This window comes from Poecilia mexicana, unplaced genomic scaffold (genome assembly GCF_051168715.1).
Source record: "Poecilia mexicana isolate PSO_F unplaced genomic scaffold, ASM5116871v1 scaffold_10, whole genome shotgun sequence".
In the NCBI taxonomy this organism is placed as follows: Eukaryota; Metazoa; Chordata; class Actinopteri; order Cyprinodontiformes; family Poeciliidae; genus Poecilia; species Poecilia mexicana.
This window is the reverse complement of record NW_028263379.1, coordinates 25753900-26021297: the sequence shown is the minus strand read 5'-3', so window position 1 is coordinate 26021297 and position 267398 is coordinate 25753900. Positions and strand designations below refer to the sequence as shown.

General features: G+C 40.9%; 10 protein-coding genes and 1 long non-coding RNA gene across 22 annotated transcripts; 7 read left to right on the top strand and 4 right to left on the bottom strand.

Annotated features, from left to right (window-relative positions):
* Positions 1-63517: 63517 nt before the first annotated feature.
* LOC106931091 (protein Wnt-8a-like) lies at positions 63518-73615 on the top strand. Of its 2 annotated transcripts, none has more exons than XM_088009737.1 (6): positions 63518-63539; positions 71842-71870; positions 72029-72167; positions 72376-72501; positions 72606-72748; positions 72847-73615. In XM_088009737.1, coding segments are annotated over exons 1-6 (1005 nt in total). In that variant the 5' UTR covers positions 63518-63538; the 3' UTR covers positions 73414-73615. The 2 variants fall into 2 exon arrangements, with proteins under 2 accessions (XP_087865863.1, XP_014864525.2); XM_015009039.2 differs by lacking the exon at positions 63518-63539 and adding an exon at positions 69900-71737 and having other exon boundaries at positions 71837-71870.
* tmsb2 (thymosin beta 2) lies at positions 65416-67398 on the top strand. The gene is made up of 3 exons (XM_015009042.2): positions 65416-65550; positions 66563-66667; positions 66910-67398. Exons 2-3 carry the CDS (start codon positions 66568-66570, stop codon positions 66945-66947), a joined length of 138 nt encoding a protein of 45 aa, XP_014864528.1. The 5' UTR covers positions 65416-65550; positions 66563-66567; the 3' UTR covers positions 66948-67398.
* A 354-nt stretch (positions 73616-73969) lies between the features above and the next one.
* LOC106931092 (protein Wnt-8a-like) lies at positions 73970-75619 on the top strand. Its single transcript, XM_015009040.2, has 6 exons — positions 73970-74031; positions 74120-74153; positions 74227-74356; positions 74519-74644; positions 74723-74865; positions 74934-75619. The coding sequence occupies exons 1-6, from the start codon at positions 73970-73972 to the stop codon at positions 75489-75491; spliced, it is 1053 nt and encodes a 350-aa protein (XP_014864526.2). The 3' UTR covers positions 75492-75619.
* Positions 75620-79212: 3593 nt separating this feature from the next.
* lcp2b (lymphocyte cytosolic protein 2b) lies at positions 79213-86420 on the top strand. The gene is made up of 14 exons (XM_088009736.1): positions 79213-79349; positions 81067-81129; positions 81227-81273; positions 81379-81441; positions 81524-81552; positions 81647-81675; positions 82233-82419; positions 82519-82599; positions 82678-82762; positions 82856-82955; positions 83214-83288; positions 83420-83569; positions 83737-83884; positions 84146-86420. Exons 1-13 carry the CDS (start codon positions 79272-79274, stop codon positions 83860-83862), a joined length of 1113 nt encoding a protein of 370 aa, XP_087865862.1. The 5' UTR covers positions 79213-79271; the 3' UTR covers positions 83863-83884; positions 84146-86420.
* A 140-nt stretch (positions 86421-86560) lies between these two features.
* On the bottom strand, positions 86561-88006 carry syce3 (synaptonemal complex central element protein 3). The gene is made up of 3 exons (XM_088009735.1): positions 87295-88006; positions 86864-86969; positions 86561-86756 (listed from the first exon to the last, which is right to left on the bottom strand). Exons 2-3 carry the CDS (start codon positions 86967-86969, stop codon positions 86566-86568), a joined length of 297 nt encoding a protein of 98 aa, XP_087865861.1. The 5' UTR covers positions 87295-88006; the 3' UTR covers positions 86561-86565.
* A 169-nt stretch (positions 88007-88175) lies between these two features.
* Positions 88176-90310, top strand: foxi3b (forkhead box I3b). Of its 2 annotated transcripts, XM_015009044.2 has the most exons (3): positions 88176-88364; positions 88441-88990; positions 89101-90310. In XM_015009044.2, exons 2-3 carry the CDS (start codon positions 88477-88479, stop codon positions 89667-89669), a joined length of 1083 nt encoding a protein of 360 aa, XP_014864530.2. In that variant the 5' UTR covers positions 88176-88364; positions 88441-88476; the 3' UTR covers positions 89670-90310. The 2 variants fall into 2 exon arrangements, with proteins under 2 accessions (XP_014864530.2, XP_014864529.2); XM_015009043.2 differs by having other exon boundaries at positions 88176-88990.
* Positions 90311-113120: 22810 nt separating this feature from the next.
* gabrp (gamma-aminobutyric acid type A receptor subunit pi) lies at positions 113121-120744 on the top strand. The gene is made up of 9 exons (XM_015009038.2): positions 113121-113173; positions 113252-113364; positions 113446-113513; positions 113621-113838; positions 115602-115684; positions 115850-115987; positions 116075-116227; positions 119117-119310; positions 119403-120744. The coding sequence occupies exons 1-9, from the start codon at positions 113121-113123 to the stop codon at positions 119733-119735; spliced, it is 1353 nt and encodes a 450-aa protein (XP_014864524.2). The 3' UTR covers positions 119736-120744.
* Positions 120745-121917: 1173 nt separating this feature from the next.
* Positions 121918-152869, bottom strand: afap1l1a (actin filament associated protein 1 like 1a). 5 transcript variants are annotated; one of them, XM_088009734.1, is made up of 19 exons: positions 152653-152869; positions 132382-132504; positions 131994-132077; positions 131802-131881; positions 131333-131444; positions 131040-131132; positions 130739-130947; positions 130231-130410; positions 130046-130126; positions 129400-129475; positions 128440-128559; positions 128116-128327; positions 127507-127652; positions 127323-127395; positions 126788-126890; positions 124811-124978; positions 123359-123534; positions 123153-123278; positions 121918-122821 (listed from the first exon to the last, which is right to left on the bottom strand). In XM_088009734.1, exons 1-19 carry the CDS (start codon positions 152672-152674, stop codon positions 122795-122797), a joined length of 2211 nt encoding a protein of 736 aa, XP_087865860.1. In that variant the 5' UTR covers positions 152675-152869; the 3' UTR covers positions 121918-122794. The 5 variants fall into 5 exon arrangements, with proteins under 5 accessions (XP_087865860.1, XP_014864521.2, XP_014864519.2 ...); XM_015009035.2 differs by having other exon boundaries at positions 132382-132507; positions 152653-152868; XM_015009033.2 differs by lacking the exon at positions 152653-152869 and adding an exon at positions 138092-138319 and having other exon boundaries at positions 132382-132507.
* Positions 152870-163506: 10637 nt separating this feature from the next.
* On the bottom strand, positions 163507-231385 carry ablim3 (actin binding LIM protein family, member 3). Of its 4 annotated transcripts, XR_015764496.1 has the most exons (23): positions 230852-231385; positions 221350-221484; positions 210294-210477; positions 192398-192513; positions 189381-189507; positions 189136-189229; positions 185368-185455; positions 185212-185270; positions 185045-185116; positions 183015-183176; positions 181201-181230; positions 180942-181068; positions 179847-179942; positions 176793-176927; positions 176570-176640; positions 176179-176347; positions 166974-167003; positions 166606-166661; positions 166399-166465; positions 166291-166301; positions 166109-166189; positions 164843-165177; positions 163507-164758 (listed from the first exon to the last, which is right to left on the bottom strand). XR_015764496.1 is itself a non-coding variant. In XM_088009729.1 (22 exons), exons 1-22 carry the CDS (start codon positions 230862-230864, stop codon positions 165064-165066), a joined length of 2037 nt encoding a protein of 678 aa, XP_087865855.1. In that variant the 5' UTR covers positions 230865-231385; the 3' UTR covers positions 163507-165063. The 4 variants fall into 4 exon arrangements, 3 of the variants coding, with proteins under 3 accessions (XP_087865855.1, XP_087865856.1, XP_087865857.1); XM_088009729.1 differs by having other exon boundaries at positions 163507-165177; XM_088009730.1 differs by lacking the exon at positions 179847-179942 and having other exon boundaries at positions 163507-165177.
* Positions 231386-237159: 5774 nt separating this feature from the next.
* On the top strand, positions 237160-255784 carry sh3tc2 (SH3 domain and tetratricopeptide repeats 2). 3 transcript variants are annotated; one of them, XM_014974302.2, is made up of 22 exons: positions 237160-237534; positions 243414-243512; positions 244303-244425; positions 244900-245027; positions 245211-245316; positions 245508-245651; positions 247059-247260; positions 247424-247497; positions 247654-247849; positions 248697-248833; positions 249098-249148; positions 249225-249529; positions 249923-250117; positions 250953-251813; positions 251901-252121; positions 252288-252454; positions 252760-252937; positions 253029-253179; positions 253494-253616; positions 253759-253909; positions 254016-254212; positions 254695-255784. In XM_014974302.2, exons 2-22 carry the CDS (start codon positions 243503-243505, stop codon positions 255556-255558), a joined length of 4584 nt encoding a protein of 1527 aa, XP_014829788.2. In that variant the 5' UTR covers positions 237160-237534; positions 243414-243502; the 3' UTR covers positions 255559-255784. The 3 variants fall into 3 exon arrangements, with proteins under 3 accessions (XP_014829788.2, XP_014829785.2, XP_087865852.1); XM_014974299.2 differs by lacking the exon at positions 237160-237534 and adding an exon at positions 241376-242255; XM_088009726.1 differs by lacking the exon at positions 237160-237534 and adding an exon at positions 242238-242367.
* A 5236-nt stretch (positions 255785-261020) lies between these two features.
* On the bottom strand, positions 261021-263083 carry LOC148157137 (uncharacterized). The gene is made up of 2 exons (XR_015764495.1): positions 262527-263083; positions 261021-261799 (listed from the first exon to the last, which is right to left on the bottom strand). It is a non-coding gene; the product is annotated as an uncharacterized LOC148157137 (long non-coding RNA).
* Positions 263084-267398: the final 4315 nt, after the last annotated feature.

Below are 267398 nucleotides of genomic sequence, written 5' to 3'. Positions count from 1 at the left end.
GGAAATTGCTTTTAGGGGGACTTTCTGTCCAGCCTGGCTGAGCTCCCACTATTTTGCAAAGAAAAATGAACAAAAGTTTCAAAATAAATAAAAAAAAAAAACAAAAACAAAGAGTTGCTGCTATAATTGCGTCAAAGAATGGTTCTACAAGTTATTGGCTTAGTGGACTGAGTGAAACAGAATAAATGCCAGACTTTGATCTGTGAAAGAAATAGAAATAAAAACCATATGTCCTTGTCCTTCCACTTTGTGCTGGTTCAAAACACAAAATCCAAGTTGCTGCCTTACATCTTGTGAAGTAACAAGATGCAAAATGGTTCAAGGTGTGTATGAATGTTTTTTTTACAAGGTACTGTAAAATATTTAAGGATATCATAAATAATTTCTATAAACTGAATCCTAGTGCCCTGGTAAACAACAGACCAGCAGGCTCTTTGGCAGACTAATCTGTGCGACATCGTCCCAGTCGGTGTACCTGAATTGGACTGACAGAGGATGGGATGCCTCAAGGAGGTAAACATCTAAATTTCTTCCTTCAAAATGTCATAATGGCTTTATTTAACAAGCGTGTGGAATTCGGCTCAGAGAAAAGCGGCTAAAAGGCTGACTGTTTCCGATAAGTCGACGGAGTTGCTTATTAAAAAGTGAAAGGAATAAATTTTGGCGGCATTTGTAATAAACCCGTTTGAGGAGACATCTTCCTTCTCCTTTGTGCCCTCTGCAAAAACCGAACACTCTCGCAGACAATCAGATTTCCTCCCACACGCCTTACACACACACACACACACACACATCCATGGGAAACACACATCGAGTCGCCCCCCCGTCTGCAACGAGCCTCTCAGGAAAGAAATAGTCAGTTTGGCGAGAAGCGATTAGAGCTCCCTTTGGTCGCCGTAGAGTTACTGATGATTGATGTGATTAATAAAGCCGTTGTCATGGCGCCCTCTATGCCTCCGACTGCCGGCCGGAACACAGGGAGGAAGAGAGGAAGAGGCATCACCAGATAGGGAGAGACTCAATGGTACTGGTGCATGTAAAAAAAAAAGAAGTGATTTATCTTTTAATACCTTTTAGACAAAACCCAATCGCCAGATTATTATTTCACACACGACATCACCTTGTCACACCATATTTATACATAATTGTCTTCATGACTCATCAAAGGCACGGCTCTGTCACTGATGCTCTTGAAATTAGCTTCAGGTTATTCATCAAATACTCTATCAAGAAGTTATTCCCCCCCCCCCCCAACCCCCTGAAATATTCAAACGGCTGAGTTCAACTAAGATGTTTGAATGCAAGGAAAATAAATAAATCAAAAAAAATGTTCTGGCACTGAGTATTTGCTGCTTCCTCTATTTTTTAAGGATATTCCTGCTTCTATTTGGCACTGAATTTTGGATTAGACGACCTGCACAAAGAGTTGACAAAATTGTCTCAGCAGAATAGAATGTAATTGAAACTGGATATGTCTTAATAGCCAGTGCAAAAGGTAAATTTCATATTTAACAATGTTTGATACATTCCAAGCACCTAACAAAATTAAATCTCTAATGACATTGATAAATAATCTTATTGACCAAACTGGGTCAATCAATGAGTCAAAATAAATATCGATGTGGAATCTTTAGTAATTTATGTTCAGTTTCTTCTGCATGGTACACATCGATATATCACTACTATATAATATGTATCTGGAGATCCAGGTAAGTAAAAATGTTTGATTTATGGGATTCATTTGAAAGGGATACAGATTGTAGACATTCCCTCTTTATTATTTTGAGTCATTTTTCTCTGCTTTCGGTGAAGTTCATAAGTCCGTTTTTAGTTATTCATGATTATAATGGATTAAATTTGCAGCAGCAGAATTATTTCTTCCAGAGAGAGTGGGAGGGCGGTGATCGGTCAGTTCAGGAGATCAGGACCCACCGCTAACATTAAATCTGTTTGAACTTGAGCTGCTCTTATTCAATATTGTCACTATGAATTACAATGAACATGTAGTTCTGCACCATTTCCTCACTTGACTTTTTAAACTTCTTTGAATGGTCTCTTAAAAATGAAATTCACGAGATTGAACAGATATGTTTCTTTTTCAAGAATATGAAATTATCTTAAGCTGTATTCACTCATAGACGAGAAAATTAAAGGTATTCTTCCAGCAGTCATTGTACCGCTCAGCTGTCTGTTGCTTGATGTCATATTGATTGCTTCAGCATAACTTCTGCTCTTCATAGAGCTGCAGTAGTTCACTCATATTAGTGATCAATATTCTTTTTAAACTTCTTTACCTCTAAGCGGCTCTCGCTTAGATTAAAAGTTTAAACAACGCAATTACTTCAATCAAGTGGAACGGTCTGCTAGTAAATAGAAAGTCTTACTTGAATGAGCAGAGTGAAACTGAAGTGTTTTTTTTTTTTCAATTTGCATCATATGATCTTTGACATTTCAAAAACTGGGAAATGTTTTATTATTTTTTTATTAGCCACCCAGTAAACAACTTGGAAAAGCCCAAGTGTTAGGATCTGTGTTTTCTGTGTAGTTTCTGTCTGTCTAGTCCTGTTTTCCCCTGAGTCTCTGTCTTGATTGATCCCAGCTGTGTGTCGTTCCTGTGATTACCCTCCCTGTGTATTTAGTCCCTCCTGTTGTCAGTGTTCCTTGTCGGATCCTCGTCGTGTCTCACGTCTGTGTCTGTTCCTGTGCTGCCAGAGATTTTCAGTTGTTCCTCCTGGTTTTTTCATTAAATTATTACTTTTCATCATGACTACCTGGGTTCCCCGGCGTCTCCCTCACCACTCACAACCACGAATCATGACAGTAGGATCCGACCAGAAAAGAGGTGAGGACGCCAGCGTGTGGGGGAGCGAGGCTTGGTTCCAGCAGCAGTTGGAGTTGGCTCAACGGGATCTCTACAAAGACGTAGAGATCTTGCCTTCTCCGCTGCTGCTGGAGGAACTTGGTCTCGCCTCGGACCTCGACGCACCCAGGCAACGCGGGCCGCGACGGAGGCGGCGGCGGGGACCTAGAGCGGAGGAGTTCTGTGGCGGAGCTCCAGCCAGCCAGAATCCCTGGGTGGGAACTCGGCTGGCGTTCTGTCCGCCGGGAGTCGGACCCCGCCGTTACTGCTGCCCTGAGCCGCCGGAGATCCCGGCCCCTGGGTCACGCCGTTTCCGCCGCCCTGAGCCGCCGAAGATCCCGGTCCCGCGGTCACGCCGTCGACGCCGTCCTGAGCCGCCGGAGGTCCCGGCCCCTGGGCAAAGCCATCACCGCAGCCCTGAGCCGCCGGAGGTCCCGGCCCCTGGGCCCCGCCTGCAGCTGCCTCCGGTCCCCGCACCGAGGCAGCGTCTGTCCCCGCTGCCTCCGGTCCCCGCACCCAGGCAGCGTCTGTCCCCGCTGCCTCCGGTTCCCGCACCGAGGCATCGTCTGTCCCCGCTGCCTCCGGTTCCTGCGCCGAGGCGGCGTTTGCTTCAGCCCCCCGAGTTTCCAGAGTCTGCTCCCCCCGAGTTTCCAGAGTCTGCTCCCCCCGAGTTTCCAGAGTCTGCTCCCCCCGAGTTTCCAGAGTCTGCTCCCCCCGAGTTTCCAGAGTCTGCTCCCCCCGAGTTTCCAGAGTCTGCTCCCCCCGAGTTTCCAGAGTCTGCTCCCCCCGAGTTTCCAGAGTCTGCTCCCCCCGAGTTTCCAGAGTCTGCTCCCCCCGAGTTTCCAGAGTCTGCTCCCCCCGAGTTTCCAGAGTCTGCTCCCCCCGAGTTTCCAGAGTCTGCTCCCCCCGAGTTTCCAGAGTCTGCTCCCCCCGAGTTTCCAGAGTCTGCTCCCCCCGAGTTTCCAGAGTCTGCTCCCCCCGAGTTTCCAGAGTCTGCTCCCCCCGAGACTCCGCCCCTTGAGCCGGCAGAGTTTCTAGTGCCCCCTCCTCCCGAGACTCCGCCCCTTGAGCCGGCAGAGTTTCTAGTGCCCCCTCCTCCCGAGACTCCGCCCCTTGAGCCGGCAGAGTTTCTAGTGCCCCCTCCTCCCGAGTTTGCTGACTTGGTCCCTTCTCCCGAGTCTCCGGAGCCTGCAGCCGGCCCTCCAGCCGGCCTTCCAGCCGGCCCACCTGAGCCTCAGAGGGTCCTCGTCATGCGTGGGCGGAAGAGACCGCCGGACCCGGCTCCACGTCTCTGGTTCCTGCGCCGGCGGAAGAGACCGCCGGACCCGGCTCCACGTCTCTGGTTCCTGCGCCGGCGACGCCCGCCGGACCCGCCTCCGGGACTCCGCTTCCTGCGCCGGCGGAGGAGACCGCCGGACCCGCCTCCTCGCTTCCTGCGCCGGCGGAGGAGACCGCCGGACCCGCCTCCTCGCTTCCTGCGCCGGCGGAGGAGACCGCCGGACCCGCCTCCTCGCTTCCTGCGCCGGCGGAGGAGACCGCCGGACCCGCCTCCTCGCTTCCTGCGCCGGCGGAGGAGACCGCCGGACCCGCCTCCTCGCTTCCTGCGCCGGCGGAGGAGACCGCCGGACCCGCCTCCTCGCTTCCTGCGCCGGCGGAGGAGACCGCCGGACCCGCCTCCTCGCTTCCTGCGCCGGCGGAGGAGACCGCCGGACCCGCCTCCTCGCTTCCTGCGCCGGCGGAGGAGACCGCCGGACCCGCCTCCTCGCTTCCTGCGCCGGCGGAGGAGACCGCCGGACCCGCCTCCTCGCTTCCTGCGCCGGCGGAGGAGACCGCCGGACCCGCCTCCTCGCTTCCTGCGTCGAAGAGGCCGCCCACCGCGGCCCAAGCTTCGCCCCCTGTGCCGTGGGCGGCCCCCGGACTGTTTTCTGTTCCTGTTTTGGACTGTTTTCTGGACTCTGGCCCTCCTGCCGTCGCCCCTCCGCCCACCCTGCTGGGTTGTTTTGGTTTTTGGACTTTTCTGTTAGGGCGTCTGGTAGCCGCCCCTTGAGGGGGGGGTACTGTTAGGATCTGTGTTTTCTGTGTAGTTTCTGTCTGTCTAGTCCTGTTTTCCCCTGAGTCTCTGTCTTGATTGATCCCAGCTGTGTGTCGTTCCTGTGATTACCCTCCCTGTGTATTTAGTCCCTCCTGTTGTCAGTGTTCCTTGTCGGATCCTCGTCGTGTCTCACGTCTGTGTGTGTTCCTGTGCTGCCAGAGATTTTCAGTTGTTCCTCCTGGTTTTTTCATTAAATTATTACTTTTCATCATGACTACCTGGGTTCCCCGGCGTCTCCCTCACCACTCACAACCACGAATCATGACACCAAGCTGTTTAATTTAAGAGGCTGAATGATATGCCTCTGCGGTTTGATCAATATCAATTCCTCCGTATGCCTTAAGAAGCACAAAATCGCAGGAGGTGTCACTGTTAGGGCTTATTAATAGTGGCAAAAAGATGGAAATTTGAAAATCCCCTACCGGTCTGCTTCCACCTTGTGGAACTGAAAAGCTTTGAAACTGATTGTTCAACTAGTTGGTAAGACGTTAAGAGAGGCCAGACAGTTTATATTTCTTTAATATTCGATCAGTATCACTTTCAATGGCCTAGTTAAAACTCCGAGTTGAAGTTCAGCAGATTAAATCAAACTATGTGTATATTTTAGAATTGTTCCACTCAAGGTGGCGGGATGTCAGAGTGTCTATTACATTTATTCTGGTTTATTCTTTTAAAGCTTTTATCCCTTCTAATATGACTGAAATGTTGCTTTTTTTCTTACAAATATCTTTTCTGGATTGGGATGTTGTGCAGCTGGAGTGATTTTTGCAGATGCTTTACTTTTGAACAGTTGTTTTGACACAGCCACAGCAACAATATAGTTTTGTACGACAGCAAGCAGCTCATTAATGTCTCAAAAGCTAAAATAACATTTGCTCTACAGTTCCAAAGAACACAGGAGGCTCTGTGGATGCTGAGCAACAACAGAAGCCCAGAATTCAAGTTGCATTAAATGAAAATTATGCTACTATAGAAGTTATGTGACAATGAACGTTTTGCGTACACGATAATGATGCCAAACACCACTGTAAAGGCCCTAAATCTGAAATTCTTCCTGGTTTCTGAACGACATCACTTCCTGTTAGTGCAGAAGAAACTCCATCCGAGAGCAGTGGAAAGAAGAGCGGAGGATGTGAAGAAGCGTAATGTTTAGTGATGTTGGTAATTCCATTAATATATGAGCAATGTTTTCACCATGCTGAAGTTTGGGGATCCCACAGGGATTATACAGGACTTTTTTTGTTTGTTTTAAACTCCTTTTTATGCCACTTTAGTTTTATATTCAGCATTCTCTCTGCCAGGAAACGCATTATGTGTTTTGTTCTCTTTAGGTGCTTCACAAACTGCAATGGTGTTTGTTTGTTTTTTTACCAGTATAAAAAAACTTTCATTTTTCCCCTCTGGGTCCAACTTTTAGATTCACCCTTTTATAAACAGCAAATCCAAAATGTCCCTTTGAAAGACAAGTTTTGATTGTGTTAAGTGACGTTCTGACAGTTTTTTTGTTTTTTTTCCAGTTTTAATTAGTTCAAATGTACTAGAAAGATGTCATTTTGCCATGAATTTGCATAAAACTGAATACATTCTCCAAGCGGCGGAAGCTGCTAATCTGGTGGATTAATGGAACAAGCAGTTTCGGCAAGTGAAAAGTTAGCATAACACACATGTTGCTTGGCAAACACAACAATAGTCTCCTGTGAAATTATGACTATCCGCTGATGTGGCATTACATGAATATAAAAAGTTTCAGTTTGAATAATTAAAATGAGCCAAAACTTTCTGTCAGTCTAAATAAATTTTCAGATTAAATTTTTGCAATTTTGTTGTTCAAGCTTTCAATTCAAAACATCCAAATTATCCCAGTAATTTTGCCTTGCTTTTTTTTTTCTCTCCTGCTTTTTGCTGGATTTATGTGAAGGTGTTATGAATCCACTGGGAAATAACTTGAATTTTATTCTGATTTTATCTTGTGACTTGTTGGCCTGCAAATTAACAAAGGTGTACATTTTGTAGACCGTGGGTACATTTAACAACACCCCTTAAAATGATAATTAGCACACCGTCTGCACTAACGTGACAAAAGGCAAAGATGTAGAAATAAATCCAAAGACTTTGTTAAATTGCAACCCGGAAAAAATAAATAAATAAATAAAATCCTCACATGTTCCATTTGAGCTCAGATGGCTTTGATGATAGCTTCTCTGCAACTGCATTAAATACCAGAGGCTTTTTTTAGTATTACCATGGTAACAATAACTCTGCGGAGCTCAAGGAGAAGAAAAGATTCATAGCAAATGTGACACAGACCAAATAAGACGTGGCCCTCAGGGTGGGATTGTGGGGCCTGAGGTCCACCTGTCTGTGAATGTAGGCCACTGGGTGAGAAATAGGGATGCTCTCTAAGCACCTCATCTCCCCCCATGCCATGCTCGGATGTAGTCCTAACCGTCGGCGGTTATTGCATGATAGGCTCTGCTCCTCTGCTCTGGCATGTTAATATTACATGAAACTGTTAGGGATGACAATGAGCCCGAGGCTAAAGGCAGACGTTCAGGTTTTCTTTTCTCTCTCTCTCTCTCTCTCTCTGCTAGATTATTTTTTGTGTTGCCTCACCCCCCCACCACCTCCCAACCCCTCCCAGTGACTTTAAATAACTCATGGCCTCATTATCCAAATAGGCAGCAGGAAGCACAGAGTAGCATAAAATTAATTTGGTCAGTTTGGTTCATATTCTGTTTACACAGATTTCTACCTCTTTCCAATGTTTTTAGGACAATTTGTAGTGCTCTGTTAGAGTTTATGTGCAGGTGTGTGTGGATTAGATCATGGATCGCACTCAGACCTGTGTGACACAGCAGCTCTCTGCTTTATTCTCCAACCACATTAAAAACACCAAAGTTCAGAACCAGACTTAAGGCTCCCACATCCTTTTACACCGGCTCCCTAAAGCTTCAGAGAGTGGACTTTAAAATATCGTTGCACCAAAATACATCGGAGATCTGCTGTTGTTGCACCAGCCTTCCAGGCCTCTCGGGTCTTCCGGTTCTGGTTCTGCTCTGCATCCTCAGAACCGGAACCAAACGTGGAGCATTCAAGCTTCTGTGCACCACAAATCCGGAACAAACTTCCAGAAAACGTCACAACAGCCGAAACACTGAGTGCCTTAAAATCTAGGCTACAATCCCAGCTGTTTTGAAACATAATCACTGAAACATTGATCAACAATCTGATGTGTAATGACAAAGTTAGGTTAGCTCGGACATTTACACTTCATTCCACTTTTAGAGGACAAATTCAATTCATTAACCGGGGTGTTCTTGGACCTCTGACTACAAATGGTTTTTAACACGTTAGTATTGGCCGTAACATCATGCTACCTTCAGCGCCAATGTAACATTAGTATAAAGTCACTTTCAGCTATTTGAAATAAAAGTGTTTTCCTGAGCCACTTATTTAGACGCACAGCAGGTTAATTCTCTACATTTTGTGCGTCACTTTTTAACTCGCAATTTACTGAGAACCTTGGAAAACTTACACTTTCTGTTTAAAGGCGACAGCAAAGCTTGTAAATTAGTAGCCGGGATCCTGGGATCAGCGTCAGGAGAAGGGAAGTCTCTGAACACTGCATGATGCATACTGTAGTAAAGAAATGAACACGTTGAACTGAAACATCTACAGATTTTAATCCCGTCCCTTCAGAGATGCGAACAAATGCTTCAAAATAAATGCACTTCCTGTATGAAGTTATGCATTACGTAAATTTAAATTGGCTCTAAAAACTTGAGACTAGACTAAATGAAGTCAATTACCTGTAAATGTTTTTGTGAATTTTTGATCACTCCCTATCGAGGCTTGTATTGGGTTTTCCTTAGACTGCTAAAAGAAGTTTGTGTCAAGATTTCACACGAATTAAGATTTGGGTTGTCTTTCTCAAAGTCGTCGACAATCTGTGGCTTTAACATGTTAGATCTAGTAATCAGAATCTATATCCTCCCCCGCTTCCTGCAACAATCAGCATGTCACACTTTCAAAGCACTTTTATTTCCCCCTGCTGCTTTATGTGCTGTATATTCTGCATAATCTTCCCCCATTTCTCCCTCTACCCCCCACCACCTTCTTCCTTTTTCTCCTGAAATCTCTTCATTCCTCCAAGGACACATTCACCGAGTCATTATCTTCTTCCTGCTGGCATAAATTTGGAACATGTATAAACAGAAGACTTTACGACACAAATGCACAAAGGCGATTATATTTGGCCAAGGGCAACTGTTGTGGTGAAGTCAAGTGGAGATTAACTGATGGTCATTTTATTTTGTGTGTGTGTGTGTGTGTGGGTGTGTGTGTGTGCGTGTGTGTGTGTCTTATAAAAGAAGCAGGCCTGTTTAATGTAAATGGAACGATAATTCAAATGTGCCGTTTCCACCACTCTGTCCACCTGATGCGCCCTGTAAAGAGGCGTCTGGAAGAGGGGCGGGGGGTCTGAGCGCAGTGGGTCAGAGTGGGGGCCTGTGACAGTGACACAGATACACTGGTGCGCAGTGGAGAGGGCTGTATCGCACGTTAGGCTGCTGCTGCTGCTGCTGCATTGGCTCGCTGCTGAGCGGAGGTTGCCATGGCAACAGGCTGCCAGGAGACAGAGGAGTGAAAGTCAGGAAGACGGAGTCGGTGGGCCTTCAGCTTTCGATCGCCACGAGAGATTAGCTTGGAGCAAAAACCCCTACGAGTCCTGCAGAGATGCGATTGGTTAAAGAGAGCAAAGTGTAAAAGCTTGATTAGTTAAAGTTTTTTCATGCGATTGTCGGCGTCCCGACTCAAAAGCAACAATCCGATTACATTTAAGATAGCTCCTCATCAGCTAGCAAATCAGTTAGATATGATTTACCTCCTGAGTGCTGCAGAGGCTTGGAAACTTCTTAAGCTTCTTGTCTGCAGCTCTGAGGAGGAGCTGCGACTCGAAGGCGGTGCTAGGTCCAACCAGGCGTTTTGCACAGCTGAATGGTTGCCATGGGAGACTAGATGAATTCTCAAACATGCCTGAAAGAACCAAGGCAATTCTCTGGGTTTGTTTTTGATGAGGTAAAGCTCGAAAAAGTTGATTTTAGTCATTTCTGGGATAAGTATAATGTCGTCTTCATCAAAAACTTGAATTCTTCTTATTGCGTGTTCTTTAAATGCTCCACATATTTGACAAGAAATCTCTGCTTCCTGCTCTCCATGGTGACCGCAGACAGTTTTGAGTGCCAGTTTGCTCCTCCTTTCCAAATGTGCTAAATTTGGGCAAAAAAAGCAGCATTTGCAATCTGGTTCGGGTTTGATAAATCGAATTGCGGTTGGTAAGTCGTTACATTTGCATATCCTCCACCCAGTATTTTGCACTTTCTGATGATCACCATATGCTTTGCATATTTATGATGGCAGACAAGCTAAATTTATTGGGCCTGCTATTCTCCACGTTTTGCTGATGCAATCCTGGTTGCCTGCTGATTGTAGATCAGTTTGGCACGCGCTATCAGGTTTGCGCCTGTTTTTATACGTGCTAACCGTTTGAAGATCAGGCCCTAGTGGTGCGCATGCATTGTGCACCCATTAATATAAAAGATATGGTTATCAATTGTGGTAAATTTAATTAACTTGTCGTAGCCAACTGAACTGCGGTTAATTTAATAGTTAAAAGATCAGAAGATTGTTGCTAGGATGTTAGCATCTGATAAGTAGTATGGCGGAAAAAAAAATTAAAAATGAAACGAACAAAGGGATAAAAGAAGCAATGTGTCGCTTACGCAACGATGGGGAGATGAGAGCAGGCTCAGAGAGCTGCAGGAAGAGCAGGCACCAGAGTGAGAAATAAGTAGAAATAAATCAATAAAGGGAAATCTAGACAAGAGGTGGGAAAACGAGAGATGAAGACTGATACAGGAAATATACGGTGCAAAAACAAGCTGGGGACCATTAGATATCTAATCCTTCAGAGAGCTTTTAGCCTAATTTCAGGGGTGAAATATGAGATCACCATGAGAAAAAAAAAACAAAAAAAAAAAAACACTTGAACTCTACTTGGACAGTGTTCTGGGAAATACCAAAGGGGGAATTAATCACTTACTCAGCGTTGTGAAATGGACATGAGGTTTCATAAGAGGGATTGTTTCAACTCCCTCTTAATCCACCTGCTCCAGTCGAACACGACATCGTCTCCCTGTCTCCCAGATCCATGTCCACCTTCATGCAGTCTCTTCAGGGACAAGTCCAAGGCCACGCAAATGAGCCTTATTCTTTATTTTTGTGTCGTCTATATTAAACATATACCAGGATGTGTTATTTACAGCCACAAATCGATGAGCCACAAGCACATCTATAAGTCAGAGGGCTTTTGTCAATCCCCAAGTACGCAAGACGATGCGTACTTGGCAAGAATGTACTTTGCAAATAAAATTGAAAGTGTGTTCTTGCAGAGAATGCAAGGATGCTGCATGGTAGCTGATGTCACCACAAGTTAGCTAAGATGTTTCTCTGGTTTTTAATAAGTGGTCCAGGTTTACTCAGGAATGGAATTGATTTTCAAGTTTAAAAAAAAAAAAGGATAGTAAAATAAGAAAACAATTTAATCAGTTATGCATAAATGATAAGCAAGAAGTGTCAATCCTCAGTAGAAAAAATTCAAAATAAAGCTTTTACTATTGATTATAAAAAGCTTTGCTAAGTAAATATTGGTGGTTTACCATCTCAGCTGACAAACAGTGATCCCGTTACAAGATTGCATCTGATTGAAGTATTTTTCTTACCTTAAGTGCTCCTGATAAATAATACAGTTTTGCACCTCTGGCGACATTTTGGTATCTCCCTGTGTTCATCCGACCCTTACCTTTAAACAAGCCAGCGTGGGAAAATGTGCTAATCCGGTGTGAAACCTTGTCCCACATGTGCTTTCCTGAGTTAACACTTCAAACGCTCCGCAAACTCCAGGTGATTTGATCTCTTGCTAGATGTTGAGTTAACAGATGCAACGCAGCGTGAGCGCACTCCTTAAAGTGGTCTAAACTTTTATCAACACAGGCATGTGACTAGAAATCCTCAGAAAATAAGCTTATTTTCAGCTTGACCAGCTCTGATTGGTGATTAGCTGACAAGAGCAGGAGAAACTGTGACCTTTTTTTTTTTTGCAATCAAAGAAAGCGGCAAGCCTAAAATGCAGTTCTACTTAGTTGCTAAGGAAATATATGCCAATTTCTGAAGTAGAAGAAAGTAAAAAAAATATATATGTAACTATTTAATTATTCTTTAGTAAATAGAAACAAATTAGACAACCCTAACAACACACATCTAAATTATGGGCTTCGTCCAAAATCTTGCTTCAGGTTGGGTACAGTTTCCACATTCCTAAAGCTTCTGTGTTTGTGTGTTTATACGATTATATGCAAGTATCACAAATATACCACTCTGGTTCAGGTTTCAAGATGTGAAGCTGCTTGGGAGCAAAATATTAAACCCAGAACAAAACCAACAAACCTTATGCAAAGGTTGACTGGGGCTAGTAAAGAAGTGTCGATATCCACAGTGAAACGAGTCTTTTAGCCACGACTTCACCAACAAACCAAAAAGTGAGATTTCAGTTTGTAAACGCACTGACATTGTTGAGACATGCCATGTAATATAATGAAACTAAAATGTATGTGTTGTTTCTCAATTTTGACCATCGTTGCATTTGTAGAAAAAGTTATAAGCTTGGAATCCACTTGGATTTTATTAGCTAAGGTTAAAACTAACCGAACAAGAAACAGGAAATGTTTGCTGCAATCTCAGAAAGCAAGGGGGGAAAAGTTTGTCTTTTTGTGTAACCATTTCTTTTAATCTTACTTAAAACATTAAACATTAAATATCCCTGATCTTTGATCATTGCGTCCTCATAGCACAGCGAAGAATAAAGTAATATTATGCTAACATAATAAGACGTATAAGCTTTCTCCTACAGCAGCACAAAATCATCTGAGATTTTACTTGAGAGATGATGATGATGATGATGATGGTGGTGGTGGCGGTGTGGTATTTTAACAAAGAAAAAAAAAAGAGAGAGACAATGAAATACTTTGTTGTAGTTAACCTGATGTGCAATCACTCAGCATATGAACAATGGCTTTGATTACATGTGCTGTGTGAACCCGTACGCTCACACACACACACACACACACACACACACACACCCACACACACACACACACACACACACACACTCAGACTACACTTTTGAACGTTTCTCCACTGGGGATGCCAGGGGCCCTACCTACAGGCAGGAGAACTAAAGCAGGTCTCTCTGGCTCTGTAGCCTGGAGGCAGAACTGTTTCCAGCATTTCAAAACACGGATTTCACTTACTCTACCTGGAAACTTCAAGCGAACGCTGTATGTAAAAACGTATCATGTAAAATACGGCAAAAAAAAAAACAAAAAAAAAAACAAAAAACAAGAAGAATAACAAGAGCGATCCGGCTGAGACCCAGCGAACAACTAGTACTTTTTTTCCCCCACCATTCAGTAATTAGCAACATGTTACACAAACACATAAAGCAATGCATAAATATCTGTCAACCCCTGTAATTACTTATGCTAATTTCTAAATGCTTTCCTAAGCATTGATTTAGTAATTTAAAACTGCCTTCACTAATGGCTCCACTTCTTCTTCTTCTTCTTTCTCTGTTTCAAATCTAGCAGAGACATTTTTTAATTGCCAGGTTTTTTGCGAACTCCAGAGCCGTCCAGCCCCCAAGGAGCTGTACTTTCTTTTCTCCAAATATCAATCACTAGAATAAGATTGTCCCATTAAAAGAGCTTTAATAAGCCTAATCTCTGAGGCGGGAGATGAATAGCAAATCAATTAAACAGATTTGTGTAAGACGAGACACTGATGTAACCTCACATTCCATTCAGGAAGATTTCTAAAAATGATTGACACTCCTTTGTTCTTCCTAAAGGTTTGCTGTTATAATTCCCCACAGGCCAATGAAAATTCCTCGCTACTAAAAAAAAAGGTAAAAAAAGAAACGAAAAGAAGTGGCCATGTTGTAAGTCCATAATGCTGCCTGGAAGCTTTACAGACAGAAGAAAAGAGTTAACCATCCGTCTTAAAACATATCTGTACTTATATTTCAGTGGAGGTACAAAACGATTAATGAAAATTATCACAAAACAATCAATAAAACAGAAGAAAAAGAAGAATAAGAATATATATGTATTTTTCGGACTATAAGCCGCTACTTTTTCCCCACGCTTTCAACCAAGCGGCTTACAGCCCGGTTCGGCTTTTCTGTGGATTTTTCTTCAACCACTAGGGGGCTCTTTAGCAGGAAGTGAATCATTGGAAGTCAAAATTGGAAATCAAAGAAGAAAGTGCTAATTTTCATTTAGAACAAGCACATGCTAGCAGCAGGCACGACGGAGAAATTTCTTCAAACTTCAAACTTATATATGTACGTTTCCAATAAAAAAAAAAAAAATAAATAAAAATTTGTAGGTGCAGCTTATAGTGAAGTGTGCGCTGTAGTCCGGAAAATACGGTAAGTATGACCACAAGCAGCACAGGAAGAAAGTAAGTACAATTGTACAGTAAACGCTACAACGAAATTAGTAGTTTGCCCTAAGAAACAATTAGTTCTTAGGGCATTTATGAGCAAACAGTGAAAACAGATAAAACTGGTGTGATCTGAGAGAAATTAAAAAAAATAAAAATGACATGTCATTTACGAAGATAAATCACTTGCTTACAATATCATGTAAAAATGATCAGAACTTCTGATTTTTTTTTTTTCACCTTTCGTAACTTTACAACCACAAACATTAATTTTCTTTTGGAGGAAATTGAAGTAACACATCAAATAAAGTAAGGGAGGGTTTGAGCAGCATGTAGATAAGGTTGATTTACAATGCCAAGACCCTCCTCTTGATTCTGATTGGTTGTTTCTGACCAAGCGATGTATTTCTGCAGATGGCCGAGGACTTTTCCCACAGATTATCTCTCTCACACTGCGATGACACGGCTATCTTGGAAGTGCCACGGGTTTCAGACTAAGAGCACATCGTCGTGGCCTAGTTCTCACACCTAAAACGGAAAACAAAGCCTGTTGTGCTGGGTAAACAAACTCTGTTAGGGATAGCTATCTTGGCATGACAACAGAAGTGAATCCTGAATCTTGTTGCTCACTGGGGTTGTTGCCTGTTAGCAACACCGACTTTGCGAACCCATTTGACTCACAATATGCTGCTGGTTGAACCAGAAATGACTCAGGAGGAGATATACTTTGTTATGAATGGAGGACTAGTTTATGCTAAACAGATTGTGAACTCGCACTCTGACCAGGCTCGCTCCTCAGAGAAAACTCCGCCCACTTTTCGGCATGCGAGAACATGAAATTAAAAGAGCCTGAAGTAGCTTTACAAAATAAGTATCACTACATAAAACACCACTGGAAAAAAATCATATAACACCCCAATGTTACATAACAACTTTAGATCATATAAAGTTTTCAAATTGCAAATTTTCCGATTCACTCAGGACAGAGCTTAGCCACCGTCACAATTTTTTTGTTTTTTTTCCTTTTTTTTAGTTCCATTTCCAAAATAATGGAAAGTCAGGCCTTTGTGTGGTCAGAAATCCCCGCTGAACATTGCACGGCCTCCTGTCTCAGTTGACAACTTCACCTGCCTGGCTTTGGTATAGTTTTCTGCTTAGCCATGAGTGGAAGGGGGAGGACTGAAAAGCAGGCAGCAGAGGCAGCTGATGCATATTTCATCAAGGCATTGTGGACACTGCAGATAGCCTGTGGAGCAAGGCTGGGGTGAAGGGGGGTGGACAGCTCTCACAACCACATGTGTGTGCTTCCCCCCGCCCCCCACTCTCTTCCAATCATCTCTTATTTGGGGGTTGGGGGATATGAAAGTAATTTAAATGCATTTTTCCTTTTTCTAGTTTCGGTACACGTTTATCATGGATGGCGTAATTGAAAAAGAATTTGCTGTCGGGTCCGAACATGGTTTTGCCACAACTGTGCAGAGATGGTTTGTAAATGTCAAAAACCTCCCTCCGAAACATGAATTGTACATCAGTTATCGAATTGCCAGAAGAGGAGAGAAAGATGTGTTTACAGGGATGTTATTTTTTCTACATAACACAGTAGCATAAGTATTAGGCACAATTATTATTTTTTCTTCAGCAACATAACTTTATTGTCCGTTTAAAAAAAAAAGAGAGAACACAAGATGGCCACATGGCGGGGTTGTTTGGGTTTACACGTCCAACAGAATTTGTACAAGTCCAGGTTATTTATTTATCTCGAAAATCCTTTGAAACTCATCAGTGGCACACTTGGAAAGTTGTTGCTTTCCAAGCAAAGCTGCCTCTTTAAAGAAAAAATATTTACAAAATTTTCATTCAAAAAGACTCCAGAGACGTAGACTTTCCCTGTCATACACCAGGAAGGCATCACATACCGTCCTCGGCCTGATATTTAAAGTTATACGTAATAACCTCAAATATCTTTTTACCTACTGAGACCTGTGCATGCTAGCCTGGCTAAATGGACACACTGCTACTGTCTTATTTTAAGCCTTTGCCCCCCAAACCACAGCTTTGGGGAAAGAGCCACCATTATACTCTACGATCGGGTCCGCAGAGGCTTCACATGTTCTCCTGTCCACCACATATAAACTCAGTCAGGTTGAGGCTAGTGCAGGCAGCCACAGCTCAAATGGCTGAATGATAGTGACAAGATATTCAAACACACAGAGCATCCGTTGGAAACCTCCTCAAGTGCTCCCGATACAGCATTTCTGTTCCCCACAGTGGACAGAGTGGTCACAATGTGTTTTTATTTACTGCCTGTTTGTGCGTGCTGTTCCCAGCTCTCTATCTGTATGTGAACCTCTCAGCACAGGATAAGGGCAGCAGCTGCATCTCTGTGGCACCGAGCGGCCGAGAGCCTGTGCACCGGTCCGCAGACTCTGTCCACTGCTCTCCGGTGGGATTATGATCGCTTTGTGAGATGTCGACAGGAGTTAATGAATATCTTCTTTCACAAAGCCCGGGTAATCCTCCCTACAAAACGCTCCCCTCATTGATAAGATCTACCGTCGCACAAGGAGGAAGACCACTGGCGTCCAGCTCTCTCAACTAAAGTGGGGATTTTTCACGCTTTGAAGCCTGAGCTGGTCTCTTTTTTTTTTTTCTTCTTCTTCTTTTGGAACGCGCTGATGAAATTGGGTGCACTTATTATTGGGGGATTTGTTACTGGTGGCAATGAAACTGTCTACCTCCTGTGTAATCTACCCTCCAGCCTGTTTGCCCTGCTTTTGTCTTTTTATCACTGTTGCTCTCTCACAAGTTCTCCTTTGTTATCCCGCTGTACATTTTTTGCTCTCCCCCTTTCTTCTCCGCCGCTCATCTCTGCCAAAGGATTGAACAAGTAATTTTCTATCTGTCAAATAATCCCTTTGTGGCGTGAAAATTCGGTTTTATTCCATTTTACTTACTTTGCACGTCTTGATTTTTGTTCAGATTTGTACACCATTACTAAACAGCTTGTTTCTGAAGGATTTGGACTACCCCCCCCCCAACTCAACTCTGTTGGACAGCAGCCGTGCACAGCGACGGCCCCCACCTGGAGACTAATTATAGATGTTCAAACAGAAACAATGTTGGGTGTCAAAGGGATTCAAAAGAAGTGACATGCCTGCAGGATTGTGATCAGAGTTGCTGGACACAAAGCTGTTTCTAGATGATGAAAGCCGATAATTGGGCACATTGTGTGGAAACTGCGTGTTTGAGAAGATGAACAGCTGCAGACAAAAAAAAGAGAGAGAGATGCATATATGCTGGAGATAAGAGTTGAATTAGCAATTAAAACATAAAAGAAAACATAGAATGACACTGTTATTAATAATAAACACGTCCATTATGTTGCGTATCCAGAGTCGTGGTAAGAAAAAGAATGGTTCAGTGATTTAAACGTATAAATGATCCGGTCATTTCAAGGTTTTAGAAGGATAATAACAAAGATAAACAAATATTAAACAAAGATGAAGCAAACGTGGAACAATGTAGCCACTAAATATCACATATTTCATCTTAGAACTTAAGGAGTTCAGCTTTATTTAAATTGTGACTCTGCTTGTGTCACTGTTGTCTTCATCTCTTGTATTCTACTTATTTTTCATTTCAGCTGTATATTATGTTTAGGGACTGTGTACCGGATTATATATTTGCTGAATTGTTGTTTTGATAAATTTAGCTTTTTTTGTTTTTGAAAGTAAGGTCATATTAAACATGTTTGTATACTTGTTCGGAAAATATCAACCTTTAAGCAGGTATTAAACATCGTTTTAGCCCACATTTCTGCAATAAAAGCATTTTTATTGTTTGTATGTATGTAATACTCTAATCATGAATGTCTTGTTTTCATTAGCTCTAAAAAAACAACTACATTTGTTATTACATATAACTATTGATAACTTTTTAGAGCGTGGTGACAATGGATATTTTGAATCTTGAAAATTAAATGTATTTATTCTTTATGAAAATTTTTGAAAACAATTTTTCTTTCCACTTTGCTCTTTGTATTGGTGTGGTACCAAAAAATCCAAATTAAAATATTCAAATATTTATGGTTTGCAAAGTGGCAAAATGTAAAAAGTTCTTTTGCAAACATGTTTATATGACAGAACAATGTCAAAAATCCACTTTCTCTGTTCCTGCTCAGATCAGCCATTAGCATCAGTCTTCAGTGACCCACTGCTTGTAAGACGCTAGCTGCTGCTAGCCCATCAGAAGAACGTAAAAAAACACACAAACATTTCCTTTAACTTTGTGAACTCAAGACACAATTTGGCATCAAAGTAGACCGGAGACGTTGATGGAATAGGAGCCTGTGTTTGTGTGACCTTCGACAGTTCGTATGTGTGTGTGGGCACAAACACCTGGAGGTGGAGAGCTGGTATCACTGTAAGAAGGGCAGATGTGTGGAAAACTCAGAGCCCAATAATAGCAAAAGTCAGGTAACCTTGGTTCCCGAGGGCAGCAGCAGCCCGAGAAAGACGGACGGACACCAGACACCCTCTCAGAGCAGCCATAGGTCCGTTCACTAAAGACATTTCATTTTGAAATTTAAACTCATCGCCTAGAGCTTTTTATGTTCCACGTGAAATCATATATATACTTACAAAATTGAATAATGCTTCCACAATAAATGTAATAAATGTAAAACATGAGTATCAACAAATTAGCCAAAAAGTAAAAATGTGACGTCGTCCTTGCACGTAGCTTTACTTTGTGCTTACTTGTTCAACAGAACAAAGACAGGTGGTGACAAACTCTATTTATAGGTGCATTTTTACAATTGTCATGTCAAACGAAAAGCTTGGGCATAGTTTTAAAAGAGCCTCCTGTCAGGCTCAGTGTGAGCGCCAGCACATCGTTAATCCCGGCCCATCTTTCATTTCACTTTATGGCTAATGTAAGAAGCAGACAATCAGCACTCTGGCACATTGATCCCAGGACTACACTCTGTCTCCTAAGCTTCATTTTGTCTGGGAATTTGCAGGCCTGGCAGATATAAATGATCATAGCATCGACTTAATTGTACTCATTGAGATTCTGTATCTTAACCCTTTAGATAATGCGATCGGGCACCTTGTGGAGCCCTTAAAGTCAATATAATGTTTCCTAGTAGACGTTCAGACTTGTCAGGTTAAACTCATCTAAAAGGTTGTGCAGGATGTGATTTTTTTTGTTATTTTTTTATGCTGTTATGAAGAGAGCAGACATCTTTTTCTTTTCCACTGTAGTAGCAGGCCTTTGGATTGTTTTGTGCATAAATTCGCCTGATGTGTAATTTGATAGTGTGTCCAGATTAAATAATGTGTTTTATTGAACATAAATTCAGTTCCATTGTTTTGACAAAGAAAGACGCATGACCATTCACCGTTTTTAGCACATAATCAGTAATGTGTAATTAGCGTAATCAATATTAGTGAAATAAATCCTCCCTGCGCCGGGCCCGTGGGCTCCCTAAGCAATAACAAGGTTAGGAAAACAACACAGCACTTAGCTGTTTCCCCACTGACACAGATGGGGGGGGGGAAAGAAATACATTTTCATCTGTGCTGAACTTCAAAAGACTCCAGCATTAATCCTGCTTTAGTTTTCTGTGAGGAAAAAGCGCTGTGTTTCTAAATAATTTCTGCACTATTTACACTGCGCTACAGTGAACGCTTTCATCTCATCCGAAGTGGGACAAAAGCTTGTCATATTTAAAACCGGTTGTCATCACTGTGTGCTTCCTGTCATTGCTGGAAACAGTGGGAGTGATCTGACTTGAGGATTGTCTGATCTGGCGTGGGCTGGTTTCCATCTGTCAGCGACTGCGAAGAATCTCAGGGAAAAAATAAAAAATAAAAAAATCAGACCTCTCGCCTGTTGTATCTAGCGACAATTCATTGGCAATTTGATTCCAAACACCTCGGCACAAATTGTCTGCTGGCTTGTCGTTTCTCCTTCTGAATTCTGGCTTTTAAGATCCTGCAGGAATCTGTTTGGTTATAAAAGTTAATTCGTTCCCTTCCCTCTTGTTTTACTCTTGCTTGAAACTGTGCATGGGGTTGATAGAACAGGATCAAGGAATGAGTTGCTCATACTTACACCGTGTCTGTCATAGTAATGCCATATGTCTATACAATTAGTTTTTGTTTCGCTATATTCTTATTTAATAGTGTTTACATTACTTGTCGAAACATAGTTTTCAACGTGGAACCGTAAGGAATCCCGTCCACCATTAAAAAATTAAGTTTGTTTTTGAAAAATGTAAGGTTACATTTTTCACTTAAGTTGCTCCCTTAAGTGTAGCTTTCATACCTTTAAGGTTTTCATACCTAATGTCTTCAGTTTTACATAAATCACTAAATTTACCAGTACATTAACAATTGGGTGAGTGTAAAGCTGCAGCAGTAAGCCATGCCAAAACTGTTCCCAAACTAATGTACGATTTTTCCACATTGGCGCTGGATCACATTGGTACTTAGCACTCCGATGAAGACTTGCAAATTTGTCTCATTTATACATCTCTTATGTAACAAAAAAGTGTTGCTGTTCTTGGAGTACTCTCAGCCAAGAGCCGCTAAGGCATTCCGGAAAAAGACGTGTTATACCTTTATCTGGCAGCATGAGCCATAGACAGGTCACACTTCCTTCACGCAAAACTAACTGAGTGTAAAAAAAACCAAAAAAACCTCTATCAGGCAACAAACTTACCAAGTTAGACTTGAAGATATCTGATATCTGCTCAGGAGCCTGAGGGGAAAGTAGGAATATTTTCTTTCAGGCATTGTTAAGATAGGGATAAAGTTTAATAAATGTAGGCAAAAAAAATTCATCCACCTTCAAGATTTTTGAGAAATCGTTTAGCCAGTTTAAAAATATTCGGCGTGGAGCATGTTAAATCTTCAGGATTACAAACTCCTAGTTTGCTTTGAATGTAAACCTGAATATCACTTTATGACTTGATTAAATACAAAGTAAATCCCATTCCGACATGGAAAAATGTCTTCCTGTTTCTAATTATATGTTATATAGTGCTTTATTTCAAAGCCTTTCTGACATTCGAAACCTGCAAACTCCGTTCTATATGTGGTTCAGTTGGGTGCTTTACTCTAATTATTGTTTATAATGAAATTACATGTGAAGTAAAACATCTTTATGGACTATCAGGTCTGATCCCAGCTGAGTTGCTGCCTGTGTGCCTGTTGGAGCTGAAGTAATAACACAAATACTATTTCAGTGCCCACCTACACATATCACACAAATTTGATTATAAACACTTTAGAAACCCCCTTCGGCCCGGCATAGAAAGAGATTATTTTTATTAATTCTAGTTCTGCGTTTGTTTGTTTTTTGTAACAAGCCCAAAAATGATTCATTTTGGGAAGACAAATGCTGTGTGTATGTGTAATATTAAATGAACAATATAGGTATTTAGTTAAAATTAAAGAGTACATTTTAAAGGGTGGAAATGTGTGCAGAAATGTATAAATGCTACTTCTGAAATTTGTTTTGAATTTAAAGCTTATTTCCTGTTGTAATAAATTAAACAGGAAGTCAAATTAGTTTTTCCTTTGATATAATTTAGCATCACAGTTTGCACTGGCTCCTGAAGGCAAATAATTATATTCAAATGCTTAGCATCTGATACAGACAAGGACACAAACGCACACCATATAGAGAATAATCAATAACAAGACGAAAAGGTCAAAACTGAGGGGGAAATTATGCTAATATACTGTGCTTTTTTTTTTTTCTTTGGATGTATGTGTGGACAGGATTTGTTTTCTTTGCTAAAACTGAGACGTTGTAGACTCACCAACAAAACCCTCGGACACTTTTTCACCCCATTTCATTAGTAGCTGCTTGTCTTTGTATAACCCTCCAGCTAAATTTAGCTATAGGAGTCCAAAGTGAAAACAAAAACTAACGCCGCGCAGACGGCTGAGACCGAAAGAAGAGAAATAGCTTTCAGCAGGTTGTTGACAGAGCCGTCATGATTCATTAACACGAACACAGCCGAATGTACATATTCTCTAGCCATTTTCAATTTGTGAGTCGCTCTGGCCGTGGCGCAGCAGCAAAAGGAGAACAGACTGCTGCAGCGATAGCTTAAAATCACGCCTGGCTTTTGTCTGGAAGTCAATGAGAAACGGGACATTTTTGCACAAATAAAATCACACATCACAATAAAATATAGGTAGAACAACTTGGGGAAGTTTAAATGAAGCTCTAATCCAGCGGCAGCCGGCATGACGTCTTTCAGTGAACAAAGCCATGGAGATGCAAAGATACTCCAACTACTTAAAATTCTTTCTTCTGGGTACCTGGTGTTGTGTTGTGTAATACTACTCCACGCCACTAGGTGGAGCCGCTGACAAGAATAAATGAGAAACGGTAGGAAGAGTGAGAGAGATGACGTTAGAGAGTAACGGCGTTGTGCTCGGTCGGTAAGTTGTACCTGATGTGCTACGTTAAATAAATGCACCGAGTTACTCAAGAACGGGTTTTGTTTCCACACCATTACACCTGGTTGGAGGAAAAAACTCGATACCATTTTGACGGAAGAGATTTAAAGAACACTGCTGTACAGAGCGACTTGGCAACGCTGTTGAATTTGGCAAGAAAACGAGTGCTGCTCACACACTAGACATTACATTTTAAAACAAAGTGCTAAGTTTATGGAGGAGGAGAACATATTTCTTTTTTGTAATTTCGCACGCATACGGCAGGAATCACAAAGACAGCATGACACGAGCCAAATTATTAACAACTCCTGAACATGAAAATATTGTCAGCAGGAGTAAGATGTGGGTTTTTATAGCCAGTAGCTGCATGTGTGAAGACAGATTTTTTTTGTTTAAAGTTAAGGTGATATATTGTGAGTACATTGCAAGGCTTTCTAAAACTCAAAAGGGAAAGAAAAAATGGGAAAGAATAAATGTGTTCACATTCTAGACATGGGATGGATGGATGGATAAGAATCTCCTCAAAAGTTGTTGAAAATTATTTTAAATGATAAGAGTGTCCTTGTCCAGAGCTGAAACAATTCTCATTCATAATAATCAATATATATACATATATATATATATATATATATATATATATATATATATATATATATATATATTTTTTTTTTTTTTTTTTTTTTTTTCTTTTTTCATACATTCTAGGGTTATGACAATGATGACGTATGCCAAAGAGCTATTACTTTGAATAAGTTTATCTGGCCTTTTTAAATGTGTTTTATCTCACATGTGGCATAAATTAATCCTGGGAAGACCAGAGGGAACGCTGGTTAATTCTGCCACAAAACTAAACTAAACTTTCTTAACTTTGCACTTTACACCAACAGTCACACACGCTGCACTGTTTTCTATTCCCCAATCACTGATTTATTATTCAAGAAACTGAGCTTTTCTTACTACACAAAAGCTTGCCTTCACCCACCCCACTTCTCAGTCTATCCTTTTGGCTGCGCCACCAAAACCATCCTCTGTTCCACCTCTGCTCTCCAACTCTTTCACTTTTCCATCACTCCATCTCACTCCCCACCTCTATCTGTATGAAGCTGTTCCAGCGTGTGATCAAAGGCACAGTGTGCTTGAGTTCTTTCCTCCCTCTGTCAGAAGCGCAGAGATGAGGGAAACAAAGGCCCCACAGTAGTCTGCCACAAATAACCTCTTCACAGCACAACGCTCGCTCGCAGACGCACAAAGCGTGCGCGTACCGACACAGCCCATGGCGCTGGTAGGGAGAGCGAGGGTGACAGATCTGTCTGACGGCGCTGAGTCTATCCTGCCACTTGTTGGGTCTCTATAGTGATCCCGGCATAAAAGGATGCAGCTTCTAATTATCTCCCATTCACAACCAACTGACACGACACTCAGAGAATGACTTGACTGAGAGGGGAGTTGACTGCCTGCTTTGTGGTGCAGAACGGCAGTTTAAAAAATGTTTTGCAGCGCTAAATGACAGCACGCACTGCTGAGAATATACGGCCCGCGTTCAGACCGGGAAGCAGTCCCGTTCCCGTCTTCTGACAGCGGCTATTGTCGTCCGCTCACTACTTCCGCGTTATCAAGTGACCATTAAGGGTAACTGTGAATTACATTTTACTCTCCGTCAGGCAGGTTCTGCAGACGCCTTTTGTGTCTGTGAGGCGTTTAAAGCAGACGCACTTTGCTGAACACGGGCAGGACGTGCTTCTACGCACGTTGGTCGTCGAGCAATTTTCTGTCTCTAACGCAAACGCCCACCTGCACTCCATTTGCTCTCGACAAAACTGTCTAAAGTCCACTTTCGACTACAAGCGGCCAATGCTCCGCATTATGCAGCAGTTTTGCATTCATCTGCAGCCAAATTCAGGCTTTCAGATCAGAGACCTGTATCCAGCTGAAACCTCTGAAAAGAGAATGTGTGCTGGAAAGTGGGCTGGTATAACTTGTTCCAATTTGACTTCCCTCGCAAAGGAGCTAATAAGACCTCTGGGTCGGCGCATGAGGTGAACTCTAATGAGTCCTGGAGTATTCTGATTGTAGCTTGTATGAAAATGATGAAGGCTGTAGATTCTTTGTCAAATATCCATCTTATTTTTTGAAAAAAAAAAGACTGCCATGTGAAATAAGAGTGGATCAAACTCTAAAAGTCAGCCAAATCAAGAAGAAGCCAATTTACCACAGCCTATGGTTGCGTCACCAGAGTGGAGATTGTCAGAAATTGTGGCACTGCCAATCTATGCTCGATGTCTGTTGGGCACTGGGTAAACTCTGTGGCTTATTACCCTTTATTGGGGTGTTTTTTTTGGTGGATTCAGTGTGGAAGCAGCTTCTGGCTGTATAACGAGCTCACCTGAAATCACACCAACCGGCCTCATGGAACGGTTGCTGCTCAAACACAAACCATAGTGCTCTCAGCATCACTGCCAGACACACGGCGTGCAGAGTTATGCAGATCGACAGCATACTGACGGCTGCAAGTGACTTAACAGCCACAGAAAAAGGAGGCAAAAATAGCAGATCTGTGCTGAAACTGTTCAGGAATCATAAAAAAAGGATCGACAGCATAAATGCATTTTTGTTTTGCTGTAAAGCTTTTGACACTTGACACTCTTGTAGGTCTGGTTTCAATCCTCTTGACTTTTTTCTTTAAAAATGGAAACATCACATCGCGGATAAAGCACTTTGTACAGTCATTTATACACCTTGAGTGTTTTCAGGTTTTACCTTGTTGCAAATAAAACCTTCTATGCCCTTTATTGAGCTTTTATATGATCAACCAGCATAATGAAATTGCACACTTCACGAGAGGTACGAAATAATGTCACAAACAGGAAAACAGATTAGCTCTGGGACAGGCCTATACCTTCTTATGTCTGTTTTCGCAAAAGTGGAAAGAGTGTGGCCCAAATAGCTGTGATTGTCCAACTTACATTGACATACTGGATAATTAGAAGTATTAGTAGTAGGAGTATTAGAATCTGTGGCAGTGACAGCTATGAATAAAGGTGCAAGGTATTGTAAAATATCCCTATGTGTTTATTATTGAACCCTTATGTGATATTTTACTCTCTTTCTGCAAATCAGCACGTCTGACTAACTTCCTCTACAGCAAAAGATACTTTGAAATAATTACTTATGCACCGCCAGAGGTGGCTGACCATTCTTTAGAGACAGAGACGTTTTTACGACTCTAGTTTCTACTTTATGCCTGCAGTGAACTTTGTAAATGGACAGGAAGCAGTTTGTATTTCCCCCCCTCCCTTCCCCTCACTCTGCTTGTTTCACTTTACTGACATCAACAGATGGGCCACCTTTAGTTTCAGCTCCAAATCTGCTTTTTGTCAAACTGTAAGCTGCTAGGAGCCACATTACCCCATACCACAAACTGTAGATTTAGCTCCATTAACCTTCTGAGATTTTCAAATGTTGTGAGTAAATTGTTTACACGCTGCGGACTGATCTCCTGTTTCGTTCGTAATTGTTGTCAGGTCGGCCGTATCTGTTTGAGCAGCTATCTGGAATCGTGTACAGATCTGGTTTGAACAGAGATTGTTTGCTTGGGTAGAAAGCAACAGCAGATGATGATTAAAACTGAGTTGACTCAAATTAGTCATCAGTACACTTGTTGTTCTCCTGGATTTTTACGAGCCCCGATGTTCAGACGACCCTTGTGACCTTCCCAATGTTGTCGTAAAGTGTGAGCTAAAAACTGACGGCAGCAATCCTTGCAGCGCTTATTGAGAATTTTGAGAGCGGTGCGAAAGTGAAGAAGAATTTTGCCAATGATTGTCTTGGAAATAACCAAAGGAGCAGCCTGCAAGAGTGATGAGATATGACGACTTCCAGTCACTGTTTTCTACAATAGGATTATTATAGGATCGTCAATTTGATCGGGGTTTTGCTTTGCTGAATAGGAAAAGGATGATATACTATGATACAGGAAATTATTTCTTGATTTGATTTTGGAAAGTAAAGCACTAATGTGAGTGTCAAAGGACAGTGAACTATTGAGGTAGATAAAAAAAAAAAAAAAACTTGTTAGAGCTGATAATGCTGTGTAATCTGGGGAGGAGATGTCAAAGTAAGGACAAATATATACTGCAACATATTTTTTCTAAGAAATACATTAACATCTCTTGTAAAGTGAAGGGCTATGTTGCAAATAGTCATTAAAAGACTCAAAAACGTAATAGCTAGCAGTTACACAAACATAATTAACAGCTATTAATCTAAACTTAAACACAAGTGCCCAGGTTACACTAGCTGATAAAATGTTAACTATATCAAAAGCTCTTTTTCTCTGCAAAGGCACCTATCAGTTGAGTTTTTGTAGATAGCTAACTTAGCTTTTGGAAATGTTCGGAAAAGAAAAAAAATGTCTGGATTGTTGACAGACTATCTTGCAGAAGGTACAGTGAAGATTAGTAGATAATGCAATATATATATATTTCTCGTAACTACTGAGTGACTAAGTAGAATTTATTTTTACAAAATATTTTAGACATTTTATTACAACAAAAAAAAAAATCAATCTGAATGATATCAAAAGCACAGTCTGTGAAACATGTCGGTATTTAGATGTTTCAACAATCTTGGTCAGGACAGTAAAGTGTTTACTTCTATGTTTGAATAGGTTTGTTCAAGGCCAGTTGCTTTTTCTGCATTTCTCAATGCTACAGCTGAAATGTTAGACTAATTGCCAACCAATTTATCTATGTTGGTTATTACATCATGTTTTACTCAGTTTCATATCACCTGAAAGGAAAATTCTTAGAATCAAGAGAGAAAAGTTGTTTTAAGTATGGACAGTAATTTATAGATTCCTTAGCTGTTCATTTCTTTCATCTTTGGAGAAAAAGTTCCTTCTATCTATATCATGATGCTGACAAAATTTGGACGGTTCTTTGAAAGATTTTCAGACAATAGTTTGTTTCAGTATTAAAAACCTTTAACCTTTAAAACAGAAAAAAAAACAAATAGTGTGATTTTACTGTCTTTGAATACATTCGTATTTCTTATGGAGAAATATGTCGCTCTCATGTAAGCTCAGCATAAGCTTGAGAAATATCTAGAAAGTTTTAGAAGAAAATTAAGTAAAACAGTCATCTTTTTTCCACTCTTGTACTGAAATGAAAGTATCTGTAAGTTATTGGTATAACTTCAGAAATGTCCTAAATTGCCAAAGAAAAGAGCTTCAGAATGAATTAACTAGCAAAGGAGACAATAAAATGTCCTTAGTCAATTAATTTTCACCACTAGTTACTATTTTAAATGAGGTCAAGATTGTGAGTGTAAACAACATATCTTACCTTTTTTCTTGACTTCCCATAAATACTTTTATTGTAATTTTATTGTTACTCCTTAGTTTTTATAAGCAAACTGTGACCTGATTTTGTATGTGCCAGGAGTAATTTCAACCGTAATTTCTTAACCTAGCACTGTTTTTGGCGAGAGCTTACGCAAAAAATAGATTTCAGCTCATAATTAATTAGACTGTTTGAATGGACCTTGTTGTTGTCATAAACTAATTAGCACCAGAGTATTAAGGGGGCTCTTAAACCAGTGTTTTCCCACTCCATTGTGAAAGAGTTTTCCCCATGCTAAGGAAAATTACAAAGTAATAAAACTATAATTGTCAAGGATTAGTGACCGTGATGAAGAAGAAGAAGTGTAAAACAAAATTAAAATGTGTGTGAGAGAAAAGAGCATTAATAACGTTTAGAGGAACAGTAGCTATAGTATTCCCCAACCACACACGTATATTCATGTACATCAAAAAAACATACAAGTATGCTGTATTGAACATATTGTTTGTTTGTTTTTTTTTTTTATTTTAAAGCTCCGCCAGACTCGCAGCAGCATTTAGCAAACATCTGCTGAGTTTAGCATGCATACCACTTCCTAGCACAACACCCCAAAACACTTTGTTGAGAGGCTAAATGGAGGAATGTTGTGATAACGCGCTGAAGGCGGAGTGCCAGAAAGAGCAGGAGCTTCTCAAAGAGACAGAGGCCAACGTCAAGTTGTTAAATAGAAAAGTCCAACTTCTCTTGAGACCATTTTTTAACAACTCTTTTAAGCATAGTTACTTGATTGCGTTACAAAATGGCAGTATGTGCCTGGAAAATACATAACACTGTCCCCTTAAGTCCTCATATGAGCAACGTCAGCTCAAAAGTCCAAGACAGCAGTCCACAAGAACTACTGCGATAAGACATGGATCGTCTTAGATGCTTTGGAAGTGCAGTTCGGACAAAGTTTGTTGACAGGATTTTTATTAAGCAGATGGCAAGCTATTGTGTTTAAAATGGCCAAGAATTACCAGCAGTAAACCTGCCACAGTTATCATTTTAAAACTGCCCATTGTGAGAAAGGAAAGCTGCCGAGGCATAATAACAGTAATTAAGTGGGGGGTTGGCCAAGCGGAGCTGTCAACTGGTAATGTTGTCATTCATAAAGAAATCGTATGGCTGAAATGATGCTCAGAGTGTTGCATTACACTCTGGCGAAGTGTAGCCAACAGAGCTCACTTCTTTACAGCTTTTGTCGCTCTGGCGGAACCCCGATGCATTCTGGGCCGCGTTGACTGTAGGCTTCGACGCGTGGAGCGCCACAGCTCTGTGTAGGGCTGAGATACGTTCAGCAGCTCAGCCATCTAAGCGCTACAAATGACCCACAATATGCCAGAGTGCCCACAGGGGAAATAAAGTTTCCAGACATGAGACTCCATCATCGCTGCGTTCAAGTGAGGGAAGTAGTGGGGCAGAGAGCATTTAACCATGCCTCCTCCGCTGGCCTCCCGTGTCTTGTTAAAAGCCAATGGCCACTTATGACAGAAAGGATAACTGAGATGATGAAATGTAATGGGCCAGGAGGAAAGGGGGCTCGGCTGCGGAAGGCTGGGGAAGGAGGAAGACACAGGAGCAGATGGGAGATCTGAATGGCCCTGACGTAAGAGAGGAAGTTTGTCTCTGCTAATAATCAGCTAGTGGTGACTTTTTAGTTTTCTAGCTGGGATCTCTAAATTACTAGTTTACGGAAATGCAAATGCCAGCTCCGTTAAAAAAAAAAGAAAAAAAAAAAGGTGGTTGAGGGTGTGGGCTTGGATTTGAAGTGAGGAGTTTGGCATTTATTTCAGATGGTTAGGTCACAACTGTTATCTCAACGTAGATAAACAAGAGTAAGCACGAACAAAACATTAAAATATCATCCCAAAAGTTCATTTATTTCGGTGATTTCAGTCAAAAAGTACTCCTACATGTGAAATGTATTTATTACACACTTATAATTCAATCCCTCACATTTTAATAATTATCACTTGCAGCGAACGGATCGCTCTAAACTCAGTTTTGAAGAAAATGATCTTATGGCCTGCACAATCATGTCAAGACTGCAGAAGCTGTTGAACGGACAGCTGTCCAGCAGTCAGTCATTGTCAAAGTCCACTTAATGGGAAAACCATAAAATGCTACTGCCAAATAAACTGGCTGTTCACACAGTGTACTGAGAGCGTATTTGCAGAAAGTTAACTGGAAGGAAAATGTTAGGAAGAAATAAACTGGGATATTAGAGCTCTTAGATTGTAAAGCTAAGCCCATTCAAGAATTTGGGGGAAAGATTCAAATGAAAATGAGTCAATTCAAGAGCCACAAGACACAGACGTATCAGCATGTAGACTCACGTTGTCGCATTATTTGGGTTAAACTGGGTTAAAAGAACTTTACTGTTGTTCAGCGTCCCAAAGTTTCCCGCTTGAAGTTTGAAATAAAATTGGGATTTCATTGAGAGATCCTAGTTCCAGACTCTAGAAGAGGGGAAATACATAGAATAACAATTGTTTGAGGTCTGGTGTGAAGTCAGTGATGACTCCAATATAAATACAACCACCTGAAATATTACTGCGTGTCTTTTTTTTTGTGTTGCCTTTTCACGCTGCCAAAAGTACAATTCCAGTTTTAAAGACCACTCAGCTCGATTGGCCACCAAACTCAACCTCAGCCCAGACCAAGAAATGCAAATGAAGGTAAAGAAAACTATTTTAAGATTCCGCCACACCATGACATGCTGCTCTGCACTGATGCACAAATTAGTGCAAAAGGAGCCTAGACTGAATATAAGTGCATATACCTCACTGAACATGGGCGTATTTCATAGTACACAGTATTAAAAAAAACTTTAATTATTAATTCAATAAAAACACAGCTTTATTCATCTTATACAATTTCCCAGTTTTCTGAGAAACACAATTTTCATTAGATGTAAGCCATAACCATCTAAATTAAATCAAATAAACTCTTACATATGCGTCCCTCTGCCTCGAATGAATCTTAATAATAAACGAGACACACTTTTGAGTTGATGTACTAAAATAAATCAACATCTCTATCATATTGCAATGTGTTGAGATTCACCTGTTTTTGCAATAACGTTAACATGACTTGTGTAAACAATGAAGTTTGGAAAATACTTATCTATGTTAATTGTGCTTTAATCATCTAATCAGTCTCAATAAGATAATACAATAATAATAGTTTCTTTAGTTATCTATGTATTTAACCCATTTTATTCCTGATAAAGGCATGCAGTATTCAGCTCTGTGCCAGTAAACGTCCAAGTCGGAACAGAATAAAGTAAAAAAAGTTTAAAACCTCTCTGGCTCTCTGTCTTCCGCTTCATCGGACGTCCTCTGAACCTCATCTGAACACAGACCCACCACATGCTAACGCAAATCTGCCCGTCTCCTGACTGATGTGACCACCTCATACATCATGTTGAGGGCGAAAGCCCGGCCCGCTTTAGGCAGAACCGGTTCCCATCGAGCTCCAGATGGTTCCCCGCAGTCAGATTGTCAGCGTACACATGTTGGCAGCACCTTGTCTCTCACCCTGCTGCTAAAAGGTCAACTCCCTCGCTGTTACACAGACCTGCACAGTCCAGTCTGGAAACAGTCCTGCACTTAATAATGTCCTTCGTCCCGTTTGGACGGAATAAATTGTCGGGTGAGAAATGCTGACTATAGAGAGAGAAACAACTCTAGTTGCAGTCTTGGAGAAAAAAAAAATGTATCAACAAACACAGCGCATTCAGTAATGTAGAATCCTGTATTATCGTTTTTCCTTGAGTTTTACTATTGTTATGGCTTCAGGAGAAAAAAATTGCACTGAGGAAATAAGAAATCTTTTTCAGAGTTCCATCTTTGCCCTTAGCTGACAGCTATATCATTGCTTTTCTTTTGTCTAATGCTTTCCGTAAATGTTCGGGATAGAGATGACTGAAGAATAAAAAATTGCCTGTTTCCTACGTGGTTGACGGCAAAATAGGATCTGAGGAAGTAGAGTTGAAAAGATGTGAGATTTACAGCTGACTCCATTCGAATGGACCCTGGAGAGAATAAAAATACAATCAGACTGAGTGTACGCTGGTTACAGTTTAGCCGTCTGTGAGATCTACTTCAAATGATCATAAAATCTGAGTTGCATGCATGAAATAGTTGGCTCAGCAAACTGTATGGTTCTGTTGGTATTTTATTACGTATGTTTTATGTATTTTAAAGCTATCGTACATTGACAATCTTGTAAAAGCCCATGCTTTGGCAGGGTGTAAAGTTATATCTATCTAGCTCTTAGTTTTCAAAATAATTTTGTGCTTTACATTTATTCAACCCTTATTTTCAAAAATGTTAACTTCTTAATAATTACTGCCTTATCAAAGTAGGCAAGCAAATTTCTCTGCTACCTGAAATAATACTCGTCAAAACCTTTACTTTGGACGTTGTCTGAGATGCAACTGAAAATGTGAACAATTTCATCATTTATTGACAAATGCATTGAGTGTTGAAGCTTTGTAATGTTTTGGCTCTTTGGTGTTTTCAGTAAACAAAGCATGCTAGCTTTTAGCCTCCAGCGCTGCTGCTTTTCACCGAGTCACATCTTACTCTTAACTCCCATGAGAATTGCTGCCATTTTTCTGTTAAAGCAGAGTGCTCAGGGGCTCATAATCTGTGTCCAGCTGTCAAAATGATTTATCCAGGCAGCTACAAAAAAAAAAAAAAAAAAAACACATGTGGACACGCGTGTGAGAGAGAGAGGACCGGTTTGTGCCTTCCTCGATCCGCCTTTCCACGTTGTGTACTTGTGAAGTGTAAGCCAATGCAAAGGAGCCTGGCGCCAGTGGTGTCTCTCACCCAAAATATTTTCCCTTCACAGTGTAATTTCAAGCCTCTCAGAGAGATGTCGTGTGGTGCATTTACTGGGCAGAGATAACAGGCCGAGGCGGGCGCACGAATCCCGCTCCCATTCAGTCTTCCCGCCGCTCCCCTTCGTGTGTGTTTGCCGTGCGTTGGGAAACGGCAAAACAGAGACTCGCGTGAAAAGAAGAGCTTATGACTGTGAATGTTTTATGCGCTGGAAATAATGACATATCTCACCCCACTAGCGGATACTTGCTGTCACGTCTTTCGCGGGGCGTGTGCGCGGAAACCTGCCATACCTGCGGCAGAGGAAGCTAAGCCTGGTGCCCTTGCTCCCAAAGATAAACCCCTAAAGCTTGACTGACACATTGAGCACTCTCAGACCACACACACATATGATTTTGTTGTCTCTCTGTGTTCAGAGGGGTCAACTTTGCTAATCATAAAGCGACTAAAACACACGTCACGCTCCCCCTTTTTGTTTTTGTTTACACCTCTCAGTCGGTGTGGTTCCTTATAAATGTTAGCTTTTTGAGCATCCTGAAAGACATAGCAGCATGAATGCTAATAAGAGCATCAAAGAGTCTTCAAGCTTCTCGCGCGTCTCACCAAGGACTCGAGATTGATAGGGATGGTGAAATGGTAAGAAGGAATGGTCAGAGCTGAGAAAAATCACAGTTGATAGGCTGAGAAGCAGCCAAAAAAAAGGAAACATGAGGACTTGAATTTGCAGATAATTTAAAAAGATACTTTATTGAAGGCACTGACAATACTGTTTTTGTCTTTATCTTGATTAACCTTTTCATTGTCTTAGGATATGTTTTTTAGCAGTCATGCGTGCCTTTTGACTTCTAAGAGTTACTGCAGGTAATAATTAGCTTATTCAGTGATACTATTCATATATATATATATATATATATATATATATATATATATATATATATATATATATATATATATTTTTTTTTTACATTTGGGAAACATTAAATTCTATGTTGACAAAACTGGCACTTATTTAATCTGATTGTATTGCCAGTTGCGAACATATGCTGTTTATGCTTTTAACCTCAGTATCATCAGCTCTACATATAACCCCTGTTGGTGTCAACTGTAAGGAAAATCAATCTCTTTTTAGATGGGTATTTTATATTGGGTATTGCAGTTGGAGATGCTGAGCAAATTATGAACTCACTGTACTACTTTGTAATCTTGTTTTATTGGACTATATGTTTTTGTTCTGAATCTTGATTTGCATTAACTTAATTCAAATTGAGTGCGGACTAGCCTGATTCCTTCTGTTTGCTGATTGCTCCAGTTAAAATTAAATCACAGAAATCAAGCTCAATGAGAGAAAATCCTAACTGAATACTGAAGGGATATGAGAATTGCATAGGACACCAAGGGCCAGACTAAATGTGGACTAAATACAGCCCTGATATTACACCTATTTGTCCTCTTTTCCTCTTATCTGAACATTGAAATGCTTAAATTCTTAAGCGAGTAACCTATTGTTTCTGGTATGTGAATATGTTTCTGAAAGATCTAAGAAGTGATACAAACTAGAATATCAATATGTTTTCTAGCAAACAGGGTTTTCGCCTAACTCCTTGCAGAAAAATGACCTATATTTTAAGCTGAAAAGTTGAAAAGTGAGATTTGGAGAATGTGGGGAAAAAAGAAGCCTAAGGCTGAATCACCCAGAATACAAACAAGAGGATCTGAATCCTGCAGATCCAGATATGAACAGGACATTTCAGTTTAAGTAAGCAACTTTTCACATACAGACGGAAAAAGTGAATGAACTGGAGCTTGGGAACATTACAGACATTTGTTTATTTCTAAGCCACACAGCAGTGTTGAATGCAACCAAAGCACATTTTCTGCTGAAGAAATAACACAACATAAAACCACAGCATCCTGTCACAAGAATATGTGAGATGCAAACCATTTATTAGCTGCAAGGGGAAATAAAATAAAAGTCAAAAAGTGTGAAGAAGAGTTCTTTTGACAAAGTTATATTTACTATCTAACATTAAAGATGTTAATGAGAAAGTGCAGATGGTTTGTGTAATAATTTGGAATCTGTGTTTTACCACAAACACAGCTTACAAATTCAAGGATTGGGGCTGTTTTTTTTTTTTTCCATCATCAACTTGAAGGAAAAAAAATGTAAAGGATTACACACAAACTGTGGAAGGTGACATGACTTTTGTTAATATATGACAATGAAAAAGACCAAAGCAGAAAAGTACTTCCACTTTAGCAGACCTCTGAATGAAGCAGCAACCGGCGCACCGACTCCCACAATGTGCACCAGAGGATCTGCTGCTACAAGCTCATAGCAAATGCTGAGGACATTTGTATGCTCACATGACTTTTATTCAGAACATCTCCAGAATGTTTTAGTAGAACAGCATGAGTGTAAGAAAACATGTCACAGAAAAACAGTAAAATTACGGAGACTGTTCACAACACTTTAAGAAAAAGCAAACAGCTTTATGCTCACTTATAACATGGGGAAAATACCTTATTAGAAGAGAAAGTATCTGCCAATGAACAAGTGCTTTGTCATCAATATTAAGAAGTTATTGACTTAAAGCAATCTCTTATATATTGCTAAAAAGTTTATTGTAAGTTAGTTTTGTCTTATTTCTAGTGCACTGAGAAATTTGCCCAAGAAACTAGACCATAAAAACTTGGTGAAATGTTGTACTTTTGTCCTGTATATCAACAGAAAATTCTAAATATGAACTTTGCATTTCTAAATTGGCATTTTCTAATCATATTTGTATTCATGTTACAAAGCTTGATCTACGACAATATTGTCACTTATGTAATGTCTTTACTCTGTTTATATCCACATAAGCCCTTTGACATTTTTCCAAATGTCAATGAAATCATAACATGATTGCATGTGGTGTTGATGCAGTGGAATAATAAAAAAATGTTTAAAAAGAAGCAAATTGAAGCAAAATGTTCAATTTGTAATATCTCCTTCTTTCTTATGTATGTATCTTGTTTATTGTTTCTTCATAATTTGATTTTACTGAGAATGAGTCAAAAAAAAAAATTGAACATGAGGCAAAGGGGTCAGAGGACAAATCATTTCCTGTTGGCAGGAAATAATTTTTAATGTTGATGGAAAAATGTATGTTGTGTTTACTAGCAGCTAATGCTAGTACACACAGGGTCAGGCACAGAGGAGATTAGTTATGGTTTGTTTATTTACATTTGGCACAAAGCATATACTGGCAAGTCTCTTATTGAGAGGATGACCTTAAACAGGTTGTTTGCTCTTAAACTCTCCATTGTGACTAGATTAAAACAATACTATAAAAAAAGAGCCTGCCAAAATGTCTCTATAACAATTTTAAAAAATAACTGACCATGTATCATTAGTAGTTTTTCCCAGTGTTAGCAAAATGCGTTATTAGGTTTACGGGGTAACTATTTTTTAATTAAAAGGTAAGTTGCTTTGGATTTCCATTTTTCCCTTGAGAAATGGAAAAAAAAAAAAAACTTGCATATGTGTGTTTTACAAAGTTTTACTGAAATATCTAACTGAGACACAAACGCATAGATAGATGATATCTCCATTGTAAATTAGCATTATGCTAAAATCTGCTATTTGTGTGAAGTCATGATTAAAAACTGCACCTCTTGATTGAGTTCATTACATTTGTTTTACCTGCTATTGCTATAAGCAGTCTTCTGAATCTAATCGAATCTCAAACAAATAGTAATATAAATACACACAAGGTATGCTGCTGGCCTCTCTAAAGAGGAAAAAGCAACAGAGAACAGAAAAGCGACCTTGTCCAAATTCAGGAAGCTGCTTCTCTTCAGTTGATCCACAATGTCAGGGAGCAGAGTTCAGTTATCCACCAAGTGTAGGTGAGTAGGGATTATCCCTAATATCCTGAATTTGTCCTGCCTACTGATGTAATCTGCAGTTATAAAGTCTTTCTCCATCACTGCAATGGAGTAGTCAACAAAATACTGTTATTTACACCCTTTGAACTGAGCCATAGTTTGTCATGTTTGACTTATTAGCTACGTATTATAGTTTAATTGGTAGATCAAATCATTGCAGCCTGATATTTTATTGGGGAATCAAAATAATCTTATCATTTTACTTACTTTTAATTGAAAAATCTGGGGTGCATTTGAGTACAGTCTTTATTACTCAGATACCCCAAAATAAAATTGAGTTAAATCAAGCTCTTTCAGAAGTAACCTGTAATAAACAAAATCCATCTTTGTCATAGCATAAACACCAATGTTAACACTGTTTTCAATGCTTCCATGCAATGCATGTAAGGCACCTATTGCTCTACACCTAAAAAAAACACAGAATAATTTATTTGGTGTTAAGAGATGAGCGTTTTCTACTGGTAACGAACTGCCACGAAGTATAAATCAGATTTTTACTTTTGTGTTGAATGTCTGTTTTACAATATATTTACCACTAATGGCAATAAAAAAACCACTTTTCTGCAAAATTCATCAGCTGCACAATTTTTGTTAAATAGTGTAAGATAAGTAGTATTTCAAAAGAACAGAACAAATTGTATGTTTTTGAACAATAACAATTTTTGTTGCTAATCTGTTGCTAAGAGACGAGTGTGTTTACTGGTAACCAAGTGCCACGAAGTGAACATCAGATTTTCACTTTAGCGAAATTTGCCAACGGTAAATGTCTTGTATCTAATCAGGTAAGCATTATTTCGAAAGAGTTTGTGTCTTATAAACTATATAAGTTATTATTAATTTGGTTTTAAGAGATAAGCGGGTTTTCTACTGGTAACGAACTGCAACGAAGTATAAATCGAGATTTTTACTTGTGTGTTGAATGTGTTTAAAATATTTACTACTAATGACAAAAAAATTAACTTTTCTGCAAAATTCCCGAACTGCACAATTCTTAACAAGTATAAAATAAGTCGTATTTCAAAAGAGCAGAAGAAATCTTGTGTTTTTTGAACAATACGAATTTTTGTTGCTAATCTGTTAATCTGTTGCTAAGAGATGATCGCGTTTTCTGGTAACCAAGTTCCACAAAGTAAACATCTGATTTTCATTTTGCAAAATTTACCAATTGTAAATTTCTTGTGTCTAAGCAGAGAAGAAGTATTTCGAAAGAGCTTATGTTTTATAAACAATATTACTTATTATTAATTTGGTTTTAAGAGATAAGCAGGGGGGGGTGGGTTCTGGTAACGAACTGCCACGAAGTATAAATCAGATATAAACGTTTAAGTTGAATGTGTGACTAATGACAAAAAAATTTACTTTTCTGTAAAATTCACCAACTACACAATTCTTAAGTATAAAATAAGTCGTATTTCAAAAGAGCAGAAGAAAGATTATATTTTCTGATCAAAAAGAATTCTTGTTGCTAATCTTTTAATCTGTTGCTAAGACATGAGTGTGTTTACTGGTAACCAAGTTCCACAAAGTAAACATCTGATTTTTACTTTTGCAAAATTTGCCAACGGTAAATGTCTTGTATTTAATCAGGTAAGCATTATTTCGAAAGATCTTATGTTTTATAAACTATATAACTTGTTATGAATTTGGTTTTAAGAGACAAGCGGGTTTTCTACTGGTGACGAACTGCCACGAAGTATAAATCGAGATTTTTACTTGTGTTCAATGTGTGTTTAATATATTTACCACTAATGACAAAAATAATTAACTTTTCTGCAAAATTCACCAACTGCATAATTCGTTTTAGTGTAAAATAAGTAGTATTTCAAAAGAGCAGAAGAAATCTTATGTTTTTTTTTTTTGTTTTTTTGAAAAATAACATTTTTTGTTGCTAATCTGTTGCTAAGAGATGAATGTGTTTACTGGTAACTAAGTGCCACGAAGCAAACTTCAGATTTTTACTTTTGCAAAATGTACCAACGGGAAATGTCTTGTATCTAATCAGGTAAGCATTATTTCGAAAGAGCTTATGTCTTATAAACTATATAACTTATTAACTTATTATTAATTTGGTGTTAAGAGATAAGCGTTTTCTACTGGTAACGAACTGCCACGAAGTATAAATCAAGATTTTTACTTTTATGTTGAATATGTGTTTAATATATTTACCACTAATGACAAAACAATTAACTTTTCTGCAAAATTCACCGACACAATTCTTAAGTATAAAATAAGTCGTATTTCAAAAGAGCAGAATAAATCTTGTGTTTTTTAAACAATACGAATTTTTGTTGCTAATCTGTTAATCTGTTGCTAAGAGATGATCGCGTTTTCTGGTAACCAAGTTCCACAAAGTAAACATCTGATTTTCACTTTTGCAAAATTTACCAACTGCAAATTTCTTGTGTCTAAGCAGAGAAGAAGTATTTTGAAAGAGCTTATGTTTTATAAACAATATTACTTATTATAAATTTGGTGTTAAGAGATAAGCGGGTTTTTTTCTGGTAACGAACTGCCGCGAAGTATAAATCGAGATTTTTACTTGTGTTGAATGTGTGTTTAATATATTTACCACTAATGACAATCAAAAAACACTTTTCTGCAAAATTCATCAGCTGCACAATTCTTGTTATAAGTAGTATTTCAAAAGAGCAGAACAAATTTTATGTTTTTGAACAATAACATTTTTTGTTGCTAATCTGTTGCTAAGAGATGAGTGTGTTTACTGGTAACCAAGTGCCACGAAGTGAACATCAGATTTTTACTTTATCGAAATTTGCCAACGGTAAATGTCTTGTATCTAATCAGGTAAGCATTATTTCGAAAGAGCTTATCTCTTATAAACTATAGAACTTATTATTAATTTGGCTTTAAGAGATAAGCGGGTTTTCTACTGGTAATGAACTGCAACGAAGTATAAATTGAGATTTTTAATTTTGTGTTGAATGTGTGTTAATATATTTACCACTAATGACAAAAAGTAATTAACTTTTCTGCAAAATTCACCAACTGGACAATTCTTAGCAAGTATAAAATAAGTGGTATTTCAAAAGAGCAGAAGAAATCTTATGTTTTTTGAACAATAAGAATTTTTGTTGCTAATCTGTTAATCTGTTGCTAAGAGATGATCGCGTTTTCTGGTAACCAAGTTCCACAAAGTAAACATCTGATTTTCACTTTTGCAAAATTTACCATCTGTAAATTTGTTGTGTCTAAGCAGAGAAGAAGTATTTTGAAAGAGCTTATGTTTTATAATCTATGTAACTTATTATTCATTTGGTGTTAAGAAGCAGGTTTTTTTCTGGTAATGAACTGCCAGGAAGTATAAATCAAGATTTTTATTTTTGTGTTGAATGTCTGTTGAGTCATATATATATACATATATATAGATAAATAATTTCCCTTCTCACTCTTCCACAGGTGGACTCTTTCATCCTCTGAGCTTGGGTCCTCTACCAGAAGCCTGGGAGCTGCAGTATCTTAGCTGTGCCTAGAACTGCACATTTCCGGACTTAGATGTCTGATGCTGTTCCTGGGATCTGAGATGTCTGATGCTGTTCCTGGGATCGTGTGGTCCCTGCGCTGCTCGGCCCTGTAGACGCAGAGTGAATCCTAGCAACCTGCGGCCTCTTTCCGGGAGTACCGGACGTCAGCTGATGGTGTAGACCCGCCGATTTCTGCCAGGATCGGTTTGGTAAATGCCAGGTCGCTGACAAATAAAACTTTGGTCATTAGGGATTTCTTTTCCTCTCATTGATTGGATGTTTTATTTATAACAGAATCATTGACAAGTAGTTTGGGTGACTCCAGCATTTTTAATCAACTTGTACCGCTGAACTGCGGCTATTTTAATGCTCCAAGGATGTTGGGGTCCGGTGGACGTATAGTGACTGTTTTTAAAAGTTGTTTTACTTGTAGACAGTTGCCTCTGGCCTCGTTTAGTAGCTTTGAGTTTAGCCTATTTGAACTCAGCAGCTCTCACACTGTGCTGTGTGTGGCGGTCTATCGGCCACCAAAGTACAACAAAAACTTTATCAATGACTTTTCTGACTTCTTGGCTGATATCATGCCAACGTATGACCGAGTTCTCATTGTTGATGATTTTAATATTCATGTTGGTTGTCCTACTTCACCTATGGCTCAGTCATTTCTTAATGCTATTGATTCTTTTAATGTTGTGCAGTCTGTGACTGGTGCTACCCATGAGCATGGTCACAGTCTTGACCTGGTTTTATCTTATGGTCAACCAGTTTTTAATGTATCGATTAGTGACTCATTATTTTCAGACCTTATTCCTGTTTTATTTGAGATAATGCTGTCCTGTCCTGTGCTAAAGCTGAAGCTAAAACACGCGCTGCAGCTCGGTTCTGTTGTGTTCTTAACCCTTCTACTGCTGGTCAGTTTTCTTCTATTTTTAATCAATTAATTGGTGTATAAAGTGCTTCATAAATAAAGATGGTATGGTATGGTATGATACTGTGGTCTTCACCTTCCACGCCTTTTCCAGTTCCTCTCTGAGGCCCTGGTATTTCTACAGTTTCTCGTGCTCCTTTTCCCTGATGACTTGGTATTGCTACATCCACCACAACGGCTTTCCTCTGTTCTTTATCCACCACCACAATGTCTGGTTGGTTCGCCATTACCATCTTGTCTGTCTGGATCTGGACGTCCCACAGGATCTTAGCTCGGTCATTCTCCACCACCTTTGGGGGTGTTCCCCACTTTGATCTTCCAGTCCATATTCTGCAAAGATGTTCTTGTACACTATGCCCGCCACTTGGTTATGTTATTCCATGTACGCTTTCCCTGCCAGCATCTTGCTGTTATGCGGTGGACTGTCTCAGGGGCCTCCTTGCACAACCTACACCTTGGGTCTCTATTGCTCTGGTGTTTAGGGCCTGTTCCTGTGCACCCAGGATGAGGGCCTCTGTGCTGTCCTTGAGTCCAGCTTTTTCCAGCCATTGGTAGGATTTCCTGATTTCAGCCACTTCAGTTATTTGTCGGTGGTACATCCCATGTAGGGGCTTGTCCTCCCATGATGGTTCCTCCAGCACCTCGTCCTCTGTTCCCCACTGTCTGAGACATTCGCTGAGCACATTGTCTGTTGAGGCTTTGTCCTCGATGTATTTATGGACCTTGGATGTTTCGTCCTGGACAGTGGCTCTCACACTCACTAGTCCTCTGCCTCCTTCCTTGCGGCTCGTGTTTAGTCTCAGGGTGCTGGATTCGGGGTGGAACCTTCATGCATGGTGAGTAGCTTCCGAGTCTAAACATCTGTGGTGCTTATCTCCTCCTTTGGCCAGCTATTTATTTATTTACTTATTTATTTTTATTTCAAACAGACAGAAAAGACAACCAAGAAAGAAACAAACAAACTAAAAAAAATAGAGTGTAACAAACTAAAGAAATAAAAGGTAAAAAATTATTTTGACCAAGTGACATGCAAATTTTATATTTTCTGTTCGTAAAGGAGCAGGTAGAAGATAAAATGTCTTATAATGTCCTGCCCCTTTCATACTTATTAATTTATAATCAATTAATTCTCAAAACATCAAAATGAGACAACTTGTTTCCACTTTACATGACATTTAAAGATGTACCAATATTACTGTAACAGCCTTTTAGTGGGGATAAGTAAATCTTCTATGGCTCGCCTGCAGGCTGTGCAAAACGCTGCAGCCAGACTTCTAACTAAAACCCACAGAACAGCTCACATAACTCCTGATCTGGCCTCATTGAATTGGCTTCCTGTATACTTTAGGACTCATTTTAAAATGTTGGTCTTGACTTTTAAGGCTCTTCATGGTGAGGCTCCCAAATATATACTGGATGTTTTAAAGCCTCTCTGTCCGCCTAGGACTTTGAGATCTTCTAATCAGATGCTGCTGACGGTACCCAGAACTTATTTTAAAACCCGTGGTGACAGAGTATTTCAGGTACTGGCCCCGAAGCTGTGGAATGCTCTCCCACTGGCATTGCACTGCTCTGATTCCACTTTGACTATGTCATTTATATACAAATTGAATAATTTAGGTCCCAACACTGATCCCTGGGGAACCCCACAAGTTATGTTTAGTAAATCTGATTTCTGATTATCTAATTTTACACATTGTTTCCTTTGTCCAATGTATCTGCTAAGCCAGTTTAATGCCACCCCTCTAATTCCATACCTTTCCAGTTTTTTAGTAAGATGTCATGATTGATGGTATCGAAGGCTTTTTTGAGATCCAGAAAATACACCAATTGCAAATTTGCTTTTATCCATAGGCTTAGCTGTTTATCGCACGGATCTTGTTCTTGCCATTGAGCTGGTTTCTCAGGACTTGCCTTATTCGTTGGAGGTATTTGGCTGTGGCTCCTTTCCTTGTGACCTCATTCAGGTTACCATTTGCTTGTGGTATTCCCAGGTACTTGTAACTGTCCTCTATGTCTGCTATTGTTCCTTCTGGGAGTGAGACCCCTTCAGTGCGGATGACCTTCCCTCTCTTTGTAACCATCTGACCACACTTCTCTAGTCCGAATGACATCCCAATGTCAGTGCTGTAGATCCTGGTGGTGTGGATCAGTGAGTCGATCTCTCGCTCGCTCTTGGCGTACAGCTTAATGTCATCCATGTCGAGGAGGGTTAGGGTAACATGAATGGTGGCCCCATTCTTGAGTCGGTATCCGTAGCCAGTCTTGTTGATGGATTGGCTGAGGGGGTTCAGATGCAGAACAGCAGTGAACACTTGTGCAAGTGGTTTGCAGTTTGCAGTAAATAAAAAAAAAAAATAAAAAATAAAAATCTGCAACTGCAAACCACTTGCACAAGTGTCGATCAAATGGGGCAGAGATCAAAAACTCTGGAAAGAATCATAATTCTTTCCAGGAAACTCTCTGCCCCCACTGCTGTTCTGCATAGGTCTAAACCCCCTCAGCCAAATCATCAAGAGTCATCCCGTCCTTCCAAACAGACTCCAGGATGGTGACATATGGGATCCTCCCGGTCAAAGCCGCCATGCACTCCCACGACATCTGCCCCCGACCCGGAGTCGGTGAGGCACCTTCTGTGGGAGTGCAGCGCTGCTGTGGACCTGTGGACAAAGGCCGGCTCCTTGCAATTCCCATACTTGCCAGCAAGGGAGGTCCTCGACATGCAGCTAGTGCTGCACGGGGTGAGCCACAGGAAAATAAAAAAAAGACTTCACAAAGATGTGGCTCACCCTTGCCACCATAAAAGACCCCACATGGACCTCCAGAAACTTGCTGGTAAGCAGGCGCAGGCAGATGCCCCCCCGTGGCTGTGATCCGAATGGTGGCAAAAAAAAAAAAAAAAAAAAAAAGGTGGCACGCCAAGGACACAGCCACACAGAAGAATCGCCTGTGCCTCTTTGGACGAAGGAGCCGGCGCTCCACGGACAGAGGTCCCAGCAGCAGCGGCCTGGCTCTCCGGGTGAGGCAGGTGGGAAGGAGCAATGGGGGAGGAAAGCCCCTCTGAGCACCATCACTGTTTGGAAGAACGGGATGGCTCCAAATTTCAACAAGCTACGGATACCGACTCAAGAATGCAGCCACCATAAGTCTCCTCCTCTACATGGATGGCATCAAGCTGTACGCCAAGAGCGAGTGAGACATCGACTCACTGATCCGCACCACCAGGATCTACGGCACTGACATTGGGATGTCATTCGGACTAGAGAAGTGCGGCAGATGGTTACAGAGAGAGGGAAGGTCGTCCGCACAGGATGGGTCTCATCCACAGAAGGAACAATAGCAGACATAGAGGACAGTTACAAGTACCTGGGAATACCGCAAGCAAATGGTAACCTGAATGAGGTCACAAGGAAAGGAGCCACAGCCAAATACCTCCAACGAATAAGGCAAGTCCTGAGAAACCAGCTCAATGGCAAGAACAAGATCCGTGCGATAAACAGCTACACCTTACCAGAAATCAGAGACTCCGCAGGAATAACTAGCTGGCCAAAGGAGGAGATAAATACCACTGATTTTAAGACTCGGAAACTACTAACCATGCATGAAGGGTTCCACCCCAAATCCAGCACCCTGACTAAACACGAGCCGCAAGAAAGGTAACTAAGGCAGGTGATTCCTTGAGTTTTGGTTTTCCAAATTGAGGGAACCAAACCTTTAGAGAATCGTAAAGACCTTTATTGGGAATAAAGGCCCCTGTTAGAGGATTAAGAGGCAGAGCGACCACAAAGCTGACTTGTTGGATTCTGTGAAGACGTTTGCAGTCTGAAGAGGAAATCCCACCCAATTCAAGAAGAATGGGTCTAAGTGGTTCCAACACACAATCTTCTCCTCAGGGTGAATTGCTTGGAATAAAATGCTGAACATAAATCTTTTGTTGATAAATTACAGGCCTTAATATGTTTAATTTTTCTTTTGTGTGTTTGAATAAGTAAAAAAATATTTCTTAAAAGGATCAATCAATTAATAGATGTTATTTATAAGGGACCCTTTCATACTAAAAGCAGCTCTAAGAGCTGTACCAACAATTAGCCCTCAGGTTTCTCTGACAAACTGTTCCACAAACAGGAGCCATAATACTGGATGGATAAAAAATGACTAAAACTATATGATCACGTAAAAGGTTAAATAAGATTCATAAATATAAATGTATGTCTAGAAAACAACAAGGAAAATGACAAAACAAACCCTAATCAATTTCTATTTGCTTTTTCTCCTTCCCTCTGTCTGAGCCTCACGCGGTGCATCTGACCTCTGACCTCAACTCCTCCCATCTGTCCTCCCATGGACCAGATGATGTCCCTCCTACAAATCCAGCCGATGAAAATGATAGAGAAGATCTGGAGGATCAAGACGACAAAAACGACCTCCATCACCTCCAGGGGACAACTGTCAGTCTCCTGTTGGGCATTTGGACTGAAAACTGTGTGAGGCTGAGCTTTAACAACCTCGGCTGGTCTGCTGTCCAGTATCAGAGTAGGGGAAGAAAAGCTAAACGTGCTTCGGAGCTGTGAGAGAAGACGACTCTGAACTGTTGACACTTGTTTCATCTGTGGACAACATGGACATTTCCTGAGGGACGATCTGGACAACCCAAAGATCCAACTCCAAAACCAGTTGGACTGACAGGAAGCCGGAGGAGAGAGACGGGGGAGGATTTGGCTGCAGCAACGCCGAGACCGAGTGGGGGAGAGGGGCGAGAAGGAAGGAACAACCTGGATCCACATCAACCACTGTGAAGGACGACCTGTCTGTCATGTCCATCTAGATCATGACTTTAAATCTGAAACAGCAACAGAGTGAGCATCAAAACTTCACTCTATCAAGAACTTCAACATTTGACACCAAAGAGGACAATGTCCACAGCAACATCTAGTTTAGATGTTTCTGAAAGGCTCTCCACTCAAAGAACTATTGCTGGTCCACTGGCGAGTGACCGAAGCGGAGAGTGAAGATTTACACTTTTCTGACAGGAGGTAACAAATCCTCCTGAGCGGACAGACGATCCGTGTTTCTGCTTCTGCACTTTACCTGCTTTCCAGATGGAAAATCTTTGCTTTCTTGTTGGGTTTTGAAAGGACACTTATCTATGCCTTCACTGCACTAATGTATTTTTCTATTGTGGGGTTTCCTAGAAAACACATGAAATTGGGTAGCTTAATTATGATCATTCTTAGTTGTTTGACTCCTAAGGATGTTTAAGAGTTTAGAAATTCATTCTTCTAGACATCAGAGAAGTCAATTTAAAATTAACTTCAATGTGTGTAAAATTAAAACTGATAAGTTTAAAACTTTAGACTTAGTTAATTACGCATCAGGAATGCACAAATTTATGTTCTGTTACCACATTAAAATAAGACTTTAAGATTTAGATTAAACAAATGAACTAAATGACTTGATATGTGACTTTAGGCTGTAGCACCAAAATTAAACTGAGCTTAGATCAGTTTTCCTACCAAATAGAAGTGAAACAGTAAAGGGATGAATGTCTGAATGCCGGTGGGTTTTTCAAATCCTACGTATATGTTTTTGTTTCATCATACACAATAATGTTTCAATGACTGAATGAATATGTAATGTTTTAAAATGTATGGATAATTTTTCACTTCTCACCATAAAAATTGTAGAAATGTCCTTTTATATAAGACTCATGTGTTGTCTCTGCCTGGCAGAGCTTTCCATCCAGAACTGCTTCATGATTGATTTTCCTCTGAGTTGTGCACAATTCATAAATAAACCTGATTGAGTGATTTTAACCTGAACAGAGTTTGGTAATAGTTTTTTTCCACAACAATGGACAAAAACATTAAAGGCTCTCAAGTAAAAGGCGTGTCAGTTTTAGCTAATGTTGGACCCATGAGCCCATGCTAACATTAGCATATTAGCCTGCAAAGACTTTTATGCGTCATCTTTTTAAAGAAAAATCAACCTGTAACCATATATGTGAGTAGTAAAGGCATACATGACACATGAAAATATACTGAAGACAAATAACTCACCTTTAATGAAGCTCTGCTTCTTCCAATGTTCAAGTCCACAAACGTTCTGGAAGCTTCCCGCACTTTCCTGCGCATCGCTGAGCTGAAGCATTCACTCCAGTAACAACAATAGTCACATCCAGTTTACTCAAAATAACGTAGACTTGTACTTTTCTCAGGCCAAACATGTACATTACTCGCATTACTGGAGTTGAATAAACAATTTAGTGAGACTTGAGTAAATTATACAAACCTAATTTAAGTAAGAATAGGTATTGCCTTTTAGAGTGTTCTAGGCACAACCAAGATACTGTTGAGAACCTCAAGCTCCCAGGCCTCTGGTAGAGGACCGAGCTCAGAGGATGAGAGAGAGAGAGATCACCTGCAGAGGGTGATAAAGAAAAAAAAAATATATATATATATATTAGGAGGTATGTTCATACAGGTAATAGTACATGAAGCCACCAATTACAGCTACAAAGTAATATTGTGTGACTGCAGCGAAGCACACTGTTTTATTATGGTATTAATGTTGTTTTGCAGCTGTATGACATCTATAATAAAAGTTTGCTATAGACATAAATATACTTTTTATCGTGGTGTTAGCCAAGTAGCTGGATAAAGAGAATGTTTTTTTTTTCCATCATACAAGGTGAATTTGTCCTTCATGATACTTTAATCCACACATACAAGCCAATGCCTGTTCGTTCTCTTTTTCTGTGAGAGCTTTACTTTCAACATTTTCTTAAAATGAAGCTCCTGCAGTCCCCATTTCTCCTGAGCTGCGTGGTTTGTCCTGTGAAGCCCAAGCAACTGGGTGCCATGTGGGCCTCTCACTGCATCCAAACTCCATAATGGTGAGCCAAAACCTGAAGAGGCAAAGGTGATGCAACATCCCTTTTTGCCAGGCCGAAAGAGCATCACAGTTTCCATAGGAACGGATCTAAAAGCAATTATGCATGACACGCAGAACGAAGCATGATGAGCCATCGTTCAGGACCTGCTCTGAAAATTCCTCCGCAGACATGCAGGGTGTGCTTCTAAATCCTTTAACTTCATTTTTCATTATTTGTTTCTTCCTCCTTCACATTCCCCCACTCAACAGATGCCATAGTTTTAAATACGCTTTGGCCAATTGATCTCATTTCTATGTTATGATGGGGGCGACACATCTTTTGATGGGCCAGCGTGTCTGAAGTAGAGATTGATGGGATCATTGTTGGAAAAGGGGGAAAGGATGATGAGGTGGGCCGGAAAGCCTAAACAATGACGTGTTTAGGGGAAGGTTTGGAGGCCACGGAGGAAATTTCAAAAAGGAAGAGGGTGAAATTAGGACAACCCCATAAAACTGAACAAAGACTTGGACGAGGAAAGACGAGAGTTGATCGTAATACAAAGTGGACGAAGAGGAGTGATCAGTGACCCTTTACAGGGGCTGTAGTGAAGGCTCCATTAAGCCTCATTTCCATAATGTTTCTCATAAAAGTGCATTTTTCCGAAATGGCCCCCATGTTTCACTATAGCAACAGCACGCCTGATCCCACAGGAACTGAGGCAGAAAATAAACACACACTCATAGACAGCCGAAGCAAACAGCGGTGGGTTGATGAGATCGAAACAAAACTCCATAGGAGTCACTCCGAACTCCAAACAAAGGGAAACGTTTCGCTTGCAAGAGTGTGACAAAACTCTTCAAGTCATGACTCCACTTGATCTACTTAGGTCGCTGGTTAATCAGTAACTCTGGGTGTAATTGACTGGATGTTTAAATGATGGGGCGCATCAAAAGATCAGGACCATCGGCGCGATATGATGCTACGAAGCTGCACCTCTGACATATTCACCCCGGTGATTTTAAGACGCCCCACACTTTCCCTCTGGCATCAACAAGAATCTGATGACTATGATGCAACATTTCCCATGGTGTTCAGTAAAGTTGATAACATACTGGGCAGCAAACTACTTGCGCAGCAGAACATCATAAAAATCAAACTGTTGTTGGAACATCAGTATAATCGCCATTTATGTGTGAAAACTGTCCAGAGCGGCTGAGTTAAAACGTATCTGGAAATGCTTGATGTTTTTTGTTGTTGTTTTTTCGAGCAAACGGCCATTTTGGGGGAAATTGGTTTTCACATAGAGCCAGTGTGATTTGAATAAGTTTGTCATTAATAACTCAAACCACATTTGGAGACTGAGTTTTATACTTTCTGGTTATACCTGGTTATAGAATTTTGTCTGGCAAAAAAAAAAAAAAAAAAACTAGAGCCAGGTGAACAAATCCAAGAAGAGGGCAAGCAGTTTTTCATGGCAATGTATATTTAGCATTTGCCTTATGTGTACAAAGACCAGCGTAATTATGATGACATGAAAGAGAGCTTAATAAATAAACATCATATCATATCGCGGAGCTGAGATTTGAGTTCTTGGGAGAGAGCCAGTGAGGTCTTTGAGACGAGAGCAGATGGGAAACCTATGAGGAGGGAGTGGTGACCCGTGTTATCGTGAGGCTCAGATTCGCACCCTCTAGCATTTTCTTGAGAAAACACCACTAATCCAACCAGAGTAGGTCATGTCAAGTATATGCGCTCACATTCAGGCAGGCCACAAGGACCTACACACACACACACACACCAGCGCGCGCAAACACACACACACACGGGTTCTACACTACACAAGCCCACACGCAGCTTACTCATAGCTTTGGCAAAGGTGCACAGCCTTCTCAAGCTTTGGCAAAATGATATGCACAGGCATGAAAAGATGGAGGGAGGGGGAAGAGTTGCAGAGAGGAGGAGGAGAATTTATCAAAGGATCATTTTTGCAACATCTGGGCCCACAATCAGCATCCCCCTCCCTTCTAATTAACTTCCCTGCATCCTCATTTGCACCCTGCATCCTGTCCTTTTCCATCTTGTGCCTTTCTTTCCAGTAGATTCCCCTCTTTCTGCGCACCGTTTCCTCACAGAATCCTCTTCTTTTTACGCACGGCAGGAAGAGACACGTCTCCCCCCAACTCCCACTCCCCCCCCCCCAGTTTGTGTTTAATGAAAGCAAATGCAAAACACACACACACACATAGCCGTACACACATGCAGACACTTCAAGAAGACGCAGTAATGCATGCACACATGGCTTGATGCAAGGTTGGATTCTAATGCCATCGTCATGGTAACACTCCCTCGCTTCTTTTGTTTGCACAAACGAACGGCGCACACATCCCAGGAATCTGTGAGGATTCTTATGTAACTACACAACCCCACGCACAAATAAGAGAGACACACAGAAAGACGGAGAGAGGCAGATAGACAGACGGGAATGAGTCAGTGCTACAGCACATATTGAGAGCATCTGCCATCAACGTTACCTTTCACTATGACAAGAACAGTACGTACCGCTGTGTTACTTCAGGCTCATTATAACCCACATTCTAGCTAACACACACACACAAATACACACACACACACACGCACATCAGAGGCATCTTCAGCGCGAAGGAAGATGTGGGGAATATAGCTGTTCGTCTAGTTACGGCAACACCACTGAGGCATCAGCATACTAATTACTTTGTTGCCTCCGTGAGGGCGCCTGTGGCTTTTAGGTGAGAGGGGAGTCGGGGCGCTGGACAAATGAGAGCGGGGTCAGCAGGCGTATCACTACGGATGTTATGAAAGGAGCTGTAATTCGTTCATGGTGGCAGAAAATTGTGTCGGAGACAGAAGGGAGAGATAACGCCTTGCGCTGGCCTTTTCTTCTTTTTTTTTTCCCTTTCCATCGCGGTGTATTGATTGGAGTGTGGTGGAATGAGCAAAGGGCAAGTGTGAAAGCATATGCCATTCAGGAGGAGAAGGAGCATTTCAGGATGTCATGTCATACCTACTCTGCTATTTATCTTGGTAAGCGCATGGATGGGTAACATATTCCATCTGTGTGAGCTGAACTCCAACAGACGCCTTTGATGCACGGAGGAGTCCGGCTTCATTGGTGCAGGACTGAACAAAGTCTCTGTCATTTTACTTTTTCTTACTTTCCTTCCCAGCTGAGGCACAGGTCATGTTATGTTTCTTAAAAGGAAAAAAAAAAAAACATCAAACCTTTTACAACACCAAGAGGGGCGTTAATCCGAGAAGAGTCTAGATAGTTATAACTCTAGAGAAGCTGCAAATAATCAAAACTGGTCAAAGACATGTGTGATTTAAACGTGACCTTCCACATGCGCAACAAAACTCATATTATTAAAAACTGCGCAGTAGTTTATGTTGTAATTTTGGCCTTTGTGGGCCACTATTCTTAATTCAGTTTGGATATATCTCTGTATTGTTTTATATCTTTTTGTGAATCTACATGCTGTTGCACTGGAATTTCCCAGCTGTGGGACAATAAAGGATATTTCTATTCTTTTCTATTCTGAATAATGCAAGCTTCCTTCATCCTGCTGCATCCTGAAGTTTGCTTCCGTCAGCCCCTCCAGCAGCCCTGGGCTCACCTGAGGCTCCGAGGCCAGAGATTTCCTCCCCGGTCATTTGAATCAATGAATCATTCCTCTTCCAATGAACAATTATGCTCTAATCTTTGGTGATCTATTGCATAAAATCTCCACAAAAGATGCTGAAGTTTGAGGAAAGAAAAAGGAGAAGAAAAAGAAAAAGTTCAAAAATGAATACTTGTGCATAGTTTCAGCTGACGGAAATGTGAGGATAAAAAAAAAAAGTGTTTGGACAGCGAAGCATAAAGATTTCTACAACCTGTGGAGATAAATCACTCCAAAAGCTGTGCACCAGCAAAGCCTCTTTTTTAAACATCCTTTTTTTTCTGCAGAGCAAGGAAAAATAAATATTGTGGCAGCAAAAAAAAAAACAAGCCAGAGCAATGAAACAAGGAAGACGTATCTACTTGCCTTGAAGTGACAGAAAAGAAAAAAAAAAACATTATGTGTGACATCGTAAATTTAATAACAGTTTGTTGCAGCCTGTCACAATATTTAGCAATGTTAGATATTTTGGAACCTACATTGATAGCACTTTGGGTTTTTCAGCCAATATGGATGACCTTTTACGGTTTAGCCTTGTTGTGGAGCGCAGGAGCCGATTCCAGTGGTGCTTCAGGGTTGGAACGCCTAAAGGAGAATCCCTGCAAGCGTGGTGAGCACCATGGATATTTTTTACAGGTCCAGACAGGACAAGCGCCTATTATTCGCTACAGCTAATGTCGCGCACCTTCTGGCGCCATTACTGTCCCTCGATTCATGTCCACAAAACCATATTGTTCTGATGCGGGATGAGCAGGAATCAGTCACAAAGATGTTCGCAGCAACTTTATTTCTCATCCAATCTCCATCAAATGCCTTAAATTAAAGCAGAAAAAAATGTTTGGTATTTATCGGACTATGTTTGCTGATTTAAATTAAACAATTTGATTTCTGTCTGTCATAACACTTAATCCCATTTTATTACACTTAAGTTTGAGGTTGCACTGTGACAAAATGCAAAAAGTGGCATGAATATCGCAAATCACTGTCTTTTGTACAGCTATATTTTATATGATCCATTGAATTAATGCAGATTCTGTCGACGCCGTGCCCTAGATGAACGGGTTAACTGTTGACCAGTCCGTTTCCAACCAGCAAACTCGGTTTAAAATAAAGAAGCAAGATAAACGAGCTCAAACAACTGATCTACAACAAAGTTTAGAAAAAAAATAATAATTTGTTGCTTCCTATTCTGTAACATGAAAAAAAAAAAACAGTAACAGTCAAACCGACAAGCTTGCCGAGACTATAGCGAGAATATCCGGTTCTGGTTCACGTTGCTGCTCCATCCTTTGTTACCACCTGGTTCAAGGTGATCAGGTGAGGAGGGAAGGTAACTGTTGGCCAGCGGCTCACCACACAATTGGCTCGTAAAGATTGCTGTGTCTGACAAAAGCCTCCTGAAGAAACCGGGGGCCCAATCATCCCCAAGACGGAGCATGTGTGTGTTTATGGCACTGCCTGCGGTCCATGAAATCTGACAGCCAGGGTCTGCTGAAGCACCTGCCTGCAGACACGCACCGACGCATTCATGCACACGGACAAACACATGCCGAAGCTCGTAATTGGGCTCCTAAAGCCAAAGGAAAGGAAAGGAAGAAGAGGGAGGAAGAAAGCACTTTTTGTGTTGTGTGTTGTGTGTATGTGCATGTGTGCATGCCCGTGCATGTGTGTGTGTGTGTGTAAGTGCTTTTTTGTGTTTCAGTTTGAATGCCCTGGCACACCGTCAACTTTGTAAAACCAGGCAATTTCCTGTGAAGCCGTCCAAGTGTGACAGCTGTAGGTGCCTAATGGGCAAGGCTTAGGAAACGAGGCATTACCAAAATCCAGCGAACTCAATTGTATTAATCCTTAAGATTAACAGCTTTAATTCTGAACATGTTTCCTGCGTGAAAAGTCTCATTTCCTCACCTAAAATGAGAGTGGGACGTGAGGCGAACATCACACATACTCCTGGCGATTCTGCAGAAGCGTTCCCACCGTAAAACATTTTGCACGTTTTGTAATTTCGCCACAAAATTCTGTATTTTGTTGGGATTTGATGCGGCGGAGCAAGACAAAGTTGTCAAAATGAAAAGGGCGAACAGTTTCAAGTCGTATTTAACAAAAAGAAAAGAAAAGAAAACCTGAAACCCCTGGTGCTCATATTTAGTCGTCTCCCTATGAGAGAAATTTCTGTACTGAATTGCAGAACCACTTTTCATCGCAATGTCAGCTTCAAGATAGTCAGGGTGTGTTTATCTCAGCCGTTTTCAAGCATCGCCACAGATTCTCGATTAGATTTGGATCTAGGTGACATTAATTAAACCGTTTCGCTCTGGCTGCGTGGTTCACATCCACTTGGAACGTCTTCCATATCCGTACTTAGGAGAATCATGGCATGACGGAGACGATAAGCTCTGGATGACGCGAAATGTTGGTTTTCTTTCACACATAATACCTGCAGGTCACGACAACTACGTTTAGGCACAACTAGCCAGTGAACCTTCTTGTTGTGTCCCCAACAAACTAACAAGTTTTATATTTCATCGGTGGCTTTCTGTTTGCCACTCTTCCATAAAGAACAGCTGGATAATGATGAGATTCACGCTATGTACTCAGTAGGTGACGTCTGAAGTTTGTTACACTGGATTGTCAGATTAAAGCTGGTTGATCACAAATGCACACTAAAGTTTTTCAATAAAAAAAAAATAACATATTTCTTTTGTTTTATCACATAAAATTTCATTAAAATATACTGAAATTTGTGGTTATAACATATCAAATGCTTTTGTAAAGCACCGAAAGACACACAGTGTCGGAAAAGGGTCAATGAAAGGTTGAAGGTAACAAAGGTTACCTATCGAAATTGAACATTTTACCGCAAATCCAAGGCTAAAATGTTCTTTGGAAGACGCACTTTTTTAAAAATGAGTGTTTATCCATCACAGGTTAGTCGGGCTTTATTTTCGTTAATTAATGCCATAAATCCTTCGCTGACGCCTACTGTCTTAACCTCCCTCTGCTCCTTTCCCCGAGAGACGACTGAACACTGTCAGTTTTAATCTCTCTCCTAAGCACTGTCCTCTCGGCTCACACACACACACACACACACACGCACACACACGCACACACACGCATACACACGCAAAGCTTTCAAATAAGGGATTTAGATTACAGGGAACACTGCTACAGTCCCACGATGATGGAGTGTGTGTACTCTGAGGGTGAGCCTTCCTCGAATTCATATGATGTTTGTTGACTCCCTTCACATAAACAGGTGGCTGTGTGGAGATAACGTTCCGCATTTTGTGCCGACGACGACGATGATGCTGCGGAGCGCGGCCGCGCGCCCGCCCGCCCAGACGTACGCAGTCATCCAACGTTGTGTCAGGAGTTTTGGGTGTTTGTTTTTTTTCTTCTCTTTAATCCTAATGCTTTCAGAGGGACATTTATTAATCTCTCTGTTTCAAAAGGAGAGCGACAAAGCCTTTCAGGTGAATAAGCGAGGGATTCCTCCGAGGGTATCTCCACACACCCGCTCGACGATTAGCCGAGACAACGCAGCAAAGCTCGCGGTTTTGTTGCCAACGCTGCAGAAGGTTGCACAAAGACGAGGCCCTGTTTCCCATCCCTCACTCCCGACCTCTTCAGCTTGTTATCAGGTGTCGGTTTTGCCTACAGACGGCATATGAGAAGCTATGTTAGTCATTTTTGAGGCGCATGCCATCATCCACCCAAATGTCCTTTACTGTGTTCAGCATAACAAGATGGTGACCCACCGCCTCACTGGTCCGTAGTTCTTTTCTTCATAAGCTATCAAAATAAAAAATAAAAAAACTGAAGCACCCGGTGTGTATGTGTGTGTGTGTGTTTGTGTGTTTGCCACTTGGTTAAAAGTGCGCGCGCGTTGAGAGCGTTTTCTGACTTTGATCCTAATGAAAGATTTATTCTCTCCTCCGCCGATGTCTTGGCTGGCTTTACTAAACCAGCATCTCTAAATGCCGACCTTGTCACTTCAGCATGTTGGCAGGCCAACCTCTTTGTTTGATCTCTTGTTTCAAAGGCCCTGAAACACAAGCTGACACGGCCAAAGGAGGCGAGGAGATTCATTAAGAGGGCATCCAACAGAGCTCGGTCTGCAGCGACATGCTTGGGCTGATTGCTGTAGATCGTTTATATCTCATTTCTTTGCTTGTTTGTCTAATCTGTAAATGTACTCGGATTGCTCAATGAATGTATGTCGGTCTTACAGGATCTTCACTTTGCAGGATATACATCCCATAGAGTCATGGTATAGTTAGACAACACAAAAAATATACGTAGTAAAAAAAAAAGCATTTTTTTATCATGTCTTTCAAAAGCCCTTGTAGATTGATCAGAAATAAGTCACGTCAGTTTTAATGCTCCTCTGGGAATGCTTGTTCTTTTTGCCCATCTAAATTCAGTAAATGCAATTTGCCCATTTTAAACTTCTTTTTTTAGCGTCCGAGTAAGTACTGCTTGAATCACTTCTAGGTTCGGGTTTGCAGTTATTCTGCTTCTTTTATTAAAATTACAGACGTCTCACTGTGACTGTTTACATTCAGCACAATCCCTCCCCACTCGCCCCTGCCTGGTGTAACAAATTATTGTTTGCTGACAATGAAAAGAGCGAGTTTGTTCGTTGTGAGACGTTGTGCACATGGCATAACAACACTAGGAAGGAAAAAACAAACCCCATCTGTAAACAATTACGACTATTTGTAAAAATTTTATTTTATTTTTTTTAAAACCCTATCTCTTAATTTCCTGAACACCTAAATTGTCAAATATGGAATTATTATGTAATTGTAATTACACAATCAATCAATCAGTCTTTATTGATGAGGCACATTTCATATAAAGCAAGAGCCACACAATGTTTAAGATAAAGTAATTGGAAAAATAATAAAAATGGAGAATAACTAAACAAAGAAAAGACAAACACAGGGAAATTAAGTCTAAAGAGATTTGAAGAAGTGTGAGGTTTAAAGCTGTTAGTAAAGATGCCACTGCACAAATCACTTCTACAAAGTGCAGACTCTAATCTCTTTATAAGTCTGTTAAAACAAAGATTAAAAATAATTTTAAAAAAGTTAAATCTATATTTATTCCAAACTACTGATAAAATAGTTTGTTTAGCACGGCAATAAAACAAATGTTTAAGTATAGACAAGAAGATAATTTTAGATAAAACTTAAGGGAAAACAAAGGTGCAATGAAACCACTGGTATATTTATTTCATAAGGGCTTCATTTTGACATTTTGTCCCACTTATCTGGCAAGCACTTCTCTAAGGTGGCCACTAGGGGGCAGCACAGTGATCAGAACTGAACTCCCAAATGTACACAGGGCAGCATAACTGGAAGACATAAAGAAGTGTTACAGAAGTAATTTTTAATTAAATGAAGATTGTTGAGGAGTTTTGACAAGTTGAAATGATGAGAATGTCGACACTGTGGTGACGTGTCCAGTTCTCAGGCAGAGATTTGCAGCCATACGTGTATAAAATACACCAATTTAGCAACAACTGGCCTCAGAACTTTGTGAAATTTTACACAGACATTTGCATTTTCTGTGGTGACTTGATGTTTTGATGGACCAGATTATAATCCTGTCTGCTTACATAAACATGTTGGTACACTTAAAGGATCAAATATAATGGAGTGACTGTCAGAATATATTTTATATAGATATATTCTATCTATAGTGCTAGAGAGAGAGGATTCTTGTCCTTGCAAGTTTATTTGTCAAATTTTAGGAGCGAATGAAGGGATTTTAAACACATGTACTTGATAGCAGAGTTGTTTGCCAGGTGTAGCTTAGTGCCAACAACTACTTTGTGTCTTTTGGGTGAAAATGTTCATTCTTCTCTAGCTGCTAATCCATTTGTTTTTAGGCAAACAAATTGATTCTCTGCACCTGCAATATGCTTGCAGCATGTTTGTCTGTGCAGTATGGAATTACGGTCCTTACCTGAGCTACAATCGACACTGGTAATAAATGGTTTCTGCTGTGGCATTATGTGATGTGACTGACACGGCTCGGTTTATGATAATTGATGTGAAGCAAAAGGAATAGCTTTTTTGACATGTTTCAGAAATTCAAAGACAAGCAGACAAGATTTTAGATGGTTACAAAAAAAACTGGATGCCATGAGCTCAGAAAGAAGGATTCATTTATTTGTTGTCTAAACCTAATTAAACTAAGATTCAATTAGGAAAATATATATATCAGTTACAAAAATGACCTTAAGTTTTCTGTAGATCACCTATAAGCTGAACTTCAAGTGGTGAGCTGTGAACGAAACAAGACGTCGTTTCAGATTCTTGATTATCAGCATATATTTACACCACAACAACCTATAAATAACCTGGACGGTGTTTAACAAATACTTCCCTGAAAGCCACTCTGACTCACTCATCCCACACAGCAGCCATCTGAACAATACAGTGAGTGCTAAAAGCTCTCTTACTGTAAAGGGTCACAAAGGACATCATCATCATCATCTGGCTCCTGGGAGAAGACGGCTCTCTGACATGGCAACGGTGCACACATAACCACTCCTGTTAGATTTACTAAAAAACAAAAACGGTACGCCGAATACTTTTCACACTTTCACGGTTGTAATAGAAGTGGGACTTAACCAACAGAATTTGACAACTCATTTCTATAAAACATTAGCCTTTTTCGAGTTATTTCTATTGGACCTGACTTTTCTAAGCCTCCGGCACAAAATTTCAAACTCTTGACCAAGCAGTAAATTACTTTGTAAGTCAGCCACAGATCTCAGAAGGAATCTGACCGAACAGGGAAAAGCGATCGATGCTGTTTGCACGCATCGTGTGTTTTGGAGAATTCCTTCTCAAGCCCAGAATTAGTTTTGTTGTCAGAAACTTGACCCTCAGAGACACCGTCTAATGTTCTGCTTCAAAGAGTGTGGCACAATCCGAGCTGAATAATGCAAAGATTCGATACGCGAGAACCGCGAGTTTACTCGCATCAATGCTGACAGCCAGCAGAGGCGGTTTTCACATTTCCTGTCTTCAGGTTTTGATGTGTAATACAGTGCCTTATAAAAACAACTTTCGTCAATTTGCTTTACAAATAAAAGTCTGAAATTTGTTGTGAGCATCTGTGTTTGGCCCCCTTTGCTCTGATACCATGAAATAAAATTCAGAGCTACCTTTCTCCACAACGAGGTAAGTACTATGTTTAACAGTTCACATAAAAAAAAAAATCCATATTAAAGTAATGTGACATTAAAAGTATTGATGTGATGACAATTAATATATACTATACTATAGCGTTTTGTTGCTATAAACAACAAAAAGCTTTGTTTATAGCTCTTAACATGAATTTAAAATAAATTATGGAAAGCAACAAATGTTGATGTCCATTAAACTCATCCAAAAAAAGAAAAGACAACTAAATATACATATTTTAATATGTATTCCTCTCTTTTATCATGGGTTTATTTACACCTCTGATTCTAAATATACATGACTGAACAACCATGGATGCTGGCACACAGAGTGCATGATTCACTGTCTATCATTGTTCTCCCATTTGACTCACATCCTCCACTTTTATTTTTTTCTCTTTAAAGATTGGAATGAATTCTGATCATTTCCACTAATGTGTACATAAATAATATGCAACGAGCTTCAAGGTGGCGGTGCATACGACGTCATTTTAGCTCCCTCTTCTGTTCATTTGCATGCTATCGCTCTACATGGTTCGTTATTTGTGAATGCAGTAAATGCCAGAAGTACTTCCTTGGATTTGTGTTCTGTGTTGGATATATGACAAAAATGGTGGAAAAGTATATTAAATGTAAACTAAATGCACAGTCAATAAGCGATATGGCTCTGAGATGGCATCTGGGAAAATGTAAATATAAAAGTGCACGTGATCCAAATTGAAGGATTCACTTTCAGAAACATGTGGAGTATGACAGAGATTATGTTTTCTTTGTTCCATTTGCAAGCAAACCCTAAACTGCTATCACTTAATTTTTCAGGAGTATTAATGTAATACAAGCTCAAATACAACAGGGAAAACAAATATGGCCTTTAAAAAAAAAAAAATCAGCAAATTGACACTTCTCACCCCACCATTACCTGACAGGATGTATCCAAAACATGTTGTCTCTATCAATGCTCTAACATGCAGAAGATCCAATCTCTACTTCTCTTCTCCTCCTCCCTCATCTCTTTATCTTCTGTCCTCACTTTTCTTTTCTTTTTTTTTTTTCTCCCCCATCTCTGTCACTGTCCTCAAGCTGGCTAGGTGAGATAACTCCTCCACACGGAGACGCTCGTAGCTCATTGGCTGGGTGATGGAACAGAGTTCTCCAATCAGACTCTGCATCATCAGTTGTGAAGATCGTGGGCCAGAGTAGAGGCTGCTTATCTGGTTTTACTGAGCCTGCATCGTGCTCATGCATCAAATTCCCTTGGAAAACCTCGGAGCGCTGGATCTTCTGCTCCAAACGTACCATCTTCACTTGGATTAATCGAGCGTAAAGCAGCTCAGCGCTCCTACGGGCTGATGGAGTTACAAAAAAAAAAAAAAAGCACATTTTTCAAGGCCTTATTTATGCGCACGTAGTTGGTAATTACACTCCATTCAGGCTTCTCATTAACAACCATGCCAGCTTTTTCCATTAGCGGGTAAAAATGGCAGAAAATTGCCCACTCTGTTTTGAACACTTAACATCACTTCCCATCTGCTCAGACGGTGACACACCTCCTCTGTCTCTGAAGAGTGCCAGTAGCTTTTCTTTGCCCACTGAAACGACCGCACAGGAGAAACAAGAAGTGCGTCAAAAGTGTCTTCAAGGGCAAGAGCCCTTTTTCTATTTCTTTTTCTTTGCAATTTCAGACAAAGATTGCAAGATTTGACTTCACACTCGAGCTCAAAGACTCACTCCACTCCAGTTCCAGCTAATATGTATTCAGCTGGATAGCCTAGGGTTTGTGAAAGCCAAAAAACATCCGAATAAGAGGGAAAAAATGAGCACTAAGTTGTTATTTTGTTTGCTAGTTTTTTTGTGTTTTTTATTAAAGGGAAAGGATTTCAGTCTGGTTAGACGGTTCTTCCTGGCTCTGCCTCCCTCCTGCCTTATTCTAAGAGCTTAGGTTATTCTGAGGTATCTTTAAGCTGCTATAGGCTCAGGCTACTAGGGAACAAGATGGCCACTTATCCTCACTATGATACTTTCTTCTCCTACTGTTCTTCAATTTGCTTTTTTTATTTTATTTCAACTACTGACTTTTTGTTTTCTCTTAGTTTATTTTTATTTTTTTGTGTTTTGTTTTTTTTTTTTTCCCAGAGAAGCTACATGTGGTCTGCTGTCCTGCTTGTCTATGATAAACTTCCTGGATTTTGGTATCGGCTATGATAACAACACCAACTGAATGTTTTCCCTCTCCTGTTATTAATTTGTTACTTTTCATTAAAAAGTGTGTGTATCTGCTCTGTCTTTCAAAATTTAAAATTGAATATAATCTCAACATATTGGATTTTTCTTAAACAGCTGTACTTTATTCTTTTCAGAACATTTGCAAGAATAAGTCAACAGGTAAAATGTATCTGATCAGAATAGAAAGGAGGTTTTAGATAAAATATGGGACAACCGTCCTTGAAGCAATTACCTAGCAGCAGTACGACGACACATAAGTGAACATGTTTTACTAAACTGACCCAGTCAAAGTTCGGAGCAAAATCCAAACCTAAATTCACATAAGAATGTGTGACAAGACTTGGAAAAACAATGTTCAGAGATGGTCTGCCCCCAATTAAACTGCGTTTCGGAAAAAAAAGTTCAGCCTATAGAAGTTCAATGACGTGACCCCAGAAACATGCAGGTTTAACTGCAGCAAAAGTATAAAAATACAAACTTTTGGCTCAGGGTGACTGGATACAAATACACACAATACTTTTCAGACTTTCATTTGTAAAAGATAGAAAACGTATTCTCTACCTTCCACTTCAGAATAACGCTCTGCTTTGTGTCGGTCGGCCACACGCAATCCTTGTAAGATCCACTGAAGTTTGTGGTTGAAAAGTGTGGATGTGTTGAACGATGACGATATTCCATATCATTCATGCTGTGTCAGATTTAGGCTTGTGACTCACCAGAGCATCACTGAATGTTGCTTTAATGCGTAAGACTTTATTGCTGGTCTGACATTCTTGAAGACACTTAATTTCTTCTCTCCTCGTGTCGCACTAAAACCACCACTACTTTCACAGGATTCAAAGTCTACTTAGTTTGAAGAGACAAGTTTAGACTGTACTGCCGTGTCGGTACGCTTTTTCCAAGTCCGATCAGTTACAGTAGGATTTATCTAGTTAAAATCAGATAGGCGTTTACTCTGGCGGACCCTCAGTAGCTTGGAGTTTAAATAGTCTTGTGCTGCCCTCCTGTGACGAGTTTACAGCAGAACATGACTTCCAGTCTTCTTCTTGCATATGCAGAGCTGTTTCCCCCCAGCTGCTGCAGTCTCACTGAGCTTCAACATGTCGATCTTAGCCAGTGTCACTCATCCAGACAAAGTCAAACAGCACACGGTTCAGTCTGACACGTGGAAAGGTTTGCTTGCCTGTCGTCCACCGGCCGACACGCGGCGCTCCGTCGGATTTTTCTGACAGGTCATTTGGCTCCGAGTCTGACCTTTGTCAGGGAGCATCTCATCTCTGAGCTTCAAATGTGATAACATTTCAAGCACAAAGGTTACTAGGAGGGCCTAGCCAAGTCAGAGAAGGTCAAGGATGTTTTCCTCTCCACTGTACCTCAAAGCAACAAACAGCTCAGTGGAAGCATGAGCTGTTTGTTAGCATGAAAAGCATCGAAAAGCAAGGGACACCAAAGGCCAATCACATTAGAAATAATAATCTAAGTGCTGCAAAGTAACATTGCCCTAAAATGTAACAAGGCTGCAGGCTATTCTAACCATCATCATCATCATCTATACTGCTCCCCAGTTTGCTTAAATTAGTGAGCTTCAAATTCAGACTCCTTTATGAAGCTGTTATGCTGTTTCGCCAGCAGGTGGTGCTGCAGTATTCCTAAAAGATCGCTCGTGCCAAGCCATCATGTTGACGTAACCCCGCTCCCCCAAAAATGCAAAGTCATTGGGTGAAATCACACAGCGTGCAGAGAGCTTGACCTTGCTTGTAACAAAAAAAAGACATACATTATAATTTTAAAGAAGCTTTTAAAACAAAATTTTACAAAAAAAATTTTGTTTTGTAACACCGAATAGCTGTTTCTGATAATACTTTGAATGGATAAAACTCTTTAGCAGTCGGTGTTGACGCTGGGCGGAGCATGAGGCGAAAGGAGGGAGATTTACATTAACTGATCGTTTCTGAGAGCCTGAGGTCATGTTGACTCATGCTGTTGTGAGACGAGCAGACTTTTCTAAGCCACATTTTCTCAGCAGCTGTGGTCAGCGTGCTGTAACCAGACCTCGGGGAAGATTAAAGGCTAAAGAGCAGCAGGTCTCAGTGATGTAAGCGGAGCACAGTGGGGTCCTCGCATCAGGGTTTTATTAGTGTATGATGTGATCGAGAAACGCTTCAAAAATAATCCCACAAAACTAGTAAAATGAGGCAGACGAGCTCACTAATATTAATCTGATGAATTCATTTGGAAGTGTATGTTTTTTTTTTTTATCATTATTTGAATTTTACAAAACACACACCTACAAGATCTTAAATTTTAATATGTAGACAAAAATCTACAAATACAATCCTCAGACATTTCGATTAACTGATTCCGAGAGACCGGTATTACGTATTGATTAGGTATTTTAATGTCTTGTCCTTTTGTTTTCTCCCCACAACCAAAGTCAGCTTAAGACATTAGCTGTCCAAGCTAATGAAATAGCTTGTTCTTTGCAGCCAAATCTCTCTAAAAGGTTAATTATTTCAAGTGCTATACGTATAAAAGTCATGTAGAGTGACTAATTTAACTCAAGTAACATACATATCAAATTAGACAGCCTCATAACCATAACGAACTGAAAGATGAATTACTTTATTTAGTATTTAGCAATTTTTATTAAAACTTAAGAGAAAGAATGCAAGGAGAGATTGGTATTTTTATAAATAACTCTTATTTCTCAGATTCAACACAACAGTTTATGCATAGACTGATCACTATAAGAAAAAAACAGGTGCAGTAGTCAGCATAATCAGAATTAAAAGTTATTATTAATTCCACTAAGATAAACTATAAACAATTTCTTTCAACTTAAAAAAAAATGAATAATAGACTAATAGGGGATCTTTTGTTTAGGATCATGGAATTAAATGTAAGAAAAAAATGTCTTAACATTCATGGAGAGTGTTTCAGTTTCTCTGAAGTTTTAATTTTGAGAGGAAGGAGAAAACGAACAGGTGGAAAATCTTGGAACTACCTGAACCCACAAATATTTAGCTCCAGAACTGATCCAACAGAGCCAGAAAGAGCGCCTCGCTGAAGTTTCCCTGTGCTGAAGTCATGCGCAGATAGATTGATGTACCAAAGCAAATGATGTCAACAAAAACAGCCACGGCAACCGGATCTCAGGCCTGATGTGTTCTGATGTGGTAAAGCTTATCAGTGGGTTCTTTCTTACTAAAACCCCTGAACTCTGCTCTCCTCCTGGCAGCATCATGTTGATCCGGGAGCGAAGCTGACACACGAGGCAGGAGCTGATCAGTGAGTCAGAGGAAGAGCTGCGGCTCTCGTCATCATTCCTACAATAGATCATTTGACAAGTAAGTACGGTTCTCTGAGATCAGCGATCGTTTGAGATCAACTCCAAAATATTTATTTGAACTTGATCACAGTTCGGATATTATCTGGTGAGTGATATTTGCTGGAATAGCAGCTATGTAGTTCTGTTTAGGGCCTCCTATTGGCTTTGTCATAAACAGTTTGTTGTAAATGATCTTTTGTGAAATATTAATCAACAGATAAAATAATCATTATGTTGCGAATTTACTAACATGATATATCTAAAGAATTATAGTTGTAACACAATGATTCGCATAAAGAGGTGAATAAAACACCTGCAGAACTTTTAATTTTCAGCAGGAACCGATGTGGATTATGGATTATATGCAGAATAATAATAATAATAGCTGATCTCAGAAAAACTCCATTTAGTAGCTGTCTTCTGTCAGTTGTTTTCTTTCTCACGTCTTTCCCCTTAAGAGCATTAATATTAATAACAGAAGAAGGCTGACCAAGTTCAGTCGCTCTCTCCTCCCCCCTCCCTCCTTCTTATACCCAGACCCTGGATGCAGCGAGGCGCGCACACGCCGGCAGCTCGTCTCATCTTCCGTACTGCTCTCACTTCTGCATCCCTGCGTCTCTGACCCTCCCCGCAGCCTTCGGCCTAGGATTTTAGCCCACCTGCTGTGTGGATCATCGGTAAGAAAGACTGATCTCTGCTTCTTCTCTCCTCCGTTCGGCTTTTGTTTCTGGGACTGACGGTGGCTCTGCTCTGCCGGGAGTCAGACAAAGGACTGGGGTGTGGCTGGATGGGTAGAAGATGGTTGCTAACGGCAGCAGGGAAATAATGTGAAAGGATGAGGTGGATGAGAATTGTGGTGGCGACAAACAAAGCAATATTGCTGGCATGTTGAGGTTTATAACAGTCGTACAATAGGGTCAAATTTGACCGATATGTGACGCAAGTTGATACAGATTCTTAAGTGTTCAAGTGAAAGATTGAAAGTTGCTTTGATTATAAAAAAATATATATATATATATATGTTTTTAAAAATGTTGCATTTTGCTCAGGAAGCCTAACACTGCATGAAGCAGAACCTTTTAGGCCCCATTGAAATCCACAATGGTAAGAATCACCTTACAGAAGCTTATTCTGCTTTTGAAGATATATATATATGTATATATATATATATATATATATATATTTGACAGTTCAGTCAGACATATTGGGATCAGGACAGCGAAAAGACCAGATCAGTTAGACCTGAGGTTGTGGTGTCTTTACTGCAGTGGGCTGATCATGAGCTGCGTCCATGAGGCTACAAGAGTAGAATCAGAAGAAAAAAACACAAGGAGACGGACAAACTGAGGGAGGATGCAATGAGAACAAAGAGGGAAGCAGACAAAAACAGACACAAAGAGAGAAGAGACAGCTGGGCAAAAGAGGCACATGTTAGCCACAAAGGCATCTGAGAGAAGCAGACATGTATGTAGACTGAGCGTGTGTGGGAGGCAACCACTTGTCTGAGCAGCACATGTTGTAGCCACTCCCTTTATGTGCATGCACTGACCGAAACAGCTGATAGGCCTCATTATGGATTTTAATTTGTCTCAAACGGTATATACATCGAGCAACGACGCACAGTCAATACGACGCTTGAGACGAAAAGGTCAAAACGGCACACTGAGTTTCACGTCTCGTCTTTCGCAGCCAAAATGTCGGACAAGCCAGACATGACCGAGATCGCTCGCTTCGACAAGACAAAGCTGAAGAAGACGGAGACAAAAGAGAAGAACCCTCTTCCCACCAAAGAGAGTGAGTGCACGAGTCCTTCATCCTCTGCGGCAATTTTTTTTTTCGCCCCCTCCCTCCCCCACATCCTCTGCCAGAATCTCCCATTATCACCTTCACACATACTCAGCAAAGAGAGCAGCGAAACAAACGGCTGCAGTATCAGCAGACCCAAAAAAAAAAAAAAAAGCTGCACCCACTCACAAGTTCACTGCAATGCAAGTCTAAACCAGCAGCATCTTTTTTTGTCTTCTCTTCTTTTGCAGCCATTGAGCAGGAGAGGAAAGGCGACGCCACACCTTGACTTGAGCACATGAAGAAAAGGAGCTGAGATGCCACAGAAAAAAAGCACTTTCTTTTGATTATCCCAGTATATCCCAGTATTTGAAATCACCTACATTGTCTTCAGAAAAAGGGCGCTCTCTGAGCTCCCAGGGGTGCTAACAGGATATTTTGGCATCCTAACATGTGGGGCTCTCTTACAATTCACACATACACACACACACAAAAAAAAAACGTCAGCCTGGGTGCCTGTCTTGTGCTGTTAGCCTGTAGCTAACATGTCTCCAGTATTGCCAAACTAGGGTGGGGGTGAAGTGATGTAGCACAGGGAGAGAGGCAGGCATTCAGGCTGGAAAGTTGCATTGGGGTTGGGGGTTGTCTGTGGACACAGGGGCAACTGAAGTCAACTCATGTGGGCTTTTTTCTTAACAAACTTTTTACTTTTCTTTATGTAATAAACATGAAGACATGGACGCGGTGTGTTTTGTGCTTTTTTCCATCCCTAATCTGTGTCAGTGTGCAGGTTGTCGGTCTGTATTTAGACTGTACGATTGTGATGAATCACAATTGATTTTACAGTCTATCAAATATCAGTTCTGCCAGATAAATGTGTTCCTCCCTGGTGGAAAATCTGAATTGTACATTTAAAGAAGCAACAATATTTTTGTTTATATTTCAGAATTAAGTCTTATCCCATCAACCAAATTAAAATTTTATCAAGAATCGAGTTAGTAATGACAATAAGCCCTATTCCCTAGTGATTTCTTTCAGTAACAGAAACACAAAACATAAAAAAGCAAAGATGCTAATGCTAATTGTATACTGCTGTTACATTGGAAAAGGAGAACATTTTCTAAATAAAAACAAAACAAAAGTCTGATGCACTATTCAAGTAAGAGTCAAACATTTATCACAAGTTCACTGCTCTCTCAGGAGTTTAGAGAATTATAGTTTTTTTTTTTTATTCTTATGCCGATAAGGGTTTGGGGGAGTTTGGGTGTGAACTCCAAGTACCTTAAAGTTTCTAACCTTTCGGACATATCGGTCTTTCACCTATACTTATTTTGTGGGTCCAGGATTTAACACAATTTAAACTTTAGTTTATGCAGCTCCCTAATGTTATCTGATCAGAAGGTTTAATCTCAACCCAAAAGCAGCTCTTCTGGCTGGAGAAGTTCCTTCCAGTTGGAGGTTCTTGCTTAAGGCTTAGTGCCTTGGATGTTTATTGCACAGTGAATTAATGTTGGATTACTTAAAGGAAAAGTGTTCTTAATGGGTACATTTGTGAAAAATATAATTATTTATTTAAGTGATGCTTTGACACATTTTGACAGGCATTCAGACAAAATTCTGAGCATCACATGGTCACAACGAGCATTTAATCACTGGAGACACAGAACAACGCTGAGATAAGAGGTTGAGGAGACTAACTTAAAAGGTTCCGCAAAATGTTTTTGTAATACTTTAAAAAGTAGTTGTCGTGTATGAGAGATCTGTTTGGGTCAGTTTGTGAATGTTACACAAGTAAGAAGCTTGGACAAAATGCTCAACATGACGTTACCATAAAGATCCCTCTGCCATAAACAATGAGAGTTTAATTTAAAAAAAAAAAAGATTTAATTAGATTTTTTTTTTATGCAAATATTTAATTTCCTAAATGCTTCATATTTCCCATGAAGGTATATAAATCAAGTGAATAATATTAATTACGACCTAAAAAAACTATTGAAATACTGAAGAAATGCGATAGTTTTAAACTAATTTATAGCTGGATTGGCCAAATTTCAATTCACTTTGACTTTTTTAAACTCTCTGGGTTAATATTATGGAAGTTACGGTGAGCAGCATTACTGCATTTCAAGGTCGAAGATCTCTGAAATGAACTGGGATTAGTGTATCATTCAAAATCTCATGAGTCACAATCTCTTAAAATATCGTATTGAATCTCTTTTGGTGTTTGTCTTACTGAATTAAGAAAGAGCTTTCTCAGACACCTAACCAGATCCACCGGTTATGTTTACAGATGTGCAAGATCTCCTTCCACATACTACTTCAACACTTCATACATGCAGGGAAAACATCAAGCTTTTACATCAGATTGCTTTTATATTTTTCCTCAGTTGAGCCTAAGCTGACTACAACCTAAAGAGGAGGAGAAGGCATGAGTGGTTTCTAAACATAAAGGTGCAATGACAAATTGTTTCCAGTAACAATGGTTTGTAAAAATGCTCCTGAGTCAGTGCAGAGAGGTGTTTGCAGATTTAAAAGTGGAACTCTCTAACTGCTCAAAAGGTTCAACTTTTCAAGTTATTTATTAATAATGTACACTGACGTGAAAAATCTCACTTAAATTCAAGTCTGTTCTACTTAAATAGCACTGCATTACAAACGTCAGCGAGGTCCAGGACAAACTAAAGTATTTTTTCCAAGTCGAGGAAGTCAGTTTTCTAACCAAGTTACAAACATTCTCATGACATGTCTTCTGAAATATGAATATCTCAGCGTTGTTCTGTATCTCCAGTGATTAAATGCTCGTTGTGTCCATGTAATGCTCAGTATTTTGACTGAATGCCTGTCAAAATGTGTCAAAGCATCACTTAAATAAATAAGTTACTCAGAATTGGAACTAAGGAAAAATGTAATCATTAGATGAACAATTATTGATGTTCTTTTAGATGACCAAAAATATTACCACTAGTGGCCAATAATAATAATAATAATAATAATAATAATAATAATAATAATAATAATAATAATAATAATAATAATAATACCATAGAAAGCAATGAGGATGAGAACAGCGAACTGAAAAGCCTTGATCGACACATAAACCAGACGATAAGAAGCATCGGGATTACACTGATTGGAGTCGATCAGGGTTGATAAAATCACCAGTGAATCTATAAACCAATAATCCAAACATTGTCTGATGATGAGTCGCAAACAGCCTACTGCAGAATTCAATTATAGTAAATCTAGCCCATTACATGTGGGGTCATTTATTATTTAATGTTATGCCATGACCAGCCGCCACCCCCACATCTCCAGGATGGCGTCTCCGCTCCTGCCACCTAAACTCGCCCCGTCAGAGCTGTCACCTTCTGGGCCTTTATTGCTCCAGTCCTCTCACCTCGCTCTCCAACGCATTCGCTGCCCCGAATGGTCTAATGTGTGCGAGATGTGTTAAAAATATATCACAACTTTAACGTGTATTCAAGAAACAATGGCATACCTTTAAAACCCATAATAGCCCGACTGCATTAATTAAGTTATGCATGTTGATGTTAACATTGTCGTGGTTGATCTCCTCGAGAACAACCCGAGAAAAGGCTAAAAACTGGTTTAAAAAAAAAAAAATTGACCGCCACTTAATTTGTCTGTTGATAGTTTCGATGTTTCTGAGCCACTCAGCACTCATGCAGACAGATTTCCAGTCGGGAAAAAAAAAAAGCAAACAAAAAAGAAACAAAACAACTATTGTCTGCTTGTCATTATTGACTAATTGAAACTTTTAAACGTTCTTGGTTAAGCGCAAATCACCGATGGCTCTTGGTTTCAGCCTTCCGTGAAAATGAATGTGGGTGATATGTAATTAGAAAGGATTATCTTCGCCCTCGGCCGGCCCAGCCGCCTCCCCTATTGTCCAGCGCGATGAGTGGATTGTTGTTTTAATGGATTTTTGAGTGTTTTAGAAGAGATTTAATGGGATAAGTGTGACGTTAATCACTGGCATTAAGTAAAAGTTTGTGGAATGGCACAAACTGTCGGGATGAGCGCTGAAGAGGAGAATGATCGTGCGTAATTAAGACAATTAGACGTAGGACTAAGTGGATTATCTATTCATATTGATAATGCTAATTTGTTATTGGTACATTTTATTTTGTTTAAAAAAAAATGAAAGAAAGAAAGAAAGAAAAGGTCGAATTAAATCGAGTCCAGTAAAATAACCACACTGGAGCATTTTAACGTTTAAAACAAATGTTTACGCTCCTGTAAATTCCAGACTTTTTTCACACCGAGTTGTTTCCTAGGGGAACATCTATTATCACCGCCATGTCAATTTCGCCAAAGTGTCAGGCGGTATTTACATGACTACATGGCGTCCAGTCTGAAAAGCTTTACGGCTGTGTCCGCTCATGGGACACCGCTCCCATTTCCCAAACATTTCATGAACACAACAAGCCTCGGTACTGTCCCTCAGTAATATGAACAGATATAATTATTATAGGCAGTTTCTTTTTCTTTTCTTTTTTTTAAGGGAGGGAGGGGGGATGATGCTCAACATGGTACGTTTTTTTTTATTTATTTATTTAATGTTATGCTATGTTATACTAGAATTCTGCAGGCCCTGAAATGACATTGTCATGCTTGCATTCATAGTTGTATTTAGCGATTCATGAGAACGTGTGCTCTGATTTAATTACATCCATACGCTTGCATTCGTGGGAAAAGCATATAAGGATCGGAGCCTGGGAGCGACAGGTGAATGAGGGGCTGTTTAACAGTCTGCGCAACTTCTTTGAAGTGCAGCACATGCGCCGACCGGCTCCTGTTTGCCAATGGGACGCGGCAATTCAGCTCGTCATTGACGCATTTTCACAGCGAGACGTTACCTGCGGGACAAATCTTTCAATCAGCCGCGTAGGAGCGTATAAGTATTAGTCAGAGCAGGGGAGCAGCACCATTCGCTGTCTTATTTCCTCCCGGTACACACATTTGGAACACAAGCCAATGATCTGCCATGGCGCAACTGGATGTCCTCTCAGCCATGGCCTTGTCCACGCTCTGTCTCTGTCAGCTTGCTTCCACTTGGTAAGTCCATTACTTTTGGTGGAGTTCATTTTTAACATTATGTTCTATTGGCTTTTGGAATCTCATGCATAAATGTATGTATTTGTTTTCTCCCCACAGGACAGTGAATAATTTTCTCATGACTGGTCCAAAGGTAATTACACAGCTGACTCTTGTACAAAATACTGTAATTCTGTTTTGGGAATATTTAACTTTTTTTTTTTTGTGATTGAAAAAAAAGCATCTCTCTCTCTCTCTCTCTCTCTCTCTCTCTCTCTCTCTCTCTCTCTCTCTCTCTCTCTTTCTCTCAAGGCGTTTCTTACCTACGCCAGCAGTGTGCAAATGGGCGCACAGAGAGGAATACGAGAGTGCAAACACCAATTCGCTTGGGAGAAGTGGAACTGTCCAGAAAGCACGCTTAAGCTATCCACACTTAACAGCCTCCGAATTGGTAAGTCTCATAATATCCACCCGCCCTTATAACTAATTAAAATGTATATATATCGGAATGAAATCATCTATATTTGGATTTGGTGGGTGTGCGTTCACACCATCTTGTGCGTAATGGTCACGTACTTTGAGCTCTTACGCATTTATGATACCAAATTACGTATCCAAGTAAAATCTCATAACTGATCTTTGTCCATCACATATTGCAGCCACAAAAGAGACGTCGTTTGTGCACGCCATCAGCGCTGCTGGAGTGATGTACACGCTCACCAAGAACTGTAGTTTGGGGGACTTTGAGAACTGCGGCTGCGATGACTCAAGGATCGGTCAGACAGGTCCGAAAAATTTAGTAGTATCTATTTATCATCAAACAAAAGTAATTAAAAAAAATGCACTCGACATGGTATAATAATCTGTTTGTTTATGTTTGTGGTATTAGGAGGCAGAGGATGGATTTGGGGAGGTTGCAGTGACAACATAGCGTTCGGAGAAAAGATCTCCCGACAGTTTGTGGATGCCCTGGAAGATGGGCATGATGCACGCGCAGCAGTCAACCTCCATAACAACGAGGCGGGAAGACTGGTAAGATTTGCTGAGATAGTTTGGAATTTGGCGCTTAGGCACAAACAAAAACTCAACATTGTGCGTAATCCACGCCACTACTCGGTTTCTGTTGACAGGCGGTCAAAGCAACCATGAGGAGAGCCTGCAAATGTCATGGGGTGTCTGGAAGTTGCAGCATCCAAACCTGCTGGATGCAGCTGGCCGACTTCAGGGAGGTGGGGAACTACCTGAGGATGAAGCACCGGCACGCGAGGAAGCTGCAGATGGACAAGAAGCCAATGAGAGCGGGCAACAGCGCGGACAGCAGGAGAGCCGTAGCGCACGCCTTCAGGAGCATCTCCAAAGCGGAGCTCGTGTATCTGGAGGACTCCCCAAATTACTGTATCAAGAACCTGAGCCTGGGACTGCAAGGCACAGAGGGGCGGGAGTGCCTGAAGGGCCTCAGGAACGCGTCCCCGTGGGAGAGGAGGAGCTGCCGCCGGCTGTGCTACGAATGCGGCCTCGGAGTGGTGAAGAGACGCACTGAGGTGGTCAGCAGCTGCAACTGCAAATTTCACTGGTGCTGCACCGTCAAGTGTGAAAGATGCACGCAGGTTGTCACTAAATATTACTGCGCGGGTAAAGACGACGCAAGGAAACAGCACAATAAAACCAAGCGCAAACCCGTGACGCGCCGACAGTGACTGCCATTTACCCATGAACATGCGATTACTTAAGCATTATGGATTTCTCAGCAACTTTTTGCATAATGGATACACTATTTGGACTCGGAACTGAGATATAAGGAGACGCCCGTTATTGCACTTTCTCCATTTTTTGATTGAGATTTATAACATTTTATTAAAAACCAGGCTCTGCAAAGACTCTGCAAAGTCTCCCAAATTCACGCAGAATTTGGGAGCCTGCGTTTGGTTTTTAAGTTTTTGTAAATTATACATTTTGTATAATAAATATTTTCTGCAACAGGCAAGACTCAGTCACTTCTGTCAGATGTTACATTTTGATTCCACCCTTTGTATATTGGTGTCCTGGTGTCCTGCAGCTTCGGGCAGGAGTGGGTCACCCTTTTGAAGTGCGCATATAGGCGTTTCCTGATCCAGACACCCAATCAGCTTTCCCGGGCCCAGAGGAACAAAAGAAGAAGTCTTCCTTGTGTTCCTGATGGAATAAAGTGAAATTTTGCGGCACGCGGATCCAAATGTCAAAGATCTCCTATAGGATTGTGCTGCAAATGACAAAATGGCTCATTTAATTTTTTGGATTCTGTTTCTCCATCTAAAAATGGACGTGGGTCACGCCTGGTAAGACACCATAATGTGTGATTCTTATTTGGAAAAGGGATAACGGGGAAAAGGGGAGGCAAAGTAATTTATTTATTTTCTCTCTCAGGGTGGCCAGTAACTTCCTAATGACAGGACCGAAGGTAAACAAAAATGTGCAGCTTTAATTATTTTTATTTCAGGAGCACTTTATGAACAAAACCGTCTCTTTGACAGGCCTACCTCACCTATGCAAAAAGCGTGCAGGTGGGCACGCAGAATGGAATCGAGGAGTGCAAACACCAGTTTGCGTGGGACAGATGGAACTGCCCTGACAGCGAAACCCATCCCAGAGGTCTGAGAAGAGGTAGGGTGTAGTTATTTCCCAGATGCTTTTCAAAATTCTTGAAGATAAAGGATGCAAAAGTGCAACCATGCAGTGCCTGTTCCCATCGTACAATTTCTGGCTCATTTCGACATGCATTTTAAGGAAGAGTTGCTGGTATTGTAACGATGTCTATTTATTTAGCAACCAGAGAAACATCTTTCGTGCATGCCATCAGTGCTGCTGGAGTCATGTACACTCTGACCAGGAACTGCAGCCTGGGAGACCTTGAAAACTGTGGCTGCGATGTCTCCAATAATGGGAAAACTGGTGAGGTCCACGAAATGTGATCTAAAATAGCGGTAAAAATCAGTGCTTTGAATTTTAACTTGATTTCTCTGCATGCAGGTGGCCGGGGTTGGTTATGGGGTGGCTGCAGTGACAACTTGGATTTTGGTGAAAAGATTTCCAAACAGTATGTGGACGCACAGGAGACAGGCCAGGACTCAAGAGCCGCAGTAAATTTCCACAACAACGCGGCAGGACGGCAAGTACGTCCTGCTTAAGCGAATATTTCCAATTTAAGGTAGATGCGCCGATCAACTCTATTTTCCCACAGGCCGTGAAGGCAACGACGAAACGCATCTGCAGGTGCCACGGCATGTCAGAGAGCTGCAGCCTGCAAACGTGCTGGACGCAGTTGTCAGATTTTAGAGAAATCGGTAATTACTTGAAGATCAAGTACAGCCAGGCGCAAAAGCTGGACACAGACAAGAGGCGCGTGAGAGCCGGAAACAGCGCCGACAGCCGGGGAGCCATCGTGGACGCGTTTGGCGGTGTGGCCCAGACGGAGCTCATCTACCTGGAAGACTCGCCCGACTACTGTAGGAGGAACGCCAGTGTGGGGCTGCACGGCACGGAGGGGAGGGAGTGTCTGCAACACGGAGCCGGGCTGACCCAGTGGGAGCGCCGGAGCTGCCGCCGGCTGTGCCACGAATGCGGCCTGAGAGTGGAGGAGAGGCGCACGGAGGTGGTGAGCAGCTGCAACTGCAAGTTCCACTGGTGCTGCAGGGTGAACTGCGAGGACTGCTCTCAGGTCATAGTCAAGCATGTGTGTGCAAAGAGGGAAGCCGGGGACGGCTATGCTGTCTGGCGGAGATACCGTGGACCCAAATGAAAAATATGAGTTTGTAAATATTTGTATTATTTTTGTCTTTATGGCTGCACTTTCTATTAATCATCAATGTCAGTGTTTCCTTTGCGCATATATTTATGTTTTTCCTCTTTCTTTAATAAAAAAATCTCTTAAAAAGTCCAGTTGCTTTCATAAATAAATACGTCGCTTAATACATTCCCTCGCTACTGCGTCGAACTAACGCATTACAATAAGAATGGACTGAATCCACTTAAGGAGAGGATTACACAGATCAACACGCAGCAGATCAACACCTAGCCACGGTGTTGATCCAGCGCTGATCCACTGTCACTCTGATGTCAATGTGTATTGACTACATTCAAAGACAAATTAGGGAATGCTTTCCAGCAAGAGGTAGAAGGAATCTGGCCTTATAATCCCTGTCAGAACTGGCAGCTTTGAGGGATATCCCACAGGCAACACCGAATGTAGTCTGTCACATACATGGTGGGTTAAACAAAGTGTTTTAACACAGGCTGCATTAGTTGGTGTTCCTTTATTGCATTGTAGATCGCTTCAACTAAGTAACACTTGCTTTCTAATAATAAAAAAAAGAATTTCAAATATTTCTAATGTTTTAATTTGAAGATAATTAGGTCTGAGGGGGTTGTTTTCTCTGCCCACAGGCCTGAATGAGCCTTTCATTTGTTTCCTCTTCTTGACCCCCTGGAACTCTAAAAATCTTCATCTCAGCAGGGTGTGTCATAAATCTGCCAGGTTCTTATACAAAGAAGAGATGGCAAGGATATTGCAGTCTTCAGGGGTCTGTATCTACAGGGCATTAGAGGGCTGTGGAAGTTTACCAGAAATTAGGCTGGTTAAAGGGCTTCTATACTCTTTACAGGCTAAAATCTAAATAGACTGTAGGTACAGATGGGAGGTTTCAATGTTAATAAAGTAATACAAAATAAGAAAGCAAAGAAACTGTTTTCATTTAATCAAAATGTGCTCAAACAGCATCGTCACAATCTGTATCTTAATCAACATCAAACTCTTGGATGTGCCATATATTTTCCAAGCTGCCCTGTTGAGTAATAAAGAAGATCCAAATCAGTTCTGCTAAACCCAGCACTCCACTGAGTATTTTATGGCTCTGACAAAAAAAAAAAAGATTCCAATGAATCTTTTTATTTTCACAAAAAGTTTAATTTCTGCAGAGTTGACCAATGACTCACCATTGCAAGGCCACTTCTCAAGCAATTTGGATTTTCTACATTATTTTCATGAACACTTTACTTTAAGTGGGGCCTTGTTTTACTTTTTATTTTCTGTATTCCCTGCCTCATCCACAGCTCCCAGGTTTTGTGGGGGTGCATGTTTCCTAATCTGGACAAAAGAGGAAAACAGGGAGGGAAGTTGCAGGGGATCTCCCACTGGGACCCCCCTGGGCTACTCATGTATTCATCCAGGCTAGCCTGGGGGTCTGTGACAATCTAAGAGTGATTGATCACCCCTTCTTCCATCTGCCCTCCCCTGTCACCTGGGTGTGAGATACCAGGGGGGCTGATGCAGGGCGGAGTTGCTGCTGCGAGACAACTAAGGTTGAACACAATGTGTTACAATTTAGAAATAAAAGACCTAATTGACTATTTAAACTTGAAGGTTTTGTAAGTCTCTGTGTAAGGCTAAAATGTATTTAGATCTTTACCAGGTCAAAGAATAGATATAAAGCCTGAAACTGACAACATGTCATATTAAACCCCTTATTTAACACAGGCATGCCTACTGCAAGTTTAAAAGGAAGTTTAATGCATGAAAAATGAGTTACATGAATTTGACGCAATGCCATGAAAGAAGGTGAACAATGATCTTAGGAAAAGACATTTATTGTATTTTGCATGTCAAGTTTGCACATGGGTATTCCAGACAACTTGCAGTTAATCCTTCCTTATAAACAAGTATTTGTGAAAAACTAATTCAAAGCACGCTGAACAGGCTTTGAGCACGCTCCTAACACATATACCCTTTTAACAGTTCTGAAGCAGAACAGAACATGCTTGTCCACCCCATGTGAGCAAGCATGTCCAGTTCTGCTTCAGATTGTAACATTTGTAGGTTATGCATTCCAGCTCTTCGCATCTACAGACTGAACTTTTGTCCGTTCATCTTTGAAAAATAGTTCAAACTCGGCTAGATTGGACGTAGGGCATCTGCAAACATTAGTGTTCGAACACCACCACAAATATCCAACTGAATTTAGGTCTAGATCTTATCTGGGTAATCCTAACAACACATAAATCTGCCTTAATCGTCTTTCCATTCCATTGTGGTTCTGGTTGTATATTTAGAGTTGTTGTCTTACTGGGGGAAAAAACCCTCTAAGTGTTCCCCAAAGACGTCTCCGTATTTAACTTTATTCTTCCTCCCATCAACTGTGTAGCTACCTTGGCCTGTTTGAGACAGCATGATGCTGCCACCACCATGTTGCATTGTGTTAATTTTCCTACAGAGAGCACTTTGTATATAGGCAAAAAAGTTCGAACATGAAGAGCCCTTGCAATGTGCCATACTCTTTCATAGTCCAGGTTATGGACAGAACCGTGCTCTGTGAGATGTTCACATCTTCTGATGTTATAAAACCTTATCCCTGCTTTTAACGTCTCTGCGTTTCCTGACCTTTCTGGTGGCGTTTCTTGGTGTTTGTGATGCTGTTTGTTCACAAATGTTCTCTATAGCACTTCTGAGGCATTTACTTGAACAGCTGGATTTAACCTGAGATGAAATTATAAAGAAGTGCACTCTGTTTACAAATGTAGTTACTTCTGATGGTAACTGGTTACATTGAATGTTTGTGGGTTTCAAAATAAAGGTGACAAAGTAAGGTAAAGGTGATTCATAGAACTACTCAGTGACAGGATGTCATTATACGTCGTAAGGTGTTGTAGGGTTGCATCGACAAAAAAGTAAGACATGGTAAAGATTTCATGAGCATGTTTTCAGACATAGAACCCTAGAATAGAAAGAATGTATGCTACTTTAAGTGGTGCCTTGTTTGCTTCTTAATTACTGTATTATAAAAAGTCATAAATACATTTTATGACTGACTCCATAAAAAGTATTAAAAGATGTATATTTCAATATAAAATGCCTACAGCTGAAAATCGTCCATGTTGAGATATTCTATTTGAGCAAAATAACAGATTTGCAGTAAAGGTTATTACCTTTAAAATTAAGCTCAAAAATTTACTTTGCTCTGGTAATATAAAATGACAGGATGCTATTTTTTAATGTCTGAGCAAAGTGTGCAGGAAACGCACTATCCTACACAAAATGTGGGAAAGTGTTTAGTTCTTTCACAGCAAGGAAACACTTGCTCTGTGTTTCCTGTGACCACACAGAGCAAAGTATGTAAGAAACACACTCTGCTCTGTGTAGGAAAAGCATAATCAAAGAGCTTGAACATTCACAATTTATTTAAACCTGACCAGTTCTATACCTGTTTAAGAAATGTGTAGATTAAATGTCTGTTGTTAAAGTGCTTACGGAACTTGCAAACTTATTACAGTGTATACGAGCATGCAAGAGGAAATCAGCAGGCTTTGTGTTTAGAGGCATTACACTTTGCAGTGACTAACTCCTCTAAAGATAGCCCTTTATGACCACTGAAACATTCTTTAATTAGACCAGAGGTAAGAAGAGGATGTCAAAAGTCTCCTTGGCAGAGGAGGTACTTCTAAAGTCTTAGACTTTATGGTTAGGTCTTTTGTAATTTGGAGACAACCCAGCAAGCTTCATTTGTTGTTAATCTGCAATTTTGTAAAGATGAGTTTAACCGACGGTCCCATTAAAGAAGACGTGATGGCGTGGGAGCCAAAAAAGTTAGCAGACTACATGAGACAGGTGAGTTGATTCATGCGAAAGAAAGTTATGCTCCAGTGTTTTACGATAATTTTACAGTCTATTACTTGAAGTAGGTGAAGTGAATTTAGCATATCAGCTAGTATGTCACAGTGTGTTGAATTTTTCAGAGGTTTTAAACACCACAATAAATGATCTCTGCAAAGTTTCAAATAAGCTACATATGATATTGGTGTTTATTTAGAAGCCAAAATGGGTGTTTATGAAAGATACAGCAAATTTTAAAGGCTTGTGGACTATCTCTAGCAGAGATAATCTGCTAGAGATAGTCTTACGTGTTGCAACCTTTTCCTCATTTAGATTGTTCCACCCCAATGATAAATGCTTATTTTGATTCACTACAACTGGCCTGCGACATTTGAGACTCTGTAACTTTCTTAAACATGGGATGGTGTGAACTCAGCAAATAGTAACAGCAAACAGAGAAGACAAGCAACTACATAGGCTTGGGGACATTTTTCTAGCATCAAGTTTAATCCCCTTTTGCCCTTAAAACCACCCTTATTCTTGATGGCGCAGATTGACGAAGAAGTCAGAAACATTCCTTCACAGTTTTTGGTTTGCTTGAAGTCAAATCATCATGACCTGATTAGTTGGCTATACATCCACGTTGTAAATCTGCAAATCCCAAAAAAAGATGGTCATAAAGGGATGGTCTTGGTCACCAACAATATTCAGGTGGGATGTGACAAACAATGCTCAGTGGTTACAACTGCACCCAAAGTATGTCAAGAAACAATTTTCATCTCTATTATACTACCACCATAATCCTAAACTATTGATATAAGGCAGGATGGTTCTGCTACTTGTGACATCTAGAAACTTGACACATCAAACCCAGGAGTGTTTTTCTAAACTGTTATAATCCAATCTTAGTGAGTTTAAGCAAAATGTGTCCTCAGTTTGTTTTTCTTTGGTGTGGTATCTGTCGTGCTCTTCTGCTCCTATAGCGAATATCCTTCAAGGATTGATGTGCAGCGAGTTATTTGACAAAATGTTACCTTTCTCTCATCTATGTCCAAGGTCATTTAAAGTTACTTTTACCCCCTATTTTGATGCTTGGTTTTAAGTTCAGGAAATCGTCTTTACCAAACTCTAGATGCAAGCAACGAGTTGCTGCTATGTGATTGGCTAATTTTCTGTGTGTTTTAACAACCAACATGTTTTGCAGTTGAATATCTTCTTTTTTCCTTTTACTTTAAAACGATGCATTTGATGTTATTTTGGAAATGACTTTAGCAGTAACGTGGGCAGAAACAGTTGTGCGTTCAGCGAGTCTTCGCTCCATGGCATCAAGACACGGCTGAGCATGACTGGCTTGGCAAATGCTACACCACTGCTTTAATAAAAGTGCTCATACTTCATGATGTTCAATTTGACTGAATGCTGTAATGGTTTCGATTCTTTTTATAGGGCGCAACGACAGATCGTATTGTGTCGTATGTTGTTTTTAACTTTGCATTTATGTGATTCTAAGATATTAAAGACAGTTCCTTTTCTGGAAATGATGGCAAACCTGAGAATGCAAAGAGCAGAAGTTGTTTCGTCATTGCATTGAATTGATCCTAGTTGCAGTTCATTAACAAAAGAATGCTCCAAACAAGAAAGGCAGCTTTATTTTCACTCCAAAATGAGCATAGAACTGTAAGTTAAAACCTTTACTTTGTACTTCATCAAACATACGTTTTTGTTTTCTCAGCTCAAGTTATTCGGCTGTGACAATGTAGTGTTGAAGAGGGGCATAACTGGAGCACAATTTCTGGTGAGTTACTTTTCAGCTCTCGCGGTCTTCAACATTCTGAGTATTTATCTTGATGAGTAACAGACTTTCTTATTTCCAAAACATGCAACTCATTTAGCATATGATCCAGCGTGATCTTCAAGTGTTCCCAATCACCTACGTCCCGTGAGTTTGGCATAAATGTTATTTAACTAGAATCAGAGCATGTCGTAGTGCAACAAGTTTAAACTGTTGATATTATACTGATTGTTTGGCTCCCACGGTTTGCAGAATACTTGCAAAAATTCAAAGAGATGTCAATAAGCAAGAAAAGAGGAAGAGTTTTGGTTCCAAGTAAGTAAAGAGATGTTATTTATGTAATCTGAAATCGAAACTAACCACAAAAAAGGAGAACTCACCTTCATTTAATGTGCAGATCTAAGAAAAGAAATCATCTTACAGAAGGTAAAAACCCATCCCTTAAACTTTGCAAATAAAATCAATCAACCATATTTTTTGCAATTTGATAGCAATCTAATTAATTTTCATTCTTATACAGTGCAAGGTAAAAAAGTCTGGGGTGAGCATGTAAGTGAAACAATATGTAGTTCTGTTTTGTTTGTTTTAGTTACAAAAAAAAAACAAATATTACATTTAAGCAATAAAATTTTCAGTGACACTTTATTTGACGGAGTGTGCATAAGACTGACACGACACTGTCATGAAGATGAAGGAGTCTTTACAAATGTCTATGACTGTTGTCACGAAGTGTCATTCGGTAAATGACACTTTTAATGTAAAGTTGCTTTAAAAGATGCATTGAAAGTCCATTAAAAGTCCCAACGTTGCATTATTTTGTAAATAATGACACTTTAATGCAAAGTTAGCACTTTTAATGGACTTTCAATGCAACTTTTAAAGAAACTTTGCATTAAAAGTGTCATTATTTACCGAATAACACTTCATGACAACATTCATAAAGAGTCCTTCATGTTCATGACACTGTCACGTTTATGACAGTGTCATGTCAGTCTTATGCACACCCCGTCATAGAAAGTGTTACCAAATTTCCCATGTGTAATATAATTATTATGATCAAACTTTACATGCATATTAGCTAAGTCAGATCTCTTTCCTCTGACTAGGACAGTGAAAGTGACTATGAGGAGTTTAACGAAGAAGCAGCAGATGGAAACTACATTGTTCCTCTTACTGAGCCACTCACAGCAGATAATCTGCATAAAGCCAAAGCAAGAGAAGATCACAGGCTTCCTCCAGTCTTTTCACTTCCTGACCCCCAGAGGGTGTCTAAAGTTCACAGCCTTCCCACAGGTAATGAAAAGCTTCCATGAGGAGAAATGTGTCGAGAGCACAGAAACTTTGACTGTGTTTACTTCAGAGCCAATTAATGTTTGCTATTCCTCATTTCAGCTCACTCATCTAATTTTCAACGGGCCGCAAATAAGAAGCCAGAAAAACCTCCGGTTCCCCAGAGAGCCTTTACACGCTTAGGTATATACAGTTCATAAAAGGAAGTTTACATGTTGCTAAAGCATTTCTTTAAATTTCACATTACCTATAATTACCCAGCAGAGGGCAGTGTTGCTTTGGATACCGGCACACTTACCAGAAGGCGCCCGCTACCAACAGTCCCGCAGCGACATGTGTCTAACAGGTAAAATAACCTAAAAGAATTATTGGGGTTTAAAGTTATTTATCAGTCTTCTTATTTTTTTCTCTTCATTTGTTTTTACTTCTTCTTTTTCAGGGCAAATAATATAACTCCCCATGTTCCTGTACCAACATCACACGTTCTGTCAAACCAACCAACAAGAACAACAGGACATGTCAATAAGCAACAAGTACAGGTAAAATGGTAGGGATTTATATTGAAGTTAGTGCCACAAAAAAGTGCATTTTCAGAGTCAAAACAGCAGATGGCGATGTTGTAGCAAAAACCTTTTCCGAGTCTGATACAGAACTTAAAAACACTTTTGTTTTAACAAATCAGGTTACTTTTAGTATACATGGTACATATTCTGTCTCTACAACTGTGAAAATATCAAGCAGAAATGTAAAAAATATGTTTGTGTTTTACTGTGGCTTTTCTCTCACTGTGAATCCAGGGTTTGGATCCCAGCTGGTACAAGGGAAAGATAACTCGAAATCAGGCTGAAGTTTCTCTCTGGGAGGTGAACAAGGTTCGATGCTGCATCATTTTCTCTGTTGATAAAATATTTAGACACACAGAGAGATGCACACATTTCAGCGAGACATTTAAAAAAAAAACCCCAAAAACAGCAATTCTCATGTGTGGTTTCATCTCTCGAAGGATGGAGCATTCTTAGTGAGGGACAGCTCACACGGCTCAACACAACATCCCTACACTCTGATGCTGCTAAATCAAGGCAAGATTTTCAACATTAAGATCCAGAGACAAAATGATTTCTATTTCCTCGGAAATGGCACAAACAACACTAAGGTGAGCTAAAATGCACTGCAAACCTAAAAAAAAAAAAAAAATGCTCTCTTTTATTTAACTGAAAAGTTCACATATTGCGGCACACCTCAGGGAATGTGTGATGCCGACTTGTGCTGCGCTGCGTCATTAGGTCCCCGTCATTTTCAGTGTGTGCTGTTGTGCTTTAGAGCTTCCTCAGGGTGAAGGAGATGATTATCCATCACATGAGCACCCCGCTGCTGCTCAAAGATGCCACAGACCAGTGCTCTGAGGAGCAGCCGCAGTGCTGTCTGCTGCACCCTGCGGGACTCTGACCACGCCAACAGCAGGCTTAACGTGAGTGCTCTCGCATATGTTTATGTCTTCCATGCATGCAAATTTTTTGCATACATGTGTGTTGCTTTTCTTAGATGTTTTAATAAGCTCTGAAATAAATGTCACAATATTCAAAATCCCAAAAGGTCATTGTTATGTAATTATCATATTTACTGCTTTAACTCTTTCTCTTAAAAAACAGAAATGAGAACCCTTTATTTGGCTTAGGTGTTGGATATCTTTTTTTCTTTTTTTTTTAATTATGCACTTTTTTCCACACAGATTACCTCTGCTCCTCACGCCTCAGGTTAGGCTCAAAGTCCGGTCTGCTGCTGCTGCTTCACCGCTTCTGGGATTTTTTTTTTTTTTTCTTGGAGAAATACCGCTTTGTCAGGGTGGCTAACAGAGATGAGCAGATCGCACTGTTTCAGATGGGTTCGCACTGCAGAGAGAAACCCAGTATCATTTGTCACTGTAGCCTCGGGTCAATGGCAACTGTTATTGCAGCTAAAGCAATCCGCGTAGGGAAAAATGTAATTGTATACACAGTGTATCTTTTTATTCCCTCCTTCAATTACAAACTGCATCAGTCTGTCATGACTCAGATTTGCTGGACTTCATTTGCTCGGTGACATCTTGATAATAGCTTGTTGTCACTTCCTTGTCAGCGTGACTTACAGTGGATGATGCTTTTGTACACAAAAAGATGAGTACAAACAAATGAGCTCGCACAGAAAAAGCAACACATGCTCATATAATCATGTCTAAGAAGGTCTAGGGAATTTCAGATTTGACTTGACACAAAAAAATGTTTTGAAAGTATAGTGTCATGCTAAGCCATTCACTCGCCTTGAACTTTTATTTATGTTTTGTCGCAGTCTAATCACTAGCTATCGAACTTTATGTGATAGACCAACACAAAGTAGCACATCTATATTCTGGTAAATAAAATTTAGCACAGCTAAAATCTGCAGAGTTACACAACTCAAGTGGGAAAATCTGGTAACAGATTTCACAATTGTTTGCCTTGCGATAATCCAAAAAAAAGTTTTATTTAAGCGTGGGAATAAGAAAGCCGTTGCTGAAAGAAAGATGTAAGACTTAAGAGTTGGACACAAGCCATGCAGAGCACACAACAAAACATGTGAAAGATGCCGTTCTGGCTGGATGAACCTTTTGGCCTATATGCAAAACATTGTGTGCCAAAAAACTGCACAGTGCACATTCATTTCCCACTAGGAAACAAGGTAGTGGCAGCAAGGATAGGGAAACTGATCAGACTTGATGGAAAGATGGATGGAGCTTAATAAAATAGGCAGTTATGGAAGAAACCATATTAGAGACTGCAAAACAATTTGGTTTACTTTCCAAGAGGACAATGGCTCAAATAATAAAGCCAGAGGGTCCAGATCAAAGCATTTCCATCTGTTAGAACGTCTTAGTTGAGATCCAGACCTGAAACTAGATAAAAATATGTGGGAAAGCCTAAAAACTGCTGCTAACAGGTGCTCTCCATCCAATACAAAGAAGAAGAATTAGATATGTCAGCCTCGGTCAGATAAGCCAGTAAAAACACTCACTGAAAACTTGCAGCTGTGATTTCAGCAGGATGGAATTCTACAAAGTATTCACCCGGGGAGACTGAATACAAATGCACAGCACTGTTATTAATCATATAAAAATAAATGCAAAAGTTTTAATGTGATGTAAGGTGACAAAATGTATAAAAGCTCAAGAGTTAGTAGAACTTCTGCAGGGCACTATAATCACAAATTTAGTCTTCCTTCATATGACAAAATAATAAGTTTTGGAAAATCCAAAACAATTATTTGTCATAAAGAGACAAAACCACACACACTATCACAATGAAGTCCAAGTCCAAGCATCCAGCAAATTTAGTTAAAAATCCCACTTTGAGTCTGAAAGGAGCTGATGGCTATAAGTGAACGTGATAAAAAAGAGCATGCTGCTCTGACTGCCAACTTAACCACAACCATCACCTGAGGCAGATTTTAAGTTGCAACGACGTCAGAGCGACTGACAAGGCAGCCATCTGCGTGAAAATCCTTCAGTTACCCCTATCTACACATCATCAACTCATGATCTGACAGACAGCGCTGTCAAATTAATGCCAATTTGGACTGCTGACATCTGAATCTATAGGAAAATATAACAACTGCTGTAATATTCCAAGTGTATGACATCTCAGAAATGGAAAAGCAGATGTCTTTAGACTTTTTGGGGAAAATGTAAACTGAGGGGATAAAAAGTTAAAACATACATGCCAATTGATCCATGTTGTTGGACAGCGAGTCTAAGCCTCTCAGGATGTTTTCCAGAGCAGTGCCGATAGGGGTAGTAACTTGTTCTTCTTCCTTCTCTGCGTTTTCCATCTGAAAAATGCTACAAGAGAACATTTGATGCAAACTATGTGCACACACCAGTCTGGCATAACAGAATAACCACTGTCAATGTTAAAAGTAATGTTACTGTGCTGTCATTGTTGTATATAAAAATAAAAATTTAATTCAAGTCAGTGATTAAAAAATGACACATCACCTTGTTAAATATATTAGCTTCTTTATTTAAAGTATTCATCCAAACAGAATAGAACAGTTTAAAACTTGAGAAACTCATGTAAATAAGTCATAGCTACTCCACTTTGACATGGGAGCAATAAATCAGAGTGTAATTTAATAGACTTAATCTACAGTTTGACTTTGTGATGAGTCAGCTTTCTCAGCACCAGCTTCCATCTGCGGCTGCGGTACAGCCTCCCCAAAGACAGCCGCCCTGCATCTGCTGTACGCCTCCTGCAGCTCCCGCATACACGCTTCCCCCTCGAAACCGGTCCGCAGCGTCACCATGTCATAAGCCATCCAGGTCAACTGCACTGCGGGTGGACACAGATGTATAAACACACGCTGTTAAATTAATGGCGCAATTAACTGTAACAATATGACTGGCAGAGCAATGCGATTAAATATAACGACTACACACCTGATATGTCCTCAACATCCTCAATCACTCTCTCCAACTCCTTATTCAGTTTATACATGTCGGTGTTGCTCCGTGAAGGCACCGTAGGACATGATGAATCCTCCATCTATATTATGTACGGGTAGCACTGATTTAAAGACATAGCTTATGTCGTTACTTTTAAATAAACCACACAAAGACGTCACAGCAAAGTTATAGTCATTAATGTCATTAATGAGTTGTGCTTTTTATATTGCGCTCCTAGAGAAAACCGTTAAGACCGTTGGGTTAGCAAGACCTTTTATGTTAGCACGGCAGCAGCTGCAGGTAAAACGGGGTAGTTTAACGTCATGACAAAACACGATAATTACTTACTGAAGCTTATTTTTGGAGTTGTTCCATTACTTAAATTTTAATACTGTTTATTAGTTTATCCAGAGTTTAAAACTCACCGTCGTAAACCGGTTCGGAGCTCAAAAAGAAAGTTCTCGGCTAATTTATAACGAGCGCGCGAACTTCCAGCTTCTTTTTTTGTCCGCCTAGCACATTGCCTGCCTTAAAAAGCAAGCTATTAAATGCTAAAATATGTTGATAAAACGTCAATTAAAGTCCCGGTTTAGAAATTCTGAAATTTGTATTTTCACATTAATTCATGTATAAAGCAAATGTTTGTTACCTCTTACCTCTTGGGAAAAGGAAAATCACATTACAAACATAATAAACAATTTACTTTTTCATGCTTTTCTCATTTTGATGAAAAATTGAGTTGGGGTCCCACACAAAATTTGATTTAGGGAGCTTCCAACTAGCACAAAGCCTTCAGCTTAACTGATAGCTGCCTTCCCTGTTTCTTTTTTTATTTTGCATTATATGTCTATGTTAACCATGAGACTGTGCATGTTTTGTAAATCTGATCATTTAGATTGTGCTGAGAAAAAAATCATAAACATAAAAGTACAAAAACATGGGAATATATTTGTATGGAAAAAAACAATAAAAACAGAAGTTTTATTCTAAACACTTTTTAAAATTTTTAAATAAACTGATGTTTTCAGCTTGTACATTTCTAAGTGTTTTGTAGCCAATTGTGCACACAAAAGAAAAAAATGAAATCTGAAATGAATTTATGCCATGCCATCAAATTGAGTGGAAAATTATTTAAGTGAGAGTGAACAAAACGCCCTCAGGGAACTGAATTAGCTGACAACAGAAAAAAAAGAAGAAGAGAGAAACCCATAGGCTTCTCACCTTAGAAAAAGCACCAATCAAGATACACTGGGGCGGGCCAAATGAGAAGATATATACTTGTGACAGGTGACACCTTGACATAGAGCAAGGACAAGCAGACAAGGAAGGATTGGAGAAGAACAGTCCTCAACTTTAAAACTAAGAAAAACCTATTTTGATGACCAGTCAATATTTCACTGAGTACTGAAAAAGAAAGACTTTCAGGAACTGGCACAACTGTCAGTAATTTTAGCCGAAGAGGAAGGACAACAACAAACAGACAGATCAGAAGAGGGTAAGAGGTGGAAAGAAACTTGATGATGTCTTCATTTGAGACCCAGAACCAGTCACCTCCTCGTTGTGGTCCACAGTTTCCAAGTTTAGGCCAGGAACCGCCAGAGCTCAGCATGTACGGTGAATGCTACTACCCTCCTCCGTCCCTGCCGAGTCCTCAGCGGACAGCTCCTTCTTCCTATGAACTGAGCGACTACACCACCTCATCTCCAAACCCGTACCTTTGGTTCAACAGCTCCGGGATCAACTCCTCTTCGTACCTGTCCAGCAATGGTCCACCCGGGAATCCAGGCCCACCGTTTGTACCTCAGCACTACGGCATGCAAAGACCCTACCTGGGACCAGCTGGACCTGGCGGTCCAGGGGGGGAACTAAGCTGGTTCTCACTTCCCTCACAAGAAGATCTGATGAAGCTGGTCAGGCCACCTTATTCCTACTCTGCTCTGATTGCAATGGCTATCCATGGAGCACCAGACAAGAGACTGACACTGAGTCAGATTTACCAATATGTTGCTGATAACTTTCCTTTTTATAACAAGAGTAAAGCTGGCTGGCAGAATTCCATCAGACACAACCTGTCACTCAATGACTGCTTCAAAAAAGTGCCAAGAGACGAAGACGATCCAGGTAACACACTCAGATCAAATTGTGTCTTTATCGTTGTACTCGGATAGTTTTTGATTGAGTCATGCATTTTGTTGTTTGATCTTAAATCTAAACTGCATCTTGTCCAATAGGTAAAGGCAACTACTGGACACTTGACCCGAACTGTGAGAAGATGTTTGACAATGGAAACTTTCGCCGTAAAAGGAAGAGAAAGTCTGACTCCCTCAACAGTGGTGACGGCGCTTCAGGGGCTCCAGAGTCAGGAGACAGTGAAAGGGGAAGCCCCAAACACCCTGCCCTTGCCATGTCCCCGACACCGGACAGAATCCCCTCCCCTTCACTGTCGGGTCCCACGCCGTGTCTGAGTAGCTTCTTGTCCGAAATGTCTACAGTTTCTACTGGAGCAGCAAGCGAGGTTGGGGGAGATGGGTTGGCCAGGCCGCTGCAGATTAACCTCCCCCTAGATGGACCGCACAGACCCACCCAGCCAGGAAACTTTAGCAACTATTCCCCCAACTCAGGTGTCTCAGAGTGGGTACCACAGGTACCAGCTCCCTCTGTGCTCACATCCTCACCGTCCCACTCTTCTTTAGGTTACTCTAGCCCCATTCTGAGCCAGTACACTGGGTCCAGTGGGCATTTCTATCCTTCTCTGAGCTCCACTGGAATCATTTATCATCGAGACGGCACAGAGGTTTAAGGAGACGTAAGGGGTGGGAATGATGTCTTAGGAAAAACTGTTAGAAGGATCTTTCAAATGTCTGGTATTCGTTTTGGCAAAACATAGTGTCTTTTTGCTGACATAGACAGGTGAGAGTGCTATAACACATGAGCGTACTAAACGGTGCTCGATTCCCACAAAAAAAGCTGATTCAGGTATAGTGGCCTTACATTGTCCAACTGTAAAAAAAGGGGCTTGCCTTGCTATCAGATCCTGTCAGCTTTTATTTCAGATATATCTCTGCGAGAGCTGCGTAAACTTTAGCTGACGAAGCTCTAATCTGCTGACACCATGCCGTTCAGCGCTGACAGACAGCTTATTAAGAGGGGTAGTTGAATTACAGTGATGTCAAGATTGTGTTGTTCCTGTGCAAAAATAATAAACACGTAGTAGTGAGACTGTCATTGTTTTTAGTACTGCAACAATTGGATTCATTTACAGTCTGGGAGTGTAATATAATGGTGGTAGTTGTACTGTGTAAATATGTTCACTTGTTCTAGTTTGTTACACCTAATTGTTGGTTTGTTTGTAAAAGTTTTGTTAAACAGAAGGAGTTAATAAGGTGTGGCTTCATGCTGTATATTGTGTTTTTACCATTAATAAAATCTTTTTGATATACATCTTTCTTCTCATAATTTTTTAAAATAGGCCGTACCGGGATTAAGCATTTATGAAGTAATAAATATATCTATTTATCTATTAATCTATCATCTAACATCAGACCCATACATCTATTTAGACATCTACAAAAAGGCTATAAAAAGAGAAAGTGGGACCATAAACACTGACAAAACAACAAAAAAACTGCCCCGTCAGTGAAAGCAATAACCAGTAGTGTGGAACCAACTTGTCAGTGTAACCTGATCTTTGTTGATGGATAGTTAACTGATTCTCCTAAACGGTGAAAAGCTACATTCCCATGCTTTTTTCCCTCCTCAGCACGACACAGTAAAATCTGTGGGTGTCCCACACACAGATACTGCTGACTGAATGAAAACTTTGAAATGGAGATAAGCAGTAAAACCGATGTTTGAAATTAAGGAGATTAAACAAAATACAAAAAGAAAAGAAGAATAGCAAATGTGTTAATAAAATGATCTTATCTAAGTTTTATACATATACAATAGTAAATTTTATTACTGTATATACACAATACATAGAACATTCTGAATAAGATCATTATGATCATTTGCCCTCCTGTCCTCTGTGTGTACATGTCAGTGACAAGGACAGACAACTTATTTACCAGGTGTTTTAACACTGATTTAAACCGCAAAGTTCAGACACCAACTTTGAATTTTCCTGTATTATGCAATACCCCCTTTATTATCTTGATATACTTCAATTTTGTTTATTTATGTTGTTTCCAGGCACTTTGCAAAAAAAAAAAATCCAATTTATATACAGGAATATGCTGTCAATTAAATCCAACCACATAGGCAGCTATATAGTCAATTACATCCATTACATTTCATCCTGTCTTTTGAACAATATTGCCAAGTTCAGTTTATTATTCAAAGTGGTAAAAAAGTTTTCTAAACTCAGCCAAGTGCAAAAATTCCCTGACCTTGCAGCAAGCCATCTAAAAGTGAAGAATACAGCAACAGATGACAGTCAATTGCATTGAGTCATTAATGTTACAGCAATGCTGAGCTTTCATAGGCCAGATCTACACAGGTATGGAAAAAATGGCCTCAACTTTCTATTCTATTCTATTCTATTCTATTCTATTCTATTGTTGCCTGAATCTTTGAGTGCATAAAAAATAATTGGAAAATAATTTATTGAAAACAGTCATACACTGTAATTTGTTTTCTACCTTAACATGTGGTTAACAGCGGCTGGCTGCTGCTTTCTCACATCATTCTGATGGAAGCAGCAAGAAGGTACTTAGTTTTCTCTCATAGTTTTACTATTTTCACTTCAGATTTGTTTGATAAATAAGGACAGCGTGGAATCTGTTTCATATGCTAATATGTCAAACCCAAGGCTTGAAAGACAGTGTTCTTTCTTACCATGACTGCATTTGTCTGTGATAAACGTAATTGTAAAGAATTATAAGAAGAAAGGCAGAGTGCCTTCATTATTAATTAGGCCTATTTATGAATTCTGAAAACTTTGACTAAGCCTCCAATCTGAGTGACATCCTATGGCTCCTTTAAAGTCTTCAGAATCATACAATATAATTCATCCAAATAAAATATCTAAAAAAAAAACTTAATTATGATGTTTAAAATTAAGTCCTGAATAGCACCGTCTGTCACCTCCAGCTGTAATAGCAATTACACTGAGCTGAAGATGAGGAAAAAATAAAACCAGATAATCTTATCTGGTTTTATTTTGGTCAGAGACTCGTCTCTATGTGTGGTGCATAAATAAGAAGAAAAGTCCTTTTACTGATGTCTCCCTTAGGCCTTTATTTACCCTGAAACACAGGCAGCAAGACCGACATTTACATTAAACACAAGAAAGGAAGAGACAACGAAAGAAAGACAGAGCAGAAGAAGGAAAGAAAGATAGAGAGAAGGAAAAAAGAAGAGAAGAAAGAAAAAAGAGAAAAAAATAGTCTTTCAGGTGAATCAAGTGGAATTTACCATCTTGGCACTAATGGTAAAATGTCTCAGGGGAAGGAGGTCAGCCTGTTAAAATTTGCATAACTGATTTCAAAACAATAACAAGAAAAGGAGACAAGGTCTCGCTTGCATGGATCACAGATTCTGCTTTCTCAATGGTGTTGGGTTTTTGCCCATATCAGATTTAACTGTGTGAAATGTCATGAGTCAAACTGTGCCATGAAAAAAAAAGAAAAAAACAAGAAAACCATCTAAAATCAATCAATTTCTCGACAACACCCACATTTCAAGCAAAAACAGAAGTTGCCTTCAAACAGATAATAAAATCCGTATGAAATTTGAAAACATGAATTCATGTAGCTCAGTCTGATGAGTCAAGCCGTTTTTTTACTGGATGTACCACTAATAAAAGTGTGGGACTTAAAACAAAAAGCTTGTACCAGCAGCCTGAGAGCATTTTTTTTGGCTTTATCCAAGTTTTAGCAAAATGGAAATATTTGGCATATGATTCTGTATGTTTTTTTTCCCTTTGCAACCAGATTTACATTCTGTTAAGAGAAAGGAGGAGAAAGTCTCTTTTTTTCAGCGTTTTTAACTAAATGTTGTCTGTAGGGCCGGTGGGGGTTGTGGTAAGACTTGTCCTGGGTTTGCAGTTGTTTTTACAGAGTAATAACCGAAGATAGGTGGTGTGCCCCCCCCCCAGTTACGCCCCAGGGACCAACAGGTATAAAGGCTAATAGATAGTTGGATGGGTGGGGGTCTTTGTTTAACGATCATTTTTCTCTCAAGTCGAAACTTATAAGGGAGTCAGTATAGTTGGGCAAGGAAAATAGAAAGTTGCTGTTTTGAGTTGTTTATGTCCAAATGATAGAAATGAATGTTGAAATCCCGTCATCAAATGTAAGAAACATAAAAAATAAAAATAAAAAATCTTAAAATAAATATATATTTTATTGGAGTAGTTTTTAAGAAAATATTGAAACTAAAAACTTTGAAAACTTGAGTCATACATTTTAGATCCTGCTGAAAGATCTAATGATGCCCCAATGAGTTTGACTGAAAATGTCCTGATATCTCAAGGAGTGACTTTCTTTTCTTTTCTTTTCTCCACCTTTATTTGAATGGGGTGGGTTTATGAGGGTTTTTTTTTTCTCAAATTAGATCTGCAAGTTAGCTCTGTAAGGGGGGTTTAGTCAAAAGCTGATATAATGCAGATATGACCCCTAGCAGAATTAGATTTAAATTATTGTTTATTATTATTATTATTATTATTATTATTATTATTATTATTATTATTATTATTATTATTATTATTATTATTATTATTTTACCAGTCTCATAGAGAATCTGTTGAGGGAAGTGAGCGGATCTTCCAATCTCAAACACATGGAGTTCATCGTTAACAAAAACTAAATAAATAAAAAAAACACAAAATAATTACCAGTGGGAACACAGAAAAGCTTGTCAGCAATAAAACAATGTTTTCATTGTGTAAATCCAACGGATTTTTTTTTCTCTGTGATTAGGGAGAGGGGCAAAAATAATCACTATGGAAAAGAAAAAAATCTGAAAAAAACAATCCCTCTCTCTCTCTCTCATATAAATTGTGTGTGTCAGACAGTTTCCTAAACTGAACATATACCACCTTCTGTTATGTTTTGTCGTTTCTCCCCATTTCGCGTTCAAAACTTTGTGCTGACAAGTACCGATAGGTGCACGGAGAACAACTGGGCTCCCTTCCCTCCCCAGCCATCCACCTATCCAGCGGGATCTCTCTCCTTGTGCCAACTGAAACCTTTTAAGAGCTTCAGCCTTGGTGACTTCATTAACAGCAGAAATTCCTCGGAGCCGTCTTATTCAGGCAGTTTAAAACCGATGCAAATTTTCCAACTGCTAATCACACCTTGGAAGAGGATGAAAAGCTGAGAGACGGGCTGATGTCGTAGATGAGGGTCAAACGGTAAAACAGAAGAGACTTGACTCCCCGCAGCCAAAGTCACTTTGATTTTTAATAAAACCCACATGTCGGTTTGCCTCCGAACCTTGGGACTTCCCTTATCGTTTTCCCTGTTGTTCGGTTTGCACCGAATGATCCCACCTCTCCCCCTTTTTTTGGGTTTTTTTTGACTGAAAAGTACGTTTGACACATTTATGTTTTTACCTCCCGGAATTTCCCCCCCGCTTTCCCTCAGCCGGTGCAGCACTTTCACTTCTTTACAACTGCCATCACCTGTCAGAGTTTACATAGGTTTTACTTAAGTGGCAGAAAATTATAGTGCTTATGGCACAAGTCATAAGATGTGAGTCAGTTGTGGTTAATCCACATGAGGGATGAACCGACCTCTCAGTGTTTGAGGGATACCTTAGCTCATAATCCATCACTCGCGTGTTACTTTAGCTCCTTGCCTAAGGCAGGAAAATGATTGCTAAACACAGTGATACGATTAAATCTATTAAAATCCTCCTCCTCTCCACCTGCTGCTTGGCTCGTGGCAGTCTTCCCCACACCTGTCGAAGTAACGGAACGCACACACGCACTCGCACACACTCGCATTTCTGTACAAGTCTCTGTGTGAAGTGCATGCAACAGTGTGGTGTTTATAATACTAACTCACGGAAAGAATGATATCCTACAACTGACGTGCATATCAGATTTGTGTGAGACCTGTCCTGATTCTGAATTTGCACAAAAGGATTGCACTTTCTGCCCTCAGTTAGAAGACGTCCACGGTGTCACCTTCAGTAACCGTTTCCTGGTCTGAAGGCCAATATTCTTGGTACCGACGCAACCCAAAACACACCAGGACACGCTTGTACGTATGCCCTCTGTTTCTACTAAAACACTGGAGCCCTATCAAGGCTGTTTAGTAAACGGTAGGGGAGAACGTCAAGCCTCGGAAGACGTGTCATCATGCCTGCTCCCCCTCCTCGCCACTGCAAGGCATCACCAGCTCGGTGTTATGTGTAAACACCCACACACACTCCTGACACACGAACGCAGGTGATGAAAGGAGCAAAAGAGGGTTTCTACCGGTTTGGAAGTCACTCAACAACCTTTCAGTTTGCCTCCTCCTGCAGAGGTCAGAGGAAACTTCCAGACTCTGTGCCATCTCTATGCCAGAAACGTTCAAGTAAGGGATTAGCAAGCACTGAACACCATATCGAACGAATATTTCCTACTAACGGTTCTACACTTCCGATTGTCGTGATACTGCTTGAAATACAAATCTGCACAAGATCTAGAATACTTAGAAGCACAGCGTCCGACAGCATTAAGCCAACAATGAAGTCCCATTTTGGTAGTAGTCCATAAAAATGCAGCAGCTCCTTCTCTGTGGACCTGTGCGGTCTTGTCCCAGTCTGTTGGAGTCCAAAGAATAAGGCAGTATGAGATCTTCCTTTCCTAAACATGGTTTATATACACGATTTGGGAAAAAGAGAAGTTTGAAGACAAACACGGCGCACAGCGAGACACTGTGTATATTTGAATCATTGCTATTTCACCCTAAAATATTTTCCATGTCAACATGCAGTGCACATGGAGTTATGGACAGGGCTTTTGAGCGAGGGAGGGAGAGAACCCGGGGACGAGTCAAGTGTATGCGAATTACATCTCGCATGTCTTGGAAAATCCGATCTGATAAGTTGCCGTTGCCTCACTCTGTAACGTAGCTGTACGTGAGGTCATACTGGCCTCTCAGTGACTTAGTTGCTCCTTCCTCCCGAGTTTCGTGTCTTTTCCAGGCTCTCAGTCTTACAATCAAATTTGACTAGCTTATGTTTTTCTACTGAAGAAAGGCACCTAAGAGCATAATGCTGCCACCCCCGTGTTTCAGATTGGTATGTTCATGGTAATGCTTAAAGCTAGTCTGCATAGGATTCTGAATATACGGCAGAACGTTCAGGTTTGGACCACATCGCCTTCGTCCATGTCTTTGCCGTTTGTCCTACATGACTTTTAGCTCATTTTAAACACATCTTATTATGTCTTCCTTCAAGAATGACATTGTTTTGCCGCTCTTGAAGAAAGATCTGAGTGCATAACAAATAGACGTCACGTTAGCATGTTCTCCTGCCTGTCATCTCAGGCCTCTCAGTTGCTTCTCTGATTAATGTTTCCCTTGGCCAGGTGACAGCTCTGTGGCCTTCACAGAACAGCTGTATTTATCCAGTTTTAATTACAAACAGAAGCACTGGGTTTATTGCTTTAGTTACTTCTGCATTTAATTATTTTCAGGGTGCACTCAAGAAAATGGGGGGTACATTTTTCAAGGTTTCCATTCACTATAAACAATCTAAGAAAACAATGTTCAGTCTTCTTTCCACTTTACAATAATGTGCTTTATTTAGCTCTGACACATAGGACATTAAATTAGCCAAGATGTGGAACAGAACAAAACAAAGGGCGAGGCCAGACTAGACGGCACAAACACACCTAACAAAAATCAGAATCCGGAAGATAAAACTAGTAGACCCGAACTCTGAAAGTCATGCCTAACGTTGATGTGATTGGGTGGAAGGTGTCCCAGCTACCCAAGAAAATATTTGTTCCCAAATTTAATTTTCTTCCAACCCAATTTTCTTGTTTTTTCTTTTGTTAACCAAAAATGTAGTTGAACAATCTACTTAACATTTTTGATACATTTACATATATATATATATATATATATATATATATATATATATATATATATATATATATATATATATATATATATATATATATATATATATATATATATATATATATATATATATAAACAGAAAAAGAAAAAGTGTATTATGCAGGTTCTCTGAAACAAAAAGACAAACCTGGTTATGATGCGTAAACAAGACCAGTTTCTTTTGCTTTTACACATTATTCATTGTAAATTGGGCAGTGTACCTGATTGTATTCAGTTTGAATGAGACATAAATCAGTTTTATGTCTCCTCCTTAAACTGTGAGAAGATTCACCTTAGCATGCAGTGGTTGGTCTCTACCTGTTCAGTAAGCTGGCACTGCATTAATACGTCCCACTGGGTTCAAAGGAGCTCACACACATTGATAACCATTAGCCATCCTTAAAAACACATTGCTCTAGCAATGTGCAGTCTGAGTTTATTTTTGATGATGCATTAAACACGTCCAGATAGAAAACGCTTCGGGTAAGTCTTAAAACTCTTATTTTGCCTTCAGTAATGGATTCTGCGTCAGCAGCACTGCCTCAGGTGAAAAACATAAGGAGAGTTTCTACACTCATTAGGTTTGGTACAGCCAAACTAAGACAAAGTCATTTTTCATAAAAACATCACAGCGGGGTGAAAATCAAAAACTGTAACTCAAATAACCTCTGTGAAGAGGTTGTAGTTTTCTTTTTGCTTTGCTTTGTTTTTTCATTTTTGCATAGATATATTTTTAGTTTTTTATCAGTAGTATCTACATCATAGAAATTTGGTGATGCACATTTCACAGATTTGTTAAATGTAGACACTGATTAATTCCATTTTTTAATTCAAATCCTCTTTTTTGTTTGTTTGTTTTGTTTTCTATTTTGGAGACTTCATCTTTAACACCCTCATTGTCACTGCTGTTCTGGCACATATTTAATGAACATACAATGGTGCAGTGCAGGACTCAAGCACAGATCATGAGAAATCAAAAAAAAGTCACAGTAATAATAAATGAGCCTGATTTAACCAACACTGTTTCAGCACTTGGACTCTTACACCACAAAGTTTATTAGAGTAAAGGTCAGTCACAATATCTGTGAATTACCATCGTAAAGCTTTAAATGTGAAAGCATTTCGTCATTGGCGCCGGCCTTCGGGTTTCAGTGATTGACGACACGTCACCTCTTACAATGTGAAACCTCTCCGAGTTGCCCTTGTGTGCCCAGCAGATGTTAACATCTTTCAAACCCTCATAATAATTGTACTGTGATTTACTGCTCAATGACTTCAGAGAAAAAAACAAGGTGTGTGTTAGGGGCTTTCCTAGAGGACCGCATTTCTGATGCAGTTGGAAACATGACATTTAAAATAGTTTCACAGCATTCTAACCCTTTCCTCGCTAAAGTCGCACGCTAAATATGAGTCTGTAAATTTGCAGGGGATCGGCACACATTATTTTTTGCTGATCGACAGTATTTTAGGGGCTCACATGAGAACTGGCAGGTGAAAGTGACGAACATTTTAAATACATTTCGTGAAGTATTTGTGAGGGAACGACTTTCTTTTAAAGTTCAGAACAAAAGCAAAAAATAACCAAAAGAAACCATGAGATTCAAGGAGTCTCCTGCGTGACATCAACGGCTCTTAACTGTCTGAATGACAGGAAAGCAGTTTTGTACAGTTAAGGTGCTGCCAAAAGTGCAAGACAAAAAAAAAAAAAAGTAAACTTCTGTCTCAGACAGAACCAGACAGAGCTTGTTGGGGTGCTGCCAGCAGGGTTAAAAAAAAAAAATTCCCAATGAGTATTCGGAACTGTTGTTTCTCAGAACGCATGGTTCATTTATAAGAAGGAAATATTACACCTTCCCAATTCAGTGACCCTGTTTTTAAACAGACAACCCACATGAGGGTGAAGCAGTAAGAACAGGTGTGAAAACAGGCATCTAGTATGGAGAGATGCCCTCTAGTGGTCAGTTTTTTTACACAGGTCTTCATATTAAACACTAATGAACAGAAATTTGTTTTTTATGTATTTGACTGCAGCACAGAATCCCGTAATACATTTAGTCAGTCAAGCCAAGGCAGCTGTAAAATGATATTATTGCAAGAGGTAATTTAAGACGGAAAATAACCAAACACTTACAATGAAGGCAATAAATACATAAAAAGATGAACAGTGTAAAATTAGGAGTTATATAAAGGAACAGGAACAATATTCAGACATAATTAAAAGAAGGTTTTCCTTGACTGAGGTTGTTTGTCTGTGAAGGAATTAAAACAACAAACGAGAAGCAAACCTAAACATTGAAGATGAACAAATTTGGACCTGAGGTAGAAGATTTATAACGAGACGCAAAGGAGAAAGTAAATCTGGAGCAGGAGTTCATTTAAATTCAACGACAAAACTCATTGAAGTGCTACCAGGGGAAAACACCGGGTAGCATGTAGCTCCTAAATGTTGAATAAATGAATGTAGTTACCTAGAAGTGGTGCTAAAGTAGAATACATTTTCTCAGGACACTAATCCAGTAAGGACTCAAAAGAACAATGTGTTGTTTAAACAGCATGTTGACATCTAATAGAAGGGATCCCCAAAGCATAATTAAAATCCCTAAAATCTCCAAAATGTCTGTTACATGAAAACAGGGTGACATATGTTCGTTGTTTTTTTTTGTTTTGTTTTTTTTATCAGGAATATTTTACAAACTGTGATCAAAAGGAAATCTTCAGGTCGAACCAGTGACAATAAGATGAAGTGAACTTCAATTTATTTTGTGTTCTTAGTAACAGGTTATGGGTATTATGCATATGTGACATGTTGAATTGACTAGTTGCATTTTGCTGCAAATCGCATTCAGGTCCATTCAGATTCCCCTATGTTTTGGTTTTATGTGTTGTAATGCAGGGGTTTTGTTGCTATAGATATTTGATAAAACCTGGTGAATTACTGGTTGAGGAGAGAACAGTGCATGGCACCCAGTAAGATGAACTGGTTGAGTGGAGTGGGGGAAGCCCACCATTGGCAGAACACAGCATAAAACAGCTATATTACTTTGTTTTCTGGCCAATTATTATCATTTGTGTAGCCGGGAGGTTGCTAAAACATGCATGCTAAAACTGAGTCAAAATGAAAATTTTTAACTTAAAAGGTAAACACGCTAAATATAAAGTATGTTTCTCCCCCCCTCCCCCAAAAAAGGGAAGTACATTATCAGAAAAAAAGAAATAAAAACATATCATTAATATCAGATATATAATCTTGTCAGATATTATCTGAATGCTTTTGGATAACTCTACAGCCATGCAGTCGAAGTCTAATTTTGGTCATAGAAGAGCTAAGTCACAGCAACCAGTGTGTTTTTTACAAGCACATGGTTGAATATAAAAAAACAAGGTGGATAAATACTTCAAAATGTTTTATATACTTTATAGGTTACCTAACACATATGAGAAGAAAACTGCGTAGTTACTGGAGGTGTGTTGGGAAAACACTGTCTGTGTTCACACTTCTTCTACAGCCTGTTCTTGGACGCAGGCAGAGTTTATCTACTGCGCCATCTGATGTTTGAAATAAGAACTGCAGCACCTTAACTGTGCCTCTACAAAATGGTCCAAGACACCTGCTAAGGGAAGGTCTAAGTATGTTTTAGCAGCCACTGCAAGTTACCATGATGGACAAACACTGGCGGGATAAGACGCATCGCAGACCTGAGAGATGCTGATCACCAAGCTCTATTTGATCTAGTTGAAGGAACAAACTTTTTTATCAATTTCTTCCGAGAAAACAGAAGCGCAATTTTGTTCCACTGAAGATTCAATATAGGTATATGAAATTGGAGATATATATATTTTTTTTTTCAATATGTAAACTTTACAATATTTGCATGTTAACAATGAGCCGTGAGTAGTGCAGTAAATATTCATCTTAAGGTTTTGCATTCGGATCCCACGTATCCTAAAAACAAAAACAGCATAAAAAAAAGTAAAGAAGATTCTAATTGCTGCTTAGACCCTTGAATTGTCCTCAGGTTTCTAATTAAAGAACTTTAGAAACGCTGGTTAGACTTCTGAGGACTCCATTAACAACTTTAATTAGCACTTAATAAGAGGCTGCAATTGTCTATGGTCTCCTGGTTCCTGAAAACTTGTATTTTCACCACAGAACAGAGGAACTGTACGACCATGACCCACAAAGCACAGAAGGTGAATAATTAGTATTAAAATCATAAAGTTAGAAAAAGACTTATACTGCTTACAAGAAAGAAACAACAACAGTAACTCTAGTTTTAAAGTCTATTATGTCGTAATTGGCTGTTTAGCTAATATTTCCTTTGAGCACATCTGAGGAAAGTACTGCATTGCCTAATTATTCTTGTTGCACACAGGCGGCACTCGCCTTATGAACCTTTATTTCCCCACTGGGCTTCTCGGCTGGTCTGGAGTAAATCAACTGGTGCATGCAAATTTGCATGTCTCAGTCCCCGTGGCAAGAGGGGAAGGTGTGCGCGTCCACGTACGTGTGCACGCGAGCGTGAGTGCACGTGTGTGGGCAGAGGAGCCAACTGGACCATGCAGATGAGTTGGATCCCGCTGCTGCCGGGAAAATCCTCCCTGGGACACCTCATGTCAGCGCGGTAGATCTATTTGGACACCGTCTCCTGATGTGCGCTCAGACACACACAGAGAAACTCTACATGAAGGTGAATACATTTTCCAGAATTACGTTGCTCTTTGCAGCAACCCGGGATATTTCTCATGGACACTTTAAAAAGTGTTTCATCAGAATGGACTTGAGAGTTGAAAATACAAAGAGCTTTATTCGTAGTGGAGGGTAGAGTTTAACTGGTTAGTTACACATAAGAAGCAAAAAGAAATGTGTACAACAGCACCCATTTTTCAGGAGTCGGGCAACGAGGGTGAAAAATAAAAAGTATTTATTCTTGTGAGAAAAATAAATAATCTAGACTTGTTTTTTTTTGTAATACAAATAGATCTCATTTGCTTCAAGTCCAAACCCCAAAACCTGTGAAACTACAGCTTGTCTCACGGCTTTTGGCAGCCATAATACAGAAAATTACACCAAGATTTTAGGGGAACGTGAAGTCCTTTGGAGGTCACATCTTTTCGGGCCACATCCATGCAAGATAACACAAAGCCACATCATGCAGTCACAAAAAAAAAAAAAACATTTTCACTGAAAAGAAATACGGGCACTACCTACAGTCCTGCCTTTTCTAAATAAAGAATGTCTAAATTGCAAACAAATGGAAAGTCAAGCCCAAGAAGCGTTTAACCAGGCGCCAGGCACCAGTAGAAGCACCTCGAAGCGCAACGGCCCAGCATGCTATCTGACAAGACCGCCGTAGGGAGGTCAAGGGAGTCGGACCCCCTGGTCAGAGCTCCCGCTCAAACACCACCACATCCGGAGCAAAAGCTGGCAATCCAGCTCTCCCTCTAGTTATACATCTGGGTGTACAATTGCAAAGTCTATTAAAATTGGAGCTGGAAGAGGTGTTTCAGAAGCCCCCAGTGGAGGGACCCTCAACGAGAGCAGAGGCTCCCCCCACCTTTCCATGCAGTTCTAGAAAGGTAAAGCTGCTTTGGCTGTGATGTTTTATTTATTTATTTATTTATTTGTGAGGTTATGTGAACTGAGCTCTCATCAGCATCCCTCCCAGCGAATTTAAAGCTGGAAGCCTTCTACAACAGCCTTAATCACCTTAAAAGTAGGCCTTTAATGGCGGCGCACAACCTTCGTTGCGCTCAATTAAGCAGTTTGTAGCGACGAGTACAGCTGCAGAGCAGAAAATGCTGAAACTCAGAAAAAGAGGCTAAAGGGAAACATCAGTGGAAAGGGAGTTTAATGAGAGCAACTCGCTGTTCTAGTTGACTGAGTTAGCTCATTTGCTGGCTCTCATGTAACCCCACAAGAAGAAGGCCAGCACCAAATTATTCCTGTTGAGAAGCAAGACAGCATGTCTTTTGTCCAGTTATGAATTTTTATCAATAAAAGAACATTTAGTTCTCACCCACCACGCCTCGAGGGCTCCCCACCCCCCCACAAAATAACACAATTCATTTGACAAATGATCAGATAAATCAAGTTTGGCCTAAAAGGTTTGCCAGACGTACTCTTTTCTCTTTACGTTAATGTTGCACGTTGAACAACTGACAAGTATGAAGCGGATTGAAGGAGAAATTGTCTCAAAAACTGCAATTGGACAAAAGGTGATGGAAGTGAAATGAATCGCTCATTCTCCCTCCATGGGAATTCAATAAGCTGCCGCTCGGGTCCAGATGGTAACCGCTTCTGACATTTTACTCATCTGAATTTCAAGTGGAATCACAGGGAAGGCAGGGTTTGCTCCGAAAGGACCGGGGAGGGCTTGATGACGCTGGATGGAAGCGAACATGTGTCAGTAAGACCGATTCCAAGATTGCCACACTGGCGAGATGCTGCACAGCAGGTCTCTAAAGACAGGTAGACCTGAAAGAGTACAGCCTGTTCAAAATGTGGGGTAATCAACAGAGTGACTGGGAACGGCTGTCATGACAATACTTTATCGCGCAAATTAAAAGTATTTAATATCTTTGTATGTCTGATTGTGTTTTCCTGCATTTTGGTGCGGGAACTGACACAAATCCACTAGATCTCCCCCAGAGATCTACCGGGCGACTTGATGGGTTCACACTTCGCTTAGCTGATAAAAACAGATGAGAGCTCTCAGAGTGAGGTGGCAGAGGCCAAAGTGTTTCACTCGAATGGCCGGAGATGAAATGAAAGGTACAACAGATTGCGAGATATAGATGGATTTAAACCGTGCGTGGTTGGCCTTTGCTTCAGTGGACATGTTTTTTTTTTCTTGGGAGGGTTTTCAGAGTTTGGCTGGAAAAGCCTCTGGTTGTTTGTTGAAAACGAGGTTTTGCTCTCTCGTTTCTGTGTGCCGAACCTGTTAATTCCCTGTTTAAAATACAAGCCAGAAAATTGCTCAATCTTGTGAGAACATCAAGGAAATTTGCTGTTGCTGTTGGGGACTGAAAGGAGAAAGAAGCATGAAGCATGGCTAATTGAAGACGATGGAAGAGAACAATATGCTGCTCATTCTTTTCCAGCCGGAAAGCAAATGAGCATTTTTTTTTTTCCAGAACATCAATAGTCTAATTATGCCTGAAGGTTATCAGTAGATAGACCACCACACTGCACAGGAGTGTTGCTGAAATAAACAGGAAAACGATGGTTTCTAAGCCACGATGGTAAAGATGACAAGAAAAATGACAGAAAAAGTAGAAAACAGGGTGTAGATCAATACATTGTAACAAATTGTAATCGGCAGTCACATGACTGCAACTAAGTGCATTTAGTAGACGTGGTTTAGGCTACTTGCTGGAGTGCAAACAAGCTTTTAGATTGAAGTAGAAAAAACATTTTAGAGACCTTATCGTGTGTGTCCGATTGGAATTTTCCACGCCAACATCTCTCAGCTTTGCAGGTTTTGTGATTAAAATGCTTTATTAATGTAACAGGTCAGAAAAAAAATGAAACCGCTCAACATCAAAGCAACAACAGCTGCTTGTTTCAATCAGCATTTGAGGAATACGTTCTGCGGTCGAGGAAGTGTGTGGGGACACTTTCTTACAACCAATTTAGCATGTTAGCATGTCCACCCCACTATTGTCACAGTGAACTCATCTTCTGATGGCTACTTCCAGCAAGATAACGCGCCGTCGCACGATGCTCATATCATGTCAAGTTGCTTTCTTCAACATGACAGTGAGTTCACCGGGAGCGTCCACGGTCACCAGATCTCACCTTTGGGTTGTGCTGGAACGACAGAAGAGACAAATCTGCAGCTATTTAGTGATGCAGTCATGTTAGTTTGGATTGGAAATGCTGGGGAATTTCTCTCACACTTTGTTGGATTTGTGCTGCGTCGAAATTAAGCAGCTTGAAGACAAAGCAAGTTTGATTTCAAGACACGGGAGGAATTATTAGATTATGGAAGGTATTAGATTTCCTTTAACCTGCCAAACCCAATCAATTTTCCCATCTCTGCCGAAAAAATATATTCCCAGTGCATGATGCTGCCACTACCGTTACTTACAGTGGGGGTGGTGTTGTGATGTGCATGGATAGTTTTTGAAAACTATCTATAGATTTCCTTCCAATTCACATAAAATATCCAGTTACATAAAATCCCAATCAAATGCTATGGTACCCACGATTCTTACAAAATATATGAAAGTCTTGCAATGCGCTTTGTCCTCAAGCATCGCAATTCAGATTTCTACTTTAGGGTGTTTCTGTGTACAATGAAATTACAATGGACTTGCACAGCAACAGAAAAGATTGCTTTAAAGACCAGAGCTTCGGACTCCCAGGTGGATGGCTTGTTTGATGACTTAGGGAAAACAGTCAAGTCCCACAGCTGTGTGGGAAGGATAAACTTTGACTTACTCCTATGATAGGAAAGACTTGTAACCCCGGTGGGGTATCTATCCTGCCCATAAAGAAGAGCTCTGAGGTTTTTCCTCCCACTGACAGGTTTAATAACTGCCCCGGTGTGACCTTTTGGCAGAGCAGGATGGAGCTCTGGGGCAGGAGAGAATGAGTTGTGGGTTTCCATCAAACAAATCACAAGAAAAGAAAATTGTTTTTACAACAATTTGCCACTTTAGTTTACCCATCCCAGAAATAACATCACATTCACCGGCTGTAATCGTATACGATAATTCAATAATTGCAATGTTACCATTTTGACCCCAACCGTCTCAGAGATTTAACATCTTTGATGTTTACATAAACTTTCAACTATTCAAGATCAATAAAACTGAAGAAGCAGAAGAATAAAGTCATAAAGCCATCTGATTTCACACTAAATAGGTTTTTTTTAAATTTTTTAATCTCAAATCTGGACATAATTACAGTTCCCAAAAGCCTCAAACAATGCCCACCTACACCAAGTCACTAGTTTTATTGCTCTCTGTTGTGATATGACTTGTTGATAATATAGCTTGACAATTCCTGCAATGGGGTTTTCCCCTAAGTCATGAGCTGCTGTTTTAGTTTCACTTGCTGGGTTTGCAATTAATCCATAATAGAAAGTGTGTTCACACACATACACAAAACCTTTTTTTAAATTTTGAGTTACACACTGCGGTGTATCTGAAAAATAAATAAATCATACAGAGTAGACCAGAGAGTAGAATAGAGTTTCTTCTGAATAGAAACCTGAGGAAATATTACAAAGTTGTTTGCAATAATTATATTAAAAAAAAACAACAACAACAATCAAGCAAAACTTTCTAACAATTTAAAAAAATGGACCATATGAACTTTAATGAATCAACAATGCTTTCGGGGCCGTTTGAGTCAGTTTTCCCTTTTGATTTTCCATTGCAGTTTTATTCCTGTGAGAGTTTCTTTTAGCAAGAACGTCTGCATCCCCGATGCGCCAACGTCACGGTTAGTTTATCCTAAAGTCAGTTTCTGCTCTGGTCCCAAACAGAACGTTGTGTCACGCTCTATGAGATGGATTTTAATTATACTTGTGTGACTTTATTGTTCTTTGGAGACTCAAAAACGATCCTAACACAAGAAGTCCCACGGCTGACAAACATCGTCAAAAGCTTCGACAGGTAAGTAAAGATGAGGGATGTGTTTAAGATCAGCTTACGCTTTTTAAGAAAACTGTACACTGAGAAATACAAGTGTTGATATTTTTGAAAAATGAATGTATTTCACTAAATCAATTCACAAAGATTAGCTATAATATAGATTAAGCACAAACTGATGTTTGTTAATTACTTAGAGCCAAAGCACAAAACTGAAGGTAATAATATGACATCACAACAACAAAAGAACAATACAAAAATATGAAAAATATTATAAGTGCCTCATTGTACAGAAGTACTTCTAAGCAGAGCACATATATCCAATTGCATTACTACTGAAGATAGTTGATACTCTGATATTAACCAGTGTCATAAATGTGCAGTGCCATTTTGTTAACGTCCAAACGTAAAATCATCATGGCAACCAAAGCGACTAAGAAAATCTCTCGAGAGTTTCAAGTCGAAGCTCTTCCCCGTTAGGATCCGACGAGAGACAACAGAAAACACTCTACCTGCCCCACAAGAAGACAGAGCAGAGCGGTCACATGGAGGGACGGCTCAGGAGAGGACGCGTCTTTCGCCGTATTAATTCATACGTTCCTTCTAGACATGGCAGCCATCACAGTCAGTTAAGGGAGATGCATTCCTGCCCCTCTCATGGGCATCACTGTGACACTTCCAGTCGTCACATGAAAGCAGCTGCTCTCCTAAGTGGAAGGGCTTTACCTCCACTTAGGAAAAGTGAAGCGATTTAAGAGACTGTGGTTCAGTGGGAAGAGCAGGAGTCTTTAGACCGGAAAGTCGTAGGTTCGACTTCATGTTCCGTTTGTCAGATGTGACTAGAAAACAACAAGGTAAATTCAACCCATTTATCTAAAGCATCAGAAAATTATGGGGTCGATATTTAAAGAAAAGACATACATGAACATGGATTTAATACTACCTCTTTTTGTTGGTCTGTGATTAGTGAAGCTGAACCGTCCGCATTGATCGACAATAAACATGGAGACAGAAAAAAAAAAAAAAGTGCATCCAAGGCAAAGAAAAGCTGATTTTTGTTTAGCTGATAAGAATCCAAAAGATCTAAAATTGCACCAATTTACTGGACCACAGCCATTTATTTCACAATAAAGAGCCCAGAGTTCAAAATCCTAATGAATCGACACATTGCTTAATTGTTCCCGAATGTGCATTTTTAATGAATAAAGTCATAAATAATTGATCAAACGCATAGTTAATTCAGTGGTTTATAAAATCAGAACTGTTCATTTTACCCAGAGCAAACATAATCTGTTCCTGGACCTGTGCTGCATTGCTCCATGGATTTATTTTGTCTGCCACTGATTGTTCATCACAGAGTCACAGAGCAGGGGGGCTACCTTTGATTTGTTTCGGATCATTTCTTTGATCCACTTCTTGCAGAAAAACACGAGCTCGCCGCTTTTATTGTAGGAAAATAAAAGGAGATTATTTGGACCAGACGGAGGTAAAAGATGAATACTAGTGTATTAAACATCAAATTAATCAAACACACACACACACACACACACACACACCTACACACACCTACACACACACACACACACACACACACGTGCCATTATTTAGTTCATTTTCAAATTATGTTTCACGCTACGTGTTCTTCTACTAATGTCTCCCGGTTCAATCGGATTCATAAAACAGAAGAGGACGGACAAATTGCAAAAAAAAAAAAAAAAAATCGCAGCAACTTTAATCATGGTCATTGTGCAACAAGCCAACAGTTTATGTCTGAAATACGTTATTTATTTTTGGTGCAAAAAAATGAAACTGCAGAATATTAAAATATGCATTAATACCATTGTCAAAAAAAAGGCAATAAAATCTGAATTAACATTTGCCACAAGCTGCTCCTGTTGGATTAAACCACATTTAAATTTTGCAAAATAAGTTGCTAGAATAAAACACAACGCAAAAGATTTTTAACACTTATGGTTTATTTTGATATAGTTTCAGCGCAAAATGTGAAACTGGTATTCTGTACAAACGCCTAAAAAAAAGCACCAAACAATTAATGAAGACAAAAGGATAACAGTTAAAAACAATATTTTTTGTTTTCAAAAATAAAACTGCCCAAAAAGACGATAACGGGACCTTAGGAAGGACAGAGAGCCTTGCCAAAGTAGATAAAATATACGGACAACGATTGTAATCACACAGCCAGACATATGCAGCAGACATATTTGGCTGTTTGTTTAGTCTGAGCGATCCAGTCTGAGTCCAAAACTAAATGAACCTGAGAAGCCCCCCTCCCCCTCCCCAAAACAAACAAAAGCAACCCTCAAATGCATAAACATCCACAGAAGATTGACGTTTGGTAACAGGCAAAAATCAAACTGAACCCACAAACAATAAAACATGTAAATCGATCCGGCCAAGAACGAACTCGGAGGAACCGTCGGGCAGGGAAACAGCTGTAAACAGCAATTTCAAGCAAATGAGACAAATGAAATGGAATGAATGCAAACCCGGCAGCAGACAGACGCAGGTAGAGATTGAAATGCAGATAGTCCCCCCATGAACGCTGACTGAATCTCTTTGTTATTCTGACATCATCACCGAGGCTATAATTGTGCACCAGACCCATAACTCGCGTGAAACATTCATTTTTTTAAATCCCCTTCAGGTGCTTCACAAACGTCTCCATCTGTTGCTTCTTCGTCCTCCAGAAGCCACGTTGTGAACTCTGGAGAATGCAAATAAGACTTTGTTCGCTGCACTGTGCTTTGTCAACCGGTGTAAAGACAAAAATATGAGAAGACAGCTTTGTAATGCAAATTTTGTAAAGGACAGATAAAAGAACAAGCACAGGTCTTGTTGGTATCCATGCATCAGCTCAGACAGAAACAGCGGGAGAGCGGTAGGTGCAAGCACCCGCGGTCGGATCACATTATCCATGAAGTAACTACAAAAAACCAAGTAGTTGGGATTCTTTGCATATGCCGCACCTTCTGCTGGTTACATCCCAAAAAGGTCAGGCTGTTATTACAGATGATGCTAAGCTATGGGAGGGCAAGGGATTCATAAAGATTAATGAATATCAGGTGTGCTGGAGATGAATTACCCCCTACGTATGGAATAAATCCCAATCATCAACATTAAGAGTTTCAGAAAGTGTGCGATCTTCTTCGGAAATATCCGGGCAACGACACACAGTAAATGTGAACTCGGCTGGAGAAAAGCAGACGTGTTACAGGAGGAAAAAAAAAGAAAAACAACAACCAGCAGAACTCCCTTCTCAAGCCACATGGGTACTTTCTAGAAGTGAGGACAAAGATGGGGGGGAAAAAAGGGAGAGACTCTAATTCAGATAATGACACTGATGCAAGGGAACATGCATCGGAGGTGAGGACGGCGAGGGCATGAGGGAATGAGACAGCGGAGGGCTCAGGAGCCTCTGAGGAGTGGTGGTGTCAGGGGAGATAGAGGGAGGTAGCCAGCGATTCGCTGCCAGAAGGGGGAAGAAGAGAAGAGGAGGGGGGGGAAACAGAGGAGAGGGCAAGAGAGAGAAAAATAAAGACTGTTTGTTGGATTCAGCCATTTCCAGTGGCAGCAAATGTTTAAATTAAAAAGGTCAAAACAATATTGCAACAAAATTGAAAAAAACTATCCTTTTTGTTTTGTATCATCACTGATAACATCAGGTGTTTAAGGTTATTTTTTAATGATTTAGGCATTTGTGATCATGTCTGATCACTCTTTTTTTTTTTTAAGATAACGATTCAACCAGGAGACATCCATGATTACGTCAATCATTTTTATGTGGTTTCTCTGTTCTTTTTTTGTTTTAAATCACAATTTATGCATCAGATAATTATGACTGTGTGTCATTTCTTTCATCGTCGATGAAACATTTGTGATGCAAGAAAAGTTTCATCAGCCGTTTGCGTATAATGGCTTCCCAACCAGAAGATAATTAATTGTGTGTCTGAAAGCAACACATGGCAGAAATTCATATTAAAAACCCATAAATTAAGCTTCTGTAAAGTGTCGCGAATGATTTTTGTTTAAGCATTTAAAGATGTTTCCCATTATTTTCCTTTTTTCTTGTAATTCTAAATGATAATCCACATTTTACTTTTTTTTTTTTTGTTGATGTTGTAACTTTTATTTTCAGACTCCATGAATTTAGACTTCTTGAACTTGGATCCACCACCAAAGGTCAGAGGACACGTAAAACACAGAGTGTGATTTTGAGAAAAGTGCTGAGGTAGAGATCTAAAAAAAATAAAATAAAAAATGGTAGGGTTGGTTTTATTGACATTATGCTTTTTTTTTTAATGGAAGTATTTTAGATTGTCATGCTTAGGAATGCCCTCAGATGGAATTTCAATGCAAATGACTGAGTGTGTAGGAGCAGCTGCAGCTCAAATGTGATGCTGAGGAGAGTAAAGTGGAAGAGGGATGAAGACTGGGAGACAGAGGGAGGGATGTATGCACACGGGGCTCAGTGGGGAGATGGATACGGCTGTGCACAGAGGTGGTGGGAGTTTGCACAAACAGTGAAACGACCAGCCGCGGCTCGTGCATCGGGGCGTAGGATGCAGCTGTGGTCTGCCGAAGGAACGCGGGGATTTATTCAGAACTAACTGCGAGGAGAGAACGACTTAACACGTGGGGCACAAAGAGGGGCGGGAGACTACGGCGGGAACAAAGGATAAGGCTGCAGAGGAGATAAGAGTGACAGAAGAAGAGCCACAGGATAGGTGGGCAAACGTCAAAGCAGGTAAGGGCAACTTTTAAATGAGAGATAAAGCTGTGCTGGCATGCTTTAAGGGATGAGATGTAAAGACACCAAATAATTTGGGGGGTTTGTGAACAGCAAAATTGCGGGGAAAAATAAGCAATAAAAATTTAACGTTCAGGGAAAGACTCAAATAAAGCTGCAATGAACACACGATGTGAGGACATTTACCCTAATTCCTATTAATTTCCACCCTTTAACTTTCAGTTTGTCCAATAGCAGGGACAGTCATTCGTGTTCATGTGTCCATGGTCAATTAATGAATGTGCCACAATGCAACTCATCTGCAAGATGTTTTGCTTTGGTGACAGAAACATGGATTTGCATAACAGCAAGACATGAGAGTGCTGCTTTCTATTAGTGGCAGTAAGATTAATCTGCAGGGGGCTGGAGAGGAAGGGGGTGGGGGCGTTTCAACCAGTGACAACAAGGACCCCACAGTGAGTTAGTGCTGTGATTAGTTGTTGGTGATGCAGAGTGAATAAACCATGAGGCTGTGACAACACGCATCGACAGACCAAGGCACACTGTTTCACGTAGAAACTTCAGCTAAAACACATAAATGTACAGGTGGACGCATATCTGCTCAATGGTCTTTGCGTCATTAAGTTGTGCAAAATGGAGCAGCTGCTGACGCAACGGTGTTGACCAGGAGGTACGGGATCGATACCACATTCCTGTGCATTTGTTGGTGGAGACGCTGGAATGACTCTTGAGCTGCAGATTTCCCCCGAGGTGTGTAACCACGCTCCCGTCAGACGCTGCCATCCAATGGTGAAGCTGAGCCATCCTGCACTGTGGTGCGAAGGGGAATGGCTTGTGAAGTCTTCGCACAACTTGAACTTTTTCATATTTGTCACGGTACATACCGCAAGCTTCAGTGACATATTTTGAAAAGAAAGGCTTGTATTTCTTTTTAGGGGTATTCCCTGGAATACCCCTAAAAGGATAAGCAACCAATAATGCAATGTTTGGGCTGTAAGAGGAAATCCCCAGTTTTGGATAAGTCACGCAATCGTACATCTGCAAATCCTAGAAAGGTCGGTGGACATGGTGGAGGAATTTGTCAACAGGATGATTTCACTGTAAAACCTTTGTAGGTGGTTTAGGTTGGTTCTGCTGCCTTTAAAGTCAACTAGAAAACTAGAAAAAAAGTTAAAGAAATTAATCTAAAACCATTTACTGATGTAACGTCTACCTTTGACAAACTGACACTCCTAAGTTGAAAATCTAAAACTTGCCAGATTTATCTAAAGAATAAAAGTTAGTGGACATAAAAGAATGGTGCTGTGATGTTTTACTTTTAGTAATTCACTCAACAAATCAAACAAATAAGGAAGTGAGGCATTAACCGCATGGAGGTAATGCTCGAAGTTGGTGAGGCACCGTGTGGAAAACACAACAAAACACGTAGAGGAGAGTGCTATGGGCAGATGAAACCAGAATGTCACTTTTTGGCGTTCCTAGCTATGTTTGTTGTAAAACTAATCTCTGCACATCATTCCTATCATGAGACACGGTGATGACTTCATCATGCTGTGTGAATGTTTCAGAAGGGGAAAAAAGAAGAGGCTGAAACAAAACGCACAGCTCACTTTTCAGATTTAAAGTTTTTCTTTTTCCTTCCACTTCCCAATTGATCTATCACTTAAAATCCTACTTGGAAATTCCTGATTGTGACATGACAAGACATGAAAATGTTCAAGGAGCACTCAGTTTTTATAGAAAGACAAATTTACGCGTATGCGCTTTTCACTCCTTTCCTCACGTTATCTGAGCAGCGCCGTCGACCTCCGTCTGTTGATCCGCAATGACTGTCCAGCTGAATGAGCTCCTCCTCATCTGCCTTACCGTCACACAGGGGTGAGCGAACTGCTGTTGAAACTCAATCACTTTTATTGTCCATTTCTCATTGACTGACCTCTTCTCTCCCCCCCCCAGTGGTTGCATGTTCCCTAACAACCACTGGGGTGAGTGGAACGGCTCTCAGCTTCAGCCCACCATTCAGAGACTCATGAAGGGATACAACCGCTACCTAAGGCCCAATTTCAACGGTAATCAAAAGACTGAGAATACTTTGTTTTTGTGTTTGCCGATTGGATTTTGACCACATTTCTTGTCTTTGTTTACAACAGAAGGTCCTGTGGAGATTGGAATGAGTCTGGATATCGCCAGCATCGACGCCATCTCTGAAATAAATATGGTACACCAAACTCCGCTTCGTTCTTCTTTACAGCAGCTGGGCTTAATAAATGAGGTGGTGCAACAACAAACAATGAAATAAATTCTTCTTGAATGCCATCCTGTCAGGACTACACAGCGACCATCTTTCTCCGTCAGCGGTGGCGCGACTCCAGGCTGGTGTTTCCCGGGAACGAGAGCGTGAGCGTGGACGGGCGGCTGGTGTCGTTGCTCTGGATCCCGGACACCTTCATCCCGGACTCGAAGCGCTCGTTCCTTCACGACGTGACGGTGGAGAACCGCCTCATCCGCATCTTCAGCAACGGCACCGTTCTCTACGCGCTCCGGTACGTTGCACCTTCCCTGCAATCGGCCGCGCTGCGGCCTCAGGTCCTACTCAAAACAGGAAGGAATCACTGATGCATCACCACCCAGTCATGAACCTTAAGGGAGTGACACTTCATTTCTGGATGCCTGGTGTCCCTCAAATTGCTTTGATTTGTCATGTCGTTGGCATCTTTGAAAATGTGTCTTGACATTTAATCTGTTTCGTCACCCGGCTGCGGAACTTTGTTTTGACTCCAAAGCTTAATAAAAGAAGAAGAAAAAAAAAGAAAGCAGCTTTGCATTATGTTTAGATTCACCCTTCGTCTGGCTGAATTAAGACAGACGGTGATTCATGAACGTCAACATGAACGGTGGCAACTTGCTTTGAACATGAGTCAGGAAGCTGCCCTCGAATATGCAGAGCGCTTCGTCTGAATGTTAAGGGATTTTTAGGATGATAGATTATCGAGACTTGGAGTTAAACATGAATTATGCATCAGATAGCAAACTTTCATGCCGAGACATCAGCTACGAGTCTTACAGGAAGAGAGTTCTTTGCTTTGGATTTTAATGATGGGCATAAGAGTCAAGGGGGTTGAACATATACATGCCACACTTTTCAGACAAACGGCATATTTTATGTGCATCTTTATTTGCAATTTTTGTGATTGGGTGATGAATAGGGATAAATAAATGAAAGAAAACCTGCAGGAGGAAGCAGCAGACTTGACACTGTGGTAAAGGTTCATATCCCGGCTGAATAACAATCCCAACAAGAAAGTCAGATCAAAAGCAAAAAGATAAAAAAAAAAAAAAAACTAAATTGTTTTTGTGGGGGAAAAAAAATAAAAATAAATCTGTATCTTTTGATAAATTTCAGCTAAGGTTGAGTTGTTTTGTCAAAAGGAACGGGCAGAATTTCAATGTCTGGATGTACAAAGCTGGTAGAGACATGGGTCTACATTTCTAATTGGAGATTGCTTTAAAAAGTATTGACGGGGGGGCGGGGCGGTGAATGGCACAACACACTTCTCTTATTTATAAATGGAAAACCATGTGAACAGCAAACCTTTTAGACGTTAGTTTTGTTGTTATTGCTTTGTTATACACAGTGACACAATATGTGATATTATTGTGGAACTTCAAGTCCAATTTCTCTCTTTAAAAAAAAAAAATAAATATATATATATATATATATATATATATATATATATATATATATATATATATATATTTTTTTTTTTTTTTTTTTTTTTTTTTTGACACGTCGTCTGAGTGTCAGGGTGCAGCAAAGCTGTTTTTTTTTATTATTCAAAAATAACTCTACACAACATAAACTCCTCCCTTCTCATCCCTGATGTCATCACCTGATTTAACTGACCTGTCAGTAATGATTGCACATCCTAATGTGATGATATAAAACCAGTGATTAAAACAAAACAAACCATGAATAATCCGAATAATGACATAAGTGTGGCAGTACTTTCTTTAAGCACGAAAACGACACGCCGTGGGGAAGAAACTTCACCCCCCCACGGTTAGAGTGAGAGAGTTAAACGTGAATAAAACATCAAACGGTGGAAATATTTGCTGACATATCAAATCGGGGCGTTTGTTTTATTTTGTTTTGGGGTTTTTTTTAACTGTCACTCAGAAGAAAAACAGTTCTTAGCTTTCACTGATCTGTTGCCGTCTTGTGCTCAACAAAAGAAGGAAAAACTTTTATGGGGAAGAGGGGGGGTGGGAAATCGTTTTTGATGCTTTTGCTTTGAAAACTCGACAGCATCACGGCTACCATTGCCTGCAACATGGATCTGACCAAATACCCCATGGACAAACAGGTGTGCACCCTGCAGCTGGAGAGCTGTGAGTACTTTCTTCCCACCGACCCTCCGCCAAGTGTGTGTTCGTCTTCTTCCCATTACCTCTGTAGCTTCACATCTTCGTCAGTGTAGAGAGTATAAGCTCTTTGTTGCTGTGCAGATTTGATGCTATAACCATGTACCAATAGCTCATGTGCTGCGTCGTCAGGGGGCTACAACATCCAGGACGTGGTGTTCTACTGGACAAGAGGGAACGACTCTGTGAAGGGTCTGGACACCTTGCGTCTGGCTCAGTACAGCGTGGAGAGCTACTACACGTCGGTGACGGAGGCCGTGTACGAAACGGGTACGGAGTGGGGTAATGTCCAAGCGTGAACGAAATCCATCGCTTTTATGCGTTTAGGGAGCTGTGCTGTCTCATGTCTCTAAACAGGTCATTACCCCAAGCTGGTGCTGCATTTCTCCCTGCGCAGAAATGTCCTGTTCTTTATCTTGGAGACATACGTCCCCTCCATCCTGCTCGTGGTTCTCTCCTGGGTCTCTTTCTGGATCAGCCAATCGTCTGTGCCAGCCCGAACGTGCATCGGTCAGTATTTTTTTGTTCTTTATGATTCTGGTACACCGTGTACCAGTCAAGCCTCTGAAGACACCGGCTTGTTGATTTTTTTTTTTTTTTAAACTATGGTCAAATTAAAATGGAAACTTTTGCAACGTTGCAAGAAAGGAGACATAAACAACTGGCAACTCAAAAATACCTTTTGATTTCTTTCTTTATTTCTTTACCTTTTGATCAGCTTTAGCAGGTATTTACCCACTAAATTAAATCCAAATATCGTCTGGTTTGCAGTAATTGTGTCTTTTTAAGCCTTCTTCTGTTGTGGCTTAATTACAGTCACCTGGTTCTGCTGGACAAAATTACCATCACAGCTCAAACTGAAGCAGCACATAATATCGGAGGAAATAACATAGACATAGTTAAGAGTTTACATTGTTTCAGATGACTGTTATTATTGTCCCCGTCTTCTTTGCCAAACACAATCTGTGCTGCAATGCAAAATGTTTTCGGAGGCATTTCAAGTGTCAGGACAGGAATTTGCATGTTGAATGCCACTGCACAACAGGCCGATGTTAAATTTGAACGTTTACTCCACTTGAGAGAGAACCAGTAAGTTGCAGCTGATGAGGTGGATCCATGATGCTTTACCTGCTGTAGTTTTGCACACAATAAACTTAACAAGTCTCACGTGAAAGTAAGTAGATTTGTAGATTTGTACTCTGATAGCAGACATAGGGTTGTACGCCTTTTATATGAGCAAATTACATTGTTACTCACTGGTCTGGGGACTTCACCACTTGCTTACCTGATGGTACTGTGACGTCCATCTACGACAGGTCAGTACTGCAGAATCCAACATACGATAGCGATAATTTGATGTTTTTTTCCAAATTTTCTTAAGTTTCCACAAACAGTAGGAGTCATTCTGATCAGTAAACTGCTTTGCCTTCATTCTTGCTTTAACAATTGATTCTTCAAATCTCTGTAATCTGGACGCTACCGGTGAAAAAGCAGGTTGTTGCTTCGTTGCGATGCGTCACTGTGGGGAATAATGGTTTTGCTCTTTTTTTGAAATGTTGGGACTTTTGTTCACTTCCAGAACATTTGGGAGTATGTCTTATCTGACAACTAAAGACTAAAATCTAAAAGATTGTTTAAATATTTTTTGAAAAAGACATTTTGCCTGTAACCAACCCAACACTTTAGAAATCCCTCGTCAGCTGCTATAGTTTTTCGGTAACCTCACTGCATTTGCCGTTGAATCTGAGAGCAGTGGAAAAGCAGAAGTGTGAGCTGCATCAAGGCACCATAACCAGCCAATGTGTGGTTTGTTAAAATACTCTTCAAAAAGTGCATTCAAACAAGGGAATTGCCAGAGACGTCGTGCGTTGACTCCAAACAAGCCAGTTGTGGTTATAGTGAACGCAGCACCGGTGGCTGAGGGGATCTCGTTAGCTGAATCGGAGGCATCGGATGTGGAACCGCTCGTTAAATGTATGTAGACAGACCTGGCTGGATGCAGCAGCAGCAGAAACGTATTGAATATTTGCCAGGTTGTCAGTGGAGCTTCACTTCTAAAGGGCTGAGGGTGTTCACTGAGGCATTTTTTTTTATGTCAGAACGAAGCTACAGGCTTTGTTAATTTAACCCTATTTTTACTTGTGGTGTTCAAAGCAAAAGTCCAAAACTTCTGCAGTTTATGGACTTTTAAAGATTAGGTTCCAACTCACCATAATCTGTACTTCTGGTTTTATTTTTATTATAAAAAAAAAAAAAAAGCTTCTTGCTCATGCTGCTCGCTTGATGGTGTTAGTAGACTTTTGGCTCCCATAGCAGGAATATAATTTAAAATATGTCTTATTAGTAAAATGATTGATTGGCTGAAATGAACAATTTTGCCAATTTTAACATTTTTAGTTTCAAATGTCATTTCTTTAACATTTAGCTTTATGTCACAGTTGAACATAAAATTATGAACCAATCTTCAGTTGTGATGGATAGTCGTACAAACCAAAACACATTGCATAAGACTGGACGCCGTTCTCTTGCCCAGGTTAAATTTCTTCACATTCACTTCATTAGAAGTAAAAATAAAACAAACATCGAGTCAGTTATGTATGTTTTTCATGCGTTGTATTAGTTCAGGCATTTTAAATGACTTCTTTTTTCAAAGGATGAGACAAAGAGAGGGCTTAACACGTTTGAGGGAAAAAACAGTTTTGATGAAAAGCAAAACAGTGCCAAGTTTTTAGGTTCAGATTGAGAGAGAACACCTTTGCTCTGCAAAAAGGGGATTTACTGGTTATTTAAAGTGCAGTGCTAGTTAAAAGTTATAAGCGGCATAATTCTTACTAGGAGTAGATAACTCTCTTGGCATCTTCACTGTTCCAGAAATCCAGATTTATTGGGTTTTAGAAGCTGAAAACTAACAACTGCTCAGAGACTCAGAAATCCTACAAATACGTCGATCCACTTTTAAACTCTTGTCGCATTTGTGGTGAGCGGTTATTTAGCCGGTGATTATTTTTATGGCTCTCCATCAGTGATCCCTTTGTAAAACCTACTGAAATTGGATTATTAAAAAAAATAAAAGAACTCGTTAAACTACAGTATTTTATTTTTGAACATCTTGTAAAGCAAAGCAAAGGTTTCACATGTTCTGCTCTGAAGTCCTTGAGATTTAGTGTCAACGATCAACTAGTCTGGATTCGGCCTAAATAAAGATGCAGAGACAGATGTATATGTGCTGCAGGAAATCCTTAAAATAATTACAAAAAGTAAAAGACATTGACAAGTCTTGAGCCAAATGAGTTATTACAACTTGGACAAAGATCACGGTTACCTGGAAACAGAAAACTTTCTTCTTGAGGTAAACTGACTGCAAATCGATTGAAAAATTATTCTACTCAAAATCTGCAGGAGTGACCACCGTCCTGACCATGACCACCCTCATGATGGGAGCCCGCACGTCCCTGCCAAACGCCAACTGCTTCATAAAGGCCATAGATGTTTACTTGGGCATCTGCTTCACCTTCATCTTCGGCGCCCTGTTGGAATATGCCTGTGCTCATTTTTATACAATGCAGCATCAAACCATCGAGGATCTGCACAGGGTAAGGAAACGCGTACCAGGCCATGAAATCCAGTCATAGATATCGACCTTGACTGGATTAAAACATCCGTGTGTGTGTGTGTGTCCATCAAGGAGCTTTTGAGGGAGTTTGCCGAGTCCAATGGAAACGGCCTGGTGCCAATCGTCAACTCCAGCCAACCGAACCAGTCCGTGGAGGTGGGCACCACCGCAGAGGAGCCGGCTGAGGAGCCGGCGAAGAGCGACGCCAAGAACCATGCGGCTTCGACGGAAAAAGCGCAGAGTCAGGGCTGCGGCTTGTCGTCCGTGAAAGACGCCTCGCGCAGAGCAGCTGCCGTCTTCATCGTGGAAAATCCACACAACATCGATCGCCACGCCCGCACCGCTTTCCCCACGGCGTTCCTCTTTGTCAATATCCTGTATTGGCTCTATTACCTCTTTCTCTGAGTGCTGATTAGCAGCAGGCTGCAGGATAGCTCGCCCCACTGCCCTGAAAGCCTTCCCAACCTCCTCGTTAGCCAGCGGCTGGACCTGGACATGTCTGATTAAACTTTTTTTGTTTGTTTGTTTGTAGCACAAAGATAAAACCTGTTTTAGGGGCTGCATATAATAAGAAGAAGTTAGGACTGTGCTCTCTGCTAAAAAAGATGGTATTAATTGCGAGTAAATGAACGGCTCTGCACATTTTAAGCATGAGGGTTCGATGATTAAAATCCATGCGTATCGCAGTGCTTTCAAAAGTATTCATACCGACTAAACCTTTCCACAAACTTCACTGTTTTGATGGGATTTTGTGTGACGTACCAGTGAAATGAGCTGACTGATGGTCAATATTCTACCAAACACTTTGCATCTATTTGTACTCAGTCCATCTTGATCAATATTTTGTAGAACCACTTTTGAGCGCAATTATTACTGCAAGTACTTCTCTGTCTCTATTGGATTTGTACATCGAAAAATTTACTTTTTTTTTTTTTAGCCCCACTTTTATTGACAAACCAGCGTAAGTGTTAAAGAGAGTGATGTGGAACCTAATTTTTCAGGTCTCTCACGAGACTCGGAGTTGGATTTACGAACCATTTCATTATAGTTTTGGCTGTCTGTGTGGAATCCTGCTGGAAGGTAATCCCTGTCCCGGTCGTTAGCGTTTCGCAACCTCCAACAGCTTTTTTTTTTTTTCTCCAGGGTTTCCCCCTCTTCTGGTTAGGATTCCTTTCCACCTACTCAAGAAACGCAACCTCAGCAAGATGCTGCCACCACCGTTGTTTCGTCACCGGGGAGAATTTTTTTCAGGGTGATGCGCAGCATTGGTTCGCTGCCACTTCCCCGTCTTTGCTGCGTCTCCTGATCGCTGGTGGCAAGCTGCATGTTGGAGTTCTTTTAGCGACGGCTTTTCCTCTTGCTAGTCGAACTTGACGACTCCTGCGGGCGTGCTCTCAGTGACTGAACTTGAACTATGCTGCTGCCTCATACATGATCGGTCTTGCACTCTGCCCAAGTCCTTAGGGTATGCTTCATATATTCTGCAGTGTATTTCACCTGCAAAACATCTGCTGCACTCTTCATTTTATGTGCTTCTGGTTGGTTCTTTCTTGCCCTCCCCCCCACACCAACCCAGCACCCCCCTGTGACTCTGTGCTCACTCCCTGACATAGGGCAGACATGTCTAGAGATGCATCACTCCATGACATGCTAAGCAGCACAGCCACGGAGCGAGGAGAACCAGACTCAACCTCACTCTCATCTTTGTGTGGCTCGTAAAGACGTAGTCGAATATTTAAGTGCAAGTTTTCTGACTAAGCCTGTGGTTGTTCTGTTCTTTCAACAAAGTTGTTGCCACACTTCCTTCAGTAACTAGTCGCCCCATCAGCAGATTCTTCCACCAAAGCGGTGGACCACAGCGGCTTCTCTAGAGCTACTTTGGGTTTCTCGGCTGCTTCTCTGGTTACTTCAACCCGGTTTCCTGTCGGTTTAGGTGGACAGCCATGTTAAGACTGCAGTTGTGCAATACATCCCCCACTTTCAGATGAAATATTAAACAGAGCTTTGTGAGATATTTAAAGCTTGAAACAGTGCTTTGTAATCTGACCTAAAATCCTCCACTTCATCATACTTTGTTATTTTCCACCTGTGACTTTTCTTTGAACGCAGGTAATTAATTGCATTGGGCTTCGTTATTAGGCATCAGATGCAAATACGTACTCGAACTTTCAGATTTAAATTTGTAAAAAAATTAAAAAAAAAAAAAGGTGGAAAACGACCTTCATTTTTCCACTTCACAAACACACATTGCTTTGTGTCGGTCTGTTGCATCCAATCCGAAATCAACACGTTTGTAAATGGAATGTGACAAGATGTGGAAAGGATCAAGGGGTATGAATATTTTTGGCAAAAAAAGCACAGCTGAATCATCAACGCCATCATCTGCTGCGCGACATTGAAATGCAATTATTAAATCATATGGATGTGCTTTTTTTTTCCTGCTTTGGCTGTATCAGGCCATATAACTGGCCATGTGCAATTAAACTGAAAACGGCAGAAACTACGACTTGTTGGTGGAGTTTAATGAAGCCCTTTCGTGTCTCGGTGTTTTACGACAGTAAAAAAAAAAAAAAAAAAATACAACTGCTTGTACAGTGAAAAGCAAATTTATTAGTCCCTCATCCAGGTTTACATAAAGTGCAAAAGTTGACAGAAAGTATTTAAATGACAAAAAAAAAAAGGGAATAGATCACAGAGTAGCACCGCTATGTTAGTCATTCAGTTGCCTACAAAAGGGGTTCAAGTAAATGTAGGACGCTGCTTGAGCCAAATCAGTGTGGCCAGGGACTTTTAATAGAATAATAATAATAAAAAAAAAAATCGAATGACCAACTCTTAGTGTCTAAAACTTTTGCGCAATGCTGTTTATGTTGCACGACGATGAAGGTCTGACTCAGAATGAAACAGAAACAGTAGTTGTAGTTCACTATGTACATGAAGAAAACAAGTAAAAATGCATGCCGCTGTGTGAAAAGGCACCTCATGGTAAAACTCTTTCCAAAATATCACATTAGTCAGGTTTGGCCTGCACACAGTTTCACTTTTTCATTTGCGGCACTGCAACCGTCTGGTGCCTTCCAACTCCACATTTCATGCACTTCCTTCTGCTTTCAGTCCACGTCTCTTGTGCCTTTGTCGCATAGATTCTCCCTTTCTTCCTTGACCCATTCAGTGCCATCAAGACAATGAAAATACACGGATGCAGTGAGTGAAGAGTCCGAGTAAGCGTACTCCAAGCCGACAGTTTCAGGGCTGCAAAGAGCAAATATCCAGTGGAAATGTAGCTCCACCTGCTGGCTGATTTATGTATTGCTTTCGACACAAGTCCTCCTAAATGTCAGAATGGAAAATTTTCGGAAAGTTTTCTGATAAGTTTGGTAGATGAACCTGATAAAGAAAGAAGGTGGGAAAAAGTCACACCCTGTGATATCCATTTACTTCAGTCTTTTCCATCAAAATCTCTCCTAGATTCTTTTCTTTAACTCCCATTCCTGCAGGAAAAGAACACAAAGAGGAACGATATAATTTTATTTACCTTATTGTGTGTCTTGGGGTAACTTATCACAAATTACAAGAGTCTAAATATGACGAAACAGATTAGAAAAACAGAAATAAGCCACACCAGAGTGGTTTTTTTTTTTTTTTTTTTTTTTTTAACCATGACCAGTTTGATGTTACAACAACCGAATCAGATTTAAGTCTAGCCTCTGACCAGGCCACCGAAAAGATGGATTTTGTTTGTTTTCGAGCAAAGAAAGAAGTAAAGTGACAGACTGATCAACTGCTCTGAAAGCGCAACATAAATTTAATCAACATCCTCACCTTTGCCTTCTGCATGACGGTCCCAGCAGAGGACGCACAAATCGACGGCGGCCTCTTCCGCATCTCTGCGGCGCAGTTCACTGGTAAAGAGTCACCGTAGGAATTCTGGACTTTTTTGCCAGGCTCCTGAGGAAAGTTGAGAAGTAAATAAAAAACGACTGCAGGGTGAAAGAGCTCCGTCCTTCCGCACAGATGGACAGATCTACCTTGGCAGGTGGCCTGGCCTCCACAGGTGCGCTCAGCGCTCCGCCTGCCAAACTCTTCTTCAGGTTTTCTTTGACCTGCGTCAGTCTCAGCTCCAGGTCCACCCTCTCGGCCTCTTTGGCCTTGCAAGCCTCCTCCAGCTGGGACACGCGCTTCTCCAGCAAGGGCTTTCTCCTCTCTGCTCCACAAACACCACGTACTTTTACATTTAAGTTATCTTTAAAATTGTAACCGTCTCACTGAAGAAACTACTTTCATATCCTTTAAGATACTGAACTGGTACCAAGATGAGATGGTGCTTGTTATTTTATTTCCTGCATTTGGAGAGCAATGCACTGCTCCAGTGAACATGTCTGAATGCTCCCTGTCTGTCAGCGGCACACCGCGGGAATCACAGGAAATTCATTAATTAGACATGGGAGACATTTACATAACCATGTTGTTGATTTTAATACGAGTAATAGTTGTATTTGTCTCACTGGGGGGCATTTTCCTTTCACATGACCCTCATGTAACAGTGGTCAGAAATACAGAAGAGCTGGGAAGAACCCTTCACAAATACTGAAAGATGCCTTGCATAGATTAATCGTGTATTGCAGTAGTATAATCTCAAATTGATGATTTCTAAAAAAAAAAACAAAAAAAAACAAACATATATATAGATAGAGAGAGAGAAAGAGAGAAATTCAATGTGTTTCACCAAATCTTCTGATTCCACAATTACTGGTGCCCTTAAAAAGTTCTTCTAAGATAAATGTAACTGAATCACTTCATGATACGATTGATTGAATTGATCAAACTGTCTGGATTTTTTTCTTTAAGTCAGATGTGTTTTTTTAAGTCTGAACACGTCTACCGGTGAACAGCTACTCATGCAAACTTTCTGTAACATCAATCAAAACAAGAATTAAAAAAAAAAAAAAAAAAGAAGAAGACGGCTGAGATTCACAGCGAGCAGAAGAAAACAAACAAACAAACAAAAAAAAACAAACAAACTTGAAACTGTCAGAGGACTGCAGCCATCAATACAGAACGGCCCACAAGAAACAAAGCCAAGACTATTTCATAGCCAATCTCTGTGGTTAAACTGAAATCCTGGAGGAAACCAGAAGGTGAGCTGAGATGACAAAGAGAAACCGTGTCAAAGGTCACGCTCTGTGAAACATCACAGGAGAAAATGAAGAGCTGTCTCGTTCACAAAAGAGGGTTGCACCAAGAATAAATGGTGGTTTATCAAAAAACTGTAATGTCCTGCAACAGATGATTTATTTATGCACCTTTTCACATACCTTAATCACGGGCGACAATGTATACTGTATATTCATATCTAATAGTATTCTAACAAATTTTAGCTAATGAGTACTGGCGATCATTTAGAGACCACAGGTGAAATTGAAAATGATTTATGATTCATTCATCATTTCTGTTTTCCTTTTGTTTATTCATCTCCTCACCTGAAGCAACCTTCAGCTCTTCCTTCACTTCCCTCTTCTGCTGTCGGAGCGTCACCAGCGCGTACCGTATTCCGTCCCGCTCCGTTTCCAGCTCTTCTTTTTCCCTGAGGTAACGCTTGGCATCTTCCTCCGCTCGTGTTTTCCCATAGCGTCCATATGGGTTGGTATCTGGGTGGGAGCAAAAGGTGAGGGGGGTCAGCAGACGTGCAGGGGTTGTGGGAAAAAAGGAGAAAAGGCCCAGACAGCAACGCATCACCCCGTCTGATTAATACTACGCCTTTTTTTTTTTTTTTTCGTGGCAATTCGGGCGAGGGCTGCACAGCTAAGTAAGTTTAATGAGCTGGTTTTATCTTTCTTTGTGATCAAAACTTTATTTAGGGAGCGATCAGACGACCCGTGAAGAAGAAATAACACGCCGACTCACACAGAGCGGGGAGGTCAGGAGGTGAGACGGCACATCTAATCCGAGCGGTCCAATAAATCTCCGGTTACATCCTAAAGTTCTCAGTCATTACAAGTGCAGAGCTCTTTTCATGTGTTGGGGAGAAGCAGCGGCGCGAACTCTCTGCAAACCAGAAACGCTAATCTGCTCCACGTGTAAAGCTAATGACACAACAAGGCATTTGGGAGAGGGCGAGAGGAAACGGGAGATCACCGGTGGAAAACGAGAAAAGGACCGACAGAGAAAGAAGAAACATCGAGGCAGATGGGGGGGCTTTAAATTACGGGGCTGTCAGCAAACTGGCTCGGCACTAGAAGGAGCGCGCAGAGAGTGTGAGCTCGCAAACGCACAAGAGAAACGGGATCTCTGACTCCACTGTGAAATGTAACTGCAGTATGCTAACAGGAAACATCTGCATTATTTCTTTTTAATTCGTTTTCTAGTCTCTGGAGTGACACATGGACACCGTGGGTGGGTGTAAAGCTGAAAAAATAGCGTGTAAAAATATTGTGGAATTGTGTATTCTGCAAAAAAAAAGTGCTGACACTGATTATCTCAAAAGCCAAGATGAAAAAACAAGCCTTTTGTTGGTGTGTGTGTGTGTGTGTGTGTGTGTGTTCGAGAGTATTCAAAGTTCGCAATTTATCCACGATTCGGGTCGAGATGAAAAAGATTTTAATCCAACAACCTTGTTATTTATTTAACAACGCCGCACACAGTTGAAAACTTTGCAATTAAAACCAAAAACACCCAAAACAATTAGAATATGATTGATTTGATTAATTGCTGAGAACAACTGTGATTTATTATCTTTAGATATGAAGGTCTCAAACTAGTTTTATCAACAATCGTGTTGTCAAAATTTCTTAACTGCTTTATTTGAAGACGACCGCTTACAAAGATTGTCGTCATCGTAGCAATTTTGCTGCTTTAGTTTGGAGACGTTAAGTTTTTAGTCATTTGTTGCAATAATTTTATCATCTCATAATCAGAATTAGCTTTGCTTGCCAAGTTTGTGCACACAAATATAACGTGTGCGGTCCGGTTGTAATTGGCATGACGCAATATTTTAATCTGAAATGCCGAGTCTTAATTAGCTGTCAGCAGAAAATCATCATCAGTCAAACTGGAGCCCAGTTCAAGATGAAAAAAAAAAAAAAAAATCACTATAAAAAAATGCTTCAAAGTCATTGAAGTATGGCAGAGCATGAGGGCCAATGTGAAATATCCACCATAAACTCAAGAAGCTTGAGACTGAGTTAACATATTTGAGGTTTTATTTTTAATGTATTACTGTGCAATATCGGAGGATGTCTTAGTTTTATTGTCAGAAACTAAAAAGACTAATATCTCAAAAGTTAGGTCTGTTTCTCCAAATCATGATCAACTAATGCATCATTATCCAGGGTTGGAAAATCGGTAGACGCGCGTTTTCAAGACCGTTTTGGAACCTTGACACTTACTTTTAATCTAACAAACAAATCTCCCTCCATTTTCCTTGAATATCTATGAAACAACAGACCAGATGCACCTACTTGAGCCCGTTCGCTTCAGGGAGACCAGTGACTTGTCTTGGTGGAAGTGGCTGTGGGAGTAACTCGAGTGTCGCTTCCCTTGATTGCGCGATTTCTCCTTTAACTGGGTGGAGAGAGGAGGAAGGGATGGATGGCATGTAGAAGAAGAAGAGGAGAGAGTGAGGAAAGAAATTTCAGAACCACCGTCCTAGTACCACCACCAAAATCCAATACCGATAAGAAAACGCCGAGTCATGTATGCAGTTAGCTAGAGGTGGTGAAGGGTATGTCTCGTACTCCGTGCAGGTGAGATCAAGAGAGGAGTTTATGTTCTACAAAGCCTGACCTTTTCCTTTGCAGTCATTTTTTTTCTCTACCCCTGGAATCTAAAAAGGCATGACATAGACCACTGTCTATTTATTTAAGTTCCTTTCATTCAAACAGAGATGGTCCACAACAGCTGCACACATATACAGACACTGCAGTCTAATCGCATCAAAGTAAAACATTCAGCCATAAGTTTCTGTTCAACTCAGAAAGAATGCGCCTGCGCCACCTGCGTGTCCTCAGTAGGGACCTCGTCGTACGTCCTGGAATCGGTGGAGGTGCTGCTGGAGGAGGTAGCCCACCTAGGACCGGAGAGAAAGGGAAGGGGGGGAGGAGTAGGTCCAGAAGGAGGTCAAAACTCTCTCCTCTGAACCGTCTCAAATATCCCAAACCTGATCCCCGTCTTAACTCACAGGAAGGAATTTCGAGCGGCGTCCCGAATGTGTGCGATGGTTTCCACGTCGACGTAGTCGTAGTGCAGGGACTCGGGGTCGGTGGCAGAGCCCGTTTCCGCGAGGATGACGCCGAGCCACTGCCCAAGCTCATCAGAGCTGCTCGCCTGACAACAACACGGGGTGTTTCTGAGGTTCTAGCAAGTTTAATCAATACAACATAATTCACCAAGTTCTTTATTTCTTTTGGGAGGAGACGGACCGGTTTTTATACAAATAAATGTGCAAAAAATGTTATAATAAAAAGTCTGTCTATTTACCCTCGCCGTAGTCAAATATTTAGCTTTTTTTTTTTTTAAAGTTTGGTCTCTCCTCCCACTCCACCCAAACGCGCTGCTCATAAGAACATAGTTTATTTGAGTTCATCAGGGCTTTTTAAGTGACAACATCTGTCTGGCGTTGGCCAACCTGAGACTCACGAGAACAAATGCATGAACTGAAAGCTCAACTATTTTAAGTTTTTTTTTTTTTTTTTTTTTTTTAATAGAAAAAAAACCATGATTTTCCACGCGGTTGTCCGTGTGAACCGTTTTTAATAAGGCGTGCCTGCTACATCGCTAAGAGTTTTACCTCCAGAGCTACCATCTCCGTGCTGTCCTTCATGATGCGGAAGGCAAAGGGGTGTTTGGGTCCAAGCCCGGGGACCACCTCGCAGCCGTTCAGCGGCAGGGTCGGCAGGGAGGTCCGTGGGTCTCCCCGGTCGTGATAGAAGTGCAGGGAGCCTCTGCACACACAGCACCAGTGCTCTCTCCATACCTGGTTGACCAGCACCAACAAGTAGCCTGTGTTTTTGGTAAAAAATAAAATAAAATAAAAAAAAGGGGGGGAGGAAGGAAAAATAAATTGTTTGGGAATTTGAGAGATCTCGAGAGTCAGAGCGGATCGAGACGCTACCTTGTCGAGGGTCACCGTAGGATGTCCGGGAGTCACCCGACCGCGACGACTTCTTCTTGGAAAAGCTGATGATGCGTGTGATCTTCCGTCCTGCAGCGAACGCTCCCCGCTTCACCTTAACTGAATCAAAATTTTAGCTTGTAAAAAAAACGCATGTTTCCGTTGGCGCACGGAAACATGCGCCAACGTGCTTTTAAACAGAATCTTGCAATAAGGAAGAAAAAAGGACATCTGACCTTCAAAAGATTTTATAAAAGGAAATCTGAAATCAAAAGGTACGGCGTGCGTTTTTATTCAACCTCGCTAGAGTCAAATTGTTGGACCATTTTGTGCTGCCTTTTTCAGCTACAGCTCTGAGCTTGGTGTGTATGCATACCCCTTCTTTGTAATCTCGCTCAGTCAGCTTGAATGGAGTACGTTACATTTTGGTCTCGTCTAACTTCAGTACCATTTTCAAAATCTTTGCCGTGTCCTCTGTAGACATGCGCTAACTGGTAAATGTGACTTCTTCTGGCTCTCTTGAAACTTTCTTCATGAGTGCTCTCCATAAAGGCTGGACTCTGAGTGTCTGACCAATAGTTGCCACATCGACAGACTCTCCCACTTGAGATGTGGAACATTGCAGCTCTTTCAGAGTTACCATGAGCCTCTGCTTTTGACCATTTCTTGTTAGGTTTGAAAGTTTTACAACGTCCTTTATATATTTGGATGTTGCACTTACTAGTGCTCAGTGAGCTTTAATTTAGGGGTATCACTTTAAAAAAAAAGTACTAAAGATGCATGCCCCAGTTGCCAGACTTTAATCTGTGAAACATTGTGAGCTACCTAATGTCATCTTATCACAAAGTCTCATTAGTATCCACTGGAGTTTGTAGTTATGACATGACAAAGTGTTCAAGGAGTATGAAAACCTTTACAAGATGCAGTTTAAACCGAGCAACTCGGGAAGAAATTTCTCACCGTTCTCTTTGCTGCTCTCTCCTGCTGAAACGCCCACGCTGTCTGAATCAGATGCGTTTCTGTCTACGGACAACCTCTGTGGAGGAACAATACAATCACAGTTTCAGGCTTCCACCAACACCGTCTGAATCCCACCCCAGTTCACTCGGCGTGGCTCACAAGAGAGTGAAACCGGTCAACACATGTTTAAAAAGGCTTCAGATTTATCATGCTGAAAGCCAGCCAGATTATTTGCCTCTGGTTTCTTTCAGAATCAGAGTAATACTCATGAAACACAAAGGCAAACCAACTGACCATTTTCTGTTTTTGTCCCTCCCTCTCATCACGTCTCATCGGTGTTTCTGTTAGAGGCTTTTGTAGTTTCTGTTCGGACAATTTTCTGTAAGCTTCAGCGAATGTTCGAAGGCTGACTCACTGCCACCTCTGTCATTGTTGCCTTAACACCTAATTATGTCGCGCATCTCCTCTTCCTTTTGCGAGCCAAGTACAGGCATCACGGCACGCTGGGCTAAGCCAAACAACTGTTTAGAAAAATTGATGGTGACAGCACAATTGCTACTTAAAATCAAACTTTTCCTCACCTCGGCTGTGTAATTACACCTTGGGAACAAAAATAACAGGGAAGGTGGCGAGTGAACATCCTCACCTTGTCAAGCTCGTGTTTCCTCTGAGTGACGGGAGACGTGGCGTCCTCGGGTACGCTTTGACCGCTCGCCTGTCGGACAACCTATTGGGAGTTTTTACATCATAGCGTATTCATGTGTTCCTTCAGTGATGAGAGAGAGAGATGGATTCTCAAATGACGCTTGCCACAAAAAAGGTAGCATTTACCTTAAGCCACTTGTGAGCCTGCTCCTTGCTTTGAACTGCCAGCACCAGTCCATCTCCATTAGGTAAGGTGAACCTCAGCTCATGGTGCTTCTTTTTGATGTCCTTAGGTACATAGACGACGGAGCACTGGGGCAACAGGAGGTCCACGTAGGGACACGCGTCTTTGGAGTTCTTATAGCACTGCAGGGAGGAGGACACAAGCAGTGCTTAGCAATACCCGTTAACATTACAACCGTAATGTGTTTTAGTGGGATTTTATGAGGTAGACCAACACAAAGTAGAACATAAAGGTGAAGAAGAAAGAAAACTCTTTACTTTTTTTTTTTAAATTACAAATCTGAAAGTGTTGATTAGATCAGAGTTCAGCTCCCCGAGTCAAATCACCTCTCAATGCAACCAGAGATACAAGTCTCTTGAGGTATCTCTCTACCAATGTTGCATATAAAGACACTGAATTGCTTTGTCACTCTTGTTTGCCACGTAGCTCACATGACTTTGAACCGCTCACCTGCAGTCTGTTTTCTCGGATAACGGTGAACTGCTTGGCCCACTGACCGAAGCGTTTCTTGCGCAGCAGGAAAGCACATATGCGACAGTCTCTGACGGGAGGCATGTTGCTCTCGTCTGACGGCCACTGATGAGTGACGCCGGGGCTCCGCTCCTCTTCGTCCTCCTCGTACGATTCGTAGGAACTGCTCAGAGCGTCCGAGTCGTTGTCTGGAGGAGCGGCGGAGACAATACAGGATGCTTTAACTGGGTGAAATGGAAGTACGAGAAAATGGGATTATCTGATGGGTTTTCTTGCTCACAGGAGTTTTTGCGTTGCAAATTAATGGATGCCGGGTAGTGGCTGTCGGTATCTTCATAGACGTCGTCGATAGAGTTGGGAGGGCTGGGCCTGTCTGAAAATAGATGACACGACATCCAACTCACTCACTGCGTCTTTATCCACTTAAATCCAACTTGCGCTTTGTAATTATGTTTGGGACAACGTGATATATGGGCATATGCAGATCGTTTAAAATCGTCAGCACTGACTAGGAGGCTTTCTACAGAAAACCCGACACCAGAGGTCACCGAGTTCAGTCTTCAGCATGCTGACCTCGTGTGATTATGTACTCAGGAGCCATGCCAGGACTAAGGGGCACGGCCTCTTCGTAGTACTCCTCAGGAGGAGGCGTTGTGGGTAGCGGGGGAGGGGAGTCTGTACAGCTCTGCGAATGCAGACACATAAACATAAACAAAGTCATGTTTCTTTCATTGCCAAGTTTCTGCTTTTTCAAAGCCAGAGGGTTGCAGGATATAAACCTCAGCAGTAAACGATTTCCATAAATTAGACACATGGGTGGACCTTTTAATCCTCAGTTTTCCAACATCATGTAAGACTGATGAGTCTGTGAACATGGGAAAATCCCACACAGACCCAGCAGAACCCACATATTTCACTGCTTTGTATTCGTGAATCATTAAGAGAACCTGCAAAGTTAGACCTAGAGACCAAGTTTTTCGTTTTACCTAACACATCCGTTAACTACAATGCCAGAGATTTTATTTTGGATGGGTTAGCTTGCCTGTTTTAAAGTGTCATCTTGTGAGTTTTTGTCATCTTTCAGATAATCCGTGACTTCCTTAAGGTCTCCGAGCTCGCAGTCTGGAAAACAGCAGAACATTTACATTCAAACTCAAAAAAAAAGTAAAAAAAAAAAAAAAAAATCATACCAGACATCAGGAGCATCTCAAATACACGGATGTGTATGACTCACCAAATTTCTCAAACAAAGACTCCACAAAACTCGTCCCGTTTTTGTACACGGAAGAGTTGACGTAGATGTAGTCTGGTCCCGACTCTAGACGACAGAATCAACAAAAAACATTCATTGTCGATTCACCAAACAATGAGAGCAGACACGTGACTTAAACAAAAAAAAGCAAATGGAAAGAGAATCCCATATAGGATTCTCACATTTTTAAACATGTTTATCACTCAACAACATTTGAGATTTAATTAAAAAATCCGTTTTGCCTACAACATATACCAAGATACTTAAAATCTGTTTAGTTTTTCACCAATATGCAGATAAAATACAAAACAACATGCCAACATCCCACACTTTCATTGACCCCATTTATCTGTGTCTTCTCCTCTCTGACCTGAAGTTTGGATCTGCTGTAAGAGGTTCCTCACTGAGGTTTTCTTCTCCTGGGTCGACATGCTGAGGTTCTCTTGGTCCAGCATCTTCAGCAGCACACCCAGCTCCTTAACCAGCACCTCCACTGCTGCACAAGGACGGAGTGAAAGGTCATGGCGGGCGAGACATCAGTTCAGGAGCAGAGAGGGCAAAGATCAGATGGACAAGTCTAAACAAACCCACAGGATTTCGTTGGGGGCTTTCTCTCCTCTTTAGTTTTATGTTGCAATGCTTTACAGAGTGTCAATATACATCAGCGGTCTCGGCACAGAGACTCCCTCAGAGTCAGACCAGACTAAACAGACGGGGGGCTTCAGAGACAGGAAGCAATGCTAATTGGTAATTAACTCAGACAATGAGTGGATCTTAAGTTGTTTGGCATTTTCTCTCTTAAACGGAGAGTTTGGGATTTTTGAAGTGAAACTGATGGGCTACACGCAGATAATATCCTATACTGAATAATCTCACATTATATTTATATTGTACACCCAAAAGGCTAAAGCTAACAGCTAGTAGCAAGGAGATCCAAGACTAGACTTGGCTTTTGCTCTCTTGAAGATCTCCAATCTCGAAACTGTCGTAGTGATTTATTTAAGTACTGTTTTTTGAACCTGAAGAAAAAGTTTATTTTGCACTGGACTGTTCCTTACAGAGAAAACAGGGATTGCCGAGACAGAGGATGGAGGTAAGAGGCAGTGTACCACCAATGATCTTCAAATGTTAGGCACATGCTGAACAACATGAAAACCTTTTTCCTCCAAAGTATCTGTATAACACAAAGTCAAGGCTTTTATTTCATATCTAATCTGAAATTTTGCAGGAATCTATACTTTGGAAATGCTCCGTTCTTCACCCTCCAACTTTTGCTTCCTTTGTAAGTAATCATCTGCTTCTCTTCAAATATCCACCCCAAACCAACCATTATGATGGTTAAGGCCCATGAAATAGCAATTACATAGTGAATTTGATCAAAATTAGAGTTGTTAAAGACGATGGAAGTCCATTTTGATTTGGTACGAAATGAAATAAGCGGTTCAACAGTTTTTCGGTCTGGACAAAAGAGTCTGACATGCAGGTCAATAAAAGGAGAGACTGGCAACAAAAATACTGTCCTTTCTTTTATGAAAACAAATATTTCCTCACAGTAACCTGTAATACTTGGGGATTTTACAAGGCTTTCCTGGTTCTGTAACCCACGAAGACTCGGATTAAAGGGATGTGACTCACATCATGTGTTGACCTGAAAGCTGGGGGCCGGTTCCCTCTCTGTTTTCAGACTTAAACTTAAATAAGCTGCCCTGCTAACCCTCAGCTGCTGGATGTTCTGGGAAAAGGTTTCACAACCTGCTGCATGTGGTTCACATTCTGCTTTATCTTATCTTAAACCACAGGGAAGCACCACCAAGAAGGACCTACAGATTGTCTCCTCCTTCCGTTTTGCCAGTCCTTGCACACCCGCGCACATTTCTATGCTTCTTTACTCTTCAAACCATTGCAAGACACGAGCCGTCGCTTGCCTACAACACCACCTTCGCCGACTTCCCCACTCCTTGCATATTATTCTCTCACTCACTTACTCAAAATTGCCTAATTTTCAGTCCAGTCGAGTTAGGCCCACTGAAGCGTGCATCTCGCTGGGGTCAGACACGGGACAGCCGCTGAGCCAGAAAGCTCTTTGTTCAATGGGCGGCCGTACACCAAGAAGAAGAAACGTTACATTGAACAACACAAATGCACACCCAAACTAACATACACACAGATAGAAAAAACACAGGCAGGCTTCAGCTGTGTATTTAATAAGGTGTGTCAGTGTGAACTCTGGTCTGCAACTTTGGGAAAAGCATTCCTGCCCCCATTTTATGTGTGTGTGTGTGTGTGTGTGTGTGTGTGTGTGTGTGTGTGTGTGTGTGTGTGTGTGTGTGTGTGTGTGTGCGTACAAAGTATACAGATGCATTCTGGCATAATTTTGGACTCTCCGATGTTTAGCTGTGACAGAGTAACACTGCATGTAATCACGACTGACAAGCTGCCATTTTTTATTAGTTGGGAGATATATTTACTGTTTGGCAGCGGTGCACGTCCTTCGTTTCAAAGTCCCACTCCCTAAAAACAGACATAGTTTCCTGAGGCGGGTCTTCCTATGGGCTTAACAATGCTCTGCCACGGCCACAGTCAACATCTACAGCCGGCATGTCTTGTTTGTCTGTTTCCGTTTAAAGACGCTGCTTTCCACCTTAGAGTAGTTTCCTTCCATTGTAATAAACTCTCCGAGAACTGGGCACGAGGAATTAATTCACGCAGCGACGAGGAATGTCTCCTCATTAAGATCCCATTCACCCAGGGGAAATAAGGAAGTGAAGCTCATGGAGGCAGAGGAAGCTTGCTTTGAGTGGGATGTCTTGGCCTGGTGAATATTGTCCCCCTGCCAGCTGCTACAGCTGTTTAGATCCTGGCTTCAGCACTGGACTTCCCCTAGCCGGGCGAAAGACAAAACCTCTTCCACAGCATGACTCACTTGCTGCGCGGAGAAACTGAAATATACACCACTCAGCACTAAATCAAACAACACTGAAATCAAAGCAGTGCTTTCCAGGGGTGTTGGCACAAAACTGGAGCTCGCAGTCATAAATCTACTTCACTGCTTCATTTGGACCTGTGCTTTAGAAAGCTGATTATTCAATTTGAGGATTAGGGGGCCTATGCAATTGTGCCAAAATGAGCAAAGATTAATTATTTTGTAGTATCTGGCATGTGGGGTGCTGAAGACCACCTCTACAATGCCGGTTACGTCATGAGAGTCAAACCCAAACTCGTGGGTTCCAATTCATCTGTAGCATAATATAATCCTTTAAATATTTGCAACAACGGTTTATTGGTTCAAAATGCATAATCTTGCTGCAGCTACTTTAACCTGAAAAGTCAGAACTCTGATCTTAGTGTTTATCCTGTTCCAGATGGAAGTCGGAAAACCCCCGTCATGTTAACAACTGGATAAAATAAGTTCCCATTTAATATATAATTTAATTTAAAGATATTTCCAAGGCAGGAGAGAAGACGATATGATAATGATTACACAAGGGGCACATGAAATTTTAGCAGGGTTTGTAGGAATAATTATGTCCACTGGGGGAATAGAGACAGACATAAAAACAACAATACTGTGTTATTTCTGTTTAAAAATCTGCATGTTTAGTCACCAGCTGATGCAACAAATCAATCAAATTTTGGAGTAATTTTCAGAAGAATCAAGTTTTCAAACAAAACAATGATCTGACCTGCGTAGGTGTATCAACAACATGTTTAATGTTTGTCAAAGATGACATTCATCAATTGACAAGATGCTCTGCAGTGAAGTATCATCTTAAAGTGTTTCATAAATCTCAAGTTGTGTTTTTAAGAATCTGTCGTCAGTGTGAACTATTCTCATCCTGGTTGGAGTAATCCATACTGTGGTATTTATCCTGGTCTGATTCTACAGTGCCAAAAAAAAACAAAACAAACAAAAAAAAAAAACACTATAAATACTCCCCTTCCCCTGCTTTTAGGAATCATTTAAATTTCTCCTAACTCTTAAACTACTGTTTACATAATCTCCATTCAGTGTAGAACAAAACAAATCCAGATTCAGTCAGTCAAGCTTATTTAAATTTTACATTCATCAGATGCAGTCCAATATCTAATAGATGGACACGAAGCAAATGAGGACGCTTACAATTCGTTCATATCCTGCCAATCAGTCAGTCTGTCTGCCAGTGTTTCTTTTGTCCACCAAATACTCAAACCAGCTAAACGATCGCCAAAAGGCGATAGGCCATCCTCGATACATTTGTTGCGCTCTAGTTACCTGGGGAAGGTAACTAGAGCGCAACAAATATCATTTAAAACTTTACTTTCCATAAGCAAACGCTACTTTTAGTTTGTTGTCTTTGCAGTTTCAGGCACTAAAAGCAATATTGATTTTAAGACGCACTCTTACACGTGTGCCTTGTAAAAAAAAAAAAAAGCATGTTTCCGCCACATCTGTTGATGTGAATAGCAGCCATATTGAAACACAAACTCTACCTTGCAAGTCTTAACTGGGGGTTAGTCGGCAGATGGGGGAAGTCGAAATGTCCCCAGTTCCGAGTGAAACTGGAAGCCAGCATAACTGTGTGTCACCTAGCTTGACGTCGACAGGAAGTCTTTTTTGTCTACTGTCAGAAAAACCACTTCCTTTTTTATTTCAAAATAAGAGTCTCAAACAAAGATTCAAGGTATCAAGACTGCAGATTGCATCAGCAGACCCAGGTCTCAAAACAATATTAGAAATTTACATCATACGGTCAGCAACTGGATACCGCACAGCAAGCCAGGATTCACTTTAGCAAGAAATATGTTTCTAATAAAATACAGTGTAATGCTACCAAATCTTCTTATGCTTCTATGAACAACCATTGGCAAATATAATTGGATCCGAACATATTTCATGTATTTAATAAAAGGATAAGATCAGAGATAGATTATACACTACTAGGTGTGATATTTATTTAATAAGCAAATAATTTAATTCTGCAACTTAAAAATGTGTTCATATACAGCATCCATATACAGTCTGAATTTACGGTTAGTTGTGGAGCTCTGGCTTCTGAAATTGTAATTAAACCTTCTGGGGTTGTTTTATTATTATTTATCATTGGAACTCAAATTCTTATTTGCGAGAACAAACTAAAAGTAGAAATATAAAATTAGGGGAAAAAAAGTGAGCTTAGCACCGAGTCACAGTACAGTCTGAAGCTCTGCAGGGGATTAAAAAGAGTTGAAGTTTTGTTGTTTGTCAAAGGGACTTTGATTGTTTAAGCAACTAGAAAAAAAGAAAGAAAATGCATGAATTTGAAAAGTTTTTCAAAGCTCTGCAAACAAATATACAGCCCTTTTCAATTGCCTTATAACTGCTGTAAAACACCAGTAACATTCCTCAGCTTGTTAATAGTACATGGTATTTGTGTGAGCTAGCACACTTTTGTAAGTCAGAGAATGGTTTGTCTAACACTACAGAGCAGGCCTTTAAAAGGAGCTTCCAATTGGAGTTTTTTTTTTTCCCTTTTTTTGTTTAAACTCTGCAGGGGAAGGAGGTTGAGTGGGGGCGTGGGGTGGCAACGGGAGTTCAGCACCTGTGCTAACATGTCCGACAAACTCTGATGAAACGAATAATGTGACCTCAACTGGGTGCACGTAGATATATATATTTTTTTTTTTCTTCTCGCTTCTCCCCTGTTATGCTAAAAGATCTCCCTCATGCTGAGACAACGTTCCGTGGCATGCAAAGCAAACACAAACACGGTCACAGTGAGTCAAAAGTCACAGATTTCAGCGATTTAGCATCAGCTCAGTTTCACAACATCGCTGCCTGCATCAGTTCACACCCACATAGAGGCTTTAGTGGATTAAAACAGTAACGTTTCACCCACCTGGTTTTACACACATGCGGCTTCACTAGTACGTTTAAATCACTTACTCTATGAGTTTTCAAGCAAAGCGATGAGTTTTTTTGTTTTGTTTTTTTAAGGTATACACAATGGAACTTGGGAATTAAAATAAACTTCTCTATTCAAAACTATAATCCTGACATTTTACTGTATATACCTGGAATGGTAATTATGAGCCAAATAGTAACATGTAACAAAAAAACTTACCCTCAACAGCAATGGATGAGAGACCCACCATTCTGCAAGATTAAGAAGGAAGCAAACTAGCTCCCTTATACACAAAATAGCTGCAGGAATAAAACAAGATATTCCACCGTCCGGTAAGAGATTTCCAGCTTCACTCAGTTCTGTGAAGCCTTTGTATTTGGAGGTTAGCTCGAGTCGGCTGAATTCACACTCCCTTTACCTCTCCCTTCCTCCATCTGATCTGTTATCTCTCTCCACCTCCCTCTGTCTACCCTCCTCTTTTTTTTTTTTCCTTTTGGGGGGTAGGGAGATTGTGGTGCAGTGTGTGTGTGTGCATGTGTGTGTAAGCGTGCTGGATTGCCCTCCACTGTAATCCTGGGGATTGTATAGCACCTGGGAAAGGCTTGCTGTGTAAACACACATGCCGGCTAATAGCTAACCCACATTCTTTATTCCTCCACATTCTTTCACCTGAAACCGAAGCATGGCTGTCCGGCCATCCAAACAAAATGCCAACCACTCGAGAAAGTTCAGAAGAGCCTACAGATATCCTGGTTACTGCCACTCTGAATTAAAGTAACTCCAACAGCACTCACTTTGACAGTAAATGCCCTACATCTGAAAACATGAACGTTGGTCGCTTTAAACTAAACATGACAGCGTTTAGCTGTTTCTGCATAGCGTAGGTAGACCTTCGAGAGTTCCACGTGGATGACTTGTTGCCCTGAGGCAGATTCAAGTGCCCCGAACATGACGCAGCATGCCGCCCTCAATCGCACACTCAGCCACTAAAACTACACAAACAGCCCTCAACATAGTTAAATCTGTCTCTTAGAACTGTAGGCTCTTTTGTTTTCAGTCCTACGACTGATGTAGGAACGGTTTCAAAACTGAGAGACGCATCAAACATGAACAGGATCCTCCTATTGGTTTAAGCTTAGCATCTTCTAAGTTGTTTTTGATCCGCTTTAATAAAGTTTCATTCAAGCAATAAAACTTGAGAAACAGAGGAAGAGCACAGTGATAAAACTAAAGCCAAGCTAAACCACGGCTAGACAGAGTAACCTCCAATAAAACTGGGCTGACCTGAAGTGAAACCTCTTCAGGTGGACAAAAGAAAACCGCAGCAGTTAAATCTTAAAACTAAATCAAATTTCCTTCAACACCTTGGAACTGCACGCAGAAACTGATGTTTAGAGTTACTAATGCTAACTGTACACCTGCTAAGTGATGCTAAAGAAAAAGGCAAGAGTAAATTACTTCTGCTTTAGTTCGTTAATGCTGTTAAGAACCTTGACCAGAAACTAGGGTCTCTGTTAAGTTCATTTATTAGTATTATTCATCTCCTGCTTTCAACTCTCCATATGTCTATATTCCACCACAATGAAATAATTTGTGTTCTTTTAAACAGGTTGCTGGCTTTTCTGGGTCTTTATGTAGCCATGTTGTTGAAAGTCTACATAGAAGCAAACAAAAACAAACAACTAAAAAAAAGAGAGAAATTTTTTTGGATCAATGTGGGAGTTGCGTACTTTGAGTGATGCTGGACCGTTTCCAAAAATTAAATTGTACAAAAGCCAGAACTTCCCAGAGGCATATAGCGTTTCCCAACTTTTTTTTTTTTTTTTTTTTTTATAAAATCGGCCCTGGCTGTGACAAATCCAACAGACACACCCTGCAACACTCGGTCACGGCCTGACAAACCACTGCTTTCTGTGACTCGATGTGAACTCTGACCTCAAGAGTGAAACTGTGATCACACGTCGGCCAACAGGACAGCAGGAGGACTGCAGCTCACACTCAGCTGTAACACACACACCCTTTTATCTCACACCCCCAGAGGTTTGGGGTGACCTCAAATGTTTCTTAAGTACCACATGTATAACAAAATGTAAAAGCAGAACTACAGGTTCTCTAAGGCAAGCTGCTGTGGGAACATTTAAAGACGGTGCCATCTAGGTCTTTCTCAACACCTCTTTCTTTCCTATTGTCTTTGGAAATGTTGCACACACAGACTCTTCCAAATCTGACCAGGCATGAAAGAACTCAGCAGGTTGACAATCTTGTGGTGTCCAGAAAAATAATGTGTGGGAGTCTCTTTGTCAGCTGAAAAACATTACTCTGCTACTTTTTTTTTCCTAGAGCAAGCATAATATTATCTCAGGTTAAGTGAGACATGGGAGGATTTTTTTTTGTATGAGGGACAGAAACAGCTTGAAAATTGCATGAGGTTTTACTAAATACCACCGTGCAGCTGGAGTATGTCCAGTGCCGTGCAACATTATTTCTAACCCTTGAACTTTTTCACATTTTGTCACGTCGCAACCAATAACTTCTATTTTACTGGGATATGTTTTGTGAAAGACTGAAAGAAAGTATTGCAAGATGGAAAAGTTTAAAGGAAAATCATTAGAATTTCTTTTACAAAAAAAATAATCTGAAGAGCGGGGTCTGAACATGTACACAGACACCACATTTAAGGTGGCATGTCTCTTCTAGGTTTGTCATTGCTCTTCCCCAGTCCTTTCTGCAAAATAGCACAAGCTCAGTCAGAATGGATGGCAAACGTCTGTCAATATCAATTTTAAAGTTTTGCCAAGAGTACTCTTAGTTTTTGATCCTGGTTGTTCAAACCAGACGGCATAAGTTCGCCGTTTATGAAGATTTAATTTTTAGAAATTCTGGATTTCTTCACACCACATGAAAATGCTTTAATATAAACTACATCACTGTAGCTCCGGCTGTATGTTTTGGGCAATTGTCCTGCTGGAGGATGAGTTTTTCGTCCCAGTCTGTGGTCTTTTGCTGCATCCAACAGGTTTTCTTTCAGGAAAGTATTTTGTTCCATTCAGGAACAGTCAGGGCTCCTTTCAACCCCGATTGGCTTCCCTGTCGCTGCCGTAGGAAACCATCCCGACAGAACGATGCTACCACAGCCATTTTCAATAAGGATGTAATTTTTGCACCACACAGCAATCTGCATGATGCAAAAAAAAATAATTCAATTTTAGTATCATCTGACTGGAGCAGGCTGTCTCATATTTACTTTCTCTTTTCAGGTTTTGGCAGTTCTATGTCAAATTTTAATTATGCTAAAGTTTTATTTTTAATTCAACAAAATGATGAAAAGTATACTTTTGCAAGGCATTGTGTGGTTGTAGACAATGCCTGCAGGATAGCAAAAACTATTTAAGGAAATCCAAACTCTTAGTTTATAAACCACAACCTTATCGCACTCTTTGATCATATACAGATTAGTGAGGTGAATGCAGACACCTTGCAAAGAAAAATGAGGTAAACCATACATACTTAAAGTTTTTAATTGCATCAAGACATGTGCCAACCATTTCTCCTCTTAATAGCCTTTTATCTATCTTGATGAAATGCCCTTCTAGTGTTCTCCTAAGATTCCAGACATTTCCCGAGGGTGACGTTTTCTCCTCTCCTCTGCCGGTTGTCAACATGTCCGGGCATTTACAGGTCTGATAACTCCGGAGTCCACAAGTAAACACAGACAGTGAAGCTTCATTGGAAAGATAATGCATATCAATATAATGACTGCAACTATGACTTGACCGTCATTTTTCTTGGCAATTTACGTCATCAACTGGAGAAGAAGCAGATCTGCAGATATGGCGTTTTTATTTGTTACGATTTATGCAATTGTACACAATTCATACATATAATGTGTCATTCAATCCGAGTCTATGATCTTCTTATGAAATTACACTCGTGGAACATATCACCCAAACATTGAAATGGAGATGCTCTATTGCCAGCATTGGTCTTTTTCAAAACTAAGCTAAGAGTCTCTGTAGACGAGCAGCAAATGAAAGTGAAGGAAAACATTGACTCTCTTATTTTTGTAGGGAAAACTAAATTAAAGGAATCCAATACTACAAGAAAATAACCCCACATTCCAAGAGCGATCTCAAATTCCAATCCCCTGCTTATGCCATAATCCATCCCTCTCATTTCCAGTGTTGTGCAAGTTCAGTCACAAATTTCAGCTCACCCAGCCAAAAGCTGAATGATTCCGTATTAATATTTCAACACTGAGAAAATCCCAACCACAACCATACCCCCAGAATGAACCATTTCACACTCATATATAATTTTTCATGACATAATGTCTTCCAAAACTGGCTGATAATTACTAGCACACAACGTCTTGTGGTAATGAGCACATTCGTTTCTTCGCTGCATGATAAACACCTTCTGTCTTCGATTCTTTAAATGTTGTACATCTCTTTGCCCCTTTTTGTTTCCTATATTTTCATGCTGCATTCTAAAAAGTTAAAAATAAAGTAAAACATCTCAATAGGAATAAATAGGAAGACATTTCTTCACATGATCACTTTGAAAGTGCGACCATAACAAGGTCACACAGTGAGGTCGAACTTCTACTTTAAGAAAGCATTTATAAAAAGAACAAAACTACTAAAGTAACAGTCACAAGACTTGGAAGTTTTCATGGAAATGACAAATATTTGATATTTCCATCACAATAATCAAATGTAACTGAAAATTAACAGTACCAATTTGTTTTGCAACCAGCTGAAATTTGTCGTGGACTGGTACAGTTTTGTTATTCTGAACTGAATTAAACACCTTTTAACTGCATTTAATAAAACACCATAATCTTAACATGATGTTTTAAATTCAATGATTACAGTACTTTAATGTTGTATTTATAACTAGTTTCAGATTTTTTTTTTTTTTTTTTTAAAGCTGTAAAGGCAAGTTTCAGTGAACCCTTTATTGTCATTGCTGGTGATGTTTCCAACTATAAAGATGTCGAGAAAGCTCAATTTCTTAATTTGATGTCTGAAAATGAAGCTTCAAGCTTAATCCACATCATGTTTTTTCAAGGATTTCAAATCCTTGAAAAAAACATGATGTGGATAAACACTGGGAAACAATCCTGCGAGAGGAACCAAAGTCAAAAATAATCACAATGCAAGTTTGTTTTTCTGGTATATGAAAATCACCTGACAGAGCTATAATGTTGAGCCCATTGTTGCTTAGAAGAGTCTTTGAAGACGACTCTCATTCTGTTCGCTGCCAAGAAAATACTTTCCCTCTCCTACATCAGCCAACCTTATGGGGTTGCCCCATGTGCCCCCTATAGAGATGCACTTCCTGCTTCTACCAATGACATCACCTATCAACCCCGGCCTTCTGTTTCCTCTTCCTGTCAGCTGACCCAATGCCACTTTAACTTCACGGTCTCTGGTGACCCCGTTCTCATTGCGCTGCTTAGATCCTGACATTAGATAGCATTGACTGAGTTATGCTAAGAGCTGTATTTCAAAGAGAGGACATTGTAATGAAGCTCAGTTTTCACAGAGCAAATACAGGTTGACCCCCTCGAGGGTGAAAACTACTTTCTCATAGTTTGGCAGCTGCGTTCTTCATATGGCCAGGAATCTTAGACAAACATGTTAGGATCAACATACTACACCAAATGCAGACTACAAATCTGGCGCAGGGATAGAGGAGACCATGTGGAAAAGCTTATTTTGTCTGGAAGAGCTGCAGAGGGAAAAAACAACCTCTCTCTCCCTGCTGTTTTTATTGAACTACGAAAGATGCTTCAGGATATCATAAAATACAGAAAAGACCCCATACAAGTGAACAAACACACAAAATGCTGTCATGTTGGAAGATGCCCAAGAATGCAGTCTGAGTTACTCTAGTCTGGATGTTTTTTTTTTTTTTTGGAAACCAGCAGCCAGATGCTATGCTCAAACCTACAAACTGACAATTCAGCAGATTTCATACCCTGAAATGCCTTTTCATTTATCAAGATCCTGCATGCAAACGGCCTGCATTCCGCCGCACAATTACTTACCCTTACCGCAGTTTTAATCTGTTTGAGGTTCGAACAAGGGTTAGATTGGCGTTGAATCATCATTGCTAATAATTGGTCAACTGTGATATTCAGCTAACTTCCAGTCACTTTGTAGGACAACCTTTTGGCTTAATACACTTCTCTCTATATTTAATTGGGAAAACTCTATTGAGCGTCATACCAGAGACAAAAAAAAAAAAAAAACTTTAGAAAGTATCATAGCTAACAGGAAGATTTATGTGATGATGATGTGGAAGAGTTATTGGCTTGGGCACTCAACTGCTTAATCATTATTTTCCTTGGAAGGACAGCCTTTAGCCATTTGATGTTGAGAATGAGCTACACACACACGTTTGTATTTTTACCCATATTAGGACTTTACATTGACTTTCATTCATTCTATGAGTTCAGAGTAGAAAGTTACTAATTACCAAAGAGCTTCACTGTGTATAGGGTAGGACGTTTCATTTAAATTAAGTCAAGAGTCATATGATAATTTGGCTCAAGACATAATTGGTGATTCCAGTTACCCATGTGCAAAATAAACAAATCATGAAACTTGTTCTCTGGCTTCATAAACTTAATTTAGATATACCACAATCTAATCATTAGTGTTTTAGCTGCACTTGGAACTGTTTGCGAGTTTTACTTGATCAACTAAATAAAATGCACACAGCTTATGATACATTTTTGAAAGTCAAGCCTCCAGACAGATCCGTGAACAATGGCTGTCAGGAGTTGATACCATGTAGAAAGGGGGTAGGGGGGTCAGATTCGGTCAGTTTGAGGCTCTCTGTAGCCAGTTTATGCCTTGCAAATGGTTCTTGGCAAAACAACGGGAATCATCTGTTAGCAGGTTCACTTGCAAAGGCATCTGCACAGCTGAAAGATCCAAAGGGCACGTACTTATCGCAAGTGTCTCATAAACTTCAAAAACTAATTGAAAGCACGTGAAGTGAAACAGGGTAGTTTTGGAAATGTTCTTCCTTCCCAACTCTTCTTTTATCATCATTCGCTCATATTTGCCCTGTGAGCAGCAATGCCCACTCTATAGGAGGAAAGAAATGCTGAGTGTAGCATGTCTACCATATGTTGCAAATCACCTGCACCAGGAACAACTATTAAGTGTAACATAAGTATAACAGCACCTGTGCAGTCGGTTTTAAGAGTTAAACGACTAAATAGGGGCATTAGGAAAATTCTACAAGCTAAATCAGACCTGCTTTTACTTCTAGCTTGTTATTTTGCATTAGCACACATTTTCTTCAAGTTGGGAGACACAACCAAGGCTAAGCAGCACCACATGGTACAGGAAAGGCAATGTCCATTTAAAACTACGTGAAAGTGTAAGAAACTCTGGATAAAACTTTACTCTTTATCCAACATATCAAATCTGATGAAATGACAGAAATCAACAGCTGGACATCAAACATGTCTGTCTTTGTGTTACTATGGTGACCCACTGGCAATCCATCCAGGGAAATTCCCTCGTTTCCGGCCCCCCAACATTGGGAAAAAGAAGAGAACAGACAGATGCTTCAAAGTAGTCTGATAGCAGAATAGTCACACTGAACAGGTGGCGATAATTGCATCTGGGCATTTTCTCAATATGGCCGAAGGCTAAAAGGTCAAAAAGTTGATCAATATGAGGCGACGTCTGTCTGCTTCGGCTCCCTTCACTCCCTCGGCTTTGGCCCCATTTTTCTCTTTTTTTTTCCCCACTCTGATTTATTCAAGTCTGGGGTGGCATAGGGGGCTTGAGTCAGACGCTGCCAGACAAAGGCCCAACAGAGGAGTCAGTATAATTCAGATCCCCTATCTGCTCCGAGTGCTATGACATCACCACAATACTATGTCTCCAAGACAGAAAAGTATTCACATACTGAGAAAGATGCTATTTTGTAAGTGGAAGCGTAGCTTCACTGATGTTGAACAGACACACAGAACAGACACACACACACACACACACACACACACATCAACATACACACAGAAAAACTGCCAACACTGGAGAAAAGGGCAGCTTTGTCTTCTTTTTGGATTTCCAGGGTTAGCTTAAAAGTGGGACTATCCACTGTCCTCGTTCTGATCTTTGAAAATATCAATCATTTTAGAAGTAAGTAGTCATTGTGAGTAGCTTGGGAAAATGATATACTCAGGAAAAAGTAAAAAAAATAAAATAAAAATCAGACAAGGTGTTCTTCATTAGGCTAAAGTGTGATTTTGTAGAGTGTAATTTTTTTTGCTTATGTATAGAAAACCTGTGATTTAGCCTTTAATCGTTTCATGGTGTTGGAGTCTTATTAAAACTGCTGTACCCAGTGTTTTGTCAATGGATCGATAAGCAAATTCTGCTTTATTTAAAAAAAAATCAAATAAAAAATAAGTGAAAAGTTGACAAAGTCTCTTAGTCACCAAGAGTTGCCATTCTGTTTTATGAGAACTGCCTTACTGTTGAAATGCTAGCTGCAGAAAGTCCTTTCCAACCGTTAAACCTGCAGGCATACCTGGAATGGTAAGAGGAGGCACTTGAGATAATTGCTATGTTGCATCACATGGTTAAAGGGGAAAAACAAGACCCTTTAATAGTCATGTCAACGTTGAGAGTTCAGAATTTCATCAGAAACTAATAAAGCAAACAATAAAACAAATGGAAAGGTGTTAAAAAAAAGGTTTTAAATCTGCAACTGTCTCACATAGAAACACATAATCAGCCTTTTATCAACTCTAAAGACGTAAACCGAAGTGGATTAAAAAAAAAACAACAAAAAATGCGAAATTCAAAATATCGGAGCTTTTTATGCCTTTTGAAGCTTATATACTTTCCATAAAAACATTTAACAAGAACAGAGACTAATTTTAGAGATCCTCCTCTGTATTCCTTACATGGATGTGATTATGATCGTCTCGAGTAAAAATTTCTTTAAACCTAATCAAAGAGCACATACGATTAAAGAAAAGCATAATTACAAAGGAAGCATGTTTAAAGAAGTTTTGTGTGCCGGCTTTCCTCCAGAACGTTCTACGCCATAGGCTTCACCCCCCCTCCCACAAAGACCCTGAGGATTTACTTCCCCCACCGACGCATTACCATGAATCTTAGTAAACTGAGGCTGGTGTCAAGTAACATATATAAACCCCCAACTGATAACAGGTTGGGTAGGTCCTATTCTGCCAAGTCCCTTCAATAAATTGGAACATTTTTCTGAATTGTTTGTGTGAGTGTGCACGCACACCCCAGGCAGAGTCACCTCACCCTCTGGAACAGAGCAGCTTGAGAAACACTCTGCAGCAGCGCTGTGTGCAGCAGCAAATCTCCATAGAAACCCTATGTAAACAGCCATGCAGACACTGACCACTGCCTTTTACACAATGTACATGTGCACTCCCACATGGCCTACATCACAGAGGTACCCCTCCACACATCCCAGCCACATGAATTATAGTGATCTCCTACTCTTGTTGAGGAGGGGAATTCCACTTAGTATGGGCCTGCTCCACAATAATCCGTGATATACAGCTTTAACATGACGGGGCATGCGCGTATAGAGCACTGAGTGTGTTATTTTATTCCCCATCTAGTCACAAAAGAGTTTGAACATCTTTTCATGTTAAAGAGCATGTTGGTAATGTCTGACAAACCTCAGAAATCATAGAACTTCACCAACTTTATGAGTTTACATGGGAGGGAAATTCCATTGTCTGTACAGACTGGATTCCTGTAGACGATGTTTAAGTCAGTCAAACTGAAATATGGAGGGGGACGCATCATGCGAGAGTGCTGGAAGTTGCTTTAATGAAGTCAGAAGAGTCATTACTGATATGTAAGCATTAATTTTATTTAGTTGCCTTTGGCAGTCACGGGCCCAGCGGTGTTAATAAAACACTCGAAACAGAACGGTCAACCAGAGCAAAAGGCTGAACAAAAATATACCCAGGGATGTTTTTATGTTATTGTGAAAGCTCTTTGGTCCACATGAAGCAAACTGTAAGGCAGGGGCACTGAGCAATAGTTTAGCTAGCACTGACTACAATACCCACTGTGTTAAAATGCTGACATGTACTTTTTCTTTTATTTTGGAGGAAAACAATGACAATGTTTGACTAAATATTAGCTTTTAATGAGTGGGAATACAGATTACAGAATATGCATGGAAGTAATTAAACAAATATATGGATATATAGATATAATAAGTGACAACACTGTGAGGTCAAGCGCCTCTGGCAGGATGACGACAGAAGACTGCATTTAAATGGTGCTCTTTAGCCCTGCTAACTGGAGTCACCAAAGCTGAAATGTGGTTAGCTGCAACCAGTTCCTTTGTCTTTTGTCTATCAAGATAAAGACTCAGCTATAAGTTACAAAAAAAAAAAAAAAAAAAAATCTAGAACTTGATTGCAAGCTCACAGGTTCTCTATTCAGCGGGTATGAGCCACCCTGAATCCACCATGTGAGCAATAAGGCATGGCTGGAATGGGGATTTCATATGTATGCAGCAGACTTGTGCTTGGAGTGACAATACATGTATTTATTCATTTATTTTTTAACCTATAATAGCAAATTCTTAGCCTGAAAGTTCCTTCATGTCACGTTCTCTGAAGCGTACAACGTGACAATAGCTAGAGTTGACCACATCAGCTGGACGAAATCACAGACAATCCCATTACCGATATGCATCTCTGAGGAGACGGCTTCTCCCCCGTTACACCCACTTGAAACTCTGCTATTTTTTCTTTTTTTTTAAAGAGTGGACCATGAGACAAGAAGTAAAATCAAATCTATACTGCAGAAAAATACAAGTCCCTAGGCTTTATTCATGATATTTTAGAAAAGAAAACAAAAAAGTCCATCTAAAATTAACTAAAACAAAGTGGGAAAAAAAAGATCACTGCAGAGGCTACCTGGTGACAGAAATAAAATGCTTAAAATGTAAGATTTATCAACAAAGTGAGACCAGAGCTTTAGTTTTGGTTAGGGGTTTTAATCTGATGCAATGATGATTAAATGTGTCTTTTAAAACAAACAGCCTGGCCTGTTTTTGCCTAAGGAGGCATTCAAAAGCTTGATGCATATCTGCAAAGTAGGCATTAAAAAATACATCTAGCTGGCAAGGTAAGAATCTGTGATCGGGGAAACAAATGATGACAATTATCTCCATTAATGGAGTAACTGTTTCCCAGATTGATTTTCAGCATTTTGAAATCATTTACATCTATGATTAGTCAATGCATTGCAGTTTTCATACCAAACTGAAGATAAGCTTTAAGTACAATTGTTGGGAATTCTGTTTTCTATTTTCTGCTCAATGTAGAATTATCCATTTCAGATTTGATTAGAGAAAATATTTCATATTTTGGACAAGTGATCATTTTTTATTTTACCAGGTATCAAAAATGCTTCTGAAAGACTTTTATCATCTACCATCATCATGCCAGTCATAGACAATAGTCTTTTTACGTCAAACTGCACTGAAGTCACATGCTCCTCACAATGCCCTTCTAGGGCGTCCTGCCATCATATTAGCCTTCACGGAAAAAAAAAAAAAAGCTGTACAGCAGGTCTGAGAAGTTAAAAAAAAATGGTTTCTGATAATCAGGATAGATGTAACGATGAACAAGGAAGTGGTACAAACCTGGTGCATGCACAAAATATCATTTAATCAGGGCAACTGAGGGAAAAGCCCACATTTAAGACAACTTCCACCAGGGGTCAAAAACTTACATCCTCGAGGGCCGGTCTCTTGCAACTTCTAGATGTGCCACTACTTCAACACTAGGGCTGTAGTGATACAATAATCTCACGATACGATACACAATATTCTGCTCATGATACGATATATATTGCGATATTCAGCAAACGATACAATTCAATACACTTTTGCGATTTTCTGAAAGATTTTAGAGGGACAGAGTGATTTTGGTGACATTTTGACTGCTATAGACTTGGATTGAATTAATTTAACTGAAAACTGATTAAAAGCACCAACTACACAATACCTGGCTCTGGTTGGACTTGGACGCAGACTTAAAGTCGACAGCTGGACAAAATGAATCAAATAAATGTTGAGAAGACATGTTTCTTTTAATTGAAACAGTACAAACTGTAGTTTACATGTGTTTGTAAAGTAAATAAAGTGCACCAAGTACCCTGCTCTGAATAGTTTGATACGTTTTTAAGCTTGACACTTAACATCTGAAGGAATCGCTCTAAGCCTGATGACCTAATCACTCTCCCGGCGAAGCAAGCAGTGAGTGAGCAAGGTGACAGTTGGATGTTACGATACTTGCGGATGAATATCGATTTTTTTTCTAGGAAAGAAAATATCGATATATATATATATATATATCGCAAAATCGATATTATTACACAGCCCTATTCAACACACCTCAGAATTTGACTCAGGTGTGCCGATTCACACGTCTAAAAGCCGCACAAAAGCCGTCCCTGGAGAACTGGAGTTGTAGAACCTTGAGTTACGCATTTATACACGATTGTGTGACTGTGAAAGATACAATTTCTATGACATTCAGAAAGATTCCAAAACATCATGTCTAGATCAGCTTTTTAAAGTAGTAGTGAGTGGTTAAGATATCCTATCTAAGATCTTATCTTACGGCGGACAGTAGACTTTAAGAAGTATGTATCCGTCTGACGGGAACCTGGATCATAACAGTAGCCTTCACGCCCTTGGCCAACCACAGTAAGCAACATGACATTGCGAGAAGATGCGTAACGTCAACACTTCCGTATTTATATTAGGATGAATAGCAGGAAACATGGTGAATAAGAGTTGACTGCAGCAAAACTAAGGTTGCTCAAGAAAACAAATGAACTCAATGAAAAGGTTTGGTCTTTTAAACATTTCAGTGCTCAGGGTAAGTTGGTAAGACGCTATGAAAAAGACCCGCAAGAGATCTAACCCACGCAAATTTTCAAAGAATGTTTTAGACAGAAGATTAGCGGCGCCGATGTCCTCAAAAGGTTGATATTATCTGTGACGGGAGACAACTGTTTCATTTCAGATCAATCTGTGAGGATCTGCTTTTCGTTTGCCTGCTTCTGATCAATACTATCTCAATGGATCCCCCGCTCTTTAAAAAACGGCCAAAAAAAGTTTCTCTTCCCATTAATCTCTAATAAAAATGCAGCTCTATGTTTTGTAATTGGTCATGTAGATTTTTTTTAAGTATCAGCTGAATCCACCCAAAGTGCAAAATCTTTAAAAAAAAAAAAAAAAAAACTGAAGTGTTTTGTTGGGATTTAAAACTTCTCACTATGACAAGCTGCTACAAATACTTAAAAAAATCTATTTTGTTATACCAACACTCACAAAGGAAACAATTTCAAAGCGACGCTTTGGGCAATTTGAAAACGCACCGTTCTGCTGTTTAGAGCAAATCAAGTAAAAGTAATCTACTCATCACCAGAGGCCTATCAGGCGACTTAAAGACAACATAAACAGTCGGCTGATCCCCCGGGACCACAGTGCGTAAGGCCTTGTGGTGTTTCCTGAACCACACGACTCGGCTAAGTTGCATTCTTGCGTGTGTGTGTGTGTGTGCTGTGCGCGCGTTTGTGTGTCAAGACAGATAGGAATGACAGATGGGGATTGTACACACCCTGGTGAAGACCTAAAGACTTCCTTCCTCAGATACACACCAAACACATTAACAACAATAACATGACTGAAATCCTTGTGTGCTGGTGATTTTAGGGAGGATAGAACAGAGCTAAATATGAGCAGGACAAGAAGAAGAAGTGATAAATGTCCTTGCAAGTTTTTCTTTCTGCAAAAAAAAAACCAAAAAAAAAAAAAAACCTGGAAATAAGCTAAATGAGCACATAAACCATCTGTCCCACTTCCTCTTAGATACAGTCAGTTGAGGGGGAAAAAAACTTCATTAAATGCTATATAATCACCTCCACATGTCGGCTTCCAGTGAGACTCTTCACAGCATTACAAGTATTAAGAAAGATCAGCTGGAGGGCCAAAACAAACAAACAAACCCATGTAAAATCATGGAAACAAATTCAATAAAGACAACACCAGGTTGCACCTTGCTTTATCAATGCATCATCTAAACCTCAGACAGGGAGGAAGTGGATTTGTTTTTCCTATGTGCAGGGGGTAAATATGTTCCTCCTTAAAAAAATAAAAAAAAAAGAAGAAGAAAAAAAAAACTCATTGCTGAAACACATTTAACACTTCCAGCTATTTCAACACAAAAGCACTAGTAGAAATCTGCAAGAAATTCACTGCTGGTGGAGTTCAAAATGTAATGGTTCTGAGCAAGCCCACCCAGTCTTGTTGCATCTCCTCTTCCAGATTTATGACTTGACTTGGATGTGCAAGACATTCGTTTTCTAGAATAAGAAACTTTAGACCAAAAGCTTGTTTTGTTTTGTTCATCCTGGCACGACATTGCACCATTATGAGAACAAACATTAGGAAAACACATGAAAATCTAACATTGAGAAAAAAGAAAAAAAAAAAAAAGAAGAAAGAAATTAAAGTCAATAAGAGTCGGGCTGTAAACACAGTAGGCCAGAGAAGATTCATAAGTTTCAATGAGAAATGAAAACTGGTTATAAACAGAAAGGTTCGGATTAAGCAGTAATCTTCCAGTTTAAGTAACTGTCAAAAGTTGTAAGTAAGGAAAACAAACATCCCAAAAGAAGGGTTCAGCATCAGAGTTTAGGGTGAGAAAATAAGTTCCAGGTACTTACAGGAGGCGTCGTTTGGGTCCATTGTCCAGCTGATGCTCTCCCGGTGAGAACTGCAGAAATTAACACGAGCCCATAGTTGAGTGTGTGAGGGCGTGTGTGTGTGTGTGTATGGAAGAAGAGCTCAAACCACTGACAGCTACAGGGATACAACGCAGATCAGCGGGCCTGGAACCTCCCCGCTGGGTCCTAAAGCCCGCCTGGTGACACTCTTCAAAACAGCCTGCCCTGACTTTTACATCTTTCAAAGTAATGGATCTCCACTGAACTGCCTAAAAATATAATGAAGCAATTTTTGCATTTCTGTCTGCTATCTGGCAACCAGCGATGGCATAGTTACTTTGAAAAAGTAACTTTAATCGGATTACTAATAACTCCTTGAAAAAGTAACTTGGATTACTGATTACTTGATTTGGAAAGTAACTAAGTTACATTAAAAGTAACTTTTTTAGTTACTTTCAGCAGCTGTTGACAATAATGTAATAATTGAGCTATGCCAATACTTAATTGCAAGTAATTGTATCATGGCAACATCAACTATGCGTCTCTACGTATAAGGCTGAACTGAAGGCGAGATTGTTTAATGGTTACAACAGTACAAAAAAAAAAAAAAAAAAAAAAACTTTAGTAATTTTTGCATGTTTTTGTGTGTTCCACTATTGTCTGGAAAACAATAAGCAGGATTTTAAGAGTCCCCCCCCCATTCCTGCCCCAGCGTCTAGGTTCTGCGTTACGGCCCTGCGTTTGCTGTCACAGCGCAGCTCACAGCGCTCCTCCTGCGGCTCCGCAACTCAGATGCAACTCCGCTGCACAGATTTGTGACACTTCTCTTAATATTAATGATTATATAACAGTGTTTGGTTGCGCAACTCTATGGACATGTTCATTCATCGCTGTTTTCACGTTTATTGTGCTATTCATATTAGTCTCGATGTTTGCAGTTTTCTGGAGTGCAACGCGAAGCCCAACGTCGTTCACAGCAAACTTAACTTGACATGAAAACACAGCGGGTCGGATCATCCGCGAAATGATGGACGGGGAGAGTCTGACTAAAACTAACTAGGTGTCAGACAAATTCTGGGGTTTATTGTGCGCCTCTGCTTATTTCAAAGCCCAAGTGACTTTAGAAAAAACAAGCCCAAAACTGTTTATAATAATCGGACTTGACAACAGAAACTCAAAATAGTTCATTCATCTCTCTCCTCCCTCCTTTGTTTACATTTCTCTTACGGCGATCAGCTGCTGCTGTTGCGTAGGAATGGTATTCTGACTATCCGTGCCTCCTCGTCAGGTTTTCCTACCGTGGCACGGATAGATAGCCATGTCCATCCGTCGGTGCCATGCGTCTAAAACTTCTACCATGATTTTTACAAACCGAAAGCAACAGCATGGCTGTGTTAATGTTAAATATTATCACTGGATAACGTTCTTTGAGTGACGAGACTGAAGTGGAAGCTTAGGAGTTATGCTTAGCATAGAACTGGAACAATTTATACACATGACAAACACACAAAAATATCACTTCCTTCATCAAAATATCCTACCAGTTTAAAATGAAAAGCTATCGCAGATGTTTGCACAACACCTTTTATGAGAATATCCTACCTTTTAAAAAATATATATTTTAAATACAGAGGTATTTGTAAGAATGAAACGGTATCAGATGGGTGAAACAGGTCTTTATTGAAATTAAATTAAACACAGACATCTACAAACACAGATCACTGCAAGCTCTATTTTCTGCATTAATACATTGAATGGCAGTTGTTGTCAAATGTAGCGAAGTCACAATGTGTTCACCAAATTGCACAGGTGACCGTGTTCCTGGAATGATAGGATATGCTTAATATACATCCCTATTGCTTCAATGTATCGCTACCAATATGCTCCATTTAGCACACAAATAATTAATCTGTTGCTTTACAGGTTTCTTTACTAAGCACGATTATTGACAGACAAGATATGAGAGCAACAATGAGCATCTCCATTAATTAACAGCCGTTAGAGCACTGGAGTCTCTTTGACCTGCTTCAAAATAAATATTTATAACTTGGTACAAACAAATTATTACACCTTAGCTCACTTCTAGCACGCACAGTTGTAGCAGCACTATTCTGTAAGTGCTTAGCTTACTCAAACTAACAAATATTTGATTTCATTATTTCAAACAGGTCTTTAAAAAAAAAACAATTTGTTGGACAGAAAAGAAAATCAAGCTACATAACCAACAAAATAATTGGCTTACCACTAACCCTAACCCTACTCCTTTTCTGCTTGAAAAGGAGTAGGAAGAACACTTATTTAATCCTGACCTTTATTTCGTGTTTTTCGTTCATTTAAATTGAACATAAACTTGTTTGAGCTATTGAATTATTATATATTCATTAGGGCTGTTGTAAACAAATATTTTAGTAATTGAGTAATCTATCGCTTATTTTTATGATTAATGGAGTAATCGGATAAAAAAAAAAGATAAAATAAAACATTGGTAAATCTAACATAACAGCAGTGTTATTATCGGATATCAACATCGATCCAATTTTTCACATTTGAACTTCCCCAACAATAACTTTTCTGTGGTTTAGAAAATAAACGTGCAACAATAATAGCTCACTTTCTCAGTTAACCTAAAGAAAAGTTAATCAAAAATCTGAAAGTATATTCAATTTAATAATAAAGAGGAAGGCTCACAAATACGCTTATAAAAAATGTCTATACTCCAGCTTTTCTTTTATGCACTAATCTTCAGTCAATTTAATAGATGAACTCTCACCTTGCCCAGACATTTATAGCTCTTATGTTCGTTTTCGCGACGGGATTTGACACCTTCGTTCGTCACACACAGAAACGCATCTAGCAGGTATGTACCGTCACGATGTACTCCGCCACCCATTTGTTGAGACCAAGATGATATGAAATAAATTTTCCGGTTTGTCCGTAAAGCTATACTTACATTAATCATGTAATGTGCAGCCGCCGGCAGTGTTCTTATCGGCTCCTCTATATGAATACAGCTTCTGTGCTCTTCCCTGCCGTTCGCTCTGAACACCGGCCACCAGGCAGCAGCTCCGGGAGGAGAAAAGCTGCCGTACTCCAGGCATCGTGCCAGTCATCTTAAGGATGTTTATCGGTCCCCCAAAAAATGACAAAGACCCAGACATCATCATCAATCAATAAAATCCTCCCAGGCCAAACTTGAAAACTGGACGTTGTACTGCCAACACTTGGCTTTTGTCAACAACTCAGGCAGAAGTGAGAGCACAACGCAAGTAATAACCCGGCCGCACCACGGTGCGCTAAATATAAAATATACTTAGAGAAGCTTCGAGGCAGATACATTTTCCTCAAGGAATTGTAATAATCGAGGTAGTCGAATCGCTCGAGGAATCATTTCTGCCCTGGGGAACCTTATGGAGCTGCTGACTTAATTTAGATTAAACAAAAGTGCAAATAATTGATATTCATTTTAATTGTCCATTTTGATTTGTCGTTTTTAAGACTAGTTGTGGGTTTAAATAGTGCTTCACTGGCGATGTTTTCCCGTAACGTATAACTACAAAGTGATATTTTTAAATTTCCTGTCACCTTAACATCGTTTAATACAAAACCACGGTGGACCGCTGGTGGACCGCCTCGGCACCCTGACCACTGGGCTTAGCAAGTTTTCTGGGGGAAACCCTGAATTACATTGAATATAATTTCAGACTTTTGTGCAACTTTTCTTCAGGTTAACTTAGAAAGTGAGCCATTGTTGTTAGGGAAGTTCAAATGTGAAAAATCGGACTGATATTGATATGTGATAGTAATACTGCTGTTATGTTAGATTTACCAATGTTTTACTTAATTTTTTTATTACTTGATTAATCATAGGAATAATCGATAGATTACTCGATTACTAAAATATTCGTTTACAACAGCCCTACACTAGACAACAAAAAAATCATAAGCATAACAGGTTCAATCGGGTTTAATCGTGCAGTCTGGTGTCCAGCCACACAGCAAGAGTAACACACCCACACACGAGCTGATTTCTCTCACCGACATTCAGATTTCAGGCAAAAGATCCCGTAAAAACCCACTATATCAGTCGTGAATTTAAAATAAACGAACGCGGCAGGCAAACGTTTTATTCAAAAAACAGAATGTTTTAATCACACTAACAGAATTTAGAGACCAATTAACTTAACAGTCGTGATTTCAGACTGTGGCAGGAAGCCGGAGCGCCCGGAGAGAAACCTGCAAATAGGAAACTTTTTGATATTTATGAAATTTAATCACAAAAATGTATGTTTGACATTTGCTAAAATGTCAAACATGTTATTCTAGAGTAGTTTTGGCCAAAACTACTTTAAGCAAAAGAGAGGGGAGAAGATATGGGGCAAAGGTCAACTAGAAAAGCCAATTAAACCAATAGTCGTCTTTTTGGACAATTTGAGGAAGCCGGAGAACCAACTCTTCCTTCTGAATTGATGTCCAGGGAAGAATAAACCTCAAAAGTAATGGTGAACCTACAATTTAGAGAAGTATTTTTGGACAAATTAACGGCTCCCTTTTCCTCCGAGATATGTTCCCCGTCCGGGGAACTTGGTACCTCAGAGAAGTATTCTCTGGCAAAACCAGAGAGGGAGCCGATGACGCCAAAGCTTTCGCTGTCAAAACAGCGAAAGTTTTGGCGAAGTCAGCCGCAGAAAAATCTTCTCCAGCCGGGGTAGACTTTTCTGCGGCTGTTCTCTCAAGGTAAGCCGCAGAAAAATCTTCCCCAGCCAGGGTAGACTTTTCTGCGGCTGTTCTCTCAAGGTCAGCCGCAGAAAAATCTTCCCCAGCCGGGGTAGATTTTTCTGCGGCTGTTCTCTCAAGGTCAGCCGCAGAAAAATCTTCCCCAGCCGGGGTAGATTTTTCTGCGGCTGTACTCTCAACCTCAGGATGTCAAGTCGACTTTGAGCAAACTTCCCCAGCCGGGTCAGTTTGCCCAGAGACAGTACCTTCGTCCTCAGTACCGTCTCGTGTGGCCTCAGTCAGGTCTCTGTCTGTGATCCCACAGACATCCGATGGAGTTGAGAACAAACCTCCCCAGCCGGGTCGGTTTGTTCCTTGGCATCCATTGAAAGACCTTCCTAAATCTAGTCGCTCTCTTCATCCCGACAGTCCCCAGAGCACTCGGAGAGATCTTCCTCAGAGAGATCTTCGTCCGACGAATCCTTCTCACAAAAGTATTTGTCCCAAAGCTTAATCATTCCCGTGGTGACCATGTACCCAATGCCCCAACCAAGCGGGATAATAAATGGGACAATCGCATGCGAAATACTAAACATCTCTACAATTTCTATAAATCTGATTGTCCAAAAACTGTCTGGCTTATGACTGATGCCTTGAGATTCAAGCTTTAGAACTTCTTTGATCTACTGTGATGTACATGATGTCATCTATGGCCTCATCAGTGAGCTCACTGGACTTCTGGGGCAAGGTATTGCTTCTGATCGTTGCTATGGAAACGATCAGATCGGTTCTGCATGAGTCAAGCTGAAATAATGACTAAATACTTAAATAAGTAATCATTTTTATTTATTTAACGAAGAGATTAACAATAGACTTCAAAATGATTGAATTTTTGTGTTTGTAGTTTTCTGTACCTGCTGTGCTATTATTTTTAAACAAAAATATTTGGTAAGCTAATTGTAGTGTCGCACTTTGAGCTCACGTCACATTTAATAAATATATATATATATATATATATATATATATATATATAAAGTCGTTGATTATAACAATAGAGAAATACAACCAGGTTACTCGTGTATATATATGACCTAATCTTCACCCAAAAACATATTTGATATTCATTGGAAAGATAAATATTATTCTAATGCAGCTATACTAATGACAATATAGACAGATATTAGTTCTAATAAGTAGGCATGTTATCAAGGTTTATTATTATGATATTTACAAAGCCTAAGCTGAATCACTTCCTCCAGCCTCTAAACTGCATTTGCCAAATCCTTGGCAGGCTTCTTTCTTTCACGTCACAACTGACTTTAAGCCAGGAACTTCATACTGTAGATATCAGATTCTAGTTACACCTAACCCGCCACAGGTCACAAGACCAAACAACTGCTTCAAACAACACTAAAAATCCAAATGCCAAAGGATTTACAACAGTAGAATCCTACTCAGCTCATTGACTCTCAGCAGAGAATCAAACAAAACCAGCACACCAAGAGGCCCGGCGTTGGCCTTCAACAAACAACGTTAGCTTCAGCAACAGCAACGTAGCACAGCAAAACCCGCCACAGCTCCTACCCAGAGATGTCTTCTGGATGTCTTCTGAACAGTTCTTTGACTTAACCAACCTTTGATGGGTCGGGCGGATCCGCCAGGCACCTTGTAGGGATTCCTCAGCTTGATTGTAGTATATCCATAATCGATGCTAGCTCAGATGTTTCAGGGACGCCAGCAGCCAAACAAACCGCCACTGGGAGGCCATGGTCGGGTCTCTCCTTGTGTGCTAGTCTGTTTAGACACAAAAAGTGGCTTCACTAACGTCATTGGTGGAAAAAGACGAACAGCTGAGAATGTTTCCGAAAAATAACTTACCGAATAACCAACGCAGTGATTTCAAACATGACGCTCTGGCGGCCAACTCGTAGGTCAAGTACAAGGCACCAAGCTAGACCTCGATAAACACTGACACGATTTCAAGCGGACCCACAGAAGTTTCAGTCATAAGGTTGGGCGTCCACTCGGATTCCGCGTATTGGGAGATCCGAAAATATATATTTTATTTTAATATCGGACCGACAGTTTCGTGTCTCCGTGCGTCCAGGGGTTAGCTGCATCTTTTTTTAAACACTCACGAAGAAGCTGCGTCATATTTTTTTAATCCAGCATGGCGCATGCGCATCACGCTCGTTAAAAACAAAAATGGCGCCGTTAGCCACTGTTGCCAGATTTGAAATTTACCAGTCCAAACAGTAGGGATCTACACCTCTAATAAAACTCATGTTAATAGCACTATATGTTTTAATCATAATCTATCCCTAATATATTTTTAGAATAATTTAGAGAAACAGCAAAATGTTATATTTTTTATAATGTAGGAATGAAGTTTTTTTTTTAAGTTTTCAAAATGTACATTTTTCTAAGAACTAATACAGTTTTGTCGTTTTGATGTTTCTAAACTAATATAATTTTAGAAAAATTTAGAGAAACAACATATATATATATATATATATATATATATATATATATATATATATATATATATATATATATATATATATATATATATATATATATATATATATATATATATATATATAATTCCCTTCTCACCCTCCGCGGGTGGTCTCTTTCATCCTCTGAGCTCGGGTCCTCTACCAGAGGCCTGGGAGCTTGAGGGTTCTGCGCAGTACCTTGACTGTGCCTAGAACTGCACCTTTCTGGACTGAGATGTCTGATGTTGTTCCTGGGATCTGTTGTAACCACTGCTCCAGTTTGGGGGTGACTGCCTCGAGGGCCCCGATGACCACAGGCACCACTGTGGTCTTCACCTTCCAGGCCTTCTCCAGTTCCTCTCTGAGGCCCTGGTATTTCTCCAATTTCTCGTGCTCCTTTTTCCTGATGTTGTGGTCACTTGGTATTGCTACATCCACCACAAGGGCTTTCCTCTGTTGTTTATCCACCACCACAATGTCCGGTTGGTTCGCCATTACCATTTTGTCTCTCTGGATCTGGAAGTCCCACAGGATCTTGGCTCGGTCATTCTCCACCACCTTTGGGGATGTTCCCCACTTTGATCTTCCAGTCCATATTCTGCACAGATGTTCCTGTACACTATGCCCGCCACTTGGTTGTGTCGTTCCATGTATGCTTTCCCTGCCAGCATCTTGCACCCTGCTGTTATGTGCTGGACTGTCTCAGGGCCTTCTTGCACAACCTACACCTTGGGTCTTGTCTGGTGTGGTAGATCTGAGCCTCTATTGCTCTGGTGTTTAGTGCCTGTTCCTGGGCGGCCAGGATGAGGGCCTCTGTGCTGTCCTTGAGTCCAGCTTTCTCCAGCCATTGGTAGGATTTCCTGTAGATATATATATATAAAAATTCCCTTCTCACCCTCTACGGGTGGTCTCTTTCATCCTCTGAGCTCGGGTCCTCTACCAGAGGCCTGGTATATATATATATATATATATATATATATATATATATATATATATATATATATATATATATATATATATATATATATATATATATATATATATATATATATATATATATATATATATATATATATGTACATATATATACATACAGGTGCTGGTCATAAAATTAGAATATTGTGATAAAGTTCATTATTTTCCATAATGGCATGATAAAAATTAAATTGTCATATATTTTAGATTCATTGCACACCAACTGAAATATTTCAGGTCTTTTATTGTTTTAATTTTGATGATTTTGGCAAACAGCTCATGAAAACCCAAAATCCCTGTCTCAAAAAATTAGAATATTATGAAAAGGTTCTCTGAACGAGCAATAAAAATAATCATCTGAATCAACAAAGTAACTCTAAACACCTGAAAAAGATTCCTGAGGCCTTTAAAAACTCCCAGCCTGGTTCATTACTCAAAACCGCAATCATGGGTCAGATTGCTGACCTGACTGCTGTCCAGAAGGCCATCACTGACATCCTCAAGCAAGAGGGTGAGAAACAGAAAGAAATTTCTGAACGAATCGGCTGTTTGCAGAGTGTTATATCAAGGCACCTCAGTGGGAAGTCAGTAGGAAGGAAAAAGTGTGGCAGAAAACGCTGCACAACGAGAAGAGGTGACCGGACCCTGAGGAAGATTGTGGAGAAGGGCCGATTCCAGACCTTGGGGGAAGCAGTGGACTGAGTCTGGAGTAGAAACATCCAGAGCCACTGTGCACAGGCGTGTGCAGGAAATGGGCTACAGGTGCCGCATTCCCCAGGTCAAAGGTCAAGCCACTTTTGAACCAGAAACAGCGGCAGAAGCGCCTGACCTGGGCTACAGAGAAGCAGCACTTTGGACCACTGTTGTTCAGTGGTCCAAAGTACTTTTTTCGGATGAAAGCAAATTTGCATGTCATTCGGAAATCAAAGTGCCAGACTCTGGAGGAAGACTGGGGAGAAGGAAATGCCAAAATGCCAGAAGTCCAGTATCAAGTACCCACAGTCAGTGATGGTCTGGGTGCCATGTCAGCTGCTGGTGTTGGTCCACTGGGTTTTATCAAGGGCAGGATCAATGCAGCAGCTATCAGAAGATTTTGGAGCACTTCATGCTTCCATCTGCTGAAAAGTTTTATGGAGATGAAAATTTAATTTGGTCTGGAATCGGCCCTTCTCCACAATCTTCCTCAGGGTCCGGTCACCTCTTCTCGTTGTGCAGCGTTTTCTGCCACACTTTTTCCTTCCTACTGACTTCCCACTGAGGTGCCTTGATATAACACTCTGCAAACAGCCGATTCGTTCAGAAATTTCTTTCTGTTTCTCACCCTCTTGCTTGAGGATGTCAGTGATGGCCTTCTGGACAGCAGTCAGGTCAGCAGTCTGACCCATGATTGCGGTTTTGAGTAACGAACCAGGCTGGGAGTTTTTAAAGGCCTCAGGAATCTTTTTCAGGTGTTTAGAGTTACTTTGTTGATTCAGATGATTATTTTTATTGCTCGTTCAGAGAACCTTTTCATAATATTCTAATTTTTTGAGACAGGGATTTTGGGTTTTCATGAGCTGTTTGCCAAAATCATCAAAATTAAAACAATAAAAGACCTGAAATATTTCAGTTGGTGTGCAATGAATCTAAAATATATGACAATTTAATTTTTATCATGACATTATGGAAAATAATGAACTTTATCACAATATTCTAATTTTATGACCAGCACCTGTATGTACATATATATACATATATGTATATATACACATATATATATAACTTATGTAATAATAATGATATATATAAATAACTTATGTAATAATTATTTAAGTGTGCCATTAATTTATTAAAACTCTTCGCTGTCCAAAGATTTGTCTTTTGATATGTCTTTAAATAATGTTTATTCAAAGATTGCTTACTTAAAAATGTACAATAAAGTTTTGTAAAATACATTTCTCCTCATCTTTGATTATTATTTTGCAAATTTAATTCAACAGAACTTAAACATTCAGCTTGGATTTAATTTAAATGTAAATCATGAACGTCTTGTCGTTTTGATGTTTCTGAACTAAATAAACTTTATTTACTGGTCAGAATCCAGAGCTGTGCAGATCATTACCAACTTCAATTGTGATCTCTAAAGAAACAGACTCTCGGCCTTCAGCGAAACCACCGGTCAGATCCACTTTTCTGTCAAAAAAAATCATCTAGTTTCAACCATATTTATTATCTTTCAAGTCCTTTCTTGACTATGAACCATTTAAATTTTTTTTTGTAAAATTACAAATTAAAAACAGAATTTTCCTCCACTTTTCAATGGAGGAAAAGTTTTCATTAGAGAAAACACATTTTCTCTAATGTGTTTTGAAGAAAAAAAACTTAAAACAGCAGTGAAACTGAACTGATAATGTGCAGTGGTTGCATAATGATCAAATTGTTTGCAGTTTCATATTTTTGAGATTCCAATAAAAACTTTATATGAGAATATGATTAGAAATCACATTCACAGCATCCTTAGATGTATTGTGAACAGAATGTCAACACCCTTCTATACCTTTCAGTCCAGTGCGTATCAGTTCCTTTGATGATCCGACCAAATGACTGAATTCATTTTCAAATTTGTAGAATCAAAGTATCATAACATGCATCACAAAACGGCATATGCTATGAATGAAAGAGAGGAGACTTGTTCTGAGTTGCAGTTTAATTTTAGTGTCAAAATAATAATAAAAAAAAATAACAGTATTCAAAAGATGTCTTTAACAACCCTGGGTCTTTGTGTGGGAAAACACCTTGCTGAGTGTTTCCTGATGTGGGAATATAACATCTGGAGCTACAAAATTATTGGATTATCGTTCTAAAAGAATATAAATAGTAGTGAATGTAGTTTTAAAAACAATGCACAACCTAAACTATCATCATTCTATTGCAAAGAGGAAAGAACAGGACAGCATTGTTATATCTTGTAAACTCAAACCTCAATTTCAGAAAACTTTATTTTATAAAACATAAAAAATAATTTAAAAAAAGCATATACCAATATGTTTTGTTTGAGACATTAATTTGGCACAAGTGCAAAGTTAACTATCTGAAGTATCTTGACTGTTAAGTTTGAGAAAATGTGAACAGTGGCGCCACCAGGATGCTATTGTCCACCATGGTGGACAATAATTTTAGAAGAGAGGACAGCCTTTGATGAGGTGCCACGTTTATTTACACCTATGACAGTTTTCAATTCTTCAAAGCACTGAATACATCTATTGCATTTTTATTTAAATAACTGCATTGCTTAATATTTATCTGCAAAAAAAAGAAGAAAATGCTTAATTGTGGCCCTCAAAACTGAAGATGTCAAGAAACATTCCCTTTGTACTTGTGTCTCAAATTATAGTTTAAAAATAACAGTGAAAATATTTCCATTTCTATTAGAAGTGTGAAAACTGCACACTTTTCTGGAAATGAAGTTTTGCATTGTTCCTACTGAACTGCACATTCTTCGGTTCCCGTACAGCTGCGCTATTGCTGACCTCTAATTATTCGGCCAGCATCTTCTAAGCTGCAGATTTCCATCCTCACGCTAATTAAAGCAGGTCACAGAAACAGATAAAAAAAATAAATAAAAATAGTTTGGCCCACTGCAGATATTCTCTGTCAACTGAAGATGCTCTGTTTCGTGTGAGACAACAAAAAAAAAAAAATTGGTAATATGTCAACAAAATGCACCCTGAACCAAAGGCGTATGCTCACACTCACTCACTCATCATCCTGTAGCATCATTCACACAGATAAAGTGTCAGAAACGATATACTGTATCTACATTCTACTCCTTCGGATTGCTGGTGCTGCACAGTCCTAACTAAAAGAGCATAACAAGTAAGGCAAAGCCAAATTTCTCCACATCGTGTTTCGGTCCTGCAGCTCTGGTCACAGACGCGGCCCTGTGTAAGGGAGCACAGTCTCAACTTGGAAAACAATAAAAAATAAATACACAGCACTACAGCATGAACGTCTCTATTGCTTACATTTCACTCTAGTACACAGCTATGGCCGCACTGGCAAACAAGCACCAGTCCGTCTCTGACCCTCCACCACTGTCACCAAAAGTCCAATCTGGCTCTTGTTTGTCACGCGAGGAGATCTTGAACAGGTTCTTCAGACGTGGCAGTGGAACTGAGAAGCGTCTCCCTCTCATGGTCCCGTGCGACTCGGCGTGTGGCAGTATTTAACGCACACCCGGGTGTGACTAGAACAGCCGAGCCTGCTTCTTCAGCTCGTTCCGTTTCCACAGAGCCAACCGGTCAAAGTCCTCCACGGTCATGCCGAACACCTGGACGAACTCTTCTGGGGACAGGTGGCGCTACGACGACAGAGACACAAAAACTGTGTTATTATATTTCTGCATATTTACTCTGCTACTACTTATAAAGCTATGTGCATTCAACAAGTAATCACACCTCTTTGAATGTTTTAAGATGTAGCAGCAACAGGTTTTAATGGATGTTTAGACCAACACAAAATGGAGCATACAGTATTTTGAAGTGGAAGCAAAATGGTATATTAGTGTAGAAAAGTTTTGTCAATAAAAATCTGAGAAGGGTGGTGTGCATATGTTATTAATCTGATATCCCTAAAGTAAAATCTTGGGCAAAATTGCCTTCTGAAGTCACCCGATTAGTAAACAGGGTCCATATTTATGGAATGTAATTGCAGTAAAAACACAAGTGTTCTGAGACGCACTCAAAAAAACGAATTTAAATTGTTCACAACAAAGCATATCTACGTGTTACAATGACCCTGTAAAAGTTCATAGATACTCATCCGATCCGAATGAGCTTAAGCTCATGAAGATGGTAAAATCAATGCTGAAAGCTGGTAGATGGATGCAGCAAAAGCTGCAGCTGCATGTCTGCAATTTTAGCTGGCTAAGCTGTTCTACAAAAAACAAAAAGAAAACCCCAGCAGGTTGACTGCAACCATATGAAAACTTTGAAAAACTGAAAAACATAATCCCCAACGGTGGATTATGTTGGGTTTTCAATCCTATAAAATCCCAATAACTTCTTGTGATTGAAATGTGACAACATATGAGAAAAAAAAATTCAAATGTGTGAATACTTTGTTCGTTTTTTGTTTATGTGCAAGACGGGCATAGTTTTACTAATTTAGAGTACAAATGACAAATAGAATAAAAAGCATTACTCTGATCATTTTACTACACCCTTCAAAATCTTGGACTATACCTTTAATTTTGCAGGCCAGTTCAATTTCACCTTCCCTGCATTACTTACTTCCAGTCTTGCTCTGTCGACGTCTTTAGGCAGCTTATTCCGCCCTCTGGTGGTGACAATGAGTGATTCATATGGATAAACCTGCGGAGAAGGAAAGTTATTTTAATCATTTCAGAAATCTGGGCTAAATAACTTTTGCATTATGTTTATGGAAGAAAATAAAAACAATTTTCTAACCGTACCTTATACTCAGCTGCAAGAAATGAGAAACAGATTAAAGAGATTAAAGGTTTGGGTTAATTGCTTCAATCTGACAAAGGCTCAGTGTTATAAAGTCCAATTAAAGTCACCTCTACTTCCCCAGTTGACCTCGCTGCCGTCGTCATACTGATACTGGTAGCAATCTGCGCTCTGAGGCTGCAGGTGCAAGGAAGGAAATTGCGATTAACAAAAATAATTGCTTTTGGGAATTCCCATGAAAAACACCTCATTAGCGTAAAAAAAAAAATAGGTGAAAACACGATTAAAATTAGCTCTGGAGTGCAATCTGATCTCACCCGCTGAATACCATTGCGCCTATATCCTGGTAGTGACGCTGACTTGCAGCCAAAATCTAAAGAATGGTCACAAAAACACACAATTAATGGATTAAAGCATTGTACACAAGTTAAATACTGGATTTGGCCAGGAGATGGCGATCACCACCAATAGTAAAAAAAAAAAAGAAAGAAAAAAGATCAAATTCCAGATGTGGGAACTGAGGCTTGGATGATTCAGTAGAAATTATTTATGAACCAACATGGGCTGAACAGCCACGAAACAAAGTATCGACAACAATAAAGAGAAAGCTAGCACCTTAAAGTATGTCACAGTTTGGTGTTTGGCAGAGCCTGAACACATTTTGACACAATGAAGATAAACTCACCACTATCAGCGCTGTACTGAGATCTTGGTGCTGTGGGACAAAGAGATCACACAATTATAATCTATATTAGCTATTCCAAGACAGACGGGACGAGTATCTGATTAGTCAGAGGCTCAGAAAAGACCATGAAATGTAGCTCTTTGGAGGCTCAGTGAGTAATGGAAACAACACACACACACACACGCACACACACACACACACACACCCACACGCACACACACACACACACACACACAAACAGATACATTGCTGAATATTTTTTGGGAGGATTTTTTGCTTCTTTCCACGTGCTGCAGCTCGTTTGGTTGCAAGCCTCCAGACCAGATCCAAAACCAGGCTCTGTTCAGTGGTTTTTCCCTCCCATGTGGAAAACAGCTTTAATGAGAGATCTTGGTGCCCATAAATAAAACAGGACATGGGGCTGGCAGCTGTGAAGGCAAGACAGTGTGATAAATACAAAGACAGAGAGATTTTTAATAAGTAGTCCACGGAGAGCAAACTTGTTTATGTGAAATGGCGTTGTATAAAAGGCTCTGATGTTTTTTTCTGTATTTTATTTTGTAATATTGGTTTAGAGGATATTTGGGAAGTGACGTAAGCCTGAGTTAGGTTGCCCTCATGAGCGTTAGCTCAATACTAACATAACTTCCGGGTCAGTTCACTGCATTTTTCCAACCGTGAGGCCGCATTCCCGGTGTAACACTGAGAAATGATGCTCCGAGTGTTAAGTTGATGACAGAAAGTAAGTTACTGCATTTAGCGTTCTATTTGTTCACTCTGGATTCAGTTATATGTGTATTTCAGCCGTATCTGTTACTGCTTTACATCGAGTTGTCGCGGCAAATAGAGTAATTAAGGGCATGCGCTGCCGGTTGCCGCCATTGTGTAGATTTTATCTGGCCACATGATGGCGCCAAAGTGCTTCTTATGTTAAATTCAGCTAAAAGACTGTCTGTGGGTTTTCACTGAGTTTGTATAAGTTGAACCTGTATTGCTGTAATATATTAGCCTAATGGCAATTTATTGTTATTGCAGACTGCTGGCAACACTGAGTATCAAGGCAGAATAAACCAGCTCACATCTACAAGTTTGGTCTCATGCTCTCCTTCCTGTATCCTGACCGATACACCGTCTTGTTGGCTGCAAATACCCACGAACCTAATCCACATTAACATTGGTCCTTCGAGCCGGATGCAGCTCTCAAGATGGAGCCAGACAGAGTGACACCTCCTGATGTGAGACCTAAGCGGCTGACACGCCGACCAAGCCGATTTGATGACTTCGAAGTTGAGTACACACATCATTCCATTAGGGAAATGCCACATTGGGAAACCCCACCGCCTCTTCCAAGACATGTGGAATACCACCCGCAGTATAGTAACGCACCATCTCACTACAGTGATAGTGATGGGACCTGCTATAACACTTCTCCTCGGCTGGAGAGAAGTGAACAAAGGAGGAACTTTAGAGACCTCTCACCTGAATTTCCCCCCTACAACCGACTGGAGTCCTCCATCCAACCACCTCATACAGAATTCAGAGCTTTACAGGTGGAAAGAAGGAAGCTACTTCAATCACAGGAAGTTCTACAGGAGGGCCTGAGAGAACTTAATGAAGCGAGGAGTGATATCAGAGCACTGATTGAAGCTGCTCACTCACTGAAGGAGGACATGGCTCAGCTGGCCGCCTCAAAATATACTATTCATCAGCCCCCTAAGAGCAGCTCAGAAAGGGTTTACACCACCACCACTAACACAAGGCCGATTAAAGATGAAGATGAGGAGGACTGGCCTGATCCACCTCCATGGCCTGAACCTGGTGAGGATCTGCACACAGAATTCTCCAAACTAAAGGTTGAAGAACAGCATTCAGATTATGGCTTACGGTACTACCCCCCGCCTAATACAGCATCTTTGTCCAGTAAATCCTTTCTACCGACACGGATCCCTCAGGCTCAGGATCATAGAAGAAACGTCTTCCATGCTCCGTCGCAACATTTTGAGCCATCTTCACGCTGGACAACAAATAATGCAGGTCTGCTGCAACCAAAGCCTGTTCCAGTTAACCCCTATACTCCAGGCACTGGGCCAGCGTGTGAGATGTCGAACTGGCACAATTCAGCTCCACCTCCTTCAGCTGAGTTGGTGTATAAGGGCCCCAAACCAACAATTCCAAAGTTCATTCATTCGGACCCTTCTGAGTTTGCCAGGCTCCGAATGGCCCTGGAGAACCTACTCCCTCCTAACGCAACTGAGCTCTTTAAGTATCAAATACTTGTGGACCATCTTAAGTTTGATGAAGCTCGGCTAATAGCCGACGCTTACCTGAACTCACCAAAGCCTTATACTGACACTATGGCTGCCCTCCATGATAAATTTGGACAACCACATCAGCTTGCCTTAAGGAAAATAGCAAGTGTCCTAGATGGCCCAGAAATAAAGCGAGGTGATATAGTAGCCTTCCAGAGGTTCTCTCTCCAGGTGCAATCACTAGTTGGTCTGTTGCAAACATTAGGACATGAGGGAGAAGTGGAACTGAACTGTGGCTCTCACGTTGCCCGTCTGACAAGCAAGCTCCCTCCAGAGCAAAGAGCTGACTTTCGTCGACAGCAGTTTAAACAACCTGGCACCACCTACACCCTGTATGACTTATCTGAATGGCTTCGTCATGAGTCATGGTGCCAAGGGTTTGATAGCCAAGATGGTGGGAAGGGTAGTAGAGAACGGACCTGCAGAAAGGCAGATGCCCATCCCTTCAAACAGACTGTAACAGTCCTACATAATGTGAAAGGACCCTCAGAACACACTTCCTTGCCACCAAAGGAGAGTAGAGCTAGAGGGAAGATTAAGAGCAAAGCCTATTGTGCCTACTGTGAGAGCACAGAACATTATTTCAGTCAATGTGATGGTGTAGCTAAGCTCTCCAAAGAAGAAATAAAGAACTGGATTCAAATCAACAAACGATGCTGGCGTTGTGCCCGAAACCACCTAGCTGCTCAGTGCACACTGAAGAAACCCTGCAGCCTTTGCCAAGGAAAACACCTGCTAGCTCTTCACGAGGTAAATGCCAGAACTGAAAGAAACGACATGGGTGTTGCTGCAAAGGAAGAAAGTTGCCTTACCAATTCAGCGTCAGGTTCCCTCTACTTAGATCGACATAGGGTCGGCCACCGTGTCCTGCTCAAGATTGTACCTGTGGTTCTAAGTCACGGGCAACGCACTTTAGATACCTTTGCAATCCTGGATGACGGTTCTGAGAGGACCATGCTTCTCCCGGCTGCTGCAAAAATCCTTGGTCTGGCGGGCACCCCCGAGGACCTTCCATTACGCACTGTACGCTACGATATTCAGATGCTACATGGACGTAATATATCTTTCAGTGTCTCTGCAGCTACCAATCCTGGGCTCCAACACAAGATTGAGGGAGCATTCACAGCTGACTGCCTCAACTTGGCTCATCATACATATCCTATTGATCAGCTACAGAGGAAGTATAAACACCTGCAAGGGATCCCAGTGCCTGCGTTGAAGCGAGCCGAGCCGCTACTCCTTATTGGCTCAGACCAGCCGCATCTGATAACCCCCATAGAACCGGTTCGGCTTGGCCCACCTGGCAGTCCAGCAGCTGTCCATACTCGGCTGGGGTGGACCCTTCAGGGGCCAAGTCTTTTGATGGGACGGCCAACCCAGCCTGCCTTATGCTTATTCACATCCTCCCAATCGGACGAGTTATTTAAGCATGTAGAGCGGCTCTGGCAGATGGATGCAGTACCTTACACATCTGAGAAGGATGTGACCCGGTCAAAGCAGGATCTTCAAGCTGTGGCTCTGCTCGAAGCTCAAACGGTTCGCATAATGGTGGATGGCGTGCTGAGGTATGCCACACCTCTCCTCCGCCATGCGCAGATGCCACAATTGAATGCACCTAAGGAATCTGTCATGGCCCTGCTTCGAAGCACAGAGAGACGCCTATTAAAGGATTCCCATCAGGCTGAAGCCTACAGAGCAGAAATGCAGAAGTTGATTCAATCTGGAGCTGTAAAAGAAGTAACACCAAGCATCTCATCAACAGAGAGCTGGTACATTCCCCATCATCTTGTCAGTCATAATGGGAAGAATCGCCTGGTTTTCAACTGCTCTCATAAATACCTTGGACAGTCCCTGAATCAGTTTCTGCTGCCTGGCCCCACACTTGGAGCCCCCTTACTAGGAGTCCTAGTCAGGTTCCGTGAATATCCCATAGCTGTGAGTGGAGACATCAAAGGGATGTTCCATCAAGTACTCCTCCTCCCGGAAGATCGTCCCCTATTGAAGTTCCTTTGGCGGGATCTAAAGGCGGATGAACCTCCTAAAATCTTTGAGTGGCAAGTCCTGCCCTTTGGGACAACCTCAAGCCCTTGCTGCGCAACATTCGCTCTGCTGCGTCATGTTACAGAACACACGCAGCCCGATGACAACCTAAGATTTTCCATTGAGAAGTGTTTCTACGTAGACAACTGTCTACAGAGCGTCGGTTCACCTAAAGAAGCCAAAATCCTTGTAGACAGACTGAGGGAACTGTTAAAATCAGCCGGCTTTGAGTTACGTCAGTGGGCTTGTAATGACCCCAATGTTGTGAGTCATTTGCCTCCCGAAGCGAGATCGCAAAGTCTGGATCTGTGGCTGGCAGAAGACAAATCCAACTCTTCAGAGACAACGCTCGGGCTCAGTTGGGACTGGAATACAGACACATTAGGCTATAAGCACAGACCTGTGTCCTATGAGATGCCAACTCTTCGAAACATCTACAGAGTACTAGCGACACAGTATGACCCTTTAGGCTATCTGTTGCCTTTCACTACCCGGGCCAAGCTCCTCCTTAGGCAGTTGTGGGATAAGAAGCATGATTGGGATGATTCAAACCTTCCATCCACACTCCTACAAGCTTGGAATGACTGGGAGGCAGAGCTTAAGTTTCTACCTCAGCTTACCTTCCCACGTGCTTACGCTCCTACCAAAGCCAACTTAAGAGAGGACAGCCGTGAAGTGCACATCTTCGCAGATGCATCTGAGAAAGCTTATGGAGCTGTGGCTTACATGAGGACTGAAGAGTGCAGTGGTCAGGTTTACCTCACCTTCATCCTAGCCCGTTCCCGTGTAGCTCCAAAACGGACCCTCTCTATCCCTCGCTTAGAGCTTTGTGGAGCTTTGGTGGCAGCACAGTTGAGCAGTATCCTGAAGAAAGAACTCACCTCGGCTATCAGAAGAACAGTCCTGTGGTCGGACTCGACAACTGTCCTCAACTGGTTGAGCTCACAGTCCTGTCGTTATAAAATCTTTGTTGGAGCCAGGATAGCTGAGATACAGGAGTTGACAGAAAACTGCACCTGGTGCTATGTAAGCTCCGAAAGTAATCCAGCGGATGACCTTACCAGGGGGAAGGCTCTGGCAGAACTCAAAGTGCCAAACAGGTGGTCAGATGGACCCCCCTTTCTGCTCCACAGTCCTGACACATGGCCAGAAAAGCCAAACTCTGAGCCCTTTAATGAGGAATCAGAGCTCCGAAAGACTGTATTCTGTGGAACAACAACCACCTCCGCACCTACCTGTCAGGATGGAATGGAGTACAAGTCATGGCAGGAGCTCTTGGATGCTATTGTTAAGGAACTTCAAGGGCAAACGCTATCAACTTCTCCACCTAATGCTGAGGAATATCAAGCTGCTGAACAGGTCATCCTTAGGCGAGCTCAACAGGAGTCGTTTCCAGAGGAGTGTCGTTTGCTTGCTGAAGCAAAACCTGTTCCACCCAGAAGTCGCTTACTTACCTTGGCACCTGAACTGGATACCTCAGGAGGCCTTATCAGAGTAGGAGGTCGATTACGACGTCTAGGAGGTCTTGATGGATCGACCCTGCATCCTATTGTCCTGGACCCGACTCACCCCTCCACTCGTCTTCTCATCCAGAAATATGACATCGATCTCCATCATCCAGGGCCTGAACGGGTCTTTGCAGAGATGCGGAGATCTTTCTGGATACTGCGTGGGAGAGAAGCGATACGGAAATACCAGCGCACCTGTCCTGAGTGCCAGCGTTGGAGGGCTCAACCCTCAGTTCCAAAGATGGCTGACCTTCCTGCCGCTCGGCTTAGGTTATATAAGCCAGCCTTTTACTCCACTGGTGTGGACTGTTTTGGGCCCATGATAGTGAAAATAGGAAGACGGCAGGAGAAACGCTGGGGAATCATTTTCAAGTGTCTGACAACTAGGGCAGTACACTTGGATCTCCTAAGTAGCCTGGAAGCAGATTCTTTCCTTATGGCCATGAGACGATTCATCGCCAGGAGAGGAAAGCCTGCAGAGCTGTGGTCTGACTGTGGGACCAATTTTAAGGGAGGGGATCGAGAACTCAGAGAAGCCTTTGCCAACATGTCAGAGACACTACAGGGACAGCTAGCCTCCCAGAAGATTAAGTTCCAGTTTAATCCCCCAGCAGCCCCACATTTTGGCGGAGTGTGGGAACGAGAGGTTCGTTCAGTGAAGTCAGCTCTCCGAACCTGTGTGGGTTCCCAACCTCTTCAGGAGGAGGTTCTTCTGACAGTTCTTCTGGAGGTGGAATCAATACTGAACTCAAAGCCTTTGGGCTATGTATCAACTGATGTGGCAGATGTGGACCCTGTGACTCCCAATAGTCTCCTCATGGGGCGGCCTGATGGATCTCTACCTCAAGTGGTCTACCCAGAGATAGAAACCCTCAGTCGAAGACGTTGGCGGCACTCACAGATTCTTGCCGATCACTTCTGGGCCAGGTTCATCAGAGAATACCTTCCTGGCTTACAGACGAGACACAAATGGCAATCAAACCCTCCTGAACTTCTGCAAAACGCAGTCGTTATGATTGTGGATCCCCAGTTGCCCCGAGCCTTATGGCCAATAGGTCACGTAATCAAGATTCATCGGAGCGCTGATGGACTTATCAGATCTGCGGATGTGAAAGTTAGTGAACATGTCTACACTAGGCCAGTTGCTCGGTTGGTCGTTTTACCAGCCGTGCCAGCTGAAGGAAAGGACACTGAGAAGAGCAGCCAGTCGCTCCCCCAAGACTAATAAAGCCTTTTATGTTTAGCAAATGTGTAACCACATTTGGGGGCGGCTGTATAAAAGGCTCTGATGTTTTTTTCTGTATTTTATTTTGTAATATTGGTTTAGAGGATATTTGGGAAGTGACGTAAGCCTGAGTTAGGTTGCCCTCATGAGCGTTAGCTCAATACTAACATAACTTCCGGGTCAGTTCACTGCATTTTTCCAACCGTGAGGCCGCATTCCCGGTGTAACACTGAGAAATGATGCTCCGAGTGTTAAGTTGATGACAGAAAGTAAGTTACTGCATTTAGCGTTCTATTTGTTCACTCTGGATTCAGTTATATGTGTATTTCAGCCGTATCTGTTACTGCTTTACATCGAGTTGTCGCGGCAAATAGAGTAATTAAGGGCATGCGCTGCCGGTTGCCGCCATTGTGTAGATTTTATCTGGCCACATGATGGCGCCAAAGTGCTTCTTATGTTAAATTCAGCTAAAAGACTGTCTGTGGGTTTTCACTGAGTTTGTATAAGTTGAACCTGTATTGCTGTAATATATTAGCCTAATGGCAATTTATTGTTATTGCAGACTGCTGGCAACACTGAGTATCAAGGCAGAATAAACCAGCTCACATCTACAAGTTTGGTCTCATGCTCTCCTTCCTGTATCCTGACCGATACACCGTCTTGTTGGCTGCAAATACCCACGAACCTAATCCACATTAACAGGCGTAAAAGAGGGAAGAAAGTATTTCGGTCGTACAAAAGGCAAACTGGTATCAGAATGTGAGAAGATAAGTAGGAGTGTGCAGGATCCCCGAAGCTTGGATTAAAATTTAAAATAAATCGCTTCAGATCTACCATTCGTGAATATCTTAAAGGGTATATATATCACAATCTTTACAAATGTATTTTCTATTGTGTTTCATCTCATAACTCACAATAGTTCTATTAGTTTCCGTGATAAAATTGATATATATATATATATATATATATATATATATATATATATATATATAAAGCATGGGGCTGGGGGAAAGCGAGATCACAGCCAGAAGTTGCTAAGGAGTGATTATGTCGCACATCGAAAACAAAACACGAGCATTGATGCAAAACACAGCGAAGGGAATGAACCACTTACAAAGATGAAAGTAGTGATGGCAAAGTCTGCAGGCTGAATTCCAGTTTTCAAAGTGAATATTATTTTGTGTAATTTGCGCAGTAATGAACAGGAAGTCGATAGAAATGCTGTACGAGTGGAGCGGCTGAGAGACCCAACAAACCGGTACTCTATGGAAGGATTTAAAAGGCCTCTATGGTGAGCGCAGTCAGAGATTAGAAGGAAAGTTAAAGGCCGCCCAGCCACCTCAGTGGTCTGGCTGTTTATTCCTGCCAAAGGAATCTAGAACCAGAGGAATGGACTCTGTTGTGTCCATGTCCCTCAGGTTTTTCTTGTTACTTTCCAGACAATCCAAGACTCCACTTGTTTCATAATACCAGGCCAAAAGGTGTTCGCAGCAGAGGCTATGGTTCTGGTGGGCGACAAGCAACAATCTATAACTGTGTTTATGGATTGACTTCCTGCACTGACGATCTTTGTAGCGTGGCCACACATTCACCTACTGGTGTGCTTCTTTTTGTCAAGAAAAAGAAAGGAAGGAAGATCATCATATATGGTAATATCCTTCTATTTTAGCAGGTGTGACACACCTGTTTTAAGTGGGGTTTTTTCTGCTTTTCTAAAACTAATTGAAAGGCAGGCTGTTATTTATTTATGCATCATAGTGTCGAGATATTTTTTAGTTTTCTTCTCAATACCATAATAATACATGCATTTTAACATACGCTGCGCTCAGACAATCGAGCTATTCTTACTTCGCTACTCTTCCATCTTCCCCCCCTCACCGCCGACGCCAGCGATGACCCTGTGTCACCAACCGCGCTGCCCTCCACCTACAGCCCACTGACAACAGATTTATTTTGAAGCTCATAAAACGCTGTTGTTCAAATGCGTTCGTGCACAGGGTAGGGGCGAGGCGGAACAGCAGCCGCGCCCAGAGCTGCAAGTGATCGTGAACTTTAAGACGGAGAGTGGAAGGGGAGCCAGTGGTAAGGGGGGGGGGGGCGTAGAAGGGCGGGGTTGTCCTCACAGCCGTTGATGGTGTTGTTGTACGCCGTCGTGCCGTAGCCCGTCGTGTTCAGCGTTTCCTTGCTCCCGCAACGAGAATTCCTCGCGCTGCCCCAGGGGTCGTTGTCATAGGAACCAGATCTCGCTTTCATCTCCTCCTTGAGGATCATCCGTCCGATGCCACTCCCAATCTTTAAAGGAAAGAGAGTGGAGGCGGGGGGCGGGAGAAAATGAGAAGACAAGGAAGATTTTTAACTCCTTAAATACAAGAAGTGATTTTTGGTGTCATAATAAAAAAAAATAAAAAAAAATGCTGTTTTTTTATTTTTATTTTTTTTGCTTCTTCACAGAGGAGAACTGTCACTTTAATCACTTTCTGAAGAAAGGGAGAGAGAAAACAGTGGAGCTCTCACTCTTTGAAGACCCTGACTCCAACTCTCTTCATCTCCTCCCGTCGAGAAGCGTCGCCGTGGCGCCCGGTAGGCTGAGAGAGACAGAGAGAGAGAAATGACATAAAAGAGATTTCCCTTATATGAAAATGTAGCTCAGAGTAAAGAAAACAGCAACAGCAAAGTGAGCGAGTGAAGAAAATAATAAAATAAAAAACGAATAAGAAGCAGCTTGACAGCTCTTTACCTCTCGGGGAGCTGGTGTAGGGATAATAGTCCGACTCAGACTGCGTGTATGGCTCTGGAGAGTAGGTGGACAGGCTGGAGAATCGGAGGATATCCTCACTCGTTCTGCTTTTAGTGGCTGATTCCGCATGATTGTCTGGAACAAACAGAAGAAAAAAAAAAAGCATACAGTTAAAAGTCATTCATATATGTAACCATCACCTGACACTAAATACCATTTAACAGCTTCATTCTTAATAATACCTTGTCAGATTATGATGGCAAACCTCTAAATCGCGCACTCTGAAGAGCTTTAAAGCTGATCGATTTTTACTGCAGTTCGACAATGTTTTACTGCGATTCAGAGAAAAATCTAACCTGTCGTTCAAGTAAATTTAATCAGTACAAGGAAAACAAGCCCACGGGGTAAGAGATGCTCTGCTGTGGTTAACAACTGGCATGACGTCCTCGTCCACATTCATGCTTTCTTTTGTGCCACACCCATGAAACAGAAAGAATAAATCTTAGTCTAGTTAAAGTGCCAATAGTGTTTGTCAAACTCTGCGCATTACGTTTGTGTTGGTGGTACAGAAAGCAATTTTCTTGTCTAGACTAAGTGCGATGTTCGAGAGAAACGGTCACAAATTACTGAATAAAACTTATGGACATTAAAAACATACATAAACTGAAAAACTACCATTTTATTCCATAGGAGTTTTTAGACGTGCTAATATGTGCGGCTCTGAGGATTTTGTAAATAAAAATACGCCAAATGGAGACTCTCGAGTTAACGATTGAGTTCGCTCATGCACTCTGTGACTACATTGAACAGATAGTCACGAATGAATTAAAGAAAAATGATTGCTTTATTCACCTTGCTCTCAGTCTGGAAAGCTTTTCCAGCATTTTAGCATAAATCACTTTCAAACAGACGGCTTTACTGGGATAAAAAAAAAAAAAAAAAAAAAGGCAGGGTATACATTGCTGGTGTAATTTTACACTACATTTTCCCAGTTGTCACATGCGCCGTTTTCACCGTCAGCGGAGATCAATACTTTCAGCCAATGGCAGCAGGACAACAAGTTGGATTAAAAATGGGTTCAGTTACAGCTTAGCCCGAAGCTCACAGTCGTCTTGCAAGCACCACAACGCCATGACACCGACGCCGCTCTGCACTCGAGCGCAGTCGATGGATGTAAATGGGCGATAACGCATGCACTGTAATGCCACATAGATCACTCTTCATTCTGCCACCCATTAGCCACACCAGCCCCCGATCCATGACCAATCAAATACCTGCGTGCATGACAAACGATGCTACGCTCGTCTTCACGACACATTCAACTGAACGCCAACAGACACGTGGGCACGCAGAGGCACACACACACACACGCACACACACACCCACACACACACACACAAATCATCCATCCACTGAGACTTGAGTTAAACAGCGAGAGGAGGGGGATACTTACAGAGGCAAGGTCACCGCGCAAAGTGGAGCAGAGGGTGGAGGGAAGTGAATAAAAGTGATTGGATGCAATAAAAAAAGAAGGCAAAAAGAAAAGGGAAACATTATTGGAGCATCCCTGAGGGAGGTGTGAGAATGTGACAGCTTTGCTCGGATGAGCACAAAGCCGGGAAGGCTTTCCACGCGGCTTTTTTTTTGCATCATGTGCTGCAAGCCGGCTAAATGATTCATTCATTACTGGCCTTGATGTAAAAAAACAAAAATGAATAGGAAAATCAGATTTAAGGTCTAAATCTGTGAAGATCTGAATTTAGAGAATTAAATAATGAATGTCACTTAAGCAGACCATAAAGGACACTTAGGTTTGATAACACGAGGTGAAGGGTTACAGGTTTTTTTGAAAAATTCTTACTTCCAATGAAAACATTTTGACCAGTGATGAAATAATCTTTCAAGCTGAGGCACATAGACGACGTCTATTCACGGGTCGACACGCTAACTGACCCACAGCATGGACGAGCATGCAGGACAAGGGTGGAGATGAACCGTCGTCAGTCTGCAGATCCCGTGACTCTCAGCTGAAAAAGCCTTTTGGAGCGCAGTGTGACGAGAGGACAGCGAATCTTTTAATTATGCGCTGAAGCATGCTATACAGATGGCGGAGTAGCATTCGGGTTTAATGATTTGTGAAAAATGGCTAAAAAGCATCTTGTGTTAACCACGCCAGGGTGCCAGTTGGATAAACGACGGCACAAATGCACGGCTAGGATCGCCAACATGTCTGCCGGCTGGGAAATACAGTAAATGGGCCAAAACAAGTTGCTTTTCTAATTCGGTTTTGCACTGTTCTCTGTTTGGCTCCGTTCTGTTCTCGGAGGACTGGGCCTGAGCAAAACATCTTCCTTCATTCTCATCCCTCTCTCCACTTTACTTTCCTGTCGAGAACTCGTCATGGACTGTGTGCAGAAGTAGGATCATGATGTTTCTGGCATGCACATGAAACACAGCTCTTCCACATTTAGCTACTGCCACAAATGCAAATGATACCACAGATCTTTTTTTCCCCTCAGCTCCGAGAACAAACTCAGCAAGCGCGTTTCTGCGCTTCTGAATTCTCGCTGCAAAGCGGGGGTTACACGCTACGCCGATGCCGAGGAGGAGCATCGGGGGGTGGAGCCGAAGAGGAGCACGACCACGGCACGACTAAACTGACAGGAACGGGGAGGGTAGGCCGAGGCGGGACCGAACTAAACTGTACCCGTTCTCTTATAGATGGGCGGCTTCCTGTAGATGTTGGGATCCCCTGTGGCTGAGGAGAGAAACAGGAGACGGAGAGGTGAAACGTGAAGGAGCGTCAAAGAGAGAGGCTGTGAATCTCTACTGGGTTTGTGGGGTGGAAGGTAGAAGGGAGGGAAATGAACGAACAAGAATTTGTTGCAAAGAAACACAACTCAGTCATATTTTGCCACAGGCACAACATCAACAGTCAGAATGCTTTGGCGTTAGCCAACCGCGACTGATGGCATTCGCTGAAAAGAAAGGAAAAGGAAAAAGTTGAGAGTGGTGGCGGCTGCAGTGGGGGGCGGGGCAAACGTGAAGGCCTACCTGGAACATGAAAATGTTTAGGGGGCTGGTTTGTGGTGGGTGTGCTTGATCGCCCCTCTTGGCCATAACAGGGTGAACTCCTGCCACTCTCAGAGCCTGTAGCCAGCCACAGCCAGTCAGAGTAAAGGAGACATGAGCATGAGGAAAAAGGTGTTGACACATGCGAATGAGATGCGCTCAGATATTTGTCAACATTCGCAAATGGGCAAGAATAACTTTTCCACTTGTGTAATGCAAAGTACTATTGAGCTTGTTTACAGAGCAGCTTTCCAATTGCAGGATCAACGGCGCCACTGCACAAGTGTAAGAGTAACATGAAATGTCAGGAGAGGAGCAAGTCCAGCAAATGAAGCAGCCAAACAAGTACAGCAACATTCTGTTGTCGGGAGGTAAGCTATGCTGTCCCCATTAGCATCACTTAGGGCTTTTGTAACTACCGACAAGGCATGTTGATGGTAAAATCATGGAAATAGGGAGTACATGGGCAGTTTCTGAAATTCTACAGTATTAGCAACTACACAGCTCCTATAAAACATTCATACCCTTGAACTGTTTTTGTTTTTCGTCAATTTCCAACCACAGACATCGCTGCATTTATAGGGATTTTATGTGACAGGCCAACGTGACTGACTAATTTGACCATTTTGTCTTTGCCCAAGTTCAGTCAGGCTGAATGAGGAACATCTGTAAGTCCTGTTACAGATTCTGCATTTTATTTAGGTCGCTACTTTGGACTGTACATGAATATGCGCCGATTTAAACAACTCTATAGTACCTCTGACTATCCATTTTGGAGTTATTCTCATGCAGGAATGCAAAACTCTGATGCATTTTGAAGCCTCTAGAAGCTTTTCTTTGACTGGCATCCAGTGTTTAGCTCTTTCCGTCCCATTAAACTGGACCAGCTTCCCTGTCCTTTGCTGAAGAAAAGCATCCCCAAAGAATGGTGCTGCCACCATAATTCCTGGTCTGTCACATAAATTCCCAATAAAATTAATTTAAGTTTGTGGTTAAGACCTAAAAAAAAATACTTTTGACAACAGATATTGTAAAAACAACAAGAAAACAATTTGAGTTACACACTACTTTTCTTACCAGGGTAGACAAAGTGCTGTGGAGAGCGAGGCATGATGGGTGACATGCCTTGACGACTGTAAGTCGGGGAGTCAATATAACCTGGAATGGGGCATCGGAGCTGCTTTGCATCCGGATGGTCATAATCCTGCAACGACAAATAAATTATGTATCAACTCATAGGGGTGTAAGAATAAAGAACAACAAACCACAGAAACTCTGACAATGGTTTACTTATTGGAACCCGCTCTTCCACTTGATTCAAACCAAAAACGCTTACCTGAGAATACGGAGAGAGATTTCCAAGGGACTGTGGAACCAATGGAGACAGACAGTAACATTTTAGACTCAAATGTAAATAAAACGAACATTAGGCTGTGCATTAAAGGCTAAAAGGAAAAAAAAGTCAGTAAAAGAGGGTAAAAATTTGGAATTCATACCAAAACAAAAAATGTTTTTCAAACAATAGCATACTTTCATGTGGTCGGTATATAAAGTTGGGCTAACCTCTGTTACTCATATAATTGATTTAAAAAAAATCTACAGTTTTCTTAAAAACCCAAGTGTTTTAAGAAGCAGTCAGAGCTGCTGCTGCAAACCAGAGATCACAAAACCGAAAAAGAAAAAAAAAAGGTTAAAATGCTACCTCTAAAAAAAAGATACATTACAGGATGAATCATCAACAAGTCATATCAAAACACATTAAAAACATGATGATGTTTGCCTAACCTCTCGGCCTCTGCTTCAGATGAAAACATAATCCGATGAGCCGTGAAGAAGTTATTTATGGAGAAGTGAAGCTGCATGTGTGAGGCACTGGATCTCAAACATCTTTCAAAAAGTCCAGTTTTTGTGGTGTAAAGCTATTAGACCATCATTAACCTTTCAGGACTTACAGAAACTTCACTCTAATATATATACAGTAAAGAAAAAAGAACCGAGTTCATTACTTATTATTTATCACGAACTAAAGCTAATAAACACAACAGGCGTCTTTTGACAATTGCATCTTTTGAAAGTGAAATGTAACTTTGCCAGACCTTAAGGCAATTCTCCCAAAAACTTTTAGAATATTTTAGCCAAACCAGGACATTTTTATTGAAAGAAAATGCTTCTGCTCTATAGCTGGACAAAAATATGCAAGAAACTGTTGTGACATGTAGTAATAATTTGTACAGCTCCCTCCTGATTGCCTGTTTGTTTTTTGTCTTCCTCCCAGATAAGTTTCAGTCTTGTGTTTTCATCACTTTTGGAGAAACATCCAGTCTTTGTAAAGTTACGATTGTCCCCTTGTCCTGACAAATACCTTTGTACAAGTTCTTTTAAACCCTGGGTTTAGCTAGAGGATGCAAATGATTAAATGTCAGGATAATCTTTCTCAGGAAGCTGAAGTTTACTTCAACTTAATTCAAGTGGTTATAAATGTGTAGTGTGTGTACCCAAAAATACCAAATGATGAAACTGAACCAAAAGGTGTAGAAAAAAAAAATCAAACAAACAAGGAAACAAACAAAATAAAACATTTGTCAAATATGCAAGCAGGTTTTCCAGGTTATTTACTTAAACACATTTCATTTGTTTTTCAGGTTATGTGTCCAATAACACAATTTGTCATGATCTTGAATCCACTGTGTTTCCTATTTATAAAGGATAAAGCTAATCTCGTTTCAGGTGGAATATCAGTGACTGTCAGGAAAAAAAGAAAAAAAAACCTGCAGCATTTGGAGCATCACTGCTGAGCGAATCAGGTTCGACACTATCAGAGTGCTAATGTCGACAATGTAATGCTGATGAAATAAAATCCCTTTTTCTTTCTGCACTTTGAAGTTACCCAGTTTTCAAGCAGATTTTAACAAATGATCAGTCTGGGATGTGGTATCGGTACATCCAATGGCTAAAGACAGTCATATAAATTGATGAAGCATTTTGTGGTCATTCATCTACTAATAAATATAGTTATAATATTTAAAACGTCATGTTTTGCCAAATAAAAACCGATCTAAACCACTTGCAGAAATGTTTGCTGCTTAAAAATGGAAAATAGACGGGAACAACACGATGGTTCATTAGACAGCAAGTGTGTGGCAGCAGTACCTCCACATAGGAGAAAGTGTCTAGCCTTTCATCAGAGGTGTATCTGTGGAATGGCTGGTATGAGGAGGATATGAGATCTGGCTGCTGGACCTCATATATGGCCTTGACCTTTGGCAGGGCAGCAAGGTCCTTATAATCAAAGATCTCATTCTCCACTCTGGCCTGGAGAGAGGACACACACACACCCACCGACCACAGACAGAGACAGCAGCGACAAGACAAGACGGTCAACCACACGGACAACGAATGGTCACACGTTGCGACTCGAGCTCCGGTGGCGGCGAGGAGCAACGAAAGCTGATGGAGCATGCACAAGCCAAAAAAAAAAAAAAAAGAAAGAAAGAAAGAAAAAAAACAGACAAGCTCATGCACACAGCAGAGCTTGGCAGAGCTGCGAGCTGTTGACCGCAGGGAGCTGGGCTTTTGTCGGAAATAAGGACGGAGAAGCACAGACAGTCACAAGCAGGAGGAAGGAGGGGAGAGGGAGAGGAGACAGTACGCACGACACGCTTGCTTACACTGCGATTCTCCATCATCCATCACCTTAAACAGAAAGGTCATCGATTATGTGAGAGGAGCAGAGTAAGGAAGGGCAGGGAGCAGTGAGCCCTGCACGCATGCAGACGAGCGCCGACATGCAAATGTAGCTGTCACATAGAGCAGCGCTCAGCAGAGTGCCAAGCAGCAGGCTGATGGACCTGGTCCAACTCTGAGCTCTGCGCAGTGACAACGGTTACATTTACTGCTTTCTGCACATCTGTATATCCGCTCAGCTCTTGTTAAACATCGTAAATTACTTTCACTCTATGTTACATAGATGACTAAATATATATCTTCAGTGACCGGGAAAGTTCTAACTGTTTTTCACTTGCTAACCCCACTTAGCTTCACACTAGCAATCGTTTTTCTATACGCTCAAGGGAGTTTTTTATCGCCTTTCCAAAGTTTTCACACCCATTTGAGTCATTTGCAACCTGAAATTCCAGCTCGTTGTATTAGGGTTTAGTGTGACACACACCAACAGAACGTAGCGCATGATTGTGAAGTGGCAAAACAGAAATGGTTTTCAAACTCTTAATATAGAAAGACCTAAAAAAAAAAAGAGTTTGTGGTCCAGTCACATGAGACTTAAATATAACTTCCTGACTCGTAAAATACCATTGTAGATGACAACTTTTATGTCATCTCCACTGTTAAATATGATGGTGAAAGCATCAAGTTGTGGGGAGGCTTTTCTTTACATTGGCTCAGGAAGATGACCAAAAGCCAGACAGACCCAAAAACAAAGTAATTCTGGAAGAAGAATTGTTAGAGACTGCAAAAATATTTGAGTTGGTTGGCAGAAGTTCATTTTCCAGCTGGACAACAACCAAGTTTGTACTGAGGAGAACTGAGCACAAACTTTTAAATAGACAAAAAAATATATACATTGAAATTTGTTATGATGTGAAAGATAAAGAAAAATGTTAAAGGGCATGAAAACTTCTACAAGGCATTGGGAATCTCTGAAACTCTGGCAATAAGGGATAAACTTCCTTTTATTGCCTAACAGAGTTAAACTCAACTCAGATTCCCTTACTTCTCATAATGGAAGGACTTTCTGGACTAAACGTAACACTAAAACACTGTTCTGCCTCGGGAACTCTCTGATCTCAAATCAAACCTTAGCACAGCTGAAATAAAATTTAAAAAAAATTTTTTTTAAAAACTAGCTCACGATGCTAAATGCTTTAGAGAAGACTTTGACAAAGTGTAAGACTTGGATCTCGGATGATAAAACAAGCAAAGGGATCAAAAGTGTTGCGTTTCCCACTGTAACACCAAGCAGCTTCACAAGACACTTAAACCATAATCAGATGAGGTAAGACACAGACAGGTGAACAGGCCAAGGGAGTAAAGGGGCCTTGTGATTCAGTGCTTAAAGATCCAACTTTCATGGTTGAATGCTGTTTCTGGGGTGCCGAATGAACTTAAATATGGCTTATATGTGGAATAGTGACTGGAAGCTGGGAGATGCATTGGTTACTTACACATATAACTCTGCTGGGAGAACCTATGGAGGATCCTGGCGGTGAGATGGAGGTCTCCGACAGGCGTCTGTGCTGTGAGGAAAACGCCAGACGAAGAAAGATGAGGACGCCAAGTCAAGTCACATTTTTATCTATCCGAAGCTTTTCGGCGAAAGCACCCAGCTCACCCTGAGTCTTCGCTCCGCCCTTGCGGCCTGCTTGCATAACGGGTGCCACACCTCGCAACCTGACGACAAGGAGGAAAGCATGCCGCACGTTCATCTACTCTGGTTATTTCTGAGTGAGCATGCCAGCTTCTTGTGCTGATGCAGTCGGAGATTCACCTGTCAGGTACATCTCTTCCCCTTCTTTGAACATCGTGTTGCAGCGGGCACATCGAGCGCACGTCGGATGGTAATGTTTCCCTCCTGCCTGAGAGAAAGAGGAGTGACTGAGCATAAATTATCATAACGAAGTACCTCACGGACTAAGGGGGTTAATCTGCAAGATGTTGAACCGTCTCGTGCCGGACATCGTCTCCGTATGTTTTCCCAGAGTGCGTCACCTGACCTCCAGCGACCTCGTTGTGTTGAGACATTGCTGGAAAGCCTCGTGCCGTTTCGTGCTGCAGTCACACCCAAGGAGCAAATTCAAAACTAACAAAACGTAGCGCCTAAAGTTTGGCACGTGCACAAGCAGTAGTTAATAAAACAACCTTTCCCTGGAGTTAAAGTTGCATTTATTTAAACTGTAAATGAACTGTATATGCAAATATTGTACATATTTTTCTTTTTAACAATAGCTTCCCTTCAGCCATTCTTCCATGAAGGGTAAACTTGTGGAGTCAAAGCTAATCTGAGGATCTCGGCAATCTTTCCAAAGTTATGACGGACCTCTTGGTTGTTTATATATATATATATCATTGCTTACCTCGTCCAACCCCACAGTTTAGGTGGCCGTCATGTCGTAGTAAACATGTCCTTAGACCAACTACATGTTTTTCCATTTTTGGTTGAAGAATCGAACAGTCCTCTGTGAGATGCCCAAACCATGATCCGACCCGTCTACTTTTATTACCTGGTATTCATAAAGCTTCATGAACTAATGTTCTCCAAGAAACGTCTGAGGCCATTACAGAAAAAAAAAGTTGCATTTATATTGAGACTAAGTTCAACTCAAGCAGTTTGACCTGTTGGGTCAGACGGCGGTGAAAAAAATAGTACCACTATAGTTTGATTTATATTTGTGAAAAACATATGAACTACTCTGTGTTGATCTGTGATTTAAAAAAAACAAAACAAACCAAAACACTAATAGACACTGAATTGTTGGTTGTATTAGGACCAAATGTGAAAAAGTTTAAGCTTGTGATGGATATTTTTGCAGGACACAGCATCTAATTTGATTAAGGACTCAATAATGTGAAGCACCTTGATAAGGGGACCTGCATATATACACATGTAGGAGGCGAAGGTGACTTCATGGACCAGATGTGCTTCTGCAGTGCCAATGACTGAGGCGTGGCCACGTCCTCTCACCTCAGTCTGCTCTCACACACCGTTCCAGAATTCTATTTATAGGAGCATGGCCTTGTGTGTGTGTGCGTGTGTGTCGGCGAGTGTGTGAACCAGGTTTTTATATCCTTGTGGGGCCCTATTTCTGTCTACACTGTAGGGTTGTGGGGACAAATCCCGGTCCCCCTGAGGGGAAATGCTGTTTTTGGGGTTAGATACGTGATGGTTAGGGGTAGGGTTATGATAAGGCTGCAGAAAATGAATGAATGTCAATGTAAAGTCCCCACAAGACACGAAAACACAACTGTGCATGTGTGTGTGTGTGCTGGGAGTATCGTTTTTATGTAATTTCATGCCACGCTGATTTTTTTTTCTGCTTCTATTAGAGGAGATAGCTTTACGTGACCTGCAGGAACAAGAACAGCATAAAGCTGGATTCCCAATTGTCTACAAGTAGTGTCTCAGAATACCAGGGCCAAAGCTGTTTTAGGCGCTCGGGTTACTGTGAAAGGAAAGGCTAGGGGAACACACGAATTACCGTACTTCCATGTCCTGTTTTCAGAGTGTTTACCGTCACCAGGCGAAACTGTGTCAGTTCAACCAGTTTCTAATGATGCACCTATTCTCAGTAGGGGCATTTATAGGATGCTGAATTTATTGAGAGGCAACGGTGTAATGATCCTGCTTCTTACTCTCTCTCCCTCTCTAAGCCTAGACTTAAAAAAAAAAAAAAAAGAACTGCTCATTAAATACACGGCATCTGGTTTTGAAAAGTTGGACTCAATATCAGGTCAATATTTTTGCTGATGAAGCGTAATCAGTAACACACACCAATTAGTCGGGGTCTATGGCGTGCAGCAGGGAAGAAAACAAAGTTCTCATAACCTTAAACATTTTTTTTCCCCCCCATTTTGTTACATTACCTGATTACATTTTATTGGGATTTTAAGTGATAAAGTCACAATGAAGTGAAAGATTACATTTCTAGTTACGGTTTCTAACAGCTGCACACACGTCCCGTCGACTCTGACAGCTTCTACATCAGTTCTAAAAAAAAATAAAATAAACAGCACGATGCTGCCGCCAGTTTTTCACCATATGGATGCAGTTGCTCAGGGCGAACAGCAGTGCTAGTTTCCCTCACACGCAATATTTTGAACGTAGCCCAAAAGTTCAGTTTTGTTCTTATCTGACCCTGAACACTTTCCTCCCTATACCCCAGATGGATTGTGTCAAGCTGCCAGAAAAGGGACTTCCTTCCACCAAATCGCTTTCTTTCTGGGCCTTTTCCTTAAAGACCACGTTTGTGGAGTGAATGATGAACACGGCTGTCCTTTTGACACGTTCTCCCTGCAGCTCCTCCACGTTTACCGTGTTCGCATCTGAATGCCAGCAAGCCCCCAGGACAGCCGAATTCATGCTGAATTTAATTCAGATTTGTTGAGTTCTGTTATTTAAGATCGTCGATAAGAGGGAACGCCCAACTTGGAAACTTGTGAAACAAAACAGGATTGCATAGGTAACAAGATAAAAAAAAAAGGGGAAACACCTATTTGCAAAAAATGTTTTGCTAGGGAGTCATATTCCATCCACCTCAGAAGCTGTTTAATACATAAGGTTTTGTCGAAAGTGTCCAAAAAATATGAAAAAAAAAAAAAGGTCAAGGGGTGTCTGTACTTTTGCAGAGCACTGTAGGGGGAAAAAAGAGCGAGAGAGAGACTTGCGGATAAAAGCAGACATGTCCTCATGTCTATAAATAGCCCAGAGAGGCTGGCAGTCAGGAACAAAGCACTTCACACCACCAGTTCTGACAAGCAAAGGACCACAGGGACGACGAGGTGCAGTGTGTTTGTGTTTGTATGTTTTTTTTCTTTTGTCCGACAATTCTTTTTAACAACGCATTTTCATGACAGTTGAAAAAGAAAAAAGAAAAAAAAAAGAACACCTCTAGAGAATCCTCCAAAACATTTAATTAGCACTGGTGCATAATGACTTTAATCATTTTTGCCTCCACTATTGTAATAGTTTCTCCCTTACAGTCTTTTTTTATTTTTTCCCCAGAGCCGTTTTGTTACCGTTCACCCTGAGCTCATTTTCCACTGCAGCCCTCCTTTCAAACGCTGACTACCTTGGCATAAAAGCACAAATGGGGATTTTTTTTTTTTTTATCACAGCAGAAATTGCTCTCAACGTCTGTCTCTCCTTCAGCCATCTTTTCCCCTTCCTCTTCCCCCCCTCAAATCTTTTTATAGCTTCCAATTTTCCTCTTCACTTCTTGCAGAATTTGGTGCAACTTTTTACTCCCCCCCCCGTTTATGCAGGTAGACCCGTTATCTCCTCCAAAAATGTTGGGAGTGGAAATACTGACGGATGAAATGAATCTGATTTATTTTAAGCTACTTATCGTCCCTTGATCTTAAACCTCCCGCTCCCCTAAAGCTCAGCGGAACGTAGTCCGAGCTGAGAACGAAACGCTGCTGTTTAACTCCGATAACGCTGATTTGCACCAAGTTAATACCTTTAATCTCTCTGTTTAGATTTCAATTCATTCATTCTTTTTTTTTCTTGTTGTTGCATCACTTCATGCTCCAATCTCACCTCCAGGACCCGTCCGCTGATGTATCTGTTACACGTTTCACATTTCACCCCGTACTGGGCGTGGTAATCCGCTTCACAGTACGGCGCTCCGTCCCTGCATCACAGAAAACACAAAAGGCGTTTCTTCCATTTTCTGGGCCGAAATGCACAACCCGTCCAGCTCTAGCCCTGAGAGGGAAAGCGGAGATGGAGGAAGCGGCTGGAAACGCCGCGTCACTCGCCCCCCCACATCTCTACGCACTCACTTGCTGATGTATTCCCCCGTGAGAACCATGTTGCACGTCCGACATCTGAAGCAGCTGACGTGCCACTGTTTCTCCAGTGCCAGGAGAGACTGACCCTGTTTGATCTCTGCTCCACACCCAGCACAGTCTGGAAAGAAAAAGAGGAAGACGAGACAAAACGGATGAACGGGGACAAAAAAAAAAAAATGAGGAAGAAGCACGCAAACCCAACGAGGAGGTGAGCGAGCTTTCGCTGTGAAAACAGCTTTCTTTTGACACTTTCTGCATCTTGCTTTTCATTTCAACGTTCTCCCACATTAAAGCATATTGGTCATTTAGCAGCCCTGAGGCGTTTGCCCCAGCAGGTGTGACCATCGCAGGTTGCGTAAGGAAAGCAGACGGGACAACTCAAAGCTTGCAAATGATGCATGGCTGCACAGCTAAAAAAAAAAATGAAATGAGGTCAGTGCATTTATTTCCATTTGGGAGACACTTTGCTCGGCTTAACCTTTTCTGACCCAGCCCACGCCCTCAAACAGAAGTCACCGCATCGCCAAGAACTGCATGACTTTGCCTTTTTAGCCCACAAACAATCAGCCAAACCTTCAAACCTTGAATTTTTACTGACTCAGGCTTTTACATCCACACAAACCTTCGTGGTGTCGTCACTAAAGTGTAAAGAGCCAATTTTATGTAATTCAGGAAGTGCGGACGCAACGTTTTACATTTAGGGACTACACACAATCTGCATTACCACGTACATTAAATCCTGCAACAATTATGGATGGTTGAATCAAGGAATGCTGGTGATTTTCAGCCTGATTGGCCCTGACCAGTGACCGTGCCGACAGCGACATTTTCTGCTCTAGAAGATAAAAACTTAGAGGAAAAACACTCAATACAACAACAAACAGAGTTGTGTGGTTCAAAGTGCTCGTTTCCACAGACTTTTTTTTTTTTTTTTTTTGCACATGCACACTTTCTTTCTAATTAACGAACAATGCAGAAAACAAAGCAGTTTCACCACACGGCTTACAAACTGCACAGGTAAAAAATGGGAACAAATCACTTTCTGGGCAACAGCTGAAGCGTTTCATAAATAAGTAAAGCAACACCTCCTCTGTCGATCACGGCGACTCTTCTATTATCACGCTGGGACGAATACCCATATGCTGCGCAGGGCTGCCCTGGCATTTATTGCTGATTTACTGCGGTTGCTAAATTAAAGCGGGGGCAAACCTCCATAAAGAGAAAAAAAAAAGAGGAAAAGATCAATTTATAGGGCGGGTCAGGAAAGAATATACAGAGTGAATAAGGAGGAGGATATAAAACAAAGTTCCCCAACAGGCCAGGGACAATGAAGGACTTTAACTATGTGGCTATCGTAAACCATCATGCAGTAAAAAATAAACTGTATTTTTAACTTTTATACATATAACAAAATGTGTATATACATATTATTGTATCTCATCATTTAGTACCTTCTTTCATTCCTGGAAATGAAAAGAAGGTTCATCTGGCTTGGTAATTCTCTATTCTGAAAGAAATTAACTTAGCTATTGATGCTAAGTTTATTTTTTTTTCTGATTAGCTAATCGAGTGCCTGTCTAATCACTCACTGGGCCTGTCCTGTGGGTCTGGCAGGGGAGACTCCATGTTCCTAAAAAGCTTAGTTCTTTATGTTCTTACCCTGTTCTCTTTTCTTTCCATATAAGATATACTTCCACATGACTTTCAAAAACAGGATTTGTTCCCCTCCTGATGGTAGATTAAGACTGAAAAGCAACAAGAGGAATCTGCTTGTAAAGTCTTCTGTTTGCTTTTTTTTGTCTCTTTAATAAAGCTAATTCTGTTCATGTCTATTTATTTGATGTGATGAGCGAACAAACATTTAATTAACATCCAATTTACAGGACAAACTGCTTCTTCATATCCCGATGGAGCAACGTTTCCTTCTATTCATTCTTTCCCTAGATAATTTTATGCAACTTGTCATTAAACAAAGGTCTAAATTGGACTGTAGAGTATTATAGTTAAACTTTGACTGTCTGAACTTGGACATTTTAGTGGTTTGTACTGACAAATTGAAGTGATGCAAATTTGTTTGGGGAGATTAAAAAAAGTTAAACTTGGTTGTTAAACCTCGCTGTAAATGGTGCTATTCCGAATTTTTTTTTTATTGAATATGATTCTCCCAAATCAGTTAAGTTTACAATACTAATTGCATAAAAACTTTTTTTTTATCATATTTTTGCTACCTTGTTTTGTGTTGTGACTAAACAAGAAGGAGGTATGTATTTCACGCATAGTAAAGCTCACATCCACACAGTAACTTTTCAAGGGAATGCTTCCTAAGACAACCGCTTCGCACTTCATAAGTTGTAGTTGAACGACTGCGGTGCAAAACAAGTTATACTATCTTTTTTCAGAAAAAAAAAAAAGTGGTTCATTTTTATTGTTTGCGCTTCCCACTCACAGTGTTCCCTCATAACGCAGAGTGATAAACACTGCACCCGGGGAGCTGTTTGCCTTTTATTTGTCTAAATGGAGCAATCTGGGAGACACTGCATCCATTCCTGCTTCACCATCTGCTTAAACTCCACAGACTGTGTGAGGCGATATGCCGACCGCCTGCCACATTTAAAACAATCCATCATCAGCGACTGTCGCGCTGCTGCATGATCTTATATATTCCCTTTCTTGCCTTTTGCCTAACAAGGCAAACTGCGAGCCTTTCCTAATTTGAAGGGACAGGAAAGAGCAAGTCCAAGTGCAGCAGAGCACGAGTGTGGAAAGAAGCTTCTCCGCCCGCTAAGTGTCGGCAACACAAAGTAAATGTTGCATTTGTTGAATGACTGTAAGCTGCCAGATCAACAGGAGAGGCCCGATGAGTGATTTGACAGGCACTCGATTAGCTAAATTAGAAAGAGAGAGAGAGAGAGAGAGATCTTTCAAACCAGGCGTGTTTGGATGGAGCAGACTGCAGCGCCTGGTGGGCCTAAACGGAACAGACAGAGCAAGGCGGCGGCTCAACTCACGGCTCGGCCCGTGGATCTTGATGGGCTCATTTGACTTGACAAGTGTGTGGGAGCACTGCTGGCACACGCAGTCCTTCCCGCTGAACGTCACTCTGTCTCCGATTGGGAAGGGTTTGCTGAGGGGAACAAGAGGGGTGAAGATTAGAGGTTAAATAATAGCAGGAGATACGCTTAGAGGTATCAAACATTTACATCACTGAGTGCAGCATACATGGTCACAAGTAATTGCCGTCCGCTGACGGGAAGACCGTAACGCTGCTGACGGCGGAGCTGAAAATGCGTTTGCAAACAGTTGCGGCGACGGTTTAATAGGAGGTTGATTGTGACGGGAGCACCTGGCTTCTCTGTGATTAAAGAGGCGATAATGTGACGCTGCCACGGGCTTCGGGGAGAAAAGGAAAGCCGGTTCTCTCGCCGAGAACAAAACCTATTAGGCAGCACCGCGTGGAGCGCATGCTGATCCTAAACACCCGTTTCTCGCACAAGTCCACGGTAGCTTGTCTGGATTACCCCGCTTTACTCACTCCCCACACATCTGTTACCACTAGGCCTCTGTTTGCTTTACGGCTCTAAGCTGTACCATAATAAATCAGCGTAAAGACACGCACATGTGTACGGGGCCTAACAACATGACAGCGAGACAAGGTCCATAAAATCCTTTTTTTTCTACTTCATGTTTGAGCTCCCTTTCTTCTCCCGCACAAGGAGGCACGTTTCTTTGATTTCTTTATGACTGGATGGGATGAAAGAATGAATGGGGAGCTAAAAGGCTTAAGGAAGGCTGTTTAAAAGACAGACGACAGTAATCGTTTTACTTCCCTGCCGAGTCCTGGAGCCGAAGCCAAGGCCCCGAAGGGAGGCTTAAGTCTCCTGCAGGGCTTGCGGAGATGTTCACAGGCAGGCCTGGCAAAAGTCTACCAATCCATTGTACACAGTTGAGTTTTTTTTTTTTTCTTTTTTTTTTTTTTTTTGGAACTTCTTCGCATTCACCTCCATTTTTTTTCCTTCCGTTTCTTTTTGCATCTACTCTAAAATGGGAAACTTTTATGCATAAAACAGAAAGGAACAAACAAGCAAAGGGAGCAGTCAAACCAGCAGGGATATTCCAGAACACAAATTATTCAACAAAGACCTCGGTAAACACGAAAAAAACAAACAAAAAAAAAAAACACAACCGTACACAAACTTTTAGCTGTTCGTATCTCAAGGTTAACCAGCAGTTACAAAACTTTAAATAACATTTGCTCGTCTTTTCAAAATTTCGTTTCAGATCAATCCAGCTGGATGAAATGCGAGTACGAATGCTAAGCCCTGAAAAGGTTTGGCCCTAATCCATTACATTGTTGCTCTTGCTGTGTGTAAGAGTCATTTCTCCTGCTGCAACTGGATACGCCTCCCAGTCCTCACCATCTCGAATCTCACAAGCTTCCTTGCCGATGCTGGAGGAAAAAAACATCCCTAAACTGCCAACACTGTTGGTCACTCTGCTGATGGTGTGTTCAGGGTGACGTACAGTGTTTTCTGCTACACGTACGTCGTTTGTCCGCCGGTCAAAAAGTTCAATTTGATTCTTCCAGACACAAACCAACAAGCTAAAGTAAAACTACATCTGATTTTGAGCCCTACAGTCTATTTCTTGGACTTTTTTTTTTTTTTATCTGCTCCATCATTGTGGTCCAGACACGGCTCATTTCTGAGCGTTTCACCGAAAACCTCTCAGTTTCCACTCCAGCTTAAGAACTAAATCTGCTGCGATGGTGCAGAAAAGTCCGTCTATGACCTTGTATTTACCTGCGTTACTTTTGCTCCCTCAAGACACTCTTGCCTCGTCAGCCTTTCTCAGCACTTTAAAAATTTACTCTATTACATATTTAATGGACGGCACTTTTTTTTTTTTTGCTTCCATTTTTTTCCCCCCTTGACCACAAAAAGGGGAATTTATTTCTGGTATTTTAACATGAACCCAGTGGCTTTGAGCCAGCATGCCTAGGTGGGCCCTATGTGGGGGAAAGGAGCCACAGCCCACATGGGCCCTAAATGGACAAACCGATGTGGGCCACCACCATATAGGGCCCATATGGGACCCATATGGCCTGCCCTCCTTTTCCCCACATGGGGCCCACCTAGGCATGCCCACCTAGGGTGGTGCTTTTTAAGAACGTTAGCACTGAAAAGTAGCAGTAGTGAAGTAGTGAAGGTGGACAGAAGCCGTTTTTGGTGCAGCGGAGTGTTGCGGGCGAGAACATAATGATGGGAATACTGGGGACAGTCAAAGGGAGCGGAGGAGGGTGGGAGTAGAGTTGACGGCGGATAAAAAGTCGACCCGGCGGCTTCTTCCAGTTCGCTGTCCTCGTTTCCTGTCACCACCAGAGCTGCTCCACTGACTGTCGCTGGTCGCTTCGTGGCGGTTGTCCTTTTTTTTTCTTTTCTTCCTCCTTTGACCACAGCTGGCGGGCTCGAGCGGCTACGTCAAACAGATCTCTGACAAGAGGAAAACACACCAGTTGCCTGGAAGGAGGAAACTGAAGATTACCGGATGCTAAAACCTATCACGCTTCAAAACACACCTGAGCGGGTTTTGATGCGAGCAGGAAGAAAGACGGATAGCTACAAATCTGAAACGCAAGCTGAGCTGCTAATAGACTTCCAATGTGGTACGACACGAGGACTCGAGCCTGATGACGACTGTTTGTTTTGGAGAGGAAAGAGACGGTTTATCTAACTGCGTGGCACGAATGATTTCATCTGAATCACGTCACAGCTAAAAAAGCAACCCCACTTTCCAGTCATTTGATATGTGAAATGGAATTTGCTTTAATGATAAAAGCCTCTAAAGTTAGTCACCCTCCTTCTACTGCCTGATTTCCAAAGTGAAGGACTGGGTGGTCATGAGATGCAAAGCCCTGACTCATGGCAAAAGAGAAGAAAATTGACTTTTCAATGCCTCAACAGTACATCCCCTGTTCTTCTATTATCCCTCAGGGAGCTGATGAATTCCTCCAGATCAGACACAGAACAGTAAACCAGGAAAACGATGAGCACATGGCAAATAAAAAAAAAAGTATTCATACTGATGTACTTTTTTCACATATTTTCATGTTACAAATTCCTATGCGTTTTATTTGAATTTGATGTGACTCAGTTGAATTCAAAGGTGCTTTATTTAAGCCAAAGGGAAATTTATTCCTGTTGTAAGAAAAGTCATCCAAGTATCTTCACAGCGTCAGTGTGGATGGTGACGCTGGTGGCAGGAAGGACTGAAGACCGCTGCAGTGCGACAGTCTTATGATCGTCACGACACGCCAACGGCCGAATTCTTGGGCAGCAAGGATGATATTCCACAGTCACTTGCCCTGGATGACACCATGAGGTTTTTGGCAAGCGCTGCCAGTCCACTTTGTTTGCTTTTGCCACTTCTCTTTAAAAATCTCTGCCTTGCTGTACGGTTAGAAAGCTGGGCAGAGACGTCAGCGATTTAATCCTTGACAGTCTGACAGAAAGATGGTTTGAACTTCCATCTTCTCTCTCCTGCTTTTCATCCTCTCACCTCCTTTGAGATTTGGGGTCAAAGTTCAGGTATTATTTGAACTTTTTACATGCTAATCAGCTGCTCCCAGTTGTTAAAACAACACCTTGTTGCCAAGTATCTAAAAGTAAAAAGATAGTGCAAAATTTCTTCCAGCTGCATGGCATCCAAAACCAAATGGAATACCATGCAATGCCTCAACCTACCTCCCCCCCACTAAAATTAGGAAAAGTTTACAAAAAGAACAAATTTATTTACCGGAGAAGCTGGACAGATTTGATGGGAGGAGGAATAGAGTTAAATAATGCGACAAAGTAAGCCTCTAAAACGTTAAGTAACATATTTTGTCACTCAGATATTTTTTATGCTTTCAAATTTGCCGGGACCAAGTCATCATTATAATTTAGCACTGGAAGTAAACATGGTGTTTCTGGCTTTCTAATTCTGGGTATAACTTAAAGAAAAAACAAAAAAAACAAACTAACTAATCTTAAAATTAATAAATTAATTGTGCAAGGTTTAAAAAGAAAGTTCTAAAGGTTCGTGAAAGAAGCTCCAGTTATGAATGAGTACACATTATTTATTTGTGAGGCAAGGCAGCTTTACTACCCTAAATACTTTACTGAATATTAGCCCAACGCATAAAAAAAACCTCAGTGGGAAATGTAAGCAAAAACACAGCCACGATCCACAGCACAGCTCCAGCCTTTAAGAAATAAAGTTTCCCTTAACGAGCCAAGACGTTTGGTACTTTATTGTTCACATGAAAGATAATGACTTATGAAAACATCAAAATTCAGTTTCTTGGAAAATTTAACCCGTGCATTACAACAATAAAAAAAAAGGGAATTTTACTACATAAGCGTCATGTTTTGGCCACGTCATAGTAAGTCACAGAGAAGTCTGCTGACATGAGGCATCACAATGAGGACAGGCCAGAAAAAGCAACTGCTGAAGAAGCTTGAAAGCACATTAATGGACAGGTGAGTGAAACAACAGCATGGCTTTTGTCTTGGTTGTGCCGAGGTGCGGAAAGGATCCGTTTGGGTCAAAATCTACATTCCTACCCTCTTCAGCTCGGCTGAAGGCTGCAGCTCTAAGAAGGAGTTTGTGGAAATAAGCAGAGCTTTTTGTATGAGCGAGTGTTCAGGTCAGCCCCAAATGGCTGCCAGGGGAAATTCAAGGCTTTCTCGAACATGCATGAGAAAATCAAAGCAACACTCTCGGTATGATTTTGATGAGGGAATAACATTACCGCAAGATATAAAGCTTAAATTATCAAAATTTACAAAATCATGCAAAGTTGGCATTTTTAATGGATTTTTAATGCAACACACAAGGTATGCTGCTGGCCTCTCTAAAGAGGAAAAAGCAACAGAGAACAGAAAAGCAACCTTGTCCAAATTCAGGAAGCTGCTTCTCTTCAGTTGATCCACAATGTCAGGGAGCAGAGTTCAGTTATCCACCAAGTGTAGGTGAGTAGGGATTATCCCTAATATCCTGAATTTGTCCTGCCTACTGATGTAATCTGCAGTTATAAAGTCTTTCTCCATCACTGCAATGGAGTAATCAACAAAATACTGTTATTTACACCCTTTGAACTGAGCCATAGTTTGTCATGTTTGACTTATTAGCTACGTATTATAGTTTAATTGGTAGATCAAATCATTGCAGCCTGATATTTTATTGGGGAATCAAAATAATGTTATAATTTTACTTATTTTTAATTGAAAAATCTGGGGTGCATTTGAGTACAGTCTTTATTACTCAGATACCCCAAAATAAAATTGAGTTAAATCAAGCTCTTTCAGAAGTAACCTGTAATAAACAAAATCCATCTTTGTCATAGCATAAACACCAATGTTAACACTGTTTTCAATGCTTCCATGCAATGCATGTAAGACACATATTGCTCTACACCTAAAAAAAACACAGAATAATTTATTTGGTGTTAAGAGATGAGCGTTTTCTACTGGTAACGAACTGCCACGAAGTATAAATCAGATTTTTACTTTTGTGTTGAATGTCTGTTTTACAATATATTTACCACTAATGACAGTAAAAAAAAAAAAAAAAAAAAAAAACACTTTTCTGCAAAATTCATCAGCTGCACAATTCTTGTTAAATAGTGTAAGATAAGTAGTATTTCAAAAGAGCAGAACAAATTTTATGTTTTGGAACAATAACAATTTTTGTTGCTAATCTGTTGCTAAGAGACGAGTGTGTTTACTGGTAACCAAGTGCCACGAAGTGAACATCAGATTTTTACTTTTGCAAATTTGCCTACGGTAAATGTCTTGTATCTAATCAGGTAAGCATTATTTCGAAAGAGTTTATGTCTTATAAACTATATAAGTTATTATTAATTTGGTTTTAAGAGATTTCAAAAGAGCAGAAGAAATCTTAGGTTTTTTTGAAAAATAACATTTTTTGTTGCTAACCTGTTGCTAAGAGATGAATGTGTTTACTGGTAACCAAGTGCCACGAAGTGAACTTCAGATTTTTACCTTTGCAAAATGTACCAATGGGAAATGTCTTGTATCTAATCAGGTAAGCATTAGTTTGAAAGAGCTTATGTCTTATAAACTATAGAACTTAACTTATTATTAATTTGGTGTGAAGAGATAAGTGGGTTTTCAACTGGTAACGAACTGCCACGAAGTATAAATCGAGATTTTTACTTTTGCGTTGAATGTGTGTTTAATATATTTACAACTAACGACAAAAATAATAAACTTCTCTGCAAAATTCACCAACTGCACAATTCTTAACAAGTATAAAATAAGTGGTATTTCAAAAGATTATATTTTTTGATCAATAAGAATTTTTGTTGCTAATTCTTTAATCTGTTGCTAAGAGATGATCGTGTTTTCTGGTAACCAAGTTCCACAAAGTAAACATCTGATTTTCACTTTTGAAAAATTTGCCAACTGTAAATGTCTTGTAATTAATCAGTTAAGCATTATTTTGAAAGATCTTATGTTTTATAAACTATATAACTTGTTATGAATTTGGTTTTAAGAGATAAGCGGGTTTTCTACTGCTAACGAACTGCTACGAAGTATAAATCGAGATTTTTACTTGTGTTCAATGTGTGTTTAATATATTTACCACTAATGACAAAAATACTAATTTTTTCTGCAAAATTCACCAACTGCACAATTCTTGTTAGTGTATAATAAGTAGTATTTCAAAAGAGCAGAAGAAATCTTAGGTTTTTTTTTGAAAAATAACAGTTTTTGTTGCTAATCTGTTGCTAAGAGATGATTATGTTTACTGGTAACTAAGTGCCACGAAGTGAACTTCAGATTTTTACCTTTGCAAAATGTATCAACGGGAAATGTCTTGTATCTAATCAGGTAAGCATTATTTCGAAAGAGCTTATGTTTTATAAACTATATGACTTACTAATTTGGTGTTAAGAGACAAGCGGGTTTTCTACGAGCAACGAACTGCAACGAAGTATAAATCGAGATTTTTACATTTGTGTTGAACGTGTGTTTAATATAATTAACTTTTCTGCTAAATTCACCCACTACACAATTCTTAATAAGTATAAAATAAGTGGTATTTCAAAAGAGCAGAAGAAATATTATATTTTTTGAACAATAAGAATTTTTGTTGCTAATCTGTTAATCTGTTGCTAAGAGATGATCACGTTTTCTGGTAACCAAGTTCCACAAAGTAAATTCACTTTTGTAAAATTTACCAACTGTAAATTTCTTGTGTCTAAGCAGAGAAGAAGTATTTTGAAAGAGCTTATGTTTTATAAACAATATTATTATTAATTTGATGTTAAAAGATAAGCCGGTTTTTTTCTGGTAACGAACTGCCAAGAAGTATAAATCGAGATTTTTACTTTTGTGTTGAATGTGTGTTTAATATATTTACCACTAATGACAATCAAAAAACACTTCTCTGCAAAATTCATCAGCTGCACAATTCTTGTTAAATAGTGGAAAATAAATCAAAAGAGCAGAACAAATATTTTTGAACAATAACAATTTTAGTTGCTAATCTGTTGCTAAGAGATGAGTTTGTTTACTGGTAACCAAGTGCCACGAAGTGAACATCAGATTTTTACTTTTGCGAAATTTGCCAACAGGAAATATCTTGTATTTAATCAGGTAAGCATTATTTCGAAAGAGCTTAAGTTTTATAAGCTATATAACTTATTAATTTGGTTTTAAGAGATAAGCGGGTTTTCTACTGGTAACGAACTGCAACGAAGTATAAATCGAGACTTTTACTTCTGTGTTGAATGTGTGTTTAATATTTTTACCACTAATGACAAAAAATTAACTTTTCTGCAAAATTCACCCACTATACAATTCTTAACAAGTATAAAATAAATGGTATTTCAAAAGAGCAGAAGAAATATTATATTTTTTGAACAATAAGAATTTTTGTTGCTAATCTGTTAATCTGTTGCTAAGAGATGATCGCGTTTTCTGGTAACCAAGTTCCGCAAAGTAAACATCTGATTTTTACGGTGGCCGACAGGTGCAAATGCGCAGCAAAAGAGAAAACATGCAAACAAAAGAAAAGACACACCCCCGAATCAAATGCAGCAAACAAAAAAGAAAACACCCCCGAATCAAATGCAGCAAACAAAAAAGAAAACACCCCCGAATTAGAAAACACCCCCGAATTAAATGCAGCAAACAAAAAAGAAAACACCCCCGAATTAGAAAACGCCCCCGAATTAAATGCAGCAAACAAAAAAGAAAACACCCCCGAATTAGAAAACACCCCCGAATTAAATGCAGCAAACAAAAAAGAAAACACCCCCGAATTAGAAAACACCCCCGAATGAAATGCAGCAAACAAAAAAGAAAACACCCCCGAATGAAATGCAGCAAACAAAAAGTGTTGAAAACGGAAGTGCTCCAGACCACTATGGGGAGTCTAACAAAAAATAGCTGTGTCCGAATTCAGGCTCTGCATCCTTTAAAGCGGGTGTTCAGAAAAGCAGCAATGGCGACAAAATAATTTTTGCTGTATTACACTTAAAATTACACAAAATTATTTTTTACAATGTTTTTAGGCGAGAATGTAGATGTGTAGATCTGAAATATCTGCTCGGTTCATTAATAAATCACCTACTTCCAATATTGCTCCGACGTTTTCGGAGATGTCTTCTCCCGCTGCATTAACAGCCAGCTTCACTCGCAAGCTGTCAGCTGGCCGGGCGCTCCATGTAGATATTAATAAAGTATTTAATTTATTCCTGAGCAAATGGGTTTGACTGATTAAAGTTAAGCCTTCAAACATAGTTTATTTAACTGTAATGTCTTACTACCTGAGATCTGGAGAGTATTTGAAAATGAATAATATCTCTTGTATACATTAAACATTTTAGAATCAGACAGATTTTCTTTTTACTATGGAACAACCTTTATTACAAAAGGTGAAGAATAATACAGAAATAAAGAGTAAAAAACAACTGAGTCCGTTTTTTTTCCTTCGCTGCTCTGTGCTTCACGTTGTCACGGTTGCTAAGCAACATAACGCTGAGATGGAGGCTAGGCAGCTAGCCGGAGGCTACAGCTTCTCTCTATTCGTGGCCTTTGAAGGACCCGTCTTCTGTAGATCGGGCCGTTTCTCACATAGACATAATAAAAGGACAGACGCCTAATGGACCGCTCTCGTCTTATCAATACATACTTATATAAGTATACAAACATAAATAAATAATCATTAATACTGAATAATATACATTAGGCTATGCATGATTATGCACGCACACACACACACACACACACACACATATATATATATATATATATATATATATATATATATATATATATATATATATATATATATATATATATATATATATATATATATATATATATATATATAATGTTTTCCAGCCTACGAGTTCTGGTTTAAGAGTGATTCAGCAGCTGAGATTGGGTACAAAATCCGATACGAGATTCATCCGAATCTGTCTCTCCCTTCTTCCTCACGTCGTAGGAAACCTTCAAAACAAAAACGGGACATTTTCGAGTTATCCTACGTTGACTGAGTTAAATAATTAAATAATAGCCATTGTCATCTGTGTAAACTTTGCTGGTGAATGTTATGATTTTTATAATATTGTTTCATTTCTATAGTAGGCTCTTGTATCAGATAATCTAAATGTTGGAGAATGACTGAAACATTTTAAGATTTACGGAATCTCGGTTAGCTGTCAGAGCGGGGGCTGAACACCAAGCACTATAGCTAGCATTAGCTGGTATTTCGCCAGTGGACATAAATACAGTATAGTAATATTCTAATCACAAAAATACACAGTAATATGTCCATCTTACTTGCGAAAAGTCTGTCGAGCCCTCACGTCAGTAGTCCGTCGATCCGATCAACAATATTCCGCAGTGCTGAAGGCATCTTCTGCTGTTTTGGTTGAGCAAAGCAAAGTGTATTTGCGCCGGAGCAGCCAATCGTGGGGGGGAGGGTGTACTCTTTTATTATGTCTATGCTTCGAAGGATCAGTTTCTCAGGGCCCTTGAAAGGATGCAGACCCTGAATTCGGACACAGCTATTTTTTGTTAGACTCCCCATAGTGGTCTGGAGCACTTCCGTTTTCAACACTTTTTGTTTGCTGCATTTCATTCGGGGGTGTTTTCTTTTTTTGTTTGCTGCATTTAATTCGGGGGTGTTTTCTAATTCGGGGGTGTTTTCTTTTTTGTTTGCTGCATTTAATTCGGGGGTGTTTTCTTTTTTGTTTGCTGCATTTAATTGGGGGGTGTGTCTTTTCTTTTGTTTGCATGTTTTCTCTTTTGCTGCGCATTTGCACCTGTCGGCCACCGTAGATTTTCACTTTTGCAAAATTTACCAGCTGTAAATTTGTTGTGTCTAAGCAAAGAAGAAGTATTTTGAAAGAGCTTATGTTTTACAAACAATATTACTTATTATTACTTTGGTGTTAAGAAGCGGGTTTTTTCTGGTAACGAACTGCCAGGAAGTATAAATCAAAATTTTTATTTTTGCGTCTGTAGAGGATATTTAGGGCTTTTCAATGATACCACATGTGATGGGGTGGGACTTTTGTACGTACCTTTTTCTAATTCATAAAAATGGCATTCATCAGTAATAACACATTTTATGGGAAGAGACAAAGTAAGTGCATAAAACCTTTTTATTAACTTACAAAGACTGTGGGATTTTTTTTTAAAAAATGTTGATTGGACAATATTTTTTTCCTGGCAGTCAGGAATATATATATATATATATATATATATATATATATATATATATATATATATATATATATATATATATATATAAAATTTCCCTTCTCACTCTTCCACAGGTGGACTCTTTCATCCTCTGAGCTTGGGTCCTCTACCAGAAGCCTGGGAGTTGCAGTATCTTAGCTGTGCCTAGAACTGCACATTTCCAGACTTAGATGTCTGATGCTGTTCCTGAGATCTGAGATGTCTGATGCTGTTCCTGGGATCGTGTGGTCCCTGCGCTGCTCGGCCCTGTAGACGCAGAGTGAATCCTAGCAACCTGCGGCCTCTTTCCGGGAGTACCGGACGCCAGCTGATGGTGTAGACCCGCCGATTTCTGCCAGGATCGGTTTGGTAAATGCCAGGTCGCTGACAAATAAAACTTTGGTCATTAGGGATTTCTTTTCCTCTCATTGATTGGATGTTTTATTTATAACAGAATCATTGACAAGTGGTTTGGGTGACTCCAGCATTTTTAATCAACTTGTACCGCTAAACTGCGGCTATTTTAATGCTCCAAGGATGTTGGGGTCCGGTGGACGTATAGTGACTGTTTTTAAAAGTTGTTTTACTTGTAGACAGTTGCCTCTGGCCTCGTTTAGTAGCTTTGAGTTTAGCCTATTTGAACTCAGCAGCTCTCACACTGTGCTGTGTGTGGCGGTCTATCGGCCACCAAAGTACAACAAAAACTTTATCAATGACTTTTCTGACTTCTTGGCTGATATCATGCCAACGTATGACCGAGTTCTCATTGTTGATGATTTTAATATTCAAGTCGGTTGTCCTACTTCACCTATGGCTCAGTCATTTCTTAATGCTATCGATTCTTTTAATGTTGTGCAGACTGTGACTGGTGCTACCCATGAGCATGGTCACAGTCTTGATCTGGTTTTATCTTATGGTCAACCAGTTTTTAATGTATCGATTAGTGACTCATTATTTTCAGACCTTATTCCTGTTTTATTTGAGATAACGCTGTCCTGTGCTAAAGCTAAAGCTAAAGCACGCGCTGCAGCTCGGTTCTGTTGTGTTCTTAACCCTTCTACAGCTGGTCAGTTTTCTTCTGTTTTTAATCAATTTATTGGTGTATAAAGTGCTTCATAAATAAAGATGGTATGGTATGGTATGATACTGTGGTCTTCACCTTCCAGGTCTTTTCCAGTTCCTCTCTGAGGCCCTGGTATTTCTCCAGTTTCTCGTGCTCCTTTTTCCTGATGACTTGGTATTGCTACATCCACCACAACGGCTTTCCTCTGTTCTTTATCCACCACCACAATGTCCGGTTGGTTCGCCATTACCATTTGGTCTGTCTGGATCTGGACGTCCACAGGATCTTGGCTCAGTCATTCTCCACCACCTTTGGGGGTGTTCCCCACTTTGATCTTCCAGTCCATATTCTGCACAGATGTTCCTGTACACTATGCCCGCCACTTGGTTATGTCGTTCCATGTACGCTTTCCCTGCCAGCATCTTGCACCCTGCTGTTATGTGCTGGACTGTCTCAGGGGCCTTCTTGCACAACCTACACCTTGGGTCTTGTCTGGTGTGGTAGATCTGAGCCTCTATTGCTCTGGTGTTTAGGGCCTGTTCCTGTGCAGCCAGGATGAGGGCCTCTGTGCTGTCCTTGAGTCCAGCTTTCTCCAGCCATTGGTAGGATTTCCTGATTTCAGCCACTTCAGTTATTTGTCGGTGGTACATCCCATGTAGGGGCTTGTCCTCCCATGATGGTTCCTCCAGCACCTCGTCCTCTGTTCCCCACTGTCTGAGACATTCGCTGAGCACATTGTCTGTTGAGGCTTTGTCCTCGATGTATTTATGGACCTTGGATGTTTCGTCCTGGACAGTGGCTCTCACACTCACTAGTCCTCTGCCTCCTTCCTTGCGGCTCGTGTTTAGTCTCAGGGTGCTGGATTTGGGGTGGAACCTTCATGCATGGTGAGTAGCTTCCGAGTCTAAACATCTGTGGTGTTTATCTCCTCCTTTGGCCAGCTATTTATTTATTTACTTATTTATTTTTATTTCAAACAGACAGAAAAGACAACCAATAAAAAAACTAAAAAAAAAAATAGAATGAAACAAACTAAAGGAATAAAAGGTAAAAAATTATTTTGCCCAAGTGACATGCAAATTTTATATTTTCTGTTCGAAAAGGAGCAGGTAGAAGATATAATGTCTTATAATGTCCTGCCCCTTTCATACTTATTAATTTATAATCAATTAATTGTCAAAACATCAAAACGAGACAACTTGTTTCCACTTCACATGACATTTAAAGATGTACCAATATTACTGTAACAGCCTTTTAGTGGGGATAAGTAAATCTTCTATGGCTCGCCTGCAGGCTGTGCAAAACGCTGCAGCCAGACTTCTAACTAAAACCCACAGAACAGCTGTCATAACTCCTGATCTGGCCTCATTGAATTGGCTTCCTGTATACTTTAGGACTCATTTTAAAATGTTGGTCTTGACTTTTAAGGCTCTTCATGGTGAGGCTCCCAAATATATACTGGATGTTTTAAAGCCTCTCTGTCCGCCTAGGACTTTGAGATCTTCTAATCAGATGCTGCTGACGGTACCCAGAACTTATTTTAAAACCCGTGGTGACAGAGTATTTCAGGTACTGGCCCCGAAGCTGTGGAATGCTCTCCCACTGGCATTGCACTGCTCTGATTCCTCTTTGACTATGTCATTTATATACAAATTGAATAATTTAGGTCCCAACACTGATCCCTGGGGAACCCCACAAGTTATGTTTAGTAAATCTGATTTCTGATTATCTAATTTTACACATTTTTTCCTTTGTCCAATGTAGCTGCTAAGCCAGTTTAATGCCACCCCTCTAATTCCATACCTTTCCAGTTTTTTAGTAAGATGTCATGATTGATGGTATCGAAGGCTTTTTTGAGATCCAGAAAATACACCAATCGCAAATTTGCTTTTATCCATAGGCGTAGCAGTTAATCGCACAGATCTTGTTCTTGCCATTGAGCTGGTTTCTCAGGACTTGCCTTATTGTTGGAGGTATTTGGCTGTGGCTCCTTTCCTTGTGACCTCATTCAGGTTGCCATTTGCTTGTGGTATTCCCAGGTACTTGTAACTGTGCTCAATGTCTGCTATTGTTCCTTCTGGGAGTGAGACCCTTTCTGTGTGGACGACCTTCCCTCTCTTTGTAACCATCTGACCACACTTCTCTAGTCCGAATGACATCCCAATGTCAGTGCTGTAGATCCTGGTGGTGTGGATCAGTGAGTCGATGTCTCGCTCGCTCTTGGTGTACAGCTTGATGTTATCCATGTAGAGGAGGGTTAGGGTAACATGAATGGTGGCCCCATTCTTGAGTCGGTATCCGTAGCCAGTCTTGTTGATGGTTTGGCTGAGGGGGTTCAGATGCAGAACAGCAGTGAACACTTGTGCAAGTGGTTTGCAGTTTGCAGTAAATAAAAAAAAAAACCTGCAACTGCAAACCACTTGCACAAGTGTCGATAAAATGGGGCAGAGATCAAAAACTCTGGAAACTCTCTGCCCCCACTGCTGTTCTGCATAGGTCTGAACCCCCTCAGCCAAATCATCAAGAGTCATCCCGTCCTTCCAAACAGACTCCAGGATGGTGACTTATGGGATCCTCCCGGTCAGAGCCGTCATGCACTCCCGCGACATCTGCCCCCGACGGGGAGTCGGTGAGGCACCTTCTGTGGGAGTGCAGCGCTGCTGTGGACCTGTGGACAAAGGCCGGCTCCTTGCAATTCCCATACTTGCCAGCAAGGGAGGTCCTCGACATGCAGCTAGTGCTGCACGGGGTGAGCCACCGGAAAAAAAAAAAAAAAAAAGACTTCACAAAGATGTGGCTCACCCTTGCCACCATAAAAGACCCCACATGGACCTCCAGAAACTTGCTGGTAAGCAGGCGCAGGCAGATGCCCCCCCGTGGCTGTGATCCGAATGGTGGCAAAAAAAAAAAAAAAAAAAAGGTGGCACGCCAAGGACACAGCCACACAGAAGAATCACCTGCGCCTCTTTGGACGAAGGAGCCGGCGCTCCACGGACAGAGGTCCCAGCAGCAGCGGCCTGGCTCTCCGGGTGAGGCAGGTGGGAAGGAGCAATGGGGGAGGAAAGCCCCTCTGAGCACCATCACTGTTTGGAAGAACGGGATGGCTCCAAATTTCAACAAGCTACGGATACCGACTCAAGAATGCAGCCACCATAAGTCTCCTCCTCTACATGGATGGCATCAAGCTGTACACCAAGAGCGAGCGAGACATCGACTCACTGATCCACAGCACCAGGATCTACGGCACTGATATTGAGATGTCATTCGGACTAGAGAAGTGCGGCGGATGGTTACAGAGAGAGGGAAGGTCGTCCACACAGGATGGGTCTCATCCACAGAAGGAACAATAGCAGACATAGAGGACAGTTACAAGTACCTGGGAATACCACAAGCAAATGGCAACCTGAATGAGGTCACAAGGAAAGGAGCCACAGCCAAATACCTCCAACGAATAAGGCAAGTCCTGAGAAACCAGCTCAAAGGCAAGAACATGATCCGTGCAATAAACAGCTACACCTTACCAGAAATCAGAGACTCCGCAGGAATAATTAGCTGGCCAAAGGAGGAGATAAATACCACGGATGTTAAGAATCGGAAACTACTAACCATGCATGGAGGGTTCCACCCCAAATCCAGCACCCTGACTAAACACGAGCCGCAAGGAAGGTAAATAAGGTTTTCTACTGGTAACGAACTGCCACGAAGTATAAATCGAGATTTATACTTCTAAATTGGTTTTCTAAATTGAGGGAACCAAACCTTCAGAGAATCATAAAGACCTTTATCAGGAATAAAGGCCCCTCTTAGAGTATTAAGAGGCAGAGCGACCACAAAGCTGACTTGTTGGATTCTGTGAAGACGTTTGCTGTCTGAAGAGGAAATCCCACCCAATTCAAGAAGAATGGGTCTAAGTGGTTCCAACACACAATCTCCTCCTCAGGGTGGATTGCTTGGAATAAAATGCTGAACATAAATCTTTTGTTGATAAATTACAGGCCTTAATATGTTTAATTTTTCTTTTGTGTGTTTGAATAAGTAAAAAAATATTTCTTAAAAGGATCAATCAATTAATAGATGTTATTTATAAGGGACCCGTTCATACTAAAAGCAGCTCTAAGAGCTGTACCAACAATTAGCCCTCAGGTTTCTCTGACAAACTGTTCCACAAACAGGAGCCATAATACTGGATGGATAAAAAATGACTAAAACTATATGATCACGTAAAAGGTTAAATAAGATTCATAAATATAAATGTATATGTATAGAAAACAACAAGGAAAATGACAAAACAAACCCTAATCAATTTCTATTTGCTTTTTCTCCTTCCCTCTGTCTGAGCCTCACGCGGTGCATCTGACCTCTGACCTCAACTCCTCAAACCTGTCCTCCCATGGACCAGATGATGTCCCTCCTACAAATCCAGCCGATGAAAATGATGGAGAAGATCTGGAGGATCAAGAAGACAAAAAAGACCTCCATCACCTCCAGGGGACAACTGTCAGTCTCCTGTTGGGCATTTGGACTGAAAACTGTGTGAGGCTGAGCTTTAACAACCTCGGCTGGTCTGCTGTCCAGTATCAGCGTAGGGGAAGAAAAGCTAAACGTGCTTCGGAGCTGTGAGAGAAGACGACTCTGAACTGTTGACGCTTGTTTCATCTGTGGACAACATGGACATTTCCTGAGGGACGATCTGGACAACCCAAAGATCCAACTCCAAAACCAGTTGGACTGACAGGAAGCCGGAGGAGAGAGACGGGGGAGGATTTGGCTGCAGCAACGCCGAGACCGAGTGGGGGAGAGGGGCGAGAAGGAAGAAACAACCTGGATCCACATCAACCACTGTGAAGGACGACCTGTCTGTCATGTCCATCTAGATCATGACTTTAAATCTGAAACAGCAACAGAGTGAGCAGCAAAACTTCACTCTATCAAGAACTTCAACATTTGACACCAAAGAGGACGATGTCCACAGCAACATCTAGTTTAGATGTTTCTGAAAGGCTCTCCACTCAAAGAACTATTGCTGGTCCACTGGCGAGTGACCGAAGCGGAGAGTGAAGATTTACACTTTTCTGACAGGAGGTAACAAATCCTCCTGAGCGGACAGACGATCCGTGTTCCTGCTTCTGCACTTTACCTGCTTTCCAGATGGAAAATCTTTGCTTTCTTGTTGGGTTTTGAAAGGACACTTATCTATGCCTTCACTGCACTAATATATTTTTTGGGGGGGAGGGTTTTGGGGGGTTTCCTAGAAAACACATGAAATTGGGTAGCTTAATTATGATCATTCTTAGCTGTTTGACTCCTACGGATGTTTAAGAGTTTAGAAATTCATTCTTCTAGACATCAGAGAAATAATTTAAAATTAACTCCAATGTGTGTAAAATTAAAACTGATAAGTTTAAAACTTTAGACTTAGTTAATTACGCATCAGGAATGCACACATTTATGTTCTGTTACCACATTAAAATAAGACTTTAAGATTTAGATTAAACAAATGATCTAAATGACTTGATATGTGACTTTAGGCTGTAGCACCAAAATTAAACTGAGCTTAGATCAGTTTTCCTACCAAATAGAAGTGAAACAGTAAAGGGATGAATGTCTGAATGCCGGTGGGTTTTTCGAATCCTACGTATATGTTTTTGTTTCATCATACACAATAATGTTTCAATGACTGAATGAATATGTAATGTCTTAAAATGTATGGATAATTTTTCACTTCTCACCATAAAAATGGTAGAAATATCCCTTTATACAAGAATCATGTGTTGTCTCTGCCTGGCAGAGCTTTCCATCCAGAACTGCTTCATGATTGATTTTCCTCTGAGTTGTGCACAATTCATAAATAAACCTGACTGAGTGATTTTAACCTGAACAGTGTTTGGTAATAGTTTTTTTCCACTACAATGGACAAAACCATTAAGGTTCTCAAGTAAAAGGCGTGTCAGTTTTAGCTAATGTTGGACCCATGAGCCCATGCTAACATTAGCATATTAGTCTGCAAAGATTTTTATGCGTCATCTTTTTATGGGGAAGCACATCCGGCATGTCTGTGAAGTGAAACGGGTCACTGCATACCTGCACATACTGCAGACGAAGCACTTGGGGTGGTACGTGCGTCCCAGAGCGGAGACCACCTCTCCCGTGATGAAGTTGCCGCAGCGGTCGCAGCGCGTGCCGTACAGACGCTGGTAGTCCGCCGTGCAAATGTACTCGCCCTTCTTCTGGAAGAAGCCAGATCGTGCCAGGTCACAGTTACACACTGAGGGAGATAAGAATCGGCAGACAATCAGACACCTAAATCTGCAAAGCAAATGAAGGAAAAATAAAAAAATAAAAGAAAATGGAAATTGGGCAATTCTATTTATAGGATTTCACTGGTTGTCTGTCCTGTGCATATTGCGTGTCTTTACACATGGCTGATAAGGAAGTTATTCCATGCCAGAGAGCAGCGAGCCAATTTGTTCTGATGGGATTATAATGATATAATCAGTGGGAAAGTAATTTGGTTCAGAACAATAAAAGGAGTCAAAACAGTAAACATGGACCAAAACTGCACTAAATGCTGCTGAGAAAGACAAAGAGAACAAGGGGGACACAAAGGTTGAACGCTCAGTTTCCTGCATGCATATATTGCACTGTGTATTCAGAGCAGAACAATACGAGTTCGAGTCCTTTTCTGTGAAACTGAGAGCGACTTCCAAGTGGGTGTGACTCACTGTGCAGCTCGGCGGCACATTCACAGATTAGTGTTTGCTGGTATCGTTTTCACCACACGTGTGGTTTACCACCCGTAAGCAGCACTGATGTGGATAGGGTTGGATATATCTGTTTAAGATAAAAAAAAAAATTATAATCATTTTGTGTAAGTGATTTTTGAATTTTTGCCTTGTACTTAGGAATTATAGGTTTGACCTTGCAGCAGCTCTGTAATTATCCCACAGCTACTATTATCATGTAACTTTGAGCTCCGCTGGCAACCGTTCAACTTGCATGCCGACAGGCTACTTCTGTCATAATGGAGGAATACGATTAATGATGATAATAATAATAATAATAATAATAATAATAATAATAATAATAATAATAATAATAATAATAATAATAATAATAATTGGATTTTTTGGGATGTTTTGAAAAGAAAAAAGATGCCGATCAAAATAGTCCGACAACTCGTTGGTTTAGTGCGATTCAGAATTAAAATGTTAGAACTTAGAACAAAAAACTCAAACAGGGGCTCAATTTTTTCCAGCTCAACTGTCTCATGTTAGACTGGTGACAGTAAAACAAAAAAATAAATAAATAAATAATATTGTTTATAAAAGTTACATACTGCAGTTTTAAGTGCACATAGACTAACATAAATTTCTCCTCCTAACTGATAGCACCCAGATGTTGGATTGGCTCCCAGAGTCGACTGTTTTTTAGTGGTTGTGAGCCGGCAGAGTTCACACACACACACACACACACACACACGCACGCACGCACGCATATAAAATCCTCCAAAGAGGTTACATTTAATCTTAAACTGTTCATGAGAGGATCATATTGACTTAATGGTGTAATAAAAGATCAGTGGGGGGCTTGCTTGAAAACAAAAATAATCTCATCTCTCTCAAGAGAACAGAAACACATAAATCCACCCAGTGATTAGACGGCACTGCTCAAATGCAGAGTTGGGATGAGGAGAAGGGACACAAGCTACAGAGCAGTGACAGCGGCTCATTCTCTCTCTTTTTTCCCCCCTAACAGTTCTATAGATTCAGGCACAGTAGGTACAGAAATGCTAAAAACTTTGATTGGGGAGCGGCAAAGCTGAATCACTCCATAAAAATCCGCGTGTGCATGCACCGACCACATTTCCGAAACCACTGAACAATGGCAGAGCTTCACAAAGTGCCCATGCTGCATTTTCAGCCAGACCTATTAACGGTCTCACCAAGAACCAAAATCACAGGCTACCGAATCCTTTCCCAGGAAATGGTACGAGTGGGTAAATATTTCCACATCTATAAAGCCCTTCTCAAAACTGATGTGACCTAAAAAGACAGTCAGTTTTCACAAACAGTGTTGTTTTTTTCCCCTTTTCCTTCTTGTCCTCTTTTTACTTGCCCTCTCCTCTCCCCCACCTCTCAAAACAATATGATTTTCGGTTTCTCCTCAAATTGGCTTGGAAATGAGTGGCATACGGTCAATTAGCATAATATATTGACAGCATTAGCATATGGACGCCAGGCCAAATCACATCTGGCTGCCTCAATCTGTTCAATCTGGATTGGAGGAGCTGAATAGAGGGTTCACCTGTTGCTAATCGCCATGTTTTCCTCTAACTGGGTGATTGGCTGGATGTATTGTAAGGGACATCCCCTTTGCTCGGTTGCCAGGAGGATGTAAACCTTCCACGGTTACCCTAGAGACAGCTGGGTCCCAGTCTGACTGATGTTGCGGCGGTGGTAGTGTGGGCGGCACATTTAAAGGGGTTGGGGTTTAATACAAGGCATTGAAGGCCCAAGTTTTGTCTTTAGCTGTAAGGAGATGCAAAAATATGCGGATGTAGATATGTAGAACAAATTGTTTAAATTTGAATTTGACTTTTGAGCATTAATTTGATCATTTAAAATCGTCTTTTCAGATGTTGAACTCTTCTCGCCATTTTACAAAGCATTTATTTTTTTTCTTTACCCGCAGACTGATGAATAAATAAATGAGTAAACTTTCAGGGTTCTCCCTCATTTTGCATTTCAAAGGCTCACATTTCCAAATATGTGTGTCAATGTCCACACCGTTTTTAAAAACAATGTTTTGTTATTCATGCTCAATTTGCTTCTATGCAAAAAGCTAAAAAAAAAAATGTCTGCACAAAATCCAATTCATCAGCTAAACCATAGTTGCATATAGGGCATATAGAGCTATGCATAACTACTTAAACAATGGAGGAAGTGAGATGTGATGCAAGCTTATATTTCTGCTCCCTGACCGTTTAAAAAAAAAAAAAACTTTGTACTGCTAGACAATTTTACAAAATTTCTGCAAGCATGGGTAATTGTACTTTTTATGAACTACAATGCAAACAAACAATATTTTAACAAATTTCCAACTTTCACTCACCCCTTCATTCCCACCAGACTTGGTTCAATTCAAATCTCGGAATAAAAATCGTTCACAGTTATCTACTCAGTCGTAGAGTTTGCAGCCTTGAGGTAGAAGAACAGTGTCTCAGTCAGCTATGTCAGTGTTGTAACAGTGTTGTATCATTTAAAAAATCTGAAAAAAAAAATTAAATTAAATATAGCAGCTTGGATTAGTGACCAGTTTGCAGCAAAGCAGTCTGCAGCAACAACATGAAAAAAGTCCTCACCTCTCCAAACTAAATCTAGATGTAAACTCCAGATCTATGGCACAAAAGGAGAGTGCTAAATACCACTGGCCCCTCAAAAGCCACGTCTAACATGGCCTATATCAATAGTTCTCCACTAGGTTTAATGAGCTGTGAAATAAGTGCTTCATGAAAATGTGGTTTAAGCTGACTAATTTATTTTAAATGGACTGAATTTTACAAAGTGCTTTCCCAGCCCTACTGACCACTCACAGCGCTTTGCATTATAGACCCACGTTTATGTTTACAATCCCAGATGGATTCAGACTCAGAATTCATACACGGTCGCCATGCTAACTCATCACTCACCTTTAATCTTACATTATTTTCATTGGCTCTACTCTCGTGTTTTTTCTTTATTTTTTATCTCTTATTGATTTGCAGTTATTGTATTGATTTGTGATGCTGGTCCTACTTTTTCATTTCTGACGCACACTTCAAGCACATTGTGTATCGACTGACACAAAATGTGTCTGATGCATAAATATATATTTGATCTAAATTTAATTAGATCCTATTGCAGTGCCAACTGCATCCTCCTTATTTTGATATATTAAAATCTAAAGGTCATTTTCATGGTAACGATTTAAATTTATTCACTCACTATAACAGGATTTTAAGCTAATTTGTTCACCTTTACACGCTCTGTGAAAATAAGCTTGTTCTTGTTGCAAAAACTGTTTATCTCATAAACTTCAAATGTTGGAGTTTTATCTTACACCTCAAGCTTGCTTTAGCAAAAAAAAAACAATTTCATAATCATGGCACTGGATCGTAAGCTAATATTTTTCAAAGCTATTAGTTCATATTTTCATGTAATTACTGATTCAAGATTAAGTCTTGAGCTCAAGCTTGCCATCAGATCTTCACTGATATCACAAGTGTTTGTTGTAACATTTTCAGTATAGTTATCTCTAGTTAAGGCCGTCTGTTAAGTATCTCAATCGTTTCCTTTTAGGGGAACTACAACACATTTGTTTCTACATCAGTACCTGGAAGCTTGACTCTTAAATAAGAGCATAGAGAAGTCTGACTTTCTGCTTTCTCGCTGTGAATGAACTGAGGTGTAATTCTAAGCTACACTATTGTAAAATTGATTTTTAAAGGTTAAGGAGAACAAATTTTGGCTTAGCCTCCCACATGGGGAAAGTACTTCACACAATAGGGTCATAACTTTTAGTCCTTTTTAAATTCATTTATTTTATTTTTAGATCAGACCGAGAATAAACACACATGCTTTCAAATAAAAAGATTGGATGTTACTGGAATTTTGAAAAAAAAAAAAAAAAATGGTTGATGGGCTCTTCCTGGCTAGGGTAAAGTTATTGTGAGACAAAAACCAGCTGGAGCAAATTGCATGTGGAAAACAAAGCACGCTGTTTAATATCTAATGTTTTATATAGATGTCGACGTGGATGGATGGAGGGATGCAACTGGTGGACAGATTATTTTGTGATTTAGCTCCGAAATTAAGCTGAGAGACAAACAAATATGCGAAAGGAGAGAATTTCTTCTTGCTGAGGTTCGCCAGGCATATTTGGTGTGAGCCAGACGTGTCGAACAAGCAACTTTTACGTCTTTTGAAACGCATCAAACCTCCATTAAAAACCTTCTGGAGGGGGCCACCCATTTTGAAATGCGCTTTCTTTGGAAGCACTCTGAGTTCGGCCATAACCATCAAGCAGAGGCTTTAAAACATATCCCTCCACATGTTGGTTGCCAGCACTGAGGGTGGAACAGGGACGAGGTTGGATGCTCTTTGCTGCTGCAAGTTTGCTTTGCTCCTTAAAACAAGAGGTTTGCTCCAACCCCACAACCAGCGCCGCATGCTGTGGACAACTACCCATAAAAATAGCAGCTCATATTAGAGTCAGTCTGATCTGTTTTATTGTTCCATAAATATGATTTACCATGTGTCTACTTAAGAATATCTGCTGTCAAAAGCTTTCTCCTCCATAGGAGCAGTCCTATCTTAAGGAGAGTGAGATTGTGTCTTCCAGATTCGCAGCAGAATCGGCTTTGCAGGTTTGAACTACATCAAAGACCTAGTTTAATCTAAATTGCTCTTTTGTGGCAGTGCAGGAAGTTACAATCTGGAGATCATAAATCTACTGATTAGACGTTAGCACGTAGACCGCTGCGGTCATTAGTACTGCGCCGATTAGGCATCCACAGGGGGTCTGCTTGATTGGGTATTTATCTCCAGCCAACAGACGCAATTAAAATTCTCCTCTCCACTTCGGCCCGGGCCGGGACCCTAAAATAGTCCCGACACCTCCGGTCACTCCTCCACTTCCCTTTCTGTCTTTTCCGTTTCAAGACAGCTTCCAAACCTTTGAGGCCCCGAACAAGGTCTCCGCTTTATCTCCCTATTCGCACCAATGCAGGGCTGCACCTCAAAGCAGCCTTCTTTCCTCAAACGTCCTCAACTCTGTGTGTGTGTGTGCGTGTGTGTGTGACACTTAATGGACATGCTTTGTACAGCTCATAAAAGAAACCCTGCCGTCTGTTCTCGTTGTGGCAAAGCTCTCAGCAACATGCCGGTTTCCACAGCTAAGGCAGACAACCTGAGACAATTCATTAAAGGGTTTTGTAGTCTGCGTAGTGGGGGCATCGGCAAGTTGCCCAGAGGAAAGCACTCACCTATTCACCTTCTCATTTGTGCTACAAAGGCCGGGTGCTCACGCACCCTCTTTCTGTGCCCCAGATCTTAGCCTTGGTGACGGGAGGAAACACTTCGAGAGTAAATAATGTGTTTGCTCAAGTTGTGCCAAGTCGCAGGGTGAAGAAGTGGTCACAAGAGAGAGAGAGAGAGAAAAAAAAAAGTTTATAGCCCAACTGAAGTTGCTTAATGAGGCCAAAATATGTGCAAACTTTCCGATCTTTGGAGCTTGTTTGCCGTTTGGTTAAAGGGGGTTAGCATGTTAATGAGGTTGAACTAAACCTGGAAAATTGGACTTCCTATGAATTTTATAAATATGCAAAGGAAAATATAGAGCTACATGATATATATATATATATATATATATATATATATATATATATATATATAATGTTTTTACTGAATATGTTGCTGCCATGGTGATGTTGTTTAGCACACATTTTCCTCCCTCTTTTCTTTTTTTTTCATTACTATATCCACATCATCAATCCTCTTGAGCATTAAGATTATGCTCACATAGAGGCTTGGCATATTAAACACAATATTTCAGATAATTCTTTCCCAACATAATACATCAAAGTTTGTGGTTTTACCATGACGAGAGGTTTGCATGAAGTAAAGCATCTCAATCAATTTGTTATCTTTGTTATAGATATGTTTTAAAAGAAGGGCACATTGGAAAAAAAATCTGGCAGGCATCCCAATAGCTACCGTGGCTGCACAACAGAAACACAGAGTGGTTTCTATAGAGGAATTTGAAGTGAGATGTAGCTAGCAACATAAACAAAAACAAAAAAATATGGATGACAGACAGGTTCTCCCATGTATTTGGCTGCTATGAATGCTAGAGACAGATGGCTGCCCAGTAGAGTCCCCTCATACGAGGAAACCACACTTGCTGTTGAGGCCTTCAGCTTTTAACCTTCATAAGACTGATAAGGGAGTCAGCTGAGGGGAAAACAAGTGAGAATGAGATCGTAGACGTACAGAGATAACCCCACCGTGGAGCTGTAGCTCTTTCAAAACGGCAACGATAACGTTTCAGCTTGATGTGCACAAGCGATTCCGAGACAAACTGTATGTGTTTGTCTAACACAGCGGGTGGGGGGTGGGGGGGGCTGTCACATTGTAATTGCCTCGGTTATTCAGGAATCACTCTCTTCCTCCGAGCCGGGCTCGTTCTCACCTAAGCGCTTCCGGCTCAACCCTGCGTACGCGCACGGACACATTTCCAGGCAATTTGTGGGACTTTCAGCATGTAAAAACCCTTTGGGAAGGTGATGCTCGGGAGCCACAAGCAGAGAAATAATCCCTGTCATCTCAGCAGAAGCCATGGGAGTCGCCAGGGAAAAGAGCTGCTTCCAGTCGCGCTCCCTTTTCCCCTCTGCCGGAATCTCTCCCTAGCAACCACACTTTGGCGTGGTGATTGGACCAGCGTACCAGCGGTTGCTATAGCTACAGGAAGCTCCCCTTCCCAGTAACCCCCCATGTTTTCTTCTCTCCTGTGCCTCTCTCTGTTTCTCTTCCTTTATTTTCACTTTTTTTTTCTAGTCTAGTTTTGTTACTCCTATGTGTTTTTTTCTTTTTCACAAAAGCACAATCATAGGAGGTTAATGTCAGTAACAAACAGACCGAAAGGCGTAAGCAAAAGTATGCAAATAGAGACATGACTGACTAAAAAAAAGTCTGCAGAGAAAGAGTTAATTTTTCCCCCCACCCTAGTGAGAATACCTGCGAGAAATGGAGCATTATCCAACCTGTATGTAAATTTCCAGTTCTCTGCACAGCACTACTGTTTCGTAAAATAAATCTATTTTGATTTTTGCCTGTAACAACAAACAGCTAAAGGGAGCAGCTTCCTAGTTTATGTGCAAATTTGTTTTCTTCCGTACTTCTGCCTCCTTCTATTTTCTCCGTTTGTGTTTTTCGGCGAGGAGACCACAACGGAAACATACACCTATTTTGCTCTTTGCCGTGAGATTTATGTGTGACTGAGCTTTGTGCTCACGGCCAAAAAACAGGACCTGCTGTGTTTGCTGGAATCCAAAAGTGCCAATTATGCTTTGAAGGCTGGGTAAAATGTGGTCACTATGTCATTGGAGCACTACGCACGAGTCAGCCAACACACTTGTAATACAACACCACACTATCCAGACTCCGGAGCCTGCTGCTACACTCAGTAGAGTTATGGGATCTACATTATCCACATCTACACCCAACCCACCGCCTTCCCTTTGTCTGGAGCTGATGCATCAGCTCCAGACCTTTGTCTGTCCTGCCAGACTTACTTTCTTGAGCTGATTGCCTTCCTGCACTATAATAAGCTGCAGCATAATGAGTTTGAATGAGAGGTTAAATGCACATGATTGGTGAGATGCTACTGCAATGACTAATGCATGACAGAGGAATTATGATAATGTGGTTGACAGACAGTAAAATACCTTCATAGAGGCAGGATAAAGTGATCAATGGCATGGTTGTTTGTGCGTTTACATACTGAGAATGTGGGTTGAAATCCTTAGAGAGTATTTGTCAGTTTACTAATACCATTTTTTTTTCAGGAAGGCACAGTGGAAATTGTTTTCTGGAAACAATGAGAGTGTAAATGTGTAAAGAATGGGACATAATATTTTATGACATCTGGTTTTAAATGATGGTTTAAAATGCCAACTCCAACAATTTTGTCTTTATTTTAAAATAATAGTAAAACCCTGTTTTTTTGTGACTTCTCTCTCTCTCTCTCTCTCTCTCTCTCTCTCTCACACACACACACCTACACACACACACACACACACACACACACACACACACACACACACACAGTGTGACGTCCCCTCTCCTCTGAACAGAAATATTTAATGAGCACTACAGCAGAATATCTAGAAAAATAATAATGTGAATACATATTCTATGTAGTTCTTAAAGAAAAATCCCAGTTGAATATAATTGGTAATAGCAGGTTAGTGCTGTACCAAAACCACAGATCAATAATTAACCACGTAATTTTGATACATTTAAACAGCAAAGTCCTAAAACAATAGGGAGAAGAAAGTTTAGCAAAGCAGCAACAGAGAAACGGAAAAAAATAAATAAATAAATAAAGCACCACTTGGAAAGTGCCAATTAAAAGTAAACAAAGCCACATTATCGAAGAGACAGAGTTCGCTAAGTTCAAAGAAACATGCAACATGTTTGCATGTGACCGGGTTTTCCACGCTTCACAATGGAAGCTATGGAAAATTGCTGGCTGAGCAGAAGCCCATGCCAGAGAGCAAATTATGGGAAAGGATGTGGCACATTCTGGCTGCTCAGCAGCAGCCGATGACTGCCTCTGGAACATGAGCAGGGAGCTCTCTGCCCATGTGCAGACTCAAAATATCCAATCATAGTTTTCAGTGGCAGTACAGCTACTGTAAAAATGAAAAACAGAATTTCGGATCCAGTTTAGTATTGCAGTACACCGGTGACGTAATGTCTGAGCGACAAAAACAACGACCCTCCCCCCCACCCCCCGCCACCCGGCACCGCCACACTCTTCTTCATCTTCCCTGCTCACTTTTGGCGTACCCCCTTTTTTTTCTGGGACACAAAATAAAGCTCTCCGATTGGTTGGTAGCACCTTAGAGATGCTGAGAATATCCACCAACCAGGGCCAGGTGCCCCTTCACATGGTTACCACAGTAACCTCTCACAACCACAGAGAGCATGCCCACATGTACATGAACATGGACACTTACATCCATGAGTTCAAATGTGTGCGTTGGCACTGGGAGCTTGACTTTGTGCGTGTAAGAGTCGTGAAACAGACAACAAGCTTCGAGTGAATAGCCCTTTGTGAGTTCATGAACCACAGAACATGTGAGGGCCAGACAATGCTGTTACTGTATCTCTGACAAAAAGAAACATTCTTACTCTCATGCTTTAAAAGGCTGACGGGGAAACGCTGCACTGTGAAATTTTCCCCATTGATATTTATTTACAAAACCACGAGTGCTAAGAGACGCTGAGAGATAAAGACGGAATGGGAAATTCCAAGCATTGATGATTTATTTTTTCTACCCACAAATGTCAGTGAAGCTGCTTAGTTTGCTTATTTCCACCATAGGAAAGATTATCTAGTCATATGCTGCCAATTTGTTTCACATTACAGCCTGTTTGAAATACAATACGTACTTTGATTCATGTGTGCTGCTACTTAGAAAATCTATAAAAGGCATTTCTCTTCAGCTACATGGCTGATTAATTGCAAATGCATTTATAGTTACAATGCTTTAGCTTTTCATATAAGCCTTTAACACAGCTGATAATAATTTGAGCAAATTCAAATTCTCACTGGCAGCATAATGCATGAAGATTCGAAAACAGCACTCAAAATGTACATTTCTTTCCAACTTGTCAGTCGTGGGTGATTAATAAATTGCTCATTTGGAGAGTAGAGGAAGTATCACACCACCGTGATACTTCCTCTACTCTCTACCATTTCATACTGATTCTTATCTAGTAAATATTTCCAAAGACACATCTAAATAATTTTCCTAAACTCTAAATATAGATGCAAAGTGGCGACTAAATAAGCTTCGCATTACAACGGACAGGAGTTGTGTTATTGTAACAGGATGTTTGGTTATGTCACTACTGTATCCACTCCAGATCACCTGCACCTGCTTATACAGCAGCACTGAAAAGCCAGTTACATCAGTGGCATTAAGCCAGCGTGCACAAGCAAAGGCAAATCCTCTCTCGGTTGCCAGGACGATAACAAGCTACCTTACCAGGATCCCATGTGCGCTGCAAGATCCCTCTGATACGTTTCAGTCCCTACTGAGGGCTAATAGCAGCACTCAGCATGTGCACCAGGAGATGGAGGGCTTACCATGTCTGCATTTGATGTGGCTAAGAAAAAACATGTCATCTCTGACCATTAAAAGAAAATGGCATTCTAACAAAAGGTACGGTAATACTTATGGCCATTACCATCTAAACAAGGGCATGCTATGACATATATTCTTACCATAAACACTACAGATTTTGTTGTTTTTATCTGCTTTCACAATCACTGTGTGGTGTTGTCATCTTTAAGGAGTCCAATTTCTTACCGGTGCAGGTGAAGCACTTGACATGAAAGTGAGTGTCTTGGACGCGGACCACTTCCCCTTTGCATACTTCTCGACACCGCTGACACCGGATTGGCTCAGAGCCCCGCTCGCTGCGTGTTGAGGCTTGCCGATGAGCTGCGGAGCATAAAAACATCCTGAATGTGCCATCTGAAGGATCAAATGTAGACTGTTTGATACACTGTACTGAAAGATTTTTATGATCGTAATTCAACACGTTACGCATGTCAAAAACGCGTGCGATGCTTCAAGGTGTGCACTTTTGCTGAGTTCACACCAAATGGGTTTTGATCGTCAGGCGCGTCTGTTTTACATTCAAAATGGGCTGAACTTATATAGGGGCTTTTTCCAATCATTTTGACCACTCAAAGCGCTTTACACTAGAGCCACATTCTACTGTGGCTCTAAAGAGCCACTCACAAACGCTCACACATTTATACACCGATACGCAGATTGGTAGGCAGTTTCGGGGTTAAGTGCCTTGCCCAAGGGCACGTCGACATGAGATCCAAATAGACTTTGAATGTAAACCAGAAGCACCTGACGCTCAGAACGCTGACAGTCAGAACTACAAGAGTTTACATGGAAGCACATTAGTGTGTTTGGAATGGCAGGGGAGTCTGGCTCTACATTGTATTCTAACGTCCCAAAACATTTCAAACTCAGTTATCCTTCCCCCTCCATATGTCAGTCAGGTGCTATTTTTTTTTATGTTGGCCTAACATATGGAGTTCCAATAAAACTCAGTGGTTTTAGGTCAAACTACAAAAAGGTTCAAATAGTTTGACAATGTTAGGATCAGTACCGCCATGGCTGTGTCCAGACTGTGCATTCCACTGCAGGCCTGTCAACACCAGTTCCAAAACTGTGAGGTCTGACAACTATACGCTGGGCTACTTCCAGGCTCTCTCTCTCCCTGCCTCTATTTTTCACACACTCATGCTTCACCACCACTTGACTGACCGCATCGATCTCCTCACCTCGTTCTGCTTCGGCTTACATGTGTGACTCCTTCGAGCCCCGATAGCTACTTCACATAGAGCCACACACACACACAAAAAAACAGATATCGACTAAGCAAAAGGCCGTCATAATACAAATATCAAACCACTTTTATATTAGTCTCAACAAATGTTCACAATGATGTTCGGCATTTCTTGGTTATTAGATTAGGTCGGCCCGGGGATCTGAGCTATTAACATATTTCACGGCATCCAAAAAGATTACAATATTGACAATGTGTCAAAACGCCTGCCTCTTCTTTATCGTTCTTCTATACTGAGATTAATGAAACGGAGGGATGCCAGCCAGAGTAACAGGCTGGGATGGTCATCTAGGCGAAGGACTTTTTCCGCTAGAGGGGGACGAGGATGTGGGCTGACACAACAGAGTAGCTGATTGCTTGTCGAGACTTAATCCCGAAGGGCTTGTACCACTTAAAAGGTCAAAGCTGATGCACTACTTGCATTTGTTGAGTTGTATAGAAGTATCTGTGCTTAAATTTGTTTTCTACCCACGCTGCCAAATTCTATGGTTTTGATAAAGGCTGTTTCTCTCAGTGTTGTTCGACACAGTTTATAGCAACAACAATTGCAAAACATACCACATCTCCCACAGTTGAGTTTTTTTAAGTATATACACTGCTCAAAAAATAAAGGGAACACTCAAATAACACATCCTAGATCTGAATGAATGAAATATTCTCATTGAATACTTTGTTCTGTACAAAGTTGAATGTGCTGACAACAAAATCACACAAAAATTATCAATGGAAATCAAATTTATTAACCAATGGAGGCCTGGATTTGGAGCCACACACAAAATTAAAGTGAAATGTTCCCTTTATTTTTTTGAGCAGTATATATATATATATAAAACCTCTGCAAAGTTTGTTTGATTTTTTTTCTCTGGCACCAGAAAGCAATAATAAAAAAAAATCTTCTCAAAGTGACTTTGGAGTTTTGTAAATGATTTAAATTTCCTGTAATTTTGATGGTGGTTTACAGATAATAAAAACACATAATTCAATGTCTCATAAAATGTTGAATATTACAAGTGAAAGTATATTTTAAATAAAAATGTCAGAATGCAAAATGTATGTTGATTTGTACTTTTTTTGGGGGGGTCTCGTTTTGCATGAATTACTGTGTCGGTCCACCAATGCCGAGGTGTAATTGAAGCTCGTGTTGCTTTTGATTGTGGCCTTCAGGTGACTTGCATTGTTGGAAACCTAACAATGTCTCTCGACTTCCTTTTGGACATATCCTGGTCAGCTTGACTGTTTAGAAGACTAAAGGTGCAGCTTCAAATTTCTCACATAAAAAGGCAGGCTATCACATTCGGTGTCTTTATATTGCATTTTATAATCTCAACTCCGTACTTGGCATGAAAGTTGTTGGATCTAATGTTTTTTTGTTTTTTTTTTTTCTGTGTGGAAGGACGTAAGGACCGTGGGGGTTTTGGTGTGTAGGCTTTTAGCAGGTGACGATTAGAAAGAGAACTGACTTTGCCTTGAAACAGATTAAAATACACATAAAAACAGATGTTTTTGTACAAGCATTTATGTTGTTTTATAGAACCAGTAAGTCTGAAAAAACAGATGCAATAAATATTTTCACAGACTATGCATAAAGGCACAAATCGACATTATAGCCGTCGTTGTTTATTTTCCCAACCAAGGACAAGAGTGTGACTGCGAGAAATAAGTAACAACAATTGCAACCCATACCACATCTCCCACAGCTGACTCTCTGTAAGATCCATTGTTTCCCTCACAATGCTGCCGGGACCTCTGGGAAAAACAAACTGGCCTGATAAGTGCCAAGCCGCCCGTTCGAGTGAAAGTTTCAAGGAAGTGTTTTCTTTTGTTTTGTGAAACCAAATGCACAACCGTGATTCCATCAGGTGTGAATGTGGGATAATGTGGGCTAATGGAAGTGCAAGCCGGCCTGACATCATCCCCTGGAAAAACACGATGGCAATTATTTACCCTGCTGACCTTCTGAAACGTGGCCAAAACAAACCCGTAGCACGCAGGAACATCCTTATGCTTCCCATGCCAGTCAAGTTCAGATAGAAGATGAAATATGAGTACTTTTATGAGTAATTTTATGATATCAACATAGAACAACATAACAAAAATGAATGACATGAGCTGTTATTTTATTGAAAAATAAATTGACAATGACTTTGAGAAAAATATCTAGACAGTGACATTTGTGTGGATGAAAATGCCTTACTGATGTCAGAGTTCAGAAGAGAAAGTGTGGACCGGTTTGAGATGATGAAAAGGCAACAATACCCAGTAGAAGAAACTCCTCTCACAAAAGAAATATGCAAAATTCAAACGCACAACAAACAACACTTTGAAGCAGAATGGCTACGGCAGCAGAACATCAAAATACGCGGCTTCTGTCAACTCCCTAAAAACAGACCGTTGAGGCTACGCTTAACTGGACACTTACTGGTTCGATGATTCTTGATTTCAGCCGCGACATTCAATTTACATTACAATTTGGCCAGAACCGCATTAAAACGTGCCTCCATCTGGCTTTGTTCTAATCATTTTTTTTTAAGTTAAGTATGTAGGTGTAGGCTATAATTATACACTACACAAATGCTAAATGTACTTAGAACATTACCTGATCTTGATTGGTTGAACTATGAACTCAGGTAGGGAGTTCACTTTCAAGTTTATTTTTCATTAACAGGAGAGTTCAAAGTGCTTTTCATTGTAACCCAATAACCAATTATGAAACAAGCAGCAAACCTTACATTTTGTAAGCAGTCAGCGACTGTATAGATACGTCACTCACATAACTTGCACCGTTTTACTCCAGTAAAAGTAATGGAGATCTGTGGCGAAGTGGTTCAGTTTGTGTTTACCACTTGTCCCTCATTCTTATTTCTGATTCATTTAATCTTTCTAACCCATAGATGTCACTGATTGCATCACTGGGTTCTACTAAATGGAGGGTTTCCTTGTTTTCCTTGTATTGTTTATCTTTAAAGTAAGCCTTCGTTTCGCCCTGTATTACATGTTTTACTTTGCAAACCATTTAGTTATGTAGATGAGTTTGTTAATCATCTTATTCCTGTTTCTCCGTTTAGATTTTTGCTGCTTGGTTTGACCCGTTGCCTAATGAAGTGAAGACGCGTTGCCACTTTGTTTTAAGTCCAGAAAGATTTCAGATGCTTGGGATGGATGTCAAAGCCTAAAAAAAACAACTAAATAATAAAAATTTAGCAGTGCACAGTAAGAAATGGGGAAATGGCAGCTCAGTGTCCACTTAAACGGACTTCAAGACAGAGGAACGTTAAACCAGAACATTTTTTTTGCAGTTTTCAATCAGCCATGCGTTCTCCCAACCAGGAAGCTATCGTGTGATTATAAAGTCCAGTATAAGTTATGATATAAAGAAGCTCAATAAGATGCTTTCTGACTCACCATGTGTCCAAGAGAAGCCAAGAACAAAGACTCCAAGTACACAAACGGCTCAGGAGCTGAGGTGTTGCATAACTAACCATGTCCATTTTCATTCACTGAGACAAAGCTTCCCCATGTCAAAACCAATTAAAGACTTCTATAAAAAAAAAAAAATCCCTCCATCCTCTTCTATGGCGACCAGTTGAGTCACACTTCTAATGAAAACCAGCTCGACTGCAGGTGTAATCCATTGACTCCACATCGGCACAGGGTGTCCCAGGAGATTACAGCCTCCAGGATCCAAGGGATAACAGCGCTGTGTACCAGAGAGGCCGGCTGCATCCCTGGGGACTGAGAGGTTGCTGCGATTTCTTCCTCTGACCCGACAGCCTGGACCAAGAACATGCTGGGAGTTCGGTCACAATGTGGATGTTGAGTGAATGGTGGTGATGAGTTAGACGGGAGTTACAACAGAGTGGAAAAATACGTTGTTATACTTTTAAAGGAGAGGTATTATGCATTTTCCACGCTCATAGTGCAATTTTATAGCACGCTCAAGTAAACTATGCCACCTGCAGTTGGTGTAAAAATGCTGCATATATCAAATAAGAAATTTGATTTTGCAATTTGATGCTTTGAAATTGACCTATGTCTCTTTTTTAAGAAGCTCCTCCTCTTTCTGGCATGAAGCACTGCATCACAATGCTACCTCATAATGCAGTTTCCTGTTTTTAGGAGATCTGGACTGAAGTACTTTTCACGATAAGCTCAGCAGTTTCCGCAGGTGTTTGCTAGGTGCTGCTGCTGCTAGTCTAGGGGAGCTGAGTGGGAAAGGTGCAGAGGAGGGGTGGGTGGCTGACGACTGCAGCTCCAAGGACGAGCTTCGTATCAGCAAGAGTTTCTGCAGCCCTGAATGTCTGTGACAGGAGATACAAGAAACTCTCAAGCATGAGCAGCCTTACTTAACACTGTATTGAAATGACAGCCGGCCAGCTGTGAGTAGCATGACTGCAGGCTGGTCTCTTAAGCAAATAGCCAAACTAATTCTCAATCTAATACCTGCTTTTTTTTTTTTTTTTACAAAAGCAGAGCAGCTAAAAGGCTTTAGTGTTTTAACTCAAATAATTAAAAGCACTAAAACACATCACTGCTTTTATGTGTTTTAGGTTTGTATGTAAAAGACCTTAAAGCTCTCATTTTGTCACATAAATTCACTACATCCATAAGATTCTAGTAAAAAAAATAACAACAATCGATGTCTGACAAACAGAATACTTATTTCTCTGTCAATGGAGCAATCATTTCCTCTGAAATCGTTGCCACTCTTCATAAAACATCCGAGCAGTATGCCCATCCCATCCGTCTTCCCTGTCGGTAATTTAATGTAGTCATTGATCAGGGCCCCTCTGTCTCCCCATCCAGCCCTTCTCTCTCCTTATCTGTCTTCATCTCCATCAGGACCTTGTGTTGAGGCAGCCATCAGAGCGACGCTGGTGTCCAGTGGTAACACAAACATGCCAATACTCCACAGAGCAAAGGAATATGGGTCGGACTGCTGCCCACGGTCTCAATGGTTCCTTGGTCCTGCCAGAAGTCAAGGTCAGAGGAAGCAGGACATAGCCGTGGTCGAACATTGAACTGAATCTAGTGCCCCATCAAATCTGTTTCATTACTTTAAGAACAAACTGATTATGCTGAACCCTTTTGTTTATGTCTGACATTTCCCTCTTCTTGGTGACTTTCACTCGTGAGCAAAAGTCAAACCCCTTACGACAGCAGCTGTTAATAATCCACAAAACCATCCGCCGGATTTCGCATCGGTCGCGCGCAACTGCAAATGAATATTCAGCGTTTGCCTCCCAGCATCTGCGGCTTGCATCTGTGCAGTCGAAGCTCCCGCCTTTGTTCTCTGTGTTATTGAACCAAGGCACCTGGAATCGTGCGGTGATGAATGGTATTTGGCTCCGGTTTGGACTGTGCGCCAGATGAGGAAGCGGCTCAGCAATCATAAATGCTATAGCTCTCGCTTCCGTCTACCCCGGTTTCCAGATGATTCCCCACCGCTCAGAAACAATCCATCATTTAATATTGCAGGTCTTATGTAGGTTTACATTTGTACACCCCGTCTTGTCAGCGCGCTATTTATGTACGTCCTTGAATGACAAATATGCTAATCAGATGTGCTTGGCCCACATTGTATGTGCCACACTTACAATAATGTTTGTACAGTAGCATCTGCCTGAGGTTGGAACGATCTGCGTGTGCATGTGTGAGTTCTCTCTGGGTACTTGGTCCAGAAACATGTGTGTTGGTGTCATTTGTCTCTCTAAATTGCCCTTAGTGTGTCCGTGCAGAGTTGCCTGTCCTAAACGCTTTGTTTGATAATTACTACTGTTTCGTAGCGCTGACTCATTGGTTTTTACTGATACGAAACCATGAAAACACAAAAGTGTTTTTGAAATTATAACACCTAAAACATAATCCTGAAGTTATCAAGTTGTGAAGAGCCATAAGTGAAGAGCCACCCTCTCCTCCAACTTTAAGAAGACTCGTTTGTCATTTGGCATGAGAGAAAAGTGAAATTTTGCACTGTGGAAACATTTAGATAAGTTCTGTTTGAGTCACAGAGTGCTGCACATCAGAATTTTCCAGATTTGCAACACTGTTGTGCCCTTTAAAAAGTTAGTTTTGAAGACTTTTAATATCGAATGGCAGCAAGGTTTAGTTTGTGGATAACTAGATGCTAAAGTCAGACTGAGCACCACACAAAGAACACCCCGCCTTACAATATCTATTGTTTTTACAGCTGATGAGTAAATAGACATGATATTTACTAATGAATGAATTTCCTCAAAATCAAACACGACTGATCCTTCAAATGGTTAGTTGGGAAGTTTTAGTTATTATGCAACAGATCCCTCTAAGGCAAAAAAGCAAATGCCTGTGAAGCATTTTTTTGTTTGTTTTTTTTGCCCTGACTAATGTAAGCTGCAACTGAAGCGACTCACCTCACCAAACCATAAAAGAACATGATCAAATGTTTCCTTTGGCTGTTCTGGTTTTGCAGCTTCTGTTCTATTGTCAGGCTCCGGCAGCGACTGGATGCGTCTCCACACCCGCCCTAACCTATGCCGTAACTTCCCTGTGGCCTGATGTGCACACCACAAGAAATGCGACTAAATTTAGCTCTCATGCAGGCTACAAGAAAAGTGATTGGTCCATTACTACCTTGCTCAAATATTGCACCTGTACAGAAAGTAAATGAGACATGTACTTTGCGGTGACGCAGAGCACGGGAATGTGCAGAAGTCTCAATGTAACACACTAAAAATCTCAATTACTTCTAGATATGTTCTGTCTAACATTGAAAAAATGTTGCTCTGGACATCAAACTGAGGGAGGGAGAGAAGTGTCAGAGCTGCCTGTGATGAATGGAGCTGCAAAAAAAAGCCCCTGGCTCCCTGAACTCAATGATCTGTATATTGATCTACTTGTGCTTTATCACTCCCCGGTGCAGAAACAGAGTGTGCCAAAAAGAAAGATCTTCATCTGTTGCACAGATACTTTTTTTTCCCACACCAAACCACGTGAAGTTCCTGCAGGGTGACGTAAATACGCCCTGAAGTCAGCAAACTAGGTTGTGGAGAATGTGCGGTTGCTCCGAGTGCGTCGATGGCCATCGGCTGATCGCACCCGGTGGAACAGAAAACAGTGCACCCAGCGCACCCCAACAGGCCCTGTCATGTCCAAACCTCAGAAGCAGTGGAGGCAGACAGCAACATATGTTTGACTGACACCAAAGGGAGAACAGTGGGAAAAAAAAGAAAAAAGTTCTTTCTGCAGGTCAGAAGCTTTAAGCTGGGGGAACAGACACATGTTCCACCAACTCTCTGCCAGCTGTGACAATGCATGCTGGGCAATCTTGTGTGCAAAACACAAGGACTCGTGTGACAGCTCCCCACATGTTGGCTGGAGGTGCTCCTCCTCCTTCTCTATTTGTCACGTGAGGAAGAAAAAAAGAAAAAAAAACAACACTCAGAGCTCTTAACAAAAGAATTATTCTCATTTTCTCAAGAGAGTGAGAAGAAGCAACACCCTTCCTGGGAATCGAGGCAACGTTGCCTGCAAGTCAGGCAAGGCTCAGCTGAGTTCAGAGCGCCAGATAAATAATGTAGTGCCACAGAATGACAAGCTAGATCATGAATGATGCAGTGAGAGACCAGGGGCTGGACAGGAAGCTCCTGACACCATCAGTTCTCTGAGCACCTGGGGCACATTCACCTCTCCCAAGCCCGCACAATGAAACGCTCGCCCGCCTCACCCGCGCGTCGACTCACGGCGAATTGTGTACAGACCAAAAATGGAAGCGTGCAGAAAACGTGTGCTAACGCTCACCACAAGCTATACAGAGAAAGCCCTGATTCAGCGGACAGAGGATCAGGGTCAGAGTCAGCTGATCCAAGGTCAGCTCGGCATCAGAGCTGCCCCTGGGGCCATTCTAGGGTAAGGATGTCAGTGGCCCCCTGAGGTTGTAAGGGTTATTTGTCACATGCTGCAGTACACACAGATATACAGAGGCCGGGTCAGCGAACCCCCCACAAGTTACAAGGTGTGCTGATCCTGCAGGGACAGTGTGAAAGAGCTGAAAGTGGTCTCCCAGAAGGAGGTGAAAGAGAGGTGGCAGACACTGAGAGCGTCCAAGCTGCTGCTGTGCAGTGAAGAAGTGGAGAAATGCTTCTGGGTGAACTCTGACCCCTGGATGTATTTAAAGTCCCGTGTTTAACCTTTTCCGAGTTAGATGCATAATCATACCTTTCTTTTTTCTTCTGTGTGAATGTTTGCAAAATAAACTATTTTATATAGTCGGTAAATAATAGAAATGCTACATTTTGTGATGGAAAAAAAAAAGATGCTAATTATCTATATCATCCACTAAATACAAAATAACATACATGGTTCCTATAGGATTGATTGATTGATTTATTTATTTATTTTATCATTGTTTACATTGTCTTTGCACTCCAAGCGGAGAGATAAGGCGCGCGAGAATGGACTTACCACTGGAACTCATGATGCCCAATGCGTCCTTCTCCAAAACAAAGCTGCTTCGGCCAAAAATAATCCCATAAAGCACGAGGAGATATTCACATTGTGCACTTAATAAAGCAATATCCTGCAATCGCTGGTTGTGATCCTCCTCACTGTCGGCACCGCTCCTTCCTTCCAGTCAATTGCATGTGAAGGTGTAGACGGTGGCAGAAAGAGGGACGCGCAAATATAAACAAAGAATTCTTAGCGAGGATTATTGCCGTAATCAGCTGTAGGATCCAAATAAAGCTTCCGCTCCTGCTGTGCCAAGGTCTCCTGTGTGTGTGTGTGTTTTTTAGTTGTTTTTTTTTAATAATAATTATTATTTTCTCTCCAGTCAGAGAGATTCTACAGACCAGAAAACGACGCTGCTCACTTAGATTCCACCTTCACATTTTTACTCTCGCCAGATACAGCCTCCTCCCTCCCTACTCCTCCTCCAGCTCCGCCGCGCTCCTCCGGCGTGTCCCCGTGCGTGCGCCTCTCAAGCGTTGTCAATACTGGGTCCGGATACTGTGTGCGCACTGACCTTTCAAAATAAGGGCGCAGTCGCTTAAGATTGGGTGTGATTGACAGACAGGCAGACAAAGAGAGAGAGAGAAAGAGAGAGGGGGGTTGTAAGAGAGAGTCAACTAGACAGACTATCTATCTATCTATCTATCTATCTATCTATCTATCTATCTATCTATCTATCTATCTATCTACATTTGGAGATTTTTGTTTTATTTTATCTTAATCGGTCCTGTACAATTTAAATTGAGAGGTTGTGTTTTCTAGCTTTTAGAGCAATCGTTTATTCATTCATCAGCTTTATTAAATACACAAATAGGGCCACATGAGGAAAAAAATGATAATAATTTAAAAATAAAAGTGCAATGTGATAAACTTTCGGGGCCTAATCAGAATTGTCTCGAACACCCCATTTAAGCTTTGTGGAACTTTTATTCTTCGCTCACAATTCAGTGACAAAAAGGAAAATTAAAATAAAGTAAACTGTGATTTTATTGTGAAAAGAACCCCACTCTTCCGGGTTTTACTCTGACTCTGACGTTGGATTTACTATTCTCACTTTCATCCTCGCTCATATAGCGACGTCGAAAAATAATGTCCTAAAAGTCACGATAAGAAGTGTTAGATTATCAATCGTCTGACTTGGACTGATGATGGCAGAGTTATTATCAGTGTCAGCTGAAATTTAATCAGTTTAGTCAGTGTAATACAAATCGCTTTTCAAAGATCAAAATTACGACAATGATCTGTGAGGAAAATGACAAATTGATAGAGGAAGAGATATTTATTTTTCATTTTCATTTTTTTTATAGCTTCATGTTTCCATTGTGTTCGGCAGAGTTTCCTGTTAAAACTGTTATGACACCGCCCTCTTCTGGAAAACAGACGTAAGCAAATTGGTTAATTGGATTGTTTACGGATGAAGTCCTGCTAAAGAAAGGTTAGATGGGCTGAAACCGTCCTCTGAAGTTACGGCACACATCACAACAATATACAGTAAGTCTGACTTAAAGCTGGTTTTGTTTATTAGTTTTTATTTTTATATTCAAATTTAAATCTAAAACGGTGCAACTCAGTTTTTGTAAAATACTTTATTTAATGCCAGAAACACTTTTGAAGGATAATAATTAGCAATTTACTGGCTTTGGAAAGCTAAAGCAAAACTCTGGAGACAATGTGCTCTTGTAATTTGTCTATTCCTTTTCTAGTCTGTGGCATTTGATGACTAAAAGCAGAAGTGTTATCCACTTGTAGCTTTGCCTTCTGTTTACTTAAATGGGTTCATGGGTACTGATGCGTAAAGATCTGCATCTAACAGTGCAACACCCATCCGCTGTTGGTACCTCAGCCTTCAAACTGGAAGCCGGTTGAATGCAACATCAACTCTGAGAAATGAAACAGCCCTGAGATGGATTGACGAAGGGAAATGCAGATGAATAAACATGAAGTTAACAGCTAATTCTTTTAAAGAACAGCGCCAGTCAGAAGGATTTGTTTTATTTTAAAGTGTTCGGATCTTGTCTCTTTACTAGCCCAAACATGTTGGTAATAATACACTGTTTTAATCAGGATTAAATGTGACAGACAGACACCAAGTAGTGAATAATAGAGGAGAAGAAAGATATTATGTAGCTTCAAAGTTACCATGTGGAAAACTGTTAATAAATAAACATTTAACAAATCTACCCTTTATAAAAATTGCACTTGGAAAGTCACAAGGAAAAGTTTATCTCAGACCATTTAGGGGACATAGGAAACAATTGGAATAATGTCATATCATGACATGACAACAAAGTGTAAATTTGTGGCCTGCATGCAACTAACACTAAACACCGACCTGAACACATTGTTCCTACTGACGTAGGGAGGTGGTAGCATCATGCTGTGTAATGTGTTGCTTCATCAGCGACAAATAGTCAGAATTTATTGAAGAATAAATTCTTCAATAAATTTATTGAATACTACAGGGCAATATTTGAAGAGAACCAGTCAGAGGAAGCAAAATCAGAAGTTCACCTTCCGGAAGGATGTCAAGCGTGAACCTCAGTTACAAATTAATGGTTAATAACAAAGTGTTTTCCTTTTTTTTTAAGAGTGACCAAGTCAAAGTTTAAAATCAAGTGCAACTTACAGCGTCCGGCGTAACAATTTTGGCAAATTGCTGGTCACAATGCCATCCTACCTGATCTCCCAGCCTGTGCTATGAAACCTTTGCAGATTATTAAGAATGAGGCAGTGCCTTTGTTCTTCAATATGCCTAACAGAGCAAACGTCACCCCTCTGTCGATTGAACTTCACTGGACATCCTTAGTGGTCTGCGTCAAATCAACTCAATATTAGTCAACAATGTGCTTAACATCTCCCCCCTACCTGGATGTTCTCACTCCAGTCGTCAGTGGATCGTCAGCTAGCAGTGTCTACGTCATGCTAACTGCAGTCCAGACTCTTTGTATATGTAGAATGACCTACCAAAACAAGAAACTGGTGAAGACCCAGCTCATCAGAGATCATCTCTGCCCACACTCCTACACTGTGCTTCCCTACCATGAATCTCTTAATGCACTCTGTGCCTGGACTCTGTGACCTCTGAAGACGAGTAGTCTTCCTTCTAAGTTGTAGTAGCTTTGATGTTGACTGCATTATTACACCTTCAGCCGTAATTCACCTTTGTATCCGTCTGCCACATGTAAAAAGATGAACATGTGCTAAATGACGAACGTGTTCCAGCTTTTTTTTTTTTTTTTCAGTTTTACCTAATCTAAATTAGGCCAGTGTTGTTTTTTATATAAAACAGCCAAGTTGCTCTCTCTCCATGTCCTGAGGAAGCCCTCGTTCCGAAGCTTTTCGGAAACTGGACAATGGCGGGATATGAGAGGCGCAGCGTTCTCCCTCAGTTGCAGTCTTACCTTCTCAGGATCTGGACTCAGAAGCTCCATAAGTCCTCTTTCTATCCTCGTAACCCTTTTTTTTTTATTCTAATGCAAAGTTTGTTGGCTACTTTCTCAAGTGTAAAGTTGCACATGCTTTCTCCTGGATACTTGTTTTTAAAGGTAACCTTGATTGTTTGCTGGTTTGGCATTGATCAGGGATTGTAATGCTTGTCATTGGTAATGAACGACTCAAATGAGGTTTAGCTGAATGTATGCATGAGTGATACTCATTGTTTGGCAGTCCCTGAAATAGTTAGTTTGTAATTGTGCTCCTGTGTCAATCCCTCATTGTGCTTTTGTCCACCAAACTGATGCGGCAGCAAAACAGGAAGCTAGCCTTCCTGTTCACGGGAGGCAGAAGGGCAAGAGGCCATCATGTCAACACAACATTGTCACTGTCTGCAAAGGCGCCAGTCGTCCATAGCTGACAAAAAAAAAAAAAAAAAACACATTTTGGGATGCTGTCTTACTGCTAGTCCACGAGTTTGCCAAGTGATATAAAACTGGCACAATCAGCAGAAACGGTGCTACTGATCGCATGACAGAGCCACGATCGTGTTTCTGCAGCTCTCCTCCTAATCTATTGCTCCATTGTTTCAACCCAGTCACTCGCCCGCTGTTTTTCTTTTGGAGGTAATGTTGTCTTTGTTTGTGAGTCACACCGAGGCCATGTGTCCACTATCAGTGGGCCTGATCAGCAACATTCTTCATCAAGTCTCACAATCCCTGCGTTTTGTTCATCCACAGAGGAACGTAATCGCAACCATGCACACACACACACACACACACACACACACACACACACACACACACACACACACACACACACACACACACACACAAATACAATTCCCAGTGTAATGTTACACTACAATCTCCACCCATTTTTATTGCAATTCTATTGCTATTAAATACTTGCATATCTGTCTTTCTCACCACACATAGTGTGTCTTCCTATCTTCACAAGGACTTTGCATTGACCTAAAACTTAACTATTACTAGTACATGCCTAAACCCAAACCTAAAATCAATTCATACCTTAGTACTAAACCTAACCCAAAACAAGTTTTTATTCTCCTGGGGTCTGGGCCATAAGGAGCAGTCAGTCCCCACAATGTAGTATTTGTTTGGAAAATGATCTTTATACTGTATCAAAAACAAGGCCACACACACACACACGCACACACGCACACACACACGCACGCACACACACGCACGCATGCGCGCGCACACACACACGCGCACACACACACACACACACACACACACACACACACACACACACACACACACACACAGAAAGAGAGAGAGAGAGAATAAATGATCCATGTCCTGCAGCCTTGCATAGCCAATTGCATGATCACATGGGGAGTTCATTGCTGATGTATTCAGAGTGACTTTGTTCCAACATGCTGGATTCTGGAGGGACATGCACTGGAAAAAGGAATATATATTGAAATATATTTGTAACACAGGGTCGAGAGGAAGGTGGTCACCCGGCAAGGGGCAGGATCCACCATGGACAGGTTGCTATCCTGCTACGAAGGATGAAGATACTTTTAGCACACAAATTTATACTTTTAGCACACAGATTAGCAGGAAGACTGTAGGAATAAGTGGGAGTATAACTGTGCTGTCAGCTGTTCCACCGTGCAGCCCAACGTTGATTCAGTCAACCCTTATCCTCATTCATACATCACAGTGTCCAGCAGAGAGCAGCAAGGCTGGTGTGCAGCTCTCCTCCTAATCTATTGCTCCATTGTTTCAACCCAGTCACTCGCCCGCTGTTTTTCTTTTGGAGGTAATGTTGTCTTTGTTTGTATGTGTAGAATGACCTACCAAAACAAGAAACTGGTGAAGACCCAGCTCATCAGAGATCATCTCTGCCCACACTCCTACACTGTGCTTCCCTACCATGAATCTCTTAATGCACTCTGTGCCTGGACTCTGTGACCTCTGAAGAGGTCACAGAGAGTGGGTTGTGTTTTGAATGAATGTATACAAACTGTAAAAGTCAAGAATGGTCATTAGACTTTTGGTTAGTATTAAAGTTTTTGTCCTGAAGCAAAAATTCAGCTTTGACTAGTTTAGGAGCTGAAGATAAAAACTATATGGGCAAGCTAAGCTAGGCTTCCCCCTGAGGCAGCTAATGAACTCCATGCCTTTGCTGTTGCTGTCACTGAAGTTTATTCAGGTTCTGTCTGGGAACATTCATTAAAATCTTTGATGAAATGTGCACACATTCTTCAACAGTTTATTTTATGAGTACAGTCAGTTCCAGAGTTTAACAAAGCATCTTAAATGAAAAAGAAAAAGAAAAAAAACAAACCCCAAAGCAAATCCAGCCTGGGGATAATTACCCTGCCTTCATGGAGAACGATAGTTATAATATGAAGTCGGCAACAGGAGGTAGCTGCTGTTTTTATTCCCTCAGCATTTTTTTCGACAGCCATGCAAGCTAATTATAGCACATTTCTTGGCATCAAAGTAAAATTAGTGGAATGCCACCTGTAGGTGTGTGTGTGTTTGTGTGTGTGTGTGTAGCCTGACAGACAGGTAAGTGCAAAGGCATTACATTCTTGGAACTTAGACAGGTGGCTGTCCAACAACGGTGCGCGTCAGCTGACTGGTTGTTGCTGTAATCTACTGACATCGCATGGGGAGCGTCAAACCAAGCTGGTGCCACTGGTGAGCGCAGAACGAGGAAGAAAGGCTGCAGATTATGAAGTGTTTGGTCTTTCATTGTATAATGGCTGCATGAAAGTTCAGCTGTTTTATAATCTTACTTTTTTTTTCAGTGACTCGTGGTTCACATGTTTGCCCTGTGCGTGTGTGTGTGTGTGTGTGGTGTGTGTGTGTGTGTGTGTGTCTGCAAAGGGAATGAGGGCAAGGAAGAAAATATGGGCCGTTCCGGTGTCCCAAAGAAACGTGTGGGTGGAGTTACAGCCTAAAACTTCCTCACTCACTGACATGCTCTCTGTGAAAGGAGCAGAAACACACATGCAGGACAGCAGCTCACCCTTACCGATTTACACATTCTTTCTCTGTCTGTTTTTCTTCTGTGCTTTTGACAGTGGGGGATTGACAGCACAGTCAGCAGCTGTAATGGCGGCTGTATAGAGGAGCGAGATTCAGACAGAGGGAGATTTACAGAAATCCTGGAAAGTATGAGAGGAATGAATTGAGTTGGGGAGAGCTGGCAGTAACACAGAGGTAAGAAGGCTTTCATTTTTTTTATTTTTTATTTTATTGTATTCAACTCCAAATTCACTCTGTTGTCCAAAACTTGATCCATTTGAGTAAACACAGCTGTACTTTGTACTTTGCCACATGACCATAAAGCTGTTGTCAGCCTACCAGCTGTAAACTTTTTTTTTTTTTAAAGAGTGCAGAGTAGTGATTTTATCTGAATATTCATTTCACTGGTGGCTTGATAATGTCTGTAAAGAAAATCAAAGAAGAGAAGATAAGTTTCTTTTACAGTAATCATTTCTCTTCTGATTTTGCATGATTAAAAAAAGAATGAGGAAGAAAACTCTACAAAGCCTCAGAAATTCACAGTTTTGCTTCGAGAGTTTATTTTAACGCTGTGCAGCATTACGGGGAATCTCCCTTCAGAGTTGCTCTGTCTCGGCCACACACAGGCATGCGAGTGGGCAAACGGGGGGTCTAGTCTAAACTTAGCGACCCGGGCTCCTCTCTCATGTTACCCTCTGCTTTCTCTTGTTTGCACATATTCCGCCGCCACAAACTCCACATGTTGCGCGCACACGTTCAGAGAGAGCGACCTCAAGGAAGCAACATCCGAACGCAGCCGTATGTTCGCCATATGTTCCTCGTTAGGTCGAGCGTTATTGTCGTGTCACAGTCGCAGCGCAGGCTTTCGGCGCGTGAAGAGTGGATGGTTGTTTATAGCAGGTAGGCTTTAGGGTCGGCAACCCCGTTCACTAAAAGATGTGTCGCGCGTCAGTGACCCTGACAGATCTGCAAGATGAGCAGACGATTGTGACTCTGCAGCTGGTTCCACTGGTTTTTTTTTTTTCAAAAAGAGGATATTGTGACTTTTACAACATCAGTAGGGAACAGGTTATATTGCTTTAAAAGCATGTTTTAGAGAGGTTATCAGTAACCCTTGTGCAGCCACTGCGTCCTGCCCATAAAAAAGGTCCTGTGCATGTGACTTGCACATATCAACCTTGAGAAGTCTGTGTTTATTAGATTATCCATCCGCTTCCCCCGAGAGAAAACAAGCAGGCCAGTCAGAAGAGCGTCGGGATCTGCCTTGGCACGCCTTGCAGCTGTTTACAAGCGTTCTGCCTCACTGGATACCCATGCACAGATTCAGCCGTGACCATTCAGCCCGCCGCGTAAACAAGATAACAACGCCGATCCCAGGCAAGGATATCAACCCTCTTGCGCTCGGGGGTGAACAGAGAGCTGAGGCTCGAAAAGAGGAACAAACCGTCTGCATTTCACTTCAGTTGCTGGAAATCACATTCAGAGAAGTAGTTCCCTTCAGTTTTCATAGATACAGCAGCCTGCAGAAGTTTTTTTTTATTCTTTTTTTTTTTTTTACGCCATTTCTATGTGATAACTTTTGTAGCACCACTCAAAGCGCTTTACACTGGAGCAAACAAAACTGCATCCTCATAGCATGATGCTTCAACCTCCGTGTTTCAACATGGTTTTTGTTCAGAGTGTTTGTGGGGTTGGTTGATTTGCTACATGTCACATTTTGCATGTAGGTCTCAGTTACATTTTGATCTTGTCAGATGTTTGCTGTGTCACCTAAATAACTTGTGTCTTCACTGCAGACAGAACTTCTTTTGACTTTCTCTCAACAAGGATGTTCTTTTCACTATTTTACACCAGATCTGTTGATTGTTATCCTATTAGTTATCCTTTTGACAGATCTTTCCAGTGGACCTGTGGTGTTCTGCAGATGCTTCAGAGTTACCAGGGGCCTCTTGGCTGCTGCAGATCAGTTCGGATCTGTTTGGAATGCTGTTTTATACCCTGGCTCAACTCTGAGTTTCTCCACGACGTTATCCCCGTCGTGGAGACGGTGATCATGTCGCTGTCTCCACGACAGCTGTGGACCCTTGTTATTCATGGTGCTGTTTGTTCACTATGTTCTTTTAAAAAAAAAAACCCGCCGAGGCCTTCACTCAGCAGCTGTATTCAGACTGAGACTAAATTACTAACAGATGGACTCTGTTTTACTAATGAGGATGGTTGACTGTCCTGGATTTTATTTAGAAGTATCAGAGTAACGGAGGCTGAGTGCAGTTACGTGCTCTTTTATTCTGTTTTAAATGTATGCTCTAGGCTCATCAAATAAAATCCACACACTCATCTTCAAATAAAATCCATAATGATCAGGTTTTTCAAATCACTGGGATCCCAAAAAAAGCACAGAAAAAGAGAATTAGAACTTTTTGATACGTGCCCATTTAGAAATCTACTGTACTTTCCACTTGTGAGAAGGCGCCAGAGATTAGCGGGATAGCTAAGCAAACAATGACAAGACAGTTTCTGCTCTAATCTCAGCCGGAGTCTGCTCTTTCCCCCACAGCTGTGTGAGTTTTATCCCTGCTTCCTCCAGCACTCCAAATACGTTTCAGAATACCTAACAAAGTTAAGCGGACCAGTGGTGTGGCTCTAATTGCAAGGGCGGAACAGTCATGTGACACGTACGTGCTGCCTTTGCAGAAAGCTGCAACGGAGAATTACCAGCTAGCAGTTAAATGTCGACTCAATTATTAACCATTTAGTTTTTAAGTTTTATTGTGTCTCTTCACCCCACTGTGTTCCCTAAAGTTTACGTTTGTCGTCAAAGGCAATAGGAATTGCAGGCAGAAGCAGTTGAATGCAGATTCATCTTGTCACATCGTTTTGCTTTTCTTTAAAACACTTTATTCTGCCTTTTGCTTCACCCCTCAATCCATGAACTTATGGAGATGTTTCTTGTAAATGCTCTTGTAAAGGAAAGCAATTGGATGCTAGAACTGTAAGAAGCATCTTCATGTTTTTTGTTTGTTTTTTAAGTATAACACCACACTTCTTCAATGGCTGCACAATTAAAACTGACAGTGATACTCAAAAGAAATGGTGACATATTAGGAAAGTAACTGATGTAAAGCTACAGGATGAGTTACTCACCCTCTTCACATTTGGCTTCGTCGGAAATTTCTTCAGTAGATAAAATTTCAATCTGAAGCAAATGACAAAGGAAAACAGCTTCTTTTTCCCCCCCTTTTTGTTGTTGATGTGATATAACAACAAAGGAAAAACCTCCAAGTCCTGTCAATGTTTTTTTTAAATACGGGTCCACATGATGATACTTAGAAAATCTCACATTTTCTAAGTAAATATGGTTGTTATAAGAAGCTTTAAAAAAACTCATCTCTCTAATTTATTGTGTATTAAGTTATAACATCCGAATTTATTTCTAGGAGACCCCAATGAACACAGACATGGATTTCATCAGTAGAGCAGCTTGTTTTTCCAATCTGGAACCTCTTTTGACAGAGTTGCAAACCACTGGTTGTATGTACTAGAACTAGTGTTTCCTGAACGAAGGAGGGTCTCTACTCGTACTTCTAAATGCATGAAAAATTTGGGGTATTATAACAACCTTTGGTGACTCATAAGAATGCCGTGACTTTGGCTAATATTTTTAATAATTTTCCAGGCTTTTCTTGACATATTTCAGCTCTTCATCCAATTTTCAAAGCAATTTCTATAACTGGTATTTTGGAAGGCTCATCAAATGGAGTTTATTTACCAAAGGGATTCACGTCTCATTACAGAACTATAACTAACGGTACTAACGGTGGGATTTTATTCTTTACATATAGTACACTGGTCAATCATTTCTGTTGCTCTACTACACCCTAGAGAAGTAGGGAGAGTAATATAGCATTGAGTGCATATACCTTATAGTGCATGGAAAAACAGTTCAAGTATTTCTCTATTAAAAAGTCCTTTTGTTGCTCTTGTAAAATTCAAATTCCCTGAGATACTGAATTTAGGGGTTTAGTTCAATCATCAAAATGAACAAATAAATTAGATCCCTCTGTGTGCAATGAAGCAATTTGTGACTTTTTCTTGTTGAACTGAAATGCTGAACTATATTAACCTTACACTGGTAGTCTGATTTGCTCAGATGTACGTCTGCAACAGCTGGCATAACTTTCATGATGCTCCTTTGTGTGGAACATCCAGCTGTCTGTCTGCGCCGCCAGGCGACTCTCACCTCCACTTTCACTTGACCTTGCAGCCCGTTCCTCCCAGGCATTGCCTTACAGTGGGTCAGCAGTACATCACCTCAGCAACAAACACGCTGTTGTTATGACACACACTTTCAGTGCGTTCTCTCACTCTCGCACACGGGCGAATCATAAGGAAACTTTCACTGAGGCCTGCCCCCCCACACACACACAATACCAATTGCAAAGAGTGCTTTGTGGATCGACTGACTCTCTGGGCAGCTACTGAGAAAGAGAGGGAGAGAGAGAGAGAGAGAGGGAGAGGTTGGTGGGTAGGTGGAGGCAGATGGAGGCTGCAAGAGAGAGAAATATTACAAAGAGGAGCAGTCCCAGACAGATAGAGGAGAAGAAGAAGAAGAAGAAGAAGAAGAAGAGAGGGGACTGTAGAGACAGGTCCTGCTTACACTTACCGGTAGTGTGAGCAGAGCAGGAAAAGGGACTACAGAAATAGGAAGGGAGGCTAGGCTTGGGCAGTTGAAAGGAAGAGAGGAGGGGGGAGAGAGATAGCGTTGTTACTAAAGTGGCTGAGGGAAGCTGATGGGATGGCATTGATCTCTGGGAGCTGCCGGCTCCTGGGCCAGATGGCGTCTTGTTGCTGCAGACCGTTCCTCAGCTCGTCCTGTTGTCGACCGCTCATCAAAGTCTGCCTCTCCTCCTTCACAGGTCGGTCCCCGGCCCGCTCTCTGTGCTCTGCCGTCATGACACGGACCGCTGCGTTCAGATAGGCAGGGACATAGGTCAATGTGCGGCATGGGTAACACGCTTAGCCAAGAAGGTAAAAGGAGAGGGCATGGTGTGATCCTGCACTGCATCAGCGTAACTTTGCGTGCGTTTGTGCTAACTCCATTCCGATGGAAAGAATAGGCTGTTGTTCTCTCTGGCATAATGTCATGTTGCATATTGTGTTTGCTCCCCCCCTCCCCATTGTATTGTGAACGCTTTGCATCTGGATGATAAAGTTCTATTGTTCGCCTTTTTCTCTCTTTGATTTCCACTGACAAAGCATGTTAAAAGAGGGAAATTAAATTAATAATAGACGTCTTTTTGCATTATGTATTTGGTGAAACATTGCTCTGACACAAAAGTGTCTGAGGAGTCAAGCACAGGGACATCTGAAGGGTTTCCTATCAGTGTAAGTACCTGTGTGTGCTTTGTGTCCTACTGACAAATCTCCAAACTAACCGTGGCTGAACCTCAATGACCCCAGTGATGCTTAACACATTCCCCAATCCTGAAAACTTTTTTTTTTTTTCCCCCAGGAACTTTTGTGAAAAATACTCAGATTGTATCCATGTTCAGATTCAGTGTCTGTTCAGTGAAGCTATATCCAGGAGCTGGCCAAATAATCCTCTGATTTAACATTGATATCCCATTTAATGTATACACAACCTTATTGAAAACCCCTATTATAAAGGGTATAACATAACTCTAAAGTTCGTAAAGGTCATGTTAAATCTGCTTTCTGTCAGAAACTATTCCAACTCCTAGGCTAAAACTCCTATTTAGTGTGTTAATGAGCTTTGGAAGTGCTGATAAGCAGATTTTGCTTAATTTGGCTCAAAGCAAGGGTTCTGTTTCCTTTTCACATTAAGACAAACTGACCTAAGTGACTGCTGGCCGTGGCTTCATATTTACTGTACACATGTAGGCGAGGTGAGGGGGGCAGAAACCCTACATGCTCAAACTAGTACCTAAAGAGGGATTGGTAAGATATTAAAACATTTCTGAAACATTTCAAGAGTTCTTCGCCTAAAATGAACAATAGAAGAAACTGACTTTTACTCCATTAGGTTTGTTTGTTTGTTTTATTTGGTTTTGCAGACATCTCCCCTGCTGAGCTGGATGCTCTTTGGAGGGAACCGCCGTACGGTCTTGGAGGAACAAATGAACGCTTCTCAGGCAACAACATCATGACTCAAGGTACGGCAGCGATGCGGCGAAGACAGGAAAGCTCTGTCGATTCGAGCGAAGTCCTTTATTAGCTCGGCGTAGAAACATGAGGTTCATGTGAGCAGGAGCAGCAGCGTTTCTTTACCTCCTCTGGTCACAAACCGAGGAAGTCTTTGGGATATCCTCTCTGCTGCACAATGGAGCGAGCCATGGGAAGCTCGTCACCGCTTTAACGCTGAAATTATAAGCTTCAGCAACCCGTGACGTGCGCATCCGTCCGGCAGACACTGACGGTGCCTCGCAAAACTATCCACACATGCCACATTGTTAAGTTTTCCAATTTCACTAAATGTTTGAAACGTGCAAAACCACATGTGTGCACTGAGGTGCATGACTGAAAATAAAAAGTATTGGATGAATAGATTACAGATTAAGCCGAGGTTGTTGGAATATGTAAGGATATTGGATGAAGTGAGAAAATGGTAAGACGTTAGGTGTCCTATGTGTGTTGTAACACCAACCAGAGATACTGTTTTTAGTATCAAGTAGAGATTACCATCCTGTGTCATCTGGAAATGTTTTGAGTTTGATATCCAAACTGCAGTCAGACATGTGAATTGCGATTAGAACTGAGTTAGCGCCGTCCTGTGCACGCGCTAGAAAACAAGTTAGCTGTTTTCACATGCAACAAAGATTTCTATCCTGCGAAAAATCTAAGGATGTTGTTTAAGAAACGGCGAACAAAGGATTATGTTTCCTTCCACGTGTTATGCACGTCACCTTGAAACAAGGTTTATATGTTAGCCTTTTGTATGAACAGGTGAGGAAGAGGATGGTCCGATTGGAGACTCAGGAGAAGGAGAGGAACACGAGAGCTACTGGAAGAAGAAAGAGGCCTTCCTTCGAGGAAGTAAAGTTTCAGTCGGGGAGAAATTCTCTTCAGGTAGAGTTCCTCTCTGCTTCACCAGAAGCCCCACACTTCACCTGTTGGGTCTTGCGCCCTGGAAAACACAACTAGTGCATCGATGAAGGCGCTTCCCATGGATTTCATTTTCATGAATGAAACGGATTCTGATGAATCTCACATTCGTGTGTCTGCTGATGTTTGCTCAGTCAGCCATTCGGCTTCATCCATCACATCCCCCCCCAGGTTTGTCAAGAGAAATGGATTTAAATGGAGTCCAGTAAGAGGCCTAATGGTTTCGTTATTACTCCTGGGACTGCTGTTTCGCACACGAAGCAAATAACTTAAAACTTTCACAAAGCACCTATAATGTAGTCTTGAAAAGTGTAAACTCTTTCTAATGTAGAAAATGTTATTGTTTCCATTGATTTATTTTTTTTATCTTAAGTGACAAAATCAGAAAAAAAAACCTCGCTCCCATCAATGCTTTTTGATCACGTATCTTTTGCACAGAAATCGTGCTCCGGTTTACTGGGCGGAGGCGTTCCGGCGACAATCCAGACCAGTCCCTGCAGGAGGCGCTGCGCACACGACTCCGAGTGGTGGAGAGCAACAGCAAAGACATCACTCAGCTCTTTCAAGTGAGGCCAAATGGTTTTACTACGTTTTACTGCACTTTCCCTTCTTTCTGTGAAGATCGTTGGAAATAATAGCATACACTACATAAGGCAGATGGAGATATATCACCTTATGAATTATTAAAGCTTATAATCGACACATGGATGATCGATTGGAAGCTGAAACCCGAAAGCTTCTTTCCTCAGGACCTGTCGGCTCGTCTGGTCTCTGTTCATGCTGAGAAGGACATCTTTGTGCTCACGTTTAAGACGGTGGAGGAGATCTGGAAGTTTTCAACTTACCTCTCGTTAGGTAGGACTCAGACCTCCTTCTGATAGATATTCAGTTGTAGTTTAATTTGTATGCTTTTACTGAATTTTGCTTATTTATATTTCCAACACTAAACAATGGTTAGCCAAGTCCTGCTGGCAGTAAGATTTTAGTTTATGTCACTGCACTACAGTGTTTTTTGGGGTTTTTTTATGTCTGTTTTTGCGGTTCAGGTTTTGTTGCCCGATGCTTGGAGAACTTCCTGTGTGACCAGTCTTTCTGGCTGGACGCGGAGCTGCTTCGTGATTTAGAGATCAACGTCACTGTGGACGAGGAGCATCTCGCCACCCTCTACCTGGGGCTTCTGCTTCAGGAAGGTGAGCAGTGCTGATTTTTCTTTTTTTTTTTTTGGACTGTACTGAATGTATGAAAATACTTCCAATAACATGAAATGTTAATAGAAAAGGTAAATGTGTGTGTGTTTTTTCTTATTGAAACTTTTAGACATAGTAAAATGGTTTTAATTTTAACATGGCTGCAGAACTGAAGTCGCCGAATCTCAGACTGTGTTGAAAATGCCTGTGGTGATACTCGGTCTGCCTTTTGTGGTGTTCAGAATAATTTTTGGTATGCATTACTTGCAACAGTGAACCAGGAGACACTTGTGTGTAAATGCACTTGTGATCATTTTACCTCCCGAGTCAAATCTTGGATTTGGTTGATTGTGTGAAGTTTAAAAAAACAATCGTGTTTCTGTTTCAAGCTCGAAAACTTGTGGGATTTGCTCAGGATGCAGACTAACTATTGCTAGCAATATAAACTAATAGTAATGTGTTTATTTGCATCTTATCTAAATGCCTTAGGAACAAGCTGAGTGACATATTTTCTGTAGTCATATGTGGGTAAAAGATTCGGTGAGGTACGATTCAGTAGAAGTGCAAACACTTTTGTTTTACTTGGGCGGGTATTTCATTCAAGGGAGCCATGTTGGATATTAAAAGTGTGGCTGGTACAAAACCTTCAGATTTCAGACTTAAAGTACTTGCTTAATGCGTCCTTATTCAGAGACTGACTAATTTGACCCAATCTCTCTCTTAGTGACCTTTTTAACATTCTCACTGTCTTGAACACGAAATATTCTTTATTCCTTTAGAGGTGAAACTGTGTTATGATAATCAGAGCCTGATCGATCCCAGTGCTCGACTCTGCTGGTTCATTCCTGTGTGCTGCTTTTCAAGCTTTGAGTTGTGTAAACTCGCTCTGAGAGTGTGGATTTCTTTTCCCATCCAAAAATGTAGCTTTTTAAGTAAACAGTCAAAATTATCCATTTGCCAGCGTAAATGGATAATTTACGCTGGCAAAGTTTTTCTTTGCGTCTCATTGGTATGTTGCTTTCCTTGGTAGCTGACTTTTTTTGTTTTAATGTACTTCCAGACTCAGGATATTATTATTATTATTTTTTTTTTACATTTAAACAACTTATATCCATGTATGTGGAGACCAGTTTACTGAGAAGACATCACTGTTCTCCAGACAAAAAGCTACACGGACCATGTGAAAATACTGCAGTGCTGGCAAATAGCGATAAAAATTACATTAGCTTAATAGGAGGGTATATACACCATCCATCATCTGTGACTGAATGAGGGCAGAGTTGCTGCTACAGAAAAGCTAATCCACAACCACAACGATTTTAATCCAAACCGATATCACTGAAAACCTCTGCATGCATCCGGATCCACGTTTCGCACATTTGCCACAAGCTCTCTCCTCTCCTGCTGCAGGCTCTTTTTTTGCCAAGGCGCTGTTCACCAGGAGCGAGGAGGACGAAGACAACGAGGAGCAGCTGTCGTTTAAAAAGAATGACCTGCTGATAGTGAGGGATACGGGGAAGGACGACGTTTGGGAGGGCACCATGCTCGCCACGGGGAACCACGGCCAGGTGCCGGTCCACGCCATGCAGCCGCTGCCCTACCCCTTCTACCAGTAAGTTCCACGGAGAAGCCGCCTCGGTCTTGGGTTAATAGACGACACAGCCTCTCAATATAACACGCTCTTTATTAAACTTTAGTTAAAGGCCAACAAGAAGTAGGAACATTCGTGCAGGAGTTGGCTTGACTTCAATATTTTCTACTTCCTATTCGGTCAGGTGGTTCCTCAGGAAGTATCCGGGCCAAGCTGGATGCTCACCAGTAGAAAAGGAACTGTTTGAAAGTGCAATCGGTAAAGCTTTTCTGCGTATCCTTTGATTGCTCCAGATATTCAGCGTTAACCTGCATGAATTGGCCGTTCGATTTAGATTCATATTCCGAATGCTTTTGCAAGCTCCAGCTCATCTCATCTGTTTTTCCCCTCGGCACCGATTGTCCGATTCCTCAGTGACCGGTTCGTGTGAAGCCATCGTTGACTACAGTCCAGAGGGGCCAGATGAGCTCCAGCTGAGTCAAGGGGACAGGGTGGAGATCCAGGGTCTGCTGATGCGGGGGCTTTCCGTCTTCATTGGAAGACACACGTCCACAGGACGCAGTGGATTTGTTCATAGGGCCCACGTCAAGCCTCTGAACGCCAAACCCCTGTAAGAAAATACATTTTAATGTCATAAGACAGGCCTCTTTTCATCTCATGCTCATTATGAGATGAGATGTGGCTGTTTTTTTTTTTTTATCATTTGTATAAGGCATTGCAAGATTCACACAGCTTAAAATGTTTGCATTTTCGTTTGTGTTTTTAAAATTTTCAAATTTTGTTTGAAATAAAAAAAAATCAGAAAGTGGGTCTTCTGTTTGCATCCAGCGACTTTGGAATAAATATGGAACAAATACTCTGTACAATCATGCTTTGACGCAAAAACAGGTGCAGGTCTTTTGGGGTGCATCTCTCCCCGGTTTGTGCGTTAGGACCTGATTTTTACCCATAACAAAAGTAAATATTCTTTTAAACAGTCCAATCATAGTCTAGATAAAAATCTTAATTGGGAACCTTCTACAAACTTAAAAATAGCTGTGCAAAGATGAGATGCTCTCCTTTGAGTCTGACTAAGATTAACCCTCCCATTGTAGGGTCGGCCATTGTAGTTTTGGTCTCACGGGCCTCACAACCTCTAACAGGTTTTCTTCCACTAGTTCCCGCTGATTTAACCCTCCATCGAGCCTCACCGGCTTTATTTTGTCCTTGCTACAGTGTAGCGTCCCGATAGCACGTTTTCCGTTTACCATGTCGGGTTGTAGACCTTTGGTTTTTGTGACCAGACCACCGACACAATAAATAACAGTCTGTGGTCACCATGAGGCTCACGGGGTATGCATACATTTTCAAGGCAGTACAGTGGGTTTGCTGGCTTGTCAGTCATTCAGTCATGGAGTGGGTGATGATGCCGGGAAGATGCATGCAATCATAATGCCTCCTTTGTTTGCTTCTCACAGAGACAGACAATTGGTCTTTCTCACAGAGGAGGAGAAGGCCAGCCTGGCTCAGGTTAACCCGTATAGCTCGGAGCCGAGCGAGAGCTGCCTTCTGGAAAGACTCTTCTCGTCAGACATCAGCTCTGTGTACAGACTAGGTAAAGGAACCACTGGATCAGTTAAGGGATTTCACCATTTGTTTTTCTTTTTTTTTATTTTTAATCACCAATAGAACCCAAAGATAGTTGTGCCACAGCAAATTTTCTTAGGATGTTTTACTCCTATTTTGTTTGATGCATTTTTTGAGCATGTTTCCAGAACAGTTGTTGTTGTTTCAATGTTTGTGTTTTCATTAGAAACTGTTTTTTTTTTCTTCATCTGGTAAGAGAAAGCTTGAGCTGATTTACCTTATGTGTTTCCAGACAGGCTGGACGAGGCCGACTTCATGTACATACGGAATCGGCCAAAGCATGGTAATGTCATGAAGAAATGATAACGTGCATTACAAACTGTTTCAGCAGCTGACGCACTCGTCTCACTTCTTCGCAGATTTCAAGGGTTTTTCCAGTGCCCGTCAGAGCCTGATGTCCGACAGAAGCGACGGGACAACGCAGAACCAGTCGTCCCCCCGCGCCTCCATCTCCGTCGTCTCGCCACGCGTGTCCCTCTATCATTCCCTCAATCCTCTGCCACGAGAGGGAGAGCGGCTCTCTTTCAATCTGGAGGACACGTTTAAGGAGCTGGATGAGTTTCAGGAGGATCCCCCCCTCTTCATGGAAGAGAACAGCTGGGAGGGGGAGAAGTCGGAGCTGAGCGACCCGACACTAGCTCTGTTGAACCACGAACACTTCCAGGTGAGCCAAGTTGCTGCTCATTCATCGCTTCGTCAACCGGGTTAGAAACACAGGCGGGTTTGGCTTGTGCGAGTGCAGACATATGCAAATCTCTAGAGCAAAAGCCCTGAATCATTATGACATGCAGACTAGACGGACCATTAGTGTACTTATCCACAAACTCATGAGCTCAGCTTCCTGAACTGCCTTAAAGGCTTTCTAAAAGTGTGTTGTTACACAACACATTAGCAAGAATGCGGATGACGTCACGTCCGAGCCCAAATACCGAGATTTATACAAAACAAACAATGTCTCGTTATCCTGCTGGGAGAACAGTAGAAAATGTTTCTTTATGAGTCAGTAGAAAATGAAGACATAGTTAGTTTCATGCCCTTTTTTTTGTGTGTCTTCCAGGATGAATTTCTGCCCTTGTACGACCTGCACTGTTCCTTCCTGTGGATGACTTTCGGTGAGAAGACTGAGGACGAATTGTCCGGACATCTTGAGAGTGTCAGGGAGTGCGCCAAGAGACTGGGCATGCGCTGGGCACATCGGCGTGCGTGCTTTGTCCTGGGCAGACTCTGCGCCAGAAAGCTAAAGTTCTCCCAGGTATCTGGAACATCAAGCAAACAAGAATCTACATTTTATTTTTTTTCAAAATAAAAAGAGCTTTTTCCAGTAACTCTGTCTTATGCTATACTGAGAGTGCCTCATCGAAAGTGTTGATACGCTTGGAGCCTTTTAACGTTTTGTGAAGTAACAACCAAACTTAACCTAGCGTGAGGTCTGCTACCTCGTCTCTATCGTCAATCCAATCAGAGAAGTAGCCAAGAGGACCTGCTCTGGTGGAGCAGCAGAGGTCAAAGGTCAGGTTGGAGCCTATTGGAGAACTATTAGTTGTGTGCAGGCCAGAATCCTGACCTTTATGAAAGAGTGGCAAAAAGGAAAAGTAAAGGCGTATGAAGTTCTTACTGCATACCTTACAGTTTTCCACAAACTCTGTCAGAGAAACAGAGTGTGGAAGAAGTTCCTCTAATCAGATGACACTGAAATTAGATGTTTTTTTGTTTTTTTGTCCTTGGACAAACTGATATGTATTGTCTTCAACATGAACAATACTGATGATAAGAGCTGATAGTAAGACGAATGAAGCTAAATATATTCACCCAGTCCGACAGACCTTGAAGAAAAGGGCAAAATCCTGAGTTTACCCGTTTCTAAAGATTTTAGAGACATTCCACAAATATTTGTTTCCTCTTCTTAGATTAACTCGGGAGACTAAATGGAAAAATCGCAACCTTTAAACTTTGTGGATACAGTGTGGAAACATTGTATCCACAATGAAGTGTTTAAGAAGTATGACTACTTTCCAAGGCACTGTAGCAACATTCTTAGACAATTTATTACAGTAAACACTAATCATGACTCTTTTTTTCCCCCTCAGGCACGAGTATACTACGAGGAAGCTCTGAGTGTTGGCGTCAACGGCTTCTCCGACGTACCGCTTCTCGTGGCTCTCTTCACGAACCTCACTGCCATCTACCTGAAGCAGCGCATGTCCGATAAGCTGCCCCAGATCCTGGAGAAGGCCAGTGCCCTAATACTCTGTCTTCCCTGCCATGCTTTCATGTCCTCAGACGAAGTTGAGCTGCTGAAGCTCCTCCTGAGAAGAGCCGTCGTGCTGGGGGACAAGCTTTTGGAGGCTCGCGTCTGCTACCTCATCTCTAGCCTCTACTTGGTTCTTAAGAAGACAGAAGACACGCTGCCTTTCTTCGAGCGACTTCAGTTCCTTTCAGCCACACTATCGGCCACCGAAGGCGGACCTATCCAACCGTTGGACCTCAACTGGCTCTTGAGCTGGCTCTACCATCGCAAATACATGCCTTACTTAGCGTTGGCCTCCCTAAGCCTGGACTCAAGAGAAGACCATTCCCTTCGTGACGCTTTCCAGAGGATCGAGTTGTTTATCAGGAACTCCGTCCGTCTGAATCCGTGCTGGAAGGAAGGAACCTCGCTGCTCCCCGCTCAGATAGTGGTTTACCTGCAGCAGGCCCTTGCCGTAGCCGAGCAGGGTGATGACATAAAGATGCAGCGGGACCTTTGTTTGGGTTTGGCTTTGACCTACCAGCAGTACGGTGCGCTGGACAAAGCAGTGCGCTGCGCTCAACAAGCCGTGGAGACGGGAAGCCACATCAATGAGGAAGATGGCTTTGAGGCTTCAGTGCTACTTGGTTGGCTGCTGGTGTTGACGGGCCAGGCCGAGAGGGCTCAGAGTATTTTGGAACCACTGCTCACATCGCTACAGGTGAGGAATCCAGTCGGTAAAAAAGTACTTAGAAGCTGTTTATTTTCCCAAAGCAACGTCTGATTTGGTTCTTTTTGGTGAAAACAGAGTACGGACAGTCCCACTCAGCAAGGAGTCATCCATAACCTTTTAGCACTGTGCCTGAGGCATCGGGGTCGGGTCCGAGAGGCAGGCTGGCATCTTCACTCCGCCTTGGAAATCTCCAGAGAGAGCGGGAACCAAAGGAATCAGGCGCTGGCGCTGGCCAACCTGGGCTGCCTGGCGCTGGACTCTGGGGCGAACCTCCTCGCCGAGCGCTTTCTGGTTAGGTCAGTGTTTCAAGACTTCAAGGTCACGTAGCGGGGAGGTTTAATTGGAGGGTGGATGGTTCGGAAGCCGTGGGGTGAAAAGCCGGATCGCACCTTGAATATCGCACCAATACAGGGACAAATTAATTTTTGCTTACCATGCTCCCTCCCTCCCCACCAATTCTAGGTCTCTGTGCCTTTTTCTGGATCTCTGGGAGAGTCCGACCGATGAGGAACACGTTCAGGTGTATCTTTGGCTCGGGCAGAGCTACAAGGACAGAGGGAAGAGTCAGGACATCAGGGCATGCTATGAAATGGGGCTGCTAATTGCTCTGCATGCCAGAAATTTGCACAGTAAGCATCGGCACAACCACAGTGTAAAGATATTGTGTTGGGGGGAGAGGTTTTGTGATTAACAGCTTTCTGGGATGTTGATTACAATAGCAAACTGAATAAATCTTTTTACTTTATGATATAAAATATTGCAAATTGCATGTGTGCTTGAAATACATTAAGAAAAATAAACATTGTCAGTAGCACAATTAAAAATATATTTGCTGAGAAAATATATGTGGTCGATACATATTTTCCCTGCTGTGTCATTTTCTGAAAATGTCGCCATTTTTGCCTACATCCCGATTGTTTTGTGTTTATTGCAGGTCAGATGGTGGTAGCCAAGCTTCTGAGTGTCCTGTACGCCGAAATGCTGCTCTACTGTCAGAGTATTGTTTACTATGAGCATTGCGTCTCAGTGTCCAGAGAGCTAAAGGACAAGAGACGGGAAGGAGAGTATCTGGAAAAACTCAGCAGCCTCTACCTCTCACTCAACACGGAGAAGTAATTTCCTTTCGTGTCTTTCGCATCAAGTGGTTTCTCTTTCTTCAAACTTGTGTGTTTTATTCTGTGTTTTACTTCTTCTTTTTTTCAGATCGTCTCGTAAGTCACTTGATTACACCAAGCAGAGCCTGAGGATCTCTATCGATCTGGGCAAGAGAGAGGAAGAATCAGAGACCTGGCTGCAGGTGGGACGAATCTATTACCTCATCCAGGAGGACGAGCTGGCTGACATGTACCTGCAGGTAAGGAGGAAGTTAAATATTAAAGTGTAGACTGTTTTTTCAGTTGCTCGTTTTTCCTGGTTCAGCCCTTTGTTCTGTCACAGCACTGGCGTCTAGTGAATCTGGACGCTCAACATTCCTGAGCAATCTTTGCCCTTACTGCAAGTGGTGCATATGTGCAAGTTCTCATGGTCTTTTGCGTATTTGATAGTCACTTTTTTTTTCTGTTTTTTTTCTTTTTAATTTCAATAAAATGTAGCAAATACTCCAAGAAATTCACATGTTTACAACTGAAATTATATCTTGAATCAGGGAATAACAAAAGTATTTGACAGGCAGCGGTGAAGACAGCCTTGAGGATGAACGACCCTCACTTTGCTTTGAGCATCTACGAGGAGGCGGGAGACGTTTACTTTAAGGGCCACAGGAACCGAATGGCTTCAGAGGTTTTCTACAGAGTAAGTAGAGATGCTACGCTTTGTTTGTCTCAAGGCAACGTTATTACGAGCGAGCAATTTCTACAGTAGCTGTGGTAAGAATGGGCATTCTCTTTGTTTCCCCCCTCCTCTCTCTAACAAAACAAATCGTTTTGGCCCTCAGGACGGCAGTCTACCGTTTGCACGGAGCATCAAAGACGTCCATTCAGAGTTCCGCTTGTTAAGTAAATTAACAGAGCTACTAATGAATCAAAGAGAGCAGGAGGAAGCTCTGCAGTATGCAACACTGGCCGTTCAAATAGCTAACCAAACAGGTAAGCGTTGCTTCTTCTTTTTTTAATTTATTTTCTTTTTTTGCCTCTTTGCTGCCCCATGTAGTGCAGATATAGATTCAACCGCACAATTATTTTTCTTGGGCAGGAGTTCGTGAAAACGAGAGGACTGCATATCACCGCTTGGCCACGATTTACTACAATCTTCAGCAGTACGAGATGGCAGAGTACAACTACTTGAAGTCCCTTTCCCTGTGTCCGCCTGCTCTGCAGCACCCCACAGAGGCGCGCTACTACACTAAAATCTACTGCAGGCTAGGAAACATTACGTTACATGAATTAAAGGTACTGCAGTCAAAACAACGTGATGTTCCTGTTTGATTTCCCCCAAATGTCAAATCTCAGAATTTAGTGACACCTAGTGGGCAAAACAGGAAATTAAAAAATTTCACTTCCCAGGTGTCTTTAGGTAGATCAGCACAGCTAGTTTTCCATGTTTGGACTAAAAGGCAACATCAGTTTTGGTCTCATTGCATGACAGCATCTTTCTTCACGTTTCCTTTTTTATTTTTAAAGGTAATATTTAAACAATGACTTTCTTTTTGCCACTTTTCTAAAAAGGTCAGATTCATAGTGTCCACATCTAATTGGATTTTAGTCCAATTTAATTGAATTTTAGTTAAGGCGGTTTCCTTTTACTGTTTCCTGTATTTTGTGTTGATCACATCACATGCAGTTCCAATAAGATACATTGAAGTTACAACAGCTGGAGCGCTGTGTGTAGGTTAAATGATGTTAATTGACCCTTCCCTTCTGCACCTTTGCAGGATGCTTTTGATGCAGCGGGGTACTTCTATTTAGCACTGGCAGCCGCTCTGGAGGACAAAGCTAACCCTAAAGCTCTGTATGTGGTGTACATGAAGCTGGCGGAGATCCATGGAAGCCACATGCCCGATTCCCAGTTGTGCCAGCTGTACATCGACAGAGCTCAGAGTCTGAAGAAAGTCCTGGCTGGAATTGAAAGCTCCCCAGACAGTGATTCCAACCTAAAGAGGGAGAATTTATCGAACGTCTATACTGCATACAGAAAAAGTGCGAATGACACGCACTCCACCTTTGATTTCGTAGATAGTACGGCGGCGAAAGCTCGTTCGGTCAAGACTGACTCTGGGAAAATGTTGACGGACATGAATCTTGAGGGAGATTATGGTCAGAAGGATCACAGTCACTGCCCTGGTGACACAGACAGTCGCTATTTCGATGTTTCATTCTCTGAGACGGACACCATTGCGAGTCAGTCATACAGCGACAGCGTCATAACAGGATCCTTTGACACGGCGAAGGAGCACATTTCCGACTCCAGCAGCACCACCGACACTTACCAGAATCCGGCCGCAGGGAAGGATTCGGAATTGGATTCTGACCAGAGCATGCCGAGTCAAATACCTGCAAATCCCACAGGTGATCTCAGCAGACACACGGATGCCAGAGACACGGATTCAGATATTCCAGATGAACAAAGCACCCCGACTAAAGAAACAAATCCGACTCAGACAGACCGTGATGCTGGGCGGAAGGGTCCTGCCACCATGAACAATGGCAAAGTTGCGAGTAAGGATAATAGTCGGAGACAAACGGAGGAATATGAGTTTTGTGACGCACACAGTGAGCACACAGATGCTGACACATAGCATTCCAGAGACTCTTCCCTTTCTCTGGCCGCAGGTTTTATAGCCATAAAACCGATCGAAACGTTCCAGCCGATTGGCTATCTTTGTTTTTAGTATGTGATGTCTATACTGTAAATCAATCAAAGCATAGCCTGTTTCTCTGATGTAGTTATTACAGCACACTGTATATGTAACTTGTTTTCTACATTGCAGTATCATGCACACATTAAAAAAAAGTCTTATTTTGTCTGCTGAGTGTTTATTTTATGCGTTTTTAAGAAGCGTGAGGACGTTGTGAGCTTGTAGGATCAAAAAAACAACACATAACAATGAGATCCATTATAAATTTAGGCAAAAAATGCCCAATATCGGAAACGGAAATGTTTTATTTTGTCAGTTTTTTCTAAAAATCAACACTATCCTGTAAAACTGATTTAAAAAAATCTGAATATTACATTAGAGGAGCACTGATTGTATATTAATGTGTACCCAGTTGAATATAAATATGTAGGTATGTCTGAATTCATATATATGTACATATACTGTAAAAAAAGATACATTACCATTTGTTTTTCCACTTTTTGATATTAAATTTAATTAGATGGAAAAGAAAAGCTTGTCTTTCCATAGTGTATGTAAATTTATGGTACAAAAGTTACAGAAAATTTTGTTTATAGTGTATAGGTGTAAGATTGGATGGATGAGCGTCCAGTAATTTTGTAAAGTAAAATCTTTAAAAGCTCCGCTAGAGGGCAGCATTGCACCAGCGCGCTTAAATTAACCAAACGTCAGTGAAGAATCAGCTGTCTGTAGCCTGTAAATTCAATTACGTGACTTTCTAGTTTTAGCAAGATATATGATGAAATAAAAATAGTCCCATGATATCTTGAAGGGCCAAAAGTATTTAGGATCTTGGCCATTTGACCATTTTAGAGTCATAAAGGTAAAAAAAAAAAAAAAAAAAAAAAAAAGGCTTCATCAGCAGTAGTTGCAGCCTCTTAGCAGTCTGCACATAATAACACATGATGTTACAGGTGTAGTTTGTATCTTACAAGGTTGTTACTTGAGGAGGGAATCATATTGTTCTTTTCCAAACTAGTTCAACCAGTGAACCAAGTGTATATTCAGAAAAGCAATGGTGCAACTTCTGTCCTAAAGTCCTGTATGACATGTCACAATGAGTTGAGTGAGTTTATCTGTTTAGCCGATGTGGTGACCACAGTTTGGGTGATTTTATAATTATAATTACAGCAGCGGGATATTAACTGCACTGGTGTTTGCTTGCAGTGAGACAGTGGAAAACAGTGGTGCAAGATTAAGAGGCAAACAAAGATCCTGTTAATGATCGTGATGCTACTGAGCCCAAGGAAAGAAATGTTCGCATACACGGTCTCCATGCTCAGTTGTGTTGCAACTAGGCTTCTTTCTCCCCCCGCCGGGCATGAGTTAACCGCAAGTCCAAAACAAGACCAAGAGAGCCAAGACAAGCACTGAATTGTTCTTCCTTTTAAAGTATTGCCAGCGTTACTTTCAAATAATTGCCTGGGACTTTTGCTTAACAAGTTCACACTCCAAGCTCGAGTGAATGCACTGAGGAAATATGGAGTCTCATTTACATGAAGGCCAGAGGAAAACGAGGCCGGATAATCTCACGCAGCCCAAAATGTTCCAGGACAAATAGCGTGAAAAGGCAAGAGTACAAAAAGTAGAGACCGCTGGGGACAGCGAGTAGTCTGGTTGGGAACGTTGTGGACAGGTTGCCAGTTCGTCACAAGGCAAGACAGAGAGCCACAAGATGAAATCTGGAGATCAATGAACCTAATAGCTCTGAGTACAGAGAGCACACAAATCCCACACAGAACCACCCCAGGTCCAGATTGGAAATGTGTAGATCCAAACAGAGTGACATCATCTTAAGGAACTGGGAGTAGATCAAAACTTGCTGTGATCCAACGTGATGTAATGATTATTGATTATAATCCCTGCTGCCTTCTCACAGGAAGATTGCAGGATTATTTCTCCTTCGATTTCACAAACAAGACGTAGTTACTTTGGGCGTTGTGAAGAATCTTTAAGTGACATCATTAACTGAGGATCGTTATTATTATCATCATCACAACAGCCTTTTCTGTAAAAGTTTCACAGCAATAGCAGCCTCCGGTTTCCATAGAGACGGTTGTTTTTTTATTGTGTGTTTAAACCTGGCGTACACTGTATGCTACTACTGTTTCCATCTGCTAATAATTGTGTAAAGACCATAAAATGTGCAGAAGAGAAGAAAATTTAACCAAAGAGTTATATAAACAGAACATTGATTGTATAGCATTACCTTACTCTTATAAAAAAACATTTTTTTTTTTCCTCTTTATGATAACACTGAATCCTGGAAGGTCTACACAACAGACTGGCTCTGGGAGGTTAACAAAATAATAATAAAAAAAAACAACAACTGAAAATCATTTCATGAAAAGTTTGGGACAATACGCTTTCTCTGAAACATCTTTTTTTATTTTTTATAATCTGTCAGACCTCAATAGAAATCTTCAGTTGTAGGTTTTAATCCTAAACAATGTCTAGAATTTAGCATGCATCTAACTGAGTCATTCTCTGGTGGATTTTGCAGCTTTCTTCAGAATATCAAAATGTGCTCATGTTTGCATAAGCTATTTTACGCACATTTAATAATGCCAAAATTATATATCAATAATCATAACCCAGCTAAATTTATAGATGTAAATCAAACACTATAACTAGTTTACATTTATTTCTCCACCTCCAGTCAGAAGTGGAAACTTGTCTCTGCTGTTGACTTGATTATTTAGTTGGCCTCTCTTTGCCTGTACGTGTGCAGAAAAAAACTTTACCTTGTAATTATAGTCGGTTCTGTTCAGTTGTTCTTTTGGGAACAGTGACATTTTAATGATGCACTCTCTGTAGCTGTAGTCAGCATTTTCAAGAGTTAATTACAGCTTTTGTTTTAAAAGTTTTAAGGCACATTCATATGGTCCTTAGACGAAACTGGTATTTTTTTATTTTATTTTTTTTGAAGACGCAGTTAACAGTTTAATACATGTGATGTTTAAACTTTTGTCATAGGAAACCCCAAAATGGCTTTGCAGGCCTCATCCTTTCCTAAACAGTAAACACTGCAATAGTAAACAGACGTCTGTCTGGCGTTTGAATAACAAGTCCTATTAATCCAGAAACATCACTGCAGGATTCATCAAGAAGTAAACTTCAGCGACTCTAAAGAAGAAAATGTAACATTTCTGCCTTCATTTATCCAAGCAAACCTTCACTAGCGATCGGTAACAACTAGACACGTTTTCTTCAGTTCCTGTAATGTGAATGTCACATACGCCTTGTTAGCACAGGCTAGGAACCCATTTTCTCTTCAGAACCACCGTCGTCCTTAATGGCAAAAGTGTAACAATTTGTCGGACATGCTGTCGCCATCATAACAACAGTCAGTTGCTGTAAATTCGACGGCTAAATGATGCAAATCTGCTGCTCCACCACATCCCAAGGAGGATCTTTTGGATTGAGCTGTGGTGGATGCTGCTGGAGAATAGTGACTTATAGTGGTATTAAGAACACTTGAGATTATTTATGTATTGTAAGAAACACATACATATGTGCTTTTTTTATATATCCAAATACATATTTACATGCTTACCATATGTGCAATCCAGAGTCGAATTAGACGATTAAACTGCAGACCTTAGTGCTCATAAGGTTAAGCACAGATAAGGATTTAATTATCTTACTTGTCAAAGCTGAAATTTAACCACATAATCTTGGCAGGAACCCCCCTTTTGTTTTGTCCTTGCTGGAACATATTTGATTTGTCACAGTTCGGCCTCAGGATGTAAGCAGGACTCGTTTCTTGCACACAGACATTGTCATGAAACTTCTCCTTCCCCTATCCCGTCACGCCATTCACCTTCGGGACGATAAATTTACGTCTTCCACGACATCCCACTTCGCTTTTTGCACAGATGAACGAGCTGATCCCATCCAGCACATCAAACACACACCTGGACACACACGCGCACACGTGAACCCCGCACGTGCATAACGCGATTGTTTCTTTTTTACAGTGTCCCATCCCAGGTTACTGAAGGGTGTAAATGAATGTGTGCCGTCTATGATGTTCAGAAACGTTACTGTCTAAGGATGACTGCTCCGGCCGGGGCGATCTCTGGCAGCCGTCTTGTGTCCTGCTGTTACCTCGACAAGGTCAAAGAGGAGCAGCTAAAGCGGCATGTGATGAAAGCCAAAAGGATTTTCGTCTGGTTTCACTTTGTGCAGTTTACAGTCTTGAACTGGAGGAGGTTTACTCCTGCAGTAACTCTTCTGCACAGCGTGTTGACAGCAGACAAGTACTTTGCCTCCAGATGAACGTTTTTGTTTCAACTATTTGATTAATTCACTTTTAAAACTATCCGTTTCATTTATGTATTAAATTGGGTTTTATTACTTGACTTTAAAGTAATTACCTCACATAATGTCCAAAACTAATGTCACTAGTTTTGGACATTATGTTTTCTTTTTTTTTTTTCAGTTCTCTAGTATTTCAGAATTTTATCACATCATTTTGTAACTTTTCTTTCTGAAAGGAACAACATCAACGAGTCTCATTATTAATGCCGTTATCATAAAACTTGTTAACCTTCCATAAATGTATTAGTTTTGCTTATTTTAAAGGGTTTGTTGGAACAGTGTGGATCTTTGACTTGATGTTATTTAATACATAACGCATAAATATTAACTCCACAACTGATTTCCTCTTATCTTGCCATGTATGGCTTCGCACATAAACACTTTTATACGAAGAAATGAGACACATTTTGTCCTTTGCTACATTCAATGTAACAACGAGTGAAGTGTATATAATTTGCTGCAGTGCAAGGAAAGAATAAATTATGTATTGCAGCTGTTTCTCAGTCAACTCGAGTGAAAATGCTTCAGTTCACCTTCTTCTATCTCTTTCCCTCGCTGTTTTTCTGTTTGTGCTTTTTTTTTTAATGAAGTGTGTTCAGTATGGTGTAAACAACATTTTACCCAGTACCAAACTACTGGAAACAGTAAATATATGGCAGATAACATTCTTTTAAAGTGTTTGAGTGTCACTAGAAAAGGGGAACAGGAAACACGGTTACACAGAGCATGTGAAGTCCCATGATCCGATAAAAGCTGCCATAATGAAGCTAATAAAATTTTTAACAATGTGGGAAGTTAAAGTGCATCCCGGTGAAGTTGAACACGTGTTTCGATGACGCTTGCTTGTCACCTTTCAAAAATAACAACCTTTAGGCAGGTATTAAACATTTCTCTACGCTCATCTTTCTGAATTAAACATGTTTGTTAAATATTCTGTTTATAAAGTCATGTTTTCATTATCTGTAAGCAGAATATCATCTTAATTAACAGAAACAAAGAGTTGAAACCTTCCGTGTGTGTGTGTGTGTGCGTGTAATTAATAAATATAACGTGTTCCACTTAGTGAATTGAGTTACTGAACATCCATCCATCCATTTTCCTTCACCCTTGTCCCTCAGTGGGGTCGGGAGGGGTGCTGGTGCCTATCTCCAGCTCACGTTCTGGGCGAGAGGTGGGGTACACCCTGGACAGGTCGCCAGTCTGTCGCAGGGCAACACAGAGACACACAGGACAAACAACCATGCACACACACACACCTAGGGGCAATTTGGAAAGGCCAATTAACCTGACAGTCATGTTTTTGGACTGTGGGAGGAAACCGGAGAACCCGGAGAAAACCCACGCATGCACAGGGAGAACATGCAAACTCCTTGCAGAAAGACCGGGGCCGGGAATCGAACCCAGAACCTTCTTGCTGCAAGGCGACAGCTCTACCAACTGCGCCACTGTGCAGCCCAGTTACTGAACAAAACTTTGCAATTATATTCTGATTTATTGAATAGGAACTCATCGCTGTCCTCTTGGAAATTAAATCTACCGGCTGCAATTTCACACACTTATCTGTTGACCAGTCGGCCTGCAGTTGAATGCATCATCCGGGACCGCACACATTGCGCACGCTGCTGCACAGCAGCCTCAAACAACATCCATGTCTGCAGAGCCATATTAGGCGTCCAGCTGACAAGCATCTTTGTCTCACTCCAACATGTCCGGCAGTTCTTTGCGGGAGACGACTGTGGGTGTCAATAGGGTCAGGAGCAATCACACGGAGTTCAGAGCTGATGGAGCCCACCAAGTCTGGCTGTGACAGTTCAGGACTCTGCAAAAAAAAAAAAAAAAAAAAAAAAAGTCATGTTTGTACATTTTTGCTGTTTTTGTGTGACTTGAAAGAAAGTATGTTTTCCCAGTTACTTCATAAACTTCAGTAAGTGACTGTGTGAGTTTTGCCAAGCTCTTCTCTCATGCATGTAAATCTCAGCAGATCTATGAGTTAGAATAACAGAGAGGTCTACGGTTAATGCAAGAGGTCCGTTTCACCAGCGCTGCTGCACAACAGCAAGGCTGCTGCACAACAGCAAGGCTGCTGCCTAATAAACGCATTCCTCAGTCGATTCCTGCTGCTTGGATCATTACACCGCCTCATAGCTTTTTTTTTTGTTTTGTTTTTTTGTTTTTTCTTTTCCCAGAACTTGCGAGAGCTTTGTGTAAAGCCCCAGCTTGACTTCTTAAACCCAATGAAAATGATGCTTTACAAAAGCTATCGCCTATTACAATTGCTAACCATTAAGAATACAATACAGTGGAGCTGGCTGGAAGTCACATTGATCGCTCGGAGGCAAATGATGGTGGTTATTTAGTCAGAAAATTGAGGCATTAGCAATGGGAAGGAAAAGAAAGGAGCTCAGGAACAGCTAAAGTGGTATCATTACACTGCATCCCCTTTGGTCTGCGACAACACGCCAGTCATTATCAGCAGTCACAAAAAGTAAGAAGCTGGCCTTTGAAGCAAACTACAGGAACACTTCCTGCTCACTCTGAGCACTTACCTTATTACTTGTGACCAGTTGCAGGACTAATTTCAAGAAAAAACTTTCTTGACCTCGCATAATCGCTGTAAAAACACATTTTTCATTTTAAGCAACCACCAGATGTGCACACATTGTAGTCCGTTTTTTTTTTTTTTTTTACACTCTGAGACAACGCAGCAGCTGAGCTTTTCTCTGTTTATTTTCTTCCTCCGCTGAAAGGAAAGTATCAGGAGTCACCAGAGACATTAACAACTCTCTTCACAGTGAAGAAAAAAAATATTAGAGTAGCTACTTAATCTGTGTAAAACAGCTGTGCTGTGTGGGTTTGATAGAGAATATTAGTGAGCAAACAAGGCAAGCAGCTCAGGGATGGAACATTTTAAAGCAGGGTGAAGTCATGAGACATTACCCCCCGTAAAGTTTGTTTAATTCATGGTCAAAAAATGAAAAATACATGGAAAAAATTGCAGCCATCCCAGACATGACCCACCACCAGCCAGGCAAAAAAAAAAGAAGAGAGAATTCATAAGGAACAAAGTCAAGAATATCATAATTCAGATGGACAAGACAGCCATTGGTTGTGCACTCCACAATTTTGAAAAGTGGAAAGGAGAAAGACTTTGTTGAAAGGAAAAAGCTCAGACAGGCAGGGAACACAATAAAAAGGTGGAAGGAGTTGCTGTGGTTAGATAAGACCAGAAATTGTGTTTTCTGATCAAAATGCAGAATAATATGTGTGAACAAAGATATAAGCAAACTAAGCAGCTGTCTGGGGTCTCTAAACACAACCAATGGCTGCTCTTCTATTAATGTTTAAACACAGACCACCGATCAAAAATGTTTAGAGATTACTATTATGTTTGATTCACGTTTGATTTACTTTGTTTCAGCAAAAACAAAGTAAAAAATGTCAGTTTGTTAGGAAGTGCCAACACTTTTAAAAGTGTTAAGGACAATTTCCAAGGTTTGATTGTTCTGTTAGCATAGCTACAATTTCTGATACGGTCTTTCACTTGTGTTTTCAGCTCAGTTTGTTCATAAATATACATCTTAACAAATAATAACCAATTATCCATCTTTGCTATCCTCTCCCAGATTACACCAAATCTATGTTAAAACACTGTCAGCGGGGGTGACGTTCTTCACAAGAACAGGGGCCCCAAGTCTAATAATGCTTGAGGCCCCATACAACCTTGGGCCGGCCCTGCCCCGTGCATGTCATCCGTGCAACGACTCTTCGCCCAAACTGACCGAGCTTGAGCTGTTCTGAAAGAAGAATGGGCAGAAATTTCAGTCTACAAATGTGAACAGCTAGTAGAAACACATCCCAAAAGCCTTTCAGTTGTGTCAAATATATTTTTGTTCTTCCGTTCTATTATTGAAGGCTCTGTGTTGGTCTGTCAAATGTCAACCTGTGAAAAATACATTTGTCTTTTTTTTCTTATAACTTAACAAAATTTGAAAAAGTTCAGGGAGTGCAAATACTTTTGCGAGTTCCCGTACAACCAGCTCAAATGATTGAAAACCAGTTTTTACTCACTTTTAGAAAAAGCAGTGCTGGAAGTAAATCGTGAAGGTTTAGCCAACTTGCACCAAGATATAGGAATAGGCCTGAACTGAAGCTCTTTTGAAATCTGGGAAATGTTACAAAATTGATGGCTTGAGAGAGGAGTTGATCAGACGGGACTTTTGCATCAGCAACAGAACCAAAGCGATCGTTTCTGTCCACGTTTTGTGCTTTCTTCCTGACTCCCTCTCTCCACAGTAAGTGCGCTCAAACAGAGTCACAGCAGCGGACGTACAGTGTTCACCAGATGTTGATTTAATTGTCTGTGTCTGCCTCGTGGATTTCTGCCATGAAATTTGACCATCGCGTTTGCTTGGACCTTTTCTCTCCGGCAATCAGTGGGCGGCTGTCTCTTGGATAGCTCACCAATTCTTCTCGGAGACGTGAAGGACGAACAACCGTGTGAATAAACACATGTGATTCATGTGTGTGCTGGAAGGAAATTCGGCACACAAGAGGAAGTCGGAGTAACATGTGAAAACCCACACGTGCAAAAAGGAGAACATGCGAACTCCACATGGGAAAAGCCAGATAATATTCTTCAGAACTGTGGAATCAATTTCTAGTTTTAAGGGGTGCAGAAGTTCCAGCAAATGAGCGGCTAATTGTGCAAATAATGAGTAGCAGCGGCATGCTTTCGAGTGTAAAGAGATTTACTGCAAGGGAAAATTGCGCCCGCTATATTTTGTCACCGCACCAACATGCAGCGACTAAAATATGTTGCAATTTCCTCTACTGAGAAAGCACGACTGACCGCAGACAGGAACTCAAAGCACTTTGCTGTTGTCAGTAATGAAAACAGGCACGTTTAGTGAAAAAAACTACTAAACATATTAAAAAGGTAAAAAAAAAAAGTAAGAAACAGAAGGATTTTGCACAAAAAAAAAACATTTTATTGTGATCACACATGGCCTGAAATTTGATTAAATAAATGTTGTGTTTTTGCTTTCATAACATTGGGTCCTGTTTTTTTTGTTTTGTTTGTTTGTTTGTTTTAAAAAGGGAAATATCTTATTTAAAATGTGGCCATGTTTACATAGATCAGTGGACATGCACATGGTGGTGCCTATGGGAGGAAGACAGCTGCAAACAGCGGGATGCCTTGGAGCTCTTTAATGCCGAGGGACATATCGATCCATCAAAGAATGTTTTTACTCACACTATGCACACTATGCATGCAGCATGTACTCAAACGAATCCCTGTATACATATAAACACATTTCAGAGAATTTGGCTACATGCACACATTGGTAAACATCCCATCTATTTATTAACCTGTAAATGTAGGTCCTCGAAGTAACGTGATAGATATCACCATGCATGTGCTCATGTGAAGGGCTGCACAAAATCTTGGCAGAAGAAGTTGCGCACGACTGCTGGAAGTTTCTCTCTCTCTCTCTCTCTCTCTCTCTCTCTCTCTCTCTCTCTCTCTCTCTCTCTCTCTCTCGGCACAAAGCTCTGCCTTTAAGGGCTCCAGGGAGCAGATGTTTGAACTCGCAGCCTTCCATTTTGCACACATGTCAGTGGATCGGCCTCAGCGCTCGTCTAAACCCACGAAAGACACGGAACATTTGATATGACTTTAAATGAAATTGCGATGTCATGCTGCACCGAAGGATTTGAGATGAGACGTCAAGATAAAGTGAGGAGGGGCTTACGGGTGGATCCGTTTACAGAAGAAGAAGATGTCATGGAAAGAGAAGTATGAGGTTTAAGGCAGACAACCCAGTGATGAACTTATAAACTTTTTTTTTTTAAAAGTGTGTTTATAAACAGCAGGGTTCAAACTACCTATTTATACAGCTTTCATGTTTTAAATTGTGAAAAATAAAATAAAATAAAATAAAAAAAAAACTAGGGTTAGGGTTAGCCATGCTATCAGGAAGAGGACTGTGGAGCTCCAGGAGTTACAAGATCCCTAAAAGTGGCGTCTTCATCTGCTCAGCAATTTCATTTTTATATAAACAGCATGCAACTGATTAGGGAACATGTCGTTCAGGAAGGAGATGGATCATGTGAACAGATTTTTGGTGCGAGATGTGTCGATAAACGTCAGAACAAAAAGCAAAGCAGCTTGTGAAGAAGCCGGCTGAAGCCAGAATGAGTCCAGCACCAACATGGACTGAAAGGCCACTAGGAGAGGAAGAAGCCATCACAGCAAAAGCAACATAAAAAGCCACACTGTAGTTTGCAAGTACTCTGTTAATTAAAAAAAAAGATAAAGAAAAAAAGTACCATGCAGAAGAAGCATGATGTGGAAATTTAAAGCTTTTTTTTAACCTTTTTTTTTTTTTGGACATCTCCAAAAATAATTTCCCCTAATATTCTGGAATGTTGATAATCCTCGTCAAAGGTTAAGCAGAAAATCTTAATTCTGTGTTTGTTTGTTTTTTCAGCCAGATAGATAAAGGTACGAAACCTTTTAAACAGAGGTTTTGTTATATTTTTCTCAGTTGTTCCTCAGCTCAGCCATATTTCGTGTGTCGCTGCTTCATGAAGTGTCCCTGCAGTTTCATGCTGTTGTCTTTAGATGTCCTCAGTTGCACTTATATTTAGCTGCTCCACCTGTTCTCTGCTTCCAATTAGTTCACCTGCATTTATTTTCCCAAACTCTCTCACCCCCGCCCCCAGTCTAAATTTCCTTAGTTACCTTAGTTTATGACTGGGATCTGATTATGTTTCACAGCACATGCCTCTCCTCTTTTGTTTTCACTCTCATGTAAACATTCCTTGTTTTTAATTAGCATCAGGCTTTGTGATTACCTGCCCTAAAGCAGCTTTTGTTTGTTCTTTCGTTTGTTAAAGGCTCCTGGTCCTGTTTTTTCCTCTACCATCCACGCAAGTCTGCATTTCATTCCTCTGTCTACCCTGACATATTTGTTGTAAAGACAAAACCCAGTTATTTGCGACTGTGAGATTAGGCTTTCTTTTGATTTCCTGATCCTTTCTTTGGCCCAGTGAGCACCAGGCTGGGGCATTTTTCAATATCTCACTTAATGTTTTTGAGCAAATGGAGAGAGATAAGCTCGGACATTAAAGTAAATATTACCAAAAAGTATTTGAGTCCCTTTCAAATGTTATTCAGGAATGTGCTTTTTATTACATCTATGTAATATTCTTAATATTTTGCTCTTTACTCTATTTCTACGCACGTGTTAATGTCTTAAAGGTAAAGCAGATATTCTGTTCTGTAACAAGAAAATGATCATTATTAAATATTGATCTATTTCGGGAAGAAATGCAAAATATTGACACAGACAAAGCTAATATAAGAGCCACTTTTACTTTGGGTGTAACTCTTTCTGTGAAGTGAATATTTTACT

Excerpts from the sequence above, each read along its gene's own strand:
- tmsb2 (XM_015009042.2), top strand. The coding sequence starts at position 66,568 with ATGTCGGACAAGCCAGACATGACCGAGATCGCTCGCTTCGACAAGACA. Across the intron at positions 66,668-66,909 it reads CCCTCTTCCCACCAAAGAGA|CCATTGAGCAGGAGAGGAAA; the intron begins GTGAGTGCACGA and ends CTTCTTTTGCAG.
- LOC106931091 (XM_015009039.2), top strand. The coding sequence starts at position 71,667 with ATGGCGCAACTGGATGTCCTCTCAGCCATGGCCTTGTCCACGCTCTGT. Across the intron at positions 71,738-71,836 it reads TGTCAGCTTGCTTCCACTTG|GACAGTGAATAATTTTCTCA; the intron begins GTAAGTCCATTA and ends TTCTCCCCACAG. Across the intron at positions 71,871-72,028 it reads TTCTCATGACTGGTCCAAAG|GCGTTTCTTACCTACGCCAG; the intron begins GTAATTACACAG and ends CTTTCTCTCAAG.
- LOC106931092 (XM_015009040.2), top strand. The coding sequence starts at position 73,970 with ATGGCTCATTTAATTTTTTGGATTCTGTTTCTCCATCTAAAAATGGAC. Across the intron at positions 74,154-74,226 it reads TCCTAATGACAGGACCGAAG|GCCTACCTCACCTATGCAAA; the intron begins GTAAACAAAAAT and ends TCTCTTTGACAG. Across the intron at positions 74,357-74,518 it reads TCCCAGAGGTCTGAGAAGAG|CAACCAGAGAAACATCTTTC; the intron begins GTAGGGTGTAGT and ends CTATTTATTTAG.
- lcp2b (XM_088009736.1), top strand. The coding sequence starts at position 79,272 with ATGAGTTTAACCGACGGTCCCATTAAAGAAGACGTGATGGCGTGGGAG. Across the intron at positions 81,553-81,646 it reads AAGAAATCATCTTACAGAAG|TGCAAGGTAAAAAAGTCTGG; the intron begins GTAAAAACCCAT and ends ATTCTTATACAG. Across the intron at positions 83,289-83,419 it reads CTCTCTGGGAGGTGAACAAG|GATGGAGCATTCTTAGTGAG; the intron begins GTTCGATGCTGC and ends CATCTCTCGAAG.
- syce3 (XM_088009735.1), bottom strand. The coding sequence starts at position 86,969 with ATGGAGGATTCATCATGTCCTACGGTGCCTTCACGGAGCAACACCGAC. Across the intron at positions 86,757-86,863 it reads GGATGTTGAGGACATATCAG|TGCAGTTGACCTGGATGGCT; the intron begins GTGTGTAGTCGT and ends GTCCACCCGCAG.
- foxi3b (XM_015009043.2), top strand. The coding sequence starts at position 88,387 with ATGATGTCTTCATTTGAGACCCAGAACCAGTCACCTCCTCGTTGTGGT. Across the intron at positions 88,991-89,100 it reads AAGAGACGAAGACGATCCAG|GTAAAGGCAACTACTGGACA; the intron begins GTAACACACTCA and ends CTTGTCCAATAG.
- gabrp (XM_015009038.2), top strand. The coding sequence starts at position 113,121 with ATGACTGTCCAGCTGAATGAGCTCCTCCTCATCTGCCTTACCGTCACA. Across the intron at positions 113,365-113,445 it reads CCTAAGGCCCAATTTCAACG|AAGGTCCTGTGGAGATTGGA; the intron begins GTAATCAAAAGA and ends TGTTTACAACAG. Across the intron at positions 113,839-115,601 it reads ACCGTTCTCTACGCGCTCCG|CATCACGGCTACCATTGCCT; the intron begins GTACGTTGCACC and ends AAAACTCGACAG.
- afap1l1a (XM_015009033.2), bottom strand. The coding sequence starts at position 138,122 with ATGGTGGGTCTCTCATCCATTGCTGTTGAGG. Across the intron at positions 131,882-131,993 it reads GTCTTTGTTTGAGAAATTTG|ACTGCGAGCTCGGAGACCTT; the intron begins GTGAGTCATACA and ends GCTGTTTTCCAG. Across the intron at positions 126,891-127,322 it reads TCCCTACTGAGGACACGCAG|TTAAAGGAGAAATCGCGCAA; the intron begins GTGGCGCAGGCG and ends CTCTCCACCCAG.
- ablim3 (XM_088009729.1), bottom strand. Across the intron at positions 176,348-176,569 it reads GGAGTCAGGGTCTTCAAAGA|ATTGGGAGTGGCATCGGACG; the intron begins GTGAGAGCTCCA and ends TTTCCTTTAAAG. Across the intron at positions 167,004-176,178 it reads CAACAACACCATCAACGGCT|CACCAAGATCTCAGTACAGC; the intron begins GTGAGGACAACC and ends TTTGTCCCACAG.
- sh3tc2 (XM_014974299.2), top strand. The coding sequence starts at position 242,135 with ATGGCATTGATCTCTGGGAGCTGCCGGCTCCTGGGCCAGATGGCGTCT. Across the intron at positions 244,426-244,899 it reads CGGGGAGAAATTCTCTTCAG|AAATCGTGCTCCGGTTTACT; the intron begins GTAGAGTTCCTC and ends TCTTTTGCACAG. Across the intron at positions 245,652-247,058 it reads GGGGCTTCTGCTTCAGGAAG|GCTCTTTTTTTGCCAAGGCG; the intron begins GTGAGCAGTGCT and ends CTCCTGCTGCAG.